This window comes from Accipiter gentilis, chromosome 2 (genome assembly GCF_929443795.1).
Source record: "Accipiter gentilis chromosome 2, bAccGen1.1, whole genome shotgun sequence".
Lineage (NCBI taxonomy): Eukaryota > Metazoa > Chordata > Aves > Accipitriformes > Accipitridae > Astur > Astur gentilis.
Window position 1 is genome coordinate 16,058,503 of NC_064881.1, and position 288,358 is coordinate 16,346,860.

At 42.0% G+C, this 288,358-nt stretch overlaps 2 protein-coding genes and 1 non-coding gene across 5 annotated transcripts; 2 read left to right on the plus strand and 1 right to left on the minus strand.

The window, feature by feature from the left end:
* Positions 1-61,719: 61,719 nt before the first annotated feature.
* On the plus strand, positions 61,720-63,678 carry BHLHE22 (basic helix-loop-helix family member e22). The gene is given in 2 exon segments (XM_049822981.1): positions 61,720-63,084; positions 63,086-63,678. Coding segments are annotated over 2 exon segments (930 nt in total). The 5' UTR covers positions 61,720-62,668; the 3' UTR covers positions 63,600-63,678.
* An 11,138-nt stretch (positions 63,679-74,816) lies between these two features.
* On the minus strand, positions 74,817-201,424 carry LOC126050177 (cytochrome P450 7B1). Of its 3 annotated transcripts, none has more exons than XM_049827750.1 (6): positions 201,355-201,424; positions 93,648-93,784; positions 86,773-87,369; positions 86,121-86,327; positions 79,801-79,979; positions 74,817-75,799 (listed from the first exon to the last, which is right to left on the minus strand). In XM_049827750.1, the coding sequence occupies exons 3-6, from the start codon at positions 87,347-87,349 to the stop codon at positions 75,503-75,505; spliced, it is 1,260 nt and encodes a 419-aa protein (XP_049683707.1). In that variant the 5' UTR covers positions 87,350-87,369; positions 93,648-93,784; positions 201,355-201,424; the 3' UTR covers positions 74,817-75,502. The 3 variants fall into 3 exon arrangements, with proteins under 3 accessions (XP_049683707.1, XP_049683687.1, XP_049683696.1); XM_049827730.1 differs by lacking the exon at positions 201,355-201,424 and adding an exon at positions 200,631-200,932; XM_049827739.1 differs by lacking the exon at positions 201,355-201,424 and adding an exon at positions 94,317-94,335.
* Positions 201,425-218,850: 17,426 nt separating this feature from the next.
* LOC126051288 (small nucleolar RNA U3) lies at positions 218,851-219,049 on the plus strand. The gene has a single exon (XR_007509779.1). It is a non-coding gene; the product is annotated as a small nucleolar RNA U3 (small nucleolar RNA).
* The last annotated feature ends 69,309 nt before the right edge of the window (positions 219,050-288,358 follow it).

Sequence of the window (288,358 nt, forward strand, 5' to 3'; positions counted from 1 at the left end):
CATCATCTACACTGTGGAGTCAGAACAAACTTTGCTTCAGCTGCATTTAAAACTGGATGAGGCATCTCTGTAGCACTTACACCTAGAGAGCAGGTATCTTCTAAGAAAGGCAATTAATATAAATATGAACAATGTTTTTTTCTGATGAGAAACCTCTTTCTAGTTTCAAAACCAAAACACAGAACTCATTTTGCATGTCACAAATGGACCTGGACTGAAAAGTGAAGGAACAAAAAAAGACCCATTAGTACATATAATTTATATGCTGATCATTCTTTTCCAGGGACACGTGTCCCTCTGTCATCATCAGCACAAGCAGAAGTGTAATTACTCCACACAACTGAAAAGCAGCTATGCACAACCTCTGTCTCTCAACAGACAAATTCTTCTGAATTGGAAGACTGAATGCAAAAAGCAAGGAGATTCCTGGGAACAGCTGTGCCATTTGCCACGTTACCTCCTGGTGACCAAAACGGCTGATGCAAGAGCATCCTCCCTAATTTCAAAAACTCTGTGTCTTTCCTGATAAGCGTGCAGGAATCTGCCTGGCTTGAGGGACCTGAGGGCATTGCGCAGAGAAGAAACAGCATAGGCCAAGTTCTTTAAAACTAATCACCACAGTCTGGCAATTTTTTGGCGTGCAGCCACCCCCAGCAGCCATTCAAAAATGCCAGGTGGCTCCGTCTTGCCAGTGAGATAATTTGTCAGAGATTTTGAAATGAAGCAATTCAAAGTGAAAATCATCTGCCCTTTCCAAACAGAACTGTCTAAAACACTTGATTAGATTTCAATCCAAAATAGATACTTTTCTGTTCAAATTAACTGACTGCAAAATAAGCCATTTTTGTCCTAGCCTGTCTGGCTGATAGTGCCTCGTAACAACTTTGTGGTATTTCTGCACGTTACCTTTGCTCAGGCATGGGCTCTGTTATGGAAACTGGCAGCATATGTTATAAATTATAATTATGTTTTGGTAATCTTGGTAAGTAGGAACTTCATATTAATAAAGACTCTTTTGAGCCACAATACATATCTGCCCACAGCTTCTTGCCACATGGTATCTCATCTTCGGCAGCAAGACTTACTAGGAGAAAAAAACATCCTGGCTGCTAAATGTGAGCAGAGGTAGTTGAGAGGCTGTTAACAGATTTATTTTTGTTTATAAAATATTGAATAGTCAAAACTGAAACTGAGCTAGTTTTGTAAATTTTCTGATCTCAGGAAGATTTCCAATCTTGAAACTTCTCTAAGATCTTATTTTTGTGGGTTCTAGCATCAAATCATTTTATTCCCAAGTGGAAGACAACTTTTTGTTTAGAAATTTGATTTTATTTACACCACAAAGAATTTAAAGGTTTTTAAAAAAAACAACATCCAAGCACATTTTAATTGACTTGATGTTAACTGCCTTTGTTTTTCTGGGATGGTTTGTTGACCAACTGAGGAAGACTGAATGGGAGCAGGTGAAAATTTTCAGAGGTATAATTTTTCATCCTGGTTTAAACTTTGAAAAAACTTTCACAAGATGAGAAAACAATTTCCTAGACTGTTCTAGACAAGGACAGTGTGAAGAGATGCAGAATTTTTTTTCTAAAGGAAATGGTCTTGGAGGGAAACCTAGCTTTGATCCACAAGTCATTCCTGAAACTCTTCTGCAAGAGAGAGCCTCAGCAGCAACTCAGAGCTATTCAGGGTACCTGGTGTGGAGGGAAGGAGGGGAGATGAGCAGGGAACAGTCTTAGGCTGGGAACAGACTTAGGCTAGACGCTTCTAGATTTTGTGTGTCAATCCCCTCTCCTGTGATTCTGATGACGTGACTGAGACACAGTGTCCTTTGTCCGGAGTCCACTGACCCACAGTGTTACACCATTTGACAGAAGAAGCAACTCTTGCAGTTTCTTGGATGTTAGCTAGATACATAGCAAAGAAAATACTCCCAAAGGTAAAAAGCTTGTCCAGAAAGCAGAAACTGTAATACTTCAAACTGCTGGTAAGTGAAATTTAAGAAGAGATACAAACCTGACAGTGTTTGAGAGGAGCAATGACAGGAATCTTTCTATATACTCCCTGATCACCTCTGCAACTTACAATATACCAGAAGATCTCTCAGGACTTTTAAAATTACCACCATAGCTCGAACCCCTGGTAATTACCACATACCCCAACTTTTCCAATTAGAAATACAGGAAGTCAAATAAAACATGAGGGAACATGTTCAGGGCAAATCAGTCCTTCCCCCAGCACATGGCTGCCTGGACAGTAAGAGGCTGGTTGCTCCCCTCCTACAGCCAGCCAGCATCAGCTGTAAGCTACCGAACATCTTCATAGGTATTTAAAGGCCAGTAGAGAGCTCTCTAGGCTTGTCCCTTGCATAACAGTTTGTAAAGTTTTTCCTAGTGATTCATCCACCAAACTCTGTGGTTTAAATGTAGCAATTTTTCTTCCTTTTTGACTTGCGCTTTTCAAGGAGAAGTGTTAACTTCTGTCAAGCCTCCAGGCAATAAAGCTGCCTTTTTAAGCTCTCCTTTGAGATCTCTTAGAAATAGTCCATAGAGACCAACAGACTCCTGATTAAAATGATTAGAGCTTATTGTATTCACTGCTTTGTGCGTTCCTGTCTGCAAAGAGCTATATCTCTGCTCACACAGACCCAGACAACCCTGCAGAGAGCAGCAGAACTTCTAGCCAGATGTGATGTTTAAGGGATGGGGGAGCTGCGGAAGATTTTCCCCACCACCAGTTTAAGTGTGCCACCCTCTGGAAAGTGGTCTGAATCGCCTTTTCCAGACCACCAAAATCCTGAGATAAAGCTCAGTGGGGTCCATAGGTTGCAGACCTGAACAAAAAGCCAACTGCATCTGTGTAATACTGAGTCCTGCTTAGCTCAACCAGGAGAAAAATGCAACTTTTCTATTATTAGGTCTATAGCCCACTGCCAAAAACAGACCTGATCCTGTGACATCAAGCATTGCAATTAATTTTCAGAGATTAAAAGTCTATGTAATCGGCTTCTACCCTTGGAGTACTGCTCTCCTTTGCACTGTACCTGTTGCAACCCGAGACATGCAAACTGCAGCACCACCCAAGTCAGAAGATGTGCTAGTAGGCAAGGCTTTTGCCATTAAGGTCCTGTTCCTGTCTAATTAAATTTTCTACTTTTCTGTTAATTATTTATCCATTTTAAGGTTTACATTTTGCCTTAGCTCTCCTCTGTCTCAAAGAGAAAGAAGCTAGATAGTGCTGTGCAACAGAGGGTCAGTCTCTTTGGGGAGACTGCACAGGGTATTTGGGACTCTACCTTGCACTAAGCAGCAAGTCTTTCACAGAGTTCCAAGACAAAATGCAAACTGTCTTATAGAGCAGGAGACCACGAAACCACCTGAATGAAGTAAGCACATTGAGCCTCCAGATGGGTGGTAAACTATAGGGAAAACTCTTCTCACCAGGGAGACAAACCTGTAGTGCAGCAGCATTTCTCTCTGTACTCTCCTACTAGCTTGAAGCCTTACAATACATAAACCCACTAGACTAGATTTTAAGTTATACTATTTATTACAGTGTTCCCAGGCCAGGTCAGACTACTTCTTCTTGAGTGAAAACTCCAGGTTTTGTTATTAGATCCTCATAATGGCATCTTACTCATACTTCTTGGAAGCAATGTGCCTCGGTGGGCAATTTTATAAGTGATCAGATTACAATGGACTGAAATGTAATTAAAGTGCTGCATAAACCAGGTTAAAATTGAAAGCCTGCATTTCTAAAAGCAACTTATCTAGCATTTGATAGATGGGGAAAAGAAGAAAGGAAGAGAGATCCCTACTAAAGAGAGCACTGTCAGAAACATTTGTTCTCACTGGACAGTAAATTGACCAACACCCTGTTCTTAGGAAAGCAGAAGCTGCCTTCTCACAACTGGGCTGTGAGATTTAAAATGGTGTTAAAAGAAAATTAAAATTAGAAAATCCAAGCACTCAGTACTTTACAATAGGAGAAAAGCTGCCTGTCCAAATTTCATCCAACTGTTTTTTCTATAAGCATTGTGAGATGAAATTCTCTATTATGTGACATAGAGTACATACTGTGACATGGCCACAGCATCATATCCCAGGCTCATTCAGTGTGGATAATAGCTGATGTGCAAACTCTTATTCAACCTTTCTGTGTACCTTCTTTCAAGGGACGTTTCGGGCATTGTTTGCAGTGCCACAGCCAATGTTTTATCAAGTATGAAGTTATTCATTACCACCTGGAAGTTTCTATGATTATGTCATTTCACAACAACTGATCTACAGCCATTATGAATTTGTCTTCCAGAATGCCACAGAGATGAGAGCAAGGACACTTTGCAGAAGGGAAGCTGAGGCACAGGGATATTTGGTTCCAGTTTAGCTGGTTGTCCTTCAGGTGAGGGAAAGGCTGTGGATGTTATCTACCTGGACTTCAGCAAGGCCTTTGATACTGTCTCTCATGGAGTACTCCTTGAGAAGCTGGCGTCTCATGGATTGGACAAGTGTACTCTTCACTGGGTGAAAAACTGGCTGGATGGACGAACCCAGAGGGTTGTGGTGAATGGGGTTAAAGCCAGGTGGCGGTGGGTCAGAAGTGGTGTTCCCCAGGGCTCAGTATTGGGGCCGGTTCTGTTTAATATCTTTATCAATGATCTGGATGAGGTGGTCGAGTGCACACTCAGTAAGTTTGCAGATGACACCAAGATGGGCGGGAGTGTTGGTCTGCTCAAGGGTAGGGAGGCTCTACAGAGGGGTCTGGACAGGCTGGATCAATGGGCCGAGGCCAATTGTATTAAGTTCAACAAGGCCAAGTGCCGGGTCCTGCACTTGGGTCACAACAACCCCATGCAGCGCTACAGGCTTGGGGAAGGGTGCGTGGAAAGCAGCCTGGCAGAAAAAGACCTGGGGGTGCTGGTTGACAGGCAGCTGAATATGAGCCAGCAGTGTGCCCAGGTGGCCAAGAAGGCCAACGGCATCCTGGCCTGTATCAGAAATAGTGTGGCCAGCAGGAGCAGGGAGGTGGTTGTTCCCCTGTACTTGGCACTGGTGAGGCCGCACCTCGAGTCCTGTGTTCAGTTTTGGGCCCCTCACTGCAGGAAAGACATTGAGGTGCTGGAGTGTGTCCAGAGAAGGGCAAGCAAGTTGGTGAGGGGCCTGGAGCACAAATCTTATGAGGAGCAGCTGAGGGAACTGGGGCTGTTTAGTCTGGAGAAAAGGAGGCTGAGGGGAGACCTTATCGCTCTCTACAACTACCTGAAAGGAGGTTGTAGTGAGGTGGGTGCTGGTCTCTCCTGTCAGGTGGCTGGAGATAGGATGAGAGGAAATGGCCTGAAGTTGCACCAGGAGAGGTTTAGATTGGATATTAGGAAAAATTTCTTTACTGAAAGGGTTGTCAGACATTGGAACAGGCTGCCCAGGGAAGCGGTTGAGTCATCAACCCTTGAGGTATTCAAAAAGCGCGTAAATGGGTTACTCCATAACACGGTTTAGTGGGCATGTTGATGGTTGGACTCAATGATCTTGAAGGTCTTTTCCAACCTAAATGATTCTATGATTCTATGATTCTAGGTGGTTTTCCAAAGTGTTTAACATTTTACAACATCTTGTGGCAGAGAAACCTAGAACAATTTTCATATGTCTAACGCCTGCCGCATAATGTCTTAGCTCTGTAGCAGACATAGAGATCCCCCTGGTTGTCCAGGTGACATTCCTGAGATGATCTTACAGACAAACCATTAAGTGGCCATTATTAGAGACTTCACATCCCTTAGTAACTGACTTAAAGGTGCACAGGCAATGCTGATTTAGGTATTTCCCTACAGTAAGCTTCATTGCACAGAGCTGTATTTTTCCTTTTGCATGAGTTGAAGCAAAGCCAAGGGTTTCGCATCCACTGTAGACACAACTAGCAATCATGTCCCCCACCCCCGCACCCCTCCTATCTGTCCTGTGTTACCTGAGCTTCTCCCTCTGCTCCTAGCCACAGCCATCGTCATCCCTTTGCTGCAGGCTAGCTCAGATTTTCAGTCCCTACCAGCTCTTCCAAACAGGTTTTTTCCAGCCTCTGCCTTTCTACCACTTCTTCAATCCAGTGTGACAAATCCCTCTGTTTATCATGCAGACACATTGAGGGCAAGCACAAAGAGAGCAAGACCAGGTGTGTAAGTTCAGCAGCTATGACCAGCTGAAAGCCAGAGACTTATAATGAAAAGTATTAGAGAATCTGAAGTAATAAGTGTTGCTAGTAGCTCTATCTTTAATGGGTGCAGTAGAGGCTGCTACAACTGTGTCTTTTTATTTTAACACAAAGACGACAATTATCTCATTGTTACTAAGCATTTGGCTCAGTTATATCTCGTGGCAATGAGTTCCCCAAGGTAACAACAATAGTGCCATAAGGTCTGGTCTATGCTTCAATGTTTTGCCTGTATAGTTCCAATAGTTACAAGTTCAGAGGAAAAGGAAATAGAATATGCTAGCAAAGAAGTTACTGCTTGTTTAAATTGTGTCTCCACCAAGAAAGCTCACAAAGCTCCCGCCAAGCCTTCGTAGCACAGATGCATACGCCTAACACATTACAGAGACAGACATCAAGCAGTGCAGGGTTTCCTCGTCTCACAGTCACAGATAATAAACCCCCAGAATAATCCTAGGAAATAGTTTATGGTCATGTCTATCCTCTGCTTTTGAGGAATAACAAACAATCTGTAACAGCTACACCAGGAGCAGGATTTGAACTGCCTGCATAACTTCCTATCAGTAAAATGCAATTCTCTTCTATGCTGTGCCACCAGTAAATCACATAGCAAGGCACTCCTCTTTTTGTAGCATGTGTTGTAAAGCTTTACTTTTAGCAAACTCAAATTTCTTCTCTTTCCGTCTCAGTGATGGAATTTAATCTATTAAATAATCGGGATCTTTTCCTGGTGAAAGCAGGGCCAGGAAGTTCTGCCATAACTCTTTCTTTCTAACACTGTGCTGTAGAGGGAAGGGGATGAAACGAAAAGGCTAAACAAACTATGTCAAAAGATTATTCAGTGTCTGACACTCAGTGGTCAAAGTCTAGTACTGCAGTTACGATCCGGCTACAGAAATCAGTACTGCCTTAAAAGGAACCCACTTCAAAAGTGACCCCGTTCAATACACCAATAGAAATATTAAAGGACACATCATCTGCCATTTTAGTATTTTATTAGCATGTGTTTTTAAGCTATAGGATCGACACAGAATTAAAAGCAGGGTTTCAATTACAGGTAATTGAACCTGAATAGAGGGCACAAAATCCAAACACTCTAATTTAATTATTTCAGAATTAGTGAAATAAATTCTGCCTGATCACAAATTAATGAGAACAGATTTTTTTTTTTCCACATTTTTGTGTCTGGAATAATACCAGTCACACTACTGGCATATTTTAATAAAACTCAGTGGCGGTTTAAGCCTACTACTTTGGGAACTTTTAGGAAAAAAAAAAATACTAAAATGTGAAAAAAAATTACCTACATGCAATCACTGAAGTAATCTTAATTCAAAATAAGCCATTAAATGAATTTAAATAGATACAACTAAGAATTACTAATAAACTTCACAAAGATATTTACTTGCTGCAAGAGAACTGGGAATGCCACAGTACATTACCATAAGGCAGGCAGTGAAATCTTTTATAGGATAACACAATGAAAAAGAATATTCTAAGATAGAATGTAAATAAAGATGTCCCCAAAAGGCCTCTCATTGCATGGTATCAGAGAAATTTAGGCTTTGTTTTGCATCCACAGACCCACATTCAAGCCAGACTGGTGCTGAAGCCCAGGCAGAGGTAAGCAGGGTTGAGAACATAGTCTTTTGAGAATATTAGCTACACCACTGCACTAGCTACAAAAAGTGGTGTCACCGAACCACTCAAGCCTAGCGACTAACCTTGGCTGGTGTGGCGGGCATCAGAAATGCAGGTTTAATGCTGTGGATTCAAGGACTCTTATGAACTACTCCAAGAAAATGGCAGCACAAAACAAGAGATAGTCCATACCCTCTAGTGTCACATTTCATGTAGGGGATATAAGTTATCCAAGAAAAAAAAAAGATTAAAAAGAGTTTGTAACTGAATACAGGAGATTTAGGTACATTCCTGTAAAATCCGTTTGCATAGCAAGGAACAGGGTTTGGCCAGAAGTGTATAATGTTGTCCAGGAGAGGCATTCCAATAAAGCCATAGGAGACATCAAACAGGAGCTCAAAGTGAGAGATAAGTTTCATCCTTCACTCCTTGAATTTATGGACTAGAATATTCTGGATTACCTTGAGAGCACTGATGGCTTGGTTTTGAATCCCAGCCACGTATGCCAGAAATAATTCTGTGTATCTTTTCAAAAGTCACGTTTCTTTGCACAACAGGAACTTTTCTATCTCAGAAATCAAGCTGGTCATGCATGGCATTTTTGGCAAAAACACATGTACTATATTGAAAGAAACACATTTTGCAGACACGTCTTGTTCTAAAAACCAGAGACTGTGCAACCTTGCTGTTAGAGAGCACAGGATGTTCCTTTCTTCAAACAAGAAGAAGCCTTACATTCACAGGCCCTGGTCCTCCTGGGAGACTTTAATCACCCCATTATCTGTTGGAAGGATAAATGAGGAGTTACTGATTAAACTCAGACTTAAAAAGGATGCATACCGGACGTGGAAGCAGGATCAGGTTATGCAGGAGTATAAAGACACTGTCTGAGCATGTGATGGGCTTAGGAAAGCCAAAGATCAGCTGGAGTTGAATCCGGTGAGGGATGTGAAGGGCAACAGGAAATGTTTCTGCAAGTACAGAAACAGCAAAAGGAAGACTAGGGAAAATGCGGGCCTGCTGCTGAGTGGGGCAGGCAACCTAGTGACAAAGGACATGGAAAAGGCCGAGGTACTGAACACCTTCTTTGCTTCAGTCTTTACCAGTAAGATTGGCCTTCAGGAATCTCAGGACCTCGAGTGAAGTCCTGGAGCAAGGCAGTCTTACCCTCAGTGGAGGAGGATCAGGTTAGGGAGTATTTCAACTGGAACTTACATAATGGCTGCATGGGACCTGGCAGGATGGCCCCACAAGTCCTGAGGGAGCTGGCCGATGTCATCGCAAGGCCACTCTCAATTATCTTTGAAAAGTCAAGGTGGTCAGGGAAGTTCCTGAGGACTGGATGTTGCTCCTGTCTTCAAGAAGGGCAAGAAGGAAGATCTGGGGAACTACAGGCCAGTCAGCCTCACCTCAGCCCTAGGAAGGTGATGGCACAACTAATCCTGGAATTCTTTTCCAAACACAAGAAGGACAAGAAAGTGATTTGGAGTAGTCAGCATGGGTTTATGAAGGGGCAATCATGCTTAACGAAACTGGTAGACTTCTAAAATAAGATGACTGGCTCAGTGGATGAGGGGAGAGCAGTGGATGGTGTTTATCTTGACTTTAGTAAGGCTTTTGACACAACGTCTCCCATAACATCCGTATTGACAAACTGATGAAGTACAAACTAGGTACAGTCACACGTGGTGTACCCCAGGGGTTAATACTGGGTCCAGTCCTGTAATATCTTCACTAGTGACCTGGACAAGATAGAATGCACCTTCACCAAATCTGCAGATGATACGAAACTGGGAGGAATGACTCTGCTTTAGGAAAAGCATTGGCAGTGGGTCAAGGGAGTTAATCCTTCCCCTCTAGTCAGCCCTAGTGAGACACATGTCAAGTGCTGGAGCTAGATTTGGGCTCCCCTGTGCAAGAGTCTGGGGAAGGGCCATAAAGATGATTCAGGGACCAGAATATCTGACATATGGGGAGAGAGGTGGGCCTGTTCAGCCTGGAGAAGAGAGAGCTCAGGAGGATCGTATCAATGTGTATAAATACCTGATGGAAGGGAATAAAAAAAAGATGGAGTCATGCTCTTTCCAGTGGTGTCCGGTGACAGGACAAGAGGCAAGGGACACAAATTGAAATACAGGAAATTCCTCTTAAATATAAGTTGAAGTTTTGCTTTTTACTGTGGGGGTGGTCAAACGCTGCCACAGGTTGCCCAGAGACGCCATGGGGTCTTCATCCTTGGAGATATTCAAAACCAAACTGGACACTGTCTTGAGCAACCTGCTCTAGGTGACCCAGCTTGAGTAGGGGGTTGGGCTAGATGATGTCCAGAGGTCCCTTTCAACCTCAACCACTCTGTGATTCTGTGAAATGTTTGGCTTTTACTTCACTCTGGCAATGAACTTCCAAAAAATCCTGTTGCTTCTACAGTGCTTGAAGGCACTTAGCCCAGAACAAAGTCAAGCACAGAACAAAACAAACAAAAGTTACAAGAGGTGCTGGAAAAAGAATTTTTCTTCTAGTCCAGGAGCTCTAAGGGATACATACCACCACCAAAAAAAAAAAAAAAAAATTCTTGAGAAGCTTTAGGTATTTTCAGCATTCTGAAGAGAAGATTCAGTGCACCGAAGTTAGGCTTTCTGTGAAGCATGCTGTAAAGTGTCTTTATCTTCACTTCATCTTAGAAAGTGTCTGTGTAAAAAGCTTAGGGGAAGTAGTCCCTAAATCAGTCTTCCAAGGTGAATCAGGCAATGTACAAATAATTATAAACCTAATATTTTTGTCTCAAAATTGCACTGCTATAAATAATAACTCAGTATCACTCAAAGGATGAGTGAGGCAATTTCTTGAAGGACAGTAGTGTTTATTGTTACCCCTTATTAGGCATGACATGAGACCTTGAGTAGCAAAAAATTAATTCCTCATTAACATTCAAACAAAATCTCTCTGTTGTTTTTAGCTTTTCACTATACCTACAGCATGAAAGGGGGCAGTTTTATGGTAAAAGTTTTTCTTTTGATGAATGACCTGCAATCGTGTTAAGTGCTGTGTATCCTCAAGCTCTGACTAGTAAAACTGTTGTGCTATTCTACAATGTGCTGTATGTAAGGAACAGATATAACAAAAACATTTACAAGGAAAGCTTCACAAATATCTTAGAGAATTTTCAAATGTCATCCAAGGACTATTTGTCATATTTTTTTGTATGAGAAATCAGGTTCTTACCTTTAGAAATCTATCTATTCAAGTAGAGTAATAAAGTTTTTTAAAAAGAGCTTAAAGTCTATTCCTTAAAAACAACAAGATCAAGTGATGTAAAAAACATTACTTAAAATATCATTAGGTAGGATTGGTTAAACTTTTTCTATGCAAACTTTTTTGATAAATCAGAGGTGTTCTTGAAAAGTCAGGAGCCAATGCCTAGGTGTTTTTGAACAGGAAAAATGCAATCAAGTAAAATGCAAACAAACAAACTTCATTTATCAGCCAAAACAGGACAGAAAAGTTTTTTAAAACTTTTTTTCCCCCAACTTTTATCTCAGGTCTCTCTGAGGGCAAAAAAACTGATATTAGGCATTCTGTGGTAACACTAATAATCTTTTTGCCCATGATATAGCATTGTATAGTCAGTTGGGTCTCAGGCCTAGGGACTAATACAGGCCTTTAAATCTTAGTCCTGGGGAGTATAATTTTGAAGATAAAATTTAATATTTTGAGGAAAGAAATAAAATCTGTAACTATTTGAATAGATGTTTTTCTGTACTCTTAACCAAGGCAGTTGGATTATTGGCTAGGGAAAAGCAAGGTGATAAAAGACAATACTGCTTCTCGGCATGTCCTGTTCCCACATACTTACATGTTAAAATCAGACATACATACATGCCTTAAAACATGCATATATGTGTATTATATTCTACGTATCTGACAGTACAAAAAAAGCATTCCTCTGCATTAGGAGTGAAAATGAGCTCTGCAAATGAGGCTACAGCCTTTTCGGCAACTGTTTGAAAATAATATGACTGAAGCTACATCTAGGCCTCTAGTTACCAGCTTCTGTGTCAAGAAAATCAAGGCTGCTAAAGTCTGCCTTGGTATCATGGGAATATGTTCGGAGGATGCTGTTTCACCAGTAGCTTTTCAGCTTGAACTGACATTTCTCACTATTCATACCCATCAACGTCAAAAACTATATCAGGTTTTACGGCAAAGTTTCTACATTTGCCTTAAAGGGTGTCAGTCAGCCTATGCTCTGCGCAGTTAGATGGGCTCGGTGGGCAGCAGGACTCCCAGCTGTGCTGAAATGCAGTCTGCACAAACACTTGTGCTAGACACCTAACCATCCTGACAGCAGCTATGCTCAGAGGAGGGCACGCTTCTCCCCACACAGCTGATGCTTTCCCTCTCCGTAACTGCAATAGCTTTTCACTGGAAGTAGGAGTTAGTGTTACTATGGTAGAGTGTTTTTGCTTGTGTTTGTTGAAAGGTGTTTAACAGTAAGCACAGGGTTGAGTGAATGTGTCATCTGCCAGACTCTGTATGCATTGAGTAGAAGAGAGGGAAGCTGAGCATTCAAGCTGTTTTCAGAGTGCGTCCCCTGATGATTACAAGGGGGTTGACTGGCTGCATCACCTCATCTCATCTCATCTCATCTCATCAACACCTTGTTTTAAATTCGGTCCTTTGGAAGACAGATTCTGAAGACAGGAGACGTAATGGTAAAATTAAGACCTCAAACAGTCTTCAGATTGGGTCCTGCAAATAAAAGAGCATCCTTGTTTTACACTCTAAAAGGGATACTCATTTAAAACAGCTCATGACAGAAAGGATTTCAGGACATTTCTGTTCTATGTTCTAATGTTTTTGTAAGTATCCACCTATTTCCTCTCTACTTGGACAGCAACAGATGCTTCACCTTTTTATTAGTATCTTTTCTAAGTATATCATTGTACGCCACAATCTGATATATAGGTCCCAGAAGGGCAAGGTGTTTTGAGCTTGCACCTTTAAGTGGGAATAATTAGGATGACGACCATTCCAAGATTTCACAGTGAAACCTCAGGAATGATGGTACTAAACCTCAAACCCCTGAAAAACTGCCTACAAGGTTCAAGTTGATTTCCAGGTAATGAAAAGCAACAACTAATTCCAACCTGAATTCTTTATAACAAAACTCAGTTCCATCACTCATAAGACTCACATTTGACCATTTGTGCATCTGAGGATGCTTAAATGAGATCCCAAACCGGAGATGTACTTCTAACACTGCTCGAGGCAGAAACTTAGCTTTCATCTCCATGCAGTGAGCTGAGTCCTGTAGCCTTCCACTCACCACAAACACCTAAGACAGTTAGATAACCATCAGACCTTTCCCTGATACAAAGAAGAATAAAATATATGAGGCCTCTACCATGGCTAATCAGAGAAAGAGCAATAAACAGCTTTCATCCTATAATTAGAAGTAGACTAACTCTGAAGAAATTAGCAAAAGGGAGCAATTAATGTGATGAACAAGTAAGATTAATCTGCTTAAAAGCTATCCACCATGTAACAGGCAATGAATTTTCAACATTTTTTCATGGTAAAAAATTATCTGAGGAGAACAAATTGGAAAGAGGATGATACTACTATCAGTTTGGAAAACTTGGGCACAAAGGTGCCTTTTTTGCTCCTTCACCTCTTTCAGGAATAAAAAGAAGAGGAATGTACTCAAGATGAAGGAACATATCCAACTATACTCAATCCAAGGCTGCCGAGGAGTAGATCTACTCAAACTGCAACTGAAACACAATTTCAACCCAGCTTCTTCCACAAGTTGTATCCAACTTGGGGAGTGTTCACAGTGTATATTACAGTCATTAAAAATCACAGCACACTCTTCAAGAAGTAGTTTATTGTGCAAGTTCCCCAGTTTCTCTGGTGTTCGCATTGGTGGTGTTGAACTCCGGCATTCAAAGAACCCAACAGAAAGCCACAGAGTGCACAAACTTGAGGGCTTCAGAGGATGTCCTGCGCGCATAAAAAAAGTGTACACAGCATGGCTGGAAAAGGAAATACATTGCTTTTTCTTCCATCTTATTTTTGTATTCCAGCATGAGGGGAGCAAGATTTTCATACAGGAAGAATTAGAGAGTTAAAGTGATCTCTTCCATCTTTATTCGTACTATTTGTAGCATACTTATCTCTTTCCACTCCTTCCTAATGCTACAGATTTACAGTGCCAACAAAAGTAATGAATGACCCAAATTCACCTTTAAATCCCAAGAAACTTGAACAGCCCGTATCCACTGAAATAACAGTGTTATTGCAACAGCTTTGGATAATAAACTCCTAACTGGACTGACAGAAATCTAGTCTTTGTTGAATACCTCCTCTAATCATCCCAATACAGAACAAGCTGTTTACTTTAATGTTTATTTTCTTGAAACACAACAAGACTTCATTGTTGGAATTACTGCATAAATATGGAGCTGAGAAATAGTCACTAGTGAACATTATTCATGGATGTAGAGGTCTTAAATGATTCAGACTCTGATTCACTCACATTCTCAATAATTATTGCCACAAAAGGGAACACATTTTAAAGAACAGGATGTGAAATTAATGTTCTGAAGAATTTGTAAAACAAAACCTCTACAGATTTTTTTTCAAGTTCACTATGATTTGTTACTGACTTCTAATAGCTCAATCAGGAGTCTTTAATTTTTAAACAACCATGGTACATGGATTTTTTTTCTAGGATAAAAACAAAAGAGAATGCTTAGGTAACTGGAAACTTTCAGAATTACTTTAGGTCAGTTTAGACCAATTAATGCTGCACTTCTGCTTTCATGAAAATATACGGGGTTTAAGTCACTGGATTATTTTGTGGAAAGACGAGCAACTCTTGACAATATCCATAAGAGTCTTCAGTCAGCACTGAGCCAAAGCCTTTGAGACATTTATTGTGAAAGTCTTTGGGACATCTATTTGATTGTTAGGAGTAGGTTTTTCTTTCTGTTTGTAATTTTAATCAGCCCTATAAAAGAAATTTAAAATGTCTTTAAAGACTCCATCACATACAACCTAGAGAGCAGCAAACCTGAGATATGGGTTAGGTAACTGACAAACATGTCTGTCCTCAGGCATAGCAAAGATGTTCTACAAAGATTAGCCCAAGAGCTCTTTGAAAGTCTTAGATAGTTGAGCAGACGTGGTGTGTTGCAGCTGTGTCTCAGAATCCCTGACTTTGTTAATTGACTGTAACATGTGGCATTATGTTTTCTTTGCCCTGTGGTGTTTTTCTACCTTTGGTTTTCAGTCATGCAATCAAGAGTGTTTACAATACCAGGTGATGTATATCAACACAGCAAAAGGTAATTTAAGAGAATTATTTGTACTAACTACTTCATAAGTATTCCTGAATAACAAATACAGTTCTGCAACTGAAAATCAGATAGCAAACTATTAGCAGGTGAAGAAAGGGGCTAACATTTTGACAAATGCCATCAGGTAATATTTATTCAGTTTTAACTTTGGTATTCATTTGAACCTTTGAATGCCTATAAAATCTGAAGAAGTTTTCTCAGTCTGCTTGAGGTGTGCCCAGGTCTAATGGAGTGATGTTATAATTAAGGTTTGCCTCATAACTGTAAGAGATTAATCTAAATAATGAAGTAACTATCTAGTATTTTTTTATATTTGCCTGGATCACCAGGAAAACAGGACCAAGTAATTTTTTTTACTTCTTGTAAAATGCTTTAAGCAGCAGGTTGGACTAGATGACCTCCAGGTGTCCTTTTCAGCCTGCATGATACTTTGATTCTATTTCCAGAGAAATCATGAGGTATGTAACAGCGTAAATCTTGCACCTGGATCAACATTTGCGTAGAAACCTTATGTGTTCTTGCCTAGGTTTAGTAATGTTCTACCTGATTTGTACAGGTTGTATAATCATAGAAAATAGGGCTAAAAGAAGAAGGTGCATGTAGTCTGTCTCCCTCCATCTAGTCCATGATAATCATTTCATTATGAGGCTGGCATCTATAACAATTCAATAATGCAAATTCTGTTAGTGCCATAGTACTCCAAATGGGAGATCAAAGAGAAAGTTTATTTCATGTAGAAAATACATCCATTTAATTTCATACATTTTGCAGTATATATATTGATTATGAAAAGCTTGGGATGATAAAACATTCATTTATTCACTAAAGATTATTGCCTAGGAACTGTCCCATCACCATTCAAGAGCAATAACGCTACAGCTACTTTCGTTGAGTGGATAGAGATTTCTGATGTCTGAAAAGGGGTTGGGGTGGGGTGGTTTGGGTTTGTTGGGGGTTTTTTTGCTTTAAGAGCATAGTCAAAACAGAGGTCAGAAAATATATGTCATGATAAACAATGAGGCAACAGAGCAAGAATATGTAAGGCTAGGGTGCAAAGAACTGAGAAGAAAACAGTTGCAATGGTTCAGGGGAGAAAAGTGGTCAGGCAAAACAAGCAGTGATAATGAGACTCAGATAAAAAAGGGTTGTGAAACACTTAAACCAATAGATGTAAAAAACACTGTGCTAAATCGTTGGCAAGGCATCCAGTCATACCAGCATGTCTAATCATCAGACAAAAAAAATGCATAAATTGTCTTATATGTTTTCTATAATTTAAGATATTTCAGTAAAAATTTTTTTAAAGCTTTGGTTTCAGCCCCAGGGTTTGGGTTGGGTTTTTTCAGGTTTCCAAGCGCTGGCACATCACTGGGACAACGGATCCTTCCTGAGTGCATCTGCATGTTTTAACGTTGTGTTCAGATGCAGGCAGATGTCATCTGTCATCCTGCTATCGATCAAGGCAGACAACACACAGGAAGATGCGATAAGCTCAAAAATTACAGAGTGAAGAGTATTGCTCAGATTCAGTTCTTCACCAAAAACATAAGCTATCCCTTCCTCCTGTTTTAGCTCCCTCTTACTGATCCAAGGACTCTTTGTTTTGTATGAAGCATACAAATGTGTTGAAATTGAAAGCTATTCTAAATAGCTATTCTGCTTCTAAACTTCTTGGTCTCATCACATTTTGAAAATAAAACATATACAGTCTGCAGCCACTCTTCCAGGGATTAGAGGAAGGATAAACATTCAGACAACATGGGAGGCTTCTCTGAAAATCATGTCAACTTGCTCATGGATATTTTTAAATTCAGTTCAGATTCATTGTTTTGAAAAACCCTAATTTATTTGTTTGCACATAACTGTTGCCTTTATGTGTGCTTCTATTTTAAACAAAACTGCAATGGATCGATAGCCATAAGGTTTAACAGATTCCTAACAAGAAGTTACGCATTCTGTATTTTTATCCGAAATTCCCAATCTGAGTACATCCAGAAAAGATGCACATTGGCCAAGTTTCCCGAACCAGAATTGCAGACCTGAACATTATCTAAAGTTAGATCACCACACTATATTCACTACCCAGATCTTGTCATCATCTTCTCTCTCTTCCTATTCTGAGGTAGTCAGACAGTAATTCCAAATCTGAACTGTTAGTAGGGAAAGTATGGAATTTACATCCAATACCACAATTCAATTCTTCTTTGTGTAACATCGGAAATTTGCACCTAGAAAAAGTGAACTTAGAAAAATGTGAAGATTTTGGCTGCAAAGGATCTTCAGCCTAAAGTGTTGATCCTTAAGTTAGTTGCCCATCCCTTTAGAGATCATGGAAGAATCCTGGACTTGTACTATTTGCTCAGTTAATGTAAATAGGAGTATTTCATTCAATTTGTTTGAAATCAGTCTTACGAAGGTGAAATGTGCCACAAAGTGATATAAAAGGAGGTTAGCAGATAAGAAGAAAGAGAAATTGAACTGAACAACACACTAATCCAAGTTCTCCTATGAAAAAGTATATTTAAACTACACCTATCTATAATCATATGACCGTTTCTGTTGGTACTGAACATTCACACATCCCATTTTGTCAGTAAAACAGCAGCAAATAGGAGCTTCACCTAGTTTTCACGTCTCTCTCATACCTGGCATGTCTGAGGGTTGCTTTTCCCTTCCCACCGCCACCCAAGAACACTCTCTACACAAGCGGGTTCTGCTTCTCTAAGTGGGTACAAAACTTGGGCTGTCAGGTTTTCTTCTACCAGTTTCTTCATCTGACAGTCTTTCAGCTACGATTCAGCCTCCAGCAGATGAACTCAGATTTGCCTGGAACCTGCCTCCTTATTTATACTATCTGTTGTGCGGTTTTTTTAAAAAAAAAAAGACAGAATTTGAGGTAAAGTTTTTGGAAGGGAGCTGTACGGCAGGGCAGCTGATGCTACCGTCGTGACTCTCCATGTGACAGTTTGTGCCTCACTCAGCCTTAGATCATTTTCTTCCACAAAGCTGCACCTAACAATTACTTTTGGTGTCTGTTGCAGAGCTGTCAGCCTCGCATCAGCTGTCAGGAGGCTGAATTTCTCTCCGTCTGTGCCTCATCCCCATGGCCCTGATTGACAGGCGTCCTGCAGCGTGCGCATCTGACTGCCCCAGTGCGACGCCAACCTGCTTCTCCCCCCCTGGATGGGGCTCACACCCTGGAGGGCTTAAGCTGTGCTCCCCCCCCCAGGACTGCCCAGTAATGGGAAAACGCAGGCTGCAGCGAGGGTCAGCAGCGCGGAGAAGGACGGAGCAGCACAAGCTGCTGACAGAGGATCTCCTTCGACTCCTAGACCCCTCGGTACCGGCTCCCCCACTCCTCCCCGTGGGACTTCTTCCCAGGCTTAAACCCGCTCGCCACCTCAGCTGTGGTCATCAGCAGCGTTTCTTACCGGCAGTGCTTGCCCCAAAAGCAGCCCTGCCTCCGGGGCACCAAGAGCGAAGGGATGTGGGTGCTTCCTCAGTTCAGCACAGATCAATGAACTGAAATGACGTTAGCGCAACGAGGAAAGCTCCAGCCATCTGAAGTGCAGGGAGCCCAGAAGTTCAGAGCAGAAACAGCAGTTTCTATCACTACGTGTTTCTTTTCAAGCTGGGCCCTTCCTGCTCTGGATGCCTGCACCTTTTCACAGCTCTCAGCGTTGGCTGCCCCTCACCTGCTTGTGTTCCCCTTTTGCTCTCTCACCTCAGGAACGCGTGCCGCTGCACAGCCACGTCCAGGCGCTTCAGGCCCACAGCTCAAGCTGCAGACAGGAGTTAGCGGAAAGCGTGCTCCCCCCGAGCCTGTGGGTGACGGACACCACCCAGACACGCGCAGCACCGGCCGCACGGGCCGGATCCGCACCCCGGCTGGGTTCTCAGGGGAGGGGGAAGGAAGCTTTCCCTTCCCCACACGGTGCCGCCGCTCTCCTGCCCGAGCAGCTCTTGCACCCAAGGGAGCACATCCAGCATGTGTGAGAGGTGCCACGCGTCCAGCCAGAGGTGCCCAGCCCTCGCCTTTGTCCCTCTCTCACACCAGCAGCCTAACGCTGCCGGGACAGAGCACCCGGCCGTGCCGTCCCCTCTGCAGTATCTTGAAGCTGTGTATCAGAGCGACATGACAGATGATATTTTTTAGAAGTCATTTCAGCTTTTAAAAAGATCCGACATTAAATGTGCGATGATACCACGATGAAGAGGATACTCTAAATAAATGTATGTTGCTAACAGTAGAGTTAAATTCTTCCCTGTAACCATTTGTGATATAGTCCAGTTCTTTGAAAAACATTACCTACTTTGGTCTTCGAGATTAAACAATCTTCTTTTGCAACTCTAGAGGAAAAATCTGTGGACTCTAAGTACTTCTTGGCACACAAAATCTTCACTATCAAGTCCAGTTACATGTATAAAAACAAAACCAAACCGCACATTATTGCCTTCTCATGCAGATGACAGACCAAAATGACCCTGCTGAGCCACACTACCTGAGTGACTGAAGTGACTTTTGACTGTCTCAAGAAATGTGTGTTGCCCTCTTTTTTTCACAAGCGGGTTTCATTTGGCTGCTAACCAGCCACAAAGTGAGATATTAAAAAAAAAAAAAAAGCTATACAAAATGACATAACGATGCTGCCAGCTTCTCCTCTTTTGTTTATATCTACTGTAGTCTGAAGCCAAGATGCCAAAAAGTTATTTTTCCTTTTCTTTTTGTATATAAGTGTGTATATATATACCCATACACAGATACACAGACTCCAGTTTCTTGAAAGATTGTAAAATATCATATTACTTCTACAAGTTGATCATTAAGTACTTGAAAACAAGAAAATAGTAAGAGAGTAAATTTGTCTTCCACAGCACAGCTGAATTAAAAGACATGGGCAGATCCGTCTCTAACCCTCTAAACCTCTTTGCCTTATTCTGCACTAACCTTGGAATTATTTTTTCCCCAAAGCAGCTCAGCTGTTATAATAAGAGTCATAATTCTCTATTTCCAGATGTAATTTCAGTGCAATTATTTCTGTAGTTGTTTGAAATAACAGGAGAAGGCCCATTTTCAGTATTTAGTTACATTTGCTCATGATTTTCCTAAGAAAACAAAGACAGCAGCAATAAAAATCATACTGGTGTTAAATGTTTTCATTGTTTGGATTTTTTTATCCCTTTCAACTGAGAAAAGTAAGGCTAAAGTTGGGAAAAACATTGAAGAAAGCAAGATGTTTTCTCTTCATTTCTTTTTCTGGTGTGTGAGTGGGTGTGCAAATGACTTCTCACTCTTTCTTAAATCACCTTTTTTTGTCTCCTTTAAATGTGATGGGAAAAACGTTAAAACAACTGATGGAAGGGGAGACATCAAATTACATTTTTTTCAAAGTTAAACAAGATTCACGTTTAATTTCACATCAAAATCTACAAAGCAGTAGGGACGGAGACAGTTCACACGTGGGACAAGAATGGGATGAGGGCTGGACAGATGTGATGAGATCACATAAAACAGAATGGCTTTGCCACCCTGGGTGATGACGCCTCATGGGGACAGGACTACCGTGCAGGATCAGAGTTAGAAATAAGGCCCAGACTTGCCAGCTGCAGTACTCTGACTCTGGTACAAGAGGGTGAAAAGCAGAAAAGTCACAGCAATGCCCTGGTGGGGTAGCAGGAGAAGGACCTAAAGCTGCTGAGAAATCCATACTTGATCTACAAGTGAAGGGCTGTTGGATTATTTTCACCTTAAAAGAAAATGGCTGCAATGGAAAATGCTCTGAGCCCTCCAGGAACGCCTGTGGAGGTTTGGAAAAAAAACCCAAACCATCTAACATACAACCAGTCTGCAGCCAACCTTTGGTGAATAGAACACTCTTGGTCTGAACTGGTGCTTGTCTGGGCAGCTGAGCTACTGCTGACAGTGAGGTGGAAGTGGTTCTCAGTCCATGCCAATTTCCCAGCTCTTGCTCATCTTAATACCTGGCTTTTACAGCTCTCTGCATGGGAGGTAAGCTATTATCTCATTGTTGGAGATGGGGAAACCAAGGCACGGGTCAGCAGAGGCATGGGTCAGCAATGGGCCTTCCCCATGATCACTGTGCAGCTATGGTAAAATGGGAACAGATGAGAAGTTACAGACTCCAAATGCAGCTCATTATCTACAGCATCACACTGCCTCAAAAGGAATTAGATCTTATGCATCGTTTTGAAGGGAAGGATTGGGGTTTGCTGAACCCACTGCTCATACTTCTGAAAAGGAATGAAAACCGGGAGCCAGAAGTATACTGTACCAACCAAGGTAAATCCCAAATTACACTGAAATAGAAGGAATATTTTAAGAGAGAGAGAGAGAGAGAGAGAGATACACACACACATACATATATATAATACATATTACATAATATGTACACTATATATAATTCTATATAAAGCATGTATCATGTATATAATTTAAAGGGTTAAATATGTTCATCAGTGAGCTAGGTTTAAAAAAAGTTTAAATAATTGTTAGGGGTTTATTCTCCCACTAAAGTGTGAATGTGCGCAGAGGCAAAACACAGTGATCAGGGTGTCTGAGCACAGCTAGCGATGCTTTTAAGACTGTCAAGTGCAAGACCATGTATCCCAGAACACAAAACATAGGCTAAAATCAGAGGCCTGGATTACAGAAAAGAGAGCCTGAAGAAAGATGACTGAAGATAACATGTTGAGGGGAGCTCAGTTCAATATCAGAGAAAATAATCACATTTGGATATACAGGTGGGAGAAATGAAGGGACACAACGATACTGTGTGCAGGCCTGGAGAGAGGGCTCCTGAGTCCCAGGTGCAGCAGGGCAATGAGCGAAGGCACAAGATAGCTCTGACCAACCTAATGTGCACCGTGGGAAGAAACGCCACCACACAGGTATAACACTCTGCTTAGTCTGCTGGGCCGTGCTACTACTAAGATACTCTTCTCTGGGTGAATCTAAAGGACCAAAAGCCAGTGCACAACAGCCAACCTAGAGCATCCTGTTGCTTCCAATAGTAGCTTCCCTGGGGCCGAGTCAGGGTGTCTGTGCAAAGGTACCTGTCCCCATAGCCTCTGTGCACCAGAATAATAGAGATGGTGGTTAAGAATGGCAAAAAAAAAGTAGAGAGTGTGGAGAAAAGTAATAGGAATGACAAATAGTTCTTAACGCCTTACATGAATTGAGTCTGGTTTGCTCATGTGCAGACAGGCTTGTGAGACCAAAACACTTGTCTGCTTTTTCTAGTACACTAACTGAGGCCCTTGCAGCTCACTTTTCCACTCTTACCAGTTTAAAACAACAAAAAAACCTTTGAAGCTCTGAGGCAGTGGTGCCCACAGCAGCTGTGTCGGATGGATCCAGAGCAGAACTGGACAGAACAAAGGACAGAACAAACTGAACAGAGCAAAGGACATATTTTTCTGAAAAAAATTCACACAGACTTCCATGACCTTACTTTTAAGCTGCCCAATCAAAAAAAAATATAACTTACAGTTTATTGAACAGCTTTAGGCTAAAATTATAGCACCAAGAGCTGCAGTCCTCAGTTTTGACAAGTTAGGAAGACAAGCACTACCTCCAGATCTTTCTAGTATCTTCCCTCTGGACACACGGGAGACTTCGTGCAAAGTAGAGGTGAAAGGGTCCACAGCACGAAGCTGTGGCTGAAAGGTGTGACTTCTAATGAAGAACTTCTGAGGGTAAACCTGCAATAGCAGCACTTCACTGGGGCTCTGCCCTCTTACTCAGTGAGCCTGTCCACCAAGCCCTGTGGGACCACTAACCCACAGCCCTGGGAAGCCATGGCACCAGCTGGAGCAGAGCCACCATGCACCATCACAAACCACCAAGGGGTAGGGCAAGCCTGAAGAAAACAAAACAGGAGCTAGGAACATGTGTCTCGGTCGCAACATGCAAGATCTTACAGGTCTGTAAATTCATCAGCATAACTTACCATCTGGGTGAGGTCTCAACTTTGCTACGTATTTCATTGCTTATTAGAGGTGGTAAGAAAAGGAGAGGAGCATTGCAGGAGAAATGACAGTTCATTCAAGCTGCAGGAGTGACTTGCATTTGGGAACTACCATCAGATTTTTGCCTCCATCAAGAGCAAGCCAAGTCCCTGGAGTGGTGTGGTTGCTCTGATACACTAAATCAAGACTGGGTGGTTTTTTTAAAAGGGCCAACCAGCTTTGTCACAGGTCAGCACAGAAACTGCTGGGTGAAATTCTAGGCTGGCCAGAGAAACTGATCCCAAAGATCCCCTCGTGCCCCTGGTCCTCTCCTTCCTGACCTTGGCCTCTGGAGTTACGCTCTGGTTCTCTCCCAGTACAGAAAGAGCAGGATTTCTTTCCAGCAGCTTCCAGAGGCAAGGACTTGTCCATTCCTCAACCTGAAGAGATGGGTCTGAACTTCAGCGCTAGTCACTGAAAGGTCTTTGTATATGGAGTGGAGACAACTCTGAAGGGACACAGCGGTGGGAAAAGTGCAGCTCTGTAACCTCTCAGCACTCTCCCCACCGGAGCTGCAGAAGAGGACAGTGCCCTTCCCTTTGCTTCCAGAGGGCTGGAACAGGAAAATGCCTCTGAGAAAGTCTGATCTGTGCTTTTTAGGTAGTCTGCTTCATGCTGGGTGGCTTAAATTCTTTGCTATAAACAGTGAAGGAAAAGGATTTCAAACAGCGACTCAGGTGTTGAGCTTATATTTCTTCTCTGCCATCAACCTCCCAGGGACCTTTGTTAATTATCATTTTGGCTGGAGATTCAAGTGAGATTGAGACTACAAGCAACTCTTTTCCAGAGTCCATTCCATCCCCATGCCACCTTCTCATGAAGCCATGGCATTTGGAGAGTAAATGCAGAGATTTCCAATCGAGAATGGAAAGAATGAGGCTATTACTTTGTGTAAGCATCAGGAATACTTTATCATTCCTGTGTTGCTTCAAAATGGCAGGAAAAAGAGGCTGCAAGAAGATAATTTAGAAAATCAGCTAGCTGTCCTGCAAACACCTTATAAGGCTGCCTAGGTAACATGCACTGGAAGAGGTAATCTACAGCATATGCCAGAATTTACTAATCTCGGTCTGGCTCCACAATATTAGTCCTATTTATAGACCGCAAAATGAGAATAGTTCAGAGTGATTGTTTAGTCTGATATTCTGTGTAAGAGAGACTTTAATATTCCCCTACATTAATTCTTGATCCAAGTCCAAGAGTCAGTTTAGCTAGTCCATTAGTCTTCAACCTTTTACAATTTGCATACCCTTAAACTTTCCAATAGGTTTGAAGATGCTGTATGGGGATTTCAGGCCCACTGACAATCAACTTGCACTTCTTAGTTACCTTTTTCAGATCCCTTCAGAGTGACCCCTGGACCACCAGGTGTTCACAAACACATAAAAAAAGCACATATACCTTTCAAAAAGCATCCAGTCTTAATTTTAAATAAATCAAATTAAATTTTTAAATTGAGGAAGAAGGGCCCCCCCCACGATGCTGAGTAATAAATTACCCTCATGGATAAAAGCTCACCATTTCTCACCTGAATTTCTCTGGTTTCAGCTTCCAGACAGTGTATGCTGTGTCTGCCAGCTAGGCTGGAAAGCCCTCCATTACCATTCTCCTCTCCTGATGTGGACTCTCTGAGAGCGATCGCATTGCCCTTTCGCCTTCCCTTTGATAAGTTAAACGGATTAAGCTTCCCCCAGCCACGCTACAGGGTATATTTCCCCACCCATTCATCATTCCCCATTATAATGTAAACAAAACCAAAAGATATTAAATACATTTTTTGTATTTCTCTGTTCATACTTATGTTACTGCCTGGTTTAAAAGACAATTTTATCTAACTAAGTTATAGATCATTAAGCTGAAAAAAAGTTTGCCCGTTACTGCTGTTTTACCATCTTGCCCCATCTTGTCTCATTAGCAGGAACTGATTGAGCATGAAGGTGTTCTCTGGCTGTCAGTAGATAAAGTAGGTGCTCTTGGCTTTCATCTGTTCTGAATTCTCCTTGTCTCATTATCTTCACAAGGTCAGATTCTTTGACACCGGGACTGCTTGCTTAGCACTCCATTCTGGTAATTACTTGCCTGGCAACCTTAACCATAAGTAGATTGCATGTATATGGCAGCAATGAAAGTATCAGCATACAGGCCAACAGCCATATATCCATATAACGCAAATACCATTAGAAATGTGTTCATTCTACTGATGTAATTGTTATGCTTCTGTATTATCGTATTGCTGCAAGCACAACGTACACATTAAAATGCATGGTTTATATTACAGCACTGAAACTGAAGTTGCAGTTCAGCTCTCTTTTAGGGCCAAACCCATAGCCTTTTTTCCACAAAACTCGTGAATGGCTTATTTGGAAAAGGCTAAGCTGCACTTCTTGTCTGAATCTTCTTTTACCCTGTGTTAGTTACAAAGACATGCTCAGCTCCTGAAATTACAGAGTTGGTAGAAGAGTTTGGGAAATTCTGTAGGGTGACATCCATTGCTGGTGTGAAGACTATCCTCAAATCAGTGCACAGCCTTCTGCAAAGTAAATGCTTCCCCTTCGCACTGTTTATTGTGAGAAAGCAAAAAATGCAGCCTGTGGTGGATGCCTCATACACCTCTCCTTTTTCTCCATTTTACGTTCACAAAATTACTTCCTCTACAACAAATCTTATCTACACAGTTCATCAACAATAGTTAAATTGCATTTGAGTCACTTCTGCAAAGTTATAACAATAATATATATGTTGTTTATGTTCCAAGAAAATCCATGAAAAGGATAAAAATGTGAATGCCTCACATTTTGGCAGAATGCCTAAACAAAAATACCTTCATACCACTGCAGTAAAAACTCATTTATACCAGATTTAAACATACTTCTGCTAATGCAGTTCATCCTCTGATCACCTCATTCTTCTTAATGTGTCAGCAATATTCAGATTTATGACGAAGCTTTCAAATCACCTATTCAATGTGATTTCAAAGGTGGTAGAGTATCTAAATAAAAATCTGTCCATGAGGCACTGGGGGTAAGTATTAGGTTGTGCAATTTATTGATGGTGGTCACATCATCCACATTTCACAGATGGAAAAACTGATGCCCTGAGAAATTAGATGAGTTGGCACTAATCATACAGAAAGTTAGAAATAAAAATTAGACCTGCTGCCTCCTAGTTTCGTAATCCAATCAGTCTAGCTTGTTTTATTTTGACCCCTCTAACAGCCACAGACCCATGCTCAGGTACAAACCCACATACCCATCTTTTCTATCAGGAAGCCCTTGGTTTGCTTCCAGTCCTCTCCACAGCTCACAGCCCTGCCTCCAGGCTCAGAGCGTTTCCTACCACCCTCTTCCCTGCTCACCACCTGCAGCCGCAGAAAATCTGTCCTCAGCTTGTAGCTGTCTACAGTATCAGGGATCTTTTCCCAAACAGAAGTCATGCCCTCTTTCCACTCAATTCAAAAGCCTGGTTAGAGCCAGCTAAGAACACTCTCCCAGATTACCCCACAGAAATGCAAGTTTCCTCCCTTGCAGCCCTTTATCTGCACCAACACTCTCTAAATGAGGCTCTGTTTTATTTACCAGTGTAGAGGTACCTATAGGAGCTGAGTGTCTTGGTTCTCAATATATAGCCTGTAGCTTTTTGTCATACCTCTACCTTTCTGTCTGGAAATCTCTCCCAATTCACTTTAGCACAATGAGGATCAGGATCAGCCTTAACACCTGAAGCCCCAGCCCCATTTTGACAGAACAACCTTCTTACCAGCTGCAAGGTGGCATTCAATGGGACGTGGTCTATCTAGGGGCAGCGCGTGTCCTGACATCCCCACTGTCTATCTGGTCCACCCTTTAATGCCTTTTACTGGATGCACTGGTGCCACAGAGCACAGAGTGCATATCTGTGACACAGAACACTGCCTCCTGTCTTGGACTGAAAATATGTAAGTGCGCATTACATATTCATAGGGATACTAACATATGTAAGGAAATTTTTTACCTTGTGCCTTTTTATGCAGCTTTTAATATCTAAATAGGGAGGTTTGAATTTCATCAGACAGAGGAAAATTTACTATTATCATCATCACTTAATACTAAAAAGATGAAAATTGTTATACAGGAATGTTTGGCAAATGAGTAAATTGTGGCAGGGGAAAACTCTTTGTCTTTCATTTTACCAGGAAAAGCAGCCCATTGTATTCACTGATAGGTTTCACTGAGTGCAGTAGCCTCAATCCATTGGTTGTCTGAAGATGGCCAAAAAGCCAGAGCATTAGCACTGAGTCCCAGGTATTTGCTCAGCCTCTCATGGTCTATAGTTTACAGAAGCAGATAAACAAGCAATGAAAAGAAAGCCATGTATATCTCTATGATTATCTTGGCTTCAAAGGTGGCCTCCATGGTACAGCTGACAGGGTGCAACATGTTCACAGTCTCCTGGCAGAAGACCCACCTTCCACTCTGCTCTTTCCCATGGATCCTGGGCACCTTGCTTTCTCCTGTACTCCACCTCCTTTGGAGAATAACTAGTTTCAAGCCTTCCTCTTCCCCACGTCCTTCAACTCAGAAGAATTTCTTAGTCCTTAACTCAGTCAGGAAGGCATTTCAGTCTCGCTCACAGCAGATTATCACCTACCCTCTCCTGCCTTGGAAAGCCTGTGCCCTGGGCATGTGGTTTTGGGGGTTTTTGCCACTGGGTAAACAAAGTCATCTAGTTACTGCTTGGCAGTGCCTTAGGCAGTCTGTTATCACAGGTTCCCCATCAGTCTAGACAGCAAAGTCTCAGTGAGAGGTTTTTTTCTCATTCTGAACTTTATCAAAATATATACCTTGCTGGCATATGACGGCCACAAGAGGGACCAATGCATCTAGTGCTTTACTGAGATTATGTGGGATGGTGACCCTTGAGGAGACCCACAGGCTGAGAGAAGGAACCAGGATGTAACCAGAACATACTAAAAAAGCAATGAGTGACTTAGGAAGCGGAATTTGTCAGTGACAAAAAGAGAGAAACTCAGGGTGACAGCCAAAGAAGGATGCTTTAATAGCTGCAGTTTGGTTAAAGAGCAGTCATGGAAAAAAGCAAGGGAAGATTTACAGTAAATGAAGTCAGAAAATGAAAAAAATAATGGGTCAGCATCTTAGATGCTGAAACCAAGATGAAACCTTGAGATTTCAGACTGTTTGGGCTTAAAAACTGTGGTCTTCATTTTGAGCATAGGAAGCAATATCCCACGAAATGGACCCCAAGCCTGCAGCAGCTGTGAGGATGGCTATGGTGGACCAATTCAAGGAAGGTGTTTCACCAGTTTTCCAGGACCTCTTTTCCAAACATCGGTGTGCAGGATGGGGCCTTTAGATTGTGCTCTGGAACCTTCCAGCCTATACCCACTGCCTTCCTTAAAACATGGGCAGGATAATGAAAATACTTTTTGTGATGAAAAAATTTCAGACTCTCCATGATTACTTACGAGTATGTTTAAAGGAGAATTCTGTCTTCTGAATCACTGAGGTTTCATGTTTCTTTCATTAGAGAAGAAGAGAAGAGAAGAGAAGAGAAGAGAAGAGAAGAGAAGAGAAGAGAAGAGAATCATGGAATGGTTTGGGTCAGAAGGGAGCTTTAAAGATCATCTAGTCCAACTCCCCTGCCATGGACAAGGACAGCTTTTGCTGGAGCAGGTTGCTCAAAGCCCTGTCCAACCTGACCTTGAACACTTCCAATGCTGTGGCATACAAAACTTCTCTGGGCAGCCTGCTCCAGTGTCTCACCACCCTCATCATAAAGAATTTCTTCCTTATATCTACTCTAAATCCACCCTCTTTCAGTTTAAAACGGTTACCCCTTGTTCCATCACTACAGGCCTCCGTAAAAAGTCTTTCTCCATCTTTCTTATAAGACCCTATTAAGTACCGAAAGGCTGCAGTAACGTCTCCCCAGAGCCTTCTCTTCTCCACACTGAACAACCCCAACTCTCTCAGCCTTTTTTCATAAGAAAGGTGTTCCATCCCTCTGATCACCTTCATGGACCTCCTCTGGACCCGCTCCAACAGGTCCCTGTCTTGTGCTGGGGACTCCAAAGCTGGATGCAGTACTCCAAGTGAGGTGTCACGAGAGCAGAGTAGAGGGGGAGAATCACCTCCCTCGACCTGCTGAGCACACTTCTTTAGATGCAGCCCAGGATATGGTTGGCTTTCTGGGTTGCAAGCACACTTTGATGGCTCATGCCCAGTTTTTCATCCACCAGGATCCCCAGGTCCTTCTCTGCAGGGCTGCTCTCTATCCATTCATCCCCCAGCCTGTATTGGTATTGGGGATTGCCCCAACCCAGATACAAGATCTTACACTTGGCCTGTTGAACTTCATGAGGTTCACATGGGCCAACTCCTCCAGCCTGTCAAGGTCCCTCTGGGTCAAGGTCCCTCTGGGTCAAGGTCCCAAGGTCCCTCCCTTCTCTCAAGCATATCAACTTCACTGCTCAGCTTGGTGTCATTAGCAAACTTGCTGAGGGTGCGCTCAGTCCCACACTCTATGTCATTAATAAAGTTATTGAACAGTACTCATGCCAGTATGGACCCCTGAAGGACACCACTTGTAACTGATCTCCATTTGGACATTGAGCCATTGACTGTAACTCTTTGGACATGGCCATACAGCCAATTCCTTATCCATTGAATGGTCCATCCATCAAACCCATTTCTTCTGAATTTAGTGACAAATAAGTTGTATGGGACCGTTTCAAAGGCCTTACAGAAGTCAAGATGTTCATATTTAATTTAGAGCTGTGCAAGACTCCCTGCTGGTAGCTAATGAGGTAGCAAAACCTGCTACTTTCTGTCTCTCAGTCCTTTTAGTCTAGGCCCTGTTTCAATGCTTTTCCCAAATTACAATCTGCAGCAGTACTGCTCTCCGCTCACTTTGGGAAGTATCTCACCAAACACATACAGTTTAGAGATTGAGAAACAATAAACAAATCCAAAGAACAAGTACAGTCTGACAACAACATCAACACAGCTTTACCCTCATGTCTTAACCCAGTTTTAGGAAAGACAATAGCCAAGCCCATGATCTAGTCCACCTCCTATTTCCAAGACACACCAAAAAAAGAAGCTAGCTATGATGTAGATACTCAGCAAGTAATGGAATATAAACAACTGAAGTCTTTGATCCCAAGAAAAGTTATATGTTTTTCACTTGTATGGATTTTGAATTAGTTCACACTAAAATTATTGTCAGATACAATGGAGTCACAGATTTACAGAAGAAGAAATATGTGATTACGCCTCATGGTGGGACTTTACACTTCCTGAGCTCACTGATTAGCCCTTGTATCCCATTTCCCTTTGGGAAGTTGGGATCATTCACATTTATAGTGCAGTGCTGAGCTTGAACGGCTTATTGGCCATTCAAGGAAAGGGAGGCAAGTGCTGATGAACCTCAGTGCTGTAGTCCTAAATACCATCACAAGCTTTTCTATGAGAAAAATCTCTGTGATCAAATCGAGGGGGTTTTTTCCTGATCTGAAATGAGAACTGTAAATGCTGATACTGTGTGGGAAAATTGTGAAAATAATTTATTTCAGAAAAATATACATATTTTGGTCAGATATTTTTCTCTGAAATAAAGGAACAGTACTCTTTCATCAGCTGAACTCTTGGGTATTTCTAGGAAAGTCAAACATCCCAATGAGTTCTTGGTGTCCAAGTCATACCCAACCTGAAACCACAGAGCATTAAGAACTAACATGCTTGCAGGCCTTCTTCATCACTGCATCACAGGAAGGCTGGAGCTGTGAAGACCATGATTTGCTCTCAGTGCAGTGACAGAAACACCAGAATCCCTGAAGCCATGGCTTATGTGAAAATTGCATCCCAGAATCCTGCTGCAGAGACAAAATGTGAGCCCTGGCTAGAGGTGCAGACCCAGGACCTCTCAGTGCTATGCTTGCTTCTTCACCAGCTGTAGAAAGGTTAAGTGGTCGGGCTGCCCTAATGTTGCAAACCCTGAAAGCCCTGGACTTGTCAGGTCCATGGTAACCTGAGCAGTAAGGCTGCCACAAAAAATCAGTTCCTGGGAAGCCCAGGCTTCCACACAGTCTGAGGAAAAACCACTGACATCACCAAAAGCAAATTGTTTCCATGAAATGCTTCATGGAGGTGGGATTTTCCAGCAAAATCTTGTTCTAGCTGGAAATCTGCAGCCAGCTCTGCCCTGGAACTGCTGAAGTCAGTGGGGTTTATGCAACACACTCAATATCACACTGAGTTCAGTGGAAGTTTGTCTCAATAAAAACAAAGTGTATACAAAGAGAGAGACCTTACTCATAGTGGTTAAAACTTAGTTCCTGCAAAGAGTATCCATATTAGCCTCGTGCACCAACCAAAGTCCCACGTAGGATGCTTTGTCAGACGTAAGTGATGCATGAGTCTTCTGGTGGCACTCTGCACAAGGGTCAGTTAATCCCACATAACATTGATAAAGTGTGGCCCTGTATCCCTAAGCTTAACCTAGAACTGCAGATCCAGCTATCTCAGCAGATTCTTTAGATGCTGCCTCTGCAGCATGTTAAGAGTTTCCCACCAGTATTAAAATCATTGACCCAGCCCAGGTTGTTTTATTTCCTCATTTACCCAGGGAGAAAGACTCTGATATTTTTTTATTTTTTGTGAAGGACAATGTATGACAAGTCTTACTGGGTCTTCTTCAATGTAAACAGGCAATAATTCTTAAGGTCAAACAAGTACAGATTCTCAGGAATGAATAATTAATAGGGATATACAAAATGTCAGAACTCAAGTTTCTAGGATTTGCTAAAACACAGACAAATTGGAATCTGACAAAAACAAATTGTGTTTAATAACCCTTAAAGACGTGATCCCTGAAGCATCCTGCAGTACTCAAGTCTTACCTTATCCAACTTCTTTCATCTTCATTTACACCAGACAAAGACTAGTGAAAATAATGTTTGAACTTTAAGTAATAAAATCAGTTATAAAATCACTTACTTTATCACACATTAAATGCTTTTCCCCACTCTTGCTTTTTGTAACCTTCCAGACTATTTTTAGTGGCTGCAGTTTCCAGCTGCATAGAAGCACTCCCTGCCAAAGTAGCCCAGTGCCATGGGGGTGGTGCCTTGCAGGCACAAAAAGAAGCACGTCTTTCTCCCTCTTCTCTCCAAGGTGATGCCAAACCTTGTGACTGTAGATGACACAACATTGAGCCCCAGCTACCAAGCCAGAGACATGAGATAATATATAGGCTCTGGCTAATTCAGTCAGGTGGATTATAGTTGGCTCGGAGCAAGGGCATAGTGGGGTCACATACAGATAGACCTTATGAGGGAAATCACGGATCAGTATATAACTCTTGGTTTATGCCTCTTATGTCCATCTTTAAACCTGTGATGTCAGTCTGACATTGGCATCAGTCCAACTTTATCATCAGTCCATAAAAACCAAACTACTTCTGAATTATGTCAATGCTGAATTAGTCTCACTGAAAGTGCAGCATCAGGCCATCTACAAATAATGAAACAAAGGGAGAAAATTAAATTGTAGCTATTTATTCCACACTGGCCTCCTGGAGACTTCTTGGTCAGATTTATAGAGATCAACCCTTCAACTTAGTGCTCTAAAACCGGAAGATCCCATGGAATTATGCAGTTGCAGGCAGTGGGCAGTCAATCTGGATAGGTCCAAAGCGAAACCAAGAAAAATGAGGCAGGACTGTTTAGAAGAGGAACCACACATAGGAAGTCCTCCGCTTTTGGGAGGAGAAAAAACCCACACCACAAGCGCTGCAAGAAATTTTTTGAGTTTTCATTTATTCCTCAATGTGTGCGATTTACCCTGGCAGTGCATCTAGGCACCTCTGTTGTACACATTGCATTCAAGGAAAGGACATCTTCCCATGAACATCACTTAGCATATGCATAGGAAATATTTGCAGTACACATCAGTATTAACCAAAAGAATGAATAATTACCTCAACACAGAATCATTCTGAATATAGATATGCAGAACATTTAGAATATCTGAGTTCTAAGATGTTTCTCAGCACATAACATTGCTAGTTGATTAGGTGGGCAAATTCTACAGAATTTACCCCGTATTTTTATCAAAGTGGCATAAGTGACAGAGAGGATTCAAGCAGCACCCTGGATAACAAAATCACCTCTTGCTGTGGACACAGCTGGTCAGCCAAAGAGCCGGCCAGCCAGTCGATCACATATACAACCTATTTATATATATAGACAGGAGCAGCCTTAGACCTTGAACTGCAAAATTGGAGGCTCCCGGGCAGAAAGCTCAATGAGATCCTTGGAGACTGAACAAGGCATGGAGCAGTAGCTGCTGGTACTCACCGTCCAATGCCCCGCTTCCACAACATGGACTATAATTGTCCCCCAAAATGTCCCCAGCACAATTTATTCTGGTTCAAAGATTAACTAAAAGTTGAGGACAAACATAAAGAAGACATGAGAGGTGAGGTCGGTGGGCAGAGTATTAGCACCTGAGGAGAACACGCTTAAGAGACACAGGGCTTCTCCATCAGGCTCTCTCAGGCAGCGTCTGTGCTAACAAATAAAGTAAGTCTCAGGGCAAAGGCTCAAGCCCGTGATCACTCACCGTGTCAGCACGCTGCCTGGCGCAGTTCTGGTCTGTGCCAAGCAGCAGCAGCCCTCATTGCCCGGGTATGGCTCAGAGCAGAGCACGTGCCAGGGCCCATGCCCAGGTGGTGAGTTGGAAATAGCCAACCCCTCTTTCAAGGGGGACAAGAGTTTAGGCATGTGGAAGTGAACGTATCGTGTTGCCTGGCCTCGCTGCCAGAAGCCTGTCCTGGACTATTTTTCAGTAGTAGTAAAGGCACGGCTTAGGCAAGCTGTTGCCAAAAGATGTGGCGGGTTTTCCACATCCTTCTGTTTGCCTTTGCGTGTCAAATTGGCATGAACTCCCACGCTCTGCAGCAGCTGTATGTGCAATGACAAGTCAGCTGTACCCCTCAGAGACCTCTCTGTACCCAATCGAGCCACAGCAGAATCTTTATCCTCGGGTTGCAACAGAATGTTCTAGCAGTTACTCATTAGCTCCTTTCAGATAGGTGGGACTTTAGACGTATACTTCATGTTTAGCAATTTCACGTGTTTGAAGCAAGAAATTCTTCTCCCTTTTCTTGTTCAAGTGCTAGTTTCATATATTCTAGACTTCTGATAAAAAACAAGGAATACAGTATTTCCTCTTTTTCTGGTCATTCAAAATTATATAGAAACTTGTGCTCCAAACTGGAAAATATTCATGTTTGATATAAGTAAATAATACTTTTACTTTGCATCATAGATTACATGATTTTATTTTTTTACCTAACGCAGGTAAGCTTTTTCTGTGTTGTATACTCGAATATCTTGACATCCAGATAAAGAAAGCAAATATATTGGAATACCACAACAGTAAACTTTTTCCATGCTGACTCTAGTCAATGCTCTTCGATGCAGTTACACTGGTCGGACATCTTGCAAGACTGCGAAATTTCAGATATGGATAAAACTTTGTTTCCAGATATTTGTGCAACATAAAGAAACACACTAAGTTTAACTTTACCAAGTGACAAAAAGTCTAAAGAAAAAGAATCATCTCCCCCCCACCACCAACTTTGTAATTTTTAACTATTTATAAGTCTGAATACTGTTACTTCTGTAAACATCCAGACCTAGTTAAGTTCCTAGTCTCGACAACATCCCATTATGAGGAATTCTACCATCTGTTACCTTTTATTACTATTGAACATTTCGCCTCCCAGATCCAAAGAACAGACCCTGATTTCCAAATCCATCTTTACCTTTCTAAATTCATTGCCACCACATTTATCGTGGAAACTGTCGATATCAAGGTTGGCAGCAGTCACATTATAACCCCAAAGGCAGTCGTATTTTATGTGCACTCTGCCAAGCTATATGAAGGTTTAAAGAATGCTTACAGAAGCAGAATATGGGATGAGTCTGGGATTAGAACCTTGCTCAGCCTGAGCCATGGGCTAACAATCTGTTTAGGGATTAGCCAATTTCCAGTTTAGTGGCTGGGTTAGCCCTAATCACTGCCAGCCATGCCCAGGGGACATTAGCATTTCCAAGGCAGAGGCAGCCCTGACCTCCTGGGAGGAAGCTCAGTGCTCCTCCCTGGTAGAGCTGAGGATTAGGAAGCTTTAGGGAACAAGCAAGAGAGAAGATTTGAATCTGAATCAGACCCTGTGGAAGCCCCAAGGAGGGGTTACCATCTGAAACCAGGCTTACTTTCCCAAGTCAGGGCTCTTTTCGCTATGCTACCTGGAGGCAGAGGTACACACAGTGCCACACAGGTTTAGCAAAGCGTTCACAGTTTTAATGCTGAATAGAGAGATGGAGAAAGATCTTTCGTATTTGACCCTGCAAACTAAACATGACTTGTTTTCCTTCTTATCGCCTGTGACTTTATAATGGTCTGTTACATAATTTTATTTCAATTTTTGCAACAAACCTGTTGACCTCACTTGTTTTTGAGCATAGTTAGCAAAGCACCAAGGCCTAGCAATCCTACAGGTGTAGCAAACCTTAAAACCAAGCTAAAATCCTCTTTAAGTACAGTTTATTTAGTTTAACTAATTATTATAACAGAAAACACCTCTACTTGGTTGTTTAAAGCCCTTCAAGAGCTGGAAATGCTGCCTTCTTTATGGAAGAATCATCTTCTGATCCCTAGCAGCAGCCTGGAAATCTTCCAGACAGTAGCAAGAATTAGTGAGGAGGAAACATGTTATAAGAATGGGCCACAGATGTGAACGCTCACTCCCCCACTTCGGTGTGCTGATCAATTAAAGGTAGTTAGCAGTTTCCTGACTGGAGTTGTCTTGAACATCTGCAGACCACAACTGCAGCTGCTTCTCGTCCTCTTCCTCCCTTAGAACAACTGAGCTGCTGCCACCCTCATACAAAAATCAGTCATCAAAACAGGCATAGCATCAACCGCTTAGCCCAAACAGAGCTTTTAAGAATCAGTAACCTGTGTTTTGAAAAGATATTTGCCGAAAGCAGCTTTTAGGTGGAATGTTTTGGCATTTACATTTTATATTGAAGGCACTTATTCACTGTTCATATATTAACCAAAAGGTACATCATCACCTGTAAGGGTGCGAGCAGACAGATGACCCAGAAGTGCTGTGCTTTTGGGAGGTCAATGAACCACTTTTGAAGGCACTATTGGAACTAAACCATCAGTAAGTAAGTAGAAAAGCATCTGAATCACGCAGACAGTTTTCACAGTTGCTGGAAGGCATTATATTACTGCCGCCTGTCTTTGTGGTAATGTCAGCCCTGTGTATAAAGGGGGTAGTGAGAGATCTGTTCCCTGGCTCAAAGCGCATACAGTGCAATACCATATGCTCCCATCAGAAGGAACCGTGGGTGCTCACAACCAATCAAGATCAATCTCTCAATTAGGCAGATCATAGGGTTCAAACACAAAGGAGAAGTGGTAACTCCCAGTGATGTATTTATTCTCTTAGCTGTGTTGTTTTTGTGTTGGATTTTAGCTGAAAGGCTTTGGTGGAAAAAAATGTGTTTCAAGGAGGAGGTGTCACAATATGTCATTTATAAACAGTGAATTATATTGCATCATACACATTTATAATGCATCCACGTGGACAGGTGCAGATACATGCAGGCTGCTTGGTCGGTGCTCTCAGATGGCTGGATACAAGCCAGCTCTAGTCTCGAAGCTGTTTAGACACAAACCGGTAATATACACAGCCTGTCACCAGGCCTTCTTGACTTGAGCGCAGTGCAATGTTAACACAGTTATATAGACCAGAAATGTCTCGTGTCTGGCCAGCTCAGAGGATGGGGAGACAAATCTCACAGCTACATCCACCCTCAGGAGGGTGCACCCATAGATTCCCCCGAACTCCCCTGACTTAAGGAAGATGCCAACATCCAAGATGCAGCCAGCAAGAGGGGGCATTTTCAAACTCAGACAGAATCTAAAATAAAGTCTTTGCTGTGGAAATATGGGTCTTATCTCCTTCTGAGGTTTGTAGGCATAAATATCTGTAGGTCTTATTTCCCTTTGAGGTTTGTCTTGAATTTTTACAATGTTCATAGATATGCTGATAGAAAAAAAAAATATCAGTGTTGCATGTCTTTCAAACATATGGCTCTCCTTAGAGCCAACAAGGCTTTTGTATGAAAAAATGAATATGAAATCAGGGCAAGATTTTAGTATACCAAAGTAAATTTTCTCCAACGCTATGTACAACAAATAAAAAGAGAAAAGAAAAGGTGGAAAATCTGTAAGGTGATCAAGATACCAGTGAGTTTAACTCAGGTCCACAGGCTACCTCAAAGAAAAGATACAAAACAAATGAACAAACAAACAAAAATCCTCCTTAGAGATCGCACCAGTCAGCTGGCCAGAAAAAAATGCCAAAGCAACAGTGTACTGGTGCCATCTGGCTACTTCTCCTCCGATGGCTCCCTGCCATATTCCTGACCAGGCTATTGGAAGAACCAGATACAGGCCACATCCAAAAAAATCCTCACAGGTTTTATACTGGGCCCAGTGGATGCTGGAACAGGTTTCTGGGAGTCAATGTTATATAAATGTCATGCAGTGTGAACACGTCTGAAACAGCTAATAGCTGAGTACCAAATCTTACTATATTAAAGACACACTGGGACTTTACAGAGGTAAAAGCAGCCCCACATTCAAGACGCTTCAGGTTAACAGGGTGCAGTGTGTAGAAACACGCTGGGTTTTCTCCTCTGTGGCTACTTTTCATTTCAAACTTCCCTTTCAGATCCAAAATGGGACTGTTGCCTTGAAGAAGACGAGATTTGGGGTCACTTTGCCAGAAACTAATCTTTACCTAAGTTGAAGAAAGCCAGGTTGTGATTATCAGACAGTTGTATTTATTTTGCTTGATATAAATGTAATCTAGGGATTGAAAGCAAAACACTACATATTCAGAAGATAATTCACAGTTTTAGATATCAACTGAAAATCAAAATATGCACCATTTGCAGTCAGCAACATTCGCGAACCACATGTATGGGGTATGTACAGCTGGTGTAGAATTTAATTTGAATGCTATTTATGTGCTATGCATGCTGCATATAAAGCAGACTGTCAACTGTTCACTTCCAAAAAAGGAAATAAAAGATACACAAATTAAACCTACAAATCCTAGGAACCTCAAGTTTTCAAAACAAGAACAATGGTCAGAATAAGGTTTACATCTGGTTTTAATTTCACAGGCTTTTGCCAGTTTAACAGAACCTTTCATTCATTCGATGTATTTCTCTAAAACATAGTGCAGTTTGTAATTGTTTATGTGTGGTTATAAAATTCCTATCTCTCAGAGGCACAGAAATGACCCTTGCTTAGTGAATATATATTCCTTGGATTTTTTCATCTTCTAATACTTTAATACAAATAATTTATATCTGAAATAATTTTAGTGCTTCTTAAAAGTGTGAGATTGCCAGATTTTTAAGAGAGAAACGTTGTTTATTCATACAACATATACAGTACAGGCCTCTGCAGTGCAAGTATCCTGACACTGCCTTAATAAATAAGCAAAACACAGGACCTCCAGTTGGAGACTTGCAAACTTTACTTCGTGTTCATTTGATGTGAATTAACACCACAGAAAACTGCACCCCACTGTTTACCAAGCTAGCTCAGAATTACCTAGGAAGAACTCATGCAATTCACTTAGACTTTCAAAAAAAAGATAAAAATAAAACCTGAACCTTTCCTTTCTCCAGTCTCTTTCCCTTTTACCTTCTCTACTTGTAGGAATGAAGTTTAGCCCCATGCAGAGCCAGTACTAGGGTTACCACTACTAAAGTAATGGTATGGATTGTAACAAAAATATGTGGAAAGGCCTCTGTTTAATCTAAAAGACATTGGATGATCTCTTTTAGAGACCTATACAGAGCTTGACAATAATAATAATACAGAGCTATGCAATAATAAATTTTACTAGTGTCAGATGTGCTACATCTGTGCCAGTAAATAAAAAAAAATCATGGCCATTTGATGACCCTGACAGCAAATGGAAGAGCACAGTTTGCATCTACGTGCTCAAACCCTTCTCCACCCAAAATGAAGTGGCCCATCTACACTGCCTATTGAGAGTCCTTGCCACCTGCCACATGATGCTAGACATTCTCTGCGAGAAATCGCGTGTCCCATGTAGTGACCTCAAGGTGAGAAGAATCTCCGAAGCAATATGATCCTTCCATTGTCCTGTGATATTCAAGAAAGTAAACATCCTTTCCACCACCACTGACAGCAGATATCTAATAAAGTAACAAAGGTATAGGACTAATTTAAGCTGGAATAACAAGGTGCTCAGCTACACTTCAGCTGTCAAACACCCCCGTCCTGCTTTGAAGATAATTCTAAAATTATTCTTTTTTACCTCTAAAACATCCTAGATGACAAAATGGGTCTTTTTGGTCCCTCATTTGCAAAAAGCATTTTATGATCTGGAAAGTAAAAAAGTCTTAAGTTGATTTTAAGGAAATTCTACTTTGGCATAAATGCAAATCAAATACACATTTGTAGCCCAGAAAATGACATTACTTCCTTAAGCAATTATTGAATCTTGGCCCTTCTTTCCCCTCAAATATTCTAAGAAGTGTACAATAATTTGGTAAATCTCCATAGGAATTCACACTGATTGGGGAAGATGAGTAGCAAAGTAAAGACTGCTCTTCAGGAGAGCAGACTTCAGCTTATTCAGGCATCTTACAGGTAGGATCCTATGGGAGGCTTCTCTGAAGGGTAAAGGAGCTCATGAAAGCTGGCAGGTCTTTAAGGACAGTGTCCTCCAAGAACAAGAATGGTTCATGCCAACACTCAGGAAAAAAAAGTAGATGTATTAGGATATAGGCTTGACTAAAAAGGGAACATATGACAGAGATCCAATGCAAAAAGGCAGTAAATGAGAGGTGGAATCAGGGACAGGCTACAAAGCAGAAATGTATAAATGTTGCCTGGGCATGTAGGGATGATGGTAGGAAAGCCAAAGCTCATCCAAATTTGACCTTTGCAATGGATGTCACGGGCGACAAGAGCTCCTACCACTATGTTAGTAGTAGTAAAAGGCTAAACAAGGAAAATGTGAGTCCATTTCTGAATGGAGCAGGTGATTTAGTGACAGTGAACACATAGAAGACTGAGGTACTCAACGCCTTTTCTGTTTCATCCTTCTCCAGCAAAGTCCTCTGTCCTGCTTTCAGCTGGGATAGAGTTAATTGTCTTCCTAGTAGCTGGTACAGTGCTATGTTTTGAGTTCAGTATGAGAAGAATGTTGATAACACACTGATGTTTTCAGTTGTTGCTAAGTAGTGTTTAGTCTGAAGTCAGGGATTTTTCAGCTTCTCATGCCCAGCCAGCGAGAAGGCTGGAGGAGTACAAGAAGTTGGGAGGGGACACAGCCAGGGCACCTGACCCAAAGTGGCCAACGGGGTATTCCACACCATGTGACGTCATGTCCAGTATATAAACTGGGGGGAGTGGGGGCGGGGGGGATCGCCGCTCAGGGATGAACTGGGCGTTGATTAGTGGGTGGTGAGCAATTGCATTGTGCATCACTTGTATATTCTAATCCTTTTATTATTACTATTGTCATTTTATTAGTGTTATCATTATCATTATTAGTTTCTTCTTTTCTGTTCTATTAAACTGTTCTTATCTCAACCCATCAGTTTTACTTTTTTTCTGATTCTCTCCCCCGTCCCACTGTGGGGGCAGGGGGAGTGAGTGAGCAGCTGCATGGTGCTTAGTTGCTGGCTGGGGTTAAACCATGATATCCTCCAAGCCTCTTTGCTTAGAAAGTTTGAGAAGGAGAACTACCAGCAGTGTTTCAAGATCCAGTCAGGGATTATTTAAAACTACTTGACCCATACAAGCCCATGGGAAGGGCTGCATCAGCTACATCCAAGGTTGCTGAGAGACTTGGTCAATGTCCTTGCAAGGTGACTCTCTGTCATTTTTTCTAAAGTTGTGGAGACTGGAAGAGATTCATGACTTCTGTAGAAAAGCAAGTGTTGCACCCATCTTCAGAAAAGGCCGCAACGGACATCCAGGAAACTACAGGCCAGTCAGCTGCACTTTCGTCCCTGGGAAAATTGTGAAGCAAGCCATCTTGGAAGACATTCTGGGCACATGAAGAAGATGATTGGGAACAGGCAACGTGGATTTACTAAATTCCTTATGCCCAACAGACCTGATCATCTTTTATGATGAAATGACTGGTGTGGTGATCAATGTGAGAGCAGTGGATGTCATTTACCTCTATTTTAGCAAGGCTTTCAAAACTGCCTCCTGCATTATTGTTATATCCAAGTTAGGATGTTTTGGTCTGGACAGTGGACAAGTAGATGTGTGAAAAGCTGGTCAATGGTTGGGCTGGTTAATGGGTTGAACTCCACCTTGAAGCCTGTTCCAAGTTGAATACTGCAGGATCTGTACCAAGACCTGTCCTGTTTAACAACTTTATAAATAGCCTGGAGGAGACAACATCATGCACTCTCATCTTGTTTGCAGATGATACTAACCTAGTGCCTGTCCATATGCCTGAGAGCAAGGTCAGCATCCAAAGGGACCTAGAGAGGCTGAAGGAATAGGCCAACAAGAACTTCATGAAATTTAATAAAGACAAATGCCAACTCCTGCACCTGGGAAGGAAGAATCCATTGCAGTGATACAGGCTGGATATGCACTGGCTGTGGAGCAGCTCTGCTGGAAAGGACACTAGAGTTTTGGTAGACAGCAAGCTGAACATGAGCCTGCAGTGTGCCCTGGCAGACGAAAAGGCCAACAGCATCCAGGACTGTATCAACAGCATCAAGGCTAATAGATCAAGGGGAGTGATCATCCCCCTTTGCTCAGCACTCTTTAGATGGCACGTAGAGTACCGTCTCCAGTTTTGCCCCTCCTGGTACAAGGAAGACATGGATCAAATGAAGAGTTCAGCAGAAGGCCAAAAACATGATCAGCAGCTGGAGCAATTGTCCCATGAAGAGAAGCCAAGGGACCTGTGCTTGTTCAGCCTGGAGAAGAGGGCATTTCATAGCAGCCTTCCAGTACCTACAAGGAGGCTCTCAAGAAGATGGATCCAGGCCTTTACATCTGTGTGTGACTTCAGAGCTTGAACAGGAGTTTGGGTTGCAAATCTGAATTATTCTGTGATTCTACTTTGCCATCAATATTGATTTGACATCTAGTCGTTATTGTTTAATTTTAACATTTGTATGTGTAGGGCAAAATTATTCCTGCGGGGTGGGTAGAAAACTTGGCAATCCTTTGAATTTGTATCTTGTAATTTCTTTCCGTGGAAGGACTTACCTTCACAGAATACAACTTACTTCCTTCTCACTTCTTGGCTGGAAGTACTTCCCAGCTTCTCTGTCCTTTTTCCACAACAGCCTTCATAAACTAGGCTTCATAACTTTATACACAGGTGTGGTTTTAGCTCACTGTCATTCCAGGTTGGCTGATGTCTCTCCAGATTGCACTGAGCAAATGGGGGATTGTCCCAGCACCCAAAGGGAGCACTCTCAATCTTTTAAAGCTTTGAAGGTTTAGGGATGGAGAGGGATCACTGAACAAACACAAAGCATGTATTTCTCTCTGTTGTGCATTGTTTCCCACCTTCCTCACTCATAAAGTTTAAGTCCTTGCAATAATAAACAAAGTCTAGTAGGAATAGTAAGGACATGTTATTATTCACACAGTACACAGAATTAGGGAGACTACATCTGCATGGCTGCACCCAGCACTGAGATCTATACTTGGAAAAGGATGTTGATTAGGATACAGATTGAAAAATGTTCAGAAAACAATTACAATTCATGGTCTGGAATACCTGCCTCACAATGAGAAAATAACACAGCTCAACATGGTTTCTCTAAGAAAGAAGATATGAGAGCTCTAAGAGCCAGGGAAAGATTTCTATTAGTAAGAAATCTGTTCTGTCAAGTAGACAAAGGCATAAAAACCAGGAGGAGCTAGAAGTCTATGTGCAGTTACAGGACTATGGCCTCTGGGATCATATGGACATGGTGGGAAGGCTCACATGGCCAGAGCGCTGCAAAGGAATGATACAGGCATTTCAGATGGCACAGGCCAGGAAGATGGGGAGGGGGAGTTGCCCTTTATGTGGAAGAGCAGCTGGAGTGCATGGAGCTCAGCCTTGGGACGGGTCAGAACCAGCTGAGAGCTTATGGGTCAAGGTTAGCAGGCAGACCAACATGGGTGCCACTGGTATCTGCTACAGGGCACCTGGTGATGGAGGATGCAAATGTCATGGTTTAACCCCAGCCAGCAACTAAGCACCATGCAGCTGCTCACTCACTTCCCCCCCACCCACTGGGATGGGAGAGAAAATTGGGAAAAGAAGTAAAACTCATGGGTTGAGATAAGAAGAGTTTAATAGAACAGGAAAGAAGAAACTAATAGTGATAATGATAACACTAATAAAATGACAATACTAATAATAAAAGGATTAGAATATACAAGTGATGCACAAACTACCCCCCGATCGATGCCTAGTTAGTCCCCGAGCGGCAATCCCCCACTCCCCCCAATTTACGTACTAGACATGACATCCCATGGTATGGAATACCCCGTTGGCCACTTTGGGTCAGCTGTCCTGGCTGTGTCCCCTCCCAACTCCTTGTGCCCCTCCAGTCTTCTTGCTGGCTGGGCATGAGAAGCTGAAAAATCCTTGACTTTAGACTAAACACTACTTAGCAACAACTGAAAACATCAGTGTGTTATCAACATTCTTCTCATACTGAACTCAAAACATAGCACTGTACCAGCTACTAGGAAGACAATTAACTCTATCCCAGCTGAAACCAGGACAGCAAAAAAGGCTGAGGTACTCAATGCTGTCTTTGGCTCAGTCTTTACCACTAAGACCAGTCTTCAGGAATCTCAGGCCCCTTCTACAAGAGTGAAAATCGGGAGCAAGGAAGACTAACTCTTGGTGGAGGAGGACCAGACTAGGGAGCATTTAAACAAACTGAACATACACAATGAGTCCTGGGAGAACTGGCTGATTTCATCACGAGGTCGCTCTTGATTCTCTTTGCAAGGTCTTAGCAACTGGGTGAAGTTCCTCAAGAATGGAAGCAAGCAAATGTCACTCCTATCTTCAAGAAGGGCAAGAAGGAAGAGCTGGGGACCTACAGGCTGGTCAGCCTCACCTCAGTCACTGGGAAGATGATGATGAAAATCTGCCTGGAAACCATTTCCAAATAAGAAAGTAATTTGGAGTAGTGAGCATAGATTTATGAAGGGGAAATTATGTTTAACCAGCCTGATGTCCTTCTACAATGCGATGACTGGCTTGGTGGATGAAGGGAGAGCAGCTGATGTCATTTACCTTGACTTTAATAAGGCCTTTGATGCTGTCTCCAGTAACATCATCATACACAGCTGACAAAGTACAAGTTATATAGTGGATAGTGAGATGGATTGAAAACTGAGCAAACAACTGAGCCCAGAGAGTTGTGATCAGCAGCACAAAGTTCATCTGGAGTCAAATAATTATCGGTACACCACAGGGTTCAATGCTGGTGCCAATACCGTTTAGCCTCTTCATTAATGACCTGGACACTGAGACAGAGTGCACTTCAGCAAGTTCACAGATGATACAAAACTGGGAGGAGTGTCTGATACATAAGTGTGCTACCATTCAGAGGGACCTGGACAGGCTGGAGAGTTGGGCAGAGGGGAACTCTGTGAAGTTCAACAAGGGGAAATGCCAAGTCTTGTACCTAGGGAGGAATAACCCCAGGCACCAGTACATGCTGGGGGGCAACCTGCAGGAAAGCAGCTCTGCAGAGAAGGATCTTGGGGTCCTGGTGGACAAAAAGCTGATTATGAGCCACCAGTGCAGCAAAAAAGCCAACAGTATCCTGTACTGCATTAGGAAGAGTGTTGCCAGTGGGTTGAGGGAGATAATCTTTCTCCTCCACTCAGGACTGGTGAGGCACATGTATGGTAATGTGTCCAGTTCTGGTTTCCCCAATATAAGAGAGATATGGACTTAGTGGAGTCCAGTGCAGGGCCACAAAGATGATTAAGGGACTAGAGCATCTCTTGTGTGAGGAGAGGCTGGAAGAGCTAGGACTGCTCAGCCTGGAGAAGAGAAGGATCGGGGTGGCGGGGATCATATCAACATGTATATATATCTGATGGAAAGAAATTAAGAAGATGGAGCCAGACTCTTCTCAGTAGTGCCCACAGGCAGGGCAAGAGGCAATGGGCATAAACTAAAAACAAGAAATTCCATCTGAACACACAAAAACACTTTTTTACTGTGAGGCTGGTCGAACATTGGAATAGCTTGCCCATAGACATTGTGGAGTCTCCATCTGTGGAGCTATTCAAAAGGCAACGGGAAATGGTCCTGGGCAACCTGCTATAACAGACTCTGCTTGAGCAGGGAGGTTGGACCTGATGACCTCCAGAGGTCCCTTCCAACCTTAACCATCTATGATTCTGTGAAGTTCCCATAGCTGGCAACTGACACTGAACACATTGCATTTAGAACTTGTGTAAAATGTTAATGGTGAGGGTAATTAGACTTTCATGAAATTTTTCAGCCACTCTGATAGCTTCTCATCAGCTGAAGCCTCTGGATCAAGAGAAAATATCTCCCTGAAAAAGCTGCTCCAGCTCACACAGGAACTAGACGTTATTTCTAACAAGCACAGAAAAAAAAATATCCTGCAGTCTGAGTAAGTCAGGCAAAAGTTGGATCAAAATGTACAACTTCGGTTATCAATGTCAGGCTGCTTTTTTTTGCTTCTTGCACTGAACCTGCTCCAGCATACTCACAGATAGACCTAGATTAAATTATTATAATAGTATTTCCTGGCTTTAATATCTGTGAGTAGCTGAACACCAGTTCTCTGGTCTGCAATGCATATTTAAATATAAGTTTTAGCATATTTGAAGTGCACATGTAAATTCTTGTAGATATAGCAGGTGCATTTAAATGAATGTGAATTCCCTTTCAAAATGTAGATGAGGGCTACGTTTTAAGAAATTTTGTATACAGGAGTTTCAGAAGAGTTGACAAAGAAACTCACTATTTTCTATAATCTGTGAAATACTAGAAAAGTTCAAGATCACTAAAAGTAAGGTAGTGTCATGTCCACATCTTAAACAAAATTACTGAGTTGATTATAAATCAGTCAGCTTGTCAAAGAAAGAAGGTTGTTTTTATTAAGGCAAAAAATAGCCAATGAGCTGAATACTGTTCCAAGTGCAATTCTGGGGCTATTGAAATCTTTGGATACATAAACAAGGAATATCAACTAGGGGAAAAGAGCCCGATATTCAGGCTCGGCATTCAAGTGGCCAGGCAGCCACTGACCCCTTGAACGAGTGCAGTTGGGGCACAGTGTCCAGTTCTGCTGCCTACGCTTCAGGAAGGTTGCTAACAATACTGAAAGAGTCCAGAAATACACCAGAAAGAGTCACTGAGATGTTTTTTTATCAGAATAAACTTAAGGAACCAACTTTAACAAGTGTGAAGTTGACAGCTCAGTTGCGTTAGTAAAAGTGATCTTCAGTCTAGCTGAGAAAGGTAGAACAATGCAATGCCAAGAAGCTGAAACTAGGCACATTCAAACCAGGAGCAAGATGCATGTCTTAAACAGTGAGAACAGCTATCATTGGAACAATTTCTCTAAGGTCATGGTGCATTAACATAGGAAACTGAAACATAAAGATTTTCTTCTCTATAGGCATGATCTAGTTTAAAGAAATTAATTCAGTGCAGTCTTCTGCATTGCACAGGGTGTCCGATTAGATGCTCACAGTGGTTCCTTTGGGCCTTTTAACTGTAATCTGTACTTTATGACTCTCCCGCCCTTCTCTAGGCTGTTGTGTGCATGTAAATGCTGCTCACACAAGTGCACATGCCTGCAACAGTTACAGGAGGATGAATTGCACACTCCCTCCATGGCACTGTAACCCACATGTTTTATGCTTCAGCATTTGACTTTGGCCCAAAGAAAGAGAGAACAGATGTTGTTTAGACTCATTAAGAGCCAAGGAGCCTGACAGAGGTCTGTTCCATGCATTGCCTGTGTGCGAGCGGATTGGTACGGCGCTACAGGAGCACAACCCAACAGTCGTTTCCAAAAGGCATGTGCCAGCACCATCTCACAACACACGTCCCCACACCTTCCCTTAGCAGGCACACACCATCACCATCTTCATCACTTTCATATGGTTAACACAGCAAAGACCTTCAAATACTTGTAAATGAACTATTACCTTAATTAACAGAATTTATGCTGAATTAGAGTTGCATATTTTTCATTTGGACCTCTGGGTGTACCCTGACGCAGCCTTTTCCTGACTGTGCCATATTTTGGGATTCAGTCAACTCTACCTGCTGGTTGTTGCCTGAAAATGTCTTGTGCAAAACAATTGACTTAATGCCTCTTGTCTGCTCTCCTCTTGGCAGAGCATGTGTCCATCTGGAGTTACAACCTCCTATGACCACCAGGCTACCTCTCATGACACAACCAATATCCTCACAGATATGCAGACTGTTTTTATCAAGTGGTGGCAGCTCCTAGGGCGTTCTGGTTTTGCCTTATCTACCTCTTTTATTTTTGCAGTTATCAGTCTCTCTCAGTTTATAACAGATTTTTTGTGTTGTTCTCACAAGCAAAATCTAAGGTCATGTTAACCCTGTTTCATTGGCACCATTCTGTAATAGAAGTACTAAACATAGTGAGAAGTTGACTCTGCAGCCCTTTTTTTTACAGTAAGTACATTATTATTATTTCAGTGATAATTTCCAACAAAGGGACTGAAGAAAATGGGAACGAAAGGGTGCTCACCTAAGCCTGCACATTACTGCAAATTGCTAAACCCAAGTCCACATAGTTGAGACTGTGTGACTCTAAACTGTGCCTGCTGTTTCAGACAGACCAGCAAAAATTACCTGAAAAACCAAAATCTCCTGTTTAGTTTTAGCAAGGCTGTCTCAAGGATGTGAGAACACAGAGGATAGTAAGGTTTCTCAAACATTTCAGTGAATAATCTATGTCAAGTTTGATCTAAAGGGATAAACCTTCCCTGCACCAGCTGTGTCACCTATGGGGACAGTTAGTCTTTATGTCCTTTTGCTTTAATTGATCTGTATATTTCGTAGAAATTATAATCCTTAACAGCGTTTGAAAACTCACAATTTCTTTGCAGCCATTATAACATCCCTTTCATGTTTCTTTTGGATTTTCCAGTTCCCAGATTATTTCTTTAATTTTTTTTTAATAAACCTTTTTCTTTAACTGCCCAAGAATCACAATACAGGCTGAAATAAAAGTATGAAATAAATATTGTGAATATTGTGAAATAAAATCCTGACTGTTCTGGTCCTTTCCTTCAACTGACAATAATTTTTGGAAATAAGCTCTTCTGTCTATCCTATGCTAATATCCTTCTTTTTTTCTTCCAGGGTTTTATTCCAGCAGCAGTTCTGGCAGCTGTTGTCCACCTTTCATTTGAAATTGGATGGATTTCTGTTTTCCTCACAACATAGCATAAACATGATCTAGCACTAGACTTCGTTACACTGCATTTCTATTACCTACCAAACCTCAGTCAGGTTTGTATTCAGTCTGCAGCATCACTGATTTGGAGCTGAAAGAAAAATTCCTATAATCCGAAGGTAGAAGCTGCCAGGCCCTCCTTAGTGATGGCCAAAAGTGATGTATGGTCAGTCTCTGATCATAAATGTCTTTACCACTGATTGGTAAGGTAAAAAAAATTAAATCCAAGGTCTGAAACTAATGACATTGAGTGTCTGTTTGTCCCTAAAATTTGCTGACCCCCAGTACTGCCCAGTTTGGCCAGTTCAGTAGGACAAACTTCCCGTCACCATTTGACGTCCTGGGGAAATTGTGCAACCTTCACTTGTCAGCTGAAAAGGTCCCAGATATAGCCTAAAGCTTTTAGGCTGTATCTGCACTCCTAAGCAAAGGGGGTGGGGAGCAGTCCCTAGTCCCCAAGGCAAAGTGGCACAGACTGATGGATACCCACATTGCTAAGGCCAGACCCCGCTTCAACAGGCTGGCTTCACCCAGAGCCCAGAGCATTTGGCCTGTGTCTCCTCAAGCCCCTGGTGGCCCTAAGATGTCATTATTAGTTTGTGTTTCTTTTGTCAGTTTACAATACCTAAAATAATATGAGAGATGTGGTATTAGCAGCCTACACAGTGTGTGCACCATCAAACTAAGAAAAAACAGAGCACGGTGACAGATCCGGCATCTGGAAACACAAAGCCTTCCAGGGTGGTCTAAGACGACTCTGCAGCATGAAGGAAGCCAAACCTGGTGCAGTTCATATTGCCCTTTGGGCATGAACTGGCATGAACTTCTTTCAGACTCTTAGACTCATAGAATGGTTTGGGTCAGAAGGGACCATTAAAGATCACCTAGTCCAACTCCCTCTGCCACGGACACCTTTAAATACAGCAGGTTGCTCAAGAGCCCATTGAACCCGGCCTTGAACACTTCCAATGATGGGGCATACACAACTTCTCTGGGCAACCCGCTCCAGTGTCTCACCACCCTCATCATAAAGAATTTCTTCCGTATCTCCAACCTACATCTACCCTCTTTCAGTTTAAAACCATTGCCCCCTGTCCTGTCACTACAGGCCTCCGTAAAAAGTCTTTCTCCATCTTTCTTATAAGACCCTATTAAGTACCGAAAGGCTGCAGTAACGTCTCCCCAGAGCCTTCTCTTCTCCACACTGAACAACCCCAACTCTCTCAGCCTTTTTTCATAAGAAAGGTGTTCCATCCCTCTGATCACCTTCATGGACCTCCTCTGGACCCGCTCCAACAGGTCCCTGTCTTGTGCTGGGGACTCCAAAGCTGGATGCAGTACTCCAAGTGAGGTGTCACGAGAGCAGAGTAGAGGGGGAGAATCACCTCCCTCGACCTGCACACCTGAGCACATTTCTTTAGATGCAGCCCAAGATATGGTTGGCTTTCTGGGTTGCAAGCACACTTTGATGGCTCATGCCCAGTTTTTCATCCACCAGGATCCCCAGGTCCTTCTCTGCAGGGCTGCTCTCTATCCATTCAACACCCAGCCTGTATTGCTGTTGGGGACTGCCCTGACCCAGGTGAAGGACCTTGCACTTAGCCTTTTTGAACTTCATGAGGTTCACATGGGCCCACTCCTCAAGCCTGAATCTTCTCAAACTCTGTTTTGGAAGTGGCCAGCTGAAATGGTTGAAAGCAGAGGCAGGGTGTGTACTAGCAACTAAACAGTGTGCACAGCTCATGCTCAGGCTCGCTCTCTGCCTTTTATTTTCCTTTTCCTAGAAGTGTGGTCTACCTGCTGAATCTATAGTGAATATATATCTTACTTTTACCTCTTGCTGTATTAATATCTTTCCCTTACAAAAGAAAAAAAAAAAAAAGCACCTTATTTAACTTTACACTAACATTAGGTCTTTTAAATGAAAGCTCTTCAGGTCCTGTGATCTATCGTTTTCAAAATATCTTTGAGCACGACGTAGTAGGTGCCCCCCAGGCTGACTGCAGCCACTAGGATGTTCCCATCTGGCCTGCCATCTTTTCTGTAGCAGACAGAGACCAGATGTTCAAGGAATCAAATTCACTGGGACAGCTGAATTCCTCATGCCTTCAGAGCCGGGCACAGAGAGAAGCACACCACTTCTCCGCCCATCGAAGCTGGGGTGAGGACAGGAGGGCTGATAGCATTGGTTGTGCCCATGCCCTGGTTCATTTGTTAGCATCCAATGTAAAAATCTTAAATGTTCCCCTTGCTTTCTGATCGATCTTCTGGACACACAAGCAAGTTATCACGAGGCAGAGCACAAACGACAATAACTCCCTGAGTGCCCGCTTGCCCCGGCTGAAGCTCCTGATCCCACAATGTGAAGGGAGTAATTTACCCAAACCCACATTTAGCGTAGGATCAGGGTCTGTAGCCACAGCATGTAAACACAGAGCTGACAGGATCCAAATGTGTACATGGTCTTTCCCTACGATTTATTCTTATGTTGTTACCTTTGCAGTCTATTTGTCTCCTGCTAAGGAGACATAGGATTTACCCCATAGGATTTTTGCAGCTGCTATTGCTGCTGCTGTTCTCCTTGTCAAAATATCTTTGAGCACGATGCCCATCCCTCTTCTGCCCTTTTTGTGGTGCGCTCTGACTTAATGCCAAACGAAGGGTCCTAGTCAGGCTCTCTCTGCTAACTAAAAACCAGTAACACATTTAAGTGCTTCAGAAGGAAGCACGGTCGTTTATAAGGCTCGCTGCTGTCTGCCTTCCTGTCTCCTGCCACCCACTGTCTGCAGACACAGAGTTTTACCTTCTGCAGCTGCCTTGGGAAGAGTTTCAGCTCTGCTGGGGGTTTTAACCAGTCTTCTGTCTGACTCATGCTGCTGTATCCCGTGTTGTAACCACGTTGTAGGAGGCTGGCAGAGCTCTCCTCCTCTTGGAGCTTAGGTCCAACAGCCCCACAAACCGCACCGGGAACTGCTGTGCAGGACAGCCACAGGCTACCATGGGCTTGTGCCAGAGCCTTTAGATACATGTTCCCTCTGAGAAGAGGCACGGGTTTTGGATGGAGTGCTTTGTGTGCAGGCAGCAGGACAGGGCAAAACAGGTTAAAGGGCTCAGAAAGATTCAGAAACAAAGGATGAGGCAGGTGCTGGGTGTGTCTGATAGCCATTTCTAAACGTGCCCTAAATGAGGTGAATCTCTTGATGAGTAAATCCAGGAAATGCAGGGCACAGTTTCTCAGACTCCTGTCCCATATGCCCTACCCACAGAGCAAAGTGTAGCCATGCCTTCTTGCTGAAGACCCTAGGATGAGGAGTTTGATGGTGGGCACCAGAGGCAAAGATCGTCCCTTGGTCCATCCTGGAACCAATATGATAACAGACAGGTCACAAATGCAATAAAGTACACTTTTTCTGAAGGAATGCTGCCAGAGCAGTAACTGAATGGCATTGAGACCGGCAAAGATTATTAGAAACACTCAGGGAACATACTATTTTAAGGGTAAAAAATAAAGTGGCATAGGGACAGGTTCTGATGTGGTTCCCCCAGGGAGATTTGCACATCCCACAGTCTTGCCCTGGGATAGCACCAGGGCCACCGAGATCGGCCGCTGGCACCAGCTGAACAAGAACCATTTGTGCCAGTTTCCTGGTGGGAGTGATTGATTAGAGCTGGTTGAGCTTGCTCTGTCCAGAGCAGGTGTGGAGCAAATTTGCCCTGACTCAGTCAATTAACTTTATCAGAGAATCAGAATCAACAGCATGAATATGATAACAATGTGTTGCGGGCTCCATGCTTCTCAGTGTGCCTGGTCTCACGCTGCTGGCATAATTCTGAAGTTATCGCTAAAAATGGTGCCCAAATCTTGTGATGTGTGAGCACATGGGTCCAGACTCATCCCATGCATGAGCAGAAGGTTAGTGAGTGCACTGAAACTACACTCCTCCGCACCGTGGGCTTCATCTGGTACGCAGGAATAATTATCACTGCTGAAAGCGTTTGAGTCTTTGTTTTATCTTTGGGTGAAGTTGTTTTAGTTTTTTTTACTTCAAGTGAGCACCACAGAGAACCCACCCTAAGAAGCGGAGGAATCCTGAGGGAAATCATATGGTATGGTACAAAGAAGGGAGGCAAAACTTAGAAAAGCAAAACATGGACCAAACGGCTAGGTACCCACATGCCCAAAGGTCAAGCCTGATGTGTATCATGGGACACAGAGCATGCATCTCCAGGGTGACTTGGGTTTATCAGAGCCAACGTCAGTGTTGGAGCCTCTGTCTCCCATCCTTCTGCCATTACACTGGGAAATTCCTGCATAACTTCATATGGCCACAGTTAAGGGAGGTAGGCAGGGAAAATCCCATGCCCTATTTGAGAAGTCTAAAAAATGTGTCTCAGGGAACCTTTGGCAGTTCAGGCAAGTGTCCCTCCAAGTCCGATAGCTGGTCAGACTAGTATAAAGTTGACCTCAGTGACCTCACCTCTCAAAAAAGCTGCGTGTCATTCTTCACTAAGGTCTTAATTCAGGATTATTGACAAGAAGTAGGTAACCAACCACTACATTAAACAGGACTTCTTTCCCGTGTTAACGTGGTCTGATGCTATATGTAGATGTGTATAGGGCCAGGGATGTGAAAAGGCTGCCTATGCCCTTTCCCTGACAGTGTCTCAGCTCACAAATCCACAGATGCAATCTTACATGTTTTCTAGATCAGACGCACCTAGCCTTGCCTCAAGCCACACTGTTTGTTTTCATGCCCATTTAACCTCAAATAAATCAAACCATTGTCCAAGTCGATGGCCAGTGAGAGAAAAGGGACAATAATGAAGCAAATCAGTTTGAAATATGTTCAGATCTCCATGCAAATTTGCCTCTTCAAAGGTGACTGTCACCTTGGTGCATTCAGCCTGCAGGTGCACGGAGCCCCTTGCCTCCAGCAGTCCTCTCCTGGAATAATCAAATAACTCTGCAAAGGAAACATCAGTAAGTCTCTGTGACAGCCTAAGACGGGACTAAGAATGCTAAAAGCTTATGTCAGCCCTCAAGCATTCTCTGGTCACTCGGTCTTACCCTCAGAAAGGAAGTTGTGTGTAAGCTTTGTGGTACCTGGACTGCTCTTGGTAACTGAGGCTGTGGTGCAAAATACTCCGAAAGCCAAAGTTCCTGACAAAACTGAACTGTATGGGTTTTTTCTCCGTGGATAGCATTTGGCCTCTGTCCTCACCCCACCTTGGTTTCTGGCTGAGCTCTGGCAGTGGGTGTGCTAATCCTGGGTTTGAACGAAGGACTAACTGAGCTACCAGCACAATGAAGAGCAACACCAAGGTTGCTGTAGGCACCTCCAGATGTCAGAGCTCAGCAGCTGGACCTCTCAGGAGCATGGCAGGGTCCCTGCTTCACCTGCTCATGCCTCCCTGCTTTTCCTTCCCTTGCCCTTGTGCCTGCAGTGAGGTGGAGTCCTTTAGTTTGCACCAGCAGGTCTCTGCCCACGCAGAATCAATGACAGGACTGGGACCATAGCTGGCACCATCCTCTTCTCCGGATCGAAAAACAGGTTTAAATCCCATTGCAATGGTTTGGCTCAAAAATATTATGAGTGAGTGTCAGCACTAATCAGAGCGAGGCACTGTCACAAGGAGCTTTCCTTTTGGTCGCGATCTCTGCTGTCATTAAAGGGTCCTGTCACTTTTAAAATGAAGCAAGGCCATATGGTATATGAAGCAAAGCAAGCAAGCAAGCAAAAGTAAGTAAGCAAGAGAAAGAAAAAGAGGTTTAAAAAGAAAGAGAGAGAGAGAGAGAGAAAGGAAGTGAGAAAGACAGCAAGACAGAAAGACAGAAAGACATAGCCGAATACCAACGAGCTGTGCTGCTTCCCTTTTTTTGTTAAACGCCATTTCCCCAGACCCAGCCTGTAGCCAGAATCACTGTATTGTACTCCAGTGAAGGCAAATAGAAATAATGCCCAGGAGAAAAAATGCGATCTAAAAAAGGGAAAGGTTCTCCTACCTTGTATTATGTGCAATTCCGACACTGTAACAGTGAAACATGAGCTGATATCTCTGTTTCTATGAACATGCTATGTTTTAGAGGATGTTACTCTCAGAGCTTCTAAACTTTGTGACATAAACAGCAAACCTAATTCTGAAAAAAGCACCTACCACACCTGATTACCATAACCAGGAGCACACACCTTTAAATCAAAAGTCAGTTGAGTTGGAAAAGGTTTAAGTTTTTTCAATAAATTACTTTTTATAATGACTATAAAAGTTATATAGTACACAGAGACTTGCTAGAGGTAGATACTTTACTGTACCTGAATTGCTGGGAATACTTCCTGAGACATAAAGCTGACAATCAGACATCTGAGTGTGTTTGAAAAACATCGTCTACCAAAAGATTAAAGTATGAATTTAGCAAAGTAACCCAGGAAGGAAATTCTTTGTTTTTTTCTTGTTACTTATCATGGCAACTGATGGGATGTAATGGGAAATGAGCTTACACTTTAATTCAAAAATAGTTGAAATACAGGAAGTGTTTGAGAACAAAATTATTTTTCACTGTTAAATATATGGATTTTGACTCTTACTGAACCGTATTTCAACACACTTTTGTATTTTATGCCCATGATAAGTTATTAAACATATAAAATTGCCTTATTTATAGAGTATTACAACACTGCTAGCGATAGTGCCTCCATTTTTCAATGTAGCAACTCCTTAGATGTGTATAGACTCTAGATGATTTTTTAATTACAAGGGGATGAAGGGAATTGCCAGGAATAAAAGAGGATTGTTATTCTACAAAGAGGGAACAAAAGGAGTGATGATTCTAAATTAGCAAAAGTATTGAATTATATTTTTTATGAAAAATAAAGTACAATTAGGAAAAACAACCTTTTAGTTATGATTGTTGAGGGAAGGTCGTAAGGAAGGTTGAGGGGGAGAAAACTAAGGATGTGAAACTGAGCATATCTCTGTGATGTGCAGCACAGGGAGGAAAAGGAATTAACTAAGGAACTTAAACAAACTACTCACAATTATTTTAAAGTGTTCCTGGAGAGTTAGTGAACTCTAAGAGGTCTGAAAAGAAAGGGGAGCATGTTACTGGTCTTTAAAAATGGCAAGGGAAGAGGAAGAGAAAGAGTGAACCTGTCATCTACCATCTGGTAAGCCTAACTTCAGCCTGCAGTAATATAGTGGAAAAAATATTAAAAGGTAAAAATCCTAAGCACTTAGGGGAGAATGGATCCACAACCAATAAACAGCATGGATTTATAAGGAATGGAAGAAAGGCACACGCAAGCATTTTTTTCTTCCTATAATTGCAAAGTGGTGACTGAAGGGAATACAGTAGGTGTAATATACGTGCCTGCTAACATATAGATTTGGATGTATGGGCTTCAGTAAATTAAATAGGATCTAGCAGTGTGACCAAAAAAAAAAAAATTCCAATGTAATTTTTGGGCTTCTAACACAGAGGCATCGTGTCATGTACCCGGGAAGTGATAGATGTCTCTCTCAGTATACAATACTGATGAGATAGCACCTCGACTACTGCTTTCAGATTTAAGTACTTTCAGTACCAATAAAGGTGAACTGGAAGGACTTCAAGAAGCATGGAAGGAAAAGGAAAGGCCTATAGAAACTGTTTGGTGATGAAATATTAACTGAAAATAAACATCTACAGTCTGTCCAAGCAAGGGTGGGAAGAGTAAGCTCAGCGCCACATTCCCTTCAGTGGAAAGTTTCCAGTATAGACAAAATAGGGTCAAGTGTAAGAATGAAAGCTGGGCACGGAGTAAATATTAACTGTACTTGAGCAGAGCTCTGCCCTCTGGTCCTGCTGAGACCCACCCAAATATTTGCTGGGGGCTGTTTGAAAGGAGCAGAGAGAATGAGGACCTACTCTGAGAGCTGGAAACAAGAGGGGAGCAGCTAGTTAGAGCTGCATGAGGCAGAATTCAGGCTGAAGTAGATAAATAACAGGTAACTCTGTCAATCCAGGGAACGGTTTGCTAAGGGCAACTATGTCAATAACCCTGGTTTGGGCAAAGCAGAAGTGCCCATACATGGGGAACCATGTGCATGAGGAGGGAAACGGCTTGGAGGCCCTCAAGGGGCTTTCTCTGGGGAAAAGAAGGAGAGGGAGACAAAAAAAGGGGGGGGGACAGAGACAAGGAAGGAAGGAAGGAAGGAAGGAAAGGAAGGAAGGAAGGAAGGAAAGGAAGGAAGGAAGGAAGGAAAGGAAGGAAGGGTAAAAGAGAGTGCAAAAGAGAGAAAGGAAGGAAGGAAGGAAGGAAGGAAGAAAGAATCTCAAACTTCCCAAAACCAAACCAGAGCACACTGAATTGTTGTAGGGTCTTCTTTCGCCACAAACCTCAGTATAACACCTCGGTGGGTTTGTCACTGCATATACACCTGGTGTTGTCCCTGAAACTGGGATGCCATCAGGCTCTTCCAACCATAACCTATTTCAAGTACATGCATTTCTGGGGGGTGGTATGTAAATGAATACTTAATACCTCCCGAGAGCCTCTTGACTCCTGTCCAAGCGCAGCCCTCAACCCATAGGTTTCAGCTTCAAAAGGGTGATAAATAATTCTTTCCTTCCCCATGCCAAAACACGCTTCAGGGTTATTTTACACTTCCATGTAATTTTTTTTTTTTCCCCCCACATTTCCATGTAATTTGCTACCTCTCCAGCCCCATGTCGGTCCTTCCTTCTTCCACCGCCGCCTCCGAGGCGGGTCATGCATTTCTCTCGCTGCCCAGGAGATGGTGCTGTGGATTTTGGATCGGGAGCCCAGCCACCGGGGCCGGGTGGCCCTTAGGTCCCCTCCGGGCTCTGCGGGGAAGCGCGGCGACCGCCGCGCTTCCCCGCAGAGCCCGGAGGGGACCTAAGGGCCACCCGGCGGGTCTCAGCGGGGACCTTCAGGTGTCGTTGACCCCTCTGCAGCCCTCCAGACTTTGCATCTCCAGCCCTCCCCTGCCGAGGTGCCTCACCCCAAGATGCTTCAACTCCCCTGCGCTGTCGGGTCAAGTCCAGCAATGCAGTTTTTCTCCTCCCGCAAAGGACCGGGAGGGGGGGGGGGGGGGGGGGGGGAGGGATGCTTTCCTCCGTTTCGCAGCCCCTCCCCACACAAATATCCCCCAAGCCCGGCTGCACCCAGGGAGCCGCCGCATCCCACCACCCTGCCCCGCTCCTCGACCCTCCTGGCTCCGGGGAGCAGGATGCTGCGCCGGGCGTGGCGGGGGCTGAGAGCATCGGCCCCTTCTCCTCCCCTACGTGCGGCCTCGAGACCCCGGTGGGCTGCCCGGTCCCCGGCTGCTGCTGGAAACGCTTCCCAGGCTGGGAATTCACCGGCCTCCCGCCGCTGCCTCTGGACTGACACCTCTGAGGAGGTTTGCACTAGGAGCGAATGCAATGGGGGGGGGGGGGGGGGTGTCATTTTCTTTCTTTTTGAAGTGTCTTTTCTTCACCCTGAACTTAAATAAACTTTGCCTAAAAGCGAGGACAACACAGAAGCAGCTGCGGCGAACGAAAGCACTCTCCGACGCTTGACTTAGCGCTGGAATAGCCGGGCAGACCCTGCAGCCGGGGCTGCCCCCCGCCCCGCTGCATGGGGAACGCTCGCCCGGCTCTGCTCTCTCCCGGGCTCGGCGTGCCAGAGGCAGGAGGGACTCGGGGCTGAGCCGCTGGAAGAAGGACGGGGACTTTGCGGGTGATCCCAAGCCCTCGGCTTGCTGCGGGGCCGTCCCGCCGCAGTGGGCGCGCCGTGCCTCTCTGCCCGGAGCAGGCAGGGAGAGAGGATGCCTTGATCTGTCTAAAAGCTGCCTCGCCGGCATTGAGCTCCTGGGCGCCTTCAGGGAAAATTTGGAGAGCGTCCTTCCTCCCGGAGGCTTTTCAGCAAACGGGAAGCCCAGCCCTGGGGAGAGGGAAGGGGGAAGGGGGATTTGGCTTGGGGGAGGGGGGCAGAACAAAATGACTCTCGAGCAGATCTTGCGAAAGACGCTATGGAAAATCAGCAACCGCTGTGCTGTCCGCTCTCACCTGTATTCTGGGCCCCTCCAGCCCCCTTACAGCCCCTGCCCCTGCCTCCCTCCCCGCCCGGGACGGCCCCTGCCCGGCCGCTCACGGTGGAGGCTGGGTGATGCTCCGGAGCGGCCGGCGCAGTCCCTTCTGCAGCTCGGCTCCGGGCTGCTCCTTCCCCCAAATAATGACCCAAGTGGAGTGGAGCCGGTGGCAGAGGGCTGCGGCACAATTAAAGCAGGTAACGAGACGCTGGGCAGATGTGTTTTCATTGCGCTGTAAGATAAACGCGGTGTTAAATGCCTGACAACTTCCCAGAAGCAATCAGCAAAAGTTTACGAGTGCATAAACCTCAAAGACCATTCCCCGGTATTTTTATAAGCCCCGCATTTAAAGCTTCTATAAATTCTTCTGCCTGCTTCCAAACTAAAGTTCCCGAAGACTATTAAACAGCCACTTCTTCGGAAGAGGGGGGAGAGGCAGATCACAACAGGCGGGTCCGGGGGAGGCGAGAGGGGCTCTCTTTTTGCCTCCTGCACTTTCCTCTCCCCGCCACCCCCACCCCCCTCCGAGCTAAAGTTTGGAAGAAAGTTGGCATCACCAAAGCGCGGCGAGCCACGGATGAAGGCATCGGCAAGATGACTGGGATACATCCACGTCTCAAGAACAGGGGCAGACCCAGGAAGAAGGCGAAAGGAAAGGAAAGGAAAGGAAAGGATGAAGAGAAAGAAAAGCAAAAGCGAGGTGGATGACAGGACGGGCAGAAGCAGGGACGAGCACATACACAGATCCCCAGACAGATCAGCAGCAGGCGGGCTGACGGGTGGACAGGGACGAGCAGAAAGCTTAGACGAAGAGAGACATTTCAGACGCAAATTGCAAATCTGAGCGACCGCAGCCGAGGTCGAGAGGAGGCGGCCGGCACCTCCTGGAGGTCGCCGCGGTGTCCCCGTCCCCCCGCCCCGACGGCGCGGCCGGCAGCGCCCGCCGCCCCCCAGGGCAGGCGAGGCGGCTGCAGCCTCCGGGCCGCCGGCGGAGCGGGAGCGTGCGCCGTCCCCAAAGTTGCAGGCAGAGAGAGGGGAGGTAGCGCTAGTGAACCCACAGATCAGCGGGAGAGATCGAGCCGGAGACCTCCGTCTTCGGAGAAAGAAGCTGCGAGGGATGAAATGTCCCCCCTAACCGTCAAATTATAATAACAGTATCCGCCATCCTTCAGTGACCACAGGAGTTTTACAAGTTGGATATTAAGCAGATTAAATAGTAATAATAAAAAAAAACCCCAGCCCTCTTGCCGTGATAAAGCCCTTTGTTTACGGTCCCAGGGAAAACGAAGTTGCTAATTGGAAAACAATAAACCTAAAATGCCTTTGGATTAGTAATGATAGAGGTTAACGGTGGCATCCCTCGGAAAGGGGGAGGGGAGCGAGGCGCTCGGTGACTGTGCGCTTGGACGGCGACCAGGGACAAGCGCAGCAGCCAAAGGGGGCTGGGGGGGCGGGGGGCGAGACCCCCCCCTCTTCGGAGGGCTCGGCTTGTATGTTCGCCTCTGATCCGGAGACACGAGGTGAGGAAGGTCTGTATTGTAGTCATGTCCTCGCTAGATGAAATCTCAGTCAATTACTCTGAAATCTGCAGCTTGGCTTCTTTTCATTCTTTCCAGGTGAAAATTCAAACGTTTTCTGTTGTCGCCTGGTCCTTTCTTTCCTGAAACAAGGCACCCAACTGTTCTGATATTACCATTCAAAAACAGGTTCTGTGGCAAACCTCATTTGTGAATCTATTACAGAGATTAATAGATTATTTCTCCTTTTTCAACTAATTCTCAGTGGGGAAATTTAACCATATGGTAAGGAGAGAATTAGAATTTCATCACATTAGAGCAAAATGTAATGAAAAGAGTCCAACACCTGGGGCCAACTCCGAAAGACACAATTAAAAGGTTTTTAATGAAACCAGAGAAACCAAAAAATTTCATAGCCTTCAGTAATTCTGCCACATAAGAATGATTTACTGCAAGTGTTGGGAAATATTGTTTTTACTGATGTCATAAGGATGAAAACCTGCCACTAAATACTCCGAGCGCTACCAGTAAAAGCGAGAGCGAGCTGCTCGCCTCGAGCATTAGAGGAGCAGGGGGACAAAATTCAGACCAGCCCCCGGGTTGCCACTCCAGCTGCTGGGAGAGCGCGGGGGAGCCTGTGCCCGGCTCCGAGGAGAAGCCCCGGGAGGGGAGCGGGGGGCCGGCGCGCCCGGGGGAACCGGGGCGGCATCCCGGCCTCGGGGAGCGGAGCGGGGTGCCCCCGCCGAGCCGGGCGCGCCGGAGGGAGGCAGGGAAGGACGGAGCTGCAAAGAGTTGGTCAATCACAATAAAACAAAAGTTTGGTGGGTTTTGCCCTTTCTCACCCCGCCCTCCCTCCTCCCCAGATCGGTTCATTTTCAAGGTAACTGCTGGGGCTTTACATCTTTTATAGGGACACGGGGGATAATCACTGGAAAGCGGCAATCTGCTACTTGAAAGGGGCTGAGGGGAGGAGGAGGGGAACCTCCCCGTAGTTTGGTCTCCGTGTGCTGGGGGGGGACGGGGGGGGGGAGTGGGCTGGGGACCATCCGCCTCCCAGGGGAGCAAGGTGGACTTTGGCGGTGGGCAGGAGTGGGCACGGCGGTTGGGGTTGGTCCGGGTTTTTTAATTTTTTTTTTTTTTTCTTTCTTTCCCAAGCGATGCTTTTCGGGAAGACGGGTGGGGGGTGGGAGGGGGCTATAAGTTAATGTAAATGCGGGGGGTGGGTGGGCTGCGGTGGGGGGAGAGGGTGTCACTCCTGACTCCACGGCTAAGTTAGCAGAAGTCTGCTGGCAGCACTCGGAAGGGGAAGTGTTGAAGCGGGCTTTTCTGCAGTGCAGGGCTGTAATTTGCTGAAGGAGGCAAAGAACATCCTTCGATCTAAGTAGGGCTTTTAGTGTGCTCATTGATGAGTGAAAGTCGCCACACATGTCAAGCTAAAGGCAGTTGTTGGGTTACTAACAGGACACAACGTCTTGCAAACATATGCGTTAAGCTGTGTATACAGATGGCAGGGAGAATAATGGAGCAGGCGCCTCTTATAAAGCTCTAGCTGCTGCCTGTCTTCAGACCTGGGAAATGAAACTATTCAGACTCAGGGCCAGATAGCGCCTGGGATTGTTTGTTACCGTTTTAATCCTATTAATTAAAACGTTAACCTGATTGGGTAGAAAGCTCTGTCCCAACAGGCGAGTCTTCTTCATAATAACCTACTCTCAGAGATAATGATGTAAAAGACTCCCCCGTCTGCGGCGGCTGCTGGTTGATGGGTCCGGAAATCTCTTGAAGGTGAATCCAAGCAAGATAAACGGTGGAAGCGGCTCCGCTGGCAGCGCACAATGCCCCAGCGCGGCGCCTGCTGAGGGCGAGCCCGAGCCCGAGCCGCAGCCGGAGCCGGAGCCGCAGCCGGAGCCGGAGCCGCAGCCCGAGCCACAGCCGGAGCCGCAGCCGCCGCCGGAGCCGCAGCCCGAGCCCGAGCCGGAGCCGGAGCCGCAGCCGCCGCCGGAGCCGCAGCCGCAGCCGGAGCCGCAGCCCGAGCCGCCGCCGGAGCCGGAGCCGGAGCCGGAGCAGGGGCAGCCGCGGCGCCGGGCACGGCGCAGCCCCGGCGGGAGCCGGGAGGCGATTTCTGCCAGCGGGACGCCGGGGAGCCGCCCGCCGCGGCGCGGAGCCTTGGAGGAGCGGGCCGGGAGCTGAGGGGGGCGGAGGAGGCGGAGGCGGAGGCGAGCGGGGCGCCGATGGAGCGGGCGCTGGGGCTGCCCGCAGAAGAGGACCTCTTCCACAAGAGCCTCGCCGCCTCGGCCAAGCGCATGGAGTCCGCCTTCCGCTCGCCCCCGGGGCTCGACCTCTCCCACCCCCGCGACCGCCAGCCCTCGCCGCTCGCCTGCTACGAGGCGGCGGAGCCCGAGGCGCTGCTGCAGCCCGGCGTCGGCGGCGACCCGCTGGCGCTGCCGCCGGGCTCCGTCTGCGTCAAGTACGGCGAGAGCGCCAGCCGCAGCTCGGTGGCCGAGAGCAGCGGCGGCGAGCAGAGCCCCGACGACGACAGCGACGGCCGCTGCGAGCTGGTGCTGCGCGGCGCCGGGGGGGACCCGCGCGTCGCCTCGCCGGCGGCGGGCGGCGGCGGCGGCGGCGGCGGCGGCGGCGGCGGCGGCGGGGGGGGGGGGCGGGGGGCTGAAGGCGGCCGAGGGCGGCTGCTCCAACAGCCACGGGCACGGCGGCAGCAAGAAGTCCAAGGAGCAGAAGGCGCTGCGCCTCAACATCAACGCGCGGGAGCGGCGGCGGATGCACGACCTGAACGACGCGCTGGACGAGCTGCGGGCCGTCATCCCCTACGCGCACAGCCCCTCGGTGCGGAAGCTCTCCAAGATCGCCACGCTCCTCCTGGCCAAGAACTACATCCTGATGCAGGCGCAGGCCCTGGAGGAGATGCGGCGCCTGGTGGCTTATCTCAACCAGGGCCAGGCCATCTCGGCCGCCTCCCTGCCCAGCTCCGCCGCGGCGGCGGCGGCGGCGGCGGCCGCCCTGCACCCCGCCCTCGGCGCCTACGAGCAGGCGGCCGGGTACCCCTTCAGCGCCGGGCTGCCCCCCGCCACCTCCTGCCCGGAGAAATGTGCCATTTTCAACAGCGTCTCCTCCAGCCTCTGCAAACAGTGCACGGAGAAGCCTTAAGCGCCGCCGCCGTTGCCGCCCCCCGCCGCCGCCGCGGCCCCGGGGAGCGGCGACAGCCGGCGGCCCGGCCCCGGCCCCGGCCCCGGCCCCGAGCCCGGCCCCGGGCCGGGGGCCGCGGGGGCGGCGGAGGGACTGACCGCTGCCCGGCCCCCGCCTCCCTCCGCCCGGCCTCGCCTCGCCTCCCTCCGCTCCGCGGGCTTGGCCCGGACGGCACCGCGGCGGGAGCCGGCGCGCCCGCGGCGCCGGGCAGGGGGCGCGGCGCCGGGGGTGCCGCGGGGAGGAAGGCCCGGCCCGGGGGGCGCGGGGGGGGCTGGCTCTCGCCGGGCGCCCGCTGCTCGCCCGGACAAAGGGGAGGCCGAGGCGCAGCGGGCCGGGCCGGGAGCCGGGGCTAGCGCGCCGGGGAGAGGGACGGAGAGCGGCCCCTGCCCCGAGCTCCCGGCCCCCCGGTCCCGGCCCCTGGTGCCCGGTCCCGGTCCCGGCGAGGGGAAGGAAGGGGCCGCCAGCGACCCGGGCGCGGAGGTGGATGGGACACATCGGAGAGGGCACATGAGCATAGAAATTTTTTTTTTTAATTATTATTATTATTATTATTAGCAGTATTATTATTATTATTCTGAGCCAGGAAACAAACAAACTTGAAATGTAAACTTATTATTTAAGCGACTCGCAGAAACAAAGAGACTGGACCATTGCTATGGAAGACTTTGTATTTTTTATCGTCTCTAAACTTTGATCCTGTGAAAATGCGCAAAGTTTGGTGAGAGTGATTTAAAAAAAAAAAACCGAGAGAGTTAAAAAAAAAAAAAAAAAAAAGACAAAAAATAACCGGTCAACCCCCCTACTCCGTGTGGCTGAAAGTATCGCATTTTTAAGAGAAATATTTATGTGCACCTTGTTTCTTTCCACTTTGCAATGATGTAAAAACAAGACATGCTATTTATTTGTTATTCTTTAAATGACCCTTCCACACCAACAATATTTATCATGTGTTAAGGTCACGGGTCTTATGTGCAGTTACTTTAAATGCTTCTAAAATTCTGTTTATGGATTAACTTAAACTGTGTGCCAAGTGTTTAAAACGTTTATTTGCCAACAACGTATAACCAGAAATGTTGATGTATCCGAGCTGCTTAGGTTTCTGAAAGGTCATCTGGATTTTAAGTTGCATCATCCCTGTATTTAAATTGAGCTTTAATAAATTGCTTCAGTCCAAAAATTACAGGAAAGGTGTATTCTTAATTGCTCAACCAACTGATTTTTGAAAGGGTATTCTTTGCATTATAACAGGTAGTATCTATTTACTTTTACAAGGCATCAGAGCAATAGCTGCTACAAGAACACTTGCCAAGCCAATGTTTTCCCAGGCGCTGTGTTTTCAAAGGTATAATTTAAACCGCTTTTAATGTGTATGTAAATTATTCTGACTGTGGAGGATTATTTAAGTTGAAATACTTTAAAATACTTTAGGCTGATTTACAGAACGCGTGGAATTCTTTTCTTTTCTCTGGGGGGTGGGGTGGGCTGGGAGGGTGGGTTTTTTTCGAAGAAAAATGAGAGATGAAAAGCAAGAAGTAGCTATTTACCCAAAGTGAGCCTTCAGTTTGAGTTTGCATGGCTGGGTGGCTGTCTCTCTGCCATTTGTAAATCAAGATTTTTTTTTTTTTTTTTTTTTTTCCCTTTTCAAAAACGAGTCCTGCTATTTTCCACTACTTGCAGATAATACAAATTCGGACTGTCAGGTTGGATGGCAAAATAGGAGCCATGATGGATCTGTTGGCAGGTCACGGATGTGTAAAGAGTGATATATATTAAATAGGTCAATCAGATTATGACAGCAATGTACGATCGTTTGTATGTGTATCTATGTCGGAAAGAATCTTTATTAAAATATTTTGAACAAACGCTTGTATTACGCCGTGCTTTGTTAAGCGTGTATCTCCAGATTTGAGGAGGTGGATGGCGGGGGCGGGTAGTTCCCTTTCCTTCGCCTTGCTCTGAATGCGCCCCAGCACCCCGCTCCCTCCCCCAGCACCCCCCTCCCGGCAGAGGCTCTCCCAGGGAGGGGGGCGAGAAGTTTTTCCGCCGCGGGGGGTCCCCCCCGGGGCCGTGGCGGGCGGGCCCCGGCGGTGCGGGGCAGCCGTGGGGCAGTGCCGGGCCCTGCCCGCCCGTCCCGCCGCTCCACGCACCGCCCGGCCCGTGGGGCTGGGAGCGCCCCGGGGTGAGCTGCAGGACCGCCCCCCCCCCCCCCCCCCTTCCTCCCCACCCCTCAGGGTTTGGAGCCGCTCCTCCCTTCGTGGCCCCTCCGCCCTGCCCCAAACCCGAGGGCAGGGGTCGCAGGCAGCCCCCCAAAGCTGCCGGGCCCGGGCCGAGGGGCCCGGCCCCGCCGAGTGCCCCCCTCCCCGCGGGCGGCCCGGCCCGGCTCCGGGCGTCCGCGGAGCCGCCTCTCCCAACGGCAGCAGCACGGGCGGGGGAAGGGGATAAATATTTTCTGCTCCACTTCCCATCAAAAAAGATTAATCAGAACCTGTAACTTTTCAGGAAACATAACTGTAAAGTGCCGCGGAGCTGTGGGAAGGCAGCCCAGAGAGGGTGGGCAGATCAGCCCCCAGGCGCAAGGAGAAGCGTCTCTCAGCATTTACTAGACAAAGGCTGGGTGCGTCTAATTATGATTATTAAAACAATTTCCATGACGATGTCTAATATTATGTTAATTTGAAAACAACTGTGTATGAAAACTGTCGACTATAATACCTAAATTCATTTAATGAAACACATCGTTAAGGCAATTAAACCTCCTGGATGTGATTAAGGAACATAATTACGACACTGTTCTGCGCCATAATTGGGTGTCTTTAATCAAGGGGTAAAGTGATCAGCAACACAGCCATTAGTTTGTATTGTTCTGTCTCTGCTGTCCATCATTCTGATTAGGAATTAACCACCGCCACCAGCTTGGCGTGGCCGCGCGCGCGCGCGCGCGCGCGTGTGCGCGTGTGCGTGTGCGCGCGCGCGCGCCCGCGTGTGTGGAGTGTGAGTGCGTATAACATCGCAGGACACATTTGCTGCAAGATTTACCGCTTAATATCTCTCTGGCTACCGAGCGGGCTTCCCGGAGAGGTTCCCCTGGAAGGCGCGGGAGCCGCTCGGCTGTGCCCGGGCGTGGGACGGGGGGAGGCAAGCCGGGTCCCAGCAAACTCCTGGCGCGGCCGGGACCTGGGCGAGGGGCCGTGGGAGGCCCACGCTCTGCCTCCTGCCTCCCGTGGGAAGGGGCCGAGGCGCGGGCGGCGTGTGCGGGCCCGGCCGGGGCTGCTCCCCGCCGGCTCGGAGGAGCGAGGGCGGCCGCTGCCGTCGGTGGCCCGTCGGGCGGTCCCTCCCTCCGGTCGCCTCTCTCTCTCGTCTGCCTCTGCTTCGGAGCGACGGGAAAGCGGAACGAGAGCGCTTTTCATTCCTGCCGCCCGACTTTGGGCTCTCTCGCCTCCTCCTGCCTTGCCTGGGGGGGGGGCGAGCGGGGTCTGTGCCGGGCGGAGGTGCCGCCGCTGCCGGCCCCCGCTCCGGTCCCTCCGCGCCCCGCCGAGCAGCCTCGCCGGGAGGCGAGACGGAGCCGCTGGGCCAGTCCCCGGGCAGGTCTCGCCAACGCGAGCGCCGTGTGTGCCGGGGCTGGGGGGAGGAGGAGAGAGGCTCCCCCGCCCCGCTTAACGCTTGATAGATCGCTTCGCCAGAAATGATCGTGTCCCCCTTCAGAGGAGCTTCGTCCCCGTTCCCAGCCGCCCCGCCGCCCCGGCGTCTCTCCCCCAGCCTCCTCCGAAGGCTCCGTCCGGCCCCGCCGCGCAGCCCGGCTCCCTTCCCCCGGCCCCCGGCCCCTTACCCCCGCTCGGAGCCCGAGATTGTCCCAGCATGAGTGACATTGGCTTTCCTAATGTAATGACTTATGAAAGATATAATCATGTGTTAAATTGAATCCTCCGCTTAACTGTTAATGGTGTGCTCTGGGCACATTTACGTATTAGATGCTATGGTAACTAATTACCACTAGAAGAAGGGATAATACACTTTCCAGACTTTGACAAATAATTATGAGTGTTCACATCCCTGCTAGCAGCAGTTGCAGCGGATCTGCTGGAATGAGTAAGTGAATAAATGAATGGGTAAGTGAACTTGTGTGCATGGAGGGGACTAGATAATGAATAGTGGTCAAGTGAGTTTTCTTATTAAAACCTTTAATGAAAATGTGATTTAGGATGGAAGGGGGGGAAAAAGTGCCACGCTGCCTCTAAACGTAATTAAATCGCGTAATATAAACATCAGAAACATAAATAAGTTTGCTTTTAATTAAAACGCAGCAGTCAAAGTAAATGATCCACGTGCTCGGAAACTTTACAGCAATTAACACTTTTTTTTTTGGGGGGGGGGGGGGGGTGTTGGCGGAGGGGGGCTGCTGGGGGCTACAATAAGCGAGCCAAGACTCCGCGACTCTCTCCAGGATCATTTGTAACTTGGATTGCACCCGCTGCCAACAGGCCGGAGGTATCCGAGGGCGTTAATCAGATGGCGGAACGGCTCCTTGCCGCAGCGGGACAAAACTTTGGGGAAGTCGCGCTGGGCTCCTCGCCGGCCCCGGCCCCGGCCCCGGCCCCGGCCGTCGCCGTCGCCGCCGCCGCCGCTCGCTCCGCGACCGCTCGGCGGGGCAGGGCCCCCGCCCGCGGGGCTCTGGCGCTAGCGGAGCCCGTCGGAGGCTTAATACCGCCTCTCCATGGAGTATCGCGCTTGGCTCAGGCAGGCGCCGCAGGGGTTAAGCAGCTCCTGCCCGCCGGCACGGCTGCCATCCCGGCCCGGGCAGGAGGAACGGCGGCCGGGAGCCAGCGCGGCCACCCCGGCCCCGGCCCCGGCCCCGGCCCCGGCCCCGGCGCCCAGCCTGACTCGGGGACTCCTACCAGCCGGGCACGCCGCAGAAGGGACATGTGCTAAATGAGCCAAGAGCTGCAGCCAGCCCCATTTCCCCGTGGTCACTCATCAGCTCGGTGTCGCCCAGGCTCCCCCTCCCCCGAAGCGCTCCGGAGGCGGATTTGCTCCGGTTCGGCTGGACCTCCAGCCCCGGGAAGGGTTAAATCCTTCCCCAAGCCCCTAGTTGCCCTTGTCCTCTCAACCTGATTCAGAGACGTGTAATAAAACATGAAGCAAATTTATGGTCTGTTTCAAGCACTTTACTGCTGTATTTTTAAATTCATATATGCACATACAAGAACTATGATCTGTGAATAATTTGAAATGCTATAGGAAAACGATGCATTTTAGATCAAACATAACCGTTTTCCTACATAATTGTCTCGGATTAAAATAAAAAGAAAGCTACATTTCGAACAGAGACAAAGCTGAAAATCTAATGACAGCCATAAACTGCGAGACAGCCATAAATTAACGTCTTCATCAAACACTGAAGAGATCAGGGCTTATCTAAATCAACAATTATTTCTTCCGAGAAGTTGCGGAACAGTTTGCCCCTCTAATACTGTTTTAAAATCCTCCTAATTGAGGATTAGGGGCAAACAATCGCCTTTCCAGAGTAAACCTCCTCTCCGCCAGCCGAAGCCCTCCAAACTCACCTAACACCCGGACCGGTTCCCTCGGAACCTCCTCGGGGGCTCCTGCCCCCTTTCCCCACTCCAGCGTCCCTGGAGGCACGGGCTGCTTTTGGGAAGGGGCTGCAGGAGTCCCCCCTCTCCCCCCCGCCCTCCCCTTTTCCTCCTGATTTTCGTAGGGGGTCGGGGCAGGTGGGAGCGCAGCGAGCGCAAGCCGGCGCCGGGACTCCGGCGGGCGGCGGCGGCTGTGCGGTGCCCCCCGCCGCCGGGGCCGGGGGCACACGGAGGCGGCATCCCGGAGCGGCGGCATCCCCCCAGCCCCCCGACCGGTGCTGCAATCCCTTCATCAGTGCCGAGCTCGACCGATGCCCGTCCACTTTGCAGGTTCGAAGCGGGAGCGATGCGGCTGCCGCAGCTACCTGCGGCGCCGATTTTGCAAGAGGCTGCTGGAAAGATTTCCTTTTTAGAAGGCAACTGAAAAACACGTCGAGAAGACAGCCGATTCACTGGCTCACCAGATGGAAATTAGACAGGGAAAGACTTGCTGCCTGTAGGAGGTTAGCGACTAAACTATTTGGAAGGAAGAGGTAGTTTGGAGAGATGAGCTGATAGCAAAGAAGTCGCTGTCAAAAGTCATCACGGGGTGTTTACTGACTCTCTTTTACTCTCTCTGTAGCCAGAACCTAGACTTTTATTCAACTTTGCTGTACTCATAGCTCCTGTTTGGGGGGGGGGGGGGGGAGGGGGGAATACAAAGCAACACATCAGTGTCAAAATCGGTTTAACAAAATCTTGCAAGATAGAATCCTGCAAGGCTCCTAGCAGGAACAGCTGAAGCTTAGGCTTCTTTTGATTATTTATTTCGCTGTAAATAGTTTTGAAGACAAGCACATTTCTGCTATTACGAATGATGTATTCACACCACCTCAGTACCTGAGATCCCAGGCAAGCCTGATGCATAGGATAGGCTACGTAGACACCGTACCGGTTTATATCAGGATAAAGATCCTACTACAATTTCATTCCTTGCTTTCAAATGAAACCGGAACATTTTCTATTTTTTTACGTGCGTCCATATATGCAGCACCCATTTCTTCATACTTACTACTATTTATAAACATAGACAGTAACTCAAGGTTCACAATACTTTCATATGCATAGTTTTAAGGGGTGTTTTTGTAATGAGATAATTTTTCTGATATGTTGTGGGTTATCGGGACATGACTAGCCAGGGTACATAGCCTGGTTTAGGTAATAGGCAGGAAAAGACTTCACTTTCTATGGTCTGACAGTTCAAATAGCTTTATTCATATGAATTAAGCATGTCATGCATAAATTGATGTCTCGGATAATTTTAAAATAGAGTGCAATATAAGTAACATCAAGAAAGCACCTAGTGTCAAACCAAATATTAGATAAAATACAGTGTTAGGAGGTCATATTAATCCCCCCCCCCCTCCCCCCCAGCTATCTTTCAGACCATCATGGAAAGTTCACTCAGAAATGTGCCCTTCAAGAAATCTCAAACAATGCCACTTTTTATTTATAAACATCAGTAACTTCTAATATAATCTAGAATTAAAGCAATCGCATAGTTACAAAGACATTTCTCAAACCCAGAAAAATGCTGCAGGTCCATCTTCTCTAAGATGTATCTTCAACAACCCTCACCGACGTACCTGACAAGCATTTCTGCATGAAGGAATGAAGAAACACTGATGTCTCTGGGGTACAACCTTCGTATTAAACACCTACTTGTAGAACTCAGTAGCTACAGTAGTACCTAGAAACGCCAAGTTGCGCTTTGCTGGCACAGTGCTGTATATTGTAACAATTTTCATTAATTTTCCCTTTTAAAATGAATGATCCGAGAGGACAGAATATTTTAGACTAGGTAGTACATCTTGTGCTATACAGAGGTTTGCAAAAGGAAAAGCCTAGGAGCTGTATTTGGGAATCACTAGTGGATTGCAGATCTTTATACTAATTTTCAATAATGTCCTAAGAATGTCAGAAGTACCACTTTTTTTTCCTCACCTGGTAAGAGCAGGCTCAAGTTTGATGGGGGGGCGGAACAGACTCGATCATTTCCTAAATTCAAAGGAGTTGCTCCATGCCAGTGCCGAATTAAAGGCTTTTCTTCTCCTTACAGAAATACCTTTCAAGATCAAGTAACAGAAAAATGCGGTATGCTGAATAAATAATTTAAAAAATGGAAGCAATAGTTGTGAATCGGTGAGAAAAGTGTAAATGTAAGCTAGAAAAAAATACCATGGACAGTCATTCAATATTAAAATAGATATATTCATTTTTATTGTGTCCTTGAAATACAAAATTCACTTAAGATGTTAGATTACTAAAATAATGAAGTTTCAATTTTCTTGCTCAGAAATTCACAATATACCTTATTCAAGCTAAGAGCCTTAATGATGGATATTAACTATTAAAATAGAACCCAACCGTTGTTCATCTATACACAAAATGCCAGTTTGCACAATTAAGAGCAGTTCACAATCTTTTGAATGTCACGAAGTTCAATAATGATGAAATAAAAGATCATTTATAATTCTACAAGATAAATTCACAGACCAGTAATTATTCACAAAAATGGCAACGCCAAAAATAGTGACATGCAACTGGCTTAAAAGCATAAACTAAAGAACAACTCTTACACGGTTTTACATTAGCACATTAGGACATAGTGGCAGAGATGTGAACGTCTAATCTGCAAACAGGTACACATAGAGTAGCATGGTCTTTTAAGTAATGTAACAGTTTAAAAAGTTTACAATAGCTTATAGCAGTATTGAATGCCAGCATGAAAATGGAAAACATACAATCTATAAATTAAAATAAGAACAATAATAATAAAAAAAATCACATTTTAGCATTCACATTAGTTGATGACGAATTCACTTTTCTTCTCGGGTGCTATAAAGGGCCATACTGACTTAATAAACCTATTTCATATGAGAAAAAAAGGTGATTTTTTTTTTTTTTTTAATAGCAGAAGATATTACCAATGTAGCCATAGGCAGCGGCAACTTACAGTCGGAGGCTGGTACTGACCAGCCGAGTCACATCTCAAACTGATCAGGGAGCGCACCATTTCACTCGAGGAACGGCAGAGAAAATTCAAGGGGCACCCACGCACTTCTCCTGGCTGACCCTACGCCCGCCGGGTCAGCCGATGAGACAAGCCGGCATTGCTGGGCTCGCAGGGCAGACCCCCCTGCCGAAGCGGAGAGGAGGGACAAGGAAGCGCAAGGTCTGACTGCCTCCGACCACTCACCACCGCTGGCACCTGAACGCTTGCAAACAGCACTGCTGTTTCTGCTTAGATGATTTTGCTGTCTTAGTGACCCAGCGACAGACACTAAGAGCTGGTCGCTCCTGGGTTCCGCGGCAGAGGAGGTCATCAAAACCCATATTGTGCCCTACATCGTGACACATGCCCCCCTCGGCACAGCACGCCGCGGCCGGCTTGGCCCCGGCCGGGACCTCCGGGGATGGCGAACGCTCATCCCGTTGTGCTGCTACAGCTTATTGACCAGGAATACCGACACCGTGGGCCTTTCGCTCCCTGCTTGGTGGAGACCGAGTCGCTCCTGGTCAGACCAGCTGCCGACGACTCTCGCTAAGTCACCTCCTCAGCTGCTGAGTACGTGGACCAGAAGGGCTTAACGTTTCCTCCGATCTGCTCTAGCTCTCGTGACTTTACCTGGGGGTGAGGCTTACCTCCTCCGCAGCTGGGGTATGCTAAGGTAGCGATGCACTGCTTCCCAGCAAAACTGATCTACCAGGAGCACGGGTTACCAGGGACACAGTTCCAGGACAAGCTGGGCAGGCCCTGCTTTACATTTGATTATTTTGGTCCCTGAGCAAAAAGAGCAACTCTTATCCCAGCAAAACTCTGGCCTCTTGCATGGTGCAGAGCGTTCTCTAACCCCGACATGAGGCCCCCAGGTGCCTTGACGGAGGTTTCCTGCAGCTCCCGGGAAAGATTCTGACCCTTTTTTTCTTTTTTAAATGGAAGCATGCCCTACAGATTTAATTTGCTATTTTGCAGACAATCTAGCTCTTCTTTTAATTTCAAAATAGATACTATACAAACTGATCAGCAATTAATCTGAAATTACTAATGATTTGCATGTACTTTTGGCACAGTTCTATTATGTCCTACCAAATTATGCAGCAGCCTGTGATAGTCTAATTCAAAATCCTAAGAATAGAATACAATTATATAAAAAAAAAAGTCTTCTGTTTGAAACAAATACCTACTGTTATTTTCACAGTTGCTTCAGGTTTGTTTCAAAGTTGGATGCCAAAGAAAGATTTATCAGAACTGTGGCATGAGACATTTTACAGCTTACATTTAAGCAATAATGGAATACAGTCAATGGTGTAATGATATCAACATTTCCTCTCTCAATAAACCAGGCTCTAATGTCCAAACTGCATTGTGAGCTATGGCTGAGTACAGAATAGCTCCTACAGAGTAACTACAGCAGTAAGTAACTTGAGTACAAGAATCTCTCCATAAAAGCAAATTTTATTCTGTGGCACAAAGCAATAATCAGCTTTTGCTGTTGATTAAATGTTGAAGCAAAGTTAAAGCATTTAATCAACTGCAAAGGCCATTTAATGTAAGCGTACTCCAACACTGTAGACATCATGGATATTATATATGAAGAGAAAATGTTTATCCAATATATCTCACAAAACCACAATTTTCTCCTCGAAGGATTTGGAATGTGGCTGTGCCGTCTCTGAAAGCCTTTCTACTGATGCTGGTGCTTATTTAGGATATGTGCTTCACATGAATAACTAAACAGGCTTCTAAACAAATAACAATACATAATTCTAATCCTGAGTATGTACGTAGCAGTTTCCATCCATAGGCCATCAAGTGCGTTAGAGACGAGTAAAATTTCTGATTTTTAAAGATTTATGCTGGCACATCCCAAAGATATGTTTTTTTGGGAACACAAGGCAAATTGAGACTGGACAGCCACAAGAATCCTTATCAGTCTCTGAAGTGATGGCTAGGAAGACAGACAGGGTCTAAAAATCTCAGATCTCGCGCACTAGTAAATTCATTTTTGAAACAAGAGCTGGTCACCCAGTGAAGCAGGTTGGGCAGCCAGCATAACAGAGGTAACTTCTGTGGCTGCCCAGGGTTTTCACTTGCTTAGATTTTGGCCCCAATTTTCCAATATGTAGATGGAAAAGTCTGTTTCCAAACACAGGTCAAACTACTCTGCCTGTGCATCACTTAGGCACAGTAAAACACTATAAAAAAGTAGTTTTAGATACCACACTTGCCCTTGAAGCCCTCTTCTTATTTTGCCTTTTTGGAGAAGCAAACAAACACAAAAAATGGTCAAAATAAACACACGGACATGTCACTAGGAAAACAGCGAGACAAACAGAAGGTAATTTTTGAGATGACAGAATCATTTCAAACAGGTTCCTATATTTTCTCCCTGAAGAATATACTTTTTCGGCTCAAAAGCCAAAATAGATAATTTAGGCTTGATCCAGAGCCTATTAAAATCGACAGAACCTCCCTTCTGACTTTAAATGACTGCAGGAAAAAATCACAGATTTTAATTTCTTTGCATTGCACCAAAAAAAAAAAAAAAAAAAAAAGAAGAAAAGCAAAGCATTCACCCTCAGTACATAAAACCGAAGTCAGAAATGTGTTGCCAGTAAGATGTTCTTGCAAACCATCCCCCACCACTCCACACAGCTTCCATCACATCTCCCAAATAAGGGCTACGACACTCGAGACCATGAAGGGAACAGAGTAAATAAAAAGTCAGAATAATAATCACTAAAAATTCTTTCACCCTCTAGAATTAAGTTCCCCCTTTCTTCCTATTACGCTTCTATGAGCAGATGCAGAGGTGCCTCCAGATGGTGGGTGTATGGGACCTCCCAATCTAACAAGGGGGAACCCCCTGTGGCAGAGACCTGCCGAGCCCGTTTCCCATACAAATGGCCTGGATCCAGCCTGATGTCATCCTCCCTGTAAATCCTACTCCACTCATGGCCAAGTGTTTGGGGGTCCGTCTTGTAGGGACATTGGGCTATTCACTTGGCCTAACTCTTGTCATCTCACCTCACTACTCACAACTCAGGCAGGACAAATTGAGGTGGCAGGTCCCTGCATCTGATATCTACCTCCAGCCCAAGGGCTTTTCTTAGAAACAAATAGGAAGGAGGTAAAGGCAGAGAGGGGAAAGCAAATGTTTCCAAAAATACAAAGCTGAGTGATGAAACAAAACAAATATGGAGATTAGTAGAAGGCATATAGGCAGCTGCTCACTTTCTTAAGGACCTTAGCTTGTAACGAAAGGTAATATCAACGTCTGGCAGGAGGATACCAAGGCCCATACGACTGTTATCAAGTCTGACAGCTTTGTTTTCCACTAGTTCTACATCGAAATGAGCCAACAGTAAGAAAAGAAACATCTTCATCTCGTTCATTGCGAGGAACCTCCCTGGACACATGCTGATCCCAGAGCCAAAGGGCATTAGGAAATACTTCAGTTTTCTTCCTGCCTTGTAGAAAGTGGTTTTCTTCTTGCCATTCTCTATGTATCGATCGAATTTATACTCCTGAAAATAAAAGAGAGAGCGTGCGTGATATCTAACAAGGCAGTTACATGAGTTGCTTTGTTTGCACAACAGTAACGCTTCTGAAATGCAGAAAATAAGATAAAGAGGAAGACAAGGAGCTGACAGCTTCTCCTTTTTAGTTGGTTCCCTCAAGTTTCATTAACTCACATTATCCTCCCTGCAAAGAACACTCCTTAAATCCACTTACTTAGCTTAGCCCTTTTACATCAAGCTCCTTCAACTTCCACGTCTCATCCACTGAGTGTCTGGCCTATATTGATTGTAATTAGATTTTGACCGCTTTGTAGCAGGGACAATGAACCTTAGTGGAAGGACAATTTTCTTGTAAAGCATCATACGCGCTCAGTGTGGTACATACATCATGAATAAGGATAATCTGCCAAATTCTGCAAATGCCTATGAATAAATTAATGCATTGCACCGATCTTGCTCTTGCAAGCTAGAGCAAAATCCATCCTTCTTTTGCACCCAGTGGTGCAGATTATTCGAAAACCAGACCTGATGCTTTGCAGTCAATTTTTCCTTCAGTTGGAGATGGCTGCTGCTTAATTTGCCACATCTGACCTTCAAATGTTTTGCCTCGGAAGCTGTGTGCAAAGCAAGACAACCGCCAGTGACTGACCATCATAAAGAGGGTGCTTTCAAGTAAGGCTTGAGGTTGCGCTTGTAACCTGTGTTCCATAAATTGAACATCTTTCTGACTATTTTCCAGCAGTAGGATCCCTGTTTAGAGATAATTCATGTTTTTGAATGAAGGAGATCTGGCATCCTCACTCAGTCAACGGCAAATTAACCACTTACAAAATCCTCCTGCATGCTTTGAATAAAAATGACAGACACTTCTTGCTTATGGTCACTCATTAGCATTTGTCCTGCTTTGCATACATCTGCTATAGCAGCAGCCATTTGGAGCTGGCTGGGAACAAGTCAGTCAGACAGAAACCAACCTCAACTGATTAAAAAAACCCCACACCACAATGAAAAATACACTGATACTATCTACCCATTAGATTAAAGGCTCTGAAAACCATGCACTGCAGGTCTTGCTGTCGAGAAAAAACAGTGGCAGGGGAGGTGGTCTGTGAGAAAGGGAACAAGTACAAGGTGCACTGGAGGGGATGTAACTTTGGGTGTTGAAGAACAGGAGCCTGTTTCTCTAAATGGCAGAAGCCCGGATTTTCCACAAAGATAAAGGTGATTATATGTGTGTTTCCACTGACAAGTAATGATTTTCAGTCTCTTTGAACACCCCAGCCAAAAAGGAAGCATGCCATTTTTTCCCCCCATAAGTTATTGCTTCATTTGAAGAAGCACAGTAACAAATGAAAGCCCAGAATACCACTTCTTCCTTAAAAAAGATTCATTTCCTGAAATGTAAATCCTGCTGGTCTAAAAAAACACTGCTAAATATGAACTGCAATAGCTTAAAAAACCAACCCAACCCAGAGCTCTTCACTTCGTTGGAACATTTCCACAAGGTGCATTCCTGGCATCTGGAGCAATTAAGAACTGTGGTATCGAACGCATAGACATAGTGGGTCAAACCTGATGCTTTCTTTGTCATCTTAAGAGCCATCTGAGGGTTATAATCGCTTTTAACAAAAAAATAAATTGGTGTCTAAGGAACTGGGAAAGCAGAAGACAAGTGTGAGACAGGAATGGAGCCAATCACAGTGACACCAAACTCAGGCTTGTGTTGCTGAAGCCCCTCAAGTTGGTTGCTGTTTCCTTGAAGGCTAGTTTGCTGGCTAAATAAAGACTAATTTGGGGCAATAAAGGCACTTTCAGCCATGCACAAGGCCTCCTTGGAAGAGACAGGGTGGTTGATGGCAAGGAAAAGGCGAAGACACTGAGCAAGACCAGGCGATGAAGTTCTGTGTGGACGGCCTGCTAAGGGTATTACGAAAATTGAGCAATCTCCTGTGACTGATGTAAGTCTCTCTCTGTCACATCTCATATTTAGCTTTGTTTGGGAAGCCACCACATAAGGTTTCCTGCAGGGTTTCCTGATATTTCACTCTATGGGATTTGCAGGGTTCATTTACTGAGCTCTATAACTAGCCAAGTTAGGATTTAGGGGTTCACTTATCCACTTTATAGAAAACTGACTCATTTATTTAGGCTTTGTTGAGGGGAGAAAGAGGTCAACAATATATGCTTACACTTAGACAATATGGTGCCAAAGCAGAAGATAGCTTGAACTTAAATTTATGTATCCAGGAGAAAAGCATTGCTGCAAAATTATCTCGTCAAGCTGCCTGTTTTCCCAGGAAAGTTTTCCCTAAATACATGACAAGCTCAAGACTGCACCTTTCAAAAAATTCATTCTCCATCTCTATCTGATCCTCAGTAGTTATTGTTGAAAGCACACTGCATATTTTAAGAACCAAACAGAACAGTGATTTCCCCACTTTTCGAGAGGGCCCATGTGCTGAAATCAATGTACTGCAATGTGTGGATTGCTCATTCACTATCAAAAAGATAAAATATATGAACTAAAGCTGTCCTGTGAAAGCTGAGCAGAGCTGATACTAAGCAGATATATTCAAGCAATGGAAATATGGTAATATATTCCGGCAATTATTGGATAAGGGAGGGGATCAGTTTCCACACTGATGCTTTTGGTCTAGGACCTAAACAAACAGATGGACTTCTGACAAATCAATAATGTTCTCCAAAATAAAGTGTTAAGAATAAAATGAGAAAAAGCTTATTCGTTAGTTGTTACTTTTTAAGGCTAGAAATATTAATCAACCATTTGCCAATATATGGATTATTTTTTAAAGTCCTAATTTTCTCAGCAGGCTTTGTCTTCATTTTTGGGTGGGGACAGCCAGCAGAGACCTCCTGGACATCATTTCCATTTTCATGGCTCCAGTGTTCATCCCGCTGACTATAACTGACTCCTGCAAACTCTGACATGCTCCACACCTCCTCTCACCAAGGCAGGTGGAGTTCCCGCACAGCGAGATGCTGTCCTGCACCAACAAGGCACTTGAATCCCATCTTTACTCTGCAACTTCATCTCCATAAACTCCCGAAAAGGGAGAGCCTCAGGGAGCAGCGCCTCTAACACGGGTATTCTATAAACATGTAAAAAAAATCCAGTTCCCTTCTTCTTCGGCTCAAATGCCAAAGCCGGAAATCAGCGTGGCTGGGAGAGAGCCATTTGCTTAGGAAAATGGGGATGAGGAACGGATCAGGTACGAGCACTTGCCTCTCAGGCAGAGGAGGCACTTAACAGCCTCGGCATGCACCCTCGCTCCTCCTCCGTGGCACCCTGGGCTGGGGACAGCAATCGGGGGGAGCAACCTAGCTGAGACGAGGACTATTCAATTTGCATGCAGGTGGTGAATTTCTGAAGCCATATTAAGGCTGAGGCAGGGTGGATTAATTTCGAGTCTTTGATATTCATTAACTTGAGCGTCAGAGAAAAATACAAGGAGATGACACAATTACCCTCCGAGCTTCGCTGCAGAGCAACAGCTTTACAGTCTCAAGTTCACAACACTCTACTAATTGATCAAGAAGGGGTGAATCCCTACGAAGGGAGGTGAAAAAGCATAAGGCTCAAGTAAGACACTGCTATTATAGGGCTTCAGAGAGTCAATGATGCTTTGGGGGCACTTAGCTAAATGGCCCACATTATTTGCTATTTAAACCACCTTCTATTATTCAGACCTCCTTGGGTATCAAATGATCCACTGCCAAACAAAACCCACATTTAGCCTAAAGTTTATGGTAGTCAATGTGCAATTGTCAATTCCTTTGAAAGTAGTCGCAGTCAGTCTCATCACCATATTTCTCTCTTCAGGCCATGAATCCTTTGACCTACAGGGCCCTAGAAAATACATCTGAAAGTAGGAAGATTTGTTCCACAAGAAGGAACAGCAGTAAAAAAACCCAACCCACAGATCACAAAAGGCTTGGCTGCTTCAATGCGCCTGGAGTAGGAAGAGTAGCACCAGCTGAATGTTTACCTTAGGATCTTCATAGACCTCAGGGTCCATGTGCAAAATCTGCGGGTAAAGGGCTATCCAGTCTCCTTTCCTCAAACCGACTTCTTGATTCCCTTCGAGCTTGAGAACAAAATCCTCCTGGCTGATGCGAATGTTCATGGAGGACGAGCACATTCGTAAACTCTCGTTTAAGGCACTCTCTGCGATTAAACAAAAGCGGAGGGGGGGAAGCGTCAGAAATATGGGAGATGACTGCAAGTTATGCATGGCTACAGCTGCTGAATCTCGGCAGGTTTAGTAGGGCAGGCTAAAGGAAAAAAAAAGGAAAAAAATCACAAACCAAACCAAACATAAAGCAGAGACCAGGAGGAGGCAATAAACAACCCTGCGGGGCAGGGGTGGGGGGAGCCACGATGCTGAACCTCGCGATGTGATTCTCACTGATGGTGCTGAGAAATCCTGTCGGCTGCAGGCAGCACCGAGTTTTGGGTGGAAAGTCATTATTCAGGCATCACGTTGAAAACAACGCAATCAAAAGACACGAACGCTTTGCGCATTTACATATATTTTGGAGGTTGCAAGCAAATGCCAGCGAAAGCATACATGGAGCTGCTTAGCTTGTCTTTCGAAAGCTGCTGGATGTAATGTCAGGGCTATACATTAGAAAAATAATTTTGCTTGTTAATTCCATAGTCATTCTGAGGGTTTTTAGATTTATTTATTTTCTTTTCAATGTGCTATGCTGCCAAATGATAGTGTCTGTTATGGTCAGAGTGAATGAAAGCAAATCATTATTTGCCTGGTAGTTTTAAGAGAGAAAGACACTTTCAGTTGGCCAAGAGAAAACAAAACATAGTCCTTTCAGGCTTAAGGAAAGCAAGATTTCTGTCTCCACCATCACATCCTGGAAGGCTCCAGAAGCTGAATGTCCTTGCTTTCCCAGTGGCCTTCACCTTTTGCTCCTAGCACGACAGATTTTATGGCTAATTTCCGGCAATTTATCCTGGCAGTTTGAGGAGGAATTCCTTTGGGAATAATATGCATAATTTGCATAAATCATTCTGATAGCATGTATATCAGCATGTAGCTCCTGTCTAGGGCTGCATCTCTCACTTTGTAATCAAAACTGACTATTTTTCCACCAGCGTGTATGGGCGCTGTTATATGTGACTTGATTCCTTCTAATCATCAGTGTGAAAAATAGCCTAAAATAGGGATTCATTTGCACATAATAATCCATTTGTGTCTGCATTTATGTTCTGTGATACCAAATAAGCCTCCTCTAAGCGTTCACCAAGGCACTGTAACTGCTGCACCCAAAAGGTTAGTTTATTAGAGACAGTAGCTACCCAGTGTAGATGCCTCTGAAAAAAAATAATAACAAACGTTCTTTCACTAAAAATTAAATCTGGTGCAGCATGCATAGCAAATAAAGTGGCCCTGGATGCTTTCTTGCAGGAGGTTTTTCCTTAAGCATGCATTTGTCTAAAGAAATGAGGCTGCGGTCAGCTTTGTGTGGCCAGCGCTGTGATTCAATGTGACGTACAGTGAGTCTGTGCATATTCTTTTGGACTGCCTTCGTTACTATAATCAGGCAGAGTCAAATCGGCTTGTTGGTGACGAAGCCAGAAAAGAACCCTGGTTCCAGAAGATGGCCTCTACTGCGGATAGCCACAAGGCACCTGACACGATAGATTTCAACTGGCAGCGCTCTGGCAACAAAACTTTACGCGGTACAAAGAAAGGGTCCAGCCTCCGCTCCCAGACTGTCTTCAACCTGCGGAAAACGAAGCTGGTGACTCCGCACCGGTCCACCATTTGGAAATGGTGGTGGCATACGTAGCGACAGCAGAAATCAAATGACAAAGAGGGGAGGAGGGGAAAAAAATAAAAATAAAAATAATTATTAAAGTGCCGCTGCAAAATAGCAGTTTTATGTTTAACCACCCAAGTGATGCGGTCACATCCTATCGGCGGACATCCTCCCAGAAAGCGCGGCAGTCCCTGCCCGCTGCCGGATCCCAAATGACAATTGGGCAGCATATCTTATGCAGAAGTTAATCACAATAATGGAGCACAAAGTGTGGCTTAGCGGTCAGATCGTAAATGACAAATCTGTTTTACCTTCCAGTACCAGTTATGTGTGGAAGGCGAGCTTGGCTCTCGCTCTGAGCGATCATGCCGATAATCATTAGATGACAAAAGTAATGAGTCACATTATGATCAACAAAGGAGAATGGAGCTTATATGGCTTTGCGGGCTCACATTAAAAAAATAGACAGTCAGCTTTCCACAAATGCCGGAGTTATACATTGAGAGGAATGACAACTGCACAATAAAACTGCAGCCTTTACTTGCAGTTGTCATAGTTCAGCAGACACCAGCCATCGCTGCTGACAGACCAGCTGGGTAGCTTGGGAGGCCTTCCATTCTGCACCGTGAGGTACAGTAAATTATCCAGCACGGTAGAGCAACATCTGTTTCTGTGCTTGTGCCGAACAAACAAGGCAATTTAAAGCATACCAAGGGATAACCAAGCAGCAAATGAACATGACCCTCATTTTTTTCCCCCCTTCTTACACACATGAGAAGCTAAACTTCACTGTGTGAGCGCTACATAAAGAAGCCAGGCTGTTGTTTGATAAGGTGTTGTCAGAGAGATTTTACATATTTTCTAGGGGGGGGGGGGGGGGGAGAGAGAGATAGATATCTCATAGTATTGTTATTCTTAGAATCCTCCCACTTCTCTCTTCGTTTCTCTTACACTAAAGCTAGCACTCAGCTTCCAATTCATTCTAGATTTTTTTTTTTAAAAACTGTTTCAATATACTTATAAATATTCAGTCTTTAAACCCTAATTTGCTATACTTAGTTCACATGCCTTCAAGCATTTGTCTTCCAATTTCCACTGAATAAATGCGTACTAATGAGAAATAGAGCAAGCTGCTGAGGCAAAGCTGGGTGACTTGAGCCTGGCCTGCCACCAGCTTGTGATAGGCAGGCAAATTGAGTTAAAATGAAAAGTCTTGTCAGCTGAAATACAACATGGTAGCCAAACAGCAAGCTGTCAATCATCCAGCCAAAACAAGGGACTGCAGGTAATAAAAGGTCATTGCGAATCATAAGTGCATTTGGCTTTCGTAGGCAAGTTAATTTTAATTAAACATGATCTCTATCTGTAAATGTTTTATAAAACTTATTGTGCATAATGGATTGTTAATTTTACACTAACACATAGCAGGTAATAGGGTACTATAATTATTAGAGTATATTGTAGGAAAATAGCTATCGAGTATGCAAATATTTGGGGGGGGTCATTTACCCACAGGCATCACGGTGTGCCAACACAAACAATAATCGGAAACAAGTACATTTGCATCTTACTAAGAACTAAATAATACTGCCCATCCCATCCCAGGCAAATATATTCATTTCTCTCAATCCAACCAACGATTTTAATGCTTAGCATTTGTGTTATGACTGTGCACTCTGTGTTAGCTGTTTTTGGGTTCCTACCCTTTCTCGTGTATGAAACAATTTTTCAAGCTGTGCTCTTTTCGCAGGAAATATCTGGGATTCAGCAATGACCTGGGGCAAGAATACTTCACCATATAAATGAATGGACTAATATTAAACAAACGAACTGACTAAACATGCCTAGCATTAAACATGCACTAAGTATATCTCTGCTTTACCCTCTGCATTTCCATTATAACCATAAAAACCGACAGACCATTCTCATGTGTCGTTTACCATATTAGAGCTCCGTTGTGAGCCATAACGACTAATAACGTACGTTACTCTGTGCACACAAATACATGCATTTGGGTTTCAGGAAAAGTCTTACGTAGACAAAACGAAGTGTGCTGCCCCAGAAATGCCATTGGAAAAAAATAATCAGGGCCAAAATTTGCCAGTTTTGCTGTGGGTTGAAAGCTTTTTTTTTTTTTTTTCCTCCATAAAAAAATCACATACCCGTGCTTTGAATTTAGAAGAAAATCAGGCCATGTTTTTCCCCGCACCCAAGGAATCCGACCATAATAACAACATTGCTTCCTGAGAAAGGCTTTTTAGCAATTCTTGCTTGTTCTCCATAGCACGAGGAATCCAAAAAAGGCTCTTGTTATAGTAGGCCAAAAAGAGGACAGAGAACCAGAGCGCTTAAAACAGGAGAATGAGATGACAAGGTGATGAACATACAAGAATCCCACCTGGTCTGCCTTACTCGAGAGCAGGGACACAAATCTCGGTTTCCTACACTCTGGGTTGGCACAGGGGGAGCGGGAAGAGGAGAAGCTCAGTCTCAGAGGCTGGGGTCAGCGAGCTGCAAGGGCAAAGGCAGTGTTGGCCCACAGCCTTCCTGTGATGCGGGGATTTTTGGTGCGCAAGCAATGCAAATTGGGACCTTTGTCCCTCCTACACATTTATTAACAAAACATCCCTTTCCCCTTTCCACTGAAGCATGACTTTAATTCTCTTATGGTACAGATTTTTTTTCTATATTATTATTTTATGGGATGGTATCCAGCCCTTTATGACTTAAGTGCCAGAAGAATTGAAATCTAGCTTCTGTTCATATCACATTACGTTTAACACGATTATAAAATTTAACAAAAGTGTTACAAGAATACTACAAAGTAGGATGTGGCACTTTCCTCTCAACACATAAATCAAATGTTACCAAGGTACTTCAAGATTTCAAGGAGGAGCAGAGGAATGACACAGTTAATGTTTTAAACTGTTCATACCATTTTGCACCAGATGGTTTTAGTGAAGTACATGCTTTTATTTTCCTCATTCCTACATTTCTGGGGTGCCTTTTTTTTTCTTCTCCCCTCCCCCCCCCCCCCCCCCCCCCCCCTTCTTCTTTTTCCTTGCCATTCCCATCTCAGTCTCCAAATAGAAAATAAATCCTCTCTCGATCTGCTGGATGCTCAGTAACTTTCCTTTTCTCTTATTTTTTGGTGGATGCTGACTCTGATATGAAGCAGTTTTACTCGTGTTTCTTAAATGTACATTAAATGCTCAGAATGTCATGTTACTCTTCAGAAGTGTCCTTATCCAATAGCTCCCCTACTTCAAAAACATTCTCCATCGGTTAGAGAGAAATCTGTACCATAACAGCCATGACTCCAGATGAAACCAACTTACTAGACTCACGCTATATAAGATTAACATTAATGCTCTAACAAAAAGTAACTGTATCAAACTCAATTTTATATTTGTACTATGAGAAGCAAATCAAGTTTGAACACAGATTCTTGAGACATGCCACATTAGATGGTCCTGGAGAATGACAGCTATTACTTAGATCCAAACCAGGCACAGAGACTGCACTGCTCCACCACCCTCTCTTGACACAGCTTTCCTTAAGAGTGGCGTATCAGTTCAGGCCATGAGCTACCAAGACATATAGACATGAGCTACCAAAACATATAGGCATGAGCTCAATTTTAACAGGGTTTTTGATATTTAAAAAGAGAGGAATATTGAACTGTAAGGCTTTTATTCAGCTGTTGTCTACCCTACTAACACTACCTGTGGAGACTTTCGGATGCTTAAAGGTTAGGTTCCTACCTGCTACACCTTCTCTTCTCCCTTGGGCTATTTTTAGCATTTACCTTGCCAGTGCCTGTGCACTAGCAAATGAAGTGAAACCTTCAGCTGATGCTCTGAAGGCCTATCCAGCTCCTGGATCAAGCAACTTCCAATGGCCACTGGCAAGGGTCTCCCTCTGAACCCCTGATCCAGAATTGGAAGATCTGTATCTCCCTTAAAGCTCCCTATTTTGAATCAAGGTACTCTTTTCAACACTGAAAACACCATTTCTGCTCTGCAAAGCTTTACCTTCTTATATTTTGTTTGGAGGCATCGCTCAACTGAAGCCCGCTTTAGAAGTCTTTTTGTTTTGTTAGAGAGAGAGAGAGAAAGAAACTGCTCGTGAAAAAATTACATTTGCAGTTTAAATACATTATTCCACTTTAATTTCAGAAAAGGGTCTTTCTTGGCAGTACCATACAGAAGTATTCGAAATGCATTAACACTTCGGCAGATGCTCAGAATCAAACAACTTAATAGGCATCAACTTTTTTTCAAATAATTGCAAGGCTTCGATTTAGCCTTTTGCATACCTTGCATAGTTAATTACCTAGGCTTTAATGTTTACATGCAATGAGAGTATCTACAGCTATAAACTACATAATTTATAATTGATGTAAATGGGTGTTATTATGTCAATTAGGCAGCTGTGTCCTCCACCTTCTCAGTAAACAGAAATGAGTGATAAACCGAGTTTGCCGGGAGAGCCCCTCTTTTCTTCCTAACAGATAAAAATAAATTACCTAGGTAGACCAGGTTGTCCAATTGTTCTCTGGTGAGGTGGATGTTATATGTGGGCCCTCTCTTTTGACCTGTTGACTGCAGCAAATGGTCAATCTCGTCACGCACCGCTGCAAGAGCTTCTGGGTGCCGCAGAAGATAATACATGGCCCAGAATGTAGCTGGAATCGTGTTTCCCACAGAGGCCCACAGGAAGGCAAAATGATGTGCTGGGAGAAAATAAGTGAAAAGGAAGATTAATAGCGTTTATTACACTGATTAGATTTGCAGTGTGCTAATTAAAAGATGTTAGGACACAGACCCAGCCAAGGATCAGTGAATGCTAATGAGGACCAATAGGCTTCTGAAGTCTAATTTTCTGCTTAATGAGAATAGTTTGAAATGTAATGTCGGGGGGGGGTGGGGGGAATAAGGGGAGGAAATGCAGCTCAGTTATAATCTTTCTCATTATCACCATTAAGTATCTTGTTTTACCACCTCAGCACAAAAAAAAAATCAATTATCATAGAGGGTTGTTTCAGAGTAAAACATTTTATCATTAGCCAATTAGAAAGAACATAAAAAAATTTCAAGGTCGCCATTTTGCCTTTTTATTTCAAAGGTCTATAGTAAATTATTTTATTTTAGACAAGCAATCATTCATAAGTTTCCTACCTGCTTTGTCATAATCTCCAAGCAGCTCATATTTCTCAAATATATCTTGTCTGGCTTGGACCACTTTTGACCCTCCCAGCCATTTTGTCATGTTCTGAAGTAAAAAATGATGTATAAGCTCCTTCCGAACCTTCTTGGTAGCTCCTAGCAACTCAATTGGTATGTTTGCAGCTAAATAGGGAAAGCTGGCATCAAACTTGATAAATTTGTCTCTGATTTCACTAATAACTTTGTGGCCATCTGCAGCAGGAACTCTTCCATATAGTGTTACAAAACTGGCTTCAAACATTACAGAGCAGCAGAATTTGTACATTTTTTCTGTTTCCCAATCTGTTGCTTGTGAGCATTTCCATTCAAATATATCCTGGAGATTTTTCATCATGTGGTCAGAAATGATATCCAAAGGCTTGCCTTGTAGATACTGGTAGATTCTGTGCAGGTTTTCCTTGAGATCGGGGAATTTTCCTTTTGACAAGGCTGGGTAGTCAAAAGTTTTGGAAGCCATTTTATCAGCAAATTCATGAAATTCAAGTTGCTTGCTATTTCGGATGACATAGACATATTGAAATGGGTCCATGATAAAGGTAATATATCTACCTGAATAGAAGAAAAAAACAAACACACGTGCACTTTTGTAACCTGGTGACACTTTCAGAAGTAATAACTGAAAATAAGCCAATGTTTGGGGAAAAAGCATGCAGAAAATCCCCAAAGCAAAGACCTGTGAAGAAACCTGCAAAGGAAAAAAAAAAAAAAAAAAAAAGAAGAAAGGGAGATGTAACAAGTTTTATTTAGATTATCTTTGTCAGGATGCAGACTCCACCTGTGTACGCTCTTATGTCTCTTATAAAATCAGCGTGAAGCCACTTCCATGTAGACTGAGCTACTGGTTTTGCCAGCAGTAGGGTGAGATCTCTGCAATTGTGGCACTTCTTTGAAATAAATCCATTACTACTCTGGTTTAATTCATGAAAATACAATGTGGAGTCATAGCAGCATTTGAAAACTGTAGGTTTTTACCAGCAGAAAGGGAGAAACACACACAATTCACCTGCACGGAGGAACGTGAACGACGGGGGCTGGAGTGGAAAACATGCCACCTAGGCAGCTTTTCTTCAAGCAGATGACACAGAGACTCAAAATCTGCTGCCTACAACTTTAACTGCACACTGCACCCCCCCAACATTTAAAGCCCCTCTCACATCTGGTTTTTTTCCTGAAGTTTTGCTAACTTTTTGTTAAGAATGTGCTTAGTATCTGCAAAATGACTACCTCAAGATTTGATTTTGAAGCCATAGGTTACAATGGAGTAAGAGACCATTTTTAACATGGGTGCCATTTTGGGACACACACAGTCCCAGCGCTATCCTGCCTTGTGCCAGAGGGCACTGACAACTTCCTACCTTTCCTGGGGTACTCAAAGCAGTGACACAGCTGTACCTTCAGCTGCCTGTACAGAGGGACAGGACTGCATCAAGTTTGATGCTTTTTCAAGTTGCCCATGCCAGAAAAATCCTGCAATATCTCCCTAAGCTTTAAGTCAACTACCAAAGAAGAGCATTTTGGTGAACCATCATGAATCAAAACGCTAACGCTCCCAAAGCTCAATTAAATCTTAACTCTTTATAGATGATTCCCATGTTAAGACTTAATTTAGAGTTCCTGATTCTTAACTTGAATGGAGAGGTGCATTAGGGAAAAAGGGTACCCATTAAAATGTACACATCCTCTGTGAAATATCCTAGCTATAAACTCAGGAAAATAGCAAAGCTTCCAGCACTTACATTCTAATTCTGTCTCACTAAAGGGACAAATCTCCTTTGATTTTAATAGGAACACTACATGCTTAACTGAGGACCAAATTTGGCTCTGTGACAGATGTCCTGAGATAAAGTAGTCACTATCACTAAAAATGTCAACAAGTATCCATGGTTACCATATAGTGATATCTGAATTATCATAGTCATTCTGTATTCTAACTTGTATATACACACAGCGCTCTATGGTAAATCTGGATGCACTCTGGACTTCCTCTGCAATTACCAGCTGCCATAATTTTCCCTCTGATTACATCCACTGCAATCCCAGTGAACCAGTAAAGAAACACAAGGGATAAATCGAGACAGAATTTGACCCCCTTTTTTGTCAACAGCATGTGAAGGTTTTTAAGGTACTTGTAGAGTTTACTTTACTGTAACGTAATCAACCATAGATGTAAATTAATTTTAAAAGAATAAATATATCACGAAATCAGCATGAAAAAGAGATCCTGAATCGCCAGTCCTCTTTTCTGATCATTTCTTCCTTCCCAGACCACAGAGTCTGACAGGAATTTTTAGTCTTGACCTCTGGAGGATCTTTGTTAAGAGTCCTAGAATTGCTCTCTCTTTCCAGCTTTCACCCACTGTCATGCTCTTTATTGAGGCTACCATCTTTGCGATCAAAGCTTGGAAAGAATGCCCATTGGAGCAATTTTTAATAAATAGATTTGGAGTGTTATTAACCCTAAAGATGAAAGCTGGCTTCCTAACTTTGCATTTACAGGGTAAACAATTTAAGTTAAGATTTTTAATTAATATTAATTTAAACCATCTGTCCACCATCTGCTTATTTCTGATGCAAAATATGAGTTTCTTTGTGATCTTTAATCAGACACTTAGCAAACGCACATCAATTCTTATCATTTTTAAGTAAGAAAATTATTTTCAGCAAATGAGTTTTCAGACAAACAATTTTAGCAATAATTTTAAATCAAAACTCACTCAACACTAGCACATACTTTGGAAAAAAAAGATCTCTGAGAAACAGAGTATCACAGATCCTGATTTTTATTATTCTCATCAGGTTCCTGGTAGCAAAAAGTAAGTGTGTACCAAAATATAATTAATTTTGTAAAATCAGTTCAGGCTCCAGACCACATCACTGCAAGTCAACAATATATATAAACACACGAAGCAAAATACTTTTGTTACCTCATTTAGTAAAGGCCTGTATAGTCAGAGACGTGGAACCCCTCTATAACAAAGGCAGCTTGTTTATGTATCTCACCAAGAACCTAATTTTAGATCTTTTAATTAGAAAAAGACTAAAATCTAATTAACTGCAGTTAGTAAGTTGTTGTTGTGAGAGTGGGTATGGGAGCCTTTAGCAATTACAGTCATACTTACACACAGATGCACTATGTGGCTACACTGGTTACCCCAGTCTCTTCCATACAGGAACAGATTGCTAATTACAAAACCGTGCCCCAACACCTCCTCTACCCTGAGCAGCAAACATCCAAACCGGAACAAACTTTCTCACCTCAAGTTATTATTTTAAATTTTGTGAGTGTCAACATGGTCCTTAATTTTGCTTTTTAAATCCTATCGTTGTCCCTGATGAGGCCTCTTCCCACTTATTGTCCTTGGTGGTGTCAGAGACCAACAAATGCAAATCTTTCCTAAGGTTTCCAGTTATTATTCGGTATTTTAAAATGCAGCTTCCCCCCTCCTCTCTCATGCCTTTCCATCAGAGTACTGGTAAAGGTAAATACCAGATCAGCCAAAAGTGGAGGCATATCACACGCTCCACAAATGAGGAAGCCTGAAATACTGATGGTATTTATACAGAAACCGCTGGGGACCAAGCCTTTCCTTGTTAGCTTGTAAAAAAAAATCCTTCAACACAAAAAACTAAGTTGACATGTCCATACAGAAATGTCATACTCCAAATCCCAATAATTTAAGTCACTGAGCTATTTTCTTTAGTGCTGTAGAAACAAGTCAAAATAAGAGATGTATCCTTGTTTCTGTAAAAAGCCCTCTGATTTTTTTTTTTTTTAAATACAGCTACAGAGAATTCATACTTCCCCATCCAGTCCGTCAGTCTGCCTTACACCCATGCTGCAAATAGCCTGGTACTCTCCATTTAGTTTCTACAGTCTCCTAGAAATAGAAGATTGATGTGGAAAATATGAAAATTGTCAACTTTGGTAAATCCGAGCACAGAAGCCAGTATTTGTATGATAGTTAAGAAATTACTCTAATAATGCATTCTGGAGCTTTTTAATGCTAATGATGAAAGACAAGCATTTCAGATGGCATCTAATGATGGATGTTATTTTGGTAATACTTGCAGCAGGCTTCAGCTTGGTAAGGAGTTAATGTAAATTACCTTTTGCCTAAAAGAGAAAAATGTGATAAGATACTGTAGGTGTATCATGATTTAAAAGAAAAGAATGACTTAGCAGCCGTATTCGAAAAGGCAAGTGTGCTTAGTAAAAAACCCTAAGATTATTTTATTAAAAGTTGAGTTAGTCTCAGAAAGAGTGTTGTAAGGTTCGGTATCGTTCCTAATAACTTGTCAGGATAAGGAGACAAAGTTTAACCCCAAGAAACAATGACAAAACTGTTTCAAGCTCTTTAAGTTCTTACCTAGCCGTCTGCCTAGGCTGCTGACCCTTAACAAGCAGAGAGGTTGGCTTGGGAGGTATGATCATCTCAACATCACAGACTTTCTCTCTCTCCCTCTCTTTCCCCTCCTTATTCTTTTCTCTCTCTTTTTTTTTTAAGACTATTGCATTTACGTAATCGTCCTCTTATTAGGGAGATTCTGCTGAACTGCTGACAATGATGTACAGTGGTGCTTCGCTGGCATGACGTTTGGGGAAAACGATTCTGCTGCACCACCACACAAAACCAATTAGAGAACTATTTTCTGCGACAGGTCAGGAATTTACATTGTTTCTCATAGAAAGATGTGCTTTTTAATTTCTTTATTAAGATGACATCCATGTCCCTTGCGACTTTTAGGGATGACAATCATTTGCTCATCACATGGGAAAGTACAATCAGCGAAATCGCATTACCGGTACGGGGCAACGCCAGAAACTCCAAGCATCGTTCTGCATTTTCCAAATGAACTAGTTTGAGAACCAATAATTAGAACAATATATATTGATAGAATTTTTTGACAGGACCTTTAGACACCCACCAGGGGGGTAAAGTAATGATAGTCCATATACAGCAGGCTATGCTATGTTTGCCGAACATATAAACCTCATCTTTGTCAAATCTGTAAGACATATAGAAATCCTGTACGTCTTCAGATCAGGACATGATAGGAGGTACTAACTAGCTTCGGCTTCTTCCTTGACTTGTGGATGACAAACTGTTTCTCCTCAGTGAAGTCCTGGCGGTCAGTATTTTTATACAGAAAAAGGAGAACTTAAAGGGCTACCTCTGTTACGACAAACTTGCAAAATCAAAGATTTCCCTGCAATAAGGCTGAAATGGTATCCAGAACTCACTGCATTTACCTCAGTTTTTATCAAGGAAGGCTTCCTCAAAATACCTGAACACAGGGAGATTAGTTGAAATGGAATTTTGTTTAGCATGCAAATAGAAATTTGTGAAACTAAATTACACTCAGTGATTCCTTAAACACACAAATCTCTAAACATAGTCTTGCATAAAATAATAAAGAGGTGAAAGACAAATAAATATTTGATTAAACACATTAAGGATTCTGAAGTATGACTGTATCTGGTTTTATGAATGTACTAAGGTAGTCTCTGAATTATAATTAATCTGTATTCGTAAGAAGCCACAACTTTATATAGTGTGAATGTGCATTAACAATAAAAAAGACTGTATTTCAACAAAAGTTGGTCTTGTAATGTGTCAAACTCATTTTCAAGATGCAAAAAAATCTGAGCATACCAGTTTCCAAAGAAAAAACCCTGAATGAGTAAAAAAAATCACACAGCAAAAATGCTCCTCCAAAGGAAAAAAAAAGAACAGATTTGGTAAGAGGAAGAAAAATTTTATTAATTAAACATACAGCTTGCAATTTAATTAATTGACTTTTGAAGAAAAAAATTGTTTTTATTGCAAAATATTACTTATATGGAAATATAAAGCTAATGCGACTGCCATGAAATGACAGAGAAAATTTTATACTTTACATTTTACATTTTTATTTGAAACTCCCTAAAAATACAGGAATAGCTAAAAATGAGAGAGACTTAACTCTAAAGTTGATCATTTGAACAAGGTTATCAGCATGAGAAGGGGCAAAAGATCCATTACATCCACCTACACTAATAAGAGTTTGCCTTTTTCTGAAGAAAGGAAAATACTAGATTCTAAATTGATTTTAGTAAAACGTACACCTGTGTGTGTGTATATATATATATAAATTTATATATTTAAGTTTCATTCAAGATTCCAGTTTCATTCTATGTTTTTCTTCTACAGCTATGTGTCTGTGTGAACTCACTCAAATGTTTGTATTTGAGCTAGTGTAGTAGTAATACAGCTATAAATACAGAAAGCAGCAAGGTTATATCATACTTTATTATATTGTTATTTTCAGCAAGCATGATCAGAGTAAGAGGCTGGCAACGGGAAGTTTCTGTGTTCCAGTCCTGATTGTATCACTGAGTCAATGTGTCATTCATTCCCTTGTGTTCCTGTCAACCAGTTGTAAAATGTGTGAGAACATATTCTGCACTTTTTTTCTTAAGTGTTTTCTAAATTTAATCTGATATTTTTCTGTGCAGTGTCAAGATGATGTTAGTTTTCCCTTCTTTAGAAAAAAAACCCCAACAATACACAATTAAATGTGCTGGCGAAATCTATGTTCATATATTATATGCCTACAAATTCTGTCAATATCCATATATACCTATAGCTGTTTATAGATCCACTTTCTCATAATTATATCTTATGGATACTTATTATGCATACAATACCTGTGAATTTAAGTAATTTTTATTGGCCTATGCTACAGAAAAATGTTTTTGCTTTAAGAAGATTCTAAACTAAACATTTGAATTAGTATTTAACTTCACTGATGGAAAAAATCAAGAGTAATACTAAAATATTTCTCACCAGCAATATGTACAGTGAAAATATCTCCAAGTTTCTTTTGCTGATCCAGTAAGAATTTGAAAGCATCTTTTCTAAAAATCAAAGCCTTCCCAAGGTAAGGAATCCAGCCATTTATTAGCGGGGGCTCTCCAGTTTTCCTGTTAAAAACAGACAAAGAAAATCAGGAATTAACTTTGGCATGAGAGCAACTCATCTTTATATCTATTTATATATTACACTTAGACCCACCATCTACATATATAATTCTTGCAATGTATAATATGTTGTACAGAAAGTTCTTCGGATATGATGGCAGGTTAAATCTAATCACACCTCTGAGCGCAGGAGGCTCTGTGTGGTGATTAGGAAAAATAAGTGAGAGAAATTGAGATGCATTTAACTACAGGTCGTCCAGTTATTACCATCAAGTTATGAACACAGAAAAATGACATTCAGTAGAAAATCTCCCAGCAAAGAGTCCTCGCATTTTCAATATTTGGCGCGTCAGAGGAAGATGTATCGAAAGGCAATTATGACAGATTTAGGTAAATAGGACGCTGACATACCACACAAAACAACTAGCCTTACAGATAACATTTTAAGAATTTCAGTTTACCAGCACACAGACCAGCTACCATTCTAACTAAATGTCTTTAAAATATAGAATAATAATAGACGCCAAACATTTACCATAATAAATCTTACTCTCTGAATATTTATAGTCTCCTAAGCTAGGAACGTGTATGAACAGTTTAAGATGAAATTCTAGATAATGATATTTGCACCCCAGTCTAAAAAAGCAGCCAGGGTGTGTTAGTTATCTTTATGGAATAGTATAAAATACCTTTTAAGACTCTAATAAGTTACATTTTTCTTTAAAAAGGAAAAAAGGTTCCCACACTGTCCTATTCCTGACTGCAAGTAAATGCCTTTCCTTCGTGCTGGTCTTTAGTTGCTTGAATCTGATTTACAACAAAGAAACATAAAGCGTGCTTGCTCTGGAAAGGATTAAAACAAATATTCGTGAACAACTCTGCTGCTACATCCCATCTGTGAAGGTGACTTATACTACATGCAGAACAACTCATTCTGATTAAACACAAGATATTTACTAGCTTGGATCTAATCAAAGATCAAGGGATCACAAGCTTTACTACTATCATACACAGCACGGATTTTTATGTAGCTGGATTAACCCTATCATAGTCACATTCTCTCCTGAACTGCTGTAACAGAAATGAAAAAAAAAAAAAAAAAAAAAAAAAAGGTAAACATGATATGCTGTATTTACATTTTTTATTTTCCTAATTAAAACTTTCTGAGCAGGAAATTACAAGCCAGAGATTTGCTCTCTTACTTTAAAAAGTTGCTATAAATTTAATTTACAGATAAACAGATGTGGCCAAACCAAGCTGCATATCTTGATCTCTTTCTATTTAACTGACTACTAATTCCGAATGTTAGTTTTCAAGAACATCCTTTTGTCCTCTGGAAAACCAGTTAAACCTTCTGGTCCAAACCCAACAATCTCACAGCTGACACTTTTGCCCTGGCTTTTTTGTTTCTTTGGGTTTTGTGGCTTTGGGGGTTGGTTTGTTTGTTTGTTTTGTGGTGGTTTCTCTTTTTATTGTGGAGAAGGTGGAGCCCCTCTTTTTTCACTACCTCCCATAAAGCACTGCATTATCCATCCTCTAGCAGTCAAATAACAACATTATTTACTCAAGTGGTCCAGAAAACTTTGTAACGGTTAATTCTGTATTAAGTGAATACAAGAAAAGAACTAATCTGAGATTACATGAGAGGGATCACCAGCCCTGGAAGCATAACAGCCCACTCGATACCCTCAATTATCCCCTCCAAGCCCATAAAGAATCTGGATGATTTACCCATTTTTTCCCCCCCAAGACTATTAAGTCCTGGGAACGGCCACATTTCACTTCCTGGGCTGGACACTACACCCCGTAAGTAGCATCCTGACAAATATTTAGAAAGGCTTTTTGTCATCTTCTAATTGAATGCATCTAATTTCACCCTCCACGTTCTGTCATTCGGTCAGAAGCTGTATTCTTCACAAGCTCTCCGCCGGGTAAAAAGAAGGCAGCTCAGAAATCCAGGGGAAAATTAACTTAATGCTCCAAGTCTGCGGGATCACATCAGGGAGACATTTTGCTATCGCAAAGACGTGAGGGTCATCGTTCGCTTCAGACATGTTTAGCTCAGCAGCAATAAGCTTAACACTGTTAAACACCGTGTCAAGGCTACGCGGCTTTCAGAGGCAAACGTAACACCAGTTCAACTTACGACCCACAGCAGACTGATAACAGAAATGTGTCTTCATTTCTAGCTTTCCTTCTCTTTGGAAGATGGAGGTCATCTCCATGACTTATCGATGCCTGGTAACACAGAGCAAAGAAAAGAGCACTGCATATATTTTAGTGCCTCCCAAAATACAATGCTTCGCTGCACAAACTTTTAAGCAGCACGGTGCAGCTGACCCTGGCTTCCTGAAGGACTCTCACTCGCGTCCTGGGTACCTCCAGAAGTTCTCATCAGCTTTGGGCGCTACACTGAACCATTAGCAAAGCCCACAGAAACTTTAACTGGCTACTTAATTTGTTTATGAACTTTAACTCTGGATTCACACTTCACAGCCACTGTAAAATTTGATGATCAGGCAAAATATTACAAATGTTAAAGTTACATTTTTCTCATGACACAATACGTATTGTTGTATAATGTAAATGTAAAATATAGCTAAGAAATATAAAAGAGCAATATGAAGTCTTTTGATGGCAATTTAAGATTGCAACTTTTTTAACCGAAGCATTCAGAATGTCTTACCAGATTACGTTTTTTTTTTCCCCAGACCTAGTTTAACTGCTTAAATTCTAATTCACTCAACATACCTTGTAATATTCCCAGATCTTTTCACTCCACATTCCTATGTTTTTTACAGATTGGGCTGGTTTTGCTTATATACAGGAATATCTTTACTTATCTGAGAAGCCTCTGTGAAGTCAGTAAGACTTAATGGACAAATTTCTCACACATGCGAGTGTATTTTACAAATAAAGCATCAGTAACATGTCCAATGCAATCTATAAGTAGACAGATCAGTTACAAAGTGGAGGGAAAGCAACACAGTTGTATCATCCATCATTGTTAAATGGATAATTTCAAATGGCATTATGCAAAAATCAGCTGGCTACAAATACAGCCGATAAATAGAATGAACAGATTTTGATAACTGTAATTTTTCTTTGCTTTCACAGTGAAAAGATACTTCCTTGTTAGCAAGTAATAAAGTTGCAACGTCTACTCCATCAAAGAAGCAAAGTTTTGGCATTTGTTTACAGTTTCCTCAAGGTGAGATTTTTCAGCTCACCCCAAACACAGAATTCACCTACTCAGGTGTGATTATTTAGCTACTGAGGTAAGGCAGTATTAAAAAATGTGGTTGTTGTACCTATGTCTCACTTATGCTAAGTAGCAGCGATGCAATAAAGCAGGAGAAAAATGGGCTGCAAGATAAATTATGTGAAAAATAGATTAAAAAATATATTATTTTAAATTCAATGTCTCTAAACATTATGTTTTCAGTAAGTGAAAGGGAATTATTTGGGAAACCCAAATAAGGTCATTTGTTAAGCTCTCTGAACATTAACATTTTTTTTTTTTAATTATAAAGAAAATACCCTAAAGATTCACAAGCAAACAGACTTTGCCAACATTATCTCTCATAGAAATATTATTGCTTTATAAAAGCACACAAGACTATTCTTTAGCTGGTTACACCATTTCAACATCATTGCAGTGTAGGGCATTGGATCAGTGTAAATGAAAGGAGAGTCCTCATTTCACTGGTTATTTGTATTCCAAAGGAGCAGATGCCTTCCAAATTATGCAAAAATCCACAGCGCATCTCATACTATAGCAGATGAACAGGTTAATTTTTCTCTTTGCACATAATAAATCATAAGTGCTTTAACACCCATAGTCGCATTTCATGAACATAAACCTTCTGTTTAATAATGTCTGTTTACAACTACAATCAGACATACAGTAATCTCTTGCCTGGGATAAACATTAATCCAGATCTGTCTAGAAAAATTATACAATTCATTACCATAAGTAATCTCTATTGTGCCCTGTGCTTAACCTTCATCTTTTTTCCTGTCCTATAATCTTGCAAATCCACTGGTGGTGTATGATTGGCATCTGGTGTTAACGCAGCCTTCACTGCACACAGCACAGCTGAAAAAGTGCCTACATGAACACGTCACTCTTCAGGGTACCGCTGGTTCAGCCGACCACTACTCAACAACTTTCACCAAAGGGTGAAAAAAACCCGCAAGCCAGGGAGAAAAAAGGTCCAACAATATCATTTGCCACAGAGGGCTCGTTTTCACTGTCCAAACCATCATTACCATCCACAAAAATTAAAGGTATCGGTCTGATTTTCCCATAGTATCTCTGGTCAAACCATCATATACCATGTCCAAGCTGGAACACACTGCGCCGGGGGACTTTAAGGAATGGAAATGGATGGCTACAGAAGTAGAACAAAAGCTATTATGAACACGTCAAAGCAGTTTGAGATTATTCACAGGCTCGATCACAATATTTAAGCAACAAGACATGACAGACAGTGTCTTTCCAGGGGCTTATGAACACTCTAACTGTGAGGAAAAGAATGAGGCCAAAGGCTTCAACCCCAAGAAAGGTAATCCCCAGAAATGTGGTGTCTGGAGTGTCTTCTTGTATTATGAGAGATACAACACAGGAAACTTAGGACAGGAGAAAGCCAGTAAGCCTATCTTCTTTTTTTTTTTTTTTTTTTTTTTTAATTTAGCAGTTAGTTTTCCCCCCAGACCTGCTCATAGCATTAGGTGTTTTGTATCTATGAGGACAGAAAATAATATTATCTTCCAAATATTTGTCCACAACACAAATTTTTGATACTTATAAAATTATGCATGCGTCAGTGACCTCCTGGAGCTCTAAATTTTCCAGGTTGAATACATGTGGTATGAAAAAAAGTATTCCCTGCAGAACAAGCCAGACGAGTTTTAGCAATACTTCTACCTTCTACCTTTGAATTCTCAGTTTACATACCTCCTATGGAGGTAAGGACCAGATACTGCTCCTGTCTGATCACTATGGAGGGTTATGTGGAGTAAATAGGATGCATCAGGCCAAGTCTTGACAGAGATGCAGACACGGGTTGACTCAGTGAAGAAGAAACAAGAGCCCTGGGATGGAAAAACCCTCACACTGCTGCCACCTATACTTTTGCCTAGGTAAAGTGATTTCATGCTGCAGTACTGATAACTTCCTCTTTTTCATTAGGATAAAGATCACTTGTAAAAGAAAAGGAAAAAGACTCAGAAAAGAGTAGCAAATACACTTTTGAACGCACCAAGGAGAGCAGAGTTTATCTGCGCTCCCCAAAAGAACAGTACAGCAAAGACAGACTCTAGTAATCAGGTAATGAGAGACAAACTGGGAGAAATGCTGACAAAAACAAACCAACCAATGAGTGAATTTTTATAGTGATTTTTTTTTTTCACAGAAAAATGCAATCCTTTTGTTGAAAGTTTTTCATGTCAAGAACTTCTGGGATATTAAGAAAAATACCTTTTTTTTCTTCTGTAAAAGCATACAAAGTTTTTAACTTGTGTTGTAATCCATTAATCACAGGAGCCTCTTCTTTTTTTCTCTCTTCCAGTAATTTCATTTGGGTCATCCCCAAATATACAAAAAATACCAATACTCAACAACTCATTCAGTAGCTCTGAAATATCACTCTCTAGGAAATGTTATTCCTTTGCAGTTTTTTAGGCTAAATTATCTCAACAACTGTAGGTTGACATTGTACATACCAACTCTTCACACTTCACACTTGTGTGTTGAAGGACACATCCATAAATTCAACCACTATTTGTAGAGACTGCTTGGGACATTGCCTAAAAAGCCAAAAGGCAAGTAAATACCATTGTGGGAAAGTAATCTGAACAGTTTTAAAATGAAAACCCACTGAAAAAGCCCTTTTGGCTCAGGTTTTATCAGAGGCTGAAAATTCCTAGAAAGGTCCTATACAAAATGTAATGTAAAGTTTCTTTCATAACAGCCAGGATAGGAGTCATGGCGAAGACGAGACCTGGCTAATGCGACAATAATTCAGCAATATTAAACGTCCATATAAAGTCAGTGCTTATAGCCCCATCCTTGAAATTCTACTTTGTTTCTGCTCTGGGTGAGGTCAGTGAGAACAGCCACGACTACTCAACACTTTCCCAGACCAAGCCCAAGGTTATTCTATTACCTTTTACATTTGAGATCACTTGCCCAGCCCAGGGCTTTTCTTTTCTTAATTCAGCTTTAATCAAAGAAAAATAGGCTAGGAAGGAATGATGAGAGTTTACTTATTCCATGCCTTGTATCCCAGGTAGGGTGCTGTGCACCAGTATCTTCCCTCATATTTGTCTATGCTGTTCTTGAAGATACTCAGTAAGAGAGTCTCTACAGTCTCCCCGGGAATCTGTCCTTATTATCAGAAAGCTTCTCCTCACATCTAGCCTTTATCTTCATGTCGTACCTCAAGCCCACTACTTCTCATTTTGCCTGCGAAGGATAAAAGAATAAATTATTCCCTTCACTTCTGCAGGAGCACTTAATATATTTAAAGGTACTTATCATGTTCTCCCTCAGTCTTTAGGTTAAACAACCTCAATTTCTTCCAGTATTTCCTCATAACTATTTTCTGGACCTCTACATACTTAATTTTCTAATGTTAGCCCACACCTTTCTCTACGGCAGTGTCCTGCACTGAGTGCAGCAGAGCAATTATCAATTCCGTCTTGAGAGTGACACACCCAGCTCTGCCTCCCAGGACAACCTCAGCTTTCTGTGCAAAATCACCACCGTGTTGATATAAACCCAGCTTGGGAACCATTACAGCCCTCAGCCTTTTCCCAGAGAAAAGATCGTGGTCCTGTCCAGATGCTGTTGATTAGTCCTCTGTGTTTTCCAGTTCGCCATTTGGAACGCTAATCCCTCCTTTGCAGGCTTGCAGCCTCTCCTCTTTTGGTATTATCCACAAACATGAACACTTTTGTTTCCTGTATTCATGTGACAAGGATGGGATCAGAATATGAAGTCCACCAGTGTTTCCTTTTACCACTATCAGGAACATATTTATGCTGCACATTAACTTACTTTACCTAAGAGAACCCAACGACTCTTGCCTAATATCCATCTCTTTCATAAGCCATTTCTGCTCTTTAATATACTGCCTCTCTGCAACACATGTTAAAACTGTACGCAGTAAGTAGCTCATAGTAGGAAATCATATTAACCGTCTGGCCTAGAAATGACAAGTGAAGTGTGGATAAGAATGTCAGCACTCCCCACAGAAATATATTCAAACAGGCAGAAATCATTCCTTACGTAATAAAGAGCAAACAAATAAATTCAGGAAATCTCAGAAACAGTGGTGGGACATTATCATGTTTAAAAAACCCTGGTAACAAGGAAAGAGAGGAGAATGTTAGATGGAAAGATATTGCTGGTTCTGTGTGCTGCAATTGTATTTTCTCTGAGTATGTAGTACATAATTTCAGAAGTAAAAAAAAGAATTGTAAAAATCAAATATTATTTGCCATAAACCTGTATGAATGCTAAACAATGCAGGATGTTTATTAGAACAAAATTTCATTTCATGTAACTGAGCTGTCCAAAAGTTTGGTATCTTGGTTAAGCCAGACATCTTTTAAGTTCTTTATAATCACTAGAAAGAAAAGGAACGAAAAGGCGTTTTGGAAGTATTGGTCTTTATTAATGATACAGACAGGTAGAGGTGCTCACCTAGGTAGCAAAGAGAAGATGACTCCCCTACATTTCCCTAATTTTGTCATGTCTCTTCCCACATTTGGTTTTTTATGTCAGTTTTCTTGGCCCACTCAGCTGCAAACTTTTCTCTCCTCCCTATGATCCCTCTGCGTACTTCCACCCTGGCTGCGAGGGAGAGAACAGTTTTCGGCAATGTTCTGTTGTTGGCCAGTAATGGAATACAATGCACTCGACTCAAATCGGTGGTACTGATACTCACAATACCACCATGGCTATAACATCAGAATTTTACTGCAATAAAACTAAATGTTTGTGTTACCATTAAAAAAAAATTGCAACACTACTCAATTTTTCCTCGGGTGAAATTACTCTCTGTTTGCATATATGCATAGGCCTCTTGGGATGCCTCTGTGGACCTGCCACCACCATTCAGCCCCTTTGCTCGCTCACTGTTAACTTTCTTCCCAAACCAAGCTCTGGGTTCTGGGGAGCCTCTGCTCTCATCTCCTGCAATATATTCCTAGTCCAAATATTGTCCACCTGCTTTCACTTCCAGTTCATCCTCAGTCAAATCCCTTCTTGAATCCTGACCACCACTGTCACCACTGCGGACCACATACATCCTGCATTGGCATAGAAAACGCGTAAGGCTGTTGGTGAGTGTTGTCCAGTTTCGCCACCGTGCTGTCCTGTCTGCCTGTACCCGTCTGTTGCCTCCTGTCTTGGACGGAGATAGGAAAAGCCTTCCTACAGTGGATGTCTACACTGTCCATTGCAAAATTGATCTTCATTTGTGAGATCGACTAGTATCGACGAAATCACTCCCTCTCCATTTCCCCTTTCAGGGAATATTAGCTACTTTGAGGAAGCAAGCACAATTCATTCAGAATGCATGTGTGTGTGTACATGTATTTATGAACGCAGATTATGTGTATATAAGCATATTTATTTCTATATAGGCACATACATATGCATATATGCAAACAGGGAGTAATTTCACCTGAGGAAAAATTGAGTAGTGTTGCAATTTTTTTGTAATGGTAACACAAACATTTAGTTTTATTGCAATATTTAGTTTTATTGCAGTAAACTTCTGATGTTATAGCCATGGTGGTATTGTGAGTATCAGTACCACCGATTTGAGTTGAGTGCATTGTATTCCATTACTGGCCAACAACAGAACATTGCAGAAAACTGTTCTCTCCCTCGCTTTGTCTACCACACACAGGATTTTCAAATACCAGCAGCCCACTCCTGATTTATCGAGGTAATTAACTAGAGAAATGGGGACACTTACTCTGTCTTAAAATCTGTATGCACATAGCTTTAGATGAATAAAAAATTTTGCATTTTATCTTTAAAAAGGATGCAACACAGCTATGAATTTTTTAATTAACGATTTCATGACTCCCACAGTTATGGCCATGCATTCCCCACGTGGAAGTGCAGAAGCACATGGCGCTCTGCAAGCAATTTCCCTCCTCTCCCCATGAGCTTCAGATGTCAGACATTTCATGAATCATATTACAGAATTAACAGTCAGGACATATATGTTTTGCTCAAAAATGTATTGAAAAATTCCAAAGTATAGTCTGAACAGTTGAATAAGTACAAAAATACTCCAAGTACCTTACTTAGTTCACTTATTTGTAAATACAACTTGAAGTTGAAATGATACACTGAGAGAAGGTAACTAATCTGTCACTAATGCATATATCACAGGCAAATAGCAACTGAATACTGTAATCAGGTGAATGTTTCAAAGGCCTTAATGTTTGTAAGATGAACATAGTATTAGTAGGTCTTCTTCCCTTTCAAAGTGTAATACATACTTGCTTCCCAGATCCTTGTTTTCCCTCATTTCCTTCCAGTGCTACAAGTCTATTGCACATGTTAAGAGAAACAGTCTTGTAATTGGACTCTCCACTACACATTCATTCTCTCCTGCTTCATCTCCCTCTGCTAGCAGCCTAGATTAACATCTCAGTTTCTCCATCTGAACTGATTTTACTTCTCTCAGCAGAGACCATAGGTGATTTATTTCAGCAGAAAGCATGTTGCAGTCTGCGCTCTTCATCTTTTGCTCCTCACTAGTTGCAACAAGTCTCTTCCCTCTTCCTAGACGTGCTTCTGTGCTCTTCCCTCACATCCCTCCTCTTCTTCCAAAACTACCCCACTGTTTTCAATTTCACTTGTACCCTTCCCCTCCTTCTCCTCTTTCCCTGAGCTCTGCTCTGGCTCTGCCCCTTTCTGCAATGGCACACATGGGGCTTTTTCAAGACAGACTTTCTCATAGTTCATAGTTGGGTAAGTCCTGTCCCTGCCTTAACAAGTTGCCACAGTTAGGGAGCAACAAACCTGATTACTTGCAAATTTATTTTCCTAGGGCTGGGTAGCGATACTTTTCCTGTTACCATGTGTATGAGCAGCACCCTTCTACAACTCATGCTACACGCTATGTAACAGCAACCAGATGGAGTATCTAGTTGGAAGTGAGCGGATATGAAGTGCAGCCTTTTACTGAGCATTCCTGGGTAGGACTAGCCTGAAACTAGACCTCTTATTATGAGGGAAATTCTGAAGTATCTTAAAACATTTTTATTTTTAAAGATTAAAAAAAAAAAATCTTAAATACATTTCCCACAAAACAGCTGCTGTTCAATTTTATTTAGCAAATATCAGAATGAAGACAGTCACACCTTCTCAGCGTGCCCACAGCTTTTCCTAGGATGCTGAAAGGACTAACGAGAGGGATGGTTGTGCCCTCTTTTCCTTCGGCGGGTTTGCGGAGCAGCCTGCAGCCATCCGCAGGCCATGCAGACACCCTGTGAGCTGGGCGGTGGGTCATGCATCTCACAGGCAATCTCTGCTCGACCTCCCCCTGGGGTGCTCTCATCTGCTTTTCCCCTCTCCTGAGCCTAAACTCTGCTGAGCCTGTAACAGATTTAATATGTATTAATTTAAGAGCTTCAGTGTATTGCCTGAAAACAATGGTTTGATGCTTGGAAAATATATTCCTTTAATTGGTCTGCAGTTGCCCTTCTTAAATATTTATGTAAACTCTATTGTGTTCAAGGGCATAAAGGTTAAACCTAAATGAAGCTCCTGGCCTTGTATTTGTGTGAATTCTCTGGCATGTAGAACATCCTTGCTGGTTTTAGGTAATCTAACTAATTCCAGTTGTAGGCAAATCAAGAACACATTTTCATTCTGCAATCACGAAAAGTAAAATATTATTAATTGAGGATTATAAGATGGAACAGTAACTGGGACATTGTAGGTCTGAACATGTTTTAAATCCCTCTCCTGTGAAAGATGGAGTAGAAAATATAAATACAATTCTCAATTTTTTTTAATTAAGTTGAATAAATGTAAACTTGGGGACTGTTATCAGAGACATTACAATTGCAAATGAATACTTGTTTCATTGTTTTCCTAAGTTGTTTCCTGTTGAGTTATAAAAGGATCATCCTTCTGAAGAGTCCAAGACTTGCCTGTCCTAGATTTACTGAAATATATTATCCTTTTTTTTTTTTTCTTTTCCCCAAACCCAGATACGGTCCAATTGCATAATTTTATAGAATCATAGAATCGTTTAGGTTGGAAAAGACCTTTAAGATCATCAAGTCCAACTCTGCCATGTCCACCACTAAACCATGTCCCTGAGCACCACATCTACATGTCTACATCACCTCCAGTGATGGTGACTCAACCACTTCCCTGGGCAGCCTGTTCCAATGCTTGACAGCCCTTTTGGTGAAGAAATATTTCCTAATATCCAATCTAAACCTCCCCTGGTGCAACTTGAGGCCATTTCCTCTCGTCCTGTTGCTTGTTACTTGGGAAAAGAGACCAGCACCCACCTCACTACAACCTCCTTTCACGTAGTTGTAGAGAGCGATAAGGTCTCCCCTCAGCCTCCTTTCCTCCAGGCTAAACAACCCCAGTTCCCTTGGCCGCTCCCCATAAGACTTGTGCTCCAGGCCCTTCACAGCTTGGTTGCCCTTCTCTGGACACGCTCCAGCACCTCAATGTCTTTCCTGTAGTGAGGGACCCAAAACTGAACACAGTACTCGAGGTGCAGCCTCACCAGTGCCGAACACAGGGGAACAACCACCTCCCTGCTCCTGCTGGCCACACTATTTCTGATACAGGCCAGGATGCCGTTGGCCTTCTTGGCCAACTGGGCACACTTCTGGCTCACATTCAGCCAGCTGTGGACCAACACCCCAAGGTCCTTTTCTGCCAGGCAGTTTTCCAGCCACTCTTCCCCAAGCCTGTAGCGCTGCATGGGGTCGTTGTGACCCAAGTGCAGGACCCGGCACTTGGCCTTGTTGAACCTCATACAAGTGGCCTCAGCCATCGATCCAGCGTGTCCAGATCCCTCTGTAGATCCTTGCTATCCACAAGCAGATCAACGCTCCCTCCCAACTTGGTGTCATCTGCAAACCTACTGATGATGCATTCTGTCCCCTTGTCCATTGACAAAGACACTAAACAGAACAGGCCCCAATACTGAGCCCTGGGGAACACCCCTTGTTGCCGGCCACGAACTGGATTTAACTCCATTCACCACAACTCTTTGGGCCCGGCCATCCAGCCAGTTTTTTACTGAGCTAAGAGTACACCCGTCCAAACCATGAGCAGCCAGTTTCTCCAGAAGGAATGCTGTGGGAAATGGTGGCAAAGGCTTTATTGAAGTCTAGGCAGACAACATCCACAGCCTTTCCCTCATCCACTAAGCAGGTCACCTTGTCATAGAAGGAGATCAGGTTAGTCAAGCAGGACCTGCCTTTCATAAACTCATGCTGACTGGGCTTGATAGCCTGGTTGTCCTGTATGTGCTGTGTGATGGCACTCAGGATGCTCTGCTCCATAACCTTCCCTGGCACTGATGTCAGACTGACAGGCCTGTAGCTCCCCAGATCCTCTTTCCAGTCCTTCTTGTAGATGGGTGTTGCATTTGCTAACCTCTCACTTTTGCTAACCTCCAGTCAACTGGGACCTCCCCAGTCAGCCAGGACTGCTGAAAAATGATGGAAAGTGGTTTGGTGAGCACTTCTGCCAGCTCCCTCAGCACCCTTGGGTGGATCCCATCCAGCCCCATAAACTTGTGTGCATTTAAGTGGTGTAGCAGGTCGCTAACCATCTCCCCTTGGATTACAGGGGCTTTATTCTGCTCCCTGGCCCTGTCTTCCAGCTCAGGGGGCTGGGTACCTGGAGAACAACTGGTCTTACTCTTAGACTGAGGCAAAAAAAGCATTAAGTATCTCAGCCTTTTCCTCATCCTTTGTCATTATGTTTCCCCCTGCATCCAATAAAGGATGGAGATGCTCCTCGGCCCTCCTTTTGTTGCTCATGTATCTATAGAAACATTTTTGTATTGTCTTTTACAACAGTAGCCAGATTAAGTTCTAGCTGGGCTTTGGCCTTTCTAATTTTTTCCCTGCATAACTTCATTACATCCTTGTAGTCCTCCTGAGTTGCTTGCCCCCTTCTTCCAAATGTCATAAACTCTCCTTTTTTTCCTGAGTTCCAGCCAAAGCTCGCTGTTCAGCCAGACAGGTCTTCTTCTCTGCCAGCTCGTCTTTTGACACATGGGGACAGCCCACTCCTGTGCCTTTAAGATTTCCTTCCAGCCTTCCTGGACTCCTTTGCCCTTCAGGATTGCCTCCCAAGGGACTCTGTCAACCAGCCCCCTAAACAGGCCAAAGTCTGCCCTCCGGAAGTCCAAGGTAGCAGTTCTGCTGATCCCCCTCCTCACTTCTCCAGATAAACTCTATCATTGCTATGCCCAAGATGGCCCCCAACCATCACAACACCCACAAGTCCTCTGTTTGCAGACAACATGTCCTGTGGGTGCCTTCCCTAGTTGGCTTACTCACCAGCTGTGTCAGGAAGTTATCTTCCACAACACTCCAGGAACCTCCTGGACTGTTTCCTCTCTGCTGTATTGTATTCCAGCAGACATCTGGTAAGTTGAAGTCCCCCATGAGAAAAGGGCTAGTGACTGTGAGACTTCTCCCAGCTGCTTATAGAATATTTTATCTGCCTCTTCATCCTGGTTGGGTCATCTGTATCAGACTCCTACCATGACATCTGCCTTGTTGGTCTTCCCCCTGATTCTTACCCATAAAAACTTAACCCTATCATCACCATCATTAAGCTCTAGATAATCAAAACACTCCCTAACATACAGGGCTACCCCCCTGCCTCTCCTTCCTTGCCTATCCCTTTGGAAGAGTTTATGGCCATCCATCGCAGCACTCCAGTTGTGTGAGTCATCCCACCGTTTCCGTGATGGCAACCATATCATAGTTTTCCTGGTGCACAATGGCTTCCAGCTCCTCCTGTTTGTTGCCTATGCTGCGTGCACTGGTGTAGATGCACTTCAGTTGGGCTACTGATCCCGCCACCTTTTTGGGGGGGGGGGGGGGGGGAGAAGCCCTGATTCCTACATGGCCATTCTCAGGCACTTCTGTGCTGCCATGCGGGTCTTCGTATCCTGCCTCCACCGAGACAGCAGACCAAAGGACCTTGCTAGCACACTGCCCCTCAAACACTGGCGTGCTGCCCCCAGGCTTATCCCTAGCAAGCCTGGTTTTACCCCTTCCCCCCTTCAAATCTAGTTTAAAGCTCTTTCGATGAGCCCTGCTAACTCCTGTGCAAAGACCCTTTTCCCCCTTTGAGACAAGTGTACTTTGTCTCTTGCCAGTAGGCCTGGTATCATATAAATCAATCCATGATCAAAACCCCCAAAATTCTGCGGGTGACACCAGGCTCAGAGCTAGGTATTGATCTGCTGGCTCTTCCTGTTTCTTCCCTCATCATCCCCTGCAACTGGAAGGATAGATGAGAACACTACTTGTGCTCCAGATTCCTTAACCAGTTGTCCCAAGGCATTGAAGCCTCTCTTGATTGCTCTTAGACTTCTTGTTGCAACTTCATTACCTGAAAAATCAATAATGGATAATAATCTGAAGGCCGTACCAGGGTAGGAAGCTTTCTCTTCACGTCTTTAACCTGGCCCCCAGGAAGGCAGCAGACTTCCCTAAGAAGTGGGTCTGGTCTGCATATTGGGCCTTCTGTTCCCTTCAAAAGGGAGTCCCCTATGACAGTGACCCATCTTTTTTGATTTATGGAAGCAGTTTTGACGCAGGGCGTAGGCCGACTTAACCTCGGCGACAGCTCCAAGCTAGATGAACCACTGTCCTCGTTCTTGTTCGGTTCCACTGGCAGAGCCTCGTACCTATTACACAAGGGCACCTGGGAAGGTGGGGCCGTCACAGAGGAGAGGCGCCTGCTGTGCCGGGCCAGGCCGGGCCGGAACTTGTCGCCATTGCTCCCTATCCCTTAAGTCACTGTGTTCAGCCAGGTGGAGAGAGGATAGGGAATCCTGCGTATCATGCGTCCTGTCTGCCTGTCAGGCCTGTCCCAGGGAAGGTAGGGTGCGATTCCGGTAGTCCGCCTCTCTCTCGCACTCCCTGATCCTCCTCAACCTACCCACCTCCTCCCGGAGCTCTGTCACCCAGCGGAGGCATTCCTCTCCCTGGGCGCACTCCCACAGCGGTGCTCACTGCTGCCGTCCCGTCCTGGCGTGACGGCAGGGCACAGCCCGCTGCCTGGCACCTGGCTGGCAGCGTGTGCCCACCCGAGCTCTGTCTGGGCAGCTGCATCAGCTGGGGCAGGTGCAGAGCTTAGAGAGGCCATGGCTTTCTGCGGGGTGGATGCCATTGCTCCCTGGTCGAGCTGGCAGAGCTTCAGCGCCCTTCCTGCACGCCCTTCTGCCCAAATTGCCCGTGCCATGCTCTGGTCGCTGGCGCTCCCCAGGGGCTTCTTTTATATGTGGGGAGGGGCTTGGCCACCTTTGTTCCTGGCCATGCCCCGGTCCTGTCAGCCGCTGTCGTGCAAGCTACGGGCTCTCAGTGGCTCTCTCAGCCTCCCCTGAGGTTCCCCTAGTTTGGGACACCATCTCCCCCCACCCCCGCCAAACCCGTGCACTGCACTGGAGCACTCCGCTGCAGACCTTGCCGGCACCGGAGTTGCTCGCCTCGGCGACTGAGTTATTTCCTCCTTTGGTTCAAGGGTATAGGATACATCTAAACTCCCTGGTGCAGGTAACAGTAATTTCCATTCTTCATCAAGTAAAAGGCTTGAATTTGAAAATTAGAAATTTTATTAAAGAAATGTTCAATATTTTCCAACCAGCTATTTCAACTGAGTACTTACACCTGTTTTGAAGCCCCACAAAATTAAATGCTGAATCCCAAACAGCAGATGAGGCAGCTGTCTATACAAAATTCATCTAAGTGTCAAAGCGTCATGAAATCTTAAAAGTTTAAAACATTTCTATTGGGGAGATAATGAGCTTTACAGGTTTTAATGAAAAGAAAGTGGATGCAGCCAGAGAAAGAGAAAAAGATTCAGGACATCTTATCCATGTTAATATTACTATGCAGAAATGGATGCCAACTTGGGACTACAGCCAGGTGGCTCACGCATTCACCATTCCCCCTGCTGAAACGCCTCCGAGACTGGCTGTACCACCACTCATCTGGAACAGAAAGCCACAGGTAGGGGTGTTTTAGAGTACACCCAAGGGTGGTCTCTCATGTGGCTGGCTACTTGACCCGGCAGCTAGCCCATCTGCATCTCAAATTTTGTCATATGACTGATGCTGAACAGAGAAAACAGCCCAGGTTTCTTCCTTGAAGGACCTTTAACATTGCTTGCCAGAAGACAGTTGGATCTGTAGGACATCTGAAAAACCTCTAGCTCAGGATGCCAGTAAAGTTGATATGAGATGCTGGGTCTCGTGAATGCCCTGGACATCAGACCGCGCTGGGATGACAGATAGATCACAGATGATCTATCTCAGATAGATCATAGATGCAGCTTGCCATCTTATTTCCATCTGTATGCCTGAATCCTGAAGCATGTACTTCCCATTGTAGCAGTATTTGAATACTTGGAATTCAGTCAGATTCTGCAATTTTTGTTTGTTCCAACTGAGAGCCACTGTGTCTTACAAGTATAATGGACCTCCATTATACCAAATGGTGAATATCAACAGTATCGTAAACTGATGGAGAAATGTGCAAGGTTGACTGAAGTCAACACTAGCCTGACTATTCACTGTGAATAGATTTCATGTCGTGTGCTGCACCTATAAGTGAGGTATGGGGTGCGTCCTGAATTTCATATTAAAATCTGGGGTGCGTCCTGAATTTCATATTAAAATCTACATGCTGTCGCTGTCCCGTTGTTCATAAACAATTGGTGACATCATAGGTATGATGAGGAGTGCATCAAAGGCATGGCCAAAGGGTGCATTGGTCATGCTGAATTTTGTTTTGAGGGTAGGCAGGTATTCTGAGTAACAGGTTCGTCTAGCTGTAGCTCTACTTTTTTTATAAACCTGAGTCTTTACAGAAGGAACTGAAGTTCTCCATCACCAATAATTGTTCCATCTATACACTATATTATGTACATTGGGCTTTATTATTTTTCAATTAGAAAAAAATCCTAAGAAAATGAAAATTAGAATTGAAAGCTTATCAGTAAAAAATTTTAACATTTCAATTCCAAGCATTTGCAACCATTCTGATCCAATGTAGCCTTCTGTTAATGATACATCTGTCATTTTATTGACACCCCTAAACAGCTTTATTCTCTTTTCTAATTAAGAGACAAAGCTGATTATGTCAATCTATGAACTGACATCTGAGTGCTTTTGTTATTATGTAAGAAGCAATGAATATGACTATTGTTATGCTAAAACAAAAAACTTGGGAATTTTAACTGGAAAACCCAAGATAGCAAAATATGTTATGGCTAAATTAAAACAGATTCTTCCCATTCATGCAACATGCACATGTGACTGTATTATATAATTAAATGAAGATACTGTGTGAAAAATTAATTCCCAGTAATAGACAACATAAAGCAATGAATGATACGTAATATGACTGACTAAAACATGTGAGGAGAAATCATCAGATCATAACATACCTCAAACAAATAAATGACAGATTAAGCCATCAATCCTCATGGAAAAATTAAGCTATTAAATAATCCAAAATGCTTGCATGTCAGGACATGATTTCAGCTCCATCCTGCTGCTAAATCAAATATACCTGCTCAGTGGGCTCTCCCACGCAAACGAATACATCTGGAAGTATTCTCCAGTATTGCTCTATACATTAATTGGGAGTGCAGGGAATATCCAGTTTTCATCATTTCCCCCAAGCTACCATAAACATTCCTCTGTTTCGTGAACCAGAACTAGCTGCAATGACTGCTCAACCTGGTGAATTGATAGGTGTTTTTAAGACAATACTGTGGATGGGATGAAATGCTCACCACTGCAGGAAGGTCTTTGTGTTTGGATGGACACAGGTAAGACCCTGAAACATCTCCCACACGCCAGCATTAATTCCTGCAATCTGTACTACCTAAAAAGGCCAGGGAGAAGACAGTAGCAGGCATATCCCACAGAATCAGATCATCCTCAGTATTTTGGGATGTTAGCAGTTTCCAGACTCGAGGATAACATGAAAGAGTTTTCCCCTCAGTTGTGATTAAAGGCAGCAGAGGTTATGCATCTGTTCTGGCAGCACTAGATCTTCGGAACCACTGCCGGTGCTGAAACTCCTGGCAGGAAAACACTGAATCCTTTCCAAGGAACTCCACTGATCCCATGTAAGAGGTTCCTGCTGATGGTACTGGGTGTCTTCAGGACAGAACTTAAAGTACTACAGACTGACACAGCTCTTCTGGCATCAACTGAGCTTAATGAATTTACAACGTGATGATCTAGTCCTCAGCTGCTGACTGTGTCAACCAGTGTTGACATACACCCAACCAACACATACCTCCTTCTTTTTTCCTCTAAAAACTTCTGTTCTAAATTACCAGAAAAAGCCAAGACATTATAAGATACAGTATCAACGGCATTAAATTTAAATATGGATTATTGCATCTGTCCTCCCTCACCTGTACACCGCACCTGTGGTTACAAACTACTGTCCTTCTACCATTTGCTGGTCGAGGGATTGTATCCTTTTGCCTCAGATAACCAGAGGCAGTGAGTGGCTGAATGTCTGTGACCTTCTATCTCTGCCTTCACGGAGGTTTAGTCAGTGGGGAAGGTACCTCCTTACACTTTTATTAAAATAGATCTGGAAGTGTAAACTATATCCTGGATGTGCAGGTTATGCATATGTCTCTGCATACCTGCAGAGATATGCAAGATAGGAGATGTCTACTACTTGTAAAACCAATGGTCTTGCTCACGACTTCAAAAAATCACTCTACTTCTGTTGCACATCATGGAATACCCAGCTGAGTGAAAATGAAATTTTAGGAACTGCTTTTAAAGAATTATTAAAAGGGATAATAATTTTTCCTCTGCCACAGGATCTCCTCTAACAGGAGGAGATTTCAATTACCTGTTGTTACTAATCAGTTTGATAGCATTCCAACACTGAGGGCTACCTACTAGTAAGGCTGGGCTGTTCGCTGCTTAGTGGGAGAAAGGGAAGGTTTCAGAATGTACACCCTTTGGCTTGGAAAGCATCATGATCTTTCTAAGCCACAAACATTTTGCTCACACTGAAGTAGCAAGATTGGGACATTTACAGAAGAGTTTGGAAACACATCACACTCTTAAATGCAGTTTCCATCACATACAGGGTCTCCTCAGAGGTGACTGACAACAGCATCAAATCATCCAAATCCAAAATGTAAGTATCTGGAGTTAGGATTACTGAACAAAAAATTATTGCTGATGTTTGGTATTTATATTCTTCAGAATTTTCCTTTTAAAGGAAAAAAAGAAAGGAAAATATCAAATCACAGTCTCAATGTTTTTCTCCCAATCTGCGATATGCATTTAGTTTATAAGAGCAGGTAAATAAAACCCAAATTAAAATAATGAGCTCGACTCAATGGTATAAGTCCACATAGTAGCATTAATTTAAATATTTCTATTGCTAGGCCAAGTGGTACCGGGTAAGGGATAATATCTGATTAACACTGGTACACTAACAAAACTGACTGTGGTGGTCCCAGAATATGAACACCTGCCAACGTGTAGGACCTACGCACCAGTCACCATCATCATGATATTCCCAGGGAAAGGGGACTCTATATAATGTGAAGAACTCTCCAAAAATGCCTTTGAAAAGCAGATTATTAAAAACAAACCCTACCACTGCACTTGGCCATTGCCCAGCCACAGAACTTCTCTTGCCTGTGCTGGGATCAGTTCCCACCACAGCCAGCCACTGGACCTCTGCCAGCCACAGCAGAAGCAGGGGTCTTGCAGCAGAACAAGCACCATGGCCGTTTCTATGCTTTCCCTTCTCTTCCTCTCCCCCCATTCCCCCTCGCCCCCCTCCCAACAGCTCCTCTGGCTGGGCTAGAGGACATGGCCAAAGGAAGAGAAGTACAGCCAAGCCTTTGCTATGCCCCAGCAACCCCTCTCTGCTGTTGCAGGGTCACTGGCAGCCAGAATGATTTAGAGCAGCCTTCAGGCCATTCTAACTTACAGTGAGGGACTTGACTGACTCATTGCTGCTCCAGGACTGTGGGAACATAAAGCTACCTTAAAGCCATTTTCAGACATCCCTGCTTCTGAGCTGTGCTATTTTATCCTTGCCTGCGACTGAAAAAAACCCAAACCTGAGAGCTTGGGTTGTTTACGCATCTTGCAGCTGCAGCAATAGGGTAGTTTCCTTTGCCTTTCTTCTGCCTTCATTTTTTTCTGTCTGTTTTGGCTTTACAGATAGCTCTGGTAGCATTCATAGTCCCCCGCTCCATCAGAGATGGTGAATCATGGCAGTCTCTGCTCTATTGATCAGTCTTCAAAAGCTGAGGCTCCCGGCAGCTGCAAGGCTGCGAGAAGGCATGCTGCGCTGGAGTTTGCTGTCTGCAAACAGGACAAGCGATGTTCTCGTGGTTCATATGTGTGCTGTGCTCATCAGGAATCATTTTGTAATTTACCATCCTAATTTTTAAAGAATCAAATGCTACTGACAGGCTAAACTGAATCGACTGCTTCATTTCATTGCTTATCAGCTTTGCTTATATTTTTACTCTGGAGGGACTTCAGTTTGAATTTCTGCATCGATAATCTATTTTGTTAGTGCACAGAAAATACCAAACTACATTTATTCTACTAATTTCTGTAGTATTCATGCACTTAATATATGCCTTCTATATTCTCTTCCTTTTTAGATTTGCCATTTTAATTTAATGCTCTTGATTGCATATTCTTCATACTTACCCTCTTTGTCCTTTTCTTCTGTAATACCTTTATTAAATTCAATCTTTTTATAAAAAAGTACTTCCATTTTTTAATATTATTGCTTCTTCTCTATCACTATCTAGATTTTACATTTCATTAAGCAGACAGTTTTAATTTTACTTTTCTCTGACTGGTCCTTTCATTAGGCTGTTTCTTGTCTTGACCCTTTCATTTTATTTTTCTCTTCTGTAATTTGCTTTTATGCTGCTTAACCGACGTGTGTCTCTTTTCAAGTGTGCTTTTATTCCCTGTTACTCTCCTTGTGACTTCTCTTTGTTGCTCAGTGCTGACAGTGTTCTCCCCTATCCCCTGTGAGTGACAGTGACAGCATTTGAGTGGTAGCTGGCAGATTTAGGGACAAGAAGTATCTGTCTGAAAAGATTTTATTTGGTTTTATTTTTATTTTGACTGTAAAATCAGACCTCTCGAATCCTAGAGCACCAGGGGGCATTGTTTCATTTAGAAAATAAAAATTGTCATGATAGCTATTAACTTCCCTACAAGTCCACTGCAATACCAATCTGAGCCAAAGGAAAAAAAATATCAAAATGGAGCTATTATGTCAAATGCAGCAACCAAGGCAGGTTATGGGTCAAACATTTTAATGCTTAAAGATCGGTATTATTCTATAAAGCTACTCTATGGTGAATCGGAAGTGTCGTACCCCTGACCCCCCCCCCCCCCATACACCTCAATGTTCAACTATAGCATCGAGGAGGAAACAAGAGATCAGAAGTTACAATGACAGCTCCTGAGCAGAAACCTGAATTTAATCAACAGTGGAAAATATTGACTGAAGTATCTAGAAGGAACAGGCAGTGACAGCTAAGGGAAACTACACATAAATGTAAAGAACAGCCTGAACTGCCATTAAAATGAACAGGAATGTAAAGCAGCAGGAGAAATGGAATATCCCCCAGGATTGGGCCCAGTGGCTACATTTTAGTGAAATAATTAATAGGCTGCATTTCATAACCAAGTGCAGAGTAATAACAAATGTAAGTGCAGCTTCACAGCTGGCTAAACTCACAATAGCAACAGGCAAGTCTATTACCACTAGTGAAACAATCCTGTTTGCCAAAGAAAAAGAGAAAAACAAGGCAGCAAAACTGTCTACAATTATGAGGGAAATCATCTATGTAACAACTTAACTAATGCCCAGAAGCTGAATGACTCACAGCATTAAGAAAATTAGAAAGGGTGCTCAGTAGTATTATATAATTCAGGACACGCACATTAGAATATCGTGGTCTTTACATGCCAGCAACAAATTTAAGCACTATGCAATATATGGCTCCAAAACCCCACAGAACACAAGCAAATGCTTAATTCAAACCACACTGCAGAATTAAGCATGTAGCTATTTACAGATTACGGATCTAAATGTCCAAAGGTGGATTTTGTTGTTGTTGTGTTTTGTTTTGTTTTTTTTTTTTGTTTGGTTTGGTTTTATTTGCATGTGATTTGATGCTTGGGTAGCTTAAAGAGTTCTTGCTCTAAGTGTGTTTATAAGGAAAAAGAAATGAAATGTAGCTACCTCTTCTGAACTGCCTGCTGCAGGTGACGACCTCCTGATCGAACTGACGGATGGCACGGTGTGAAACATGCACTCTGCTCACAGTGCTGAGTCTTGCTAGAACTTTGCTAGCTCAAGCTATCATGACTCAAGCCCAGGGCCAGGCCACATACAGACCACAAAAAGAAAGGAAGAACAAGCTTGATGTCATTCACCTAATCCATGAATCTGGGATGGTTTCCAAATAAGGGTAAAAAATTACCTTTTTTTTTGTTTGAGCCTCATTTCAACTATAACAAGAAGAATCACAGGTCTTCTTGACAAATACCTGCTGAAACCCGCAAGTCCAGATTTCCCCTAGGTAGAGGCAGAGCCCAAGAGAAACTGTGTGTGCCACAACATGAAGTCAGGTGGAAGGCAGCAGAAATCAGATATCACCTTCAAAACTCATACAGGAAAGTTCTTACAGAGCAACAATTTCATAAATCCCCACTCTTTCATGTCGCCTTCAGCTTCTGAGCCTCTGCTGCTCCACATCCCAACAACAGGGCACCACCTGGTGCATCATACTCTTCCTCTGAACGGCATAGTGATTCTCCATAGGAAAGAGAATCACACAGCAGACACTTCATGGTTTGCTGTAAAGACTACTTAAGATTAGATAAACCTATGTCTATGTATATATACATACAAATAAATCAACAACGAATACATCAAACACAAAAACTTACTTTCACCCCTCTACATTTCATGCAAACTTTTTCCTACTACTGGCAACAGATATATTTTCTTCATTTTTACTAATAAAACTCATATTGACCTCTCTCCTTTATAATGAATAAAGAACAAAACATACATTCACATTATATCTAAAAACATACACATTATTACACACACCTATACAGACCTAGTTCAATTCCTGCCATTTTCCTTAGTATCAGTGTTGTATTTTACCTACTTGTGCATTACCATTTTACTGTTACAACAGATATGACTTTAAATGCTTATTTGCTTGTTATATTATAAGGAACCTGTTGAAGTCTAATTGAGTATCAAATAAGTAATTTAATCTTGAGCTTCTACTGCCATCTGTAATATTAGCAAAATACTGTAGGTAAATTATAACCATATACCCAATTGGTTAAGAGTTTACAGTCCTTCAAGAAAATGTTCAGCACAACAGCTCGCAGTAACTGTATTATTTTTCATACCTACTATCAACAATATCTTTTATTTATTTTCTTGTAAATGGGCATTTTAAAAATTAAGTGTTTATGTTTATAGTTTCCTTCATTAAGGTTTGTTTTGGAAATAATGTGGCTAAGTATGAAATATAATGTTTATTATTAACAAAAATTTGTGTTCAATGAGTGCTTACTTGTGGAGTTAATGTCACAGGTTAAAGCTCCAAAGGAGGTAGACACAGCCTCATTAACTCATCACCTAGATACAAATCCACCTGTGAAATTTGGGAGGATTGTTACAATGTAAAGCCTATGAATACATTTAGGGCAAGTCTTACTAGCTGAAACATCCTCCTAGGATATATACAGACCTTCTGTGAAGATCTGCATCTTCAGGAACTGCTCTGAAATACCAACCTAAGCAACTCTGTAGGGCTGCAGCTATGTTACATCTGCAATTTCCTAGACTGCAATGATAAAGAGAATGTTATTGTTCATTTCAATTTAATGTGTGGATAATACTGTCCCTAGGCACCAACTTTCTACCAAGGAGGTTAGATTATTGTAATATCCACATAATTAATTGCATTATCAATTTTCTTACTTTTTAAACATTTGCTTTTGGTTCCAGAAGATTATTGCATTGCTTCTAAAAATGTCTTCACAATTAATTATCTTTCACTGCAGTAAGCAACTAGGAAATGGACATTAATCATGTAAAACTCTCAAATTGCTGGGATTATCTCATTTTTAATTACAGGTGGCATAAATGGTTATGAGCCTGGTTGTTTGTGCAAGAAATGTGGCAAAATACTTATAGCCTCTGTAATATGCTCTTTTGTACAGCATTCAGCCCACTTATTTGTTTACATAAAATATTCCAGTCTGCCTTGGAAAGGCTCTTCAGCCTTCAATATCATCTACGGGAAGTTTCATCACAGAAAACAAACATCAGCCATCACTTCAACTCTGCCTTGCAGCCAGTGAGTCAGGGATATCTTCCCAGGGGCTTTAAACTGGTTGTGCTCCCAGACAACACAGAGCAATGCCAGCATCTCGTTTTAAAGACATCACTGACATATTAAAAACCCATGTTCTTAATTAGAAGCCCCTTTTGACTTAAAAAGGGAGTTGATAATCCCGCTAAAATGCCAGTTTTCTAATCCCTAGAAGGTCCTTGGTCCTGTGTTGGTAGGATGCTCATCCTCCCTGCCCAGCTCGACATCGCGACTGAGCAGAGGCATGCTCAGCAGTGGTGCTGGCTCCATCCATGATGTGCCCGCAACACCCAGCACTTGGTTAGCGGGTCCCGTTTCTACTGTGTGAGAGCACAGCAGACGCCTTCCCGAACAGCTAGCTGGGCAGAGCTGCCTGAGACATGTTCCTGGAGAGGGAAGAAGGAAAGGGACGAGGGAGGAAGGAGAACAGGATCAAGAACGAAACAATGGGGAACATCAAGATGAAAAAGAAAGGAATAGATTTGGGAGTCACCCAAAGATCTAGGAAGGCAGCAAACAAGAGAAATAAAAATGCTGAGTTCCAGGGAACAAGAAGGCAGTATCTTAATTAACTTGGTGCAGATCTCATAGGTTTTAAAGGGCTGTCCTTTAACTAGAGCCTGGCAGGGTGTCTGTGAAAACTGTACTGTAGAAACTAAAAGTTTGAAACGTTAACCAAACAATTAGCAAAATCCATGGATGGAAAGTCTAAAATTACAAAAATACTGCTCATAGGTCAGAAAACCCCCGAGTCACAGATTTGCAGAAACTAGAAGAGGCAAAAAGCATGTGTCTGTGCATACTTCTCCTGCTACACTTTCCCTGGCACACACCCACTGCTGTCCTTGGAGTCGACACGAAACCCAGTTAGGCAAGCTGTTAGTCTCATCTTGACCCTTCTTCCCTTTAAGCATAAAATGGCAAATGCAAAATATTAATAAATCAGGTTTCTGACTTGGGGATGGGAGGAAAGAAGCCAGACACAGACACAGGAGAATACATAGTCTTCATTCAGATATACCCCTAGACCAAAAGCTTGCTCGTTCTGCATTCATACATTGCAAAAATCTACTTGCAAAAGAAAAATATTAGATAAAAACGCACAAACCAATACATGGTTTTTTGCAGCTAGTGAAGCAGAGGTCTCATCTCACAGCCATGGTGGTGAAAACTGTACTACTTCATGTGCATGCTCACTGCACTGCTCCCAATGTTGTTTTTCATATAAACTCATTCCTATCTAGCTTTTTACTTCATCAGTTACTGAAGTTTTAACCATATTTGAACCGTACACAAGGAATAAGATTTACCCGATTCTTTCCTTTCTTTCAGGTCTTTGTATTCCTGCAGAGTTTCCATGCAAATATTTACTTACTTGTTCATCTTAAAAGTTAAAACAAAGCAATTTGTAGTATATAAAGAAAAACTATTAGTTCTAGCCAATAGGATCTTGCAGTGCAATTAGCGCTAACATGCAGCCTTCCTGCTGCTCAAACCTCCTCCAAGAAGGACTCTCCACAACTCACCTCAGAGGGTACAGCAGGGTTTCTGATGTCCAAACCTGCCTTACTTTTCTCAGAAAGCACCTATGTCTTTCTGATGTTAGCACTAATAATAGGACAAAACCTTCTGATTCTTGCAAGTGATACCGACTGCAGCTGTTCTACAAGAACATTATGGGGCAAACCCAACAGTCTTTGCTTTCTTATGTCATCTCCTTCAGCTGAGATATTTCCAGAGTCAAATACTGTCTGTAAATGAATGGAGGGGACTATGACTTGTCACTAATTCAGCCCTTCAACAATGAGATTTTATTCAAGTAGACAAAGAGAATAGATAAAATACTGCTACAAAGGAAAGGAGAGCTAAAGAAGGAAGGACAAGAAAATGGGGATTAAGCAATGTACACTTAAAAGCAGTAAGGCGCAGGAAAAGGAGTACGGATCATACTTCCAAGTGGACTTGAAAGATTACGCAGAAAGAAAAACTCCAAAGAAAACATCATGACACCAAGTAAGAGACAGGAGAGCAGAGAAGATGTGGGATTGTGCAATCAACCCATTTCACATTGGTCTAATAAAAAGCAAGATTCTGGGCAGAATTACTTTGAAGTAATCTATCCTAAACAGTTCGTACACTATTAAATGTGCTAGCTAGAATTTAAATTCAAAGCCTACATCTCTTTCACAGTTACTATGGAAGCGCCTACCCTCTGTATATTTCAGATCTACAGTCTTAGACTTGGCCTTCTTTGCATATTAGATTATAACAGAAAGTTGCCACTTCTTCCTGAAAATATCTCTGAAGATTGACCTTTCCCCTTGTGCTGGTTTTGGCAGGGATAGAGTTAATTTTCTTCATAGTAGCTACTATAGGGCTATGTTTTGGATTTGTGCTGAAAACAGTGTTGATGATGTCGAGATATTCTAGTTCCTGCTGAGCAGTGCTTACACAGCGTCAAGGCCTTTTCTGCTTCTCACCCCACCCCACCAGCGAGGAGGCTGGGGGGGCACAAGGGGTTGGGAGGGGACACAGCTGGGACAGGTGACCTCCACTGACCCAAGGGATATTCCAGACCATATGACGTCATGCTCAGCATGTTAAGCTGGGGGATGAAGAAGAAGGAAGGGGGGACATTTGGAGTGATGCCGTTGTCTTCCCAAGTCACTGTTAGGCGTGATGGAGCCCTGCTTTCCTGGAGATGGCTGAACACCTGCCTGCCGGTGGGAAGTGATGAATGAATTCCTTGTTTTGCTTTGCTTGTGTATGCAGCTTTTGCTTTCCCTATTAAACTGTCTTTATCTCAACCCACGAGTTTTCTCACTTTTACCCTTCTGATTCTCTCCCCCATCCCACTGGGGGGGAGTGAGCGAGCGGCTGCGTGGTTGCTGGCTGGGGTTAAACCACGACACCCCTCTTTCATACAACTAGAAATCTCATGAAGTGTCCATGTCAACTTGCCCCTCAAAGCTACTGGACATGGTTCAGTAAGGACTAAGTTCTTCTTTCTTCATTCTGAGTGCCTCAGAGGTGGCACGTTTTGGTGGGGAAGGAGGCCACACCTGCCCTTTGGCCTTCTTCTTTCCCCTGTGTTGGGTACAAACTTATCTTCTCTACTGCTAAGACTCTTCAGTGTTTAGCTGTATTCTTAGGGAAAACAAGAGTTTTCAACTAAAGGTCCAATCTGCCAACAGTACCACCCCTCACTACTCAGGTGTCCACTTCTTGTTACTCTACCAGCAGTTGGGAAGAGACTGCTCCATGCACCCAATGGCCTGGATGATGGCACCTGAGAACAACGGGGATCTAGCCCCCTCACTTGGGCCATTTGATATATGCATTCTCGTATCATTTTATAAAGCTAGACAGCGCCCGACTAAGATGTGTGGGCTCCCAGTTTTCACATATGGTTATTTTCTCACACTCGGCTGATGATGGTCAAAAGTTTTAGCTATCTATTGGCTGTCAATAGCCTAGGTGAAATGAGCTCCTGGCTCATTTCTGTCTAACAGATGGATATATACCAATAAACCCACCATTACAGAACTGAGGTGACTGTCCACGGCAGATGTACAGGACTAAGGCCTTATGTGTACATTTAATTAAGTTCTCATGCAGAGACCTCTCTCTGCTGAAGATGAGTAGGCCTGAATGACTGATACCATGCTGCTCCAATTCCATGCAGTAAAAAAGGACCGTAGGGCTGTCTGCGGTGTTTGCCACAAACTCTGCAAGTGCATAACCAAAAATTAATGCCACATATACGTAATTTTCTGCATTCATATTACAGATTGTGTCTGTTCCTGGGTTATACATCTTCAAACAAAGTGTCTTCGCTAAGGATATGACCATAATATTCCGTAAGACATGTCACCTGAGATCTTTTCCATCATGGTACAAACTAGACTTCAGTAATGTTCATAAATATGATCATTCTAACACTGTCAAAGACTACCAAATGTTTTTATAAAGCAAAAGACCAGGGTAAAGAGAGCCTATTTATTCTTGTCTGGAATAAATCAAGAAGTCCCACATTGTTTTGAAACAGCAGATCTAAATCTAAAAGTTAACCAAGAGTTAGTAAAGGGAAACAGGGAAGCAATGCTATTGCCATTTTTCCCCACCATGATTATTTGTAAGAGAAATATTTGAAGACACAGAAGCATATATAAACCTTTATGAAATAGGTGCTCTTTGTAGGAGTACATAGGACAGACATACTAGAGAGAGTTAGATAACATGTTACTCAAAATAGACCAGAGCTAAATATGCCGGCTCTGCTCACTTTCCAAACTTTTTTTTTTTAAATGCTGACCAAGCTCAGCTGGGTAAGACCTGCTTAGTGTAGTCATTTTCACATTCCCACTGAACATATCAGCTCTGACAATATTTTTTTTTTAATCTCAACAGCAGAGAGTACTACATAATTCCCCCTAACTCAGCCAAGAAAAAAAAAATAAACTTGAGAAACTAAAAGTGCAGGTATAGTTTTATATGAAATTACACCAAATTTTACAACAGTCTGATGTTCCTGATATTTTTATTTTAACACATCAAGGGTGATAGAAGCTTCTTTTTGCTGTCAAAGTGATCAAAGAGAGGTTGAGAAAGAATCTATAAACAGATGCTGCCCAGTGACAAACCTTAAAGAACAAGACTGTGGGGCCAGATGTTTGAGTGACCTTCGGACTACAGAACATGTTGGCATGGTGTTGATTTAGATAGCTGTTGGCAGGGGCTTTCGATCCAGCAGCTGAAAAAAAAATCTAAATTATGGAAATATTTTTTCTCATCTTTCCCCTAACTACAAAAACTGAAACTACTGGTCAGTGGGGCTGATGGCTGTCAAAGAAGTTGAATTCACCACACAACCCTGCCAGTAGGTATCACATCAAAAAGGAGTTAGCTGAATGAACAAGAACATCTTCAGGCTGTGCCATTTTGCATCCCCCTCAACTTTCAACAGCTGTTTCTTGAGTGAATACAGATGCAAAATAATTATATGAAATGTTTTACATTTTCAATATACTACATAATGTAAATATGGATTCTATGAGTAATTATGGGTGATATAGCATAAACCACCATCAGGAAAGGATTTGGGAAGTGGAATAGGAAATGGAATGACTAATCAATAATGGTGACTTTCCTAAATTATGTTCTTTAGACATCCTATTTGTAGAATTAAAATGGCATTACAAAAAAACCCCACTCCAAAACAAAAACCACCAGGGATAATTGATCGCATACATATTGTTTATGTCAAATACTAGAAGACCCTGGAAATTATTATTACATGAAAGATTAGTTGTGCTGCACTTTTCAGGATCTCAGTCTCAGCAAGTCCTTTAATTTTTTAATCAGGTCAGAGAAATTAGTCGTGTATTAGGAAATAGAAAAAGAAAATAGAAAGTTCTTAATCCAAAATTCCAGCAGATACTAAAGTCTGAGCCACTGCATGCTACTAGAACAAATGGAGAAAGCAGAAAAAGTCTTGCTTTGTAACATTAAATGTGATTGAAGACTGTACAGTTCTTCTTACGCTTTTAGACGTTTTGTCACTTTACCTGGAGAAATATACACTGCTTATTCCGAATTGCTGCTGATGTCCAGCACTTGTCAAAACCGCTATCTGTCAAGCACTTCACAAAGTGTTGCAAAATGACAGATCAGGATGTCTGAATAGATGGAGCCCCAGGAAAAACAGAACAGATAGAAAATTCATGACTCTAAACTACATCAAAGCGACTTCTGTCAACATCATGTCAAAAGAAGGAAAAAAAGAACTGTTCATTTTAGAGGGTTTTTTTCATTATATAAACACTTTTTTCACGTATGAGCTAAGTGTAAGGAAAAATTAACTTGGTGTACAGTATGATCATTCGAATGTGCCAAAAATACTCTTTAAATAATCCAGGAATAAGGAAAGTTCTAACAGTAGATACTGTCTGGCAGTTAAAACCAATGACATCCAAAAGAAATGCATGAAGAATCTATCAGCTTAAAATAGGACAAACCATCTGGCTCCAAAGAAATAAAAGTACTCTGCTGTGCATGTTTGTTGGGTTCGCAGAATCCTACAACTGGATTAATTTTGTATTTCCTCTCCAATCAGTTTTGATCATCTCTACTTAGTCTGTCGATTGCACCACGCTAATGAAATGTTATATTCCAGGCAGCAGATTTAGTAATATCAAGGCATTACTTTAATTTAAAAAAAAAAGAAATAAAGAAGCACCACCAGCATTGCTGGACCCTCCATTACAGATGCATCTTTTAAATAGTTCCTCAAAGGAGACAGAAAATAAGTGGGTTATGATACATGACTATATACATTCAAATTATACATAATCAAATTTTGAGAAAGAATCACATACTTGGAATGCTACGACTAATGCAGATCTAGAAACGCTTTCTGTCTCACTCACCTTTTGCTATAGGCAATTGTCATCAGCACTAAATTCAAAGAAGTTTACTAACACTGTATAGATCTCTAGAAATGAAGAGGCTAAATGCCCGTGTACAATGGGTTAGGTGGCTTTTGGGGCACTGGGAAATATGAAGCGCACACACACACAAACTTGGGAAAGTGGTGCTTCATGCATAGTCAAGTAGGCATTAGCAAAATACGGCATTTACATCAGATGTGGAATTCCAGATTTTCCACATTTACTGTCTCTGGTGTCATCTTTGCTTGCCGGTATGTGGTTCGTGGAACTGTATAGAATGGGTTGGGTTGGAAGAGACCTTTCAAGGATCGTCTGGTCCAACCCTCCGCCCCGGGCAGGGACATCGCTCTTCCACCCACTTTTTCAAAGGGCCTATCAAGCTGCTGCTGCCGCCGCTGCAGGCTCTGACAGTAGAGACCGCTGATCCAGAAACCGGCACCTGCTCAATGGCGCAAACATGCTCCAATTTTCCTCGGAGAAGCTGCCCATTAACCGTTGGCCAGCAAAGTTTTGCTAGCTTCACAACATTCACAAGTATAAATGAGCATGAAAAGGAATAGAACCTTCTGGTTCACAAAGGTGCTTTAGGATGTCCTGTTGAATGTGTACACATGGCTGGGAATTGCAGTCTATTAATACTAGAGTATGGTGCAAGGCATGTCTGCTTCTTATTGTACGCAGAACTTAATATATCTTGCTTCCTACTTACAAAAAGATGTTTATTACCTGTAACTGTACAGAGGTGCGTGCTTCACAGCAGCAGTGATTGGTAATAAGCCTCCTTTTCTCATTTACATTGATAGCAAGCATTAGTGAAGATATATGCATTTCATTTCATGGTTCAGAAAGAACAAAGTATATGTATATGTGATAGCAGTGGGTGGTTAATGAAATGGTCTGACAAACATAAGCTAATACATAATCATACCAGAATGTGGACTGGAACACCTGTTCCTGCTTCACAGGCTTACAATTCTTAAAGAAAAGTTACTATTCACAAGAACTGAAATCACTACTATTTAGACATCAATATGCTCCGAGGAAATTTTAGTCATTTTTTGCAAACACTAAAGGGGGGGATTTTAATGATATCAAATCTCTTTTGCTTGTGTCCTAAGAGTAATGAAAACTTCACACATGCATGAAGCTCCAGTAATTATTTTAAACTGCCTTCTGTTGTCCCCCTGAGGAACACGGTGGTATTTGTTTGATGCAGTTTAATTAGTGTCAGGGTAATTAATGCTATGCTATCTACATGAGATCAAAACCCTTTCTTTGTAACACTCTGGTAACTAAGAACTAAGAAAAGGAAGTGGTCTGAAAATGTGGAAGCTTGGCAGGCTGGATTCAGAAACGAACCGAATCGCTCAAATCTGCATTTACGCACCCGAAATATTAAAAACATCCAGCCAAGTCAGCACCTTCAAGTGTGAGACTGGGATTGTAATGCATTAGAACAGCGCCGTAAGACAGGAGACCCACTGCCTCCCATGTAAGTGAAATGCTTTTTCTATGGATGTAATCAAATTAAGTGAAACATTCATGGACACCATGCACCTTGTAAGGAGTTTAAATCCTTTAATAATGAAATTATATACTTTTGCACAACCGGATCACCATAGTTATTTATAAGCAGCATGTGGTGCTACCATGTGCTGATATATTTTTCTAAATAAAAGCATCATTTGAGTTTAATGAATGAATGTGATTCTGCTTTAATGCCTGAATAAAATTTGCATTTAATTGAATGTTCAGTCTCCACTTCAAAATAGTGCCCTCTACTAAAAGGACCAAGGAGATACCCGAGTGCAGAAGTTGGGAACACACACAGAAATTCCAGACACACACATTGCACACACTACATAAATCCTTTTTAACTGTTTCTTTGGTAATAAGGAACTGCGGTATAAATCTCACAACACACAAACTCGGGCTGATTACAGGCTTAAGGAAATAGCTACAGTTATCTTGACTGGATAAATTATTATATCCTAGAGGTTATTCTGTTTTTTCTAATAAAGCTTCAGCAGCCAACAGAAAAGAAAGAAAGAAAGAAAGAAGGAAAGAAGGAAGGAAGGAAGGAAAGAAGGAAGGAAGGAAGGAAAGAAGGAAGGAAGGAGAGAAAGAGAGAAAAAAAGAAAGAAGAAAAAGAAAAAGCTTGTGATTTTTTTCTTTGTAACCAAAGAAATTCTGGGCTTGCCGTAATGCCTTTGACACTACTACTTTGAAGAACAGAAAAATTTAAATTTTAGAGCCACACACGTAGCCTGGAAAACACATTTTATGCAATAATACAGAGTTTCTGTGAGGCTTCTTGCAGAAAAGGAAACCCTGATTTGAAGGCAAAGAAAGTGGCTTGGTCTATCGCACGCATGTCCCGAGGGTGCAAACAATAAGAGCCCTGTTCAGAAATGGCAAATATTCTGGCAAAAAGCACAAGCAGTAGCCCTACAGCAGTCTGCAGATTGCGTTGGTACCCATTGCCATTAAAGTCCTGTTTCTCTTTATCACAGGAGGTTTCACCAGCTTACGCTGGTGGCACAGCAGCATCTGAGGGTCTCCGCAAAACGCCGCTTTTGAGGTCATCCATGACCGAACACCCCTGTGGATCAGCTGACCAGCAAAATATGCTCCTTCCTCTCTCCAGTTCTGCTTCCCGCAACGCGGTTGTTTATCAATTAAAGTGATAAATACAAATGACTTTGATAAGGCAGGCGACACACGACATAGTAAAGCAACCTGCCGAAAGCCTGCTGTAAGAACCGCCCGCAAAGTTCAACAACTGTGAAAGAACTATTAAAAAGGACACACAAACAAGTGACCTTGACTGACAAGCGCACTTCATCCCAGCAATAAACAGCGGCGGGGCTGATAAGTGTTCATTGGCGCAGAGAGTAATTACCTATCTGTCAGCGTTGCTGGTGTGTGCGAAATAGTATAAATGAAACATACATAATGTACAGCAATAATATCGGGCATGCAGAACCTAATGCATTATCATCATTCTCAGGGCTCAGGTTTATGTGGCTGCCACCACTGAGTAAATGCCTTCTAGCCATGATAATTTCATTCTAATCTCTGTTCCATATTATAATTTTCATAGCTAAAAGATACTGAGGAGCAATACGTTTCAATCAAGGGCTAAATAGAACACAACCTGTAACTGGGTATTTTATACACCTATATATATTTTTTTCTTTCAAAAAAAAATTTAGTCAATTTATGAATAGACTGAAATAAGCTGTAAATTTATGGATGACAAACTCTGTCTGTAGCAATGTCACAATGTCTGGAGACAGGCTTTACATATCTTGTACAAGGGATGCCAGCTTTGTCTATCATATCTCACAAAAGAATTCAACCCTCTGGAAGAATAAAGGTTTCTGTGCCCCTTCCTAGCACGTTATCAAACGAGGTTAACTTTTAAATGAACAAACGGGTCCTGCCGAGTTAAAAATAATTTTTTTAAAAAAAGCCTTTAGACAATGTACGTTATTATTTTAAATGCTGTTTAAAATTCTATTTTGTTACATAACCTTCGCAGCTAGACCTCCGCTGCGGTGAACAAAACTGCCTGCTTCTTCATTAAGACCTGTTTTAAAATAAAGCCTCTGTATATTTTGAAATTATCTGGGGAGCCTTTACGAAGAGGAAGGACAGTGATTTAAAGGCGTGCTCAGCCTCCCCTCCCCATCCCGCCCGCAATAGGCACAGAGAATAACGCTCGCCGCTTTATCGACATACACTTGGCCGGATTTCAGTACCGGGGGAAAAGCGCAGTAAAACGCGCGCTGGAGCCCGCGTGGCACCCCGGGCCGGCCTGACAAACTGTTGCGCTGCCGGCCTCCCGCCGCAAAGCGAGGAGGGACACGCAGACCTAAGGCCTTGGCGCTCAGGGAGCCCCAGAAGGGGCCTTGGGCCGAGCGGGCGTGCTCCTGCGCCCCGCTGCACCCCAGGGACCAAAGCCATGGCCCTGGGAACACGCTGGTGGGGTGAGGGTGGCTCCCCGGGGCAGAGGCGGCGTGCTGGGAGCTGCCCTGTGCTGCCCGGAGGGGAGGGACGGACGGACGGACGGATGGAGGGAGGGAAGGAGGCGGGCAGCCGGCCCCAGCCGGGGCAGCCCGCTCTGCCCCAGGGCCCCGCCACGGGCTCCCACCCCTCCTCTGGAGGGATTTCCACCCACGCTCGCCTCGGCCAGCCCCCGCGCGTGCCGGCGCTCGTCACACCAACACCCTTCCTCGTTAGATAAGCGACGCACGTCTGGGAAGATAGGCAAATGTGAAAGCTCAGTGATTACAATGAGCAGGGGTGGGAGGTTTATGCAAACCTTCATTTCGTTTTCCATCAGCAGCCCGTCTTATCGTTTGCTTTTTTGACCTTCCATCTGTGAGAAACTCAACTCTCTCTCAAGGCTCGCCTGGACCCAGCCCCGGCCTGCCCAAATCTCCCCGGCGGCGTCCGTAGCGGCAGGCAGAGCCTCCGCCGGCCTCCCTTGGAAAGCAGCCCGCGTTCACTGACAGATTTCACGAGCAACCCCTCCGACAAACCCAGACGAAGCTTCAAGTGGTACGGAAACCTGAAAGCCGGCATGTTTTGCCTGGCTGGGAGTTTCACTAGAGAAATTGCACATGGCTCTAAATATAACTCAACAGCAATATTTATTTTATTTAAATGTCTCAGAACATTGCATTTGACAGAAGACAACAGACTGGAAAATTGCTTATACAAAATGCAAGAGGTAGTTGCAGTATTTTCTAGCACGTGGCATTGCTCCGCACTGAGGTGACGCCGGTACGGCTGCAGCCACCTCTCGCCCCTGTCCCGGCACCCTCCCGCTCTCTGCTTTCTGACACGAGTCCTTAGATGATCGTATTTCAAACAACTATCCAGGACCCAGGGAATCGACCGATACCGGGGCAGCATTTTGGCTGCTGAAAGTTGTATTTTTGCCATATGCTGATGGCTGACAGTCAGGAGGGTGAAACTTTCTACTGAAGTCTGAGCTGGGTCCAACGATGGACATACCAAAAATGTATCACTAACTCAGCCCATAAGCAGCATGTTGGTGATCTGCCTTATGAATTTAACAACGTGTTACCAGTACAGAAATATGATATGTTTCTGGTGAAAAAAAAACAGAACTAAAAACAGAACAAAAATGCCCAAGGCAGGTTTCTGTGTCCACCTTACAGGATTAAAAGCGTGGCCCAAAACCTATTAAGCCACTACTCCTAGATTTACAGCCAGGATGAGTTTTAGGGGAACAAGAATTTAGAAACAAAGGGCTTTTTCCTTCTGTTTTCAACAAAATGGAACAGCCTCTCAGAAAGGAGGAGAGAATAATAGTGGGAGGCTTTTTTCTCTGAGATACGAGGTGAAAATGAAAACGTGTTTTAGCTCAGCTCAGGGCGCCGGAGTGAGCAAAACAAATCCGGAGCTATTCTGTCCCACTTGCATCAGTTTGCTATGCCGAACCGACGCCCGAAGTGGAACACAAGCCCCCTCTTTGCGATGCTCACTGACATCCAGACGGTATACAAAATTTAGTGCCTTGCCCCCGAGTACCGCTTGCAGGTGCAATAAAAAGGAAATACAGCGTGCTTAAAGGCAGCAAGAGGCAGGGTCCCCAGGAGCCACCGCCCCAGCAGAACCCTCCTCTTTGCAGACTGTGCATCAACGCTGTGAACAGCCAAACCATTCAGAAAGCAAAACCATCCGGGGCTCAGTAAAACCCGTCCCAGGCTTCCCGGGACTCCCCCCAACTGTCCTCCAGTCCTCCTTTGTTTCTTTTTCTATCCCACTAGATAGGGCACTGTTCAAACGTGATGTGCATACCCCTGTAATAGGCAGTGCCTAAAGGATAAAAGGCTTATTACGCTTTCAGCTAAAGTTGTTAATCCCCTAACAAGCTGAAACAGCATGTGCCGTAGTCTCGGAGGCCCCGGGTTGGACGGGCGATCATCACTTATGTAGGAAGTTGTTGCTACAATGGCAAGCAGCACGGTTCCTTTTGGCTTTCTAAGAATACAAAGGAAACAAACAAACTCAAGGAATGGCACTTTAAATCTCAAATTAAAGGTACATTGCTTTATCAAGCATAAAGTTCGGACGTATCAGAATTAAAGCCACCCTCCGTTACCGTATCCCATTCCCTTCCTTTGTATACGTTACGACACAGCCATCAGCTGCAGGTTTGTGTATGCTCTCTTCTTCCGTGGTCTCAGTGTATCATAAGGATAGTTTTCAGGGAGCAAATTAAGACTATGCAGTAAACGAGGCTGTTTTCAGCAAGGCTCCTGTCTCTAAATGGCTCTCAGGGTCAGAGATTTTCCAGCAAGAGGGAGGGAAATGAAATTGTGTTAGGGAACTGGAGAGAAGCACTGGTGTTGTCAAGGGAGATGAACAGCACACCAAAACCAGTCCTGTGCCCCACGCTCTCCCGTATTTCTTATGTCATGTGTGGCAAGGCCTTTAAATTAACATTTTGACAGACGTCTTTACCATATGTCTCATTCTTTGGATGCAGAATTTGTGGTACCTGGAGCCTGAACTTAAACAAGCTTGAGGCACTTACAGCTGGCATAGGTATAAAAGGGTTTGGAGATGGAGTATGTCTGGCAGTAAAACAACATGGCTTGGAGATGAGGCAGAGGGCTAGGAATTAGTTAGGAGGTGTTATGCTATCATCTTTGCTCCATCAGAGGCTCACCACATAGAAATGAGTTGCCTGAAACTATCTCAGTTTCCCCATCTGTAAAATAGGACTAATAACAATCTTCTACCTCCCAAAGGAATCATAAGGATTAATTAAATTCACATTTAATGGTCTCTAAAATACTCTACTGAAAAGCATGAAAAAACCCCAGCTAAGTCTGAGCTGGTTTCAGCTGCGAGGCACGTTTCCAAGAAGTTCTTAAACCATCCTCACCTCCTCTATCACAAACCAACCAATTACCTGAAGAATAAGAAATCAGACAGCTATCACGTGGCAATAAAAAGCTCATTGTTGCTTACCGCATTGGACCTAACCTTCAGGACTACCTGTCTTGAATTGAAGAGAGCCAGGAGGGCCTTAGGAGGCTCACAGTGTCCTTAGACCTGTTAGCCCTGCTGAGCCCTGCAAGTCCTCACTGTGATGTGAAAGGGGAGGCACCACGCGTGAGCTGATGGTGTATTTCAGAGATGACAACTTGAAAGCCCACATAGGTAAAGCTGTAAAGTTACTCTGCCCTGTATCGTTGCTGGAAAGGTACGCTAGGAGTTAGGCTATTCTCGTTCTTTATATTTAAGTTGGAATATTCAAACTGTAGGGGTTTTTTCCCCAATAAAAAGAAATATTCTTAGCTGTCCCGTTCCCCAACCCCAACATGTGAAAAAACAAGGAAATGTAATGGAGAAGAAGGACTCTGCTATCCTTTAATGTTCCTCTTCCCAAATTCAGGCTCTTCCCGGTAGACGGCCCCAGCAGAAAATACAACTCTTTCCAGTACACGGCACAAGCAGAAAATATGACTCTTTCTTAAAGTAATGCAGTACATTAGTAACTTCCCCCGAGCCTAATGATGCCAGAAGGATTCTACTCTTTTCATTTAATTATTAATAAATTCTCCAACTGTTAGTATTGCAGAAGCAAACAAAAGTCCAATTAAAATTTGGAATCCCTTGTAGTAGGTGCCTTTATACCTGCCTCTCATGTCCTTTTGTGTTACTGTCAAACACTGAATTTCCCCTAGTATAAATTTTCCTATTGGAAACCACTGGCATCCTCCCTCCTAAACAGCCTTGTCAGAGAGTGGACTAAGGCAAATTACACTGAAGCCAAGAATATGCCTATTCTGGCTATATACTTATTTAAAGTCAAGGACATTTTAAAGAGCAGCTCCGAGCTACTGTAGAGATGCCAGCCTATGATATTTTGTGAAGTATGTCTATGAAGTAAATAAAAATAATAATAAAAAACCCAGCACGTAAATATTATTTAATCAAAGACATTACCCATTACGCAGTAGCACCGAAAACTGCTGTATACCCTAGCTGTTAGTGAGAAAATAAAATATAATACGCTACAATTAAAATTCTCTAATACGAGTTATCCATCCCCAGAGATGAATTATTTAAGAAATTACGAATTGGTACTTTTTTCACTAGGCACTTCACACTGACACATGAATAGTTCCTTGTCCTGAAGTAAACTGAATTACTCCAATGAGCAAGAGTGGCACATTTGGGCTTTTATAAACAAACATCTATGCTTCTCTAATTCTCTAAAAGGTCCTTTACTTGGCCATAAAGGCTGTCTTATGCAGCTTCCAGAACTGTAAGAATTCCTGACTGACTAGTAAGATGTTATTTTTCTTCCAGGAGAGAACGATTAATAAAATATTGCCTCAGCAATGAGAGATGATAATACATTTCTAAAATAAAATAAATACATAAAATAATATTTATTTCACGCAGTTAGAGATACCTACTGAAAGTTGTATCTCATCTTGTCTAGGATATAGGTGTTCTGTCACCTATACCATGTACCAGATCGTAATCGCAACAAAGAAAAATACCAGAGCTTTTCCCCCAATTTTTATGTAACATTATTCAGATCTTTGTAACTTTCTGATCAAAGAAGACTGTATGCCACAACCAAACGTATACGCAAAATGTCTGAGTTATGGAGCGTGAGAGAAACATAAACATAGAGCTGTTTCACTTTTATGAATTTATGACTTGGTATCATTTGAATGTATGTTTTATGGTTGGATTTTTTAAAAAGGCCTCGCATGATCTCTCATTTCACATCCACAGCTTAACAGTGTTAAATTCAAATCTGCACCCATAGCATGCAGAGAAGTAGGGTTATCTTATCAATATAGTTGGCTGTGCTTTGAGAGCATATGCTGTACTGAACATCCAAATGACATTAGCTACATCCAAGCCTAGCTATTATGTAAAAAGGAAAGATTAAAGGTTTAAGGTTTTTAAAAACAGACAATTCCCTTCCTTATTATTTTTATTATAAAAAAGACTATGTGTACACACATACATACATCCATGAACTCTTCTTATATAAACAAGAGAATAAAGAGCTTCTATATTCCTGTAAGAATGCCCATACTAAACCAGTTGCATTAATTTCAACAGCTGTGTTTTGAAACATTTTGACTCAATCAGGACAAAGCTCTTTTTATAAAATTTCCAATTAATGTTGAAAATATATCAGTTTTGTGAATTTACAAAGCAATAATCCTACACTCTGAAATCGAATGTAATGGAAATGCCTTCCAACTGGAGAGAGGCACACACAAGAAACCATGGCCATGCCTTAGTAAGGATATAGTTTTAATCACTTGGTTTTTATCAGCCTGCAGCTTGGCGTGAGTTTGAACCCAGTGGCTGGAGGTGAAAGATCTCTGTACTAATTTACTGCACCACTGAAATGCCTCCTAATCCCTTCTGTGACTCCAAATTAATTTAAATCTGTCTTTGTAATTTTTTTCTCTTGTATCCTAACATATTCAACAACTTTTACTAACACTGAAGATTTCTGTTCTTTCTCTTCTTCTCTGTAAGCAAAATGAATCTGAACGGATGTCAACAACAGCCACGTTCCTGGGATAACAGCAGATTTCACCCTCTGTATCCGAATCTAGTGTGATGCAGCAGTTCACATCTGCAGTCATGCAGGTTACCAGGAGAGCCTTGCCTTCAAGTCTTTATATATAGTTTGCATTTACTCCCTGTTTTCAAAACCTTTGAGAGACTTGCACAGCATTCATAGAAGACAGCCTCCTCTCCTTTAAATGTCAACCACTCCTGACAGCTCTGCCCCTCAGGAACTCTGAATCCTGAAGGATGAATCTTGTGTTCTCAGAACAGGGCTTCTTCAGTACCCAGCTTCCTCCAAAACAAGCCTAACGTACAACCTCTGAGCATTCGCACTAAGGGAAAAAAATAAAGTGGAGCCTACTCCTTTAGGGAGAACTAGCAGAGTAATTTTTCCTTAAGATGCAAACCATCCTGTGTTTCTTCTTTTCTTTAAAAAAGTATGTATATATCTCTATAAATATGTAAGTATATATAATATACCTATCAATATATATGCATACATAATATATATATATATACAATGAGTTTTAATATCATAGTCTTAGGCACTGTATAGAAAGGTGGAGGAATACTTTGATTTGTGTTTCTCCCTGAGCTTCATGATGATTTCTGACGACAACCTACCTTGTGCTAAGTTCCAACAAATTATTACACTAGTCCAAAAAGTTCTTAACTTTGTAATTAGAAGCAGCAGAAGAAACACCCTGCAGCCTGCCATGGAATTGTGACAAACATTTCATCTAGTACACCTTTTTTCCTAAACCTCTACCTGTGCTCTGTTTTGATATCAGATTTTATTTTGTTGTTTTGTGGGAAGATGACTGAATTCAGTTGGCGATATCCTGGCCACGCCGAAGTCAAAAGGAATGCCTTCAAAAAGCATGCAAGCTCTTGGCTTCCAGGCCATCTCGAGGACAAACGGCACTGGAAAGAGCATATGAGATGCTATTGCACAAAGGCCAGAGGCACCTGAGATGACAGTCTTCTGGATCTTCAGTTTAGTCCAGCGCAGTCACTACACTCTCAGCAAGCAAACCCCTGCAGTGCTGGAGAAGGGCAATTTCAGTCCAGAGGGTTGTTGCTAAATAGCTGGACCTGGAGAGAAGCTGGGACTCCCAGACGCTGCTTGGGACTAACCCTCGTTTGCAAGGGCAGAAGGAAAGAGATTTCTTATCCACTGGGCCACTCGGTTAGTTAGGAGAAATGAAGAGAGTAGTACTTGTGAGTTAAGGCAGGATGGGCTGGGTCACGAGTGATGCTCTGCTGATTAATACTGCCCGATGTCAAAGGAGCTCTGCTAACTTTCAGCAACAGAGGCCCTGTCCTATTTATCTAAAAGCTTTCTGCATCTGAATTTTGTGCACACTTACCTCAACTGCACATCCACATGACTGTGTAAATGGGTCTAAGGAATCTCTTTACATGTATGTTTATTCAATGTGCATGCCTTACGCAAAACGCACACAGCAGCAGGGAGGCAATAGACATGTTAAAGCTCCTCCTCTTATTAAGTCTCCCCCAAAAGTCATCAGGCCATTAGGGGTTTCAAAAAACATAGCACATTCATCAGATATATGAAACTTAAAAGCTTTGCAGATAACATGCAGCTTCTCTTTTTTCTTACCATATCTTGAACAGCCCAACCCCCCACCCCGCCCAGATTTCATCACTTGCAGCACAAAATTATGACACAGTAAAGACCATCATCACCATCATCCTGATTTAGGTAAAAAACATGTTTATCATAACCAATAGCACATTCCTGAGGCCCTTCTGATAAAGCAATTAGGCCTCTACATAGGGAATACAGTGCCTGTCTAATCTTTCTTCCTCTGTTGCTGTGTCAAGAGGCAGATCTTTCCAACATACAGATCCTCACTGGACTCAAAGCTATTGCAGGAAGCTTTAAAATGAGATATATGGGCCATTCTGCTTAGCTCCTCTGAAGTCTTTAGGGCCTTGTGTGCCTGCCAGATTACAATTTGCCTCTGGCAAGGAGGCCACTATTTCTTGAGTCAAAACGAAAATCTGTGTATAAGGAACTAAGAACTCATTTTCTAGGTAACTATTCTGGTGATGCCCATCTTGTCACACAAAGTCTGGAATATCGATTAGAAGTAAAATTAGAAAAAAAACCCCAACCATCAATTCATGAATTTGGGATTTCTCTTTGCTATCCATATGAGGTTGTTTAAAAAGAAGTCAGCTTTAAATTCAGTCAATTAAGAACATGATATAAAAGCAGCTCCAGGGGGCAGACCTGCCCCCAAGCCAATTTACCAATTTTGTGGTTTTGCAATCAGATTTGTGTATTTTTGTTAAAAAAAACCCCAGCCTTCCTTCTGTATCAAAGGCACAAACAAACAAATGTCAAATCTGACTAACGCTCCGCTGGCTTCAACAGGCTTTGGATTCATTCTCACCATTTCCTTCAGGGAAACAGCGTAACAGTTTATAAACACAGTACTATAAAACATAAGCAAATGGAGAAAAAAAAAATTTCCTTTTTTCCAAGACAGTAAACTGCCTTGGAATAATAACAGAAATGCAGCTTAAATTGCTGGTGTCCTTTATTTTTGTGTTCAGTTGTCCTGAATATTTATGGGAGGTTTTAGCTAGGGATGCTCTTAATTTATAAGCTCAGAATGAATTGGTTTGACTTTGAAATTTACAGGAATTTAAGTTACTGCTTGCAAGCAAAACTATAAAAAAGACAAGACATAAACAATGCTATTAGAGGTAACAGCTAGAACAAACTAGTTGTACTTTATTATATTCGGAACTATGTCTATAACCTGAATCATGGATGGGAAACCCATTGCATTAGGCACTGCACAAGGCCAAACCAAAAGAAGGCGGCATTTTCTTCCTCAAAGATCTTACTTTAGACAACAGACAACAGCTGTTTAAAGACAGAAGGAAATGGCATAGGAAAAGCACTCAATTAACCTCAATTAGTGGTCATCTTGGCACATAAACAGTTAAACTATTTTTTGTGTCTTCACAAGGAAATGCAAGCTCTGCAAGTCATTTCTCAAGGGCAATATCCTCAATATCCTCAAAGATGAGCTGGCATTCAGGGCTGATAAGGAAGAGTGTGTAAATACTTGGATACTATATGAAAGGTTAGTTCAATCAGTGAGAAGAGAGACCATGGGAGACTGCAAGAATGAGACTAAGCATGTTGCATCTGATAGATTCATCCTTGGTGGTCGTAGGCTGAGGTGCAGTAACTGAGGCATAACAGAGTAGGGAACTGAACAGGCATGTGAGATGTACAGACGGACAAGAGAGGTGGTCTCTTGAAGATGTTATGCAGAATAATCTGTAAGATTTGGCATAGTCTGGCTAGAAGACATGAGTAGATGATAATGACATCTGCAAAACATGCCTGATTCACAGGAAGACTGGTGGCAGGGGCTACAGCAGTGGAGAAAAGGGCAACAAGAACAGTGGGGGTTGGAAGGAAGGTTGGAAGAACGTAAAGCTGTTTCTTATAACAAGGGCAGAAATGAGAAAAAGAGGCGTGCCAATTAAAATCAAGCATGTGCATATTTACGCCTTTAAATAAACGAGTTCAATTCTATTACTGATGTTTAGGCAGTTAGGAGCTATATTTGCCTACATAACCTAGATGATTAACTGCTGCAAGTTTTTGGAAAAGATCAACTCTTTAGTGTGAAAAAGACACTGGTTATTCATCATAAGACCAATAAAAGTTGAAGGACTAAGTATTTATTTCATGGCAGGTAACCTTGCAGTGAACTCAGAAAACCAAACCCAAGCTTTCCTTATCAAGGATATCAACTATTGGTCACAGACTGAACAATACTCTCCAGAAGCCAGTATTATCTGGGAAATAATAAAAGTGCTATTTGAAATGCTCATTTACACACAGGCTGGACCTGTAAAGGTGAGTGACTTGAGGTCAGGAATTAGCCATAGTTTCCTCAAGTTCTGAGCACAAATTTTTATAAACGTAGGTATAAAACAAAGAACAGTTTCTCTTGCCCTTCTCAGAGAGCTGCTCAAGTGTAACTGAACATCAACTAATGCCCGAGTTGTTCATTCTCAGGCCAAAGGAGACCTCCAAGTTGTAAATATTAAAAAAGGTGAAACAGATACTACGTTGCTCAAGGGTCAAAAATCTGTATCTAGGCAGGGTGAGCATCTGCATGTCTTGACTTCATTAATTTAATGGTAAAACTGTACAAGCCAGTCCACCTTGAGAAGTGAGCCTTGAGGTTACGAATTAACTCCTCCAGTGGCTGTTCCATTACTCACCATTCCTTGCTAACCTTGAGTAAGCTGACCTAGCTTTACAGCTTATGAACAACTGCTGGCTGGCTTGTTTGTTTCTAGCACTCAGCAGATTTAAAATTTTTTTCCCAAGATTTTTCCAACAAACATTAAACACCTTTGGACACATTCTACACAAAACCAACAAATTTTTGCAAGACACTTCCTAATGTACATAATGCCACATCCACCTTTTCTGTCTGAGGGATGAGACAAGGGACAGTTTCTCATTCAAGGCAACAGAATTTATCTCAGCTAAGACTGGCATACCTGGGCCCAGTTTCTGAACCACCCCTATGATGCCCTTTCTTTACCAGCTATAAACTCTGTCAGAGAGTAGAAGAGGCAATATACATCCAAGCGGATGCAGAGACCACGTGGGGTGTGCTCTGACATCTGTTAGGATAGAATGTGTCAGATAGATAAAGAGAAATGATTACCATTTTATCAGCAGAAACAATATACATATTTATACTAACAGAGTCCATTTTACTTCTGCCTTTAGTTCCTCCCAATGATCACCTTACTGCTGAAATTTCCTGATCTTGATTTCTGTCTGAACATACTTTTTAAGGAAAGCTTGAGCATCAACAGCTCACCCATCCATGAGAAGTGAAATAAAGTCTTGCCACAATGAAAAAAAAAGCATTGCATCCTTGCTTTAAATAGCTGCCTAGTCAAGATGGCCGCAGTTGGAGAGGCAGCATTTAGCAAGAAAATTTCTCTCAGTGGGAAGATATCTTGGCTTCCTTAAAGGGAAACTTGCTTTGATTTGGTATCTTCTTTTCAGTACATACTGAAAGTTCATGATACAAGGTCTGCGGGAGTGAAATCTTGTCACTGACTTGTTTGGTTTTGTACTGAGCCCCAGTTAACTAAAGAGCTATTTGGTACACGATCCCACTTGAGTACTCTCAAACGTGCACTGAAAAACGTGGGCAAGTCAGTGTTGTGAAATGGCAGGGATACCAAAGCTTGAAGAAAGAGCTCCTACAGCTCTCAGAAGCTATTCAGAAGTACCCCTGTCACTGCCCATGATGTGAAGGAGCTGTAGCAGCTGAAAGAATGGCTCCATGGACATTCAGTTACACTGTGTGCTTGCATTTTAAGTATTATCTTACCTACAACCAAACAGATTTACTGCAACATTTCAGGAAACATCTGCCCAATGATAAGTGAAGACCTGCCAATCCCCCCTCCCCTATTTTTTAAACGTGTGATTTTGTTGCTATTGGAACAAAAACCCCAAGCCCCATGTAATCAATTTTAGCTGAGTCTGATCTTGTACACTAAAATTTGGAAACTAACTCCCTTTTAAAACCAAAGTTGTAGTACCTTGAAAGCAGAGGTTCCAAGAGAAAAGCTGATATATCTTAAACAATCGTGCCACTATCACATTTTGAACACCTTGGAGTTTGCTAAGCTTCAAACTTCTCTATGCCTTTGGGCTTTGCTCTCTTGCATACCAGCTATGCAACTGTTGCATCTGAATTGATAAGGAATGGTTATGCCTCTACATACAAACCCACTTACACTTCTACTTAAAGCTCCACTGCCCAGACCCCTATATCACTATTTTCACAGAGGAACTAAGCCCTTCTTTTAAGGGACGCATTTCCCCTAAAAAGAAACCATGGGAGAGGTTGGATTTGCCCTGAACTTTGAGGAGTTACTCCTTTTCACCACTGGATCACTGGATGTGTCTGCCTATCCTAATCTCATACCCTTTTTCTGTCTTTGGTCTCATTATAGCACATTCTACCTTTTTCTCCCCTAGACCTGTCAGACTGCCGAAGAGCTGCTTTGAAATGAAAATTCACCATGCTATTTTTTCCAGGGAAATATTTTTCTGGTTTTCCCCAGTACGTTAATAGAACTAACTATAAATTACACCTTAACAAGCATTCCAAATAAAACGTGTTCTTTATGCTCTTTTAATAGCATAAAAACATTTGGATCCAATGGGGTATACATCAGCAAGCTTTTTGCAGTCTTGATCTCGGTACAGAAACCAAGCTGCCGTGCCCAGGAGCACTTTCCTTACAATTAACTTAATGCTGGATTGGTGCTGCCACACTCAACCAGCATGATGAAAGTACAGTAATGGTTTTTAAGTGTTGCAATGTATTAGTATTTGTTTCTGCAATAGCTTGCAATGAAATCCAGGCCATGGTAGAAAATGTTATTTTAAAAACCCACACATTATAGCTGGGTGGGAAGGGATAGGGCAGAGTGCGCTGCTTCCCTTCCAGCAGTGTACTAAAACCAGTAACAGGCAAGCACTGGAGCTAAGCTCCATCTTAGCAGGCTATCCATCAAGCCAATATCAACAGTTTGAATGGAACACACAAATGTGGAGTTCAGGACGTAAATGCACATTGGTCTCATAAACAGGCACTATACAAATTCAAACACGATCATACAAATCAGTAATTACTGCCATAAGAGGCAACTTTAAATATACACCATTGACTTTCAGTTACATAGTAACAAGATGCTCGGAAACCAAGCTGATAAATGCAGCCAAAGCGTAAGACCTACAACTACTGAATGAAATCCAGACTTTGCTGGCGGCAAACCCAAGCACCTATCTAGGCAGAAATGCACCTACGTCTTTACATTGCAGAACTCCAAAACGCACTTTTCCTGAAAAGGTCAATGATAAAAATCTGTGGGTCTCTGAACGCAGGAGCGCCTAGCGTTAGGAGCTGATGCATCAAATGCACGGGGTGCCCCTGTTCGATCTCCTCTGCGGGGGGACAGGAGGAGATTGGGGTGGGTGAGGAGGACCTGGAACAGCTCCAGCATTGCTCGGCGTGGTTCCCCGTTTCCCTCACATACACGCGCATGAACAGGGACAATAACCAACCTCGTCTGGTGGGAAAACAAGGCCCATCGAGAACACTTATATCACAGGTTCAGACAAAGCCTGCAGACACAGTCTGCCACGGGAAAGGTTTACTGTCCATACTACAGCCTGTCATTGTAAGTGACTGTATAGACACCGCATAGCGATAAATTAACTAAAAGACAATCAGCCATGCTTAGGATGCTTAATTTCAGAGACACATTAGCACGGCTGTAAAATGCTTTCTGAGCATAAAGCTCAGAATTGCTCTGAGCCTTAAGGCACTTCTACTCTGCTTGAGCCCTACCTAACTAAGACACCAAAATGTACTTTGTGACAGCCCAGATCAGTTAATATTTCTGTGCTGATCACTCCCTGATTTTAAGGCTGACGGCACTGCATTTTCAATTCTTTGTAATGAAGAGTCAGGACTGTGATGAACTGAGAAACTGTTGGCGTTATCTTTTACAAGTATTATGAGAGCAGCTGTTTGCCTCCTCAGGTTTGCTCTGATGCCTGCTTATCTGTGTGACTGTGCTCACAATCAAGGGAGCTATAAAAGCAAATATGTAAAGGAAAGGTTAAAAAATTAACAACAACTACAGGTACACAACTTCTGAGGAGGTAAAATAACCATAGTTGGTTTTCTTCAAGCAACAATCCTCCCAAGATCAAGCCTGCAACGGATGGAAACCTGACATCTTCAAAGGCTTGAGAAGGGAGAGGGATTTTTCTAGGCGTGCCAGAAAAATCAGAGAGTATGTCAGTGAAATAGCCAACAATTTGGAAAAACTGAAACCCAGAAAGCAGGAGTATGTTGTGGGTTGAACAGGCTCCTCCTTCCAACTCAAACATGAGGATTAAACTGGAACTATCTGAATTACACCAGAGAGATCACATTTAGGTAAAGGAATACATGTATTTTTATATACATTATTTTTTTGCCATTGTGAGCCTGGGGTCCAGTGCACTTGGAAGTTTTGGAAATAAGTATCTTTTGTTCAGAAACAGTAGTTTTGAGTAACTTTAATCAGCCTCTTCCAAAGGGAAAGTCTGGATGGTCCCATTGCACTGCGTCTGCTGATACTGTCAGGATTCTGTAAGAAGAGTAATGTAATATCGGTCCTAATTTCAGAAATGGCACTGCAGCTAGCAATTGCCCCTAATAATTAATATCTACACCACGCCCTCACAGATGAGGAAGCGAAAATATTAACACAGATTTGGGGGGGGGGGGGGAGGGGAAGGCATTCTATTTTACACTCAAAGATTTAAGTAAAACATACATCATCAGTACTGGAAACTATCTTGATGGGCAGTTTAGACGTCTCTGAAGACTATGACCTGTTGAGACTACACCACAGACTAAGCTATTAAAAGACTGCCATGTACTAAAATAAGTCTTTAAGTGTACACTAACTCCAGACTGCACCAGGAGAAAGTTACACACTTAAAAGAACAGAGTTTTCCATGACTCCTGCCTAACAAAATTTTGATTGAAATCAAAGTGGCAGCACTGAGAACACAGGGTTGACATAACAAATGCCATAGCCAATTTGAACAATTATGAGCCCAAATCTGCCGTCATTTACATATACATGTGATTCCAGCTGGTAAGCTCAAATTATGTATGCACAACCAACAGAGAATACTTTTTTATATATCTCCAAGTTTCGCCAAAAAAAAAATACAACGGAAATTGAAGTCAACAGCATTTAAGCAAAACAAAAGATGCTTTAAGGAATATGCTGAAAATCACCTTGTTCCATGTATTTGTCCTAAAGGCTGCAAGAGCTTGATAATGATGTGTGGTTTGGCATATAAACTTGCACCGTAAATACAAAGAGAATGCAAAAGGATTCACCAAAGATGTCAAATGCAGCAACAAGTCAACATTTTTTAGTATCTCAGCTATTGTATTGCTACTTGTGCTGCTCTCCTCTGTGGGTACACAGCTCAAACTGATGACAGTGACGCTTCCCACATGGGAGCATGACTTGTGCAAGTCTCTCCGGTGTCCAAAACAGAACAAAATCATTTGTGAATATGACTGATTCAGCCTGAAGTCTGAAAGAATCAAAGATGGAGATGACCACTCTGTGCTTCTCTTACCAAGTGGGAGATGGAGGAAGTTGCATTTACACGCTTGCTTGGGCCGGCTTTGCCCATATGAGGTCTGACAGTCCCACGACAGAGTTTGAGCAGCAGAGTAACTTCTCATGGGTCTGCCTACACCACCATAGCTCTCCACAGCCATAGAAATATCAGCCACACCTGTAACAGCCACCTCGACCACTGCATGATTTTAGCAGCTCAGACAGCATGTAAAATGAGATGCTGCTGCCCTCCAAACGCCGGGAGTCTTCAAAGTGTAATCCATGAATCTTGGAGAATCAATGAATTGCATCTTGGACGTCTGCAAAGGTTAACTAAGAAAAGCAAGTCTCTTGCAAACAGGAGAGGTCTGCATCTCTATAGGAAAAAGAAAATAAGTGACCACAGATCAAATACTTTGAAAGCATCTAACTTGCTCCATTTCACAGTGCCCAGTGGGGTGAAGGCTCTAAGATAAAGTGGTCTACTGGAATTTACATGACAAGAAAGTGAGGAAGTTTGTTGCTTTGCCTCACGCATCATTTCTTTCACACATTCCTCTTTCTGGGAAGAGTTGATAATATTGTCTAGAGTTCATCTACAAGTGCCTTCCACTAACTTAACTGAGAGATCACAACCCTTTCAAAATGAAATTTCTAAGCTCATGAAAAAGCCAGATCTAAACAACATTCATATAATCTGTGGTTTAACACTTGGATACTACTTTAAGACTCTACAATTAATTATATTTTTTCTTAATTATTCATCTTTTTTCCTTTTACGCTTCTTCAATACTATTAAAATACTATTTTGTAAAAAGACCTGTTCTTAAAAACTTTTTAAAAAAACCTTGTGAAAGGGGAGCTTTCTTCTACTAATAAGAACATATGGTTTGAAGCTCTCTCATTAAAATCGTAAACGCCAACTTCAGTATTTCACGTAAAATGGATCACTGCATTTCTATGTTTCCTTAGGAAAAAGTATAAATGGACCAAAAGAGTGTAACACGTGCCTATCTGCGAAACCAAGGCATACATGATCTGATCCTTTCTGGGATCAGTGTGCAAGTCTAGCAAGACAAACCAGGTGCAATACAGTATTCTTCCTTTTATGTTACATCCTTCTTTTATTACTTTTATTGAACATTGAGTGTTTCAGCAGCGAATATCTGCAATACAACTAGTCTGCATTTGCTGATCAGCTCTTTCTCAAGAAATGGACAAAACAAGCCATGGCCAAAAAATGACCACCCACCTCATAGGGAAGGGCTGGAGCAGAACATAGCCTGTAAAATCGTGAGACAAAATGCGACTCCGACTTGCTATGCTACAGCACACCACTTGCTCTTTTGCTAGCATACCTAGAAACATATATTGAGAACAAATGGTGCATTTGACCTTACTGACAGTAGCACCGGAGGGAATCTTGTGTTGGTTCAGAGCTGGTAAACCTGTGTATATCATCACTGGAGTGCAATTTGTCCTTATTTTTCTTAAAAAACAACCACCCCAAACCTCCCCAAAATCCCTACAACATTGAAAAACCCCACTATTTTTTTCATAGCATTAATATTTTAAAACACTATGTGTTAGTACATATACATTGATGCTGTCTGGAAAGGAAGCAAGGACTTGCTCGACACCGTGAGGGTAAATTAAGTTTATGTATGTGTAAATACAAACCACAAAATACTATGTTTATGGTGCGATATGATAAATGAAATCAACCTTGCATGATTCATGATGAATAAATTTACTGAACTGCATTTTTTTACCTTATGGGCGCACACATTAACCCATGAAAAGAAAATGATTCCTTGGCACTACACTTCTCTGAAGAGAAAATTCAAAAGGACCCACTCCTGTAACTAAATAATGTCTAAAGCTGCTCACACTGGGGCAAGGGTGTGGAGGTTAAATAGCAGCAAGGGGCAGATAGAGACAAGACTGAAAGATTTTCACCCCTTTGAGTCAACAGGGGAGTGTTCCAGCTGACATATGCAGCCTCTGCTTGCCCTTTGTCATGTCTGTGTTTCACCTCAAAAACTGTCAGTGACTTGTCAGAATCAATCAGAAAAGCTAATGCAATTCTGCAATGATGTACAAGTTTGGACAGCATGACATCAAATTTCTGGTAGTGTGTGTCAAGTACCATATGAAAACAGATGTCCTCATTACTCCACTGCTTCGGTACAAAAGAGTACATCTTACCTTTTTGACCCTTATCTGGCAATTGGGGGATTATAATAAAGGACAGCAAGCGATACAGCCTCTAGCCAGTACTTTTATCATATAAATCGAATTCTAATGCTCCTTATCTTCTGCCAAAAGAAGTTTACTTTATCAAGTACAGTTTTTCTACCGGATGCTGCCTTATGTTCCGAAGACTTAGACTGTCAGTGCTCCGCTTACCTGAGACAACCCACCATCTTGCTTAATGCAACAGGGGTCTCCAGAACTTGAGTCATTAACTGCTACAGCTTGACCAGAAAAGCCAAAGCCTGTTACTGAGAGGTCATGCAGCTTCTGGATGGAGCCTGAGCTCTGAGCACAATGAGGGACCTACGATGCAGCCTCACCAGGGGGTTACGTACATTCGAGTCCTTTCCTACAGCCAAAGTGCTTGCTCCTAACACACTCGATGGTCCTCAGGTGCCATAGCTTCAGGTGATGCATGGAAAAGGACCTATGGCTGCAAATTTATCCAAAATGCAGCCAGGATTTTAACTGCATATTTTCTTTCCTTATCTTAAATTATGAACAGCAGTCTTCCAACAACCTTCCCTTTCATTAAACCAGGACATACATAAGGAAACTAAAGTCTTCTCTAGCTACGCTTCTCCTCTTTGATACTGTCACCAAAGCTCCACTGATGCTATGTAAGAAAAGACAATGTTTTTTAAGAAGGTAGTAGGTTAGGATGCCAGCAGACTAACTGCCCAGGACTCTTTTGCCTGACGTGTAACTGCTGCAACTGGTGAAATCCCCAGATGAACTGGTCTATCCAAGGCAAAGCATGGATAAGCGTCCTTCAGGGGATCCTTGTAGGAACAACAGGCAGATTCTCTAATTCCATTAATAGAGGAATTAAGGGAACTCGATAACCTGGGGTGTATTAGCAGGTAAAAGGAGCTTGAGACAAAACTGATTTAAATGTAAAAAGAATAAATTCCTACCACATGTAATTAGAGGGAGAGGAATAATTTTATCTCGTGAGGAAAATGCAAGCACGCCTCCCTGTACCAGGTAATACCCTGGAACAGACGCATAATTAGATGCCTTAGGAAGGAGCACCGCTCTCCCTGCTCGGAGAGAGCTCTGGAATCTGACTCTTCCCAGAGAATTCCCTTTGTGCTAACAGGGAATGGTGAAGTGAGTCTCTGAATTACTTTGTTTGCTGGTTGTGCCTCTCCCTCTCTCACTGGGCTCTTTGGGGTGTACAGCCTGCTGCTATTTAGGATGTCTGTACAGCCATAAGCCCTCTCTGGGAAAGAGCTGGCAGTGAAGCTTCTGTGCAAGGATAGGCATTGGCAAGGGAATGAATCTCATCTGCAAGAGCTCACATTATGTATTCCCCAGCAAGGAGATCTGCTTGCGCAAAGCCACTCAGCATAACACAATACAATAATACCCAGAGTTTTGTATCACTACTCTTGTTCAAATCTCTGAGTATGTTATGAAAGAGAGGCAGGAACCAGTAATAAGATCTGGTTCATGGAAATATATGATCCCTGCTTTAATAACAGGTCATGATACCACCAGTTCCTAGAACAGAGTATTCTTCAACAGCAATGGACAGATAAATGTAATAAGGATGGAAGTGTCATCAGTTGGAGTAAGATGGAATCAAGCCTTTGGATCCTTTCCTTTAGTGCCTTATCTACTGAGAGAGACAAAATAAATCCTGTGGAGTACAAGTGATAGTTAAGTTCTACGTGATTTGGAGTGAGGCTGTAATTAGCGCACTCACTCTTACAAACACCTCAGCAACTCATCTTGGGTGCTAAACAACTTTGGTCAACACTAAATTAGCCTGACCTTAATTTGCCATGGAATTGGCTTCATCTGTGTCGACTCTTCACAGAGATTTTAGTGGCTGGCTTTCCTCCAAGCATTTCAAAGCTTCTTACTCTAAGTTCAGCCTTTCCAGCTACCCACATCCCAACAGAGTTGTACACACAACATTTTATTCCATTATGACATCTAACACAATTTGAGTTACAGTGTGGTTTGCAAGAGTATGGTAAAATCGGCATATTTAGCACATGAAAGATATGAGATCTTTTTGCCTATGAAGAGTAGGGTTGGCATATTGCATTGCAGGAGTAGCTACTGTATTGCATGTGCAATAAAGGGCTTCTATACTTCATCCAAAGTCAGTCCTTAAACACATACTGGTGCACAGCTTAGAGGCACCACAGCTACAGTCCAGGATTCTTTGGTATACAATAAATGCACCCATTTGACCTCCCAGACCTTGTACATTATTTCTTCTTTCTGTGCCACCTCTTCTCACAAGCCCAACTTGTTCTAGAAGGTGGACAAAATACAGGTCTTCGAATGAAGAAAATAAAAAGTGTTTTCATCCTCAAGAAATGCATGAGTGAAGAATGATGAACAGTGTTCAGTGCAGTGCCAGTTAGTAAAGCAACTGTATCAAATATTAAGGCTAAATAGAGACTTTTTTCAAGCATAGTAAGTATGCATCAAAAATATTTTCCCACCCTCCCCATGTACTGTAGATGAGCTGATGTTTCTTCGATTACCATTGCAGATTAAAAGCTCATCATTACAAAGGAGTTTTTTGGCAGCCAATCTGAGAACGACCTCCTATTCCATGTGCAAGCTGCACCTTTCTCTCCTCTCTTTCCTGAAATGCATGCCAACAAAATGGAGTATTAGAACCCAAGCAACACGCCTACCAGCATAAAATACTGCACAGTACACAAAAACTTGCCATCATTTAGGTTGGGGGGGACCTTTTGAGATCATATAGTCCAACCCACCGGCTCAATCAGCAGGGTCATTTACAGCTGGTTGTCCAGGACCATATATTGATAGATGGGAGACTCCACAACCTGTCTGAGCAAGCTGTTCCAATGTTTGACCACCCTCCCAATAAAAAAGTGTTTGCTTGTGTTCAGATGTAAGGAATAACAGAGAACAGACCACATGTGACAAATATCAGCCATGTCACTTCAGGCACCACTGAAAGATGTTCTGATACCTAGATGTTGAAGAAGAGTAGAACCTCAGAAGATTAGAAGGGACAGATCTAAAGCGACCTCCATGCAAGTAGACAACAGACATTCCCAGAGAAACCTCTCTCTTGTTTCCCTACAATCTTACCGTCTCCCTCCTGCCACCCATGCTGAGGGTACCCACACCTGCACTCCCTGCATTCTCCCAGCTGGTCAGGGTTCTTCACCCCCTCTCTTTCCCTCTTGCCTCAAGAATCGGGAAACTCCAGGATACACGATGCATCCCTAAGGCCAAATATCTTCCACTGTATCTGCACGACACCTCCAAAGTGAGGCAGCCACTAGCTGCCATACTCCAAGTATTGCGGCTCAGACAAAACAAGTTATAACACAAATATTTAACAGATTTTCTCCTTAAAATTGAAATGAATGACATTTCTTCAGTAAATATGCAGAATATTTTAATTGAATTTGTATTTGCTCTTCTGCTCACTGAGATCTCTTCGGACCAAGCGACAACAAATCTGGCTCTAGGACTGCTCTATCTGCAAAATAAATCTCATTTCTCATTGAAAAAACTCAAACCCCTAGGTTAATATTCTGATTTCTTACTATACTGAATATGAATCTTTTTATGGTTCTTTTGCACTTGTGACTCTCAGCGCTGTCACAAAAATCTTTTACTAATTTCCTCAAACATTAGCACAGGCTTCCAGTTGTTAAAATTGTTCTTTCTGATATTTGCTTTGTAAAAACATTATCAAGGACAGCACAATTTAACTTCTGCAAACATCAAATTTTTATGATAAATCAACAGGGCAGCAGATACATGTATTATGAAGTTAATGGCCTGTCAAGATATTAACAATGTTGATTCCTGAAGAGAAGTCTAGAATTTAAAAGACAAAACTGGGTTTATCGGATAGGACAGATTGCTGCTTGTCTGACCGACTTAGTCTGTGTGACAGAGCTACAAGCTGCCTTTGGGTTCACAAGTCCTTCAAAACCAAAGATTCATGGTAATAGAAAGCTTTTCAGCATAAAGCACCCAACAATCAGAGTTAAAGTTTTATTTATTGGCTCTGACCATCTACTTCTGTTATCAACCATAAGGGCCCATACACTTCATCAACTCCCAACAATAGCCGCAAGCTTGGACAATCTGTCTTGTGTCTTCATTGGGTAAAACTTCAATGGAGCAGCATCGATTAAAGAACAGCCCACGCATAAAATGGAAACTCATTAAAATAAACTTTTTCAAAGGGGGAAGAAACTTCAGTTCCAATTGAATTGAACTGTTTTTATTTCGGAGATGAAAGCTCCATTACCCAGCTATACATTCATGTGCTCTTGGCTTAAGTGCTTTTTATTTGACTTAAACTTTTGGTTTCTTCCCATGTCTTTTTGGAGGCTTGAGAAACATAATAGGAATTCAGAGCTTATTGAGCTTGATTGGAACACAGTATCTGTGAACCTCATCATAATACGTCCTGGACCTTTATGTTTATCGTCTCACTGTGGCCTCTTTTGTGTGTTTTCTTGGCCTTTCCTACAAGAACCATTGTCTCCTTTCACACGTATTTGCAGAGACGTTTTTAATGCTTTAAACATTTTTAAATGAGTGGCCACAAAATAATGAAGAAATAAAAATAATGCAGGTGTAGTAATTTACATTATAGATAGAAGACTGCATAAGCTGCTGATGTCAAGATAGCTTTTCTGAAGTGTTTATATGAAAAGTGACTTGCAGCTTACTGCCTGAAAATCTCACCTTGAACTTATTATGAGGGCAATAATAATATGAAAAAATACAGATGGTAACCTGTGCTATCTGGAAACTTCAGTTTAAACAGAGCAAGCTTAATACATGGTAGATTACTCATTTATATCAAAGCTAAGTAATAATATCCCAAATGCTTTGATTTTAGATGACTGAACACTAAATGAAATGAACTATATTCTCAGTTACTTACATATACTGAATGTCAAGAGAAATTTGTTTAACGCTGCAAAGCAATACAGAAATATTCACTGACTCTGCCGCCAAACACCCTGCACTGCAGAAAATGAGCCCACAAATGCTTTACAACATTTCATCACACTGTGTGGTTTTGTCTTTATATATGCTTTTATAAAACATAAGTAATCCAATTCTATTAAAAATACATGCAAATATTTCTTAAAGCTTTCTTCTTAAATAATAGCACATAACTTGCATAAAAATTAACATACTGAAGAGGAATATATGTTTGTCCTTCAAATGCACCACCAATATTTTTTTCACCTAAATTCTGGTTTGGGGTGAAAAAAATCAAATCACCTTTGATTTTAGCAAGACACAGATGCACACAACAGAACTCGGTCCCTCAAGTTTACATATGGCAACACAAAGGCTGAGAAAACACAAAGGTCTATTAACGATCATCTCCCTAGAACACAAAAAATGTACTTCATGCAGCACATTATTTAAAAACAAACAATGTGTGGGAATCAGACAGATTTAAGACCTGCATTATTCTAAATTTTTGCATAAAGACTCAGTGTTGATTATAAATTAGTTTTTCTTATCAATGTGTTCATTCTCACACATTTAATTCCTGAGGCTGATAGACATTAGTCTAACACTTAGACAAGACAAGGAGAGTCTGAATGCTCAAGAGAAAGCCATGCAAATCTGGGAGTCTGGGACTCCCAAATCTGATCATAATCTTACAATTTCTACATTGCATTTGTCCTTAGGATATTGAATGAAGGTACAGTTCCCAGTCTAGCAAGGCAAGCTCCAGTTAGCTTTCATCTTGGTATTACAGACACCATCAGTGAAGATCTATACCTTGGCTGCCCCCAAATCCATATGCTGCCCACCGTGCTGTCACAGCTTCCCCACCCTTCCTTGCTCTCTCTCTAGCTAGATTAAAAGTGGCACAGTTATGGCAGCCTGCGCTTCATTTGCTGCACAGAGATGCCGATCCCTTAAGATACGCTTAGGCATACCAGAAAGTCCATCTTTTCCTTCTCTGCCTCAGTTTCACCAGCTGTAAATTTAGCCTCCTCTGTGGAGATAGTGCGCTAATCGGTTAGTGCTTGTACTTAGTGTAGTCAAAGCATTATATAAAGATCAGTTTTGAAAAACATTTCTTTTAAGGGATTCTATAGCTGTTTTCCACTCTAAGAGCATTTTTAAACCCTGGAAAATGTCCCAGTGTTAGCAAAACTTATTTCCTGTATTTCCTATTTAAAATCTCAATCTAAAAAGTCATTTGAGATAACAGCCCCACATTGTTCAGGGCAGCAGAATCTACAGACAGGGTGGGAGTTTGGGTACACAGGATATGTGGGATCAAGCACAGATATGTTAGATTGCTTTGCTACTTAATATTTTTTCATGAAAAATTCAAAGGGCAATTTAGAACAAAATAGAAATGTGTAATCAGCATCAAAATCCATTATAAAATAGGTGAATTAAACATATGTGAAAAATACAGCATTATTACTAGCGTAATGAATATTTTCATGGTATGTCTTTATGGACTTTGCAGTTCAAACACATGTCAAAAGTTAAACATACAAACCGAAGCAAAAGTCTATAAAACTGAGCTATGCTTCTACATTGCTGTTCCTAGCGTTTATGTTCAGTATAACTCACAGGGATTGCTACTTCCTATCAGACAGTCTCAAGCCAACTGGAGAGCTTTTAAGAATAAAGCAGAATAAGAATAACGTAGGATACAGAATTCTTGCTTATACTGTCTTCACAGGTCATTTCATTATTTTACATGGTGGTTGCAATCTGCTTACAATTTATGAAGAGAATATTAGATACGGTCTTGTTCAAGTTAAAAAGTGCCTTTTATAGCCCAAAACTGAATGCTGCAGTTTAAAAAATAAAATATGAATACATCAAATTATTATAGTTTAACTTGAGACTATTCTTTTTCTTCTGTTCTCACAAAATACAAACTTGTACTACACACACACAAAAAAAAAAAAAATTAGGAAAACTTTGCTTATACTACTATTGTAACTGCTGGCACAGAGCTCTATCCCAATTAGACCTTAAAGAAATGTACTGTCCTATTATCTGAGTGTGTTTTTGGAAATGGCAATCAAAGAAATATTCTAACATGAACAAGTGTTTCTAAGTGCTAATTATTCATGGTATCACTTGCTGATTGGTGCCTGCGGCCATGAAAATTTATTTCTAGGCTGTATTTACAGTAAAACCAAAAGTGCTTAGTGGCAAGTAGCTTAATCAAATTTAAGAACAGCAGACAGATAACATAGGAGAATTTTTTTTTTTTTTGTTGCTTTAATCCTCTCATTTGGTTTTGAAACATAAGGCCCTGTTCACTTCATTTAAGTCTCACAATGACTGGAAGCCTGATCAATCTGTCTTGTGTCTTCTTAGGGTGAAACTGCAATTGAGTGGAAGCAACAGATGAACAAAGCCCACATTCAAATCTGTAGCTCATTAAAATAACGTTAAAATAGGGTAAAATCGCAATTGTAAGTGAATTGTAGTTGGCTTCTTTCAGCTACATACATTTGATTAATAAACCATACATTCATTAGCCATGAATCGCTGGTCTTTAAAGTAAATTTAAATGAATGACCCTGCTTTTTTGATCTTCAGACAATTTTGAAAACATTTATGAAATAAAGCTTAAAAAAATAGGTCAAGGGCTGTTTCCTACAAGGCAAAGAGCTAATGGGATACGATCCGTCAAATCCCATAATCAATTCACATTCTGATACAGAAACTTAGAAAGCTGCAAGTTTACAAGAGACATATTGTAAAACAGCTTTTACAGAGGGAAAAAAAAAGAAGTATTGTTAATTTGCTTTAAACTCACGAGCAGTCCAACAATTCCAAGAACATATTTCAAAAAAATACTGTAAGAAGGCAACCTTAATTAAGGTTATGGCAACTGAAACAACAATGGAAGAAACCCCCTAAGTCATGCAGTTGAGTAGTCTGCAGGTATTCATCCCAGACCATCCTGTTCCGAAACCTAAACAAGGATGGTTCTGCCTTGAAACATGGGTAGAAGTTAACCTAGTATTTTTACACTGACATTCCCTCAAGATCATCACCGGTATGAACCAGAGCTGCTGAGACTGGAGGTTGCTGCTGGCAGAGGTTGGAGCCCCTCTGCCACCATCAGCAAAGCATCAGGCCCTGTGACGACCCCTCACAGAGAGACACAGGGTAGCACTGGTGCCAGTACATCGTATTTGGGACAATCCACATTCCCCCCTACCTTTCAGCTTTGATTCTTAATCTTGAAAAACAACCAGCATCGCTGTAATTAAGTGGGCAACTCACTGCGACAGGGTTGGAAATAGAGTGGAAGAAAGTGCCTACAGCCTGAAGTTGACCCTCTATGAGCAGAGCAACGTCCCTGTAAGTCATTCCTTCTTGTGCAGATCCAAGTGAGAGCAAACACACAGCCCCTACTAGCTGTAGAGAACTTTGGGGCAGGGGTCTCTGCACCAGGAACCTCTGCACAGTGGAGATGCTCTTGAGGTGGAATGGGACAGTTAGGCTTCTCTCTTTTTAGCTGCCTTGTCTTATTTCCTAGAAGAGCTCTTCTTTGTGCTTTCCAGAGAGAAGATAACTAAATGAAGAATAAAGCTTTGTCCCACAAACAGAAACCATTGTTTGAGGACAAAAAAAATCTATCAGGAACAGCTACTAAAGAACATTAATATATTCTAGGGGCACTTCAGTATTCCTGGGAGTTAATCAGTAGGTTTCCCCTTCCTTCCCACCGGAATAATCCCAACTGTCTGCCATCGTTCTTTCATGAGTTCACCATGGAGAAGACACAGACTGGAGGTCATGGTGACAGCTGGAATAAGCCATTGCTAATCCCATCCCTGACAAAAAATCACCAGGCCATGCTTTTAAAGAAGATGAGCAAGACAATAATTCCTAACCCAAATTCAACACTCAGCCCAACAGCTGAGTCGGCCAAACACTAAAATCTGTTTGCTATTTGCCTGTCTCCCCAACATAGCTGGGGTATCACTCCACAGTCCTCACAGACTGTTGATTATATTTCTTTTACATTTGGGGGGCTCTCTTTGAAGCTGTAACATGAAACAATTTAAGTCAGGGTTAATTTCTCTTAAATTAAAGTAAGGATCCTAACTGCCCCGAATATCCTATACAGCTGATGGAAAGTATCATTCCTGGCACCAACTGAGGTACTCAAGATCTGAATTCCTCTGCAGAGATAGATACCTGTTTTACCTCCCTTGACTGCAGAGGGACAACTACAGTCTTCACTTAAACAGGTAACGTGCACAAACTTAGGGTGGGTGAATGTATCTTACACTTATTTACCAGAATTTCACATTTTATTTAAAGATGAGTATGCACCGTGATGGCTTTATGGTAGAGAATGGCAGGCCAAACAGTTTCCAGCCTGCCTCCCATGTACCAAAGAAGACAGTAAGTACCCTGCTTTTGGCTGTGTGCGTGGGATTTGGCTGCAGATTAAATTTAGGTGCCTGAATGTAGGTATCTCATAATGCTCTACCTACGCTCTCTGACCCCAACAGCAACCAGTACAGTCTATGGATCTTGAACTGATTTATTTCACCTGAAGTAAACAAGCAGGGCTCAATTCAGCTGCCTCAAAACAGGGGTCTATCTAGTACCGTGAGATCCTCCACGGTATTTATTCCACATTCACACAGAGCTGGCAGGTCTGACACTGCCATGGAGGGAGAATTAAATCCTTCTGGACCCACAGCTGGAGGCCACGCAGGACAGACATCTCTGTAGGAGAATGAGTGGTGTCCTTTATGCCTTCATTACAGCGCTAGTACAAATGATTTCCACAAAACCATTAGCAGCATCTCAGGAGAGGTGACCAGGGAGAGAACAAAACTGCACTGTAACTGCTCTGAATGCCCATTTGCATTCCCTGGAGGCTCAAAGGGTTAAACACACTGAGGTACAAATACCACCACACTCAAATAAGGGGCTCGTGCATGCATCCGAACAAGCCCCAGGTAGGATCATGCTGAAAACTGGGTATCACATACCGACTATCTGGAGCAGAAGAGCACTCCCACTTCCTCACACAGCAGCACTGAATTTATCTTTTCATAAAGCATATGCTTTGACTCGTTTTCTGACAGTATCTAAACAATGTCAACACTTATTTTAGCAAAAGTTACTGCAACTGTGGCAACCATTTTTAACTCTCCCTTCATATATGCCATAACAAGGTGAATTATCCAGTCTGATCGAAAAATGTATCTCAGTTCCACTGGTCATGGGAAGTCTAAGTTAAACTCTTTTAACCTCTTTCCTACAGTGGCAATATAAATCAACCACATTAAACCTTAGTGAAATTTCTCATGAAATTAAGAAAAAAGTAAATTTTACTGCTAAGGCTTTTCAACAGAAGCTAAACAAAACTCTGTTATTATTGTTTTTTTTAAAATTATGCCAAATAGCTATTTTACTGTAAACACCATCCATTGATTAGCACTGTACTTGAACCATCACCGTGCCAAGTTACTACGTGGCATTTTCCATCAATATTTCATATAATATTTCTTGTGTGTGCAGTGCAGGAGAGAAACTGGCTTTAAAACAGAAAGAAGTGGAGGTAAATATCCATCAGTTAAAAACGAAGTGATAGTAGCAGAAGGTTTTTGCCTTACAGTGTTTAAGATTCTAGAACTAAATTGATATTTATAACCTTTCATATTTATTTCATGCATAAACTCTGTTAATTAGCCTCATTACTATCATTAAACTTTTATTCACTCATTGCTGGAATGACAGAGTTAATGTGTCGTTTAAGAAGAAAGCCTTTACGTCAAGTTGAAGGCTGAGTACACATTCCTCATTTGATACTGATTACTATTATGCATGCATATCAAGGACTGAATGTGCACTATTTGTCTGCAGTGAGTACTGACTATCAAATTCGTTCGATAAATCTCTACACAAAAGTTTCTATGCCTTTAGAAATTCTACATCACCTGCTTTCCCAAATATAAAATTCACACAGGAACTGAAAGGTCAGCGATTTCTCCTAATAAAACATGAGAAAGCTACCCGAGAGGCACCCTCACTTGAGGAAAACAGAAATAACTTCCATTTTGCTGGCAACCAGCTCTGTTTTAAGGGTGGACCCTACTCAGTGAGACGACAGCTACAGCAGTGCAGCCACTCAGAAGCTGCTTTCACCCGTTTTGAATTAAAACATGGACAGCTGAAGATATAAAATAAAGAATGCAATATCAAATCAACCTAAAGCAAGTATTAGTAGGGGGAAGGTATTTTCTGAGGTGACTGGGATAAGTGACTTGGTAAGCATCTAAAGCAGAAATGGATGAGCATGCCAGGACAAAGATTGCTGCAGGATCTCTAATAGCCATAAGTAGTCTCCTTTTTTAAAACTCATTTGCAAGAAAGTAGGATAATTTTTCTCTCAGTGTGAATGGGTCCGTATCTGTTGGCTTATACCTCAAAAGCTGGAAAGACACCTTTCAGGACTAACAACTTTCTGATTAAAAACCATTCATAAATGGAAATTCTGTATGCTGAAGTGCTGCGTAAAACTCCTTCTTGTGACATACAACACCCATAAAGTGCAACTGAACACTTCCAAACACTGAAAAAAGATTAAAACTCAGGAATAGTCTGTTTTGAAAAGATCACTCTGCTAATTTTTGTTGAAATAAATACACTTTTCATACAAATTAGGAATTGCATGGTATGATTATGTCCATTTCTTTTTAATGGCAAGGCAATACTTTAGAAAAGCTGTCCTGGGGTACTACACACCTTTTGAGATACTGAGGTTTTGAAACAATTTTTGAAAGGAGCTACCTAGACATCAAATCTTTCTTTTCTAGGAGAACCACTATTTTAGGTTAAAAACTAAAACAACAAAACCAGTAATTCTTCATCTATCTGGAACTCAGCAGAGCATCTCCAGTTGTCACAACCAGTTCAAATGGAGAACTGGGACTGGCTGCAGAAGCCAGTGGTTTACACAGAAAAAAGGATGATTGATATGGGAAGGAGGTTACTAGTGAAGTACTTTAGGGACTGGCTTCAAGACGAGTTAGGTTTAATACTTTCACCAACAAAATATTAAATATAAGGATGCTAATAAGAACATGAAGTTGGGACTCACTGGCAACAAAAGAAGGACCAGAAATCACAAAGAAGAAATGTGGGACACCAGTAATGGAAGATCTGTTAGTCTCAGCTGAGAGGTCAAGTGCTTCAGGACAGAGCCAAGAATTTCTGCTGAGTGCTGGGCTTCCGTAACTGAAAACACAGAGGAGACCAAGGACCAAGAGCTATTCACTTCTTCTAGTAATGAGATGCAGAAACACAATACAGTCAATCCACATACTGTCAACAGAAATATTTGTATCACCCCCAATGAATTTGTATCACTCCAATAAACCTCATCTGGAATTTCAAAGAAAATTTAGTGGACAACTAAAATTAAAAAATCCCTCCCCCCCCAAAAAAAAGAAACATGAATTTATATGGTACAGGAGTGAGACCAGTTCTTTGGACAGGGAGATATACTTGTTTAGCACAGTAAAATTATGGCTTCCTAAAAATACACTGGGAAGTAGTGGAAGGTGAAAACAGCAGATTTATTCAAGCTAGTACAAAAGCATGGGCACAAAAGTCTGGGTGCAAATTACCTATGAGCTTCTTCAGGCTTGAGTACCTATGAGCTTATTCAGGGTTGAGATGAGAAGTCTAATTTTTTTTTTTTTCCCCTTAGCTTTTTCCTTCTTTCTGTCTCTGTTCTCTCAAACAGAAGAATGATGTTTGAGACCACAAGTCAGGAAACTTGTGTTCTTATAAAGATGAAATCCCTATTTAAGTACTTAACTTCGCAAGTTGAATCCTTTGGAGAAAGACATAAACCAACAAGCCCAATCTTCCCCATTTTCTGAAACTTGTAGTAAAATGACAGTTTGCCGCAGGAAGAGTGGAAATGAAATCTCTGTAAGAGAAGTCCTTCAACGTCACAAATTAGGCTTGATAAATCAAATGCCTTGTCATACAAGTTTTGAATTCATGTGCCAAAGTGGGGATAGCAGGCAGGCCTGCCTTCCCACCGTGGTGAAAACCTGTCTCTGCCTGAAGTCCACGGGTGACATGAGGATTCTTAGCAATCTGACAGCTAAAAACGTGACCCACCTTCAAAAAAGAAGCATATGGCTTCCAGCACCCAATTCTGACAACATTTTGTCCTTATTCCAATTTTGTGCCAAATTCTCTAACTCAACTACATTTTCGCCTAACATATTATTCACCTTGTGAAAGGATGTTAATCAGTATCGTTGTCAAAATGCTTCTTAGGGAAAAAGATTTTCACCAGGAAAAGGAGACTGCTTAAAAAATCTTTTTTAGGGGATTATAACAACATGTCTTGAAAGAAAAAAATAAGGAAAGAAAAAAGGTGGATTCAGATGTATGCATTTTTATACTAAGATGACTAAAATCCTACAGGAAACAAAGCAAAGCAGGCTTTATTTCTGTGTGCCCACCGCAAAGAAACATTATTTATATCAGACTACCATTTCCCTGTCTCCATTAGAATTTAAAGATCTGAGTCTTCCATCGCTCTAAAAAAGAAACTCCCATTTTTTTCCTAATAAAAAACCAGCTAAATAATGTTAATATACAGAACACAGTACTAAGAGTTCTGCATTATTGTTTGCATCTACCTCTTTAGAATCCATGTTTGTATCAGGAAATGCATGGCAGACATGGGGACGCTGCATTGACCAAAGTAGAGCCTAATTCAGCCCAAGACCATAGGCAAATGATTCCCTCAGATAACTGCGGCATAAACCCACAACCCTACACCTATACCCAAGTGCATCTCCACAGTTTTTCTGATGAAAACTGGTCATGGAAAAAGGTTTAAGTGCAATACACTAGCGATGTATTATTTTTCCAAGGCACTGATTTCTGTGCCCCACTATTTACACTGCTCTTCATCAGAAGGACTATAACCAAACACTGATATTCTGTAGCTCCTGTTTGTGTGATCCCATTTGAAGTAAAGCAGATCCAGGAATTGCACTTGGTAAAATCTCTGGATTTAACTGAGCAGTAATTTCACACTGCCAATATTTGGTGAAACTGAATAGCATTGGAAGTAGGCACTGGAATCAATCACTGAAGGCATATAAAAAAAGGAGCGTAATAAAGCCTACATCCAGAAAGCTGTGTGAGAGCAAACAAAAGATAAAAAGGAGAAGGGAAGCTGCGAATGCTTGAGAGTGGCCGGGGCTCTTTCAGGATGGGAACGTGTCTTATCAGTATTTTGTGCAGTGCACTGCAGACAGCTGAAAGCATCCTTGAGCAGATGACTTTGGCCTCCCCAACACGAGATGAAACAAACACAACCCCGAGTCTGACGCAAAGGGTGAAACTTTGAGCAGACTTTCACAGATGCCACAGAGAAGTATCCAAGAGTGAACAAAGATTTCCAGGATTCCTCCACCCCACCCTTTCCAGGAGGTGAAGATAGCAGGTGTCTTGGCTCCTCATCATCCCTGAACTTTGCTGGTGGTGCAGCATCTCCCTCTGTCTCTCTCCTGCTCAGGGGTTTGGTCCTCTGGCAACCAGCAAGTAGGTGTCTGATACATTTTTTTTCAAACTTTATGGCAAGGATTGCACTTTGTTAATACTGCCAGACATATATGATAGCTGTCAAACTGGTGAGTTATTTTAACACTTGGAGAACTGGCTCTGAAACAGTCAGGTAGCAAACTGCTAATGAAAAAGATAAGCAAATGAGTCAAATCAAGCGTGCTACACTGTCTGTCTTAATGTTGCTTTGTATGTCTGGAAAGTAAAACAAGTCTTTCTACTGGCCAAATTCATCACCCAAGTGCCTTCCTGTAATTCATTAACTCACCTGACTGACATGTCTCCCCTGGGGCTCCCTCTCATCCCCAGAGAGAGAACTGCAGGTGGAGTATTTTTTAAGTACTTGGGGTTTTATTTCTCCTACCCACTTCCAATTCTTCTCTGGAGTTTTCCTGCCAACTGCCATGGACCTACATGCACTCAGAAGGGTAGAAGTTTCTGAAGAATACTATTCTTTATTTAGTAGAATTTATTTAGAATTGTTGTATACACTGTATGTGCTTGAAAATGAACCGTTCAATGCAGAATTTGGTCCTCACTCAGGAAAGTGGCCATTATTTGAAGCTAGTATGATTTATTGCTCAACTGCTTTACCATAGTCTTTTTCTCCAAACAACTGCATGATCCAAGTGAAGACTTCGTTTTAAAAAAAAATCTATAAAAGCAGGCCAAATCAGAGAGCAACTAGTAAAGGAGCACCACCTTATTCAAGGAAATATAGTACTCCTCCCCCCCCTTAAAGAGTTATTAGTCAATTGACAATTCATTCTGCTGCAGTGACTGGACATTTATACATCAGATGGCACACTCTGAAAACTAAAGTAATTCAGACAAGAAGGAAGCATTCATATATACTGCTAAGAAAATGACACCCAAACAAGTTAATAATGGTGCAAGGGCAAAGGGTCGATATCACTGTTTTTACTTATGTTTTTAATTTTTTACACAGAGGCTGACACCGGTTTAGTAACAGTTTAAGTTAGGGTGGGGTGTACCTTCATAAAATTATGCAAGTTGCCTGAAAAGAGAATACATTTGAAAAGCTACTCTAAAGCTGTGAAAGGAAACGTTGCAGCTGGTGCAGGTGATCATCTTTTTACCCAGGCTGCCATCCTCTTGTTGTTTGCCTCCCTCCTGCATGCACATATACATCATTGTTAATTTTAAAAAGATATATCCTTGAATGTATTCCCTCTGCAGATTCTTTACTACCTCATCATTTCCATCCACGAATCACGAAGAGACAGGAAAAAAGATTCTTACACAAAAAAATATATATTAAGCTTTATGTGACCGTGATGATTTTGAAAGACAGCAGTCCCCTAACCACAGTTGTTGACAATTACAATACGTTTTCGAAAGCATAATTACAACTTACTTGTAAGGTTTGATCTTGTAATATCACAAATAAACAAAAAAGATGTATCTCTGTATTGTAATTGGCTGATCATACAAATACTTATTAAATATAAACACATATGCTTTTGTAGATTTGTTAGAAAGATTCGTTAATTGCTTAATGAAAGATGTCTTTCAGATACTAATTCCTTCATTTAGTTCGACAGATTAAATTTTATATGAGGAGGTATTAGCATGCATGCAATGAAGTGACAAGGACAACTAAAAAGCTTAAAATGTTAATGGATGAAGTGCAGCTTTCTCAGTTACTCTAAACTAAAAGCTATAATCTTCATTACATGCACTAAAGATCATCTTTTCCCCTGCTTTCTGCAGAGATAAGACAGCTATATTTAACACAGAAACGAACACAATATGTTTCGATTCAGCTGCTATATTTTCATCATCATAAATAAATTATGAAAACTTTAAACAGTGCATGAATGATTCTGCATAGAAAACAACAACAAAAATGCAATTAATTTTTATAGAAGAGAAAATTGATAGTTGACATCCAAGCAATCCAATTGCTCCTATATTTCACTGCAGTAGCTTTCGGTAATTATCTTCTTGATAAACTCTCTTCACAACGTGCTTGCAGAAAAAAACCCCCAAACAATTGACTTTAATTACTAAGGCACGACAGGGTTAATGTCAACCATTGCTGTAAAAAGCAAATTACTAGCAATACCAACAGTCCAGAGCCTTCCTTTTTGCTGTAGACTGGAGTTCAATCTGGCATCATCTTTTCTCTTTCCCCAGTAGGGTGCAGGGAGCCCTCTAGCTTCCATGTGGGTTTCCTACTGTGGTACATATTGGCCAGCATACAGCTGCTCTAAACAACTATTTGCATCTACAATGCGGTCATCCCACCACCTTCTTTTCAGATCAATATGATTGGGACAAACAATAGTTTGATTTTGATTGCTCTATAGTACGCTTGGGTAGAGCCTCTGAATGCAAGCGAATCGCTCAGAAACAATGGGCTGGTTCATCATCCAAAGCGTCCCTTTTCAAACAGCTGCCTCTGCCACACTCACCCTGACAAACGTCCAGAAAAACAGATGGTTTCAGCATTCATGGGCAGTTTAGTGAAAGCCCTAGAGTCAACTATTCAAGACATTTTATCATCTAGCTGATAATAGAGCATTGCTTGGAGATAAAAATTAAAAATACATTTAAAAACTCTATTAATCCGCACCCACGTGCAGCTCCCCTCGCACACACGCAAAACAACTTCCCCGTGCCCTGTAACGCTGCAAAGTGCAAGCGCGAAAGGAAGCTTCACTCTTAATCCCTTCTGTGGGATAGCCGCATCGCTATGAAAAATGACAGTCAGCTGGTAAGCTCACAGACCACATATACTGCAATAACCACAAACAAAAGCGGTGAATTAGTAATTGAATGGGAAGTTTAACTTTGAGCTGCCTGGGGTTTGCTGTGGATTAAACCAGGTCCTGCCTTTTGGGGTGTTTTTTTTTGGTTTGTGTGTATTTGTGTATCTAAGAGACAGAGAGATTGTCTGCTTGTTTTTTTCAGGCAAGCCCGAATGCTTTCGAGGCATTGTTTTGGGAAAGGCACAGGATGAGTCCTGACACAGATTCTGCTCATACCTACGGACGATGGCAACCTTTCCACCCAAGTCACAGGTATTGGCAGCCTCCAAGGCAGAGAAGCCGCGGTACTACAAAGCCAAGGGTCTCCACTCCCTTGAACACCTGGAGGGGCGTGAAGGACAGGCTGAAGTGCAGCCATGACCATGGCTCCTCAGCTCCACTGCCCACAAAGCCTGACCTAGGGATGACGAATGGGCAGTATTATCCTTCACGGGATGCAAGACTACTTCCACTCGCTCCACAATTCCCTACACCTTTGGGGAAGCTGAAACTCCCTCAAACTACACTGGAAAGTCTAAGTCTTCTTGAGGCAGGACAGGAGGATTTGGCTTCTATGAAAAAAACCACCAGATTTATATTTTATTATTCCTCACTTAACAGCTAACAAAGATTCATTATCTACTGATCTATTTATAGTTTGCTGGTGAACACACAAACCTTTCACAGCAAAGATAAATGCCATACATGGCACTGCAGTAGTCCACTGGGCTGAGCTGCTCCACAGTTAATCTGGATGTGCTTACTCTAACTCTACCTTTCAGCGGAGCAACAGGACTGAATCCTGCAAATGCTGGGAACTTTTTGGCAGGTATATGTAAGTATGCGTCAACAGCTCTAAAGACAAGCAGAGAAACAAAAAGCAAGGGCCAGCAATCATTTTTGCCTATACCTCAATGTCTAAATGATACAATTCAGCAGATGTATCCTGGAATTGAAAAATAAACATAAAGAAAAAGAAAGAAAGAAAAATCTGACCATACACTGTAAATGTGGACTTATTTCCTTCTTAAAATTTTTTACTTTCTAAAAACATTGTTCTCACTCCATTGCATTTCAATTCAGGAAAATAATATTCTGGATTCAGTCAGAAATCTCCGGTGAAGAAAACTTTACGGAAGGAAACCTCTGAGAGTTGGAAGGATGGTACTAACTTGTCAAAATGATGATACTTAAATCCATGTGGCCACACACACACAAAATCATCATGGATAAAGTAGTTTTTCTCCACACTACTAATGAAGTCAGTTTCAAACACCGGCTTCTCTGTTTCCCCAATAAACTAATCTTCCTTACTGCTGTACTTGCACAGAGAGACCCTCTGAAGCCACTCCAAGTTATCTGCTTCCTCTTTCAGATCTTTTCTGATGCCTCTGCTACGACATCTCTAAAGATGCCTCTGCTATGACATCAACTAATCATGACCGAGACGAGTATGTTATTCAGATAGCCAATATTACAGTTAGGACTACAAAAATACAGGACTCTCAGAGACCGCAGGAGACTGTGTAGACCTTTCTGCTGCATAAAAGGGGTAAGGGGAATAAATATCCTAAGCAAACCTAACTCCTTCAACCTCTCCTTTTAAATCATGCTTTTAAAATTCTTAATTTCCTCATGATTTCTTTTGGAAACTCTCCAATTTATCTACATCTTTCTTTATATGCAGTCCCCAAAACTGGATTCAATACTCCAGCTGAGGCCTCACCAGCACCATATGGTGCAAAATAATTACTTCCCATGTCTTACACATGACACTCCTGTTAAAGAATCCCGAAAAAAAGGTGCTTTATTTGCAATAGCATGTCCTTTGTGAGTTATATTTCACTTGTGATCTCCTAAAACCCCAGACAGTCTTCTGCCTTCCAATTACTTCCACCTTTTGTCTTTGTGCATTTACTATATCTTTTCCAAAGGCAGCAATTTTGAATTTTACTGAATTTCACCTGGTTGATTTTCATATAGATCCTTCTGAACAGATTCATTCCTCCAAAGTGCTGCAAACCTACCCAACCTGACCCATTGTCCCTGTAAAAAAAGAAAGTGTATTTTCTCATTAGCATTTTTAACGATGGATTAGAGAGCAGAACTTTCCATGGAAGAGACTGGTGAGTGATGCTAGCTGAGCTGCCTCTGCTGCAGTTGGGAAGAGCACCACCGGTAACTTCTCTTTGAGAATACTTTGTTCAGCTGCTTTGCAGCCACTTATGGTGATTTCATCTAGGCCATATTTTTCAAGCTTGCTTATAAGAATGTCATGTTGGACAGTGTCAAAAGCCTCACTTAAGTCAAGATACATCACATCTCCTACTTCTCTGTTATCCACTAGGCCAGTTACCCTGTCAAAGAAGGAAATGAGATTGGTTTGACACAGTTTGTTCTTGACAAATTCATGCTGGCTGTTTTTTATCACCTGATTATTGTCTAGGTGCTTATGAAGTGTTCTAACATCTCTCTGGGGGATCAAACCAGGGCCAAACTGGACTTGGCAACTAGAAAAAGGAGTACACAGGGAATTAGTGACAAGTCCCAAGTCTGACTTTCTTCTGGCCCTGCCAGGCTGCTTCTGTTTACATTAAACACAGCTTATCCTTTAAGATCAAACCAACAAAACCTGGCTACCTTCTACGGTAGGACCATCTTGCAGTTAATCACTGTAGCTGCACCACATCGCTACAATGCAAGAACCATTTAGAAACACTCCAGCTAATTCCTGCCCCAGAAGCTGCAGGGCTAAAATCCAACTCCCGCTTTCACCAATGAGGCCAGGACGTAGGTCTTGCATCTTGGGATAAATTACCTCAGACTTCTGATGCTCAGATGGTCAGAGCTGGCTTTACATCTCCTAATGACACGTTATTGCAGTATGCAGACACATACTTAGTTTTCTAGCACATTCAAAATGTTAACCACTCATTTACATTAATGGGAGTCTTCACACTGCTTGTAACAGCCTTTGAACCAGGCTTCAGGACACAAAATTTATCACCTTTCTTTGTTTTCATAGCGTCTCTCCCAGAAAGGTCCTGACCTTGTTTGAGACTTTGGGTGGTACTGCAACAACAATAATAAATACAACAGGAAAGTTGTAAATCCCACTGCAGTTTACAGAATGAGAAGAAGTTGGGAAATCAGGAGACTTTTAGCCAGAACAACAACAAAAAAAGGCAAAAAAAAAAAAAAAAAGCAGCAATTTGGGAGCATCCTGTTGCCAGGAAAAAAAAAAAAAAAAAAAGCCCTTTCCCTCTGTGTTTTGCTTCCAGTTTAATGTTTCCCTGGTCAGCTTTCCTGGTTCTTTTTACTTTGCTAATGTTCAAGTGAGCTCTTCCTCAGGCACAAGTTTCTATGCAAGAGACAAACAAGAGATTCTTTTCTTCCTCCTTTCTATCACTTCTCCTCAGGCTTCCCCTTACTTCTTTTCCTTTTTACCCCTCTCAGTCTCCAACACATTCACCCTCCCCCACAGACTCATCTCTCACGCATTTTTTTTTTCTGTCCTACTGCACAGTTCCTCTTTCTTAGTTCCCTTCTAAGTCTTCTTAACCATACAGGCTTTTATAGAGGTATTGAACTAGGTATCATCAGGCAGTCACATCTGCGTTACCTCAGTTCAGCTTCCCATACTGTTTGTTTCCATCCTCACCTACAACACACCTCACCCTTCGCATCAGGGAGGTTACAGAGCATCAAAGAGAAAAAGCACAAGAAGGGCCATGGAAACAGCCATTTCAGCAGCTCTGAAGACAAGCGAGTGTAGATGGAGAAGACTGAGCACAAGAATCCACAGCACAGAATCTGGCTTCACCAGAAAGAAACAGTCCCGAAGGACAGCTCACACTTGACTGTGGTCACGGCTCTTCCTCGGCTTTATTCAGATGAGTGGTTTGGAGACCCTATGTGGTCCACATACCATTTCTAAGGAGGCTATGGTAGAGAGCTAACGCATGCTACATGGCATCCTACACGCACCAGGATCCTAAGTCTTAAAAAACCCAGATAAGCTAAAACAGCGGTTCTGATTTTTTTAGGGTGGTACTGAAGACACTCAGTAAGACCTTGTTCCAGTACTCCTCGATGAAAATCTTTGACCTACTATCGAGCAGGCCATTCCAGTTCATCTCTGTTTCCTCTATGGCCATCTGTTTATCTTGTTTTCAAGATGCAATTTCTTGAAGGAGAACTTATTTCCAGTTTTTACCATGCTCGGCACTAACGTAATAATAAATAGGTCTGCATTTATAAGCGATGCTAATAACATAATTAGATTCTCTAATCTCTGTTTACATTGTGAAAATAGAATTTGTGTAAAAAATTCACATAAGAATTTGTGTTAAAAAGTATAATTTTGTTTAAACTCTGTTTCCTTTTTACTCCGCATAAATGGATTTTCCCCTGCTTTTGTGACAGCCTTGCAGTCCAACACAGGAGATAGAAGTCATTAAAGAGGAAAATATAACAGTAGAATTACAGAAACTGGCAAGATAACATAGAAATAGAAACATTTCCTGAAACCACTAGCTCTTTTTTTATGAAATGACTAGGTTTCAAGTTGATGTTGTCAGTGCCAGTAATCTTGAAATTTACACTACAGCAGTTTCACTATCTCAAGTCAAAGGCAGAGATTTTAAAGGAAGAAGTTCTTTTTGAAAGTTTATGCATTAAAACTTTGAAAGTCATTTGTTGGCCTGATGAAGGTTATTGCATTATTGACAGAAATACCATTTTTTTCATTAAGACCCATATGGCTACAAATATTTTGTTGCAGAGTCATCATCATAACAGAACAATACACGATAAAGTTTTAGATTTTCTATTCAGTAAGTGCTGTGAAATCCAGTCACCTAAAAGCATGAAGCAGTAAGTTCAGTTTTTATACTTAGCATTTCATAGGAAACATAACACTAGATCATTCAGGGGTTAAGCGCAAGATTAGAGTAAAGTATATCCTGTAAATTTTGTAATGATATAGGCTGCATATGGACAGTTCTTCCATCTGCCTAGATGACTACAACAAAGATACAAGTAGATAAAATTGCAGTTAATTTAGTAACATGTACCCACATGATAGCAAGTCCAATTTTGATTGAAATCATTTGAAGGTTCTAACATTTGCATCTCTTCAATCAGCTTTCATTTCTTACAGAGATTCATCATCTCAGTATCTAGCTGGATTGCATGAAAATATGGACCTTCATTAATTTCTAGAACGAAAAACTGAAACTAATCCCGGAGACCATCTGGAAGGCACAAGTAGCATAAAAATTCAGCTCCTTGTCTGTAAGGCCTCACCACTTCTTTAAAAAGAACGAAAGTAATCGCAGAAACTTGGTTTCATTTTTGGTTGCAAGTGCAATTCAAGGACCTCTGTATCTCAGTCACACGTACCTAAGCCATGGTTGCAATGAGGGCTACACGGCAGCCAAGCTAAGAAGTCCAAAGCCTATGAGGTTGGAGCTGACGGTCAACATCTTTCAGAGCATTCACTTCTAGCTGGAATAGTTCTAAAACATAATGAAGACTTTCTCATGATGGATACAGAGAGGACAAAGTGGATTTGAACGGCGTATTTTGGGACAAATCTTCAAACCATTTTTGATCCTAGTTAAAGGTGTCTATGTGAACATCAACCTTGCCAGAAAAAAATTGAATTGTCAAGCCACAGAAAGAAATGGTAGATGACATAACCCTTGTCTCATGTTACTGCTACTTACATGTACAGCTTCACTGTAGCAAGTTTGATCATACACATAAATAAGCATTCATATATGCATATGCACACTTACACACAGGTTAACAGAAATTTCTAGTATTTTACAGCATCAACATGCATGTTTTTATGGTTCATTCTCTTTAAGAGTAAATCTCATTACAAGGCTTTACAAGTTGTATACCATGACAACATTAGAGGTGTGTTTATATTAATGTGTCTCCTGAAAAGACACTGTCTACATTTTGTTTCAGGGCTAAAATGTATTTGGGGAAGAATGGGCTCATTCAGAATAAATGCTTCTTTAAATCCACTTTATTTTTTCTGTTGAGTTAATCAGATATGACACTGATTTTATCCTGTATTCAGAACCTGTTAGGTATTCTGTCCAGCTCAAATACAAACACTGTTTCAATTACAGAGGAAGGCAGGTAGAAATTAAAAGAGGCATTGCTCCTTTAGGTTTAAAGTCGCTTGGCTAGTCAGATCTTCAAGAAGAATCTCTGTTACCAAGCTGAAGATTTAAACAATCGTGACTTTCAAGAGTGTGTTTCCACCCCATTAGTGATATAGTAGTTCACATCAGAAAGAACTACTGCATTTTACAGAATTCAGCAGAGAAATGATTCTTCTCTAGTACTCCGTAGTGGCAGTATTTCAGGTTTTTTATGCCACGGTTTTTACAATCTAAACACAGAAATTAAATGCTTGTAGTCATAACTCATATCCTCCAATTGCTTTAAAATGGACATTTAGCTCCTCAAAGGGGTTGACAATGTCTTTTTAAATTATTACTGCTGATTTATATCACTGTAATATGACAAAGTAGACTTACACTCTGCAAATCTGAAGATAGAACAAATATTCTTTGCACACAGTAGTGGGCAAAGGTTCTTCAGAAATAAAATATGCCTGCCCTCTACTGACCATCTAAGAAACTTTTTTTTTAAAAACAATATTTGCACCAGTAAAATTTTTAATCAAATTTTAAATTTAATTTCTTCCCTCATTGGTCTTATAACATCATGTCTCAAATGAGATTTCCAGCCTTCATGTACTTGTTGCATCCCTCCAGAAAGCTCAAAGCCTGTCGGTTTGCACACCACATTATATGTATCCAAATCTCTCTCTTTTTTTTTTTTTTGATTCACTGGTCTCCTGAGAAAATCAGGGAGTGAGAATGGAGTAGCCCAGAGTTTAAAATCTGACTGTCTGCCCAGAATTGTTAATGTAAAAGACTCCTTTTTTTGCAGCAGCTGTTACAAATCAAGAAGCAATTGTACTTTGGACATTCACACAGAATGAGTTTTATCCTCAGGAGAGCTTAGAAAAATAAAAAAGTGTTTGCAAAATTCATTGGATACCAAATTTCCAGGGTATTTTTAATCTAGTTTGAAACGCTGTGCACATGTGCTATCAGAATGACCAGTTTTTAAGAGTAACAAGAAAAACAAAGTCCTGGCTATATGTACGTGGCCAGTTCTGGCAGAGACACACAAGGACACATCTGGATTAGACATCTCCTTTTGAGTTGCAATTTATCTATCTGTTTTAGACTTACTTAAAATGAGATGAACCATGCTTTAGAAGTGCTCCCTTCCCCCAAACGTACACGCAGTCAGTATTTATGCCTACCACAAGCAAACGTAACCCACACTGAGGAATAAAAGGAACAAAGGAAATGCCCCTCTCCTAGTAAATCCAAGGACACAAGCTGCTTCCAAGCAAAAGAAGGAAGAGTTCCGTCCAGCGAGAATTTTACCCTTGGATCCTGGGGATGAATGGCATTCCAGATAATGATCTGACCACCGTTTCTTCTGGGCTAGGTAGGACCAGTATTGCCTCCAGCACAAGCCAGTGCTAACTGCTGCTGTTTTCAAAAGCTTTCAGAACTTGCCTGTGCACAGTCCATACGAACAAGTTAGGCTATAAACTCCAAACAAACCAATTATTCCTGACCAGTTCTCCACGTGGGCACTCAAGGATAAGAACGCATCCAGAGCGAAAGTTAACCACCTGATCACACAAACAGGACCTCAGTGTCTGGCTCTCCAACCCTGACACTGATTTTAGCTGTGATTTCAGTAAGAACTGAACCGGACTCACTTGTAAGTGCTACTAAAAGTCAAAGACATAACAAATAATTAATCCACTGCTCTTGTCATTGAAAACCCATAGTTATTCACTAGGTGCAGTCCTGTACTAATGCAGGACTACTAATCTACTATGCTTTACTTTATTAATGCTATGACCTTCCATATTCACCAGCAAGTGGATCCATTCCAGTCCGTGTTTTCATCAGGCTTTGGGAAAGAGTTGGCATCTTCAGAAGCTATAGAATGGATATAGGCACAAGACTCTGAAAAGGCATATGAATAGGACTGGGGTAGGTTAATGGAGAATGTGACCAAAAAAGTTCCATTGAGGAAATAATTTTGTTTTCCTATGTACATCCCAAACTGTACTATGTAAATAACCTGAGAAGAAGAAAAGCAACAGAAGTTGTGTGTTTTAATAAGCCATGTGGATAGCTTGCCCTTTTCTGAGTATCTCCATATATATGGTGTACAAAGACATAGAGAATATGTAGACATATATTTTTTCCCCCAATAAGAATAATAAATAGCTACATCTTTATGCAGACATACAATAATGGTGCTTCTCCTACTGCTGCTAGACAGCTGCCTAATGCTTGTCTGCTACTGACAACCAAAAATGGTTTGCAAACAGCAACTTTCTGAAGATGAATAAGAAGAAAAATCTCTGGAATGGAGTATTTTTAAAATGGAATCACCTGTTCATGAGTGAAGTTTGAAGAGCAAAAGGTTTTATAATCAGCTCTCCACCTATCTGGGCATTTGAATACCCTCCCATCACTGCAATTCATAGAGCCCTGTTTTGAAAAATTTCTCTGAAACTGAGGCTCCGCTCTGGAAGTCCACACAGCACAGGCAGCAACACCAGCGTCATGTAGTTGCTGGAAATCAGTCCCTGTAGAAATGAAGGTGGAAAGGAGACGATACACCAGTCATGCTTGTATCAGCTATATAAAGATGAACTTTCAGTATAAAACCCCATAATTACAGTAGTGACATAGTAGAATTATTAAATATGAACAATGCGGATTATGTTCATATTGATTACCTCTGGTTCTTATGATGAAACCAATAGTTCATGACTGACCATAAGTTTCAAATAATAAAGTTATGTTGACCAAATACTGATCATTAATAAAGCGCACATGATCCTACTCATACAAGCCCAAAAGGATTACTTATCCATGTGAAGACAACAGGCAGTAATTAATGCTCACAGTATTTACAGCAAAATTTCCTCTGGGAATTTTTCATCACTCTTTCCTTAAGAATAGCCACAGGCAAAAAAGGTTAGTATTTTACCTTACACTAAAATTAATCACAACCTTTTTGAAAACCTAACTAACTACAGCAACACTGAAAAACTGAGTCCAGAGACATCTTCACTATTTCTCTCCTATCAACTTTGCTATAGATACCATCACAACAGAGACAGATGCACAGTATCAAGAAAAGCAGTTCTGAGTGCTGCCGCTGCCAGATTATTGAGCCTCACAATGTACATAAAAAAGTGTTACCCCTGAGGCAAATAAACATAGCAAACACAGTCCTCCAAGAAATACTACACAGTATTGGAAGTTTTATGCTATATTTAAATCTTGTCCCCTCATTTTAATAAGGAAATATTGGTACTGCAGGAGGGAACTACTCTTCCTGCTAATTTAAAACAGGCTGTTGATTTTTGCAGTAGGACTGTTAAGTGCCCTTTTGAGGTTCCCCTAATCCACAGAGCCTTGGAGAGGTAGGACCTATATTTGGAGACAGAGGCTGAGCAGAGCAGAAAGACGCAGCTCTCTTGCTGACACTGGAGAAGTTTGCATTCCCTTGTGTGGGAGATGACGTCCTCTTTCACCTTAGCACTGAGACAAGAGTCGCTTGGGTCTTGCACAGCGAGGAATCGTGGGGTTTTGCAAGTGGAGGTCCTAGGGAAGAGTTAGGTATTGCAACCAGACACCACCTCCTAACCAGAGAGATGATTAAAGAAGGAATGCTAACCTGTGCTCTGCAATTTATTGTTGAACACCTACCAGATAAAAAAAAAGTTGCCCCTTCAAAAACATCTTTACCACTTTCTTTTTTTCTGCATGCCAGGACACAAGACTAATTGTTGTAATCCCCTGTCTTTAAAAAAGTAAAATCTACCAGGGTAGCTTTCACTTAATGTTACATGTTTTAGTTCTGATCTTCAATGTCTTCCTTTCCCTTCTTCATTTCAGCTTTCTGAAACCATCTGCTTTCTGTTAAGATGAATTCTTAAAATCCTGTGAGCTGCTCATATGAAGTGAGTAGAAGTTGGATTTTCTAAAAGAGGCAGAGATTTGCAATGTAAACAACCTATATGCAGCTTATATCTTCATTCAGGTTTATAGCAAGTGGGTGGATACATTGCATAACTACACTTCAGAAGGGGTAATTAGGTGCTGAAATATGCATTTGCTTGTGTAGTGAACCAGCTGCACTAATCCATACAAGCATGCATATTTTTGTGCTCAATAAATGTGTTTCTTTACCTTCTGAAAATGTCATCTCTTATGAGGAAGAATACTGAAGGTTATAAGGGCCTACAAATCCCTTTCACCACTGCCTGTGACTTCTAAGCTTTGCAGTCTCTAGTTACTCTTCACCACTTAGGAGAGTGTAGAGCCCCAGTGAAAATATTTACAGTGTGGTTAGCCAAGGTTGCTAAGGTTTATGAATTGCTTCATAAATATTAAAAAAATAATAATAACACAGCAAACTGTGCCCGATTTGCTTTCTTCAGGTACATAACACAGCAAACAAGCACGCTGCAGCCCAGAAGCAGCCTAGCTGAGGCAACACGAGTGGCGTGTGCTGTAACGCACTTGCTGAGATGCTCCACAGGCAGGTTACTGCGCAGAGCTGTGCAGAGCAGCACACGGCCTCGTTAGCTCCTACTTGTTTAGACAGTGTTTCCACTGCGGTGTTTCTTCATGATTGCAAATTAATTGAGATGGTCTGCAGAATTAATAAATGTTCCGTTGCTGTGGCCAGTGCCCATTACCCATTACCCGATCCAACGTATGGGAGATGCCCTTGCCACAGGATCACAGTTCCCATGGCATCTAACCGGCTGCACAGCCCAGCCCCACCTCACACCAGAACCCAGTAACTCTCTGTAACAGCATCTTTAAAGTCTGTACCTGTGCCTCAGTCCCCTCATCAGCAGGGTATGGACAATAATACTATCTAGCCCCAAATTATTGTAATGACAAGGTCCTCAGAAAGAAGGTGAAAGGGGATTGTATAACATCACCATGTATTGCTTTATTCTTTTTTGAAGTAGCCAAAGTATAGGTCATTTCAGCCTTTAATCTCATCCATGTCCTTTGCTCTGACATACTGGCCTAGTTCAGCCTAAAGTTAGTGATGATGAATATTTTTAGGTACCAGAACCCCACTAAGAAATCATTTTTAGGCCTTTTGCTTTCAAATACAGACAGCTACTTCTGTCTTCCTGAAAGGAGTGGATCATATCTGCAAAATGATTTCGTCCCTGCCCACTTAACAGCTTTTTGATCACCTTGGCTTAGAAGATCTCAGCAGCGCTACTCAGAAGTTTCAGGCAAAGGGGAAGTTCATATCCATATTTGAACCACAAGGTTAGACAGGACCTGTAGGTCTGCTCTTGGTTTGGGGAAGAAGAGGTACAAGAAGGATGGCTGCATTGTCAAAATTTGAATTAGTAGATTATTATATTATCAAATACATACTTGGAAAAATGTGTCCTCTTTCACCAATGATGAGCACAAGCAAGTCTGATTCTGGGAAGAGCCCAGCCGTGAGTGGCAGCTGTGGGGGGATAAGGCAGGCATGGTAAATACAGCCCTCTAGGAGAGAATCCCAAATCCTTAAAGGTGATACAATCTAAGGGGTTCTTGGACTTGACCCCATTTAGTTCTGCATTAAACATACAAAACCCAAATGAACATACAGTGCCTGAGTCATTAAAATGCCTGTGGTGTGATGTAGCTCTGGAGACCCTCAAGAGGTTGAGTTAATCACAAGGCAAAGCACTCCTCACCAAACTAATCGGTCACCGTAAAAGCACTAAATTAGGTACGTAGCTGAGTTTCAAAGAAAAAATTGTTGGGTGGGGAGGAGGATTGTTCATAAATCTGCCCTCTGATGAGGATATTCTATTACAAAAATCATTTGTAAGTATATTAACCTGTAAAAACAAATTGCTGATGGGTTCATGGGTTGAAAGAGATTGTTATGGAGGACCGTTAAACAAAAGAGAATACTCACAACAAGGAAAGAGTGGAAAGTATAAACTGGAAGTTAGGACTGTATTTTTTCCACTACATTAATGTACTAGCGTTCATGCTAGTATATGGATACTAATTTATGACAGTGTTTACACTTTGTTCACTGTTCTATAAATTTTACTTTGCACCCCTTTTTCCCTGTTCACATTGTGCAGAAAAAAAATCTTTCTTTTTTTTTTTGTTCACATATAAATTTTTTCATGTGTTGAGTTATAAATACACATCCTAACTATTTGGGAACTTAATCGCTGCCTGGAGAATTAGTGGGACTGTAAAATCAGAGGTTGGAGCTTGAGCAATGTGCAAAACAGATTTTTAACCACACTCCTGAAGGCTACTTTTCGTTCAGGCCCAGTTCATTCATTCATTCTATAAATGAGATTATAACAATCAGACCAGACACTATCTTTTAAGCTCTGTCTTGTATAACTGAAGTCTCTGCTCTGGGATATTCTAGAATTCCTGTAAGGCAATTTTTTACTACAAATAAATAGTTCAAAACCCTAACAGATATTTGATGGGAGGAGAAAAGAGGATGTCTTAAGGACTCAAAATCTGTAAACAGGAAATACAGAATGAGAATGCTACAATACGCCCTTGAGTTTTAAGGTGAGTCTAAAAAACACCGACCCAGGAGTGCCAGACCTGACACTAAGGAGACTCTCAGGTAAAACACGAACAATGTAAGGAAACGCATGAAGGAAGACAAGCAGGAAGAAAGGGTCTGGTGACACAGGGATGATCCTCGTGAATCAACTAGCACAGTTTTTAGGTTCCAACTCAAAGTCAAGGCTTTTCTCCTTGAGATTCCTCCCATGACGAAGACACAAATGAACAGAGAACTGGCAGGCATTTAAAGACACCAGCTGTGTAGGCACTTCTAGCATGTGAGTTTGTTAGTTACAGTGCCTATCGCTAACCCCATCCCAAAGGCCATTTTTCCTGCAGCTTTGTCCCTACAGCTTATAACGTCTCTCTTCTATTTGCTTTGTAGCATACTTGTGATACTTTCTGAAGAAACTCCCATAGTCTGCCCAGAGCAGGCCACTTGACCATGAGTCACCCTGCCAATACAAAACACTTCATTTTCTCTTTTTTTGGTGTTTGGTGCAAACATACAGAAACAAGAAACAAGCTCAACATAAAGTAAGGAAAACCCACCATTAACACCATAATACTTAACATTGTCTTCTTTTTTCTTCTTTTTTTCTGGGCACACGCGGTCTTTTCCCAAGCATGTACAGATAGCTGTCTGCACTAAACATGAACATCCTCTGACCAAGCACTATATTCCATCTTCTCTGTGAGTGAAGAAGAGACGTGGAGAGATGCCATTCCTCATGGCATGGTTCCAACACCAAAGCAGCTATCAGCGATATATATTGAAAGGAAGAAGGTGAATCATTTCTTGCTATGAAAAGAACTGCTACTTTGCCATGAATTCCTTTGTTAAAACAAAATTTATTTAGTTTCAACCTCTTTTAAAAGGCAAAATGTTCTAAGCTGGTATTTTAGAATTTGCATAAAAGGAGACCTCTTGGACACACTTCATCATTTCAAAATATACACTTTACACCTAGGAAAATGTATCAAAGCCACAAATGCTTTGGTCAAGAAGTTTCACCCCTCTTGAATTGACTGATGATATCATATGTTCTAGGAATATTTTTATCATCTGGCATGTTGCTCGGCACCATATGGCACAGCACACTGACAAGAGAGAAAGGACTAGTTTTAAATATTATATATATATAGGTAGATAAAAATAAATGTTACACTTCTATAGAAGTATAAAGACACCATTGCACATTTCTGTAATTCTTATTACAGTAGGGACTCATTGTGGAAGGTATGGTTTTTGTCCTCACACTAAAATATGGAAGTAAGAACTACACAAGTAAAGTGTAGAATAGTTTCAAAAAAAAATGCAACCCCTCAAAGAGAGCTTGAACTGAATGCAACACTTATTTTCTCACTTAGTAATGCTTCTTTTTCCAAGAGTTGTAATTATTGTACTAATGACATATTAACCCTTTCTCCTGGAATTAATTTCCTGCAGCTAATTCAGATAGACATATTTTATAGTCACTTATAATTTTTATATAGAGCAAAAGCTCCAGTTCTGTCAGTAGTGGAAGGGATGAAGTCCACTGTTTTTTCCAGGAAAACTTTTTAAAGGCAAGCTCATCTCATTTGGCATTAATATACATATATATATTATCTCTTTGTTTTTCATCATTACTTGAGGTAAAATGACATTATGAATTGTACAAAATACTGTACTGAATATTTACTTGGGTAGAGATCATAATTTTTTTCTGTTTGGCAAGGGAAAAGTAAACTTTGGGTTTTTTTTAGTTGAGGTCACTAATTAGGTAAGATGGAACACTTAGCCCAGAACAATGTTCACCATTTCATTGAAAATCCTCTTTTCTTCTCCTCTGTGGAATCTTCTTGATAGTTCTTGGTTCAGTCTCAAATTCAGCAAGATCTCATCTTATCCTCCGACATGATGATAAACCAGAATGTGAAAATGTGTGTAGAGAAACAGAAAGTTTAAACATATTCTATACCAATACAAAAGCAACGAAAACTCCATGACCTCCGTCTACTCATCTGCTACTGCCCTTTTTCCCTTCATAATTCACCATTATAGGAACAGGATACTAAACCAAACACAAATCTTCCCAAGCCTTTGAGGACATCTTCCTGTCCATTCCCTGTACCTTTACCACGCAAACATTTGCGTGTGTTAGGGCTTTTCCAAAGTACTTTTGGACAATCCAAGCCTGTAGAAAGCCTGACCCCAACGACTGAAGTGCTCATCTTCCTGCCACCTCCACATCCTCCCCCTTTTCCCAGGCCTACACACAAAAGTCCACCCTACCTCCACGAGATGCTTGTGCAGATGGGACAGTATTCTTCAACTTTGCTACTGTTCAAATCTTTATTAACCTGTTCATGCCCACAAATAATTGGTGCTAGCCCATCCCACAAGCTGCACCAACACTCTCCTTTTGCCTGTCTGTCCCGGCACTGGCAAGCTCCCCGTCCTCCCACCTGGTCTCGCTGTTTGAGGTAGGAAGAACTTTTCCCAGTTCCAGACATTGGAAACAGTCTTTCACTCTCTTCCTCACCAAACCTCCATGTCATTTAAGATCTTAAATGAAATTACTGAGTTTGCCTTATAGTTGTTTCTATTACAGTATATCTGGCATTAGCACTAGAGTATGAAGACAGCAGAGAAAAAACCCGGAACCGTTAGTGATCTATTTTGAGTATTTTAACAATGTCACCTACTCCTCACACTTAAAATTTCAAAAGAGGTTGAAATACAGGGTTAAATGACATACATTAACACGGTATCAACAGCAAAGCAGCCTCAGTTGCAAGAAGTACAGCTGCCCTTACTCCAGCCTTTCAAGATCAATGAGGCTGCAGGGCAGCGCAAAGCACAGAAACTGCAGGGCTCAGAACAGCCTCTGGCAATCAGCAGGGCAGATGCTAACGCGGCTGAGAGCTCCTGAAGGCTGTCTCTGTGCTCGCTTTGTGCCCTGGCTGCCCGGCTGGGTTCCCAAGCCTCAGCTCTTTGTGCTGGACCATGCATCAGAAGCACAGAAGGGTGGAGGCTCATGGCTGTGTATGGTTTGCAGATCCCGTGGCCCAACAAAGCTATGTGATCGCCCACTTTCATAGCTACAGCTCTGTGCTTGAGTGGTTTGAGGATGAAGGGGTGATAAAGAAACTGTGCGTCATTATTAAAGCTCTTCTCACACCTCAGGGAAGCACTTGTCCTGATGTAGCTATCCAGTACGTGAAATAAAATTATTTTGCTGTGAGGGGCTTCTCTTTGGGTGACAGGCAGACAGTCAGACACCACCATTAGAGTTTCCACCTGTTATCATCACTAGAGGTACCCTGTTCAAGACAGAGTAACTATGCAGACATACATAGATGAAATAAATCTTCGGGCTGGAAGCTGCTATTGCAGTTATCAGTAATCATGTCCTGGATTCTGTCCAGCATGGACAGTTCCAAAGTCAACAGCTTTAAAGAACACAGTTTCCGAATGCTATGGGAAAGCCTAGTAATTGTAACTTGGGAGGGCAAAATTAGAAAGAGAAAACGCGAATGAGATTTAGAATTCTTCAAGACGACTTAGATTTCTATTAGCCAAAGTGCCAAAGGTTGGAAAACTATATAACTCGGGTCACTAAAGAACTGAAAACAATGCTTACTAATAAAAACTAAGGACAGAAAGGGATATCCTATGGATATAATGAAAAATATATAGTCTTACCTTAAAGAGTATACTTTCCACCCTTTACTTCTAATGGGTATTCTCTTATGTATTTAATAATTCTCTGTAACCCCCTCTCTCAACCCCTGAGTCAACTGGCTTGTTACAAATGAGTAAGGGCAATTGGAGCCCTCACAGGGAAAAATTCAAAACATGATAATGTAGTTGGCAGGACTAAAGATGAGAGAACAAGCATATTAGAAACAGTGGAAATTATGAAAAGAAGGAAAACTGAACTTTGTAAGAAAGCATACTGGCTTGGAAACATGGGCAAGGATATTAGTAATCAGCCTGGGGCAGGGCTTGAATTCCAGCTGTCAGACATAAACAGGGTTTTAGCCCCAAAATCCTCCTACAAAGACACCATCTCTAAAGAGGGAAGGGAATCAACCACAACACACATAAATGAAGAAGCTTGCAAAAACTCAGTGAAGTCTTAAGTGAAAAAACTGAGCCTTAGCAGGCTTTCACCTTACAGGAAAACACATAGCAACCAGCAGTGACGAGGAAACGACAAACCCTGGTTATAAACGTGGTGTTTTAAACACAAGGATGAGGAACAGAAGGAACTGGCTACCAGGAAAGCCAGGCTGGAAGACGTATACTCTCCAAAGACATGTTGGCATGGCACCGCCGAGTGAAACGCTAAAGCCCGCGCTTCAAGCAAAGCATCAGAGTGGATGCTCTCACAGGCTCTTGGATTTATAATCGAAGAGATGATAAAAACAAACAGATTGTGTTCAGAACAGGCCTAAGCGCAATGAGGCAGCACAGAAATGTCTTCTCAACAACAGTAATTTGAAACAACAGCCCTCTATCTACCATTAATTCCCAAATTACTTTGCCCCGAGTCCCTCTCCCTGCCACGGAGCCCAACATTTGTTCAGTTCTCACTCACTGTGACTAATAAATCCCATTATCTTTCAAATATTTGCTCCTGATCACTTTTTCACCCAGCTCCAGGGACCTCCTCACCCCTGAAGTTTGGTTAAGTAAGGAGGAGAGGTGGTTTTGCAGGCAGTTAGGGTGCTGAAATCTCTACATGGGTTCTAGCCACCATCCAGGGTTTGCTTTAAAGGACACCAAGCCTTTCAATATACAGCTTAGTAACACAGTATCAAAGATGACTCCAAATCAAAGTCTCAAGTGTGCATTTACAGAGAGGTGGAAAAGAAGCCAAGTTATCCACAAGACCATCTTAACTTCGGCATTTAAGGAAGGATTTGGTACACAACAAGTGTATCTCAATAGGCTTAGCAGGCTTGAAAATCTGGCCTCTAAGGATTATCTTTTCTATAAGGCTCTCATTAAAATAAAAATTAGACTTCTCTACTGACTGCTTTTGCTTAAACACTTTCGGTAAATATTGACATCCAGAAATAATAACCAGAAGAAAACCTCATCTCCACTTCTAGAATATTTGTAAAGCTACCAATATAATTTTACTAGGCAAGGACAATTTTATTCATCTTTGATTTTTCAACCTTGGGAAGACCTCAGTCTAGACAGTTAGTGTGTGAGAAGCCTTGTTCTCTAACTTTTATAACTTACTTTAGCACAGTTAAGTAATGCTGGTGTGCAAACAGCTACGTCTTCTATTAATTAGTTTCTAAAGTGGTGGAGGAAGGCTAATGAATTGCAGAGTTATACAGAAAAATAAAGTGAGAATACTTAATTCAGCATTATGGGTGCTCAAACTTCGGGTTTGTTTCAGACCAGAAACTTTTGTGCATCCGACAGAGCCAAATGTCAGTAATATCCAGGTTGAATGGGAAGAACTGAGCCTACCAGAGAACCAAACCTGTAAGAGGTGGAGATCCATCAACTCCCCGCAGCAACCAGTGACACAGACAGTCAGGATTTCAATGACAGTGGCAGGATTTCTCCTGTTAAAATCACTGGTAAAACTTCATTTTGACAGATAACAGGAACAACATCAGGCTCAAAGGATTTTATTTATAAAAACTATGTAAAAAACTACATGAAAACCAGGATAAAAATGTTCTGTGTATCTAAGTGGTTGTTCAAGTGAGTGGAAAATCTAGCCGTTTGCTGAAATGCAGGACAGATGCATGGTAGCTAAAACTCCATGAAATACTCTGCAAATCTATGGGTATATATTAGCAACAGAATAAAACACTCCCCTCCAACTTCTGACAAAACTGAAAACATGGAAACAAAGATGTTAGTTAAACAACCCCCTTCTGGAAGAATGCTAATTAACTTTTATAGGTTACATTTTCTTGATATACCGAAATCAAAATGACACAGCCATTTGTTTTCCCTGGCAAAGTCATGCACATCACTGATTATTCAGGTTTTGAAAACTGTGTATAATACATACTACCACCTACACAACAGCACAACGCTGACATTTCAGCACAGAACATGTTGAAGCAGTATTTCTGTACTGGAAAAAAGAACAACTAACAAAGACATTTCCTAGAAGGTATCCATCGAAGAGAAGAGACTAATGTATAAAACATGGGCCTTTTCTTGAGAGCCTGAGGTTACAGATGCCTTTTACACCACATCATGTTCCCAACACAACAAATCTGGCAGCACCACCAGGTTGAAAAATGGAAAGCAATTTCGTTTTGATTTTGTGGAGCAAAAAATATTTGATCAACTTCTTGCAGTAATTTTTGTGAGGCAGAGTACATTTAGGGGAATTACAAACAAGTTGCCTGAATGTCTTTGTTCCATACCCTTTCTTACTTTAAAAATGTATTAATTTTTGCAGTCACCACTTTTAATAAGCCAAGATAAAATGACTGTATTCTTAATACTACGTCAACCATCTCCTGTTACTCCTGCTTATGAGAGCGCCTTTACTTTTCATCCATGAGAAAATCCAAGTGATCCTACATAATTGTACAGGAGTTCTGCCCAGAAAACTTTCTAATTACTCAGAAAAAATGGACAGAGACTTCCTTACATAATAGGATGCTCCCTGCTGAGCCAGGGAGGCACTCCCTGCTCTGCAGGAGCCAGATATACAGGGCATCATCCAAATCCCTGCTGTAAATGGGTGACTGGAGTGAAGTCAGCAAAGTCCATCAGTGCAAAAATGGTACAAAGGACATAAACCCAAGGCTGGATCCTCACAGCACTCCTGGCACTAGCACAAGGGTGAGGAACTAGCTATGCTAAGAGAGGTGTACGCCAGCTGCTCCCGCACACAAAGCAGAGAAACATGGTAGATGACCCAGACCAGGAATCCCAAGTGTGGACTAAGTCCTCGCTGAACTCTTGACTAATCGGCTTGTAAAAAAGAGGTTAAAGTCTCTGACAACACTATCTGACTGTGCAAAAATAAACTGAATTTTTCCATGAACTTCAGTGGTGAACACTCAGCGTATTTATTTCAGTGAGGTCTTGTTGAAATAGCAGTTATTTGAGGCCCAATGTGGCTCCATCACTGCAGGCACAGAGTGAAGATGACCTACTGGTACCGAGCAGCAGCACACTTAACCACAGATGACATGGTTTAGAGATCATCAATACAGCACACATACAGCAGGCTTCCAGCGCTGCCATAGCTGCAGCAGCACAGTCACGCTGGGGAGTCAAACCACAAATCTAAAGAAAGCCAAAGACCGATAACCGTTTGGCTCCCCTAATGTTTTGGGTTTTTTTTGTTTTAAAAAAAAAAAAAAAGAAGAAAAAAACGCAAGCTCAGAAGATCATACGTTAAGTCAGAAAACACATTAATTTCACCACATCAATAGGAAGCAAAGTCACTTTAAAGGAGTTGGGCTTTGCTTCCAGTTTCACCCGAAAGATCTCCAAGTGCCTGAACTGATGATAAATGGTAACTGACACTAAATAAAATGGCTACCAACATAAAGTTTTAAGGAAAAAAAGAGCTCTTTTTCTTTGAAAAGTTACTTGATTGTCATAAAGCTGTAGGCTGACAAGACTTATGTACTGATAATATTTAAAAGATATGTATCATAAAACATTTATCAATCTAGCTAAGTTTAATTTTTGACACCAAACAGTACAGCTAAATGAACGTAAAGCTTACATCAAAATAAGCACCTAAAATAGTATTTTCAGGAGTTAAAACAGAGTGGAAGGAAAATTACTTATTTACAAGCATCCATAATGTATCAGTTGTGGTTAATTAGTACACTAAGTTTGCAGGAATGTTTGAATCTGGTAGTAATCAAAGGATGGTTGGGGTTTTCAGTCTACCATTCTCTTCTTATGAGCTCTTTGTTTCCAAAAGTTTTACCACCTATTATACCCCAATTACACTACCTACTCTACACCTTTTCCATCGTACACCTGGGAGTGTCTTCCCATTTGCTTACAGTCCTCATTAATCTAGAAAAACTGCCTAGCTAAAAAAGGAACGATTTAAAGTTGAAATAGAAGCTGCCAGTTCAGGACTGAACATCAGGATTAGAAATGATACTCCGGATAGTAAGGAAAAAACAGAGCAGAGGACTTACACTCTTCATGATTGCAATGGCATAAGTATGATCGCTGATGAGTCAAATGTCCTTTATTTTGAAAATAATTAATTAAGCTCAATGTGGCTCTGTCTGCAGGGTAGGACAAGGATCACTTCCCACGTACTCGGTCCTGTCACAACCCTGAGCGTACACTGGGATTTCCCCCAGCCTCCCTTCCTTCTCCCCTCTGCTAGCTTCTGTGGGAAGGAACGCATGCACATTTCACAACTGAAAAAGCCCATTATTTTTACTACCCACGCATAATTTTTTTCATACTAGCAGGAACTATTTTGTACTAAAGTGACCAGAAGAAATTCTTAAAAATTCAGTGACAACAAACTGCAGCCAGCTTGGTGCAGCTGAAGGCTACCGGAGGAGCTTCTCATGGGACAACTCACAAACTTGGGATGGATTTTGTTAAAGCAGTACTATCTCAGTTTCCAGATGCCTAAAACAAACAAAAAATACTACAATGTCACAAAATCTTTGTGGCTCAAAAGCCACATTGCCACATCTAGCGACTACATGATTAGTTTTGTCATCATGATTGCAGAAAATTCACATGCAGTGTCTTCCACAGTTGAAAGATGTAAGTCCTTAACTGTGTTCTGCATCTTATTGCTTACAAATGAAAAAACGCTCTAGAGGCTTCAGCCTTCTCAACCACTGAAACAGAGTACATTTGTTCTGTGTAAGTCAATAGAATTACACCTCCCCAGAATAAGCTTCAGATTGCTTTTAAAAGGTTAGTATCCCACTGGGAAACAATGGATCAGACTCGTCAGCAGATGTGGTTAAGCACAACTGTCCCAGTTTATGGGAAGAAAAATAAGGGGTGGGTTTAGCAGAGGACAGTGAGTGTGCCAACTCTGGCTAGCCACACGCAGCTGCTAGCGTTACAGACCCAGAAAGGTGTCTGAGAGACAAGTCACTGCTTCCCAGTGTTAGGAATGAGAAAAAAAGGTTGCCCCGTGATCAGGGCCACGTGGCCACTAAACTTCCACACAATCCATACAATTAAAATATATGTAATATTGCATATGAAAGGAAACCTAGACTCAGCCCCAGCCTTTTAAGCTGTCAACCAGCAGGGTATGCAGATGGAAGTGAAAGTTCTATTTTTAAGTAACCTCAGTTACCAACAAGAAGTGGTCTCATCCTCTACAAATTTCAAGGCGAGTAAAACTGTATTCCACATACTGAACTGTAAACTCTTCAAGAATCGAAGAATAAAGGCATTTTAACTGCATGAAAACTGAGCTTTAAAATTCTGTTCAAAGCATAAAATTAGTACCACATTTTTCCTCCCAGGAATTAGTACCACTAAGGTGAGGAAATACTACTGTATTTTCTGTATCGTACCATCAAACCAGAAATTCACATTTGCCTCAGCAAGAAAGTGCTGATCTGTCAAAAAACTTGAGCTTCTGCTCCACTTAGAAGCTCGAGTTCCACTAAAATCAGAAGCTCTTCAAAGGTTTGAAAGGAAGCCATCGCTTTAGCAATTCACTGAATCGGAACATAAGGGAAATCTTACGAACCCCAACTAAACTCGCAAGAATTATCCTCTACATGGTGAGGTAAAGTCCCCATGTAAAGATGGTGAGATGGTGAAGGTTAGGTCCAGCAGGAGCAAAGAACTCCTGGGTGGTCAGGCTGCATGTTCCTTAGTATTAAGATTTCCTCTCCTCCCCATATGGCCTGGTCTACCCTACTCATCAGTAAATACCAGTGAGCAAACATGCCTCGAACAGACACGCTAAGCTGGTTCCTCAACCAGAAAGAGCTACCATGGCAAACCCCCTGCCCCCCCAAGGTCTCCTGCTGCTGCCGGGGGGCTTTTGCAGGCGCAGCTGTGGCGGTGAGAAGAGGGACGAATCGCAACCCTGTCTAATGTGGCCAGGTCGGCAAAACTTTGGTGGTGTTTAAAATGTCACTGAGGAGTTCAGTGACTGTGACTCTCCCCAAAGCACCCTTAACCACTGTGTATTTTCATCCTGCAAAGTAAAAATGCAAACCTCCCTCTGCCACTCTCCCAAAGCCACTTCTTGGTAGAAGCAGGACCACAAACCAAAGCTCTGTTCCCTTTTCAAAAGCCCACAGCAGCAGGATTTGCTGTGATTTTGAACAGTTTCTTCTTACTGCAAAAGTGTTTCAGTTGTTACTGATGTGTTACGAACCACAAAAATGCTAAATCTACACGCACCACTTACAGAAGAGATTATTTCATTTGGCTATATGATAAAGCTGCAGCCACCACAGAAGCTCCATGCTGTGAGTAAATATCTAAGGCAAAATCCTAGGCTCGCTGAAATTAATGGAAAACCTCAAATGTCTAAAGCAAGGCCAAAAAGTCATGTCGAACACTGCAGTAATACAAAGTCTGATAAGGATCTGTTATCACTTGTTAATTGCTTTAACATGAGATAGAAGAATTAGAGGCCTAAAGGTTAGAAAATGCCAGCTGTAGTAGATATTTTATAGGGAAGAAGATAAGCACAGTATAAAACAAAAGGGACTTGAGATGAAGAAAGAAAATACTAGGCTGAATGACAGAGAAACTGCCAGAAAAATCAAGGAAGACTTAAATGCACTAATTTTTTACTCTGTCTAAAACTGTTGAAAATCAGTTTGATCAGCCAGTCAAGAAGATTATACTGGTGTCAGGGAAATGACAGAATTATATAAATGAAGAGAATAGTGACAGCTCTAATCCCTTCCCTGGGTGAAGGAAGGAGTCCTGCAGAAGGCAGGTGCTGCAGGAAAGGCAAGAAGCTTTCAAGCTACTCTTGGCCAAGTTGAAGATAAGAAGGGACTACAGCATAGCTCAAGGGCAAAGTTTCAAGCTAGACAAAAAAAATCCCAGTATATCTTGATTTAACATAAACCCAGTGAAATTCATAAACATCAGTAATCACAAAATTCAATCATTCAGTAAACTCCATTAGGATTCAATGTAAATTTTCTCCAAAAGCCAGAGCACAGGTCTACCTGGGACTCATGGAGGCTGCCCCCTCCTAGGTACGTTTGACTAACAGCTGCCATCTCATTCTTGGGGCCTGAAATTCATTCAATCGTATTTTCTTGTAAGTTCATAAAACCTAATGCTATCCTCATGCTGAAAACAATGATACAAACCTGAGGTAGGTGAGTGCTTAGGTTGATGATCAGGATACTCAGCGAGACTTGGGGAAGAAGATGGATACGAATGGATAACTGGGGGAGCGTGAGCCTTTGGGAAGGGTGGAGTGTTGAAGTACCTGCCCATTAGGTCTGCAGAAGCGGCAGGCTCCCGGCATGAGCTGAGCTGTAAGGAAGTGATAATACAAGGATGAAGTGGGACGGAGAGAGATCAGCCACAACTACGGGACAGGGCAGGAGGCAGGATGAATGTCTCTTCCTGCTGCATGTTGACCATCCTCATTTGCTATTTCATTCTCCCTACTGCTGACTGGAGATGCACTCCATCACAACCTGCTTTTGGGTTTCATCCCATCAACTGAGAAATAAATCCCACCCAAGGAGAACAGAGGGGAAATAAAGGGCAATTAGAGGCACCGGACGTTAAGGAGTCACTCACATCTGCTGACAGCTATGTTGAGGATCCAGGCGGAATTGCCAGGTGACTTACCAACAAAAGCGCTTCATTTTTTTATTGTCATTTTGTCTACGGAAAATCCCCTTACAGGTTCCAGTGTGATAAAAGCAATTAGCAAAACCCACTCAGATGAAACAAAGAAGGGTCTCATTAGCCTAGCTTACCCCCTGAGCAGAGCAATGGGAATTCATGAGGACAGTTCCTATACAGTGCAGTGAATTCTGTGAACGGTAAAAAAGCAAACTGAGAAATCAGAAAAAAAAACCCACTCTAATACCTAGCAGAAAAAAGGGGTGATACAAAATATAAAGCCTGCTGAAAGAGCAAAAAGTGATAAATACAGACTTTATCCTTTACTGACATAAATCTAGCATTACCTACCAGCCAAACTCCGCAGTCAGGTTATAGTGATTATCAGCAGAATTGCAGTAGGGCTCAAGGACCTTATTTTTATTACAGAATCCAACTGTGCTGCTTGCTTTCCATATACAGAGCAGTTTTGAGAAATTTAGCATGCAAAGTTCATGTTTATTGAGGCTGCTTTGACCAGCCCAACCTTGGAAAATGAAAGAGATGTCCGTGTTCTGTACTGACTTGCAGTAAAATTCATGCTTTGGCAATTAAGTGATCTGTCCATGAGCAGGAAAGACTTTCCAGTACCTTGCTGCCTTTAAGGAGATGATTTGATATTTGCTGCAAAAGGTAAAAAGAAGCATCTGATACAGCAGGGCTGAATCTGTAGCTATATCTGACTGGTGTGCCTGGGACTAAATAGGATACCAGAGGTACAAATGGTCATGGGTGGTAACAGCAGGGATTTTGTTACCCAGAGCCTTGGGTCCTGCCCACTGAGGAAAGCTATGGGGATGGCAATGTCCTGCACGTGTGGGAATCCTAAGGCAGCCCTCACTTTGAAAGTCACCAGCGTCATAGCACACACGGGGATTTCCATCCTCCTGCCATCTCCAACGCTGCAGTCTTTCACCGAAAACTGAGCCCCGTGTGACGTCTTCAATTCAATGACTGAGGAAATCAAAACCACATCTCTGTTGGACACTCCTAACATGACCAATTACCTACAAAGTTACAACTATAAGCATACTGGGGGTTTATTTCACATGGTCTGGGACAGAAACTCTCTGAACAGTCCAAATCAGCACATTGTATTTGTGCTGAAAACAATTACAAGAAAAATCTTCCTGGGCCTTCATTTTGATGAAATGAACCTTATCACTACAGTTTAAGTCACTTTATCCCTCACATTTCTCTTGTATATAGTGCATCTGAGTCTCTGGAACTGCTGAAACACAATTTGGAGGCATGAGATCACACATATGCCTGGCTCCTAAAAAATAGTCTCAGAGGTATTATTAATAACAAGATACACTGAAATAGCATGCAAAACAAAACATCTTTTTTAACGTCCAAGCAAAAAAATGAAGCATTGGTTCATCTGGTCCCATCTGAATTATCTCTGGGCTGTATAGCCTTGGTTAAAAGAGTGGCTGCTCTTCTCCGTTTTCCCAAAACAAGCAAGCAAGCATGCAATGCAGAGACTACAGAGCAGCAGCAGGCAGTACATGTACATTGGTCCACCCAAATGTTCTTGGGGTGGGGAGAAAGGATAGACAGCAAGTTGCTTCAGTCCATACTAACTTGCCATTGAAGCACAAATAAAGATGTGTCAGATGAGCTTGCCCCCACCTTTAAGTGGGTATTTATTTGCAACAGCAGTATTTAATAGTTTTAACAGGAGATGGCCTTGTTTGTTAGTTTTGGATGCCATCTTAGGCTATCTTTCATCACTTCTAATTAAATCTTTCCAACGTTTAACAGGACATACATATCCACTAATGAGACCTAATTCACCCCCCTTTCTTAAACCAAAGTCAGAAAGGTAAGAACAACCTATGGGATAAGCACTGGCCTACTCATCACTCAAAGGAAAAAATAAACCAAAGGCAAGACATCTTTCCATGCACGATTTCAAGCACAATTGTGTTCAAGCACAATTTAATGTAGCTGATGCAGGAAACACTGCAATGGCCTCGACTATGCAGGAGATGAGACTGGGTGGGTCACAACAACTGTGCTTTATTGGACATCTCTTCCTGATGGTGAAACACGAAGGTATGTCCTACTTCTGCAAATGAGATCACGAAGACAGGAAGGCTGAACTTTCTTTTGAGCCCAACAGATCTCAGCATTGTCTATTTTAGATTCTTACCACTGCAGAGCCAATAGGAGCAGCATGCATTGTTTTATTTTAAAGTCTTCATAACAACAGGTTTTTAAGGCTCTAAATTTATTATAGCTGATGTGGTTCTTTCTGAGGAAGTCCACAGGTTATGGAAAAAAATCCCTTCACTCATAATGTGGTAATATCAAGTAGGATCTAGCAGTGTTTTCACTACATAGGATGCAAGAAACTAAATGGCTTACAAAAAAAATAACTCTGACTCATTCATATATGCAAGATTTCTTTGAAGCTTAATTATCATTCTTGTATCTTAAAGCAGCAAAGCCAGAAGTTCAGCTGTCTGTTCAACCACAAACCAGACATTGCGCAAGCAGCTGTTTCCCAAGCCACTGAACACTAGCATACGTGGGGAACCTCTCCAGTCCTGCTGTGAACAATTCTGTGTCACTCCTTAGCAGCAACAGATAATTTAACCTGGCTTTAAAGGATATTACATGCAAGCTGCTAGGACACAAACTTCAAATTTCCCTCATTTGGTCCTCAGAAGGAGCCCAGGCTCTGAACCCAGCTTGCTGCAGTTGTTCATGGCCTGGTATCAGTCATGTATGCTCCGATGGCAACTGTTCCTAAAAAGCCCAAACATCTTTTGTGTACTGTCATGCACTGTAAGCTTAATTTTATCATCAGATACACACATCTAAGTCCTCCTGCTGTTGAATCAGAATCTTTCAGGCATGTATTTGGGGTTAAGAAGAGCACCACATGCAAGCCTGCCCTCCCAATACTTTCATTTTTCCTCCCTGTTTTGCCCGAATATCAATTCGGCGGGTTCATCGTGTTTTACAGTTGGTTCTTGGATGACTCCTGAACTGAGAGACATTTTCACTTCTCGTACAGCTACACAGCTGCTCCTTTTTAAACGGGAATCGCACACGAGCATTGCAGTGCCGGCTCTGGCAACATGCCTCACCCTCAGCTGTAGGGCTTAGAAATTTGCTATTTAAGCAGAACAGTTATCGTGCTGAAAACTAACCTAGACATCTGAAAATCTTTAAAAAATTTGAAAAAATCCCATCCAACAAAATAACAGAAATTTTCGAAAGGTGTAAGGAAGAAACACATAGTCCACTGGAAACATTTTACAAATACTGGTACCTACTGAAACAACAGTAAATCTTCCAGAGAGGCTTTTTCTGTCTTAATGAAGTATAAGTCTGAGATGAGTAAATATCACAGATCAATTCCCGAACAACTGAATGAAAAAATTATACCCTGTCATCAACCCACTGTTTGAGCTACTTTCAGAGAAGCTTCCCAAATGCAACTCACAAAGCTTCTCATGCTGAAACACCAGCTGGAAAGAATTAGTAGGGCTATGATCTATCACACACCAGAAGCTCTGAAGAGGAGCTATCGTAACCTAAAAAACCATGCCAGCACTGAAGAGGAAAACATGCAGCAGTACTTCCCAGCTAGGGAAGCAATGACCAAACGCTGCAGCAGCATCAGTTGAGTGGACCAGCAATGGAAGTCACGCAAGCTCTCTCTGAGAAGATACCAGCAATTGCCCTTCCTTTGGTAAGCGTCCCGCCTTTGTTAACCAGATTACGTGAGAGTATCTGAAAATACTTTTATTTTCCTTGGGGACCTATTAGAAAGTTGGAGACCATCTCTCTGAAGCCTTCAGAGACTACAGTATTACACCGTGACAAAGTCGCAAATCCACCCTTCTGCTGGCATGCATACAAATGGAAAGAAAGAGTACAAAAAGACTGAACTCTTCCTGACTTCTCAGTAACTTCATTTTAATCACCAATTCTCCGTCAATTCTGCTTACTGTACTTTAACAGCAGTAGTTTCTTTTTTTAAGGAATATACAGGTTCCTTTTGGGTTTGTTTTTTTCAAGTAATTGCTATCAGAGCTAATAATTGCAAAACTTCTGCCTTCTCACACAGTGTTGAAATGAGACCATCATTTTTTTCTAAATACAACATCACTTAAAAAAGTAATGGAAATGCATCAGTTTTCTAGGATCATTTGTTCAATGTATCATTCAAAAATTTCACATTTTGTTCAATCTTTTTAGGTGAGGCAAGTGACAAAAGAATTTGTAATGAGCACTCAGGAAAAATCTGGGGACAGGTCTTCTGAGAACCAAGGAATTGGGGTGAGGAAAGCGCAGGCCAGTAAGCAAGTTGCTCATTTCTTTCTGGGGAACCGCAAGAAATCAGATAGGTAACCCCACTTAGCAGTGCTACACCCTGTCTTAGCCAACAGTAGCAGATCAAGCTACACAAACAAGAACTCCATGCGTGCAGAGTGGGGCTGTCAGAAAGCAACAGGAGCAGCTTGTGACAAACATGCACAGGCTCTCTGACAGGTCCCTGGGATGTCACAGCCCAGGAAGGAGATGCTTCTTGAACTTCCCACTATGGACATGAGCCTGCAACGTGCCGTATTGCAAGCTGGGTTTTCGCTGCAGCGTCAGGAAGGGACAGCTGTGTGACGGAGACAACACTCCTGTAACATGCCATTTTAGCTTCATTTTGCTCCTCTGTTCTTCCTTCATGTGCCTCCACAAGGCCTGAGCAAGCCACTTTGTCAGGACACCACGCAAAACTCTCCCAAATCAAGAGGGACACTGCGGTTGCATCCAGCTAGAACCTCCTACCGTCAGGCCTACAGTATGAGGGAGAATTAGGTTTTTTTAAGAACATTAGAATATTGCTTAGGAAACTACAAGATTAAAACACAAGAAGCACAACCATAGCATTTTTCTGCTGATTTGAATTACGAATAGAAAGTACGAGCAGTTAAGAGGAAACAAGATATGTTCTATACGAGAGCCAAGATTTTTTTTTCCTGACATGTGCCAAACAAGGAAAAGAAACAGAAGAATCTGGCACCATTAAAAACAGTTTGTGGAGAAAGGAACTGAATATCTACAGCCAAGCTCCATGTGGTTTGTAAAGAGGAAACTTTTGTTTTATGGGACTCTCAGTCAGCCAAAATTCTCCCAGACGGCGTGCAAATGGGTATTAGCCTAAAAACCTACACGCATCTTGTAGAAGGATCAGTAAATGGTGAGGAAAGAAAAGGAACACTACTGAAGTTTTAAATCAGAATTCAAAATCTGCCTCATGGTTGAAAAAGTTAGTTTACCAGACAGCTATAATGTCATACATGGTAAGTGTGTTGGAAAGGAAAGGCAGCAAGTTAAAGCACAAAACTAGAAGTCAGGAGAATGAGTTCCAGCCCTGGCTCCACTACCAAGTAGCTCTATAAAACTTGGATAAAAGAGAAAAAGACTGCCAACTTAACTGTGAGATTTTCCTTAACTTCATATAGTGTATTAACATTGCACTTATGCTGTTTCTTTTAGCTTCTACATTTCCCCCACTCCCTGGCATTAGTATGCACTAACTTCAATAAGTGACTAGATGGAGTACTGAGAACAGTTACACTACTATACCAAAACAAGCTCTGCCCAACTTCTTAATCAAAATACTTGACTGAAAAAATCCCAAACAATTTTATATGGGACTGCAGTTCTCATAACTGAGCAAAACACTAAAGCAGCTGACATGATGCAGCAGCTTAGTTGAACATTGCAATAAAATGTGGCATTTCTGGCTTAAAACAGTAACTAGATCTTGTACTTCAGCATACAGGAGAAAGGGAATGGGCAGGCAACAGTTCCTCAGCACATGTTGAATGGTTATACCATGGAAGAATTTTTTGCATCTTCCCTGGCAACTATCAGAGTGCCCTGTAAAGCATTCGGCCGCGTTATCTGTAAATCAACAGGAGACCACATTGACCTCCAATTTGCAGCAGGGGAACTGAGGTGGAGGCCACAGGCAAGACTACAAGCTCAGGAAGCATCCAAGACCCTGCATCCCACTGAAGTCACTCCTCACTGCGGGAGCCGGAGGCTCAGGTAGCTCTGTGGGTTGGGACTCCAGTTCGTCCTGAGGTTGCCTGACAATATAGCTCTCTAGTTATGTCACCAATGATTCAAACACATTAGGTGGCAAATTTCACCATCATGCTTAAAGGAGAAGTAGTTAATTTCTCCTGTAAGAGGACACCAGGATTAAGATTTGCCCCTTTGTGTCTTCCTTCACACCAGCCTTTATATGTAACGTTTCAACTAAGATTTGCCAAGTAGCATGCTTTCCTCCTCTAAACACACTAGTAAGCATGAATCTCATTTTCGAAGCAGTCTGTATTTGTTTGGGTTTTCCTCATTCATACCTTTAGGACTACCAACTTAGAGGAGGAGCAGAAGGGTTAATCGTTCAGTACTTTCTGTAAGCTATGTGCATTTGTGTACAGTACTGTAGATGGATGCTCCATGCTTCATGTTGCACTGGAATAATAAAAAGAGCTGAAACCAATTCCCTTTAATTCTCACCATTTAATTTTATTTCCTCCAAAGCATAATGAACAGTAGAAAGCAAAACCAAGCACTTCAAGGAAAAAAAAAAAAAAGAAATAAAAAGATTACAGGCATCTTTCACAAAAACACGGGAAGGAAAAACCACTGTAAAAGTAAAAACAATTGTATTTTAGTGAGAAACCTGAAGCTAGCAGTTCCTATTGGCACTAAAAATATCTCCACCCCACACACACACATTTACCAGGATGGCATCTACTGATGGGTTCTGGATGCTAATCAAGACCAGACCAGATACAAACTAAAGCTGAACAACCCCCAACAAAGTAGGTCAAGAAAACTGGGAGGGAAGGGAAACTGTTGCTAGGTGGCAGTGTACCTTAAGCAAAGAATACTGTAAATCATAGATTATTGGAAAAGTTCATTATCTGCTAAAAGAGGTGTCATCTTCAGTGTCATCTTCAAAGACTTGGTAGGAAGCAGAACCCAAGATGTACATGATACACAGGCTCCATATCAGAAGGATGAGAAGCAGCACTGAAAAAAAATAAGAAAAAGAAAAAACCTGTCTTGGGACATGCTTTTGTGCAAGACCCACAATGTAATGGTTCTCCAGGTCTATTAGTGTCATAAGAGAACCCAAAAGCCAGTGAACTGACTCTTGTACATCTTAAGAAGGCTATGGTTTTGCTGACTTTGTTTTATTCAATCTTCACTAAGCTCTTACCAGAACAAGCAAGCAGAGAAATAAACTTCCACCACATCTTGGCACAGCAGTGAACAGTTGACAGAAAACCCAAGTGCAATGGTGAGAAAGAAAGGTTTTTTAAGGCTACTTAAGAAACAGAACTGTTACTTTTCTGCCTTAAACAGTTTCAGTCTTCAGTCCTAATCTTTTCAGAGTGGAGTAAGAGTGGACAATGACATTAAAAGGAGGTCATGAAAACGCATGGACTCCCTAGAACTCCAATGAAAAGGATGGAGAAAAAGGCCTCTGTAGAAAGCCAAGGTAAGAAGGGAGAGGCTAGATTTTTCTAGTATCCTTCTATCTGTCCTTCCTGATGTTCCCTCCAACTGAAAACTACCTTAACATATTGCCTAAATTAGCAGAAGTGGTAAAAAAGACAGGCTGATGACATCTTGTGAACTACAATTCGCTTGGTAAGAGAGCTGTTAGCAAGCTCACAGCTTGTCACAGAGAAGGATAAGATGTTCTTGAAGGCAAAGACGAAATCTATATTCTTTTCAACAATATCTATCTGGGTTCAGGAGAGCAATTTTTTTGGGAAAGTATCTTAGATGAATGTGATTGTATAGATTGGAGGTATTTTAGAGGACAGAATAAAAGAGAAAAATGAAGGACACTTGGCTCTAACAAGGCTTTAAATCCGTAACTCGGGCAATAGCAAAATCCTTTCTGAGAAATTTATCAAGTAATTCTTATGTTGACTTTAATCTGCAATTATACTGTTTAAGTTTTTTTTATACCATGTTCTGATGCATTAGAAACTGGTCAGAAATAATATATTAGAACGTACATGCTCCATCTAACCCAGCATGGGAATTCCTATACTGCTGTACAGTAAAACCCACACAGGTTATATGTGCCATATATTGTATTATTCCTCGCAAGCAATCTTGACCGTGAAGCCCATTCATAATAATTAAAATACCAACTTTACCAACCTATAGAGTTGCAGAGGGAAAAATTTTTACAAACCCCTTCATCGGTGTAGCTCACATAGGACGTGTGTTAACTTTCCAAGCAGACATAAACATTTCATGAGTATTTCAAGGTTGGGTCTGTGTCTTCTTTATGTGACAAACTTTGGGATGCAAACTTCAAGACAGCAGGATCCAATTTCAATGGATAAATATGGATGCAACGGTCTTTGTTCCACTTCTCTCCACTGTCTCCTACCCCAAAGCCAGTGGTTTTAATTTGTGGTCAGCCTGAGCCTCTTCCCCTTCTCCCTAATTTGCAGCATCTGTCCCGCAAGGAGGGAGGCAGAGAGTGTCCCAGCCTTCTCCCCAAACTGCTGGTTACAATTTGTGATCATTTTCAGTCATGCACATGCAATAAAGACTAGCAACCAAAAATAAGCATCAATTTGAGCAACTGACACCTACAGAAGTCACTAGGAGCCAAACTCTGTTGATCTTGAGGCCCCTTCCCTGACTTGGGCAGTATGACTGCTGGAAGACAAGCAGGAGTTGGCTTCACCTGCCATCTCACCTCCCGCTCCATGAGACTGTGCACAGTTAGCAGAAAAACAGTTTGAAAACAAAAGAAACCGTAAAGCTGGGGCTGATTTAGACATTTTATGAAGACAACAGAGAATAATCTGTACAATCTCCAGGATAGGAAGTCATTAGGTTGTGCCACAGCAGAAGTACTTTTGTGAGGCGGCACAAAGGAAGCGCTCTCTGGAGAAAATACATTCCCCAGCAAACAGCATAGATAGGCTTTTCTTCATTAACCAGTAAGAGGGAGATCTTTCTGTAGCATGCAGAAGGCACCGAGCCTCATTTGACATTGAAGTTTAACTCAAAATAAAATTTTCTGTGATTAAGGAAACTTTTGTTCTACTTCTGTTTCTTCACCATCTGTGATACGAAACTTGGCAAAGACTCCAATTAGTTTCCTTTGTGTTATTACTGCCACCAGCACTCAAAAGCTAAACATTTATACAAAAGGAAAATCCTCTTCCTTTCTTTCCTGTCTCCAAAGAGTAGAGCTAAATACTTTAATAAGAAAACCTGTACTGAACTCACCCTGAAATCTCGTAATGCCAGATTACACCAACCGCACTACAGAATAAGGCAATGGCAGATTAAACCAACACAACACCTCCCCTGACAAAATCTTTTCTCCAATAACGAGCACTCGGCCTGAGAGGAAACGAAGCAGAAGCACCTCACACCAAGAAAAGTGAAATCCTGCAACATCTGCTTAAGGAACATCAGGGACGGATTTGGGGAGTTTCCTTCTCTGGGACGTACAAACCCTCGTTATGCTCCTGGGCACGTAACTCTCAGAGCCACATAGGTGGTTGTGCTTCACCTCAATCAAGCAGGAAAGAGGCACCATCCGGCAAAACAAACTTGCTGAACTCCAAAGTGCAAGTTAGCACTTTGTGGCATTTACTTACTTACTTAAACTCTTCATTTATGCATACGCACGTCTGACTACTGTTGCTATCCTGATGGAATCCATGCAGGGCTGTGGCCAAGATGTTAAATTTGATTATTCTGGTAAAGTTTATCTTGATACATTAAACACAACAATCCCCTTATACAGAGTTTGCACACTGGTACAAGCATACCAACATTAGGGCAACATATTAATTTCTATAATAACACATGCATAGGTGAAGTAGTAACATTTTCTCTAGCATAGCCAAGCCCTACAAAACCAGAATTGTTCACGTTTTTGTCCAAATGGATATGATCCGTGGCCAGGAGTACAACCTTGACTTCAGCATTTATTCACACGGTAATTTGCCAACAGCCCTTATGTCAACAGGCTCCCAAATGGGTTTTGTGGATTCCTGAGGGGTGTATCCCTGCCTGCTCCCAAGTTTGTTAGATTCAAATGGAAGACAGGGAAAGAAGAAATCTGACACATGGAGGACACACAGGAATGGATAAACAGGTAAGGGTCAGTTAAGCAAGGGGAGATCACAAACTTTTACCAAATCTGAGGAGCATGAACTAAGCTTTATCCCCATTTTTTAATCCACTGCACCCTTAGTATGGCAGATCAGAAATGACTGCTGAAGGCAGTCAGGCTGCTGCCAGGCATCTCTCAAGACCGTGCACAATTTCTTTTCTTCCTTTATGCTAAAAAAAAGGAAATCAATTGCACATTTTACTGGAACGGGACAGCACTTCAACACCAGCACCTTAAGCTGAGGGCTGTACTACACAGAGCTTGATGGGGTTTTCCACTTTTTATTTCCAGTTGCTTGAACATTAGTGCTTTGTACACTTCGAGAAACAGCACAGGATTTAAAGAAGTAGTTTATTAATCAGTCAGCAGTTTGGTTTTTTGGGCAAGCCAGTATGCTTTCTTGCTGAGGCCTCCTGTATAACAACATTCTGTCGTGGCACAAACATCCAAACCATTTTGATATAGACTCTAAAGAGCTGACTTAACTCTACAGCCACAAGGGTTATGAAAATAACTCAAAAATGTGTTCTCTGATCTTTTTCCCTACCACTCACATCTGGCTGAAAACTTCACAAGCCAGAGCTTTGCCTGTTTCCATTTTCAAAAATTCAGTCTTTTACAATTCTACTAGAATTTCTACTAATGGCAGGCATAATTTTATAATATGACTGAGCCAGTGTAACAGCTTCTAGCCCTAAAATGACACCCAATCACTTTTGGCCTGGCCATATTCTTACTGCTCCCCTTCTGTTTTCTGTGCTGACCTCCTTTAGGGAGCTAACCTTCCAGGAAACTAAATCTATCAAAAAAAGTAAGTAGGTTTTTGCTGGTTTAATTCCCAGAACCAGCTCACAGGGGGTGAGATAAGCAACAGGGAGGAGGAAGAGGAGGAGGAGTGAGCAGTTGAGCAGCAGCTATCCAATCAGTAAGCTGAGCTGAAACATGAATCCCCATCCTAAGCTACTCTGTCAAGTAGTTTGTCTTATGGCATCACTCCACTCGAACATTGGGATGGATGTCTTCCACTTAAGGGATGAATTGGGCTCTCTACCTCAAATCACATTAATAATGGTTCTAAAACAGATGTAATGGAAATAAACCATCTCTGTTTACAGTAACAAGAATCTTCACTCTTTTTCTCTGTTACTCCATTCACTCTATACATGGTCCCAAAGTTAGGGTTATAGAACACTGCCAGACTGACTTTCTCACTCTTCTTTAGAGGCTAGTACCGCAACTTCTTTTTTGCATTGTATGTCTACACCTTTCAAAAATAACTTTAATGATTAGGAAAAGTAACTGTTTACTATTTAGAATAAATTTAGTATTTGCTATGCATTTCATTATGCGATTAAAAAGAGTAAGCAACAGTGAATACTGATCCCTCCCCTTCTTCACTCCTCCTCCACTGAGCCTTCACACACATTTATTCATCAGCTGTGGAACAGGCACTGAAGAGCATCAAGTACTGGCAATGCAAGTGAAAAACACCTGGGAAAAAGTTAGCATGTAAAGAAACGGGTATTGTTCAGAAACAGAAAGAATAGTTCCAGACAGCGCTTCTTCCCACCCAAAACACTGCAACTTCTACTTCAAGAGCGTCCCAAAATACGTGCGTACCTTCTGGGAAGGCTTAGGGCGTATGGTTGAAAGAAACTAAAGGCCGCACCGCGTGAGACACTAGCAAAAGCCACCGAAATGCCCACGACCCGAGTTCTAGGGGCTTACACTACTGTCAGCTGCTCATCACAGAGAAAAGCGGCAGCGGAGGGCCTATGTTGCAACCCAGCAGCAGCATTTGTCCCCCCTGCCTCAGCAGATAAGGTCAGTGCACCTTGGACTCCACGGGAAGGCTGTCAGGTGCCGCACAGGGCCCCTTTTACCGCGGCGCGCAAGTAGCATTCAAGCTTTTAGCAAACCTACGGGTCACTTATATTCACACCCCAAACTGCCAGGGGCCAGCCTATGCGCTTCGCGCACCACTTGTTTTGGAGCACGGACTTCCTCGCACCCACGGGAGGCGAGGCGAGGCCAGCCTGCCCGGCGCTGCGGCCGCGCCGAGCACCCACCTGCGAAAGACGGCCCCCACCCGCCGGCCGGCAGAGGAGCCGCCGCCGCCCGCAGCCCCGCACCAGCCCCGGCTCTCCCTCGCCTCCGGCCGCGGCCGCCGGCGCGCAGAGGAGCGGGGCCGGGGCCGGGACCGAGACCGAGACCGGGGCCCCGCCGCCCGCCTCAGCCGCAGCGGGGGGCCGCGGCCCGCCATCCCCCGGGGCCCCGCCGAGCCCGGCCCGGCGGCGGCGGCGGCGGGCGCTGATAGGGCTTCCCGGCGCGGAGGGGCGGGCGGAGGGAAGCGCGGCCCAATGCGCGGCTCGGCGGCGCGGCTCCCGCCTCGCAGCCCCGCTCCCCCGGCGCGGCCGTGAAGGAATGCGGCGGCCGCCCCCCGCCCCGCCGCCCCCCGCCGCCCCGGTACCTCTTCCTCCTGCAGAGCACGCACACGGCCCAGAGGAGCAGGGCGGCGGCGGCCGCCCCGCCGTAGGTGCCCAGCTGCAGCGCGTCGGGGCCCATGCCGGCAGCGCTCGCCTCGGTGGCCGCTGGTGCCTCGCCGTCGCCGGGGATGAAAGTTTCGCCCGTCCTCCCGCTCCCTGCAGGAGAGGCGCCCGGCCGGCCGGCCCTCCCCCGCCCACCCCGAGCCCAGGGGGCTGGGTTTGGCCGCTCGGAGCCGGACTTGGCGAGCGGGCCCGGTGCGACCCGGCCGGCTCCTCCCCGGGGAGCGCCCGGAGCGGGGAGGGTCGCGCCCGCCCGCCCGCCCCCGCGGCCTCCCGGCGGCGGAGGGGAAGCCTCCGGCTTGCGGGGAGAGGCTCCGAGGCGGCGGAAAGGTCCCGGGACGGAGCGCGGGGAGGGGGATCCCGGGGCCATCCCACCGCGCCGGAAAGCGGCCCCCGCCCTCCGACCCCCTTCAGCCCTCCCCGCAGCCCGGGCGGGCCTCGGTGCCCCCTCCGGAGCCGGCCTCGGGCAGGGGAGCGGCGGTCCGCGGCGCAAACGGTGCGAGGCTTGGGCGGGCGGCGGCTGTGGCAGCCCTTTGACCTCCGTTTGGTTTTGGTACGAACACCCGATGTGTGTCCCCGGCTTAAAAAGCAGGACAACCACACGCGCACACACACACACACACCCCCGCCCGCTTTATAAAACTTAACCTGAGGTAGGGTAAATGAGATACAAATAGCGAAGGTTGGCTCTTGGTGTTGTGCTGTGTGAGAAGACGGGTCCAGTCTTTCCAGTCCTTCCAGTCCTCCCACCGTGCCAGCCCTTCTGGTGTGTTCTAGAGAGGGACAACAGAGGAGGTGAGAAACCAAGAACTGAGGCAACGCAGAGATCCCCAGCTTGAGGAAGCGGGATGGGGCGGTGCGGGGAGAGATCCGGGGAGTTTGGTGCTGCATGGCAGCGCGGCAGCAGTAGCTTAGAGCTCCACTGCTATCTGGCACAAGGTAAGGTACATTCAGAAACCTCGCTGTGATATAAGACCCTTCAACACAAATTATCCCTGAAAGATGGAGTAAGATGCTTCAGTTTTTGGAATTGTGGTCTGGTTGAATGCTGTCAGAAGTTCACGTACCATTGAGTACATGAACCAATGAGTGTCATTCTGGGCTGCGTGCAGTATTATGCATTATGTGTTTCACAATATTTGGTGGTCTGTATATTCCTTTCATCTTGGAAACAAGTTGTACTACACTCAGTTTTCTGAACTGCCCTGTTGTAAGTTTTCTCTGAACTGTAGAGATGCCAATGTAGCTTAGCAGATAAAAAAGCCAGTTAGCTAAAAACCTGACCTTAGCAGATCTCATCATTTTTAGAGGCCTGACTCACATCTGAGGGTTTGCAGTTGGCAGCGCTGTGTCTTCATCCTCAAACATTCCTGCTGATTTCAGTGAAATACTCAAAAATGTCACTGTATTAATCAGAGAAAATCTAATTAATGTGTCTCACATTAAAGTGTCTCGGAATCAGGTCACTACTGCTTAAAACCACCAGCTGTCCCTCCTGAGATCAAAAAATCAGACACCCTTATTGTGCAATAAGATGCATGGAGGGAAACCATAAGAGAAACTAACATTTTACTCATAGCTCTGTAGGGCTTTTTACAGGGAACTGTGTTTGAAATCCCCAGCTTGGGATTCCCAAGGGGTTTCTTAGCTACTAGTCCTGTTAATTCTTGGAAAACAAGTAATTTGGGACTGAAAAGCATTGCACTGTAAGACATTACACAGTGTACAATACTACTCATTTTACAAGTGACTTCTGCTGTGAAAACTTAGTGTTTCACTTCAGTATAGTGAGAAATAACTGTTCACATACAATGAAATAGCTATGGCAGCTCGAGTAAGCCCTCATCCAGATTCAAAACATCAAAACATCAAGATCACTGTCGTTCTGGCAAGGGGTGTGAAGAGGGTTACAACAACACTTTTTAGTTTGCATTTTTCATATTTGATTGAATTTACTGTTTCACATCAATTGCAGATGAAAAAAACCCCACCCCACCCACCAAAAAACACCACACCACAAGCATGACTGTGTTATTTTAAAATACAGGGAAGACAACTTGAAAGGTTCTGAGTACCCAAAGGGTGCTGTGTACTCTCCTGTGTCAACCCTTTAAAAAGACCAAGAAGATGGATCAATTTCTCCTCAACTATTAAAGGAATCTCAAAGAGTTAGAAGCCCAAACCTGTTGAAGTTTGATATCTCATATGTAATATAAACTACCTCGATGCAGATCCAGCTGGATGGTCTTTGCACATAATGTACACAGTTAAAATTATAATAGATGTATCTGTATGTGTTGGCATCTCATCTGTCTGGGGAAAGAAGGTGAGGCTGAACAGTCTCCTTTAACATAGCTGTAGCAGAAAGGAGGAAATTTATTTCATTTTCGGGAGGTGTAAGCCTAGTCTTGTAGTGATATGGTCTCATGTTGAAAAATTACTCTTTTAAGAACTGGAGGGATTTTCAGTTTCAAGGTGTCATGAGATCTCCATGGAGCTGTCACTGCAGCATGGTCATAAGTGAGGAAAAAGAATGCAAACGCTGTTATATTTAGAAAGGGGTAAAGTTACTCTCCAGCTAGATACAACTGTGTCCAGTTGTTATCCTTAGTGGTGGGGTGTAATTGCTGTTGTTCTGTGACGGTAGTATTGGCTCCTTGGCAAACTTCTTCAAGTGCAGTTCATCTGCTTAGAAAGCTGCTAGAAACAACTGCAGGCTGGAGAGAGGTGAAGGCATTTGCAGCTATATATACTGGGTCGGGGGTGGGGGGGGGGGGGAGAATTCATAAGATAAGCTTAAAGGGCTTTTCAGTTGAAAGACACCAAAGATTTCGGAGAGGTTCCTAATACCATGGTAATAAGCCTAGATAGATAGATAGATAGATGCTCAGTTGCATTTCTCCTGTTTAAATTGTGAACATTCTGTACATATGCTACAGTTCAAAATGCATACTGTGTGTATGTTTCATACTGCCAATGTTGTAAGATGATATAGATCATATTTTTTTCTTATGAAAATGCAGAAGACTCAAAATAAACTTCGAACAGTATATGCTGCAATCTGTACTGTATGTTACACATCACAGTGTGATTTTACTATATGCAGCACATGGACAAATGCCTGTTCTAGTGGGTAGCTTTCATGTGCACAAGGATTTAAACTCCCAGGCTTAGACAAGAGCATATTCTCCATCACTGAAACACCAGTGAGATATGTGGTATAAGCGACTGCAGGAACAAGGCTTATTTTTCCACTCGCCCAGTGCTACTCATTCTAAGGCTGTTGTCAACAGCTTATAGCTTTGCTCTGCTGTAACTGTTGCAGTTGCAATACTGCAAGTCCATTCTTGCCTTCAGTTTAAATGTGCATGAAGTATTTTAACCAAAACAATCTATGTATTTTTGAGAACAATGCTAAGGAAAAATACCCGTGGAAACATTTTTAGTGGTTTTGAGAAACAGCAGTGGCATCAGACTTTGAAACAGGGTCAACAAATTAACCTCTGTGTCAAAGATAATCTGTCCAAATTTATTTAGGTTATAAGCCCCACAAGAAGAGAGGTTTTGTATACTCTAGTGACCCGCTGGACCTTTGGAGCTTAATTCCATGAAGATGCCACTAGAACTCGGTCTGCTTCCAGCTCTCAGCTCAGCAGCTGTTTTCTCTAAAAGTGAAGCTCAGAGCTAATAGAGATCAGGCTGAATTCAGGGCAACGAAACTAAAAGCCTTTTTGTTCACTGCTCCCTGTCTCCCTTCCTGCTGGAATACAGGCAAAGGGAAGTGCAGTGATTTAAGTGTAGGACGAAAAGGCTACAGACCTCCCTTGCTGATTTAAAACGAATACATTTGATCCTCACTTTGTGTTTTTTTCCTTTGAGAACAGATCAATCTGCATTTAATGCTTTCGTAACACAGCGCTGCATCCTCTCTCCCGTTACCTCCTGTGTCAATCGCAGCCAATCAGCCTAAGCTCTGAACAAGCCCCCATGCTGAGAGGGGCGAGAAGTCCCACTCCTCTGCCCCTGCACTTCAGATGTCATAGTCCCACTTCCCACTATCATGTGGACTGTCATGCCAAACGCATACCTGTTATGTGCACCAGCTCGTATCGTGTCAGGGGAAAAAAGAAGCTGAGGGGTCTACAGGGGCAGGGGCTGTAAGGGCGGCTGGTAGAGGTGGGGAACTGAATAGGCAAAAAGATCATGAATGGAGGCCAGGGAGGGAAATAGAAAAGAGGATTAGGAACAGATGAGTGGAAACTGGGGATGAATGAGCAAGATGAAATCTGGGAATCAAAAGGAAGGAGAGAAGAGGCGAGTAAGAATCAGAAAGATTTGAGGAGGAGCGTGACAGAATTGACACCGCCTCAGTGGAGAGATTAAGATGTGGAATTCTGATATGACTCAAAGGTGAAATCCAAGAAGAGAGGTGGAACTGGAAATGAGTGGGAATGACAGTATGGGAGAGGAGAAGCCGAGAGGACTGAGGTCAAAACCACTGAGATGATTCCTACAGCTTGGAGGCTGGGTCTCAGTGGGAAAGAAGAAAGGGATTTGGGTCAAAAATTGACACTTGGAAAGCATAAAAGCGATGGGCAAGAGGATCAAGAGAAGAAGGGACCAACAGAAGAGGCTACATCTTCCTGGCTGCAGTTTTACTTTTTGTCTAAGATGGTACAACTACAAAGAACCTCAAAAGACTTGGTCACATTTCTCCTTACTGCCATCTTTGCCACAGGTCATGCAATCCTGTAATTTCCCTTCTCTTATATCTAACAATCATGTGGTCAGAGTGAGAACAGGTTATTTCCTAATCTGGCAGAAAACTCACTCACTGAAGGAGAAGAATGGATAACACGCCACCAGATTAGCCATAGACTCAACTCATCCTGAAGCCATACAGTCATTAGCTTGTGCAAGGAAATGGGCTGGCAGTCTAAGGTGTGGACAATGGGAAAATGAGACACCCTATTCTGGGAGTTAAATGAAAGGGGGCTGTGCTACAGCGTGAAGGTTTTCAGCCCTGGTGCTGCTCAGAGAAATGCTAGTATGATGCCACTTGGGAGAATTTTCACATTTCCACTCTGACTTCTTAACAAGAAAATTTTAATATATGCACGTATCTATAAGGAAGAAATTTAGGAATAAGCTTTACAGATGAACCTAGATTATGTAGACAAAGAAGGTGGAGAGCTCCTGCTTCCTTCTTGTTGTTCCTGGAAATTTGGTGAGGCAAGGAGGTGACTGCAAGAGCAGTGGCTATCCTGGCTAAGTTAACTAAATACTCTCCTTTAGAGTCTGTGGTAAGTCATTGTTACGGGTTTGTGTGGTGCAGGTTTTTTTGGTAGCGGGGGAGGGGTCTACAGGGGTGGCTTCTGTGAGAAGCTGCTGGAAGCTTCCCTGGCTCCAAGTCAGACCTACCTCTGGCCCAGGCCGAGCCCATCAGCGAGGGTGGTAGCGCCTCTGGGAGAACAGACTTAAGAAGGGCAACCTACAGCGAGTAGTGGGATTGGAATGGAAGAGAAACCCCTCTGCAGACACCGAGGTCAGTGAGGAAGGAGGGGAGGAGGTGCGCCGGAGGAGGGGATGCCCCTGCAGCCCGTGGTGAGATGGCAGGCTGTGTCCCCCCAGCCCATGGAGGGGAGCGGAGGCCCTTGAAGATGGCTGGGACTCCATGGGAAAGCCCACGCTGGAGCAGTGTGTGACTGAAGATCGGCCCGCAGAAAGGACCCACGCCAGGGAAGTTCAGGAAGAGCTGAAGCCCGTGGAAAGGACCCACGCTGGAGAAGTTCGTGGAGGACTGTCTCCTGTGGGAGCGACACACTCCACACTGGAGCAGGGGACGAGTGAGGAGTCCTCCTCCCCCTGAGGAGCAAGGAGCGGCAGAGACAAGGTGTGGGGAGCTGACCCCAACCCCCATTCCCCGTCCCCCTGCGCCGCCGGGGGGAAGAGGGAGAGAGAACCGAGAGTGGAGCTGACCCAGGAAGGAGGGAGGGGTGGGGGGCAAAGTGTTCTAAGGTTTGGGTTTACTTCCTAATATCCTTGTTTTGTTTTGTAGTAAATTAAATTGATTTTGTTTCTTCCCCAAGTTGAGCCTGTGTTTTGCCCATAAGTGGTGAGTGATCCCTCCCGCGAGCCTGCCTTTGTATTTTCTCCTCATCCCACCGTGGCCAGGATGGGGAGGAGTGAGCGAGCGGCTGCATGGTGCTTTGTTACCGGCTGGGCTGAAACCACGACAGTCGTATACCATCATACCGCTCCTAGGCTAATTCTCTGATAGTCCTTCATTTTCTGCAGGCTCAACTTGAGAGCTTGGGTCTGATTTGCCAAAGTGCTAAGCCTATCAAAAGAGATACATGTGTATAAATATCTAGATGGAAAAACCAGTGGTGTATTCAGGACTTGCCCTTTGAACACATAAAGCACTCTCAGCATGAAAAAAACCCAGCACTTAGCTTCCCTACTGATGAGTATCCATGAAAATATTAATGCTGGTGTACTCTAAACGACACTTACATTTGCAGTATAGTAAGGTCCTCAGCTGTATGCCCTGAGTAACATCACAAAATTTCAAAGAATGCCATATTCCCTGCACAGGATTATACAGAGAGAATTTGGCAAAGTTCTGATGAAAAATAAGTGGAACTACATCATACTTACCTTCATTAAAGGCCTATAATTCTTTGATTTCCTAACTTTCTAATAGCTGGCTTTGTAACCTTCAGAATGTACTTTTTACTTTTCATTACTATAATTCAGTTTTGTTTGCCTTGGGAATAGTGCACTCTTTGCTAGCAACAAATATTTGGGGCAACTAAAGAGTGTTTGTACTACGATAAAAACAAATATCATTTATTAACTCATTAACTGGCAGGTGTACATATATAAACAACATCTGGACAGTTTTCATTTCTCTGGAGTACTGAAAATAGCTATAGCACAAATTGGAAGAGAGGTGAGGAAGACAGGGAGAAGAGAGGGAGAGGAGAAAAAGGATTGGGTGGGAAGGGAACGTAAAAAATTCAGCTCTCAGAGTCCTGTCCATCATAAGGATGAATCAGCACTAGGGTGTCGTATCCTGATTTGCAAACAGAAACAGTTCAAGAGAAATTCTTAAGAGTACACAGTTACCCAAGTGAAAAGAATGAATGATGGAAGACTGCAGATGAAAAATCCTAAAACTATTAGCAAGTGTATTATTGATAGACTGTGATGTAAGAATATTATATGAGCCAAATGATGAGACAGTAGAAGCTGTGGAAAGGGAGAGAGTAAAATCCAGATAGGTCTGTCATCAAGGGTGATAATACTGCTGGTTTCAATGCAAGTGGGAATCCACCCACAGACATTTCTGAATAGGTGGATTCCCTGATGTAGGGAAATGCAGGAAATATACAATCACAAACAAAATCACTGTCTGGAGTATCGTCCTAAAATGATTAAGTATTTATGTCAGGAATGCTAACTGTTGCAAAACAGGGCAAATGCGTATGGCAGGTATATTAAAGAAAAAAAACAAACAAAAAAACCAGAAGAAAATGTATAAAAAGGAGACTAGACCTCCTAAACTGAAATAAAATCAGTAATACACTCAACAACTTGTGAGCTGTCTTGGCAAGAGCAGACAAGGTGGAGCAGTGCTGAACAGATCAAAGTGCAGAAGAAAATTTTTAATGAGCAATGCTGAGTTACCGCATACACGGAAGTTAGCAATAAAACACAGGGAAATTATCAACTAAAATCACATTTTATGTCAAAAAGCGGAGATAACGTGCAAATTCCAAATGCTTGCTTGTGTGTTCACATTCACACTGAAAAGAAATGCAGTTAACAAAGGTTTCAAGGAGAAAAAGCTCATATAGACCTGAAATGTGACCTGAATAGCATGACTCAGTCACAGGATTTCTAAATCCTAATGTCTTAGACTAGAGCTGACAGTGATTCCCAAGGTGCTAACTATACTCCTGCACAATCAGTTTTTCTTTCTTATTAGCCAGTTCTGAACTGTGGTTTATCACTACATTACTGCTACAGATCTTTTAAACCATGCCTTTACATGTGATAAATTTGTGTTCTTTGGATTTTGTTAACTAGTTACTGCATTGCTTGTTCATCTGATATTACTTTGTATTAGTGGTCTTGCTGATCAATCATGTAATGATTAAGATATTATTTAAAGGATTTGGGTTTATATTTTATGGTACTTAATAATTTGAATTAAGCCTAACTGTGAAAAACAAAAAGCAAACATCATAGCACAGTAAATTCAAACAGTGAACAGTGTATGGAGAGTCCAAAAACTGGCTTAGCAGCCAGTTGCTCAGAGTTAATGTGCAATCAGTTAAGTCAAAGGTACTCAAGATTGCTCAGCACTTCTTATGATTGACTTTTAAAAAAACAAATCACACATACTTCAAGATGACTTGTACACTGCTTCTTTCTTTTCCATTAGTCTCTAGGTTTTTTACCTTCACTGTTTCCTCTCCTTCAGAATATCTTGATTTGAAGCCAATACAGAAGTGTTTTGAATCTCAAAGTGTAGGGTTTTGACAGCAGCACACCAGCAGATTAAAATCTGGAACTCTTCTCTACCACTTACCTGTAACCTCTCTGACAGATGCTCCGACTCTTGAGGTGAAGACATTTGATTTGCCTGTGAATCAGCTCCTGATCCATCATTTTTCAATTGCCCGTATTAAAGTAAACGAAATCTGAATTAGTCCTTTGTTGCTTAATGAGCGACACTCAGCTCGTTCATGGGGGCTTGTTCTTGCCCCAGAGACATCATGGCAAGGCTGGGGCAGACCCTAATGGCCCATCGTTATGTCAGTCAGCTGATTTTAATCTTGTGCTGCAAATCTGCCAGAGCCTGAAGTTGGCCGGTAAAACTATTGGGGTTGCTAAATGTGTGCCTCCCTATGCACAGGGGCAGGGCGGGGAGGGGGGCGGGGAGCACACCTGTGGAAGGTGTTTTGGTTAAAGGAACTGGGCAGGGGGTGTGGTAGTCTGTACTTTGGACTCTATCCTAAATAGGCACTTTTGCTCCATTAAATCATCTGTGGGTGGATAAAGACTTAGCTCAGGCAGGTCTAAAATCAGACCACAGAAGTTACTTCATCTTAATTTCTCTCTAAAGAGTGGAGCAAGCACAGATCCTTTAAAAGGTGAAGTAGGAAATACATATGCAGCCAACATATGCCCATGGTTACCTTCCAGGTTTGTCACAGGCTAAGTTGAAACTGAGGCCATGTGCACTTTATTATGATATTAGAAGACACTGTAGCTCCCTTCTACACATGTATTTGGATTGGCCTCCAAAGGTGGTCAAGGTATGAGAAGGGAGGTGATACTTTCCTGGGTGTCATCTCCATAGGCAGAACTGATGCCACTGAGAAAATGTAGGAATAGAAAAGTAGATGCAGCCCTATGAAATTCAAGCACTGGGCTTTCAAAATAGGAGAGAACATGTTGTAATTTTTAAGCAGAAATACTGAGTTGGATTAGGATTTGTTCCTTAGCATATACACACTTGCAAGTGAGATGGTAAAAGCAGCGCAGCATTTTGGTCACCTACCTGCTGACTACATAACCTCTTAAAAAACTTCCATGCAGCAGCATCTAATACAGTCTATGAGTCATCACAGTAAGTAGCTGATGAAGAGAAGGCAGCAGTAGATGGAGACATTTATAGCCTTTTGGATATCTAGAGCCACTCTGAAATGCCCTTTCAGTGGTTCATTTGTGTATGGACATTTGTGCTATAACTGAAATTAAGCTGTGGACTTTGAGCTGATTGTAGTGTTGAAGTGATGGAAGGAACACTTGAAAGTTATTCTGCTTTTTGTCTATAGCACAGCCAAGGCAATACTTGACTACTAGGGAAAAGGAGTGTGAAAAATGAAGGAAGTGAACTACTTGAATCATTAAGTTTCAGTCAGAGCTGTGAGCCGGAGCTATGTGCAGCTCACTGGTTATTGCTATGTGTTTTTTGCTCTGGTAACACAAACTTTCTAAAATCAGTTAAAAATGGCTGCACTTAGAAAGTCTTGTTTTTGCAAAGTGTTTTGGTTTACAAATACTCTCTAAGAACATGCTTCTGGCTTAGTAGTCATAGGCCTGGTTAAAACCTGCAAAAAGGTGTAGTGTTGTGCCTGTGCAGGAATGTATTTGAATTTGTGGACTTGTCCATATTTTAATTCAAATGATTGCTTCATAGTTTGAGTTATACTCTGCAAATGCTAGAGGAGCCAAAATAGTATCTTATCGGATGCAGATGACCGTGGTTTAACCAAAGCAGCAGAGTCTCCTGGTCATATCACACATGAGAATGCAAAAGTAGGCCAAGATGGAGTTCACAAACACCAATCAAACAAATGGGTACTGCAAATGTAAGCAAGTGAGAACACATAAAAAAACTCCTAAACCAGAAAAAAAAAGTATTTAAAAAAGGAAAATAATTGTTTACCTTGAAAAACATTCCTAATTTGTGATTTTTTTTTCCTTCCAGGAGGAAAAATTGGTGGTGAGTGGGATCAGACATTTCCTTGATGCAACCCTGTTTCTCTATAGAGAGCAAAGGCCTGATTTCCAGCTCAGACTAAAAAGGGGTGTTTCTTTGTTCGCATTTCCAAGCCTTCCTTTAGCCATTACTTTTTTCTTCTGCCAGGTCCACTTCTTCCTGCTTTTGCTCTCTGCTTCATGTTTCCAACTGTTTCTCTTCTGCAGATCACAGGTGGCTTCTGCTTCCAGAAACACACAGGTATTTCCACCTAACAGTACCCTCCTGCCCAGTTTCACCAGTTTCAGTTTCTGGGTGAGCTGTGTTTTGGGCTGTGGCTTCATTTCCCTCCCCTTACTCCAGATAGAAGCATCACTCCTCCTACATTTGTAAGAGAAGAACCTGTGAAGGTCAGTAACCAGTTGCATCAGATTCAAAGACGTGTCATCTCAACATCCATTATGCTCTTGTATTATAATCACAAGCACTAGATCGTGATATATGTATTTAACAGGCCCCTGTAAATTTCAAACTTGTATATATTCAGAATATAAATTATCATATTTCCTTCCTTATTTTGGAAAAGATCCCATTTAATTGAAAAACAAGTCTTTCCTATTGCTTTTTGTGATAACTAACAGAATTCTTTATCACCTCAGACACAATTTTATATTACATGGCATAGGCTGGTTGAAAACATAATGACAGCATGATAATTTTCTGTGGAATTCTGTATTCATTTCTATTACACCTAATTACATTTTTGTGATACTATATCGGAGTTATTCCTAGAATTCTATGCATTTTTTCTAGTTAAATCACAATTAACTTTTTTAAAAGTAAACGAAATACCTAATTAGTGGTACCAAATTCCTGATAAATGTTGTGCTTCTTGAGCTTCCCTCAAAAGTAAAGTTTACTTTTATTTGCATTTAGATTTCTAACCCAGTGCTTGGACTTTAGAGGAGAATAAAATTAGTTTGCTTAAAGAATCTGCTTACATCAGGTTACTTGCTTAAGTATCCCTATCAATCATTTCATCCTATAAAACTTTAAGTTATATTTTTAATTATATATATGTTTTAGAAAAAAAGTTGGTCTTCATCCGGTTTATCGCTTAAGCACATGCTTAGCTTTAAAAGCCTGAACGGTCTCATTGAATTCAAAGTGAGAGACTACTTAAGTTCAATGACATAGTGAGAAGCATCTGCTGGAAATTTTGCACTTGTAACAGATACTATTTCAGCTCTGAAAAGAACACCAAAGACTTGAGCCTGTAAGACTTTCACATTTCACATCCTACCAAAGTCAGGGGAAATCTTCATGAAGCAGAAAAGTGTAATAGTGTAATTATTCACCTGCTGGAAGATGGCATATTATTCTATCACCTATTAAAATAAAATTGATACCTTTACAAGTTTCTGTCTCAACAACTTTGAAAGCAGTAAAATGTGTGCAGGAATTGTTAAGTATTTTTTTCTTTTCTGATTCTTAAAATTTTGTCCTTAAAAGTCTACAGAAAGTCAAATTAGGGAAATATTTTCTCCACTACAATGGTATGCACCTTCCCACAGAGTGTTTTTGTAAGCAAAAACTAAGGGAATGATATTAGTGACAAACTACTAAATAAAATTCAAATGTCTCCATTCACTTTTATTTTAAAAGAATTTCAACTGACAGAAAACCAAAGCATTTTGCATTGCGATTTATTGGCAATGAAACTCAACATGTTGAGTTTCAAGTGAGCTGTTTGTCTTCCGGAACAGTCTAGAGAAAAGACACTCTGAAAGTACACACAGAAGATGTGAATAGCTCTGGTACCTCTCACTCATCACTGTTTAACAATTAGTTATTTCAGGTATGAAAATAAAAAGTTGTATTTAAATTGCTTGCAATAATAACTTTTCCCTTTCTTGATTAATATTCCTTCTCTAGATGACAGCAAATGGAGTGAGGCAACAATCATGTCATTAATGATCTGGTGTGAACGAGTGTGGCTCTCTCTTGTCTCCAATACAGCTATGCCAGGTTACATCAGCTGGGGGTATGACCCAGAACTCTGAAAAGCAGGTTATCATCATACTGGCTATCATGAGTGGCCTACTCTTTTTTTCTAGGCATTAGTTGGCATCAAAAGCAGTAGTGTAAGTGGAAAGGCCTTTGCAGAAGTTGGTTAGAGAATAATTGTGTAAAAGCTAAGTTTCCTTCTATTTCCAAGGGAAATTTTGCTTCTGCTTGGAACAATGAGAAGGTGCAGTCCTTCCCACCTGATTTTACTGTAATAGTATTGTAACTATGGACATAGTTATTACTATTAATACCTATTATTATTAATATGTATTAATACTTATACCCTATTAATATCCACCCCGTGCACATTTATAGATCTTGCTCATGTATTATACCTGATGATTGTTTTTAGAAATGTCTGATCCTGCTAAACACTTGACCCTTAGCCTTCATCTTGAAAGGTTTTGTACTCATATATAGCTTTGAGCACCAGTCCAAAGTGCACCTGTATTATGGCTCCAACATCTTGGCACAGAGCTGCTGCAGTCTGGGGGCTGGGTGTCTCAGCTCCAACTTAAATCTTCGGGTCTGGTCCATTTGACATGTTCTAAGCATTGTGCTTTTGGAAGGTGCCAGATCAGCGGCCCTCAAGGCTAAAGTCTTCTGTATACTCACAAAATGGCAACACCACAGGCAATAGCAATGCAAGATTTATCACACATCTTGGCAAACAGCACAGAAGGAGCCACGTCAGCCCTGAGAAGGTGCTTCAGCCATTGGGTCATTCAGCTTGATCCAAAAAGTCAAGAGCCTCCGTGCTTCAGCTTAGACTGAGCAGTCCACTAATTTATTTGACTTTATACCTCTATAAACAGCTGCCTAGCCCAGCTAGTGCTTATTTTGACTAAGAGGTAATAGAAGTTCAACAAAATGTGGCACTAGATTCCAGAATACCCAAGACAAAACAAGTCAAGTGTCTTTCCAAAGCTCAGCCCACACTTTTTTCCTCCCTTGCTGAAAGGCTCTCAGTGCTGCAACTCGGCAGCCAGCATGTTATTCCACTGAGAGTAAATTTCACATTCAAAGACCATCCCAGTCTTAAAATGTCAAGAAAACACCTGCTCTTCCACTGTCAGGAGGCCACTGATGAACCACAAATGTAATTTTTAATTATGTACAGATTACTATATGGGAAGTTTAAATCACCTATGTCAAATTTTTGGTGTAAGCTTATAAACCAGTGAGTGCTTAGTCTGCCAAAGCATGCAGGAAACCTGCCTTTTAAAACAGCTTACTGGTAATACTCAGCAGCAACAGACCTGGTGGTTCCTTGCTGTCCTTCCTGTGACAAGCAGGGTATTGATCCCCAACATCTCCACTGTCTCACTCAGCCTTTCTTTTTGATGTATGGCATTTTGAAAAGTAGTAACCAACACTAGATCAAAAGATCTAGATAGTTGATTTCCTCTGACGATCCCTTCTGATATTGCTTGCAGGAAGGAAATGCTTGTGGACACAGGATTATTAATAAAGTGCTGCGTGCAGAAGACTTAGCATTTAGTGCCAATGTGCAGACAGAACCTGTGTGCCCTTCGCTTCTACCTGGCTTCTGTTGATCAAGTTTATCTGATAGTTGAATCATTCTTACCACCTTTGCTGGCTCTTTGCATTATACCATTTTATTGAAAGCAAACAGTAAACCCAAGCTGTGGCTTGGGGCACTGAGGTTGGTCATTAGGAAACACTTCATCACCAGGAGAGTAGCACAGCTGTGGTAGAGGTTCCCCAGAGAAATCAGGGTTTAGCCCACTGTTTTAGGGTGGTCTCGAGGATTCCTGAGAAGGTAAACACACACACACTGACTATAAGCGAAAACCCAAGCATTTTATTGACTACACACATGAATTATGCTAAGGGTATTTTACAAAGCAAAAAAACCTGTTAACATACCGACCCAAGGGCTGTGAAGAAGAAGATTAACCATCCGTACATTCCGTATATTCTTGTGCCGTCTTGCGCCGCGAGCCCAGTCCAGCAGTTGGTAGGTGCCAGCTTTATGTGGGCGTCCCCACGGAGGCAATGGTGACCTTGCTGTACACCAGCCCACTGCTCTTCAGAAAGCCCCGGTATTTTATACATTTATGGAGGAACGGGTGTCGACGCTCGTGGCCAATGAGTGCCAAAACACGCCTCGATGGCAACACAGGGAGCCTATGGCACATGCGCCCACTGGCCAGGCGCGCTGCACGCGCCATAGCCGTCCCTTCTATTGGTTCATGGGTTCTGTGCACGCAGCAAATTACCATAATCCATCAGTCACGTCCATTATGCTCTAACCAATAGTAGAACTTTTGCAAGGTAAGCAAAATTATGTGTGGTGCCTTGTATTCCTCCATTATTGCATGTACTACCTCCCCTAACATTGCTCTACTTTCTTATCCTTATGGTCAGCATTTCAAACAATAGACAATAAACTATCTGTTCCCTGTGCTGACTGTGTTTTTTAGTTATCTCCTTCTTACTCAGTGTTCATCCACAGACCAAAATTCCATCTTTTAACCCTTCCGTACACGCCCACCCTTGGAAATTTCCAGCAGCTGGTTGGAAAAAGTCACACCTGATCTGATCTTGAGTTGATGATAGTCCTGTTTCAAGTGAGAGGCTGCACTAGAAAATGTCCATAAATTCCTTCCAACCAACATAAAATATTTGCCCTTTTTGCTGCATTCTTAGGATTACTGACATTAACATTCTGCTTTGAAAAAGAAAAGCAATTGTTAAACCTGGATATTTAAACTGAACAAAAGTTTTTTTTTCAGTAGTGGCTAACAAAAAGGGAGAATGAATATAGATTTTGATACCGGTCTATTCAAATGAAAATATACATGGCCTCAGAGAGCTACAATGGGAATGTCTCCCTTCTCACCAGCCCACAGAGGTTTGCACATATGGTAGCCCACTTTGCATTGCTTGGAAACTTTATCACAACATTTGCAAAAAGTGATTTGTGTTTTGGGACGGTAATTCATTTTTTAGAAACTTTCTTTTTATTGACTGCTAGAGATGGGCTGAAGCCAGTTGTGTCTGAAATGAAACCAAAAGCCTCACGAGCAGATGGCCTAGCATGTTCAGCAAAAGTGCTATCTGGAAATGTGATGTATTCTTCACTAATGAAGAACCTTGAGGACTATCCTTTCTGTTTACCATCAACCTCTGAATGTGTACCATTCCCTTATTCTCACAGGCACTGCTGCAAATAAGAAATAACAAGTAGGAATAGCACTAAGGTTTGAAAGTCACACCATATTTATATTTTTGTTCCATATTAATAACATTAGATTGGGGGGGAGGGATGTCCTAATATCTAGCAGCACAAATACTTCTAAGGGTTAACTTGTCCATATATATATGAAGTGGAATATACCTGTCTCTGTAAATTGAAACCACACTAAATGAACATTTTGATATAACTTTCGGTTTCCTTAGCATAGGCTACTTCATCTGATTTTTCTCCCAATTTATTCACTGTAGGGATGCGGAGGAAGAAAAGGAGGCATGGTTCCTACGTGCTTTCAGCCAGTCTCAAGGTTACAGCTGCCTTCTCCATCCACTGCTTTCCTCTGCTTAATGCCATGTTTGCCTGGCTTCCACTGCCAGACTCTCAGGTTGCCTCCTGTCACATCATTACCTGCCATTTCAACATAGCCTATTGTGTTCAAGATCAGGACACTTGGATGTGTTTTAATGTGCAAAGATGAATATACAGGTGTCTACAGATAAGGTAGGTAGTTAAACTCCCATTACAGTCAATGGAGACAGTTACCCTCAAATGGACAGGCATTACTGTCATTAGCTCTGGGCTCCACACAGCATAGCTCTCCAGTGAGCACCAAGGGGAGCTGCACATCTAAAGCAGATGTAAACACCTACAAAAGAAGCCTAAGTTTAAGGTGGCTTAATATGGAGCTGAATCCTACCCTGGCTGATTGCCAGCAGTAGTCTCTCCCCAAAATTCCCACTCAGTTTTTTCCTCTCTCCATTTCTGTTGTTTTTCTGCTCCCCTTGCTCCTACATGTCTTGTTTAATTCCTTGGTTTGTTGTCTCATCTCATCTCGTTCTGGAACAGTATATTCAAAATCTGCTCTTTAACAACAACCTTCGTTCGTACCTGGTTTAACTGCCACTCTGATAGTGTGGCTTCCTCCTACTGACATGAAGTTTGACACAAATCATTTATCCTCTTACCTCAGTTTCATATTTAACATACAAATATGTTTGTTTGTTTCTTTGTTTTTCTGAGGGAGGGAGAGTCATTATTAAATTTAGGTTCTGTTAAAGAAAAGTGAATTTGTCATGACTGGTTAGCGTTTTGGCTATCCCTTTCTAAAGAAACACTGCCTACGGTCTTGTTAATGTGCCCTGATCCTCAGGCATGCTAATTTTTAAAAGCCTTTAAAATCAACGGGAGCTGTGGAAGCCTAATCCGTCTCTTGATTTCTGTGAAAGTTCTCCTCCACGGTGTTTTGTGTCTGTGTCTCTATGAACAGCACAGCAACAATAAAGCAACCAGAGCAGAGCGTGTGTGCAATGCACAAATTAGGACAACACTGAAGAACCCTCATGTTCCTCCAAATGTATCTCTCTGAGCAAATATGAGAAGAGTAGCTCACATACAACAAAACTATGGGCTATATTCTGAGCTTCATTGCACTGGTTTAAAACTGGAGTGATTTCATTTACTTTACTCCAGCCTAACTGAGATTAGGATCTGCCTGTATAATCAATACAGTAGGCATATTGACCTAAACCTGGAAAGAAATAAATACTGTCAGGAACAGTCTTCTCGCGGGGAAACAGACAAAAACACCTGACTTTAAACAGACTTCTAAAAACCACATCTCTTACGAAATCTCTTGGGAGCAGGAGTTCTTTCAGTCTCCCGGGGCATAGCAAGCAAAGCAAGGTAAGTTATCTTGACACCAAGTCCTCGAGCAGCAGATCTTTTGGGGAATGAACAAAGTGCTCTGTAGAGCCAGCCTGGCTTATTGTCAGAGTCATCTGTATCCTTGAAAAGTACAGCTGGGGTTAGGGAAGCTGCAGAGAACACTTCTGTTACACTGACGTGCTTCTTCAAGGAAAGGAATCATCATGACTTGAGTTTCAGGGGAAGTATTTTTAGTGTTCCTTCCTCCTGAGGGGAGTTTCTATCATAATCCATTGATTTGCATGGAGCTTATTGTGCGATACAGGGGTTCTTTTATTTTTTTCTTTAAAAAAGCGAGAAACATACTTGAAAAAATCCTATGCCTTTCAAGAATTTTCCTTAATACAGTAGCCCTGCGTGAATTATTCCCAGCAATCCTGAACTTTGAAGTGGGGATCTTTATCATATTAAATAGTTACTATATTATGCAAATAAATATACACATGTGTATATGTACAAATCTCAGAAAATATTTCTTTCCTCTGTTTTGGGCATCTCAAATGATTCGTTGACGCTTTAGGAGTCATACGACTAAATGAGAACAATACCCAGTTGACCAGTCTGCCAGGAGAAATAAGGCTGTATTGTAAGAAAGGAACAAAGATTTTTTTTTTCTCCTGGAGTTCTGACTCCTCATTAAAGAGTAACTTTCAGGACTATACTTTCAAGGGTCATTTCTGTAGTTGGTCACTAGAAGAGAGTGATCGCACCTGTACAGCATCACAAGCCACGAGGAGGAGCGGGGCGCTCTCCCCTGAGCGTGAAGCTGGCCAGCAGTGCTGCCTGGGCAGGAGCCATTGACCCTTCCCCGCCCCTCTGGGGGTCAGGAGGGAGAAAGAGCAGTTTGTGGCCCTTTTTCATGCAACTCAAAACATGGATTATTTTCACCCAGGATTAAATCACCTTGAGGTACATTTTGGACTCCCCCATCCTTCTGCATTACCCAACAAGTGCACCCAGATCCTTGAGCAAAAACAATCCCACATTTAGGTTTACCCTTTCCTGAGGAAGGAATAACCCAGACTGTTTTCCCCAGCAAGTTTCTTATATGTACTGTGGGGTTCTTATCTCCTTCCACAGTGCGCAGGGGTTTTGATTGGGCGGGGCCAGGTCGGCTAGCAGATCCTCTAGTGTTAACTAGCCAAGTAGCTTCTTTTAAATGTGTGTGCCAATGCTTGAATGTCCCAGCACCCATTGCACTCAGTGTAGTTTTTAATAGTCCGTTGTATCATTCAATTTTCCTGGAGGCTGGTCCATGATAGGGGATGTGATACACCCATTCAATGCCATGCTCCTAGGCCCAGGCGTTTATGAGGTTATTTTGGAAATGAGTCCTGTTGTCTGATTCAGTCTTTCAGGGGTGCTGTGTCACCATAAAACTTGCTTTTCAAGGCCCAAGACAGTGGTCCGGGCAGTGGCATGGGTCACAGGCTGTGCTTTCAACCATCCGGTAGTCGCTTCCACCATTGTAAGCACATGGTGGTTGCCATGGTGGGTTCATGGTACTGTGATATAATCAGTCTGCCAGGCTTCGCCATATTGATATTTCAGCCATGATCCTCTATACCAAAAAGGCTTTAGCCACTTAGCTTGTTTGATTATGGCACACATTTCACATCTATGGATAACCTGTGCAATGGCATCAATAGTCAAATCCACCCCTCGATCACAAGCCCATTTGTATGTTGCAACCCTTCGTAAATGTCCTGATGTGTCATGGGCCCACCAAGCCATAAATAGCTCACCCTTATGTTCTCAACCCAGATCCACCTGAGCCACTTCAATTCGAGCAGCCTGGTCCACCTGCTCATCGTTTCGATGTTCTTCAGTGGCATGACTCTTGGGTATGTGAGCATGTGCGTGACATACTTTTACAACCAGGTTCTCTACCCGAGCAGCAATATCTTGCTATAATTCACCAGCCCAGATGGGTTTACCTCTGCACTGCCAGTTGGTCTGCTTCTGTTGCTATAGACCCCCTCACAGAGCATTTGCCACCATCCATGAGTCAGTATAGAGATAAATTACTGGCCATTTTTATTGGTCAGCAATATCTAAAGCCAGCTGGATGGCTTTCACCTCTGCAGACTGACTTGATTCACCTTATCCTTCAGCAGTTTGTGCAACTTGTTGTGTAGGGCTCCACACAGCAGCTTTCCACCGTTGAAGTTTTCCCACAATACAACAGGATCCATCTGTAAACAGGGCATATTGCTTTTCATTTTTTGGTTATTTATTATACAGAGGGGCCTCTTCAGCATGAGTCACCTCCTCTGGCAACACTCTGAAGCCCTCTGGTCAGTCCATGATCACTTCCAGGATTCCCAGACAGTTGGGGTTTCCCATTGAAGCCCGTTGTGTGGTCAGAGCGACCCACTTACTCCATGTGGCATCAGTTGCATGGTGCATAGAGGAGACCCTCCCTTTGAACGTCCAGCCCATCACTGGCAGCTGGGGTGCCAAAAGGAGCTGTGCTTCAGTACCGACTACTTCTGAAGTGGCTCAAATTTCTTCATATGCTGCTAGTATTTCTTTTTCAGTTGGAGTGTAATGGGCTTCAGATCCCCTATATCCCCGGCTCCAAAACCTTAGAAGTCAACCTTGAGTCCCTCCAGGCACTTTCTGCCAGAGGCTCCAGGTGGGCCTATTATCCCTGGCTGAGATGTAAAGCATGTTTTTCACATCTTGTCCTGTCTGGACTGGCCCAAGTGCTACTGCACAAACTATATCCTGTTTAATTTGTTCAAAGGCTTGCTGCTGCTCAGGGCCCCATTCAAAGTCATTCTTTTCCGGGTCACTCGATAAGAGAGGGCTTATGATCAGACTATAACCTGCAATATGCATTCTCCAAAAACCCACAACACCTAAGAAAGCTTGTGTTTCTTTGTTGTTAGTTGGCGGAGACATAGCTGTTATTTCATTGATCACATCCATTGGGATATGATGACGCCCATCTTGCCATTTTATTCCTAAAAACTGGATTCCCTGTGCAGGTCCTTTGACCTTACTTTGTTTCATAGCAAAACCAGCTTTCAAAAGAATCTGGATTATTCTTTTCCCCTTCTCAAACAGTTCCTCCGCTGTGTTGCCCCACACAATGATGTTACCCATATACTGCAGGTGTTCAGGAGCTTCACCTTGTTGCAGTGCAGTCTGTATCAATCCATTACAAATGGTAGGACTGTGTTTCCACCCCTGGGGCAGTTGATTCCAGGTGTACTGGATACCTCTCCATGTGAAAGCAAACTGTAGTCTGCACTCTGCTGCCAGAGGGATCGAGAAAAATGTGTTGGCGATATCAATTGTTGCATACTATTTGGTGGCCTTTGACTCCAGTTCATATTGGAGTTCTAGCATGTCTGGTACAGCAGCACGCAGCAGCAGTGTGACTTCGATCAGGCCTTGATAGTCCACTGTTAGCCTCCATTCTCTGTTAGTTTTTTGCACTGGCCATGTGAGACTATTATTAAAGGGTGAATGAGTCTTGCTGATCACTCCTCGACTCTCCAGTCACCAGATCAACTTGTGGATGGGAACCAGGGAGTCTTGACTGGTGCAATATTGTTGCTGGTGCAGTCATGGTAGCAACTGGCACCTGCTGTTTTTTAACCTGCAGCAAACCCACCACAGATGGATCCTCTGAGAGACCAGGCAAGCTAGACAGCTGTTTAATCCTCTCTGTGCTCAAGGCAGCTATACCAAAAGCCCACTGGTACACTTTTGGGTCTCTGAAGTACCCTCTCCTGAGGTAGTCTATGCCAAGGATACATGGAGCCTCCAGACCAGTCACAATAGGATGCTTTTGCCACTCATTCCCCGTTAGGCTTACCTCAGCCTCCAACACAGAGAGTTCTTGGGATCCTCCCATCCCTCCAGAAATATAGTTGGATTCTGCCCCTTTGTAATCTGATGGTAACAGACTACTCTGTGCACTGGTGTCCACTAGAGCTTTATACTCCCGTGGGGCTGATGTGCCAGGCGATTGAATCCACACGGTCCAGTAAACTCCATTGTCCCTTTCCTCTGCCTGGGCAAAGGCAGGGGCCCTCTATGCCTGGTCACAGTCTTCATTACTGGATATTTGTAACTGCAAAATGGAAGTCCCTTCATCAGGGTCAAAAGTATGATTAGCCCTTCTACTCTACCCAACAGACACTGGAGCAGTAATTTTCCTGGATGGATGCTTTTTTTGGCTGTTGTTTTCCTTGCAGTTCCAGTACCCGAGCTTCTAGTCTCTGGGTAGGTTCACCATCCCACTTCCTCATGTCCTCCCTCCGGACACGCAGGAAGAACCACAGGCTTGCACATGGTGTGTGCCATCATTACTCTTTCCCTTGAACAGAAGAAGGCTGACTCTTAATAGCTGAGGCATTGGCTGGAGTGCGTGAGGAAGACCTACCCTTCTCAGCTTGCTTGGACATCTTTTGGGTCAGTCTGTCCACAGCCGAGACACAGGCTCACATGGAGGAAGTGAGATTATCTTCGTATTCTTAGAGTTGTCTGGCTGTTTCATCTATAGTTGGTGCCTTCGTGGCTGTCCAGTTCATTATTGACAGGGTGTGAGTGTATGACATCTGTGCGTTTCGTACAAACTTTTGCCTCATGGACCACATGCACTGGATTTCATCCGTGTCTTTGGATGCCTGGTTGTCATCCAAGTTGTTATAGATCATCTCCAACACAGCTAATTCCCTCAGATACTGGATACCTCCCTCAGTGTTGGTCCATTTGTATCGGGAATTTGCAAGCTCTTCCTTGAAGGGATATCTGTCCTTCACACTTGATAGGAGTCGCCGCCAAAGACTGAGCACTCCTGCCTCTTTTCCAATCCCTTTGTCAATGGCCTTCTCCTTAGCAAGGGATCCTAACTGCTGGGCTTCTTACCTCCAATTCCTGACTACTGGCCCCAATATCCCAGTGTCGGAGTAACCAGCTCATCTGGTTGACAGCTAAAATCTTTTTGCATATCTCGCAGCTCACATTGGGATAGGAATTGGGTGGTTTCTGTCTCATTTATGATTTCAGTTTCTCCATCCTCATGTTCTTGTGACTTCTGTGCTGCAGAACAGGCCACCTCTTCTGATTCTTTCTCCTGCTCCCTCTTAGGAGAAGTTTCTTCATCCCTTACTAAATGAGCTGACTTCCGCTTCCATTGTTTCTTTTTAGTTATAGGAGTGACTGATATAGTGTCTGGTTTAGCCATAGTGTCTGTTGGTATGTTTTCCCTCTCTTCTCCCTGAGGGTGCTGCATAATATCAAGCAGTATTTGGCAGATGCTGGCCAGGGCCCAGCACAGTGTGGTAAATTGTGCTGCTTTGGAATAGCCATGGCTTTTTTTTTTTTTTTTTTTCCCAAGCATTCTATCACTTCATAAGAATCCTGTAGTTGTTTGGGAGTGAGGTTCCAGACCATTGGAGGTGAGTAGTTCTCTATATATGTGCCCATATTCTCCCACATGCCATGCCACCCATGACCATACTCACACGGAGCCTGGGTCATATTCCTAAATTGCTTGTTAACTTTAGACGAAACCAAAGCAATATTCCTAAGAAATACCAATTGGAATATTTTAACTACCCAAGGATGTTCAAGATACTGAGAAATTATTGTAACAAGGGAGAAAACATTGGAGAAGGTAGCGAAGGTGCCATTCTGTACTTCCTCCACAAAAAGCCTCTCAGAGGAAGAAGTATAATTGTTAATTGTCTCCATGAGATGGTACCCAAAGTACAGTAATGGCTTCAGTAAAGAGCCCAAATACCAGATTAAGCTCAAGGTCAGTGTTTTAATAACAAATGTCCAGGCAAAACATCACTAATCACTACAGATCACAGCAAACTACAAAAGCTAACATCAATCTTTAACATCTACAGCAAAAAAAAAGAGCATGGCACAGATCAGATAAACTAATATCAGGAACAGATGAATCAATCATAGAATCATAGAATGGTTTGGGTTGTAAAGGACCTTAAAGATCATCTAGTTCCAAACCCCCTGCCATGGGCAGGGACACCTTCCACTAGACCAGGTTCATCAAAGCCCCATCCAGCCTGGCCTGGAACACTTCCAGGGATGGGGCATCCACAACCTCTCTGGGCAACCTGTTCCAGTGTCTCGCCATCCTCCCAGTGAAGAACTTCTTCCTTACACTTAATCTAAATCTACCCTCTTTCAGTTTAAAGCCATCACCCCTTGTCCTATCACTACATGCCCTTGTAAATAGTCCCTCTCAACTGTTAATAGATATAAATCCCTTCTAATATGCTCTGGTCAATCTGTTATGATCTCAAACCCTTCAAGCCCCACATGGGGCACCAAAAAAGGACTGTTGTGGTTTAATCCCAGCCGGCAACTAAGCACCACACAGACGCTCACTCACTACTCCCCTCAGCACGATAGGGGGAAAAGAATTGGAAGAGTAAAAGTGAGAAAACTTGTGGGTTGAGATAAGAACATTTTCATAATAGAAATAATAATGATAATAATAATGAAAAGGAAAATGACAGAGAGAAATAAAACCCAAGAAAGACAAGTGATGCAAATGAAAACAATTGCTCACCCCCAACTGACTGATGCCCAGCCAGTCCCCAGGCAGTGGTCCCCTGGCCAACCTTCCCTCTAGTTTTATTGCTGAGCATGATGTCACATGGTCTGGAATATCCCTTGGGTCAGTTGGGGTCAGCTGTCCCGGCTGTGTCCCCTCCCAACTCTTTGTGTCCCCCAGCCTCCTCGCTGGCGGGGTGAGGTGAGAGGCAAAAAAGGCCTTGACGCTGTGTAAGCGCTGCTCAGCAGGAACAAAAACATCCCTGTGATATCAACACTGTTTTCAGCACAAATCCAAACCACAGCCCCATACTAGCTACTATGAAGAAAATTAACTCTATCCCAGCCAAAACCAGCACAGTTACTTTTGACAGATGTGCTGTAGTTATATTCATTTTTAATCTTGGCCATATGGAGGCATAGTAGAATGATGTTTCAGACATTCTACCAATCCAGGATTACTAAAGAAGAGGGAAGAAAGTGTCAAATCCACAAAATCATACATAGATGAAATAGATTCTTTTTTAAGTCGTCTCCCCCAACCCCGTCCCCAAGAAGGTCAAAAAGAGAATTTCCCAAATGTATCAACTAAAATTCTCAGAAGCCTTGTGCTAAATGACTGGAAGCAGGAAAAACTCTTGCAATCCTGTGGTGAGTCAGTAGGATTCTGAGGGGTGGGTGTTCTTGGGTCAGATGAGGATACTACTGTTTGTACATCCTGCTGTAATCCATGTTTACAAGTAGCCCATTAGTGCAATTTTGCACCAAAGCTCCCCAAATTTGATTTATTTTTTTTTTTAAATCTTATTTGTGTAAGCTAAACTAATGATGTATGGACTGGAGAGTGGATGACTTATGCTTTTTCATTCACATGTGCTGGCAACTGAGGAGTTGCCCTGTTTTCCAGAAGATGAATGTGAATTGCTAAGGAGAAGAGACGGGGGTAGCCGTGCCCCTGCCAGTATTTTCAGGCTCGTATTTCTGAAAGAAGCAATTTTAAATCTAACATTTCATCTGTTTATTTACTACATGCAAGAGCCTGGTTTTCTCAGTTGGTTGTTAAACAAAACAGCTGTCTACTACACATCTGTTTACAAAAAAATATTAGCAGATTGTGCAATAAAAGATTAGGGAAGCTTATTTTAATTTGAAATGAGATAATGGGACAATCTTAAACCTAGGATCTGATCCTGAATCTTTGTTTTGCTCTGGAAAACAGTTCTGAGCAAGTAATGTTCGGTGTCTTCCTACTGTCCTTCCTATCAGTCTGGACCACATGGTAGCAGCCTTTGGTCACATCTGTTTGAAGCTTGGGGAAACCAGTGATCAGAAGACAAGCCAATGGAAGAAGCAGTGACTTTCAAAAAAAAAAAAAAAAAAAGAAAAAATTAAATAAAAAGCCAAATCAACATGTTAAATACTCAGAGATCAGGAGAGACCTAATCTTCTGTAGGTAAACTCGGTCCTTCAGTTTTGCCTGAGATCTGGACTTCTTGCACCATGCAAGGAGATGTATAATCAAACTGGGATGGCTCTTGCTGTGACAGGGTTTCCGCCTGTGCACAATTTCTGTACGATAACCATTATTTTTTAAGTATGAAATTCACTTCTTTTTGTCATGGAAAATTCCCACAACTTCTCATTTCTCAAGGGGAATTTCAGGCACACCAAGTGAAAATTGTTTAAAGGAACATCTGTTTTCTCTCATAAATTATCTGACAACATCTTAATAGAAACACAGCCCGCCTGTATATACTTCTATCCTTTCACCCATTAATTACAGAGAACATTAAGGTTCCATTTTACTGTGCTTTAAACATCTGGTGCCAAAAAAAGCAGCAAGGAGAAGTCTAATGTTATTAGGCTCAGCAGTCCCAAAATACTGATCAGCAGCCATTATTGGCTGTTGCTTCCATATGAAGCTAGTCTTTAATGTGCAACTCACTGACTATATGTATGTATATCTTATCAAATATGTATTTTAAATAAATATATAATCATAGATACCGTTTTATCCTGTTGTGCAGTATTTTTTAATAAACTCAATTTATAATAGTTCACAAAAGCATCACGTGGTCTAAATTCAGCCGACTTTTATAATCAACTCGATAACACATCCAAATTTAAATCTGGTGTCCCTGAAATACCTGCAAGGCTTTCTTGGAATCCAATGCCACACCAGGAAGAACGTTGCAGTAAAGCTTTTAATTCAGTCCTGTGGTCGTCTTGTGCTAAATAACCAGCGGAGGCAGAACAATCAACCCTACAGCAGTGGGAGCGATCCCTCCCTCACGTTTGCAGTGACGGTAGCCAAGGCACAGCTCTGAACACGGCCCGAGAGTGAGACTCGACACTTGGACCCGACGTCCCCGCCTAAGCTGGCCACAGCAATACCAGCCGGGGCTGCACCCAGGAGCGAAAAGCAGTATCCACAGTTTTCTAAGGGAAGGCTTCCACTTTATTTGAAACTAAAGCAGCTCCAAGTTCCAGCATCTGTTTTTATGCTTTAAATTACCCCAAGTAGTTTCTTCATTTTCCAAAATTGCACTTCCTTAAAATGCCTCCTATTACACTATCACATTTTACTGTGCATTAAACATCTGGTATCAACAGCCTAAACAACAAAAAAGCATGATTATGCTGTCAGACTTAATAATTCAGAAATATTAACCAGCTCTTATACTATCAGGAGTTTTTCATGTGAAATTGGCCCTTGATGTGTATTTTGCACTTATGAGGCTTTGCTCATACCGGCATAAGATAACAGTGTTCAATCTTTCATGTAACTAACAGAGTTAATTTGCCTAAATGAAATCACTTTATCAGCAATACTCTTGCCCTGCAAAAACCAAGGGATTATCGTACTTTGTTAAAACATACCAAACTGCGATCTGGAAAATGGGGGCGGGAGGGACGACTTCTGTGCAATAATAGATTAGGAAAGCTATTTAGCCTTAAGCAAACTTGAGAGCTATGGAGGATGAACCATGTGGAAGGAGACCATAAAGCTCCTTGCCTGTTCAGTAACCAAATGACTGCTGCTTAGTTAGCTGTAAGCTTCAGTTTGAGACCTTTTGCTCCCATATTTAATTAAAACATCATTGTCATCTTCTGTGAGTACTGAGCTGTAATACTGCAGGCCTATTCAAGATCTGTTTCTTAATTGGTCTTAAATAGGTTAATTGCAATTCAAAGAACAAGTCATTACCAGTGGGATGCAAGTGTATGACACAATGGGACAGAGCATGAGCTATTGGCTGGAATGCCTGATGAACAGCATAGTTATTATTTTAAGGTTATGGATGGAAACGTTTTTATTACATAGATTTCTGGAGTTTCTTTCAGCAGCCACCTCCTCCTTCCTACCTTTGCTCTGTGGGATCTACCACCGCAGCTGTTAAAAACTTCACATCGCCTGCTTGTGTGTCTCTGTGCTAATGTAAGGGCTGGGAATCTTTGGTGAATGGGACAACACCAATAATAGGGGTTTTAAGAGACTTTTTTCTTCTCTTTAGTAATCAGTTGCAGTCTTGAGACAACAAAACCGATCTAATTCTGAGTACCTGTGAAGTCTCACTGCCTACAGAAAACAGCTCTTGAACCCTCCTGGGGTCCCCGGGGGCATCTGTGCGAGAGTGGTGTGAACAAGTGCCCAGTATTTAATGGCACTGTCATTACATTACAAGCACTTTTGTAGTCAAAGCATTTCAAAGTGAAACTGCAAGCATTTTCTAACTTGTCTAGTATCACTCGATTGAATAACTCTCTACAGCTTTGTTTCCCGATTGTACCAACAGATGCTATTAATATATTAATGCTTCTGTGTGGTGGGCTCTGGCCTTTTCAGGTAATGCCCTTGAAATGGTGTTGTATATGGAAAATGTATAGTTATATAATCCTCAGAAAGTCAAAGTAATTTAGGCATTCAACTAGGTAGATACAGATTTTGCATGAATGTTTTAAGGAAAGTTGCATTTTTAATCCCTTTACTGGCTTCTAGTCCTGCCAGGCACATAGTAACGTTCCCTGGAAACTGAACAGAGGATAATGTAAACCTCTTCAACAGGCAGTAAGACTACTGTCTTTCCCAAATAACCTGAAGCACCAGGGGCTGGCATGTTCCTTGGCATAAGGGAAAAAAAAATAGCTGACCAACTTGTTCAGCACTTGCCTCCATCTTCGCTTGCCTCTGCTTCAACCTACAGGTCCTGGTGCAATTGCACCACCTGCCCACTCAGTGGCTATAGTCCTGGGAAGCACAGTGATATTTCTTACGTACATCCCAGGGTTTTATACTGCTGCCAGAAGTCCTGGCACTATATGAAGGCATTTGCAATAGCAAAGTGCACAGAGGGATTCAGGGGATCTCCAGTACATTTTAAGGCCAAAATTCTGTTGGGGTATGGCTTTCTCAGATAAGAATTTGAGATGGAGACAGAGAAAGGTGTTCAAATTGTGCACTGTAATTTCTGGGGCTGAAAGGCTTTCTCATGGCTTTTGCAACATTTCCTAAAGCTGTTTTCCTCTGGGCTATTGTTCCTTAGCCAGATGCCCTGAATAGAGAACACTGTGTCCCCAGCTTTGCTCTTAGCTTTGTGGTCAGTGTAGTCTCCAAAGAGCTTAGCTGTCAGCAGGATTCATAGATGCAAATTTGATGCAACTGGGGGTTAAACCATGAATTATTTTCAAATTTAGGACAAAGGTCTTAGTTGGCATTGAAAAATTATATCAAGGCAGTAGAGGACTTGAGTGCAAATCCGTATTTAGGAAGTCCCCGCCTCCTGATATTCTAGCTGGTACTTTGCTGGTTAGTACTAGCTCTAGACAATAGAGTTTGCTGTCAAGATCAGGTAAATCTGTATTCTTCCCCTTATTCTTGCATTTGACATAATAATTACCTAAAGAGCTTGTTTTCAGGGAGGTACAAAAAAGCACATTTAACATGCCTGAGCAAACACCCCAAGCATGCAGGCAGTGGCAATGGAGCAGGTGGATGGCAAAAAGAAGGTTATTTTTAGGACTTTGCAAAACCCAAATCTGAAGACTCAAAGCATGTCACATAGGTCACTGAACAGCTGTTAGACTGTGAGCGCTCTCAGTCTGCATTCAAATCAGTGAGCTAGAGGTAAAAGAACAAATTTTCAAGTACTGTATGTTCTCCTTCAACTGTTTTTGTTAATGAAACTTTACAAGTCAGAAAAAGTGACAGCACACTCCAAGTGGGATTCATTCGACCACATAAAGGTATCTACAGAGGACACTCTATGTATGAGTTACTTGCTTTGACCCCTGTGTTAGCAGCAGAGAGACACACTTTTCCAAGGTGTGATCCATCCCATCGCAAAGCAGATATCTAAAACATATCAGATACATTCTCCTTCTCTCTGTTGACGACCAAAGAAGCCAAGGGAAACAATCTCAGATATAGTGATCAGTCACTGAAGATGTCCAAATTTTTTGAGATCACCCCCCACCTCCCCACACCTATGCTGAGAAAGTCAGAACAAGGACCAAATTTTTTATATGTTAATGTTCAGGGAAACTGGATTCAGGAAAACACTAGGCAACAAAACCAAAACAGAAAGCTTTCACCAACTAAATAGGGTCCTTACAGGTCCATTTAGCTGACAGTTATTCCTGTGTGCAATATCAGGACTGAAAGGAAGACTCAGTCTCAAACTTTCCAGAGGCGTAGACAAATAAACCATCATTAGTCTTGAGTCATTCTGCAGTGGGAGGATTAATAAACTTAGAAATTGACATCAAAACAAGTGATAGAATTACTGCTGATCACTACCCACAGGGGTTTAAGGACATGCACAAGTCATGGTTTGCAGGTAGAGGTAATAGCTGCCATCAGAACAGCTGAAGTAATTGAGAAAGCTACAAGCTTTTAGGCATTCAAACCTTTTCTCAGCTCTAAAAAATTCTGCTTTTTCAAACAGAGATTCATAACTTCTGAGCCAAATACAAATACAGAACACTTGCCTGGCTGCACATTACCTACTAATGTAAGGCCACGTTTTAATGCACATTTAGTAGTACCCTATTCTTTGAATAACCTTTCTTGTATCAGTTAGTTATTTGTGGAATATTATCCTTATTAGTCAAGTCTGTGTGACTTTTAATCTCTTACAACACTGATCATATATGAAATTTTAGTCACATGAAAAGAACAAAAGCTTCACAGGTGAAGTTAGGAACAAACACAGAAAAATACTATAGTAAGTTAGCTGTTGGGGCAAATTGAAGAGTCAGGTAACTTGGACACTTCAGTATCTATGTGAAGGTCTTTTCTATATTTTTCCCACACTTCTGCTCATATGCCATCAATTTCCACTATCCTCCACTGACAGAGATGATTGAAACCTACATTACAGCTTGATAAATACCTCTTCTTAAAAAGATCCCAAGACTCATGTAACATGACAGAAAGCAAATCCCTACACTTGAAATCTAAACACCCCTCTTGTCCAATTCTTTCCACTACTGTAAGTGAACAAAAGAAGGATGAAACTAGGCTTTAAAATAATTTCTATTTAGCATGGGATTTCACTCTTTCTAGACCAACAAATTATTTCCCCTTGATAATAATTGAAATTTAGTAAATATTTGGAAAAAAAAAAATAAATCAAAGAAACAAAGCTTTCCCTACAGAAATTCAAGGGTACCTGACCTCATTACCAATCCTGATTTGGCAGATGTAGACTGTCCGTGTTGTCAGAAGGTAAATACAATGCATTTTTATATTTTCATTTGCCCCTTTCCATTAAACCCAGTTATTCCAGATGTTGGTAGCATTTAAAAGCAGGTTGTGTCTTAAATTACCTTCTATATTCTGTCTTGTATTACTTACATATGTAATTTTGTAATTTTACAAGCCAATTACTTTCTTATTGCTCTACAGATTCCCTGCATTTCCAAAATATTGTATATATAATTATAATTGTTAACTTAGAAACAGACCTGTGTACACCAAGACATAAGTTGTCCTGAAGGAGTGGAAAAGAATCAGGGGAGAAGACTCAACAGAACAGGAAAGACAATTAGGAATAAAAGACCTTCCTCAGGTTGCAGGAAACACTCTTCTGGTCAAGTGTCCAAAGAAGGAAAAAAAATGAAAGCATAAATTCTAGCACTGTAAATGTGAACACTAATAAAGAAAGCAAAATTAACTATTGATAAATAATTCAATAAAAGCATAAAAACAATAACAAGAATGTTTTTCATAGCAGAGAAGAAAATGTGTGAAACAACTTTCGAGGGCTAAGAAATTACTCAAGTGTGAAAAGAACAGTGAAGGATGATAAAGCCATAGCAGGAAAGCTGGATGAATTCTCTGTGTTGATAATTGCTCTTGAGGAGGAGACACAGGTTCCTGTACAGGCACTTTTCTATGCAGGAAACAAGTTGTAGAGAGAAGTGATCAGGCATCACAACAAGGGGAGGATACCATGAGATTCTTGCAGGCATGTGGGCTGGAACTTCTGCTGTCCATATTATAAATAATCTGTAAAGAGGGGTGGCAATGTTGCAGGTGATTCAAAACCATTCATGGTAGTAAATATGTACAAAGAGTTACAAAAGGATCTCGCAGTACTGAATGACTAAGAATAATATGGGAGATTCAGTATCCATAAGTGCCAAATAATGCACATAGGAAAAAACAATTGTAAACTATACATATACAGTGATGCACTCTAAATTAGCTACTACCACTCAGCAAAGAGATCTTGACTCATTGTGGGTATGAAAATGTCAACTCGAAAGTCATAGGCAATAAAAAAACCCAAATGGATTGTTAGAAATTATTGGGAAAGGAATCAAAGACAAAACAGAAGGATCATGATCCCATCGTGAATCCCTAGTGTGTCCCAGGAGTACTGCATGTGGTTCTGGTCCCACTGTATCTATCTGTCTATCTAGGAAGGATAGAGCAGACAAATAGTGTGAAAATGGCGATCAGAAGAACAGAGAAAGGCTTCCTTCATGAGCAGGGACTAAATAGACTCAAGTCTCCTCCATTTGGAAAAGGAAAGATTGAGGGCAAGTCTGTAATGTCACAAACGGCACGGAGATGGAGAACTGGGAACAACTAGTAATTGTTTCTCTAACACAAAAATTAAGAGGAAACCAATTACATTATTAGGCAGCAAAACAAAAGGCATTATATTTTCACATGGTAATTAAACCACAGAGTTCATATCTAAAGGATATCATAGAATGTATACATTGGTGTAAAAATAGGGTTGTTTAAATGGAAAGATGTGGCTGTCATGTCCAGCCTGCAAAGTCCGTAAGACTGCACAAAATGGCAGCGAGTGTATTTGAGTGAGTGTTGTACTGCTCATGCTCTAGCAGTGTCATATTTATTATTAAAGATCAGATACTGGATACAATAGAACTGTTCCCTGACCCAGTATGAGAAGATGTACTGAGTCCAGTACATCTCAGAGGCTTTCACCATCACTAGTTAACGTCAGTCTGTGCCTGTGTGATAGATACGAGTGTCTGGCACTAACAGGGGATTTCTCTGTTTAAGAAACAACTTTAAGAAACAACACTGCCTTTATGTGCCACGTAGTATAATTTATGAAGAGAAGGAGATTCAGTATGAGTGTTACTGGCCTCGTTTGTGGGATTGGAGGGAGGTTAGGAAATCTCAGAAAACAGACTTTTTTTTCACTCTCTTAATACAGATCCAAACTCTGTAAGGCAGTAAGTCCTCCTGTAAGTTGCATGTCTTACCTATCTCTGGTAATAAACACAAACATCTCTCTTTACAGTATCTCGTAATGATGGGCATTCTTCATTGCAGACATTTTGCTCATTTTGGGTTGTAGCGACATTATAAATCTTACCTCATGCTTAGTGCTGTAAAAGCACTTGCAGCAGGAACGGGGAAGCAATGGTTGCAGAAAACGTTATGCTTCAAGAAATTAAACTAACATAGTACCGAAGCCTTCGGTAGCAATAATTTTGCCGTGTCCCAGTATTTGGGGTCTTTGTGCCATGTTATTTCCCACATCTGGGCCTTGGCAGGTGGAGAGGTGCACTTAACTTCCTTCAGCTCTGTGCCATTACACTGTATTTGTTTTCACTGTTTGCACAGATGTAACTGTAAAAACTTTACTCTAATGAGAGCTGTGAGAGCTTGGGAAAACCCACCTGGAAAACCAGCTTGTTTTTAAATATATTTTGTTCAGAAAAGCTCACCAAACTTGTAGGCTTAGGGAGAGCTTAAATAATGCCAGTTGAGAGTTTTAAATGGGGGAGATGGGAAGGGGCCATGAAGCAGAAGCACAAAATCATAATAAAAAGACTAGATGACAAACAGTCAAAAAAATTCTGTGATAAGGTCATGGATTTAGGAGGGAACATTTTTTGCTGTTGTTTGATTTGGAACAGCAAATTCCCAGCACCCTAGCCATCTCAATATTATTTTCGTTCCCATGAATCCTCATGTTTCCCAAGTGGAGCAAGGGCCAATGCTTCAAAACTGAGCTGGATGCCAAACAATAATGAATTGAAGGGAAGATTTTCCAGCAACTTATAGATTTCTGAAGTCTGAAAAATAGAAACACTAGCACTTCCCACCCTATTTGGAAAATAAGGTGCATTCTAAGATGAAAGCTATAAAGTGATAGGGTACCTTTCATTTTGGCAAAGGTTACTTTATTTTTAAATAAAATCCCTGCTTTAGTTTGTGGAGGGTGTGACTATTCAGACAACTGGTGGTGACAAAAATGGGAGACCCCAAACTTCAGTAATTTTAGCCCTTGAGGGAAGAGCAAACTAAGTAGTTACTATCTGTAATACAGAATTAGCCAAACGCAAGCATGATACACACTTACAGAAAGGCATCGGTCTTCCAAAGAACTTAATTTTGATGAAGATAGAAAAAAATATTCAAAATATAAGGACAGAGAGGGTTTTTTCCATCGTAAGTACATAAAAGTGATGATTTCAAGGATTCCTTGGGTTTTTACAATGCATGAAGTATTCCATATCAGCCTTTAAGGAGATCATTCTTAGCTGGATGATTTCTTAAAGGTTTGAAAACAGAAAACAGGTTTGAAAACTCAAATTTCCATCCAGGATTTGAGTAAATGTTGTTGCAGGAGTAGCTCAGTTACATAACTGACTACAGTGAGCAAAATAAAAAAACAACAAGGAAGCCACAGTTAGAGGCCAAGTCCTGATGCAGCATAAATGGATGTAATTCCTCTGACTTAAGTTTTGCTAAGCCAGTTTGGACCTAGCTATCTGGGAAGATTTTCTATCTATCAAATACCTAACCTGAATTTAAAAACTAGGCAATCTTATTTCTCTTCCATCCCTATTTATCTGAAGCTTCAACATGTGTGTTCTGCAAAAGGGTACACAAACTAAACCATAAGGTCAGATCATCCTGCTCAGAAATTTGCCACCTCTGATGTTCTGATCTGCCCCGGAATCCTCGTTCTTGTCAGCATCCCTTTTGGGAACAAACCCTCTGAATTTTTAATATAATTTATGACTTGGCATACTTAGAATCTTGTTTTGTGTTTTGTAGATTTATTGACACATTTCCCAAAAGCACAGCTTTGTAAGGCTCTGGCAATGTCTGTAATATGGAGCTGAGAGCATCCGTTATTGGAGGTGGATGCTTTTCTGGCTATACCTTGCTCCATATCAGGATGTGAACTCCATATCAGCATGTGAACACTGCAACGTTTTCATCCGAGAGAAGGACATGAACAGCCAGGAAAGAGGCATGGTGTTCTAGTCTTTATGCCAGTAGAAGACAGCAAGAGGAGCCTGAGGCATGCCCATAGTGCAACTCAGAAGGTAAGTAAAGAGACAGCCTAAGCCAGATACAACTTGTACTATGTACCTGTGATGCTGACAGAAGAGTTACAATGGACCAAGTGAATTTATTACTGCTCCCCTGGAAGTTGGCAGGACAGAATCTGTTTGGTGATAGGAATCTGTTACTTAATTGGTTGTGTAATGGCAAGGAAACAGATATAAGCAATTATGTAGTGCAACTTGACTCATCTTGTTCTTCAGTTTTACAGCCTAAGGGTGGGATTTGGAGCAAACTGGTCGATAGTATCATGACTGGGTTTTTGCATCATTTCAATGAAGAGTAATTCCACTGCAGTCAACTGAATTATGTACAAGTAAAATTTGTCCATATTAACAGAATCTAACTCATTCACTTCACTGGTATAATCCACATTTTCAGTGATACGATTTGGTAGAATCAAGTATAATGTGAATCTTGTAGCTATTCTGGAGTACACACCAAATTTAATCCATGCGCTATTGAAAACGTCTTCCTGGGCATTAAGGAATGTATTTAGCAACAAAACATTTATGATAGAAAGGAATCATCGGCAAACAAATCCGCTTTACTACATCACTAAGTGCAATATAATACCATGCAATGTTACCAGCAACAACTGTCCTCCTCCTACCAGTAAGGGCATAAAATTCTTTGGTATTCTCCTTAGAGTATGATTCACCTATACCAGAGGCATTTCTTTTAATCTAATTTATCTGTTGCTGTCAAAAATACGTATTTTTAAAACTTTATTTCTAGAGAGCCATTAAGTGATTAAAACCAAATGAGAGGAAAGAAGACAGTTGGTAGAACGACATAAATCATAATCGAAAACATCCTGGTAGTATAACACCGCCAGACATTTTGAATGGTTTGCGAGGCTCTGAAGAGTTCCATGGTAGTATGGCTTTTTAACATCCTGCTCAGTAGTTAAAGGGTATTCAACCTCATCTGCCTTTGTTGATAGCTGATATTATTTGACATTTTAACAAGGTTCTGTATTTGCAGAAGCATCTTATGGCACCACTTTCAACATCAGAGTCTATCACAAAAAACATTTTAACTGTTTTGCAAACAAACTTTCTTCCAGTTAATAATTAAACAGTGGAACAGCTTGCGGTATATGCTTGGAACTAATTTTACTATATATAGTTGGAAATGACAAGAGCACATGAAGATGTGACTGAAGCCTGGTAGCATTTAAATACTCAGTACTTCCTCTGTTACCTTGACTAGTGTAAAGTTGGTTCCCAAGGTAAAAACTAAGTGGTCTGCTGGCATATGGTATAACCTCCATTTGAGCGCTAAAAGCTGGATACTGTTTTTGTGAAACAGATGTTGTTGAGTGCAGCAATGCACAACTGACTCTATCTAACAGCTGGGAATCCTTCGTGACCCATATAGCTAGAAATAAACATGGTCCTATGCTTGGCAAAAGTGTAAGGAAGCAAATTTTCATTTGTTAAGGGCTTATCAAAATGAAGAATAAATGTTTTTAGCCATAAACTGATTTTATTCACAAGAGTAATCTTTCCAGCAGCTTATGCGATGGCCTCATAATATTACAGGCACCCTTTGCCAGATGAAGGCTGCAGTTGCACTGACATATAGTGCAGATGGAAAATAAACATCTGCCTCAATCAAGAGAGAAGACCAAAGACAAGGTTGACGAATATTATCTGGCATGACTATCTTTGCAGGAAAGCATATAAATGCTACAGGACCAAAACCACTGGCATCGTCTGGTGTTGTCCTTATGTGGTTACTGACCATGAAGAGAGATGATTAGTATGCATTCTCCAAGGAGGAGTAGTGCAGATGCTCAGGATGATATGATTCCAACTCACTAGTATGTGTTTTGCTATAGCCATACAATGCTAGCAACAGAGCAGTTTGAAATATTTTTTCTCAGTGTTTCGATGACATTTTGTATCCTCAAATATACTTCTTTTTTGGGGGTGGGGGAGAAGAGAAGGTTTAGCAATAATTACATTGTTAAACATAATTAAAACATGGATATAGTGGCAACTTTCAGCACTTTTTTTCTTAAATCACTTCAGGAAAAAATATTTCTGATCCGCTTTAAACACAGTCAGTTTGTGGAGAAGGAGTTAAATGTGAAAATCACTCAGCAGACAGCAAACCATTCAACTGATTCCCATTTTACCTCTGGGAGAGAGAGTAGCATACATTTAAAGTAACTCTACATACATGCACATATGCACATATCTACTCTGAGCTGATATGGAGTTCCTCTGATTCTCTCACAAAGGATTACATGATGCCGGATGGATGCAGCTTCACAGGTTCTGTTTTTCTCGGAGGATTTCTTTGACAGATTAAAATAGGTATCTTACCAGTTTCTGGTCATTTTGATGGCGTCTGATTTCACATTTAATTTTTGACTATGTAAGTTCAAACTGCACCTCTTTGCTCTGGAAAAGAGTTAGTTAGGAGGGACATATTAACTATTGTTCAGTCTTAATTAGTGGTTTTGACCTGGTAAGAATTACATGCATGATGTGTATTAGCTAAATTAATGGGAAATTTATTACAGATAGAAAACAAGTTTGGCAGGAGGATGAAGGTATAAATTTGAAAGCTGGAGATCTCAGATCTCACCAAATCCCGGAGAACGACAAGCATTGTGTCCAGCAGAGAAAAAAAAGGCATCTGGATTGTAAGGCATAATATTACAGGCACCCTTTGCCAGGTGAAGGCTGAAGTTGTGTTAACAACCTTTTAGCTGCATACCAGTCCAAAAATCACAACTCACAGTAGTCTGTCAGACGCAATTTTGGGGGTATGTACACACAAATCACATCAATGTGGCCATTCCTATTAGTCCCTGAAATTGCATTAGGATTCAGGCTTGGGTTTCTTGGGTGCCTCAGGAGCCAGGTGAGGCTGTTGAAGCTCCTGGTATTAAACATCCACAGAACAAGCACAAGGAATTGGAATGAGCATCAAATACCATCTGAGGCTGAGGCAACAGCATCATCTCCTTTGATATAGATGAATATTTCTATTAGAAGGACCTTGCTCAGGAATGTCCCATACTGCCTGCTCTGCTTGCACCTGACTAATATGGGGGAGGTCCTTAAAGGGACTCAGGGTTTGAGTATAGTCAGAGCTACAGGTTCTGAACAGACTTTTAGACTTAGCTTTGCTGTTTCTCAGTGATAGCACAAGCTTCAAGGTATTAGATGGTGTTTCCTTTAAGCTCCAGATCTCAGAACTGCAGAAGAATCTGTTTTCTTTAAGAAATAATAATTTACTTTGTAGAAATTAACTAAAAAGTGAGCTTTCAAAGTCCAGAAATCAGAAGGAAAGGAAAAGAGGAAAAGGAAAAGGAAAAGGAAAAGAGGAAAAGGAAAAGAAACCAGCACATACAATCTCAGAGTGTTTACGACAATCTCCTGGTTGTCACATCTGATTTGTTATTCTTTTCTATCTTATAAATAAAGCTTCTCCCCTTTTGGGAATGTTCTGGGAACTCAGGATTTGATTTGCAAAGTTTAATGGGTGCACAAAGCTGTACACAAAATGACATTTCCCTGCCACGTGCCATATGAGATGTATCAGAGGAGTGCTAAAGGGGCAACTACAGCACCCTCTGTCCCCCACCTCCCCAGTGTATATCTGCCAGCAGGCAGGGTGCAATCCCTAAGGCATATGCAATTTTCAAGGGTTTTTACCAGTATTTCTCAAAAGTCAACTGCTGTGATAGAAGAAAAAACAAAAGTGTAGGATAGGCTAAAACTGGCAAAGCCTCAGTTTGAGTTTGGGATATTAAAGAGGATCTGGACCTTTTTCCCAGTTTTGGTTTCTTTTCTTTTTTTTTAACGAAGGTTATTTCAACTGGTTGCCTCCCACCTCTCGCCTGCTATTTAAACAGCAGTATGTTTCCTTTAGGCAGTTTTCTTCCCTTATGTGCTGTTTTTATTTCATAGTCTAGCCCTCAGACTTGTCTTTCCAACTGTAGCCCCAGCAGACATACTCTCTAATGCGCTAGTCTTAAAAAATTAATTTGAAGTAATAGACTAAAACAAGCTTGTTAAGGATGGTGCTAGCCAAGCCAATCACTAAAAGCTCTAGTTTTCAAAACCATATATGTGTCTGTATGTGTGTATGGCACAGGGAAAATAGGAAAGTGACTGTCTCTGAACATGCATGGAGGTTCACAGGCTATGGCAGACTTCAAAATGGACAACAATATCATAACAGTATCCTGAATATCACCCAAAACACCTGCTCCACAAACTGTTGTTTTTGATAACAACCATTTGCAACAGTAAACGTGAGTTCTCAGCATATGTACATGAGACAAAGGAAAACTCAGACCATCAAGTAAGAGAAATTAAAAGATGGGCGTGATGCTTTTCTCCCAGTGACATCATCAGTGAGGGCAGAACAGCTCCAGTGACTTCTCTAGATATGAATAAGGAATGACCTTCTGGATCATGATCCAAAATAGCCCTAAACTTGTTCAAGCACTAAGAGTCATAGAATGATCTTTAGACTACTTCTGTCACATTGCCATTTGGCACTTTCTTGCTGCAGTTAAAGCACTCACCACAATACTTGCTTCTTAGCTTTTTCCAAACTTCTTGGATCTATGTTAGATTTCAATGGTTCTATTATTTCAGTCTCAGACTAGTTTTTCTTTCTGATACATAGACTGAGAATTGACAGACTGAAATTGAAATGGCACAGACGATCTCCTATACCCATCAGTCAAAAGTACCACTTGGCAAATACTGTCAAGATGTGATCTTTCCTACTTGCCCAGACAAAACTTTATTCAATTTGAATGTTTGAGTATGGACTACAGGATTCAGTCCTTTGTACAGTTAATGCAGAAGAAGGAGATGACTTAAAATGTGTTCATATTTTTTTCAGTTATGTGTTATTTATTGTTCTTTTTTTAAAGTAGCTCTAGCACAGCTTGAAAAATGAGGGGAAATTTCATTATAATTTGACCCTGTCCTGATGTTTTCCAAATAATTTTATTCTTTGAAAATTTTAAAATTTTTCATCTGTTTTAGTCTTCTACATTCCATAGGCTTTCTGTGTGATATTAAATAGCAGCACTGAAAAACCATAGTGAGATGCTGATAGAGTGAGATGACAGATTTTTGTCATCCCTAATATGTCATTTGTTTGGCCTAGTATTTCTGCATAGGATACCAGTCTGTTCAATGATAGTGGGTTTCTCATATGCCATACTATGAGCCAGAAATCTATATGGTTCATGCCCTCACAGCAATATCTGTATTTTCTATTGAAAACAGGCATTTGAAATTATCCATAGGTATTCCATAACATTACAACCTTGCTCTTTATGGGGCTGAAAATGAATTACGAATATATTTAAAACTGTTCTGCATATTTACAGTTCTTACATCCTTTTTTACATTTTTAATATTTTCAAGCAACCTGAAGGCTGGTTTAATTTTGCTCAATGCTACTGTAATTTATTCCTTAATTTTAGACTAAAATGGTCATCTAGGCCCCTATATAATCAGTGGAAAGATAAGTGCTTCCAAAGGACCATATGCTACACCTTCCTAAACACTGATTGTCAGACCAGAGGAAGTGCTGTGTTCAGGTTCAGCTGGCTTAGACTGGGAAATTAATGTTTAGGCAGCTTCGGTTAACACAGACAGGAAAACATCCAGCTCAACACAGCATACCACAAGACAACACGTGGAAGACGTTTTCCTGGTTCCTTATACCCTCCTACATTGGTAATACAGCAAGTATTGAATTCTTATTTGTCTTGGCACTTAAACATGGAAAGGATGAAGGATGTTTTCTTTGTTAGGTGTTTCATATGTGTATAAATATATATATATATATATATATGTACAATATGTGTAAAATGAAAAAAACTCCAACCCTGGGTAGTTGACCTTGCGGTCTTCCTGAGACTACATTTTTTACTTGAGACTGCTTAATCCCATCATGAGCGTAAAGCTGCACGAAATGGAGTGTTCCGAACTCAGTCTATACCTTATTATGCTAGGCGCAGCACTCCCAAAGAAGCAAAGGAAAGTGGACCGTCTGTGAGCTTAAGCAGGCATACCGAGGCCATTTTCACAAACTGCACCTCAGTTCTGCACACAAAATGAAGAGGCTGTGCCCTTCATGTGGGGAAAGGCACAGACAATGCACTGCAACACTGAGACAAGCTAAGCTTTTTCACACAGCTTGTTCAAGCAGCAGATGAAACACTAGCCATGCTCATGTTTTGTCCTGAGATGTGGGAAGTATTGCTGCCTCCATTTTACAGATGAAGACTCTGAGGCAGAAGTGTGACAAGGTGCGTGAAATAATGCAATGAATTAGTGACAAAGCCAGGTTTAGGAGACCCATTCTTCAGTTCCTCAGCCCTGTTTCCATTCTCCAGGACCCTGTTTCCTCAGAAGACCGTGGCCTTCTTGGTTCCTACAAAGCCGCAGTTTGTTAATTATGTTATGTTTGCCAAATAACGTTTATGGAAGCTAAAATATCTCCGAGTTACTACTATGATAAGTTATATATGAAAACCTAAAAATGGGGGAGCCAGTTCTACAGGGTATTTTGATTTCCATGAAATAAAGACATTAATAAAAGAATTTCAGGGCTATATCAGCAATTCCTTTCATAGGAAGAAAAGGAAAAAGCCCAGTAGTAACACATGGGAACATAATCTTTTATTTTTAGAAGAATGGTAATATTTCTCTGCAAGTAACACCTGATTAAGCAAACTTATTGAATAAGGTCCATTATGTCTGCTTGAAAAAGCTGTAAGTTGAGACATTTTAAGATAATCAGATTGTAAAAGTGCACTAAATTCTCACCATTAAGCTACCTCACCTTCATTGAATCCTGAATTCTCATTACAACTAATCATATTTCCATGCAAAGTAAAAATAATTCAGGTACTTGAAACCGGGGTATATTCTGCTCTCAGTACCCATGTACATCTCCTACTAGCAGTAATGGCAGTTAGATACAAAGTGGGAAATACATATATATCTCAAGGTATTTGCAGGATGGCAGGTACCGCCATTATTTTGGTGAGCAGGAAAAACAAGAAAGAAGCCCATGTATTCCAAACACCAGTTTATCTTCACACTGGAGATTTTAGACAGAGCATTTATTTATCTGCAATCAGCAGCACAGCTTCGCTGAGGATGGGGTTCATCTCATTTAACCTAAGCCACTAAAAGTTAGATGCCTAAATCTGAACTAGCTGTCTAGAAATGCCTCTTTCTTTTCACCATCCAAGGAGCCGAGACATGATTTTAGGTGGGGTTGAGTATGTCTCTCTCTCTCTCTCTCTCTCTCCCCCCAAACCAGCTTAAAATTTGAAATAAAAATCAAGTGAGGCACCTGTTAGCCTAGATATCCTTTAAAGAAAATGTAACAGTTTTTATGTGGTTGCATCTTCATGTGAAGCAATGGAAATAAGAATGGGGCAGTCTCCAATTTCCAAGTGAAAAATAAGGATTTTTTTTTTTTTTTTTTCCAATTCTGAGGATTGATACAGGAGAAAAAGGTATATTACTTTGTAAAGTCAAGAGATAAGATGTGTAGCAGTTATACATGCATTTGCAGCTGTGGAACCTCTTTCCCAAGGTCTACCGTCACCTGGAGTTGGTCAAACAATTACTTGAGAATAGTATTTATTATTAGTTTCCCTTTTGTGAACCAAATAGTTTCAGTTCACCTGAACTACTGTCTAAAGAAAGTCAGATACATCATTCTCAGCTGCTTGCAGCTCTTGATTTCTTTATTTGTCTCATGGTTGGTCAGTGAAACTTTTCCCAAAGGAGGGATTCTTCTGGCTAACCCCCAAATTTGCTGAACTTCAGAGACATGATCTCAGTTTAAAAATGAATTCACATTTCTACTTCATCTAAGATATTTCTGATATTTTTCTGCTAGTTTCCCCACTAAAGTCTGAACCTTGGTCCTTACATGGGATACATAATTTATCTGCTAAACGAATCTCGTAATCTGCTTACGACTTCCCAATGTTTTTATTTGTTTATTTTGGGTGTTGAATTCTGTGGTTATATTTTAGTGTGGAATTTAGTAAGCAATTGATTTCAGCCGTCTCTGAAGATTTGATATCCACGTGACGCACATTGGTCACTTGTGTTTATTATTTCTGGGACACTTAAACTTTGCAAATGAGTTTTTAGCACCTTCAGAAAGGCTAACACAATAAAAACCACCTTGGTCTTACAGGGTCCTTTCAGGGGTGGAACTCAGAAGTGAAGTTGTGAAGAAGACGTGACTCTCTCGGTGGTGTGATTTTATAGTCCATCCTACTGTAAATAGAGTTGCACTGTGTAGCCTTACAACTTCCATGGTGGAGCTGACATATTTATTTTTTTGGCTAAAAAGAAACATTTTTACCACTGAAATGGAGCCTTCCTGTCCTGCAGCATGGCTGAAAAGAAAGCCAAGCTGGTTAAAACCAAAACAACACAATGAAACGAAACAGCGTGCAGCTGCCTCCTCAGGAACATCCCTGCAAGGCAGACAAATGGATACATTTATTTTCCCAGATTTATTTGCTAATGTAAAGATCCCAGTGCAAGCATTAGCACTTCAAATCATTATATAGTTCTGGGGCAATCTTGGGAGGAGTTGAATTTCATTAAAACGAGTTAGTAATTTGAGATTGCAGTAACTGTAGACATAATCTTGTTCCCATATATTTCATGATACAGTGCGAAAGAAACCATTCCTTAGACAAATGCTCCATAGCTAAACATCACCTTGCTACATGAGTAAACTGAGCAAAATACACAAAAAATATATTGGCTTCCTTTTAAGTTGGCACCTCTATTGACCAAATAAACAGATAGCGCATTCACATTTTCAAAGCATGAGAAAGCACCATATTTATTAATTTAAAAAGAGGAAACAGGACATTTTTCCCTGCTATTAAAGATCTAGCTTGCCTGTCCGGCTGGCACCAAGTGACTGTACCCTTAGTGTGAGGTGTTGCATCCCTGCTGGAGCCAGAGGAAGGGACTGCTTTGCTCAGCAGAGCACGGGCCAGGGCTCCACCAAGGGCACAGCACCCTTCCCACCGCCCTGTAGGCACGCTGGGCTGCCTGTTACACCTCTTCAGTCCTTACTACATGCAGTATTGGCTCTTACAATGACCCTGGCCTGACTTTGCTGCCTGAATTCGGCAAGGTGCAATCGCTGTGAGGCGTTTTGTGTTACAGGCTGGTGACTGGGACAACTGCACAAAGCCACTTCACGCTGCAGGCAGGAGGGACATGGCTTCTCTGTAGGGCGGAAGGTGGGATCAGGCTTTCTCTCCACAAACACTGGAGCTCGCTGAATGTCTATGCCACAGCCTGGGCTTGTGTCCATATGCTCTGGGCTTAAGCACAGACTCATTGTAACGTAGCTATAGCCAGTGAAGCCCAAGTCCCTCCAGAAAACATGCTAGAGAGGCTCAGAAATCTGCGTATAAAACAGCAGCAGATTTTTAGTCGTACCTTTTTAATGTACCATCCTTAAGCAATGAGATGCTAACGGGCAGGATGGTTTTGTCACTGCTGTGTGAGTGGGAAGGGCAGTTGAGACCTCCAGTGAAATGTAGACAGCACATATTGCCTGTCCTGGCAGGGCAGAGCACTTTGGCCAATGTCTCTAATTACGTTCTGGTGCTTTAGTTTGGACAGTCTGTATGGGTAAATAAATCCCACTCTGGGATGTCTTTAACTCTGCCTTGTATGCTCTACATGGCTTAGACGTTGCCTAAGCTATACCAGTTTTTTCAAGTCGCTGCATGGCCTGTGACACTGCAGTCTCTGAGATGTTGCACGGTACAGCCTAAACCTCTGCCTTCTGTCCTCTATGCAAAGCTTTCCAAGCCACCTCCAAAGAGAGAGAGCACCATGCCTTTCACCTAGAATATAAAATAGGAATCGGGGTCTCATTCACATTTTCATAACCATTATATGCAGAGAAAATTAGCAACAGAAATGCTGTGTCCACGTACTGAGAGACAGCCTGAATGCATGTGGAATGTACCACTCAGTTCACTAAGCCTGAAGAAGTAAAATGGGGTTTCCTTGCGTGGAGAAATCTCAATATCCAAAGAAGCCCCCTTTAAAACTAACCTCAACTTTGTTTTGCAAGAACTGGTCTGCACAGCATTTTAGCTCCAATTAGAAAACTACTGTGCGAATTCTGCAGTCAGGCACCTGTGACAGAAACAAGAATTTTTCGGGTTTTGGTAGTTTGAGGAAGGCATTGTGAACAAATCGCAGGAGCATACATCTAGCCCCAGCTGCTGACTAATCTGCATTACAGTGAGGAATTTAAGCGTGCGGATAGACAGTCAAGAGGCACAGTTTTCTCTGACATGGGAGCAAAAAATTTAATCATAAAATACATAGTTCAGAAAAAATACAGCTTCTTTTACGGCTTCTTTTCACAAATCAGGCTGTTCATATTGTGTATTCGTGAAATCGTACAGGGATTGAATAACTTTTGTCAATATGGATAAACCCTTTGACTTACACCAGGAATGTCAGACCTCAGTCTTTGTTCAAGTGTGTTTTGACAAATCTACCACACAATTTTTGTCCTTCTTTTGAAAACCTTGCAGAATGACTTACTCCGCCTAGACTAATAATGTGTAAATAATGTTTAAATAAAAGGGCAAAAAAGGGAGCTGGTGACTAAACACAAGGCTCCAGCAGAAGGGTGGGGGAGCACAAAAGTTTAGCCAGCTGTTTCCATGAAATCCAGGAAGAAGGCAGAATGCCACTTGACAATTTTTAATTCTTCTGGAAGAAACAGTTGGAGATCACATGCTCTCTAGCAGCTGGAATACCAAAATCAGTACTCCTTTTGCCAGCAGCAGTAGGAAAACACCTTTGTGTCCCTTCTGTACTATCTACCATGTTTCCTAAAATCACATACTGATATTACAGCCATGTTCAACCTGTGAGATTTGAACACTGAGGTAAAATTTGATGGTTCTGCTGTCTCGTGGGACACAGTCTCCTAGTATCATTTAAGAAGAAAGAAAGAAAGAAAAAGCTTATCTCATTTTATATATCTGATATACTTTGGAGAAAACAGTTCTTCAGAAGTGCTTTTATGAGTCCTGAGAGTTAGTCATGTCCAGCAAGGACGGAGAAGCCAAATGTGGTGTTTTCGTCGGTAAAAGGGAAACAGTCCAACTCGCGCTGTTGAAAGTTCCCAAGCATTCCCCTGGTGAATGACTGAGCTGGAGAACCACAGACATCCTCAGTGTGTGCTACCAGAGCTGGAAAGCTGGAAATTCCATCACAGCTTCCTTTGTTATATGTTAGTCACATAAGACAAATCACACCGCAGCAGGGATGTGATATTTCTTGCTTGCCCTTAATAATCTCTCACCTGTGACTACACAGACAGAAAACCTAGCTCTGGAGAAGTCCTTCCCAGCTTGTTTTTAGGGAGTGAGGAGGCAAGTGAGCTGAGGATGGAGACAGAGACACTGCCTTGATTCTCTGGAGCCACATGAAAAATCTGGATACTCTTTCACCACTGGCTCCCAGGTCCGTGTTATGACAGTAAACAGTGGCTTGCTATATGAATACTTCCTGAAATTCCTCTGCTTTTTCAGACCTGCCTCATTCTGGTTCAATGGGGACAGTAATTGCAGCCTACCTAAAGGAAGAACAAGTGAAATCATACGCTGTCTGACTGTGGGAACTCAAAAATAAGGACATTTTTGGCAACATTAATCGGAGAGTTCTGTGACATATCTTTTTGTTCATTCAGAGTCTGACTTCATCCTCTGACTCATGCCTTGATTGCTCCTGGTAATTACTGAAGCCCATTTAGCACGCTGTGTATTAACTAAGGCAGAGACCCAGTGTAAGCGTACAGAGAGCTGCTTAGGTGGGCAAGCTGATCCGGTCAAGAAGACCATGTGGGAGTATGACAAGTCTTCTAGCATGAAGACGACTTGCTTAGTCTAAAAACTGATCTCGTAAAAGGTACACATTTTTGAAGTCAGCATACAGCAGAAAATCAGCAGGTGGAGGGGGAATTCTGGAAGATGCACTAAGCTGTCTGCTAACAAACATCTTTTCCCACCATCTCCAGTGAAGGTTGGCAACAAAGAGTACTTTCTTTCAAAAGATGCCTGCCATCAGGTAATGTTTTCTTTAAGCTTCTAACTATTTGCTTCTTCTTGACATTCATCTTGAGATACTATTTCAGGGTTAACAACAAAGAACAACTTCTAACTTAAAACATCTGTGGAAATGGACGCAGCCTGCAAACACTGCATGCTACAGATGGCCAATTTGTACCACAAAACTTTTATTTAAGTCATGGGAAGCCACTTGTTTTTAGTGCTTTGATCCACATTGTACATTGTTCTGTTTCACTGCCCAACAGATTGCTAAATGATGCTACTAGTATTAAGAAGAGTCCTTCAGCAAATAAGGTCTATTTGCTACTACAGTGTTTAATTGCAAAGATGGATCAAAAGCAAGCATTTCTTGTTTTACAATCCATACTTTTTTTTTAGCATTGCCAAACTAAAGAATTAAAGAAACAGATCTCCTTTAATGCAGTAACTCCCCATCTCTCACATCCCTCCCACCCCTGCCCCCACCTTTTCCTCAATTTCATGCTATAATCCTAGGCCAACTAGCTCAAATGGCCACATTATTTCCTTGAATAAGTCTCTCTTTATTAAGGTTTTCCAGAAGCTTTTGACAGAATGAAAAAAAGCAGTATGAGGAATGTCACTGTAACGATGTAAATTGTATGCCTGCATTTTTTATTAATAAGGCAAGGCTCTCCAAGGGACTAAGTTACATTGTTTTATGAGATTAAATTATTAGACCTGGAACTGAGAAGGGCCTTGTCCTATTGTTGAAGAGGCTGCTGGGGAGCATGGAACTGCAGGGAGCATTGGCGAGTCATGGTGAGATCTTATTTCTCCATAGAGAACTAATATCCCAGCTGCTCCAAATGCACCTGAACGGGTACTAGAGAGATGAGGAAGCTAACTTGTGGCAGATGGGACCAGACCAAATGGTCAGTGAAATGCACACATTCAACTAATGCACTAACCATCTCTAAACTGTTCTCCATCAATAATTTAAGGCCTTATGTCATAGTTTGTTAAAAATTATCTTTGATTAGTTATGTTATTAATACAATATGCATATTACAATAGTGTCACATTTTCTATCCATCAAAGTCAGAATAAGTCAATATGAGTGCATCAATAATTTATATTGGGTGTACTAGTCAATTTTCTGCATGCAATAACATTGACTGCTGGCAATTACTGGATGCAACTGGTGCTTTTACCTCTATATTCACATTTTAAATTAGGTCATGTTTATTTTCCAAAATACATGCAATACTGGATTATTTGAGTTTTGCTGTTGATTTTTAAAAGCTGAAGTGTTTTTTCACATAAGGCTCCAAGCAGAATGAAGCAGATAGTCTGTGATATTTCAGAAATAAAACCAGAGTATACATGGAATCACAGAGTCATAGAATCATAGAATCACATGACTTACTGCATGTTGCTCCCATAAGATCTAGCAATCAACAAACCCCTCAGCTGGTTTTTCTGGTACGAGTGTAGGTAGAAAGCATTATCCTTAGTTTAAATGCATTTACAGTATCACAGAACAGAATCTGAACCACTGATTTGCAACCCTTATGCATTTGGTTTCACATAAAATAGTACCTCATCAAAAACCTTATTTGCATGGCAGTCTCATGGGGAAGAAAAAAATAGTTATCACTTGTGTAGGGCTTCTAAATATCCATACCTTTTTTTCTTTTTTTTTAGGATGCAGTCAGACTTGCATCAGTAAGGAAGTATCTTCCAGAACTCTATGGAAATCTACTGTTAAGGAATTAGGCCCCTTGTCTGGAAAGGTCAAGTTACTCTATAGCTTGTATTGCTATGTGCAGAGCAAAGCTATTTATTCTGCTCCAGCTAGAGCTGAGTGTAGTAGTGTCCATGTCAACGCTAAGAGAATCTAAGACTTACTTGTTTAAAACAAAAATTTCTTACCTGTGATTCAACAAGCTGAATCGTTTCTGAAGGCAAGTTGTGTACATTGATCACCTCAAGCATTTTGTCTTCATGACACTTTTTCCTTAGTTTTAAATTCTTCTGTAAGGCATCTCTCTTCTTCCATTCAGTCAGACTTTGGCTTTTGGAAACTTGGAGCACTTTTTATGGATTATGATGGGGAAGATACTTGTGTGGTTCCATGTATTATATAATAATGGTGCACTTCAGTAAAATAAAAATCAGTCAGAACCAAATTCTTTCCTCTGCTTTTCCTTTTACAGAAAAAGACAAGGGGCAGATTTTAGAGGCAAAAGACACAGGGTCCAGCAGAATGTGGAATAGGCTGCTGCAAATCAGCAGATTTTCCTGATTGCATTACTCATGGAAGATTGAGAATTATCTCTTGCTAGGCAATAAAAGAGTCTTCAGAAGCAAGTCCTTGGGGCATACACAACAGATACCAATAATACTAGTATTGACTGATCTGCTAGTTTTATTTCTAAAATAGAAATATAGATTCAGACATTGTTTTTCTTTTAGCTAAGAAAATGAGCTACAGATGAAGAAAAAAAAGAATGAATCAACACTATTCTTTTAAATGGGATAAGATAAATTTACTGAAAAACTCTGGAAGGTTAGGTATTGAAACTGGTTTCTGGTCATTTCTGTCTCAATATACCTCTATAGCAGGTAGCCAAGAAGAATTTCTGCTGCAGTAGCAGCCCACTCTTTACCTATTTTGATATCATAGAGACAACAGAGGAAATAATTTAATCTGTTTATTGAATGAAAAAGAATTTTTAAATGAAACAGAAATGCTCTGGCAGTTTCAGCCTATACTCCAGGGATAAGAGTTCTACATGTCATCGCAGTAGCTCTGAGATGCCTTGGGATCCACCCCGGCTACAGCTGCCTTCTGCTGCTAGAGCAATAGACATGCTTGAAGTGGGGTTAAGGTGCTTGGCCCCCATTGCTTCTCACCTGCTCCCTGAACAGTTTGTTTTCATACCATCAGCCCTACGCTTGGTGCTCTCGTTGTGCTCTTTTCACTCTGAATGGTTTTCATACTCACAGCCACAAAACATGACAGAGTTCAAGATACCAGCTGACATTTGTATGCCATGGAGCTTCGAGAACTCAACTTAAGGAGCTTGTTCTTGCTCTCTCTTTTACTGCTGGGATATGCAGCTTCCCAGAAGTCATCTCCTTTGTCTTTCTTGTGTCAGGTGTGACCTGAATTTCATACAAGCCTCAGTAACCTGGTTTACGTGCTAGAATTCCCCAAGTTGGGAGGATTACATCAATAGCATATACTATCACCATCATGTTCATCAAGAGCAACATGTATTTCCCTATAAAGGTAGACAGGTGTTGTGCAGTAGAGATGTGCAACGCAGCACCTCTCTGCGAGCTAGAGCCCCTTAGTCCCATGCTGATTGCTCTGACTGCTTCATTCTGCTTTTACCAGAATCATCCTGTAAGCCAGTTGGAGGCCCTGTGGCATGAACACCAATAAAGGAAAATGAACTGTTACTATCTATATCAGACTAGTAGCATAGACCATACCAAACTTCCATTTCTCCAGATGTACATACTGCTTAAAAATATTTAAGTAGTTTTCTAAAGCCTTATGACAGTCAATTTTCATTTCCGTGGATTATGAAAGCAAAAGTACAAGCAAACAGAAATCACCTCTAGAGTAAATGCTGAAGTTCTTAGGATTTTTAAAACTCTTAATTATAACAAAGCTATCATTTAGGAAGGAAAAAGTGAAAACGGAATCCAATAAAGAGTTCCAGATGTAAATTCTGTAATAAAGAAACTGATATCAACAGCCTGTTCTAGTCATCATCATGAAAAGCCACTTAATTTACAAAGAAGTATCCACTCAGGTGCAAATTTGGCTAAAAAGCAGAGTGTTCCTGTTCTTCTGGTAGTTTCTATGGATCACCAGACAGCCTGAAATCAATCTTTCCAAAGCACAGCAGGAGTATTTTGAAACCAGTGCAATAGTCACCTTGGTCACAAACTCAGGATAGTTGCATCTGCTCTGAAGCCCACTCTGAAACTTGCAACATAAGAAAGAAAAAAACAGACCTACAAAGAAGGTTAATGATCTAGAGCAGAAGTCTGCAGCTCTCCAATGCCCCTATAAAAGCAGATGGCTTCATTGTTTGAAGTGGGTGGTAGTTGTACTAATAATCTCAAAACTGACCTAATTCCTTTATGATTACAGAATCAAGAGTTCTCATAGCAAAGGGAAATTAAGTCTTCAGTGGGAAACAGCCATTTCTATTCTTCCTGTTTGCTTATCTGAAGAGCATACAATGCCAGTTCTGGATCTTAGTCAGCAGCTATCAAACACTGTCATTTCATCGGGATTGTACATTTAAGTGGACTGTGCAAAGCTGGACAATCACAGAGACAGCTGTAATGGAAATGTATTCTTAAGATAACTTCTCTGCCTACAGATAGCATAAAAGATTGTAGAAAGTATCTGAATATTTTAAAATATTTAGTTAACTGATCTCAATTCATAAGCGTTCTCTTCCTCCCTTCCACAAAGATGTTTCCACTAAACATCTGCTGCTATGAACCACACTATAAAAAGGAGCTATCAACAGAAGGGAATTTTAATAAACACTGTTCTTTGTTCCTTGTATTTTAATGACTGATATAATTAGAATGAAGGTTAAGGGAATATTTGTTTTCCTTCCCCTCAGGGCTACTTTGAAACAGTTTGACTTGCAAACAGCATTTCAAACTCATGCAGCTATAATCCTTAAGCATTCTGATGCTGTACAAGGGGAAAAAAAAAATACGGTTAAGCAGCAAGAGCATCACCCAAACTCTTTTTGCCAAGTGATTATAGCAAAGGACTGCATGGAAGTTAGCAGTTCCAAACTGTTGCTACGTTATCCCCAACTGATCCGGTTTTGTAAACCCCCAGAATCCGGGAACTGATGATATGTGTTCCAGAAATGTCGTGATGCTTGGTAGCTCAGTTTTTTCAGGAATTTTCTTGGGTCTAGTTGGAGACTAGCTGAGTGTCAATATTCATATTCACTTACATTGGTAATTAAAATATGTTAGTTCAGCTAATAGCTTAAACTAGACATCATCTTCCACTAATTTAGACAAACTGACATTAGAAAAAGTGAAAATGTTTTCTTCAAAACTTCACCATGAACAATCGGAGACTGTGTTGCACAGTCCTTCATACCAGCCATCTTCATGACGCAATCAACTGCTAATACAAGCTTGATCCGGGTGAAGTGTGGGTTCACAATTGTCTGTCAAATTAGTCAGAATACACATTTCATTGTGTCCATATATTTTTATGTAGCTCTGTGTCACCTGGGGGAGGCTAGGTGATGCTTGATTTAGCAAGCAATTACAGCTCCATGCATAGACAGTACTTGATCTGTCATAAAACCTGCTGTACAAAGACAACTCTTCAAAAAAGTTTTAGAGACTTTGAACTGGTTGAATGAGTTCATAGTAGGCCGGCACTTCTAAAGTTGTAGAGGACACAGAATTTGGGTTCAGTCAAGAACAAAATCCATAGGCACTCCAAAATTTGTGAAACACTATCGATCCATACAGGATCTGTCATTGGATCCAGCACCATACCTAACTTTTGTGTACCTGACCTGCAGAGTCAGAAATCCAGGTTTTTCTCTTTTCTGCCTGAAATCTTATCGACAAGGATATGGAGAGCTTCAGACTTTTCTAAGTGTTTTGGAGGTAGAGCAGTCCAGAGAGAGCTATCATTTGGCCCTACCAAGTTCTTGTACTGAAGTATATCCAGAAACCTCAGATATACTCCTTGTACATATGCAGGTTAATAACAGTACCTAAGTCCAAACCCTTCAAGAAGCATTAGATGAATCTTGCATGCCAGAGTTACTGTAGACAGGGAAGAGCAGATACTTTATTTCTGGAGTGGATGGTGCAAGCAAGGTCTACTGGTAGCAGATAGAGAGTTTGCTGGTAAGATCACGAGGAAGGAAAACATCCCTGTAAACTGACAGGTAATTTTGAGAACCAGATCCACTACAAAGCAACTTGAATCAACTGGTCAAGTTGCACATAAAATACTCTTCCAAGGCTTTACAATTAGCATAGGGCAAAGAATGCAGCCAGGCAGAAGTACAGCTCATAGCACTGGGAACAAGTCAACTTATTATAGCCATTATAAAGGAGGTGACAGGGTCCCACATCCAGTGGGAGTAAAGGAAAGGATTTGGGAACATAAGTAGATCAAGTTCATTGTAGAAGCCTGGAGCTGTTGAGTTATAAACAGACAAGACTGGACAGCAGGTGATGCCACAAAGCATGTTGTCAACAGTCTTCTTGCCATACTAGGAATTTTGAGTGATTTGATAATTGATTATGGACTTCTTCACATCCATGTTGGACGATCAAGCCCAGGGCCTTGTACTGGTGGTTGGCTATCCCATGGGAAAAACTGCATGTGTAGTGTGAGTACAGATCATGATAGATCATTTACTTCACCACATCATCTTGATTCATTTTGCACCGGGTTGTCACTTCTATGAAATTGTACCTATGAGCTGAAAGGGCATATTTTTTTTTTTTTTTTTTTTTTTTTTTTTCAGAAATAAGAATGATCATTTGTTAGTTCAGTCCTGGGTTTTGGTCACAAGGATATTCAGCCAATACTGGACTTTACCTGATACAGTACTGACAGAAACAAAAGCAGATATTGTCAATCATTTTTGCGAAGCAGAAATTCTGTCCGAGGATTTTGGTGGCTAATGTCACTAGAATATGACATAAGATAAGCAGGAAAACATCCCCAACTTTTGCATGCAACGATCTGATACACATCTCTAAGGCAGATTTTAACAATGTATCAAGGAACAAACAGATATAGAGACAATCCATTTTTCTTCTACTGAGGCAGTATTCAATGTACCAACACCAAGTGTGAATTGCTTTGTTTCTATTTGGTACAAAAAATATTGCTTGTAAAAAGGCTTGGTATGAACGTTCCTAAGCTGAAGTCATGTCCTTCAAGTATAATGAACTTTATATTTGAGGTTTGGGGGGAGGAGCAATATTTATTACTGAGAAATTTAAAACAGCATGTACAAGCTGCTTCATAAAGGTGCTGTGAGAGCTGGCTGAAACCAGAACCATCACTAGTAACAGTACAAATCTGATGGGGTTTTCCTGTTTGTTTTTAAGGGAAGTACTTCAGCTTCCCACCTCACTACCCACTTTTATTCCATTTTTCTTTCATATTTAGGCAATCTATGGCTTTTGCTTTACGTTTTTAATCAAGTATCATTTATTAGCATCAAAAACACAATTAGAAGTTGCTCCTTGATGTCAAGACCAAAGTGACTGCAGTCTGAAGTAAGCAGAATTGACCCCGAAATGACATTAAGGAAATAGCAACTTCTGTGAACGTTTCACTGCAGCCAGACGTGCTGGAGCACCGGCCCACTGAGATTAAAGCCTGGGGCCGCCTCCTACCCCACCTTTGGTCACAGTCCCTGGGTTAAGCCGCTCTGGTATGCAGCACACAGCAGCGCTCGCTTGGGGAAACTGGATCCCCAAAATAAACAAATAGCAGCAATGCCAGGAGGAGCTCCAAAGAAACAGCATCCTCACACTCAGCTGCAGGCTGCACAAGGCTCACAGGCCATGTGCTCGAGCCTCGGTGGTGAGAGGTCTTTCCTTTTTGGCTGTTGCCCAGGTGAAATCCTGTCATGGTGCCTGTGCTGCAAAGTCCCTTCGAATTTACAGCAAATTAACAAAACCAGACATAAACATAAGAGATTTGAATGACTGAGTTTAATTTCCTGGGTTTAGATAGCACTTGCCCTCCTGGCAGCAGATTTCACTGTCTTTCTTCTCTGGGACCAAAGGCTGCATTTTGCAGGATCCTTTCTTTTCCGATCTGCCTGAACCCTTTGCAGAGAAATCCCTCCAGAAACACAAAGGTTTCTCCAGCTTCGCCCCCATCCTGCAGATGATCACGCTTTCCTTGGTCCTACAAAAATCTGGCTAAAACGCTATAGCAAGAATAAACCCGAACATTAATAATTCCTAACTTTTAGGCATTACATCACATCAGTGAATCCCCACTGAAATATTTATGGTTGTGGTAATTTGTAAGGAAATGTTAGTAAAAGCACGTGAAGACTGGAAACACCTTCCAGCAAGATCCAATCAGTAACACCAACTGATTATTGCTATCCCCAATGCTTGTAACAGTCTTTTGGACTTACTAATATATAATGCTGCCTTTCAGATTTAGGTTCCTATTTCTTCACTTTCCTTTCATGGGACACTTTAAATTGGGTGAATGACAGATGCCGTTACAGATAAAAGAGTTCAAAGTACGGCTGGGGTAAGGATGATTGCCAGCCAGCATCTTTAAAAAGGCATTTCAGCAATTTATCCAACATCTGAATTTTGTTTCACACAAATGCGACTTCACCCCAGGCCAGCGATAGTTTGACTCTACATAATAATAATTTTAAACTCTTACCACACAGCTGTAATAAGAAAGCATCATTTTGCAAGAACATGAAGATTTAGCCAGCTTATTTTCTGAAGGCTGTTTGGTAAACACAACCTCCTACTTTAGATAATTTTTTCTCCTCCGAGAGGGTGGCCCAAAAGGGAAATTCCAAAAGTTACACAAGAAAAATAATCACTGCCTAGCCATTGTGTAGCACTATGACCTTAAAAAAATGCAGTCACATTTGTAATATTCTTTTGTTTGGATTTTTTCACATGGAAAGCTATAGTTAGAATATTCAGCTCATTTTGGTTATTGTTGGAGAGAGTCTGCTAGCCAGGATCTCACCTGGTGCAAACCTGCATCACCCTCCTAAGACGGATTCAGCTTCCCTGGTTCATAGTGGCTGGAAATCTGTTTTTTCTCGATTATCCTGTCCTGATTGTACAAAGTGATCTGCAGGGCTGCTCTCTCCAGGGACCCCCACACTTCCACGGGTCTGTGTCCACCAGTGGCATGCAGTTGGCTGGGTGTGCAGTCGGTCCCTGGGGCTCTCCCCAGCCCTCCAGGTTCAGCTTGGCTTGGAAGTGCTGCTTGGGTGGTGTCCAGCTCAAAGGTTTTCCTCCCACTTTGCTGTAAAGCAGCTCAGTTTCTGCTATTATTTACACTGTAGCATCTTCCCTCATATACCTCAGGCTACTGGCATGAAGAAGCATCACTTAAAAAGTAATTTAGCAAATAAGTATACTTTCCCTAGGGTGCAAATAAGAGGAAAAGTTGCAGTAAATAGCTAATGTAAGCAAAAGGTGCCTTGGGGGAACCCTAAGAATCACTTCTTTGAAACCAGCAATAACTTCTGGTGCTATTGGTCCTGAGGCAGCAGCAGTCAACATTGTTTAAAAAAGCTCCCTTATGGTGTACTCATTAATTAACTGCACTGTTTGTTGATTCTAGATTGATTCAGTTTGTTCTCAGGAGAGTGTTTTTGGAAACTCGGTAATGCCTTGATGCAGAATTTCATCTTCAGGCCCTAAATTCCCAGGATGCTGCTTTACTGGGACATATAGAAGATGAAGTAAAAGGGAGAATTTGTTAGACAAAAATGATAATCAAAATATTTTAAATTCAGATGTAATTTTTGAAGATTTTCCCCACAGAGCTAAAAAATTACCTGCAGCAAAGTTTGACTGACAGGCAGGCTTTATCAAACAGAGAACAAGACAAATGGCATGCAAAACAGAGAGGAAAGTATTTGCTCCTAATTACTCGAGAAAGCATTTTAATTAAGTTGTTTGCCAATTAATGCCTCATTTTTAACATTCCATAAATATTTAAACATGTTTCATAAACTTTTCTTCACAGGGAAACACTTGCGAATGTTGTTAAAGAGATTCTTTGGGATCTCAATTCAGTACACTTTACAATTTAAGCTTATTTTCCTCTTCTTGTGAATAAATAAGCAAAGAAATATGTCATTTCATGTCAAAAAATGGTATATCAATATGTCTACATTAAATCCATATCAATAAGATTTTGAAATATCGTCATGTGAGGACTGGCCTTCTATTGTATGAATGACAGACTGGCAAATTATGTTGAACCTGAACTAGAAACAGACTAGTGAAATGCAAAAGCAAATAAATGCAGATACCTCTCCTTTTTCATGTTCTTTCAGACTCATCACTCAGGGCTGTTTATAACCAGTCCTGCTACTAAAAAGTGTTTCAGTTCAAAAAAGTTAATTAAGAAAGAATAAGAAGCAAGTGGCAAGAAGGGAAACTGGAATGATCGCAGTAGTGAAGAGGCTTGATTCTGGCTCCATTTTAACCCACGTGCAACTATACCCTTCACCCACAGGGACTTGCTCAACCTACAAGCTTAAACCCTCTCTCCCCCAGTCTCGTTAGAGCAGAAACCTGCTCCTACGCTTGCGTGCACTGTGAGTGGAAATGAAAGGACCCACACTCAAACCTCCGCTCCCTCCATCTCAGCAAGCCTCTGGACTTCTGCATACAGAGAACAAATGCCTCTTTCTCCTGGTATTTTAAAGGCTTCCTGTTTTTATGGAGCAGCTGACTATTTAAAACTTCACACAGGCACTTTATCTGTTTATTTATTCATTCATTTGTTCTCCCCAGAACTGTCCTTACTCATCTGAGGTTTCTTTGCACAGATGACCACAACTTCCCTTATCTCAGAGCTTTACTTTAGATTTTGAAACCCAGATCCTACCCCAGGCTCCCTTTGCTGTCATTAGTCATTTATGCCTGGAATCAGGCTCTGTGTGATGATGTGGGAGACAGACAGCCTGGGCCTAAACCACCAGTGGTCTGGATTGAAGGGAACACAGGTAGTGGGGTTTATGTACAGACGGAAAGGGGGACAGGACAAGATTGAGGGGGAGGAGGATGATGCAGCTGGGAAGCCCACTGCCGGGTGAAGCAGTATAGCCTCAGCACATCCCAAGGGCTTTCGCAGCGCTCTGGCACTCACTGGGTCAATTCTTGCAGAGCCTGGGTCCCTGCTGGCCCCCTGTCATCCAGAGCTACTGCTCAATCTGTTTGCTCAACTCATAAAATGGCCACAAACTCTGACCCCGGGGCAAGAGGGGCCAGGTCTGGAAGGAGGCACTGCGGTTTCACCTCCACCTCACTAGGGCAAAACCAGGGACCTGCAGCTCCCCAGCCATGACTGTCTAACAGACATCACAGACTGTCAGCTGTTTCTTCAGCAGTACTTATCTTAAAAAGTTTCGTTCCTAAACGTTTGCCAATTTATGACTATAATTAAATTAGAGCACAACAGAGCAGACCGATTCCACTGCACTCAGGTTTTTCTCAGTCTGCGCATCTGTACCATGGAACGAAAGCCCAGAAATGATGTCTCCTTGGATGTCTCAGCCAAATTTATAACTGGCCCCCTCTTCTTTTCTTGCCCATTCCTCTCTGTCTCCTCCAGTTTTTCATGCAGACTTGGGGCAATTTACACCTGCTATGAAGCAGCCCTCACCTGTCTATGGTGATAGCTGAGTTACAAGGTCAGAATGAAGATGTGTTTGTGAAACAGAGTAATAAGTTATTAATTATGTTAGAGGGTAACTTTTGCAACCAGTACTCCCAAAGTCATAAGGGAGTCAAGCAAAAAAATTCCAAATAAAATTGTTTATTCAGAAAATGCCTTTAAAAAAGAAACAAAAAATACTGCCTGTTCAAACTTCCTATTACGAGAAAGGAAGACTTCAAAGGAAATTTTCCCTAGCAGGGGGGTTTCTTTGTAACTTAGTCACCAAATAAAATCTACAACCATTAAATTAAATACTTCTTCTGCTTTCTCTACAGATTTTTAGAAACAAGACAAAGAAAATGGTGACAAGCCCCTGAGAAAGAAAGGAAAAAAAGCAAACAAAGTTGTAAGAAGCTAGAAAGCATAGAGGAGCCCTATTAACAGGTAAATAGGATAAAGGACAGAAAGTGTTTGAATGAAGGTTAGCACAAGGGAGTCCTGAGGCTGACTTAGGCTCCTGGGGCCTGCCATACTATGAATATTAAGCAACAGCTTAGCTTTTCCTCTGTCTTGCAATATACAGCTCCTCTCAGAGTTTTGGCCTGTGGAGATGCTGAGACAGGGCTCCTGATCATACCTAGAGTCCAGAGAAGGCACACATCAAAATAAGAAGCACTACCTTTTTTACCCCACCATTTGCCGTGGGGTGTTACACACACCCCCCCTCAGGAATCAGCAGCTAGTTCCCAGATTGCCTTCAGAAAGGGACACAGATGGTCTCCACGAGGGTCTTTCCGCCATGCCAAATAGGACACCTCTTTCCAGAGCAGCAAGACCTCCTTGACCTCTGCTCTTTAGAGCACTGAGATCAAGAGCCGCAAGACTTCACCTATGCTTTCTAACAACATCTCGCTGCGGAACTTAGCTAGAAAATTATGTTCACATGTAGCTACTCATAGAGAAAATATACTGTCTGGCTAAATGGCAGGAGCTCACAATACCCGATAACCTTGGTGTTTCACAGAGGATGAGGTTCCTGCAGCTCCCAAGACTGTGGGAGGAACCTGGTAGGGCTGGGGAGACTGGGGAGAAGCAGCTGTGCTTGAGCTCAAGTGTGCCTCCCCTTTGAAGACAGTTAGAAAGAATAGAAATAGCAGAAATGGATAATAATACAACATTCGCATTTTTCTTTTACCAGTGTCATGTGGAGCAGCCTGCTGCTGCCCGCAGCACAGGCGTACTGCGGAAAGGGGACTGGAATCCATGCTTGCTGTGTTCGGGGCAATCAAGCTTTTCTTCCATTTGCTGGTTTGAATTTCAGCTACAAACAATAAACAGTCTCAAGTGAAAGACAAGCACAGGGACATCCGTATTTGTGTATCAAGCGTAGATTTACCACTAGGCAGACAAGCAGGTTTTAATGTCAGGCAATGCCTGTCTGAAGTCTTTCCTTCTCCTGCAAGAGCTGTATGAAAGAGACAAGTCCTTTGCTTAAGGACTTGTTTTCTGAGTCTGGATTTTTCTGTTGGCAATAAGCCAAGACCTCAGGTTTTGGGGGACTGATTCTGCATGGTCCTTTGAGCAGAATGAAGAAAAGTCATACACAACATAACCAGTTTACAAGGTTTTGATAAGATATGTAGGAAGAATATTTCCTTTCTGTCACATGCTGTGCTCATGGATGTTGGTTTTTTAAACTTTGTTCTATCACTTGCTGAAATTCAACAAAATTCAAGGGATTTAAGGAAAGAAAATCACAGTGTGTCCTTGTTAGCAAAGATCACCCGATAATCAGTTTGATGGCTAAAGCACAGGATGGAAAAAAGATCCCTCTTACACATTTGTTACCTTTGTCTGCATTAAGGAAGACAACTATGAGAATCTGGAGTAACTCCAAACATTTGCCAGCTGGTTTTGAATGTTCTCAGCTGTGTGTGCTGTTGGATAATCTTAGACTTATTTTGTGCTGTTTGTTGCTGCCAGATAGTGTTACTGTTTAATGACAGTGTTAGAGGAGGCAAAAGTAGGTCCAGCTTCTGAGCTAGAAATAAGCCTACATAGCTTTGGCTGAAAGTTAATGCAGTCTGAAAAGAGAAAAAAATAATCCTCCAGTGTATTCATTTGGCTGCTTCTCCTAATATGTGTGGGAAAATAAACAATTTTCAAACCCTTAGTTTTGGTTTTCTTCCATTATTAAGGTCAGTACTTTCCTCTGATGTGAAAAAAATCAAAGTGCAGACTGAAAGCCCTTGCAGAATTTCTGTCAGATTGGTCTGATCACCAGGGGAACTTCTCTCGGTTACTTCCCTTAACTTTGCAACAAGTTTTGATGATTTTCCATCCAGGCTCATGGAATTTTTCTGATCCACTCCTAGGTCCAAATGGAAACTTCATAGGCAGTCAAATACTCCTGCTTTCTGAACATTTACCCCGTGGTTCAACAACCCACTATTGCTCTCTCTTAAAAATAAGATGCTTCATCTTGACGACTAAAGTCAAAGTCAGCTTCTTCCCAGCACAAGGTCTAATTAAAGACACAAGTAGTCTGATGGAAGTTTTGCCAAGCTCTGTGAAAACTGTGCATCAGAATTTGCTTAGAAAAGGAAATGTTTTTATTTAGTGAATTAATTCAAAACAGCTGAAACTCTTAGTTAAAAATACTGAGGGTCTTTTCAATAACATATACTTTGGGTTTTTACCTACTTTTATCTTAAAAAAAATCTCCCCCTCAGTTTTGTTTTTATTTCTCCTTCAAATTCGCCTCACGCTTTTAGCTATCACGTTCCTTTGCCTTGTAGAAATGTTCTACTCTTATTTTAAATATGGAAAGTAATCAGTAATTTGGACACTATTCAGCTGTTCACATCTCTTCAGTCAGTCTTATCTGTGGGACATTTATGCCACCAAAATCTGTAGTTGGCTGCAAATGATCAGCTTACATGTCTAGAAATGCCCAATAAATCAGCCACGTTTTTGCTCTCGGACTCCAGAATTAAAAGCCTGGTGAGAACCCTGTTCTTGCAGGCTCAGTCCTTCTGAACTCAGAGCTTGTGGACATTTCTTGATGACTAGATTCTATCAGAAAATAAAAGTGCCACAAGCAAAAGTTCTTTCCAGCAAAGAACTATTTCATCCCAAATCTCAGCTGGTTTTGAATTGTTGGAATGCTTCGTTCTGTTGCTTGGAAACAAACAAACAAACAAACAAACAAACGTAAGTACATACACCCATTTCAAAAGTCTTTTTAATTACAAACTTGTGATAAACAAAGTCTAAAAAAAAAAAAAAGTTACAACAGGTAGTTCCCCAAAATATTCACAGAGCTAGCTTTTCAATCCACAGATACTATTCCTGCTGAATCGAGATCCTGTGAATCTGTTGGGTTTGGACTGGGCCTGCTATTCGGTGGAGTGATGTAGGTAAACTCTCAGAGCTCAGCAAGCCTCTGCCTAGCCTGTGGTACATGAGCAATTTCCAGGAGGGAGCTAGCTCTGTCTGGGTGAGATTCAGGGGTTTTATCTTCTTTACCTCTCCATCCTAGAGCCTCTTTTTTTTTTTCCCACAGAAAGGCTACCTGTGTGCAGAGGCTGGGCAAAATACACAGCGTGCTTCCAAGCACCAACCCTGCTCAGAGGACCAGGACCCTGGTGTGGGCATACACCCACCTATCAGGTTACATGCAGCCTAAGCAGGGTTTCTATGGGCTGGAATGACTCTCATGGCCATGTAAATGAGATTATAGCTTTGAGAAGGTCTAGAAGCATCCTTACAACTGGCATTTCACTCTTACCTCTAGGACACTTCCCACGGAACAGCCAAGTACAGCCATGAAGGAGCACAGTGTTTTGCAAGAGGGAGGTTCTCTCAGAAGGACTTGAAATTGTAATTGTGTGCTGTCCTCACCTACCTGATGCAGATTTAAGAAACGAATAGCAGCCTCATTCAAACAGAGCAGGGAAATGGTTCAGTACTCTGCTGTTTCAGCCCACTGAGTAGACACCATGAAAGCTCCTGTGTGCATCTGGTGCTCCGGAGATGTGCAGCTGGTGCAAGGGGTAGGACGAGCAGCAAACAGCTGCTCTCTGAGGTACGTTCCCCTTGGGACTGAGCATATCTCTAGTCAGAAATATGTCAGGGAGTTAGTGCTAGCTGAACCAGAAGTCCCACCCAGCTTAAACAGCCAGCGGGGACTGCCTGCCAGTGCTGCCAGGGGAGTCACAGCGTGGAGGGATGGAGAAGAGAACAAGCAGCGCGGGATGCCTCTGTGTGAGTGCGGCCTTGTGCTTCAGACCCTCAGAGCATAGCCCACATAGGCAACGGGGGGCAGGCAGGGGCCCTAGGCTTTCCTCATTTCCCCGCTGCTAGTCCCTGGTACAAGGGAGCTCCATGCCTGGCAGCTCAGACCATTCACCACAACTCTCTCCTTTGAAATCGTGCTCTCACCTGCTACAGAAAAGCCCATGCATCCACAGGGAGACTTGCAGTCCACACCAAAAATTCTGACCCTACAAGAGGCCTGGGGTGAATTTAGAGACTGGCCTGGTTTCAGCTGGAAAAGAGTTAATTGTCTTCCTAGTAGCTGGTACAGTGTTATGTTTTTGAGTTCAGTATGAGAAGAATGTTGATAAGACACGGATGTTTTCAGTTGTTGCTCAGTAGTGTTTAGTCTAAAGTCAAGGATTTTTCAGCTTCTCATGCCCAGCCAGCGGGAAAGCTGGAGGGGCACAAGAAGTTGGCACAGGACACAGCCAGGACAGCTGACCCAAACTGGCCAAAGGGGTATTCCATACCGTGTGACGTCATGCCCAGTATATAAACTGGGGGGAGTGGGGCTGGGGGGATTGCCACTCGGGGACTAACTGGGCTTTGGTCGGCAGGTGGTGAGCAGTTGCGTTGTGTATCACCTGTATATTACAATCCTTTTATTATTACTGTTGTCATTTTATTAGTGTTACCATTATTAGTTTCTTCTTTTCTGTTCTGTTAAACTGTCCTTATCTCAGCCCACGAGTTTTACTTCTTTTCCCAATTTTCTCCCCCATCCCACTGGGTGGAGGGGGGAAGTGAGTGAGTAGCCGCGTGGTGCTTAGCTGCTGGCTGGGGTTAAACCACGACAGGGACCCATCTAACAGAGGAAATGTGATGAACCTGAGCTCCCCACGTGCCAGCTTCTACTCTGCCCAGAAGCAGGGGAGAAGGCAAGTGCAAATCCCTGCTTTCATGAGAGATTTCCATAACCTGATACTTAGGTTTATTCCTATCAGTGGTATTCCATTGGGTTTAGAATGTTGCGCCATGCCCCTGCTGACTTCTGGCAGCTCCTTACTTCGAGCAGTGTCCCTTTTAATCTCCACTCCAAGACATTTAACTCATCTCACTTACTGCATTTAGAATTCAGTGATTTCCCAATCTGAAGGCCTCTGACTAGGTCTGAAGACCTATAACTTTTACCTGCAATACTAGACCTGGTCTGTAGGCCAAAAACCAAACCTGACAAAACTGGCAGTTTATCCTTCACCTTCAATGGGTACTTCTTTTACCTCCTGAAGGAAGCTGGACTTCCCATGGGATAAATGCACCCTTTGGCAATTTTGGTTTCCTTTTTAGATGTGCTTAGGTTAGTATAACAAAAGGACCTTCCTAAAGGTGTCATGGCTTAGTAGTAAAAACAGTCCTTGTGAGAAGGAAAACCAAAAATCTGTGCTCTAGCTTTGCTGTAGGATGTAGTTTTCAGTCACTAACTCACAGAATTACGATAAGGCTCCCACATCCCGGCTCTCATTAGAAGCAGACTACGGTGGTCCCACACATAGCATGGATTTACTTCCCACTCCTTTCTTGATGGACTCTGGTAGATATGACTGTTTAGTGTTGTCTGTTTTGCAGAGAAGTAAAAGACTAAGAAGACACAGTGTGTATTCTCCTTGTCTCTCAGCATGTCTCCCAGGTCCTCCTTGTTTTTAAATTGATTCACCTGCATCCATTGATATATAGGCAAACATATGTCAAGATAAATCTTTCACCTTGTTCTGCACTGACACTTTACAAAGATAACAGCTGCCACTAGATTTTGATTAACCTTTTTAGAAGATCTTTTACTAACCTATCGCCAACCCAAATCTCTTACTGCTGAATGTAATTTGTTCCATATCCAGACAGCAAAAATATCTATGTTCTGGTGAAATGTGTCTTACATAAATTAAGAATTATCAAGTTGGTTTTAAGAACTAGGAGTAAAAAAAAAAAAAAAAAAAAAGATGCTGAAGCATTTACAAGTGAAAGGGATTCCCCCATCTGCATCAGTGTCCTTTAAAGCCTGTGCCTTGAGTCTCTTAGGTGCATCTAGAAAGAAAATATTTTATCCCATATCTGAGTATACTAGATTGCTGTCTGGATTTTGCTAGTGAATACAGTTTTCAGATAGCAAATGATATTTAAGCTAGGTTGCAAAGACAGGCACACAAATCCATTTTTATATATGTCATCCACTTCTGCAGGGATAAAGATCAAAATCCTTAATATCCTTCTTCTAGCCCTCTTTAAACAGAGATTTGCACACAGATTTATTTCAATTCCAGTTGATAATGACTTGTAAGAGTCTTGATGTCTTTGGAAAAATCAGCCTTGGCAGTTCTCCATTGACCCCCATAGTCAAGAGCACCACATCAGCTTGAAAATGGCTTGTTTGTGTGACTGAAAAGAAAATCCAATCTACTTACATATTAGGTCAATTATTTAAATTAAATATTATCATAAGTCTTCATTTTAAGTGTGCTTGGCATGATTTGGGTTTGGTTTTTTTTCACAAAATATCAGCTAAGTATTTATGGCATTGTTATTTTTATTTAACATAACTTGCTATAAGCACAGGGCGTTAATGGATTTACCTTTTGCGTTAGGGGAAACCAGCGTGTGGGTTGTATTTCAGCTACAGTAAGTGGTACTACATTCATGAAATAGCGAAAACTTTTGTGCAGCATAAGTTATTTAGAGGAGAAAAAAAATCAATATAGTGTAGAAAATGACAAGAGTAAACATGGAAATTAACTCCTGGCACATCTTTTGTTCTGAGCTGTAATACTCATATTAAGATTGCCCCTTTTTAATAGCTTTCGAAAGAATTTCTTGCATAATGGCATTTTAGTCATCATGTTAATGTCAACAAACAAGGCAGATTAATGCTTATAATCCTGAGCTGTCTCACACTCTGCTTATTAGCACTGTAGGCAGATCTTCATTAGGATGAATGACATCTGAATCTATAAGCTCGTCACAACAGAGGCACCTTCTTGCTGTGGTGTCACCCTGCAGATGACAATGTCGGCCATTATGAATGACACTCCACAATTCGTTACTTCCTGCCTCAAATTGCAGTTAATCTTTCATCCAAACTGTACACATGTGCAGCTTTAAGTGGGCTATCACAGCAAGTACCCAGTAATGCTGCAAGCACATGGAGAATGACAGAAGGTAAATTGCTTGTCAGGAGGTCTGTATTTCAATTCACAGCATATTCCAAACACGTTGTGGTGAAAGCTCTCCACAACAGCTGCTTTCATTGCTAACTATTTTTGATGTAAATGTCAATAAAGCTCCAGGCCCTTTCATATTTTTGGCCAAGACTGTCCATCTTTCCCTATGCAGGCTGGCAGGTTGGGCTCCATTTATCTACTCTTAGAACATGTCCTATAATAATGATTGTCTCTGGAGACCGTTTAGAGTGATTGAAAGCAGTGATTGGGACAATAGGCTGCTGAATTTCATTGCTGGACTGGGTTGACAGGTGACTGCTTTTATATCCTCTAATCTGGAAGAGATGGAAATAAAAACACAGTTATATCTAATCAACAGACAGGCATCTACCGATTGCAAATCTATACCTTCAGCTTACCCTTCTCATCGGAAGGACTTAACCATGAATTATTACTGGAGTCTCATATTTCTGCAGTGGTCAGAGAGGTTTTCAGAAGAAGGGAAGATGGAGCAGATATGTGTTGCCTCACTAGAAGTGAGAAGTAGGGAAAGAACTAGTCACAGGCCGTATAGCTCTACCAATAGAAACACCAGCTGCTGCTTTTAGTAGCTGCAGTTAAGATCTTCATTTTGCTTAATGAAAATCTCTGGGTGTTACAGAAAGAAGGAATTTCATTTTTAATCAAAGAGGCCATGAATGTTATACATTGCCCATGAATTTTAACATACTGATTGTAAAAATGTACTTTTTTTTGTCTTGCATTTCAGGAAAAGTTCTGTAAACTCACCAAGCCTACTGTGGATGTTTTTATTTTCTTTCATGAAGTCGGTAATGAACACACCACTGGGTTTTCCGAAGGAGATGGAAAGATGATCAGGTAGAATTCTGAGAACAGTATGGCAAATGGCCTAAAATATTCACTCCGCACCAGCATCTGGCTCTTTGGCAGACCCCAAAGACAGTTGTGCTGGCACCTTTGAAATTCCCTGTGAGTCCGCGTAGTTGCCCATGGTTACACAGCAGCTGGGAGCTGGGCTCTGGCTTCTTCGTCTTCCCCACTACCATGTCCCCCCCACCTCAGTTCACCTATGCTTCTGTAAATCATATGCACTTCTGCCCATTAGCGATGCCCGCATTACATCCATTTCCCCCTCTTATTTGCAGATTAAGGGGTAGAGGGCAAGTGAGAGTTTACCCTTGCCCATCTCCTTTTGTCTAAATCCACATTGCTGTAATTTTGTTCATATCTTACACTGATTTTTGTTTACTCAAATCTCAATCTCTACAATACTGAGCAGCTTTCTGTAGCTCTAGGCAATGCTGACACAAGTTGTGAGAATAATGTGACTAAAAGCAGTTAACTGCCCAGCCCCTAGCTGTCAAAGTCAGATCTCTGACAAAAACCTAATTCAAAAAACTCCACGCTGTACTGAGTTCTAGCCTATAATTAAAAAATCACAAACAACAGAATGCTTTTTTACTTCAGAAAGCCTTTAATAACAGCAGTTTTATTTTGGAATTTTGATGGTGTATTGGGTTTGTGTGGCAAAGTTTTGGTAGCAGGGGGGCTAGAGGAGTGGCTTCTGTAAGAAGCTGCTAGAAGCTTCCCCTATGTCCCATGGAGCAATGCCAGCCGGCTCCAAGATGGACCCACCGCTGGCCAAGGCTGAGCCCATCAGCGATAGTGGTAGCGCCTCTGGGATAACAGATTTAAGAAGGGAAAAAAAAGTTGCTGTGACACAGAAACTGCAGCCAGAGAGAGGAGTGAGAACATGTGAGAGAAACAACCCTGCAGACCCCAAGGTCAGTGCAGAAGGAGGGGGAGGAGGTGCTCTAGGTGCCAGAGCAGAGATTCCCCCGCAGCCCGTGGGGAAGACCCTGGTGAGGCAGGCTGTCCCCCTGCAGCCCAGGGAGGTCCACGGTGGAGCAGATCTCCACCTGCAGCCCGGGGAGGAGCCCACGCCGGAGCAGGTGGGTGCACAAAGGAGGCTGTGACCCCGTGGGAAGCCCGCGCTGCAGCAGGCTCCTGGCGGGACCTGCGGATCTGTGGAGAGAGGAGCCCACGTTGGACCAGGTTTTCTGGCAGGACTTGTGACCCCGTGGGGGACCCACGCTGGAGCAGTCTGTGCCTGAAGGACTGCACGCCAAGGAAGGGACCCACACGGGAGCAGTTTGTGAAGAACAGCAGCCTGTGGGAAGGACTCACACTGGAGAATTTCGTGGAGGACTGTCTCCCGTGGGAGGGACCCTACGCTGGAGCAAGGGAAGAGTGTGAGGAGTCCTGCCCCTGAGGAGGAAGGAGCGGCAGAGGCAACATGTCATGAACTGACCCCAACCCCCATTCCCCATCCCCCTGTGCTGCTGGAGGGAGAGAGAACCAGGAGTGGAGTTGTGCCTGGGAAGAAGGGGGGGGGGAGGTTTTTTAAGGTTCAGTTGTTATTTTCTCATTATCCTACTCTGATTTGTTTGGTAACAAATTCAATTAATTTTTCCACAAGTCAAGTCTGTTTTTCCTGTGATGGTAATTGCTGCATGATCGCTCCCTGTCCTTATCTCGACCCATGGCTCTTCTGTCTTATTTTCTCCCCGCCCTGTCCAGCTGAGAAGGGGTAGTAGCTTTGGTGGGCACCTGGCATCCAGCCAAGGTCAACCCACCACAGAGTGGAAAATATTTATTATGTGACAAATATTCATAAGAAATTTTATTTCTCCAAGGAAATAAGATTGGCTCTTTTGAATAAGATTCACATTAGATATCTAATGCGAATTTTCTTCAGAAAGAGAAAAAGAAGGAATTCTTTCCAATTCTTGAATAATAATTTTGTATATACTTTTACTTAAGTAAGTGTAGCTGACATGTTGCCCAAGCAATCCTTTCTAGTTTAAGACCCTAAAATCAGTTTCGAATGTTTAAAACTTGGTTAAAACTATAAATTCTGGGCACCTTGTATCAGATCCTGAGTGCCAGCTCCCCAGTTTGTGCAGAATTCCACAAACCAGGGATGGAAATACTTGACATTTCACAGGCCATGTGAGGAGGCTGGAATGCCAAAGAACATTATGTTTTTTCTTTTTAATGAGGTAGTTTTTCACGAAGAAATACCTGAAGTTTTGATAAATGTATGCAAAGAGGTTATTACAAATTTCTTTAAATATATTGGTTCAACTGACAGACTATAAAGAACAAAAGGAAATAAAAAAAACCACAAAGAAATAGTGTCCAGGAAGCAAGGATACATGAAAGAAATAACCCACACATTGTTTACATACAAATGTTCAATTTCTGTACTATGGGGGATTAACAGTTGAGTTGTGAGAGTCTAGCAGGAGTAGCCCATTTCATGCAACTTATAATGTAGCTGTCATTCAGGCTTTATGTCTTTCCTCATCCTTGCCCCAAAGAAAATTGTGTGTGAGTCCAGATCTCAAATCAGTTGTTTGTTTGGGTTTTTTTCTCTTTTCCTTTGAAAAGGTGCCACTTCTTGCTAAAAAGAAAACTGGATGAAAGATTGATTGCATTGTCAAAAAATGCACTAAAAGCCAGCAAATCCATAATATTTGGAAGTTAGGAAGTTTTCTGCATGCAGTAACATCCACTAAGACATAAAAATAGGAAATTACTGAGTTTCACTACATCACTACAGAGCCAGAAGCACTATAGTGAAAATACAGAATCCTGTTCTAATTTATTATTAAAAAAAAATAGATTTTTTTTTTTCACAGAGGTACTGAAATACTTGAGCTTCCCATCAATAGGGAGAGGATTGCCATGGAAGGACACTCAGAAAGAAGGAAAAGCAGGGAAATGAGTACTGGATTATTTAAACAGGGTACATAAAGCCATGTTGGTCATTTGTAGAAGCATGATTGTTCACTCAAGTAATAGTTTTTAGAAAAATATTGTCCAGGTACTTGCACTAATTGTTCTTAGACTGGTTTTGTGGGCAAGCCACCAAAGAAATCTGTCTCTGCTCAGCCAAGGCAATTGTTTATTAATTTGGAAACGTCTTAAAATGAAGAAAGCCCTTACTGCCTTGCTTTTTGTTTTATGTAACTTCCCAGAACATGAGTTATTGTCAGATGTCTTTTGTAACCAGCTTTCACCTCAATTCTCTCTGCTTATCCAAAAAGATAAATAAAAAATTTGACATATGGTCCCCTGTACATTGAACAACTTAGGTTTGCTAAGATCTTTTGAAAAACATAAGATTAAGCCTGCATAAGATTTTGCACTGCAAAGTGGCACTAGAAAAGGCAGGTAAAGGTGTGGATCTTTATAAAGGTGGAATAAATGTTTTGTATGAGTCCAAAATCTTATGGACTGAATTAGTAAAAAATTGTATACAGTCCCTCTAAATGGACATCCACATCCTGGATTTCACTCTGGCTCATGCATTTGCAAGTACTTTGACTTTCATGGTTCTGCTACAATATCAACTAAGGGGTGAATTCAGACAGTGGACGTAAAGTGGTGCCAGAGCCTTCTTCAGGCCCTTCACCCAAAGGTACAATTCATTGACCCAGAAGGAATCCTGCAGAAAATATGATAACAAAATACCTTTTCTCACTAACGGTGTCATTCCTAGGAGACTTTTCTCTTGCCTCTGTCAGACTCTGGAGGTACTTGCTGGAAGGTCTACGTCTAAAGAGGCCTGAGATGTGCAGATGTAAAGCTGGTATTAAAGCCTGCTGTGCAAAGGCTTTAAGCTGGAGAGGTCTGTGTTGTCTAGACACCTCCTTCTTCATTCAGAAATATCCTAATTTTATATATTTTCTGCTTCTGAGGGTGCCCAGAACTGCCTCACCAGCTGGTGCCCTCTGAAGCCCAGTTGGGCAGAGTGGAGCAGAAGTCCTTGTAAGGTCAGGTCCAGTAGCTGTGTTCAGAGCAATTTGGACATGCCAACCCAACAGGGCATGGCAGAATGGCCAAACAGAAAAGCCAGCAGCCTTGAACACATTCTGTGCAATGAGTAACCTGAGTTCCCCAAAGTGATGGGAATCAAACTACATCCCCTTGACAATGCTGTAACAACCAAGCTGCAGGAAAGGCTGGTAAGACAAGGTTTATTGCACAGGTCATTTTAAGTGTGAAGTGCAAGAGGAAGCCCTGGAGACTGAAGTGGGCAGCAGTTTGGCCATCTTGTCTCCTAAGCACAAGCTGTACCATTGATGGATGTGTTCCCAGAACCTCAGCCATATATCTTTTAGTGTTGATGTGCATGTCCGCAGCAGACACAACCAGGTTTTCTGAATGTACAGTGTGTCCCAAGCAGAGCTGTTACCCCAGCCAGGCTGCTAAACATCTGGAATTTCTAGGCAGGTTTTCAAGATCCTTAAACTCTATCTGGACAATTTTTTTGGCAGGAAAAGGGAATGTATCAAGGGAAAAGTTCAATATATGGTAGCCTTTCATACAGTTCCAGTTAAGAACAGCATGACTTTCTGCATGGTGGCTTAGATCACACAGGCTGCAGATAAACTGCATGTTGAGTGCATACAAGGTATAACTGGTGAGAAGTGAAATGTATTGCACAGTTTGAAACTTTGCAGTGGAAGGGGAAATACACTCTAGCAGATTTCAGATCCTAAATATGGTTCACAATATTATGTTTTAAGTGAATTTTAAAACCTTTTCTGACTTAAAATTAATCAATCTGTAAGAGGGAGAAGATCCTACATGACTTGTTGTTTCCAAAATTACAGTCTCTTCCTTAACTGCATGCTGTTATGTAGGTTAATTTTCCCTTCTTCAGCATTGTTTTGGCTTAGACAAACCCTCCCTTGAACAAACTCTATGCAGAACCCATTCAGTAAAGATTTACGTTAAAATCACTGTCACGGAATAAGTGTCTACCAGGACTAGATGACATCCTTAGTCTTTCCTGGAGGTGTCAGTGGGGTGGAATATGTTAGGTAATGTGTCTGTGCACCCCCCTCCTCTGGTGAAAAGAACACGGTATCCACTGAAGATCTTGAAATATCAATGTTAGTAAAAGCATGGTGAACTGTCCTCCTCATCAGAAGAGCTAAGATCTGATGCTTCTGTTAACAGAGATTCTCCTTGAATAGTTACAGGTCTTACATTTTTTCAGAATGTGATTCAATTTTAATTTACTTCAATTTATCCCATGCAACTTTTGGTACCTCACTAAGGTAAACTAGGCTCAGTGGAAGAAGAGAGAGAGTGGCAGCTCAGGGGTGTGAATCTTAATGCACCAGCACAAAACCCAATCAACCTAAGTTGTAGGGCACCTAGGTTGCCAACGTAGTCACTTCAGTTAAGTGTCTAAAGTTAAATGCAGTGAATCACTCTCAGTCAGGTTAGAGTCAGTGCAGATATAAACTCGCTTCACCACTCCCTGGCATACTGGGGTGTCATGCACTGAGCTGATGTGAAACATTATCAGCCCTGAAGATTGGGTGGTTTATAGATATTCCATACTCTGTGAAGCACTGTATGAAACAGCAGCCTGATGCACTGTGCCAGATCTACAGCTTTCTACCGAAACATTTTTCTGAGGAAAGCCAACAGTCCTGGCCTTTCCAGGTTTGGAATCCACTTGAATAAGAATAATTTAATATAAAAATACTGGTTTTAAATGACTTCTATTTAATTTTGTTCTTCAACAGATTCCACAAAGAAAAACTTCAGTAAGATATTCATTGTGTTAAAATGAACTCTGGCTTCTTAAAATATTAAATAATCCAAAGAATGCTCTAGAAGACTGTCTCAAATGTCTGATAATTATCTGTGTCACATCAGCAATGCTATATCTGTACTGTGATATAGGAAAAGCATAGCGTTTTTGGTGAGCATGTTAGCTTGCAGTTTTAGATGAATAATTAATCTAAACTTCTCTTAAAGACAGATGCAAGGCATAACCTGAAAAAATGTCAAAGCAGTAAAGCAAGTCTTTGATATATGAGGATATGAAAAAGTGTTAGTCAAAGTGTGTAATAAGGTCCTTTTATTTACAGTAAAGTGACTTTTTATTGTCTATAACTTTCCCCTTTAATTGATCACAGTGGAGGAGTTTATGCTTAAGAGAGGAGTTCCAATTAGCTTACATCAAAAAGTCAGGAGAGTTTGTCGCCAGACAGGTGTATCGCTATCCTGCAGCTCCTGCAATTCAGCATAGTGTCAGATACGTGTCTCCTGAAATCTCAAATCAGCTTACTGAAAACACATCTACCATGGTCTTACAACAAATCATTGAGGAAGCAAATTTATGCGATAGTGATTGACTGTTACACAATTAAATGTGATGGCATGAGGTATCAGAGTAACATGGAAAATTTGTCCATTGCTATATGTTATGTAAGGGATGATTCATCCCTGAAAATATCTCAGAGAAGAGGTGCAACTCAATCATCTTCATGCCAACTGCACCTCTGACATGATTATTGCTCCTTTGAAAGCAGCTGAGTTCTTTTCTAGTGGCATCATTAATTTGTGCTATTATAAGGCCAGTACGAAATTTATGAAGACGAGTTGGCATATAAATACACGTCCAGAAGGAATGTGAAAAGGAAATACGTTGAAGTATGCATGATTTCAGGCATCTATTTCATTGAGTAGGGCATGTCTTGAAAAGAACATTTATGAAAATGTTCCAAATGGTGATTGCTGGGGCAATGGTGGTTTTTTTTTCTTTTTTTTTAAAATGTTTTATTGGTTGCTGTCATTGGCATGATGGTAAGGAAGAAAATGAAGAAATGTGAAAGGAGAAGCACAAAACTGACAGCCCATCTTTTCTAACATTGATAAATATAAACACTACTCTAATATCCTATAATGTATTGTTACAATGGGAATTTCAGTTGGTTCATCCTTTCACACACTTGGAGACGGTGGATTTGAATAGTCTTTCTTGGAACAGAACATTGCAAGCAACCAACATGGAGTCTGTTTGCATGACCAGGCAGAGATTTCACCTTGTAAAGTCTGTAACTGGGCTACAGTTTTTGACCGCAGCGTAGATCTGTGCTGGAAATGTGCTGGAAATCCCAAACAACTAGTTCACTAGTTTGTTTCATTGCAACTTCCTTATGAAGTTTTCCTGCTTTGCTGGTTAGTCACTTTAAGATTAGCCAGTCAGAGGCTGGAAATAGAAGAAACATTATCAGATAGAGAGCTTTGAGTTGCTAATGCTGATAAAGTTTTATAAATGTGTCAGAGAATCCCATGACCCACTCACAGAAAACCTACGAGAGAGAGAAAAGTCACCCTGTGTGAAGCAGCAGGAAAAAAATGTAAACCCCAGAGAAATTCCAGTTAGGTTCTGAAGTTCATAATGTTGTGCCTGGGTCCCATACATATGAGGCTGAATTGTAGCCTAACAAAACAAAGCTGTACTCCATAAGTACCACAACGATTGACATTATCTAGTCACCACTGGTTGCGAGGGCTTTTGTTTTCAGAGATGTACTGAACTCTGATTAGAATCAGCGATAGAAATAGGGGAGAAGAAGCATCAATAAAGTTTCAGGCACACTCTGTTTTTTTAAGGGCATAAGACAGGGTAAGAAAAGTTTTCACACACTTTTTGCATCCTGCTGGGGTATTGCTGAAACTTTTGCATCTTGAGTGCTGTGGGCATCACCAATAAACCATGTCAGTCATTTTAGACTAACAAAGTTTCTTGCACGGGTCAGAAAGACCAGGCAACAGATGCGGCACAGATAACTTGGAATGCGTTCCCCACAAGACAGTGAAAAAGTTTAAAAGCCACAAAGCAGAAGTGGCGAGGAGATAGCTACCTCCATGCTCAGTGTATGGGCGTGGATGAGTCAAACAAGCACACAGCAGGAAGCTGGCTCCTAATTTTCCCAGCACACAGGCTTGCGTTTATTAGCAATTCCTCCTCACTTTTGTGCAGGCACCAAGTCCGCGCTGTTTAGCTGGCTGCCGGCAGGACGGTAGGTTGGGATGGGGAGGGAAGGGTTGAGGAGGGGAGCGCGGGAGCCCTTGCTCTGGGGTGGTGGCGTGGGGTTGTCAAAAGTGAGCAGCCGGCACTGCAGACAATTGCGAGCAGGGGGAGAGCACGCGCTTCTCTCGTGGCTCCCTTTGATGCCTGGATTAGATCCTCTCTTGGACCAGCAAACTCTAACACCTCTTCTGAAATCAGCTCCAACTGGTGATGAGCTACATCTGGCCTGTGAAATGAAAATAGCAAAACCTTTGATTGAGTCCAAGTTAAGTGGATCTTCATCATCTGCTCAGTCAACTTTTGCCAAGATGAATGATACTATGACAGTATTCTAATAATTTCTGAGGTGGATTCCCTCCTTTTTTCATCCATCTGAAGAGAACAAACTGCAAACACTTGGAAAATTTACTGCTCTGTGAGGGAGGAATTTTGGTCTTCATTTCGAATATATCCGTGGCATTTCACTGAGTGAAATGGAGCACTGCGTGGAAGCCTGATTCAACATAAAAACACAGACCTTGGTGTTAAAAGGGGGGATCAGATTTTTTTAATGTGTCACAGTGCCTGTTTTTACATCATTTATATTTCAGTGTTTTTCCTGTAAGCAGTTGTTATATTTGACAGGACTTGGACATTTTCTTTTCAAAGAGCTTTATCTGCAGATAAACTAGCCTGACAGAAAGAATGGTTTCCCTTTGCCACCTCTACCACAAGGCAAATAAAAACATATCTTTACTAAAACATTCACAAATGAGGATATCAGACAAACAGAAATTTTGGCACTTAGAGGGCAGCCGTACAATGACCATTTGTGCTATTCCGCAAATTTTCTGGAAAGCGTTGGACTTCTGTACTTACCTTACTGCACATTGACTCTCCAAATGCTAAAGCTAGCTATTAAATGACTCCAGCATAATTTTCTATCTATCAGTCTTTCAGTACCTGAGGAGATATGCAGCAGCCATGCAAAGCAGACACCTGAGGCTTGCTTGCCACGGTGCCCGTCCATGGCAGGCACAGAGCACACCGGGAGTCTGCTTCCCTCCTGGCCTTTCAGTTTCAGTGTAGGTCCCAGTATTTTTCCAAATGAGGTACCCAGATATCTACGTAGTGATAGGAAAACAGTCACCTCCTAGATATGAGAGTGTGAAATCCCCTAAAACCCAAATTTTTCTCTCCGTCTGGGCTCGGGCATCAGTGGACTATTCATCTTCCCCAGGTCTGCAGAGCATGCAGAGAACATTTGCTTCACAACCCAAAATTCACTAAGAGCAAGACTAAAGCCACGAGAGGCCAAGCAAAGCAGTCTGGCTGGCTTTTTGGCATGGAGCTATGGTAAGACCTAGTATATCTCAGCTTCCCACTTTACTGAAAATGTAGAGTACTACTGTCCTGCAAACCAGCAGCTGAGCTGTCATTTCTCTTTCTGCCTCTCCCTTGCAGTCCGATGTCTGCCCTGGCTGATTAAGCACTAGCAGCTCTTTCCTGACATAGGAGAGTGGAATAATGCTGTACCCTCTCACATATTTCAGTAATGGGATGTTTCTTTTCCCTGCATCAAACAAAAGCATGTTCAGCTTTTTTCCTTCAGTTGATAGCTAAGAGATCAGAGGAGATGTCTGATTTTCTAAATACCACATTTGGCACTATCTTTCCCCCTTATCCATCCTCTCACTGGCTTTAATTCCTCTGTTTTCCTGTCTTTTTTTTCTTCTGTCTTCCCTTTTCTTTCCATGTCCTCTTCGTGTTTGCTCTTTCTTCATGTCTTACCTGATTACCTTCACCTTCTTCAGACCCGCCTGCTGGCCCTGTCTCTCTGAAGTCATTTCTGAGGTGCTGTTAGCCGTCCCTCTCCTAGGGTGTCTACAGCCATGTGCTTTTTTTTTACTTCCTCCTGCCCCTAAGGCAGACTGCATGCAGTTTTCGGGGTTGTGCTATTCCCTTTTAAGGACACCTTGCTGCAGCCACGTGTCAGCGTTTCTGCTGGATCATGGTGCCTTTTGATGCCGAGATGCCACCTCACCAGAGTCTGTACAGTTATTCAGTGTTGTTAGATTTGATCCAAACCGCTTTTAGGATTTGGGGGCCCAGCTGGTGGTTTTGAAGATGTGGATAAATGCTTTGAAGAAAGGAATGATAAATTTGAACTAATCAGATTTTTGTCAAGCTATAACAGGCTATAATGCAGTTGCCAGCAACGGCTACAGAAAATACTCTTTTCTCGAGTCTGGCCTTCAAGAAGTCTGAAACAATGGTATAGGTAGAGGGTTAAACAGATAGTTATGCATTACGTTTTGTTATGGAGAGGGAAAATACAGAATATTTTTTATCACTGGGTTTATTCAGAGCCAGATTTTCGAGGGAAAGACTAGTGATTAGTCTCAGTTTAATCGCTAGTGGGAGATAGTTCACATTACCAAATGATTTGATGTTTCAGCACAAATGACAAACGGTATTCAGAGAGGTCCAAGACTCTGTCAGCATGGCTGGAGACTAAATCACCTTTCCTCTTTATAGTAGATTGAGTTGTCCTTCCAAATCGGGGTTAAGGTCATTGGCAGGGCAGTCTGAGAATGAGAGCATCTGTCTGAAATATACCTGGACTGTGGATGTATTCAGAAATTCAATTTCTGACGCTGCCAGTCCCTTGACCTTCACAAGCACACATGCTTACCAAAACATATGAAAATAAAATAAAGAAAGAAAGCCTGGATATTTTTATCTGACTTCAGCTTCAAACTCCTCTGAATGGACCAGCAAGAGCTGCTGGGTAGCATACATCAGAGAGCCAAAAATAAACTTGTGCCATGGAGAAAAAATAAATGCATTTTATCTTAATTCTAGCATAGATGCCCCGTTTCCTTTCTTCATATGCACACACCACTCTGCCTGCAAATTATCTGAGGTCCCCTCACGCTCCGTTGACGACAGCTAGACATTTTCTAAAGTCCTTGAGCAATCATGCCTTGGAGTAGATATACTGAAATCACCACACCAAAGAGACAAGCGCAGGAGCCCTAAATACACGTTTGAGCGTTTTCCCCCACAAGTTGACTTTGGGAGGGATGCTTTGCATATGCTGATGAAGTGCGGGCTTCGACTGCCTGGGGAGCCGGTGTCCCTCGCAGCCGAGCGGCGCTGGCCCGTCCCGGGGGGCCACGGGGCTCCGGAGGGCCGTGCTCGCGGGGGCTACCTGCTTCGGCTCCACGCAGCAACAGTGAGAGCCATATGTGGAGCTGCAGGAAAACAGATGCTGTTTTTCCATTTGTGAAATCAAGTTGTTGGAAAGTAGTCAGCTTTCCGATGTACAAGAGAGAGCTCATCCAATCAACCCGCAGACACAGTGTGAGCTTATTTTTTTTTAAGAACTATTTGACAATACTTCCGTCTTATTGGTGGCTGGAACGGTGTAAGAAATAACGGTACGGAAAAAATCAGCTGATAAATGGCTTTGATAATAGGCAATTTTTTGATGGCCTGTGATTTTCATAAACAAAGGGGGTGTGCGACCTGGATTTTGGCTGCCAGATCTGCTTCCAGGCACACATCTCTAGATGTACAGTAGGTTTACTGTAACATCTTGACTTATTGTATAGCAGACATAACCACCTAGTTAGATTTCTTCTTACCCTCAAAACAATTAATAACATCATTCCCCTAGGATAAAATGAAGACAGTGTCCTGTTGTCAGATGAGCCTCAAACATGTTTATGTTAAACCCACAATAAATACCTTTTAGTTGCTTACTACCAACTGAAAATGTGTGCTATAATAGCAAACTGCCTAATTCTTAAAAAAAAGTCAGTTTATAATCCAAAGTGGTTTTCTAAATCACTGTGACATAGCGAAACATAACTTTGTGTAATTTGTTGTCCTTTAAATATACAAATTATTTTATGAGAAATGCAAAAAATTAAAGTATCAGCTGGCTCCAGTGGCTCCAGACTGATAAAAGGCATCTTTTCTATTACTCTGATTAACAGGACAGTGTAAGACACTAGAAACAAATAAAGACGACTTACTGGAAAACAGCAAACAAAGACTAGTGTTATTTTACCAGGATTATGCTGTTAACAGTCTGTGCCAAGATCTTCAAGATATTTTGTCAGCATGTTAGGATCCTTCACGTTTCTCTGCAGCATATCTGTTTTCCACTGTTTCAGAGCTGTGGGAATCTGTCCTAACTTTAGCATCAAATCTCTCTTTCCAGCAACATACCTCTTCCATTGATTGTATAAAGAGTTTAGGATGTTAGCTGCTCTGAATTACATCTTGGATGTCTGAAATAGATGGGGTAGGAAGTATGTAATCAGAAGTCAGACTCCAGCCTGAATTTGTGTCAGAAGGCAAAAATTATGCTAAAGCTAAATCCAGAAGATTTAGCTGCATGCAGACTTTGCCCATGTCTTCTGAATTTCTTTAATTAAATAAACTGTTTCTCACTGTTGCAATGGAGTCCTTGTTAAAGGTGAGGATCACAGCCACATCAGTGCAGACAATTAGTGTCCTCGGGGGAGATCTGTATGGCATTGCAAACATGCCTAGAACTAAACAAGAGACCGTGTGGAGGCACAGAGGTAGGATGTATAATACATTTTATACATTACCATTCTTGTTACTTTTAAAAATAAAAAAATATCATATAGCTTCACACTCTGGGGAAAGGACAAAAGAACAAACGCAGTGCATCAGACATGCTGCTTGATGTGCTGTTGGATGCTGGTCAGATGTGAAGATTAAGAAAGCAGTACAAGAATATAGAGCGACAAGAAGTCTGGAGAGCCGAGATTTCTTCAGCTGCACGTTCCTACAGCTCCAAAAGCAAATCACCCCTGTTCTTGTGATTTTCAGTGGCTTTGTCAAATCAGAAGGAAATGCAAACTGAATATTCAGAAATGTTTTCTTGCAAGTGATATACCTTCATCCAAACTCTCAGCTTTTCCATTTCAGCTGTTTAAGCATTTGATGAAATTAGGAAATGTGATTAGAAATGGGAGAAATGTAATGCATATACTTGCCTTAAAAAAAGCAATTCAAGCATAAGCTATATGCATTATTCCACAAATAGAGGACACTCACCTTACTCCCGAACCCCTACCCCCCCCCTCCCAAAAAAAAGTTAAAAAAAGTATTTGCCTGGACAAATAAAATCTGATGGAGGAAAGCTTCTGAAACTCTCTTTAACCCAATTTTTTTTTCATTCTTTACCAAATGGCAGCAACGCTCTTGCAGTCAATTCACATGAATAGCCAAACTTCAGACCTCAAAGATCTAACAAACTTTTGCTTAATTTTTTCTTTCATCTGGAATTCCTACTTCTCTGAAAGTGGAGGCAGAGATACATAAAATTTCATAACAAAACTTGCACTCCAAAATAATGTATCTAAAGGATGATTTGTATAAAGAAGCTATAGAAAATATTGAGAGTATGGATTTGGGTTTGAAAAACAATGGCAGTTCTGCATAAGGTCTCCAGTTAGCTGCATTTATTTTTGGAAGAGTAGCTTTTCTACAGCTGTTTAACCCACCTTGAAAATTGTTTATTGAAGTTCCACGTGTGGATAAGTCCCCGCTTATTTTTTCAGCAACAGTCCATAAAAACCCCCAGACTTCAGTTATGTATTCAAACTCATGGAAATGCTAAGTCCATGGAGGTTCACCCATCAGTATTTTTCATATATATAATTCATGCTCCGTGAAATATGAAAACCTCAGCCAACATGGCTGCAAATCTGGTCATCACTTTGGTTACACAGAGGTCAGGTGACATGTGAACCAGTCACTCGCAGCGTAAGATGCATTTTTCCCTTGACAGCATGTTCAGAGCTAGCTTAAAGGGCAACCCATCCATCACAGTGCAGTGCAGTGGTGGATCCACCCATTTAGGTCCCCTTCCGTACTCGAAGCCATTGAGTTATGTTGAATCAGTACTAGTTTCACCTAATCCAATACCCAGCTCCATCTGTGGCTGCCTGAGCATGCAAAACCATCTGGGGTCTGATGTGTCTTGTACCTGAGACTGCACGAAATGCACTGCTCCGCTCTTGCCCATGTCACTTTAAAAAGGGCCTCCTTTTCCCCGTGGCATTTTTTTACATGATCAAATATCTGTGGAAATTTTGGAGATGTGGAGAAAGTGGCTGATGGGTAAGGTTCACAGGCCTTGGAAACCTTTTTCTGTAGAAGATTAGTAATTTTTTCTCAAAATATACCCTTATCCCAGAGTCTAAATCTTTCTTCTTTTTCAGCAGTTGCAGTTTCTGTAGCCAATTACAAGTCACTTGTAAAGGAAATTGTGTCCATCCCAAAAATATGTGGAAAGAATTTAAACTATCCCATGAATGAGTCACTACCCTTGTGTCAGACTGGGCTACACAGGGTAGGTAGAAGTGCTGACCCCTCCACCAGAGCACACCACTGTGAGCAGTCAGTGCCAAGTTACTTCCCATGGTTAATTCTGACTTATAGAAATATTCTTGACCTTGACTGCAACTCTAGATTTTGTTTTTACTGTTGCATGTACATGGGGTTGGGGTTTTTTGTTTTTCTGTTTTAACTTTACATCGTGTTGGTTTGGGTTTTTTTTTTTTAATCTAATAAGGAATAAAGGAAAAACAGTTTGAATCATGTGTCCTGTTGTGGGGACCAAGTTAATTAAAATCCTGATGTATATATACAGCTGATACTCCTCACCCTAATGAAGAACATTAATTCTAGAACATGTGTGGCTGTAGTCACATTGCTACAAATTACTGGACTCTTTCCTTTATCTGTTTCCAAGAAAGTCTCCCCCGGTTAGTTAGGAAAAAAGAAAAATATGACGCCTTAGTTCTAAGCAGCATAAATTACATGCATCAATCAGAGGAAGCTTAAATTAAAATACACATTTGGCAAACAAATATGAATATGTTGATCTCATCTGTGAATCAAAATGATTTAATGCCAGTACTGACCCCCCACTGATCAACATGAAGGTCACTGCAAACTGCTTGATTCTCATTGAGAAATGTTGTCGTGTCTGTTAAAGATGCAGTTTTATACATTCCCTAATGCTCAATCTAATCGGTAATTCCAGTATAGCAGAATTGATTTATTTTAGAAAGAAAACACAGAATTCATTTTTTGTATTTATGTAATCCAAAACAGATAGCTAAATTAAAATGTTAAAAAAATACATGTGGTTTATGGGTCTGGGCTGAAGGTTTTCCAATGTGTTTATGATGCTTTCCAATCTAGAGGAACACTATTTGTTAAATAGAACGCTACACCTTTCAGATACCAAGTGATCATAAATCAGTCTTCCCTTATCATCCCGTGCATGCTTTCTGGCTATAGGAACAACTAGTTTAACTCAATTATGAGGCAAAATGTTGTTATGAATGGGTAAGCCAGGGCCAGTTGGGTTTTCATTGCTCTCAACGGTCTCAAGCAAACAGATGAGTAGGACAGTGGTCTTACTGAAACTTGAACCAGTCTCTGCCTTTTATAAGGTCTTTGCCTGCAGTTAAGACATCTTGGAAGCAGGGCTGGAGAAAGTCAGCATGGCCCCAAGGTACATGGCACTGAGGAAGGAGGAGAGTGACGCTGTGGTGCAATGGTACACAGGCTCAGCAGCTCCCGTCGCTGGGTTTCAGTGCTGTCCCCGATGGGAGTAGAAGCAACAGGGAGCAACATCAGATTCCACCCATGGGGACAAAGTCCCCAGTGAGACACAAGGGAAGAAGTCAGTCCAGGAAATTTTTCTTTCTGCATCAGACTCAGTGGATATAATCCAGGAGGTTCAGATGTATTCACGCATGTATGGAAATGGGGTTTTCTCATAGGTATGAATGTTTTTGCATTGTTGTCTGTGAAGCATTGCACATCCTGAGTAAACATTTCACACCTCTGTAACCGGGGACTACAGCAGTGGTGAAAGCCAGCTTCTCAGTTCTGCTAAAAACCAGAGTCCTTTGTGGTTACAGTGTGAAATTATGACTTTCAATATCCAAGACTAAACATTTTTCTTTCTTAGATAATCCTTGCCGGTCTCTCTTCTTAAGAATTTTTTCCATCAGAAGATTTTTGCTATTTATTTCCCTCTTCTTCTCCATGTGGAGCTGACGTATTCTCCATGGCTATTCAATAATCAGGTCTTACCTTCTAAAGCTCCCAATAGCCCACCTGCAGTGTGAAAATCTTTTAGAGTGTACTCCAATTTAAACTATCTACTGGGAAAAAGCAAGAAGAGGCAGATTAAAAATGCATTTTGACAGGAACAGATCAGAGGTTCACTAAGGAAAAAAATCCTTATGAAATTACTGTACACCTTGAACAAAGCTTAATTTGAATCTTTGGATTTTGGATGAGAAGAAACAAGAATTCACTCATCTTTTTGCTTCATAAAATAAAACCATCAAAAGTTCATGCTAGTTTAACATTCCAGTGCAAGCCACAAATGAGCTGTTGGCATCATGGAGTTTATTAAGGTCTCACTGGCCTTAGTGAAATTCTCAGATAAAGTGTTGCAGAACAATGCTTTACTGAGGGATGACACTTTCTTTTCTGCTCTCCCTATCACATAAACACATACTACATAATGTAATAAATAACAAAATTAGGACAACTACAGTTTATCACACATCTTTGGCTACCTTCTCTGCCTCCATTTGCTATCTTACATAGTTTCCTTCCTTGGTCCAGCAGTCAAAAATCCCTGAGCAGCCACAGGTAGCCTCTATTATCAGGCTTGAGCAATTGGATATAGAAATATTTTGGGTCTCTCAATACAAAGACAAATTTGTCATTCATCAGCCCTACACACTTGTACATAGAAGTTAAGCTGGATGGCCTCTGTTCAAGTGAAGCATCTCTCAGTCCTAGGGATAAAAACCACCAATGTTTGGTTTTAAAGTTGGAGAGCAGGTAACTGTGGCTCTCAGGGTGGTCTCAGCCACTTGCTTTTAGACCAAGGCACGTTGGAATAGTAAGCCATTGCAACAGTGACCTGGATTGCTAGATAGACCATTGTAGATACACCTCAGCAAGAAGTAGAGGAAGTAGATATACATGATATGCAAGTCTGTTCCGCACTTTGGGGCAGAAAGACTTTTTCAATTAAGAAATCAAACAAGTGAATCCACCTGTTATGACAGAAAGAAGTATGGCATTGCTAGATCACACCCCTACACCTCGAGTTGCTTCATATCAAAGCCTGCTGAGACGGAGCAAATATCACCTTGCCTCAGTGCCTCGGAAAATTTCAATATCCAGAAATTCTAACATTTTTTACAAACTGGAAGGTCATGAAGTTATGTAAAGGAAAAATTTCCTGATCTCTCTTTTGATGAAAAATAGATATGATAAACGTATATAATGCTCTTTCCAGTTCCATATCTTCAAAGCCAAAGTTTGCCCATCACCAAGCTGTCAGAAAAGTCTGGGCATTGATTATTTGCTAAAAGTCACAGACTGCTGTCTGTATGGAGTCTCTTTGGTTCAAGCTAATCCTACCTCTAATATTGGGGAATGAGCAGGTCTCACTGTTCGCCAGCATTCATGAGTGACTGACTTCAAATGCAGTGTGAAGACACAAAACCAACTCTAACAGGCCAAGGCTCAGAGAATGGTATGAACATGGCCATATTCTCTGCTGCAGCATCTGCAGAGCCAAGCAAAGAAGCAGAGCTGACTAACTTAAAGCAATTCTTTTTCTTGAAAACTTTACTTCCCTGCTCTGAAGAAGGCAGCCCATCTGAGAAAGCATCCCTGATACAATGATGCTGGAGCAGATGCTGGTCCTTCTGCCATCTGTGATGGAGTTCGGTGCAGTCACACACACAACCAGACAGTCCACAAGATCTGACCACTGAAAGTGAAATAACCCCTTCGATGATAGTGTATCCGCTGCACCTGTAGAAAATTAGGGCCTTTGCCACTGCTTTCACTTTAACCAGTACCAGTACAAGATTTACATAGGAATTTTATTCCTTTTGAAGCTTAAGATGAAAGTGCCAGGAGCCAGAGACATCATTTCAGTGTATAGGAAAAAAGAGAAGAGAGAAAAGACAATGGCAAGTCAGTACTAGCTTGCAAATGGGGAATGATGTTGCTAGCAATTTTGGTTCATGAAATTCCATGTCCTTGTTGAAAGTAAAATTATTGTAATGTCGAATGTCTCTACTTTTTATCTGCTACAATATGAAAAAGGAAAGGAGCCTTTCCCCTATATAATTTTGGTTTCTCTCAAAAGGTTCTGGTTTAGCTATTATTTTATTTTTAGTCGATGACTCTTCTAAAGCAAATTTTTTAGCTTTATTTGCAAGAGGAAGAAGAAAGGCAGATTTTATCTGCTATGACACACTGGTCACTTCTTGCTGAACAAGTGCATCAAAACATCATACTAAGATCCTCTTACTCAATAAAGTAACTTTACTTTTGGATGAGTTTCAAACCGCCTTCGCTTTGCTATCATTCCTAGATTTAGTCAAGACTGAATAATTCCTCACAAAATAAACTTTATCACTTGCAACATTGATGGATATTTATTTATCAAAAAAGAGGAACATTGCTCTTTTAATATATGCAGATTAGCTCTTAACTGATAAACAATTTCCCAGCTATGCAGCTAGAACTGGTTGATCAGAAATAGATATATGTGTTTGAGCAAGCTGACCTTCATCTATTGATCAAGGGTAGTTGGCAAGATGTTAAGTAATAGCGTTCTTGGCTTCACACATCACTTTCATATTGATAGTGTGGAATTGTTTCCGAGTCCAATACATATCTGCTGGTGAAATACGGGAACATATGAGTCTAGTCAGTCACACCCAAAATATTGTGGAAACTAGGAGCAACACATGTACTTCCTTGAATTTCTCCCACCGGTACGGAGCATTTGGAAATGCAGTGACTCTTTGGATAGGCACTTGCTCGGTATTTAGCCAGCGTGTGGCATCCCCTGTTACAATCTGGAAATCGCTTAAACCGTTAGGGAAAATCAGCTGGTTCAGTGACAACACAAAACAAAATGAGCCTCTCAGTTAAAGTTTCATTCCCAAGCCTTTTAAAATGTCCCTGTTAAAACTATGAGGGCAAAATGAACTCATCTTCCTAAATGCATCAAAAAGAAGGAAGTAAGACCACCCTTCTCTTGGGGTGCAATGTATCCTGCTAACAAGGGTTAGTTGTCTTCTCTCACCTTCATCGTCAAACAGACTGTTCTGCAGAGTGGTTTTTGTGTATTGCTGGGGAATAAACAAGCCAGCAGTGTCCTGCCTGGCACCCACACTGTGTGGTTGAAGCGGAAGAACTGCTCACTGTAGAATCAACTTCTTACCCCTTCCTGTCTTTTAGCAGAAGAACATCACCTTCAATCTTTAAAATAGATAGAAAATACTTTTTATTTGTTCCAATCTCTCACTGAATACAAATCAGGGTATATAGCTCTGCAATGGCTCTACAGCTAAGAACTATTATCCATGTATTTTGATAAGTTTTAACAGTGATGGTCTGTACACCTCAATTTCCTGTTCTGCAGTGCTAAAACTTAAGAAAATAAACCCCAAGGCTTAGTAAGCATCCTTTAATCAAATAAAATTGTCAGTATGAATCTACCTATGCTAGCGTAACCTTATAAAAAATGTTTGATAGTAGCTTTTGGCACTGTGAAATCTAAAACTGCAGTACACTTCAAATTTTGTAGGATAAATTCGATACATCAGTGACACTTTGTGTTTATTTTTTCTTTATTTATACGCTTTTTCTTCCTTTCTGTCTGTTTTACAGTGTTTTCTCATCCTTCTCTGTGTAACCCTCACCATTTTAATTATCTGTCTGCTTTATAAAATCATGTCTAATTAGAAGATTTTAAATTCCTCATTACAGCATATTCTCATGCAGAACTTGAAATAGGAGTGATTATGAACTGTTCTAATAAGCACCAGATTTGTGCTCTTTAAAAGATTGGAATTGTTGTTTATATCTGTATGCACATTAGTTTACCTCAAGATGTGTTAGATTACATTAATTATCTTTGCATCTGCAACAGGGAACATTAACAGTGGATGCAAACATCATTCCTCTGAATTTTTGAAAAGTTCTTTTTTTTCCTTGACACCATGTCTATCTGCTGTACAGGGAAATAGGGAAATTTAAGACGGATGGGCAGAACTTGCTGCTGGAACCCGCAAGACAACTATTTTTCATTTTGCTGCAGACTAATTTTAAGTGTGACATCTTGTCTCAAGGAGCTTTGAGATACCATATTGCCAACTCATGCAACTTACCTGGACAGTCTGGAAATGTTGAGTGCAGAGCAGAAAGGATAAATCCTGTAAGGATTAGCTCATACCTTAAGGCAAGAATGTTGACTTACATATGCTAGTCAAAATGATGGTGGACACTGTTAATGTACTTGCAAACACAGAAATATTTACGGACTTACAGTGCTGATAGTGCTGTACATCAAAATTAGATACTGTATGCAAATACTTGTCTGTAAATGATCTAGTCTCCTCCATTTGTAGGTAAAATTTTAGGGCTCACAATTCTCATACAAAGCATTTCTAGGGATCTATAGAAGAAGAGTAAGATGATCTGGGTTCTCTTAGAGGCATGAAACTTCCTTGTAAAGAAAGGTCTCTTCCGCTTATGTTTAGGTCTATTTGTAGTCACCATGTTCATAAATGTTTTGCAAAAGACTAATAACCACATAACCTGGAAGGCCAAGTGCTACCATATTTGTGTCATGACTAAAAACCACTTCATGGCCAGGATGTAAGTATTTGGGGAGAAATCAGGTGAGAAAAGCTTATCATGAGCAGTTCTGG

Coding starts and splice junctions, on each gene's coding strand:
- LOC126050177 (XM_049827730.1), bottom strand. CDS start 200,725: ATGGGCCCCGACGCGCTGCAGCTGGGCACCTACGGCGGGGCGGCCGCC. Junction 86,328..86,772: donor TGGAGATTATGACAAAGCAG/GTAGGAAACTTA, acceptor ATTTTCTCCCAG/CACATCATTTTGCCTTCCTG. Junction 75,800..79,800: donor AGGTCTATGAAGATCCTAAG/GTAAACATTCAG, acceptor TTTTATTTTCAG/GAGTATAAATTCGATCGATA.